At 41.5% G+C, this 287568-nt stretch overlaps 8 protein-coding genes and 1 long non-coding RNA gene across 22 annotated transcripts; 5 read left to right on the forward strand and 4 right to left on the reverse strand.

Moving 5' to 3' along the window:
* The first annotated feature begins 12480 nt into the window (after positions 1-12480).
* Positions 12481-86401, forward strand: USP7 (ubiquitin specific peptidase 7). The gene is made up of 31 exons (XM_074841506.1): positions 12481-13166; positions 44427-44531; positions 50210-50408; positions 51791-51929; positions 52649-52737; positions 53445-53553; positions 59562-59692; positions 62523-62577; positions 63116-63196; positions 63280-63370; positions 64174-64256; positions 65247-65356; positions 66191-66347; positions 67453-67597; positions 68171-68301; positions 69403-69537; positions 69727-69828; positions 70488-70593; positions 70999-71091; positions 71926-71993; positions 73156-73256; positions 74640-74793; positions 76117-76184; positions 77300-77408; positions 77502-77579; positions 77944-78044; positions 78646-78745; positions 79574-79693; positions 81058-81129; positions 82056-82146; positions 85023-86401. The coding sequence occupies exons 1-31, from the start codon at positions 13091-13093 to the stop codon at positions 85127-85129; spliced, it is 3306 nt and encodes a 1101-aa protein (XP_074697607.1). The 5' UTR covers positions 12481-13090; the 3' UTR covers positions 85130-86401.
* Positions 86402-91808: 5407 nt separating this feature from the next.
* On the forward strand, positions 91809-164266 carry CARHSP1 (calcium regulated heat stable protein 1). Of its 7 annotated transcripts, none has more exons than XM_074840394.1 (9): positions 91809-91844; positions 106557-106734; positions 116829-116897; positions 117461-117712; positions 125766-126007; positions 127019-127127; positions 146021-146213; positions 149170-149292; positions 162829-164266. In XM_074840394.1, the coding sequence occupies exons 7-9, from the start codon at positions 146041-146043 to the stop codon at positions 162989-162991; spliced, it is 459 nt and encodes a 152-aa protein (XP_074696495.1). In that variant the 5' UTR covers positions 91809-91844; positions 106557-106734; positions 116829-116897; positions 117461-117712; positions 125766-126007; positions 127019-127127; positions 146021-146040; the 3' UTR covers positions 162992-164266. The 7 variants fall into 7 exon arrangements, with proteins under 7 accessions (XP_074696495.1, XP_074696494.1, XP_074696496.1 ...); XM_074840393.1 differs by lacking the exon at positions 91809-91844 and adding an exon at positions 94938-94994; XM_074840395.1 differs by lacking the exons at positions 91809-91844; positions 106557-106734; positions 116829-116897; ... (1 more) ...; positions 125766-126007; positions 127019-127127 and adding an exon at positions 127833-127886.
* On the reverse strand, positions 92226-104589 carry LOC141930082 (lipopolysaccharide-induced tumor necrosis factor-alpha factor homolog). Its single transcript, XM_074840400.1, has 5 exons — positions 104519-104589; positions 96382-96500; positions 94091-94156; positions 92805-92964; positions 92226-92334 (listed from the first exon to the last, which is right to left on the reverse strand). Exons 2-5 carry the CDS (start codon positions 96485-96487, stop codon positions 92226-92228), a joined length of 441 nt encoding a protein of 146 aa, XP_074696501.1. The 5' UTR covers positions 96488-96500; positions 104519-104589.
* Positions 164267-165720: 1454 nt separating the features above from the next.
* PMM2 (phosphomannomutase 2) lies at positions 165721-174517 on the reverse strand. The gene is made up of 8 exons (XM_074840392.1): positions 174411-174517; positions 173947-174058; positions 172924-173000; positions 171893-171984; positions 171063-171162; positions 169997-170072; positions 168728-168843; positions 165721-166841 (listed from the first exon to the last, which is right to left on the reverse strand). Exons 1-8 carry the CDS (start codon positions 174474-174476, stop codon positions 166737-166739), a joined length of 744 nt encoding a protein of 247 aa, XP_074696493.1. The 5' UTR covers positions 174477-174517; the 3' UTR covers positions 165721-166736.
* On the forward strand, positions 166765-169462 carry LOC141930083 (uncharacterized). Its single transcript, XR_012625199.1, has 3 exons — positions 166765-166885; positions 167339-167438; positions 169163-169462. It is a non-coding gene; the product is annotated as an uncharacterized LOC141930083 (long non-coding RNA).
* A 49-nt stretch (positions 174518-174566) lies between the features above and the next one.
* TMEM186 (transmembrane protein 186) lies at positions 174567-178406 on the forward strand. 2 transcript variants are annotated; one of them, XR_012625191.1, is made up of 3 exons: positions 174567-174649; positions 175555-176943; positions 177674-178406. XR_012625191.1 is itself a non-coding variant. In XM_074840360.1 (2 exons), the coding sequence occupies exons 1-2, from the start codon at positions 174647-174649 to the stop codon at positions 176290-176292; spliced, it is 741 nt and encodes a 246-aa protein (XP_074696461.1). In that variant the 5' UTR covers positions 174567-174646; the 3' UTR covers positions 176293-177214. The 2 variants fall into 2 exon arrangements, 1 of the variants encoding a protein (XP_074696461.1); XM_074840360.1 differs by lacking the exon at positions 177674-178406 and having other exon boundaries at positions 175555-177214.
* LOC141930055 (4-aminobutyrate aminotransferase, mitochondrial) lies at positions 178097-236091 on the reverse strand. 3 transcript variants are annotated; one of them, XM_074840357.1, is made up of 16 exons: positions 235975-236091; positions 213562-213690; positions 202391-202488; positions 201528-201557; positions 200843-200960; positions 194875-194924; positions 190438-190518; positions 189832-189924; positions 189397-189459; positions 187648-187711; positions 186810-186958; positions 185148-185285; positions 183650-183817; positions 182797-182943; positions 181543-181654; positions 178097-180276 (listed from the first exon to the last, which is right to left on the reverse strand). In XM_074840357.1, exons 2-16 carry the CDS (start codon positions 213629-213631, stop codon positions 180155-180157), a joined length of 1503 nt encoding a protein of 500 aa, XP_074696458.1. In that variant the 5' UTR covers positions 213632-213690; positions 235975-236091; the 3' UTR covers positions 178097-180154. The 3 variants fall into 3 exon arrangements, with proteins under 3 accessions (XP_074696458.1, XP_074696460.1, XP_074696459.1); XM_074840359.1 differs by lacking the exon at positions 235975-236091 and adding an exon at positions 223079-223097; XM_074840358.1 differs by lacking the exon at positions 235975-236091 and adding an exon at positions 222108-222365.
* Positions 236092-243188: 7097 nt separating this feature from the next.
* On the reverse strand, positions 243189-267842 carry LOC141930380 (methyltransferase-like protein 22). Of its 4 annotated transcripts, XM_074841102.1 has the most exons (12): positions 255989-256036; positions 255004-255230; positions 254261-254610; positions 252224-252574; positions 251800-251840; positions 251570-251714; positions 251019-251090; positions 250356-250409; positions 249076-249156; positions 247973-248075; positions 246980-247148; positions 243189-245477 (listed from the first exon to the last, which is right to left on the reverse strand). In XM_074841102.1, exons 3-12 carry the CDS (start codon positions 254388-254390, stop codon positions 245442-245444), a joined length of 1182 nt encoding a protein of 393 aa, XP_074697203.1. In that variant the 5' UTR covers positions 254391-254610; positions 255004-255230; positions 255989-256036; the 3' UTR covers positions 243189-245441. The 4 variants fall into 4 exon arrangements, with proteins under 4 accessions (XP_074697203.1, XP_074697205.1, XP_074697202.1 ...); XM_074841104.1 differs by lacking the exons at positions 255004-255230; positions 255989-256036 and adding an exon at positions 267471-267842; XM_074841101.1 differs by lacking the exon at positions 255004-255230 and having other exon boundaries at positions 255989-256043.
* A 546-nt stretch (positions 267843-268388) lies between these two features.
* On the forward strand, positions 268389-285419 carry LOC141930324 (transmembrane protein 114-like). 2 transcript variants are annotated; one of them, XM_074841009.1, is made up of 7 exons: positions 268389-268572; positions 269681-269761; positions 278917-279054; positions 281710-281790; positions 281866-281949; positions 284402-284451; positions 285389-285419. In XM_074841009.1, exons 1-5 carry the CDS (start codon positions 268389-268391, stop codon positions 281940-281942), a joined length of 561 nt encoding a protein of 186 aa, XP_074697110.1. In that variant the 3' UTR covers positions 281943-281949; positions 284402-284451; positions 285389-285419. The 2 variants fall into 2 exon arrangements, with proteins under 2 accessions (XP_074697110.1, XP_074697109.1); XM_074841008.1 differs by lacking the exons at positions 284402-284451; positions 285389-285419 and having other exon boundaries at positions 281710-282206.
* The last annotated feature ends 2149 nt before the right edge of the window (positions 285420-287568 follow it).

The raw sequence follows: 287568 nt of genomic DNA on the forward strand, positions 1-287568 counted from the left end.
GACATCTGATCCTCTGGAGAATCAGGTCCTAGATTGCCACTGTCAGCCCAATATACTGGAGGAAAATAACTCCGGCCTGGGTTGGCCTTAATACAGAACTGCAGCGGTCCCAGTGCTAATTCACAAAAAGTTGTCCTTGCTTTTGAGGGCAGTGACACCCGGCAAGAGGATGGGAAAGGTGGCTAACAGTAGTGACATCTTTAAGCATTCTGACCTTTGCAACGTAGTATTTCTGAGACTGTGTGACAGTGCTATAAATTATTGTTCAGGGACATAGGAAATGAAGACATTGGACTGGAAAAAGTTTCCTGCTTCCTTGAAACTGGTACGTAGCTGTTGTATTGAGAGATGATCAGTTACAAGTTGGAAGTATCCTTAAAACCCAATCTGTTTAAACATTAAGTTAACCCTCATGTTTAAACAACACTCTCTCTACTATAAATGATTTTCAGCTCTCAAATTATAGGATATAGAGAGGAGGAAATCAAATACATTAGAATTGCAGGTCTGCAAATGTGTATGTGTAATGTTATGTGTAGGAATATCCCCACTGAAAAGCCATGTGTGAGCCTGAGGGTCTCACGACTCATCCTCTTGCAGCTGTAGCTGTGCTGGCTAAGGCAATTATTGCCTTCCTCAAGTCCTAACTGGCTGTGTAACCAGTACTTCCATCCATCCTATTTCCTAATGCAGGATTGCTTCCTACTATTTTAAACCCCTTAAGGGACAGGCTTCCACCTTTTTCCTTTAAAAGTATGTCCATGATTTAGTAAGTAGCACTAAATAAGACATTTTTCACATACTCAGCCTAAAGTTTTTGAAAAATATTCTCTCCTCACTTATCTTTACTCAAATTCCCAGAACAAATGATGACTTTTTTATTCGTACCTGTGTAAATCAGTAATATTTCACAGAATAATCCATTTCTGCATTAATGTATGCATGGTTTTGCCTAGTTGTTAGTTTGTTCTCTAGTTTTGGTTAAGCTTTGATGCTGTGAATGCCTAATGAGATCTTATACTATACTAGCAACATCCCAAACAGTATTGATTGTGAAATATCAGCTGCCTCAAATAAGAAAGTTACTAACCTGTAATTTTTACTTTTAAAGAGTCCATTCAGATTCTCAGTTCATTGAAGATCTTCATTCCTACATCTTGGCTACTCAGAATGAGATAAACACAAGTCTTTATAACCCCGAGAGGTTTGGGTCCATCCAGCAGTGGCTGGTGGTCTCCACAACTGGATCAGCTGCTCTGTGCAGCTCCCAGTTTGAGCAGGAGTTAATGTTTTACCAGAGAAATAAATCAGACAAGGAGAGCAAAAAATAAGAGGATGGAAATGGGAAGAAAGTCTGACAGAATAATGCAGTTACAAAATCGGTATCTTACCAGTGACTCTCCAGCTATAGGACAGAGGTGAACAGTCTCTTCAGGGAAGACAGTTCTAGTGAGTGGCTGGGCCTCTTCAGAGGTCTGTCTGGATTCTTACCCCTGGAGTATCAGGAGGTGACAAAAAAGAAGCTACAACAATGAGAAGAGCCATGTAAGATGGAACTGGTAGGAGAAAGGGATGGATACAGAAGCCAAGTCATATTTTAAACAAAAGGTAAGGCAACTCAGAGTAATCTCCAGTGTAGCATTGCTTACTCTGAAAGATGCATGCAAAACTACAGCAAAAGAACTTCAGAGCTAAGTAATGTTATCCTGCAACAGATGAAGTTTCTACTGGGTTGAACAGCTTGATTCCTATAATATTGGAAACAATTTCCACAGCACAGGATGACTAAAATAGGATTTCTTGCTGTAGACCAAATCTAAAACATAGTGGTTTTGTAAATGCGAGGAGAAAGTCCATATAGCTAGTTGCCTTTGATGGAAATATCCCCAAGACAAATAGTGTAGGCTGCTTTGTTCAGATCCAATGCAGCTTGACATAATTTAAAACTTCAGGCCAGATAGGTTATAAAACCAAAATGTACTGGAGTAGCTTAGCCATTAGACAACATGCATGTTGTGTTGATACCAAGTGAGACAGTGAGTTAGATAGACCTTCCAAGGGAATTAGTCTACTCGAGTAGCACTTCACAGTTGGTTTCTATCAGAAATTCAGAACGGTGCTTCATTATAAGATGCAGGGTGGAAATGGCAAAGTAGCTCAAGTCTCCTCTTTGCAATGATTCTCTGATGAGTTCTCTGCAGCTCTCTACCATGTAAAATCTAAGAGAAGATGACTGATGCATGAAACTCACTTGATGTCACCAAGAAAATATTTAAGAAACCAGACAATGAGTGTTTCAAAGGAAGTCAGCAATGGCAGACCCCATAAAGACCCTAGAACAGAGATTTTTGTAGGAGGTTTCAAAAATACCCATTGTCATGTGAACTCATTGTTATGAGTCTTAAGAGTCTTGCAGCAATTCAGTTTAGGTAAAACTTGTTGGCATTTTTACATCAAGGAGCCTGACTACCTGGATGTACTGCTTCCCATGTGTATTGGGGAAGGTCAGTGCTTTAAGCTTTGGGTTCTGACTGACTAAATCACCAAAGATTCATCAAATAAAAGTGTCAGTTCCTCTTCACTTGCAGCTGTAGGTCTTCCCAAATTTGAAACCCAGCTGAACATCACTCAAAATCTTCTGCTTGTTCTGATCTGATGCCTGAGGTAAAAGATTTGGCCTTGTTAGAAAGCTCCTGACAAGATCTTTAAATATTCCAACCTCTTGGGGCTTGCTCTGTGTTGAAAGATGGCTTTTGCTCCTTCAGCTTCTGCTGTGGAGGACCTCTGAGACTGACTTCCTTGAAGCTACTCAGAAGCATGAAATCCTATTAATAAAGAAGAATACCTCTCCCCTGCCATGACCAAAGCATTCAGATGAGTCCATAAGCTAACCCTTGGCAGAATCCTCCTGTTGGATGGTTACAGTTTATTTTGCCTATGGATGGAAATATGAAAAAGCCATCCCACTGAGCACATAAGAGGCACCAAATTAAAGCTTTTGTAGAAGATACTGCGTGTTAAGCTACTAAAGAAGAACTTTATCGATGCACCTTGAGCATTGAGGCAAGAAATATAATGAGTACCAACAACAGCAGTCTGCCAAAACACTGAAGTAGCCTCCAGAGAAGCCAGGGAAATCAAGTGTCAAAGCAGGTTCCTACAAGCATCATACCACTCCAGGCAACAGCCCTCAACACTGGCAAAGCAGTGATGATTCTGCAAGGACTTCCTTTGCCAGGTACAGTCAGGAAGAAAAGATGGGGGATATTAAATATACATCTACATCTACATCTACATCTACATTTACATCTACATCTACATATACTTGGTGGAAAGGGTAAATGATGACCATAGGAATCCTGCTTTTTGCTTAATGCGGCAACTGCAGACAGCACGGATCAAACCAAAAAGTTACAGAAAATTATCTTAACCTAAGGATCCCAGGCCAAGAAGTGAATTCTGACCAGAGGCTATCTTTAAAAATGATCAATTCAAGGGTTTTCTATGCATAGCGTAACTGAAAATTGAAACTGATAATTCTCTTTCCTCTCCATGCCCTATTACTACCCACCACACCATGCATCAGAATAATTTCAAATACAATATATCTAAAACTGCTCAAAATTTATTTTTTCCCCCCAATTTTCTCAAAATAATTTAATGGTTTATTCTTGCTAAAATCCAAGCTCATCCAAAATGTACCCTGAGTGAAAGGCCACTTCACTTCCACTACAGTGGACATAAGAGGGGTTGCCTAAAAAGAGAGGCATGCTGAAATAATGACAGCCTGCTTTGAGCTGTGATGCTAGCACCAACTGAATGTTTAAGTAAGTTTCATATTCAAATAACAAAACAGCTTGTATTAAATATAATTAATATTCATTGCTAAATATTGAGAACAAATAAAGGCAGTCAGATGCCACATTTGGCTTTGACTTCACCACTGTGGAAATGTTAATTCATGCTCTCATCTTGCCTCCTACACTCTATTGTCAGTTCTCCTTCTATGTTCTTTAAAAGTCCAGCTTACTAAACTCCTCTGAATGTAAGCTGCCACTGATAATAGGAAGAAGTGCAATTACGTGATTCCACCGGCAAACAACTCTACCAGTTTCAGTTCCGTTTCAGGATCCCAGTTAAATTCATCTTTCCTATTTTTAAGTCTTCAAATGCAATTGCCCCAGGGAGCCTTCCAGATGTTTATCTCTGTGCTCCCAGCCCTGCTCTTTCTATTACTCTAATTGGTATCTTCCTCCTCTCTGCAACATTCTGCACAATTCTGGCATTGCTGCGGAGAGAAACTCCTCCTCCTCAGACCCCACATATAGGAGCAGTTTTCTAGCAATTAATTCGCAGGCTCTGCTCAAATATCTGTAGCAATCATTCCTGTTCACATATGCCTCTGAAAAGTATCTTAAAGAGGAGGAAAAAAAGCAAGCATCTCATTTGTTTCTTATGGCTTTTATAAAAAAAAAAGGCTGAAGATACCTTTTTTAATTCTGTCTTGGGTTTTTGGCTTGCTTGCACTTTGACCTCTCCAGCTTTGCTTGCTGGTGGATAGCATAGCAGAACCAGGAGGATGACAATGACAATAGGGCTGACATCTGAAAAATCAGAGGGCAGCGGTTTCTAATCAAACTACTTCTTCTTCCTCCTGCTGAACTCAAATTCCTAATAATACTTAGGAGACAACTTACTCTGGGAAAAATTCAGCAGACATATCTTTATCAAAAGCCAAAGGGCTTTCACTTCAGCAGTATCTTGTAGTAACAATGAAGCTTCATCATTCTGATATTCCTTTCATACACAAACACACACACAAAAAAAAAAAAAAAAAAGAAAAAAAAAGAAAAAATACTTTTGTTCATTTTACTGGGAATTTCTGACCTGAAATCAAGACTGAAGACACCGCAGGACACTGCATTGGTTCTTGGATCTGCCTGCACAGAGCTCCCTGCAGGATCAGGGCTCTCATTTGAAAGTGATAGAGAGTCATGTCTTCTAGAATCTAGTCTTATTCACTTGAAAGCAACAGGTGTATCTTCCCAAGCTTATTTTTAAATAGTTTCTTTCTGTTATTATTTTCACTTTAAAAAATTTATTTCCTTTCTAGGATCATTTCTCTGCAACTTAAAACAAATGGATTAATTCAGCCAATGCTGTTACATTCATTTGAAGTAAAAATGCCAACTGCAGATCTCAGGTGCCTTGTTTTATTTGGTCATTTTGTGACTGCAGATTTTGTGAGGTTTGCATATTAAACAGTTTACAAGAATAATCTCCAATACTGGAATCCAATCCATCTGTGCAGACTCCACTGACTTCATTGGGTTTACCTAGGCTGATCAAATTGCAGGATCAGTTCCTACATTTGTACTGAACTCTGCCAGACTGTAAATAACACGCTGAAAAGAAATCAAATCTGCCCCTTAATATACAACAGATTATTCTAATATGATAGATAAAGATTCAATGTAGCCATAGCATCACCTAAGTTTATGCTGCCCCTGCCCTGTTTTCAGAGTTTATTAAACCGTCAGGATCAAGTGAAGACCAGGGTGACTCAGTAGCAGAGAGGCTGTAACCATTAATGCGGACTCTTGAAAGAAGGAAAGGATTTGTGGAGGCAGGTTTTTCTTCTGAGGAAGAAGGTAGAGGAAGGAGGTAAGGAAAATACAGTGGATAGATAGCACGGTAGGTCTCAGGCTGATGCCTGGGCTGTCATCACCTTCATGGTACACAAAAGCTAAACTCAGCATCTGGGTGGGGATTTGATGTGCAGCCAGGCACAAGGAGGTGATCTCAGGGAGGAGAAATGGCTCAAATTTTGAAGTACTCAGATTTTTCATGTTATATTCTATATTGATTTTCATTTGAACATAATAGTTTACATAATTGCTCGTTTGTTTAGCAGCACTAACACCTGGCAGACGCAGTCAACATCAGGAAACACTTTATTTAGCTGAGACAGTACCTGCCCATCTCTGTGATCCTTTCCTGTGACCAGACAAGCAGAGAACTACATTCGTGGATACACAATTAACTCCTCTAGTTAGCAAGTCCCAACTTAAATGTGTGTTGCAGTCCGCTGGATCAGCCATCTGCTTTGCAGAGGACGTGTCATAGAGGAGAGCTGTGGCAAAGCCAAAAACTGAAGTCCCATCTTCTAAGTCTCAGCCTGGTACCATAACTGGAAAGTTTCTACTCTTGTAGTCTTCAAGAACTCTCTGGGCAAAGGGCACAGAAATTCTTTGGTATCCTCCACAGTTGGAGAGACAAGTGGCCAAATACCATTACAGGTGATACTTGCTTTTGATGTCAAAAGTCAAGAGGCAAACAACAGAAAATCTGCAGGAGGGTGGTCATTTGCTATGCCATGCCTGAAGAATTCACCTCATTTTCATCCCACTGCTCTGTGCCACCTTTCCTTGGATGTGTGATACAGGGATGGCCAGAACATACAAACCATCATTTTTTCTAAAAAAGACCACATAACTCACTTCTTTAATATACACACAGCTCACATTCTGGCGCTGACAGTGAGTTAGCTGCTGTGTGACCTGTGGTGCACAACAAGCCACTTCATCTTTTGCTGCCTGTTTGTAAATACCATGATCTTAAACATCTCACCTCCCTTACAGAGGAGATGTACAGATTATTCAAACACCGCATCACAAGCATTTTGAGAACCTCTGCAGGTTGAAGTGCTTCAGCGGAACAACACATGCTGCATGGGAGGCATCAGTTTTCTTCCTGGCAATCCCTATCTTCCACTAATAATATATTTATTTTAAAAAGGGTTCTTGCAAGTATACCTAATTACATAGATACTTTTCAGCTTCACCTTCTGCCTTCTACTCAGAGTGAGACACCACCTTTACAGGTACCCTTAGCTGATTAATTACAATTGTACAGAAAAAGATGGACCAGTAAAGTACCTTCCATTGCCTTTTTACTTTGGATGTATATCACTGTAACACTTCATAGTTTACTGTGTCCAACAAAATTTGATGAAAAAGGAATCATTGGACTTTTCAAAGATGGTAAACAGAGACTGAGTCACCACTTAGCAGCTTAGATGCAAATATACAACTTCTTAGCAAAACAGGCTTGGTTTTATTGTGAAAATTAAACTTAATCTTTTTTTTTTTAATGGCTATGAAATCAGATGGCCTGACTCCGTGAAGTCATATGAAAGATGTGGCTTTGGAAAACTGCTCAAAAATATACTTTAAATCATGTAAAACTTTGAACTATGGGATGCATTCAGGTGTAATGGATTTACCACATTTTATTATTAAGGAATAATGATTTCTATCTCTCCTTAAAAGGTAATTTGTTCAATTAAAGAGAAATCATCAAACCAAAGATCTCTGAATTGAAAACATCCCTGGAAATTTTGTAATTATGTATTTTACCCTATTTCCTGAGGAAGCAGAGCTTAGGTTATTGCACTGTCTGTCACTATCAACAAACAATTATAAAGGGATAGAAGACTGAACTAATAAATACCTGTGAACTTCATGGAAATTGCTGACCTATTAAAGAACCACAGAATCATTTCAGTTGGGAGGGACTTTCAGAGGTCATTGGGTCCAGTCCCTGCTCAGAGAAAGACTGGGGTTATTTGAAGCTGTTTGTCACTTTGTGGAAAGAAAAGCCATGGAAGTCTGGGGTTATTGCAGGATGTTGAGGGTTAGCAAATGTGGAAAATACATTTATAAGATGTGAAACTCCATCCATCTCACTACTTGTGCAACAAGTTGTTATAGCTAAATACATACATTTCAGCCACACAAACTATCTAGTTTTTCCATCTAATTTTGTGCCTTTAACAACATTTTCTGTCTTTTGCCTGTTGCCTTCCTGACCCACGTGCTGCAGCAGACTTATGATTATTTTCTTCCCACACTCAGCTTGAAGGTGTTCACAAGAGCCACTGATCACCTGGTTCAACTGGAAGGTCTCTGATTTGCAATTGCCTTAAACTAGAGCGCCTAGAACAATGGTTTTGATTCTTTGGCTCCCTAAATAAGGTCTCCTGGGATCCATGTTTCACTCTTTAGGTACAAAGCAAGCCAGGCAGCACTAGCAATGGGGCAAATCATCAGAAAGACCATGAACAAGGGAACAGGGAGCTTCTGACAATAATGAGAGTATTTTAACCACTTTTATCACTGTAGTACCAAGTGTCTCTGATCATGAATATGGGACAAAGGAGAAAAACTGTGAGAGACCAGAAGAGGCTGCCTGAGTGGGGAAGGAAGCCTGCTATAACTGTGGGTGTAGTCCCATGAGTGCAAACTCAATGTCTTGAGGAAGCACGGTGTTGCCACAGAGGCATGTTTGCATTAATGTATATTCATCCAGAAACATAGTAGAGTAAGCTGCACAAGCAGCAACCCCTGTTTTGTGCATCTATATTAAGGGTATGTGCTGGTGTAATTGCCCTTCTGTCATTAAATGGCTATAAATTTTCTTAATTATAGACACAGCCACCTGCACGCATTATGCAGCACCATAAGTGGTGCTGGAATTAAGTGTAGAGACTGGCCAGGAGAGGACATCTCTGAAGCTGAAGCCAGGGCAGCAAATGGAACCAAGCAGGAAGCAAGATTTCCTGAAGCAGCTGAGGAGCAGGGAGGAAATAAGCAGACTGGCAGAAACTCTCCTGGTCTAGATGATTCTGCCATGGGGCAGAGGGTGGGTTAAGCATCCTCCTTCCTCCCTCCAACCCAGTTTTCTGTGGCTCCCTCCTACAGTTTTCCCTGCGGTGGCCATCAGGCCCTGCTGAAGATGTGGGGTATCCCAGCGCAGGGCAGCAGCAGCGCAGGGTGAGCCTCCCCGGCTCCACCACGGCCAGGATCTCTCACCTGGAAGGCAGAAACACAGCAGAGACACGGGGCTCACTCTGGTTCCTAAAGGCTCAGCCTGGCACACAAGCAGATGAACACCGGATTGCGAATGTTTTAAAAATAAACAGCCTGAGTTGGATTTATTTTTAAATTTCAGGGAGGCTCGGGAGCAGGTCAGCCTCACAAAATGAAGCCCATTTCTTCAATGGCATTTTAAAGACGATAGCACCTCTTTAACTTCATCTCTCATTACGATGACTAATGTGGAGAGAATGCTGGGAGGCTGCAGCCAGTCCGACAGCCCTACTGACCCTGAGAGCAGGCAGTAAGGGATCTCCTCTGCCTACTAATCTACACCCAGACCTGGAGGATGAAATCCTTTGCCCAGGTGCAGCTTCACCAGATTCTCCAGTGCTTTGTGTGGGCACAAGGGCCAAGAGGGACGGGATTAGTTGACAGGATAGAGGCCTAAATTTAGACAAGATTCATTAAGTGGGTGTAGGAAATGAAACGAAGGAGTGGAAAAGGAAGGACAAGAATAAAAGCGATAGGAATGGATACATAGACTGTATTCATCATGTTCCCGCTCGTGATCTTTTTTTTTTAAAAAAATATCAGTAACCCTTGCCAGAGATTTGCCCAACTCTCCTTCACAAGGAATTTGCCATCAGAACTACAGCAGACAGGAATCACTTGCAGAGGGATGTGGCTGTCGAGGATGGGGAGTGCAGTGCAGAAACAGATTTATTAAGAAAAGAGAAGGTATTTATGGAACAGCTGGATAAGTAAGTGATTGGATATCAGTGCTGGAGTAGAGGCTGGGTGAAATGCCGGCAGCAATGATATGGCCAGGTGGTTATACAAAATGTGACTGTCCTTTCCTTTAAAGGACAGAGCTTTTGTCTTGTACTGGAGAAAGGTGAACGGCAGAAAGTTTCAGGAGGGAGTGGCGATGGGCCAGAAATATTCAGCAGAAGTATTCTTCACATAGTTGGGATAAAATATTAGCATATGTTGACATCTGGACTTCACCTTAGTCTTGGCAATTAATAAGATTTCTATTTCCCATCTAGAAACAATCAAATCACAGTGCTACAATCACTGGCTGATGGTGTAAAATGCCTACTATTTAATTATTTCAGAAATGCATTTGAGATTATTATATACATATACTTAAAATTTATTCCCTCTTAAATATAAGTACCTGAATCAATTCTCAATAGATTTTTTTACAGCTATTTTCACAAAATATAAATACATTTTCACATGTCTTTTCAGAACATTATAAAGTACTTCAGTCCATATTGTACCTGGACTCTGAAAAGATAAAGTTCACTTAAATTAGGAACATAGAATCAAGTGCTTGATTGCAATATGCCATGGTCACAAATTGACGATACACCGTTCCTGTGTCCAGTTACTGATGGGAAAATTCCTGCCTCTCTTTTCCATACCATCCTTTCTACAGCAAAGGATTTGTACAGATGCATTTTGCACGACTTCTGCTCCTCTAAAATAGTAGGAGAATTCAACAGTTTTTGAAAATTAGCTACCTTACAATGAGCTGAAGTTCAGAGAAGTTTTTGTATATAAAAGAATGTTTTTAATGCTTACGATAACATCGGTTTATGGTTGACTTGAGGGACTCGTTCTTTGCAGTAGTGAAATTGTTTTCTTCAGTTGCCCCTTGCCCACAAACACAGTGTCCGTGGCTGAAGAATCCGGTAATAACCTGTAGCCACCTTCTTGTTGTGACATACTGGTTTGTCCTGTCTTGGGGATCACTTGTAGAGGGAGGACAGAGGGATGAGTTTAAACCTGTGTATGATTTAAGAGGTTGGAATGGAAGTCATTAGGAAAGAGCAATTGTTCTGGGAGGTAATTATAGGGAAAGACTGGCGGTAGGGAATTCAAAGTTTAGGACATTAAGAAACTAAGGATATGTGCATCAATCTCTGTCTGGACCTTTGTCCTAATCCTCCCCCCCCTGCCTTTTGCTGAGATATTGTAAACCCAGGTTTAGCAGATTTGTCATGCTTCTGCCTGGGTCAATAGCAACAAACCATTTCCGGCTTTGGAAATAATTTTACTTTAAACAGCTTTTAAAAATTGAGAGGAACAACAGGGAGAGTCAAAATGTACTTTTTGGAAGGCAACCTAACTGTTTTTAAAATCTGATGTTCCCACTAACATCCTCAACTTCCCTTATTTTTCCTCTTTCTAGCCCTGGATTTCTACCACTTAAGGCAGGGCTCCAGACTTGGAAATTATTTTCCTCTCCTGCCCACCCCTGCTGACTCCTATGTTGCTGAGAAGGGGCCAGCTGGAGCCCAGCCAGGCTGGACTTGTCCCCCAGATTGGTTTTGATTTGCTCATTTTATAAACTAGAAAAATAAATAAACTGTTAGTTCATTTATCCACTTGCAGTCAGAGCAGCACTGTCTGCCTGGGTACATTTTCAGTCCCTTCAGGAGGCCCAATCTCACGTGCCCTGAGCCCTTCCCTTCAGACACTGTCCTGCTGCCTGTTTCCCAGGACCGTGAAGTAAAAACGAGCCTGTTTAATGCATCTCTTCCAACTACGCTTTAATCCCTAAGTGAATCTGCTTCCTTCGTTGCTCTAACCCCAAACTGGACCAGCCAGGTGTCATTTATTCATCTGCACCCCTGCCTTCTCCTTCCATCACAGGAATACAGACAGGTCTCTTCCCTGGGAGGGACTATGTCCTCCATACAAGGCTCATGAAAAATAGCAGCATCCAGGCGAGAAACAGTCCTGTTGACAACAGATTTCTCTTTCCTCTCTCCACACATCATACAAGCATGTCCTTTATTCGCCCTCCCGTGCCCTACCGGGGCGGCAGCCCGGGGACGAGGGGCAGCGGGGTGCGCTCTCAGGGGATGGGGCGAGCCCCGAGCAGGGCCCAGCTCCGCCAGGGCAAGTGCCCCCGGCCCGGCCGCGCCCTGGCTGCAAGGCGGGGGCACCGCGCTGGGCACGGCCTGCCAGGCCCCGAGCCCGCCATCAGCCCCGCACCCAGCCACGCACACGCGGGCCCGGGTGCACGGCGGGAAACGTGCCCGTAGCGGGCACGGGAGCCGTCGGGGAGCCGCCGGGGCGCAGCCGGGGCCCAGCGGGTCCCCGCGCCTCGGCGGGGCCGGGGTCAGGGCCGGCCCACAGCCCCTCGCCGGGCCCCGCCGCGGGGGGCGCCGCCCTCGGCCGCGAGAGGGCGCGCGGTGGCGGCGGGGCGCGGGGGGCCGCGGCCGGGCTGCGCGGCGAGAGGCTCCCGGCAGAGGCGCGGGCGGGCCCGGGCCCCCGCCAGGTAGAACCGAGCCGGGCCGGGCCGGCGGCAGGAGCGGGGTCTCCGCCGCGGCGGCCGGGAGGGGCCGGCGGGCAATGGCGGGCAACGGCGACCGCGCGGGGACCCTCGACGGCGGCGCTCCCCGAGCTGCGCGCAGGTGGCGGCGGCCTGCGGGGAGGCCGCGTCGGCGCCCGGGCCCGGCCCCTGTGGCCCCGCCCCCCCGGCCTCCTGTGGCGGCGGCGGCGGCCGCGGCTGCTGTTCCCGGGGCGGCCGCGGCGCTGCCTCCCCCTCCCCGGCTCGCTGGGCTGCCCCTCATGCGGATGTGACATTTCACGGCGTTACCGCAGCCGCCATTTTGAGACAGAGCGCTGGCGGCGGCGGAGCGGCACCAGCGCGCCGGGGCACAGGCAACGGGGGCGGCCCGCGGGCCGGGAGCAGCGAGCCGGGCGTCGGCCAGCGGCTGTGCCGGGGCGCTGGGGGGGGCGGGAGGGCAGAGGAGGGGCCCCGCGGTGCCTCCCCGACTTCGCAGCGCCGGGGACACCTCGCCGGGGGAGGGGGAAGCGCCGGGCGCCACCGCCGCCGGGCCCTGACTCCTGGTCTCCCGTCCCCCCCTCCCCTCCTCCCGGTCCCCTCCCCTCCGGCCCCCGGGGAAGCCGCCACCCCCGGCCGGTCCCTCCTCCCCACCCCTTTCCCCCGACCGGGAGCCGCCGCCGAGATTGGGCGAATAGCGAGCAAATACGTGCGCGTCTCGCTGCCTCCGCCGGCTGCCCGCTCCCTGCCCGCCGGAGCCCAGCCGCAGCCCCCCGAGGCGGGTGTCCAGTCGCGGCCGCTGCCAAGGCCCCGCCGCTCCTCCGCCCCTTCCCCTCCCGACACAGGCCTGCAGCCCCCAGCGGGAAAGGCCCAGGCCGCCGCCGCCGAGCCCCAGCCCCAGCCCGACATGAACCACCATCAGCAGCAGCACCAGAAGCCCGGGGAGCAGCAGCTGAGCGAGCCCGAGGACATGGAGATGGAAGGTAAAGCCGGGGCCGGGCAGGGCCCCGCGCCCTCAACTCTGAGGAGAGTTTCCTCCCCCCCGCCTCGCCCCCATGCTTCGCTGCCGGCTCCCGGGGCTTCCCGGGCGCCGCGTCCCCCGCGGGGAGCCCCCGTCCTCCCTCCGCCGTAAACACGCGCCCGGCCCTCTCCTCCCTGGCGAGCGGGGCCGGCCGCCGTTCGCCGTCCCATGCCCGGCCGCGACCAGCCCTGGCAGCCGGCCCCCCCCTCCCTCCCGGGGCGCGGGGAGCTCTGCCCGATGGTGCTTCGGCGGGAGCGGGGGGACGCCGGGGAAAGTTGCGGCGATGAGGAGCGGTGCGGGGCCGGGGGAGGCGGCCCGGGGGGGGCTCTGCAGGAATTTGCATCGCGGGAGGGGGAGGGTGCGGGGGAAGCGCTGCTACAAAAGGAGACCCGCTCCCCCGGGGCGAGGCGTGCGGCCGTGAGCCCGGACCTTCGGCCTGGCGGGGACCGGGAGCCTCCCGCCGGGGGCGGCCGTCGGGAGGTGAGCGGGGAGGCGGGGGGGGGGTGGTGGGGGCGCGCAGCCGCGCCCCGAGGGGGGGCCCGGCCGTGGCGGGGGGGGTGGTGGTGTGTGACGGGAGTCCGCCCCGAAGTAGTTGTGATTTTGGGGAGAGGGTTTTGCCTTCCGCGGGGGAAGGGGACGCGGCTGTCCCGAGGGCTGCTCGGCCCCCGGGGCTGCCGGGCGGCGAACGGTGGGCAGCGGGGCCTAGCCCGGCCCGGCCCAGCGCCGGCGTCCCCCGCTCCCGCCGGCGGGGTGGGCGGTGGGCTCAGCCCTGCCCTGCCCGGGGCCGTGCGGGGCGGCGCGGCGGCTCGGCCCGGCCGCTCATTGTATGCAGGCAGCCACGCTGCTCGCCATTTTTAATTAACCCTCCTTTGAGGGTTATTTACAGAAACCGCTGCCGGCCGGGCCTAGTGCGGGGTCGGCGGGCAGCGCTGGCCATGTGTAGCGCCTGCACAGCCCTCGGCCCGGATCCTGCACCGTCATGCAGTTGCGCTGGTTTCATAAAGGAGGCACTACATTTTCAGGCTTGTTCCCTGCTCCCGTCCGGTGTGGTCTCCAGTGGTGCCTTTAGCAATTTTTTTTTTTTTTTTTTTTTGCATTGTGTTGTTATTTTTACACACCCTCTCCCCCCTTTGAACGGCACCTTCTGTCTGAATTCAACGATGTAAAATTATTTTGGGCAAATGTACGGGATTTTGTTCCGTAAGGAAGGACAGCCTCAGTGTGCTGCTCGTACCGATGGTATTTGACTTGGAGGTCAAAACCACCAACTACCTAAATATCGTTTAGAATGCCTGGCTGTGAAGATGCCAGTTCTGTTACAACCGTTTTAATCAACAGTGACATAAGTATTCACCAACGCGAGATATTTTGCTTGAAAACGCGACAGTTGACTTAGCAAATGTACCTTTCTGCTAAATAATAGCCATAGAAATCAGGAGGAGCAAAGGTGTTTTAGTGGAAGTTTGTCACGGTGACTGTGAGATTACCTTTCAAGATTAGAAGGTCATTACATAAAGCCTTGCTTTCTTAAACACAAATCTCTGTTTCATAAAATAATGGCTGAAACTTACTTACTATCGGAGGGACTGGTTTTTGTTTTGTTTTAGAAAAATCTCCAAACTGGTGTTTATATACTGTGTGACAAATATGTAAAAGGAGGTGATTTTAAAATATACCTCATATTTGTATGCATACAAATATTAACATCTTGTGGGTTATATTTTCCAGCAGATTGTTTGATAGCCTTCAGCAATCTGCTTTTTTCCAATATCCTTTTCAAGTCCTTTAGAATATTGGCTGTATTTAATGTTTTAATTTTTATTTTTATGGGCTCGATGCTCTACCATGCTGGGCACACTGTGAAATGCTGAACATTTTTATGCAGTGTGAAGGTGTCATGAACTTCTCTGGATTGCATCCCCTCTGTCAGCAGGGATACAGGAGTCCAAAATACATGCGGGAAGTCCCTTTGATCCTTGTGGAAATCTTATGCTGGTGGCCACCTCCATTTGAGGGGTGAGGAAAGAGTCTCTGTGTGTATCAACATCAGAGCACTGAGAATACAGCATTATCTCAGAAATCTATTTGAGATCTATTAGGCCGCACGCAGCTGATTCCGGGTGATATTATGAACTTTCTAATTTGCGAGAGTTTACAGAACTGTCCACTTATGCAAAAACAAAACCAAGAAAGTTTAGCCTTTAGAGGTTTTTTTGCAATGCTTGATTTTTCTTGAGGAATGTGTTAAGTTTACAAAATTGCAGAGATCAGATTATTGTTAACTTTTATTAAAAGTTGACGTGATGGGTATATATGCATTTAGTGTGTAAAACAATGTTCATCATCTTAATGTATGGGTGTTTGTGCTTTCTTGAGAGATGCTTTCAAGCAGTGAGGAAAATGCTTAATAACATGTAGTTAGCTTAATTTTAACATGCACAGAACAGTGTCGGATGCCATTCTTCAGTGAGTGATCATGTTAGATTTAGGAGGTATGTGAAGAATGCGCAGTGGAAAATTGCACATCTTGAATTATGTGAAGGTTTGCTTATTCTGTGTACAGCTATACTAGATGAACAATTTTTGATGAGTTAAATAACCATTTCAGACGTAGCAATAAAAGCGTGGAATTAAATTCTTTAGGATCAAATCAGATACAGTATTTTGAGTGTGTGCCCTCATGGCCCTGTTTTTCTCCCTTTCCTTTCTCTTATGACTAATTTACTCTTCCTTGATGACCTTATGGACACTCCGTGTAAATGAAAGTAGTACTAGACAGGGCTATCGGACTTCAGGAGGAAGGAAGACATTCCCTTTAGAAAGAAAAATTAATCTCTGCATCACGAAGGAATGAAGCAATGACGGCCTTGATAAGGGGTGGGTACCTGCTCAGCAGGACCAGGTGTGATGCAGGCTCACCTACTTACAACACTTAGCTAGAATGCTGTGGTGTTACAAATCGCCTCTTTGTGTATTTAGTCTTCTGTTACCTGTGGATGTTGTTTGTAATCAGCTTTAGTCTTATGGAGGCTTGGCAGTGGCGATACATGGACAGAGAAACATCAAATTTATGAGAACTGTCAGAAGAGGTTGGCTGAAGGCAGCCGCTTCCCTGGCTGAGGGTACAGTTGGACAAACGAAGTGTTTGCTGCCACTTGTTTTCATCTTGTGTGCCCTGCCAGTGGGTGGGCTAGTGCACCTCCCCGTGACTACGAAGTGATCAAAATTAAAAACAAAAAGTGGGGGTTTAAAATGTAGCTTAGGTTTTCAATTTGGCTCACCTTGCAGAATGTGGTGAAGGTTTGCCATTGGGATGGGAAGGAACAAGAAGGGCTGCTGGAGGTGGCATGGATGCTGGCAGTTTTCTGCCCAAATTCTGCCACTAGTTATGGATTTTATGTGCACCCTTCATCCATTGCTGTATAAAAGTGTGTGATTCTGGCTGCCGTGGCTGCCTTTGGGCCGAAACAGAGTGGGAGCGTGCAGAGAAGCCATTGGTGCCCCGTGTTTTAGATAAATTAACAGTTTGTGGTGGTGATTAGTAAATTATCCTGTAGAAATTCTGAAGAGTTTATTTGTATACTAAATAAACTTAGTGGAAAAAATTAATAGTTTTTCTGTACTGTAAGGAGGGTATGTAGGTTGCTTTATCATGCAAAGAATTATGGCTGTTTAGTTGCTAGAGAGTTGCTCTATGAAGTGTAATGAATCCAAGTCCCAATGCTTTATATATGCTTCTTCTGTAACATCTTTTCAAAAATGTGTCTGAACTTCAAAGAACTTGGCTTAATACAAATTTACATATTTCATAAAGTTCTTTCATTGGAAAGTCTAATTTGTAGCTTAATAACTGTAAGTTTCCCTTGTTTATAGTTTGAATCTGATTTTTTTGTAGGTCCAGCCTCTGCCCTTAGTTATGTATGTACATGTGTTTTGCATTATGGAAGTTTCTTTTCCGAAGTGGCCAGCACAGGCTTATCAAGACCACGTCACAGTCTGCGAACACACGGTGACTGGTAGTTCAGGTTGCACGCTTGTGTTCTCCTTGTGTCAGGTCTGCAGCCTCTCAGGCAGTGCTGTCTTTTAAGTTTTTCCCTAGTCAGGGCAATTTAAAGTTGAGATTTGAATTCCAGGATGATGCAAGATATTTATGAAGAATAAGGAAAAAAAAAAAAATGTGTTGAGGTGTATGTGTATGTATGTGAAAAGTTTAAAACTGCACTTTTCTGCAGTTTCCATACAATTAAATGTGTTGCTGCTCATTCCTGTTTTGCTCACTACTGACAGATTTTACTAGATTTCTGACCCACTGTGTAATACTGGTCTCAAGTACTGAACATTTTTTTGTCTGTCTTCTGAATGCTTACTTCCTTCCCATATTTTGTCCTCATTAGTATTCTCAATTCCTGGCAATTTAATATCATTTGCATACATAACTCGGTGTTAATTTCTTTTTTTGCCTGCTTCCATGCCTTTTTCCTGAAGGCCTGCATCCTTTTCTTTCTCTGAGCTCCTCCACTCACTTCTGTATTGCTTCTAGCCAAGTGGTGATAAAGTGAGGCTGTATGTTTGAGAGGAGAATATGCAGACTAAATTCATCATAAGACTGTGGGTATCTGCTTGTTTATATGTTCTTCCTGCCCCTTCCCGGCTCTAGCCTTGACATTTTTCCGTGAAATAGATGATGTTCAAGTGAGGGGAGACAGAAACACTGATGCAGCAGACAACAAGCAAGATTAAGTTAATTCTGAGGTTATACCTAGAGCAAAGAACCAGGCCTGGCCTCCTCTTCTTTCCAGTAATGATAACATTTAGTACCTCTGGAAACAGTGTGCTTAGCCTTGCGAAGAGATGCGCATTGTGTCGTTCTCAGATAGCTGCTTCATGCCAACTGAGAAAGCGGCATCGGTGACTTTTGAGGAGTGCTAACTATGTCTAGAGTTTCTTCTGTGCATTCTTCATGAACTGGTTGCTCAATAGGTCATCAGAGTTAGTAAACTTTCTCTGAAAGAGAAGTGGAAATAGTGAAATAGTGGAAAATGTGTGTAAAACTCAGAGGGAAGTGTAGATAGCGTGCTATTCAGGATGAACTATATATATCAGACTTCCTTACTCCACTCCAGTTGTTCAGTGCTATTGACTGAATTCAGAAGAGAAGTAAAATCCTCTCCCTGTCATTACTAGGTAGTTATACTAGGTAAAGCAGCAAGTTGTCTGTGTAAAAGTAATACAAGCCCAGACTTTAAAAAAGCGAATGGAGATAGTTGAGACTAACTGAATTGGTTTCATTGCTGCAGAATAATTTATCACAAGAAAATCTAAACAGTGCATCCAGTCTGTAGCAGTTAAACCAGTTTAGCCAGTACATCTTGCATGACATCATTCGATATTTGGGGTAAGGGTGAAAATGAACTGGTTTAGAGCTTGTGAAGCATTCAATTTTTCTTAAATTATAATGACTTTAAAATAGGGCATTGTTTGCTTTAGTATGTGCTTTGAGGTGTCTCAGATCAATTGCTTTAACTTTGCATCTGGTGGCTGTAGAATGTTGATTGTGAAGGATTAGTAATCCCTAGCAAGTGTGCTTTTTCCCCTCAAATACATATATATATTAATATATATATAATATCTGATGTGTTCTAGTTTGACATTACCAGCAACAGCATTAACAGTTATTATAAAGTGTCTTGGCAAGTAGAATAGGGCTGGAGACTAGCTATCTTATTTGTCAGTTTATTAAATATGCAGTCTTGAAACTTTTTTTTATTGGTCATTTAATATAATGTATTTTTCTCTGGTGGTTTTAGTGTTTTAATCTGATACACTAGCAAAACCAGTGAAAGTGCACCTAATTGGTGGCAGTGGCTGTAGCATGATGTATCTGTGCATATTGTTGCAGGCTTAGACTTAACACATTTTAATAATTCTGCTAAACAATTTTTTTTTTTTCAGTTTGATTTCCTGATTGTAGTAAAACAAGCTCTGTAAGTTCAGAAACATTGAATGGAGTTTGAATGACTTGCCAGCAAAATGAAGAATGGTCAGCTTGGAAATGTTTTACTCTGACTTGTAGTTGCCTAGTTTCACTAGAAGGCTGAGGTTTTGTCAACTAGAAATAATTTTCTGGAAATTAGCAGATGGATTTTGAAAATACTGAAACTGTGCTGAATATTTGCAGTTTGGGGAAGACCATGTTAGTCTTTTACTGTAGTGCCTGGCAATCTTTGGAATTCTCTTCAGAATATAAAAACACATTTGACGACTGTTTTATATTGGACTTAACGTGCATCTAGAATAACACAGCTTGTTTGTTCAGCATAACAACGTGCATATTTGTTAAGCAAAATCTCTTAAAAATACGGAGATTGAATCTAAATGGTAAATTTTGATAAAACTAAAATTCCGGGATGCAATCAGTATAGCACATCTCAGTTTGTGTTTTTAATTGCTGTTTGGCAGTTGTTTCAAACATTGCAAAATAAGTAATTCCGGACCCATTTAATAGTGAAGATTTAAACAAAACTCTCATGCTTTGTAGCACCAAACATCTTAGGAGAACAGGACATTCAGTGTCTGGAAACCTGAAGTTCTACCTGCCTGCAGCTGTAAGCGAGCTCCAGAGTGATGCCACTCGGAGGAGATGTGCCAGGAGCATCCTATTTGAATTGGGGAAGAGAAAACACTAGTACCTCAGCTTATTCTTGCAAATATGTTGGTATGCGAGATAGACAGTCTTCCAGGTGTCCTGAATATCTTGGGATTTTCTGCATTGAAACCAGCACCTTGACTTGCACTCCAAAGCATATTGCAAGCCAGAGGAAGATGATGTGGTTAGTGAGCTGGAATGTCCTATAAGAAGAAAGTTCAAAACAGATTTTTTAAATTTTTTAGCAGTACTGCAGTGTTTTGCAGCCTAGGAGAGGTGATGAGGTTTTTTTAAAATACAGTCACAACTCTTTGATATGAAACATCATGAAAGTGCTGAAAAACAGAACTTGGAGCCTTATATTTTGTGTGTTAAGGGATTGAATGCACTCCAGTAGAACTTGCTTTAAATGCAGAAATCTCTGAAGGTCATTTTTCATAATTTCCCTTTTTCTCTAGTGTAAATAGGAAAGGATGTGTAGGAGTATCATTAATGTTCACCGTAGCTCTAAGCTTGGTCATCTGGTGATTTCACAAGGTGCAGCTGTAACGATGTTCTTAAAATACGGCATCTCCAGCTGCGCATGTGTGTTTTTGTAAAGATCTAAGGAAAACTTTGCTTAGGGCTCTAAATGTGATGTTATACTAATACAACAAGTGGATGAATTTCTGTGGAGCTGTGTTTAAAAAAATGAATGGTTGTGTGTTTCCACAACAGAGATTTTCCTTCCCATATGCTTCAGCGAGTTATTTTCTAACATCACTGATATTGTTTGGCAGAACTTTGATGGAGATTTTGATAAAAGTATGAGGGTGCAAACGCCTGTTAAAACTTGGCAAAGGTTTTAAATTCCAAATCCATCTTAGTGGGTTCATATTTTTTACTGTTAAATAGATCAGGGATTAGTGGTGTAAATTTGTTTCATAAAATGGCTAATTTGTGAATTAAAAATGTACAGACTTTACATCTGTAGTAAATAAGTTAATAAAGGAGTTGATATATATAAGCATTATTTAAGAGAGGGGAAATTATATTTTTAAGAGAAACAGACTTCCCGGTGTAAGATCAGCACATTATTCAGTGACTAGATAAGAAATTTTTGGTTTAAAACTTGCTTCTAAGCCATGAAAGCACTGGATAAATTGTGGACTAGTTTCAAGTCTAGGCCATGCAGTGGTCTGTCTGCACTCTTGAGCATCTTGTGTGCGGTTGCCCATGTCTGTGGTCTCTCGGGACCTAGCAGTGGCTTGGGGATGCTCTGCAGGCTGGGGAAAAAATCTGACCCCCCAGCCAAGGAGGAATCCGCCCTGCATGGACAGGTTGTGGCTTGTAGTGATATGAATATTATGGTTTGCAGGTCTTAAGGCCAGAAAGATTGGCCACCCTGCATCTGGGATCTGTATTTTCATGCATCACCATTTTATCCGTCAGCTGTGATAGGGACCGTTACTGACCTGGTCCTACTAGGCTGCCTCAGCCCCTCTATGACTAGAGGAGTGTCTGTGTTGAATGGCACTTATTTAACTTTATAGAGTTTTTGGACAGTAACCTGTTGTGTGTTTTTGTCTTGATAGTCTGTGATTGCTGGAAAAGAACAAAGAGATTAGAAAGTGTTTGGGGAGCGATCAGTGTTTTCTTTTTTCCTTCCCCCCATCTAAAAATACATTTTGTTTTGGGCAGTCAAGGTGGGGTTGGTGATCCTAGTACGGGGCTTGGTTTCTGCATCATCTTTGTTTTTTTTCAAGAACAGAGATCATTTAATTTGGAGGTGGGGAAGAACTTACATTCTCCCTTCCTGCTTGTAACGCCAGGCAGCTCTCCTGATGCAGCTGACCTTGCTGTTGCTGTTCAGTAGTTGTGAAATACGTCTGGGTTATGTATCACCAGAATGTTTGTGGTAGCCATAATCAGGTAACAATTTTTAGACATGTTTGCCTTCACAGCATGTGTTAACTATTCATTTAGGTCAATGGTTTGCTTCTGTTACAGATGTTAGAGCTGACTAGATACTTGGATGCTGTTGCATGGCTTTACAGACTTCAGGTCCTAAGACAATGTGAGATGAACTTTTTTTTAAAAGGAAATCTGCTTAATCATTAAATCAAGCTAGGGATAGATAGATTTCCTTCTTCGTTGGGAGTAGCAAGGAAATGATCTCTTCTAAATAATTTTTCACCTGGTTAAGTGTTAGTTGCTTAATAATATCAAGGGGTTGACTGAATTTCTGGAGACCAGTGGATACTATTAGAAGTTTGAACACAGCAATAACTCAAACGTGTCTGTAAATTATATGAATTAAACAGTGGGTCACAAGCCACATGTAAACCCTCCTTGCAATTACAGTAATGGTGTTTCACAATTTTCTTCTGCTTTCCTTTCCCTCTTCTCATTCTTCCTGTGTGGTTTTTATCTCCTCTGTTTCAGTCTGATTGTTTCAGATACTTCTTGGACTTCAGCTCTGCACCAAAAAAACCAGTCCCCTTAAAAACTAGTATAACGCTTTGCAATATTTCTGTCATGCCACAAAGGTAGTAAGTGTAAGTTTTGGGTTTTTTCTTTTTTTGTTTTTTCCTTCTTAAAAGTGTCCTTACAGTTGAGGTATTAAAAAGTAAGCAGCAGTGAAATCAAACCAAAATCTGCCAGAAATTGAAACTTACTAATGATTTTTTTAAAGTAGTTTATTCTAAAATTTTAATCACAGGATTTGATAGTAGTTTGTTTCTTCAGATGTATTGCTTCAGTTCCATACTGATTCTAAGATATTTTCTTGTTCTCAGCAGATTTGTCTTGTTTTTTTAGCAAGTTTTGTTCATCGAGCTCATACTTTGGCTTAGAACCTGTGCCCTGAAGTGTATTGTCCAAAGTAGGAGAGGGTTGGTGTGGGAGGGGTAGAATCCTTATTGGAAAGGATTCTTCTCCCTCTGAAAGAGGGAAAGCTGTGCAGCTCCTTTGCTTACCAGTGGAGCTTTGCTGGAGAAGCCCTCTCTTGATCGTGATAATGGCACAGATTAATAGGAAAAATAATCAGAAAGTTGCACAAAAACAATCTCGTTTCACTCGTGTCAGTTGTCTGTTCACAAGCAGCCCCGTTCCGCTGTGACTTTGTTCTGTCCCCTCTGCTTTGCTGGAGAGATGTAGTGAAATCCCCAGGTTCTTCAGTCCCTGCAGCTGAACCAAGAGCTGAGCTGGCTCTGGCAAAGAGAGGGGTGTAGAGGTGTGGATGAGCCTGGGGACGGGGTGCATTGGCACTGACACTGAGGAAATATGTGTGTTGGAACCCCAGCATCTGTCTTCAGACTTTTAAACTTGGGATAAAAACACTTCAGCTTTATTGGTCAGTGACGTCTCTTGCTGGATTAAGAAAACATTCTAACTAATTCTTTAAGACCTTTCAGCAGCCTTCATTGAATGAGAGGTGTTAACATTAATGCAGTGAGAGACCGTGCCTCAAGTGGTTCTCTTCATTATGTTTATCTATTGGTTGTCTTAGAAATTATGCGTGCCCCAGAAGCATTTGTATAAATCCATATTGCAAACTAATAATCAAGATGAATCAAAATTTGGATACTTTGTGGCACCTTTGAAGAACAAAACTGAAGTAAAATTCAAGAAAAGTGCTTGATTGCTTGAAGTACAGCACAGTCAAGGTCTGAACATGAGCCGTGGGAGCCTTCCTAATGCCTTATGTTTCCAAATGTGTAAACCCATGCTTTTGCTAGTAAAGTTATACTAGTAGCACTGAGTTCAACACAGAGCTCATCTTCAAGGCCCATTTTATTCAATAATATTATTATTGTTACCTAGCTTTTGCTTAAAGTAGTATAGAGGAAGCCCACTGGCAATTAGCAGGTGTGCATGCTAGACCTCTCTGGAGTCAGAGGTATCAAAGATCTCCCACATCCAAGGAGTGTCTCTTAACTGGCACACTGTCAGGTGGCTGTGCTGTGCAGCAGTCCAGCTGAGAATAGTGCCTGCAAGAAAGAGGAGTCTAACCCAAAATTGAGCACAAGCTGCAGTGAAGGTCCTGGATTTCAGCCTGGGCACCAGACTTCATTATATCAGATGACTCTTATATGCCGCTGGGAGCCAGGGAGAAGAGTTTGTGTCTAGTTTAATACTGTACAGAGAAGAAGTATCTTCTAGAACAGGTTTTTTCTGACCTCTGCGCCTTCCTTTTGCCTCCTCACTTGTACTGACACAACTGTGTGGGAGCACATGGTAAATGAGATGAATGAAGAGATCTGAATTTAAAATAACTTCCTTATTTTGGGTTTATTTTTAACCTAGCTCAATTCACTGGTCTGCTTTATTGTTCAGCCCCACAAAGAAGTGGGTCAGCTTGGCTGAGGAGGCAGGAGGAAGAGAAAACTTTTAAGTCATTAATAACTCCTGTAACTTTTTTTTTAAACTTTTCCAAGACCTTTTATTTGATGCCTGGACCAGTATCCGTCAAGAAATGCTTTAGGGGACAGGGCTGTAGCAAAGTTCCAACGGTAAGTATCAAATCCAAGCTTACAGGGCTCTTAATGCAGACACATGGTTTTACCATTATAAAAATTGAAAGTTGTTCAGGTCCAAACCACTTCTGGGGATGAAATTGTTCCCATTGCAGGTCTGCTTCTGAATGTCGCTTCTGTTACCTTTTTTCTTTTTTTTTTTTTTTTTTTTTTTTTGCACAAGGGTATTCCTTGTAGCTAAAAATAGTCTCTTGCATCTTGAAGATACATCTGAAGGTTCTTCAGCTTTCTCGCCTATACTAAGTAGGTTACTATTTTCTGATTTAAGTACCTATTAAAATCTCAAACGGTTACCTCAAATCGTAATCTAAATGTATTTGTGGGGATTTTAACCTCCTGTCTAAGCTAGCTTCTGATATTTTCAGCACAGTGATAAAAAGTTCCAGGTCACAGTCAGACCTGGAGTTGGTGCTTACTGCAGCTGTTCTGTCAGCCAAGCTCTCTGGCCAGTGTCATGGTCCTAATTTAAACAGGAGCCACTGGTTTCTGAAATATGATTGGATCATACAAGTTTTTAGCAGGTCTGTTAAAAGACATTTCAGACTTAACCTGCTTCCTAATCTGAAAAGTTTACAGGAGAAGATGTGTGAAATTTCCGTCATTTTAAATTCAGTTTAAAGTATACCTGTTGCTATTAGCATCATGTTCACAGGTTAGACCTAAGAATATGAAACTGGCTTAGTACTGACTTGCTTAATGGTAGACAGCGTCTAGTTAGTGTAGCTGGAGGAAAATATTGGCAGAGATTAACTGGGCTAATGTTAATTTTTAATGTCTCATTTTTAATATACCTTGAAATGCACATTAACCACCTCAGATGCATGCTTTATTAAATCAAAGGATAGGTGTACAGTAAAAGTACTTGAAATTTTGTCAGGATACAACTTTGTGAATAGAGAGATATTTGTGTTTTCCGAAGTAAGAATTTTTTTAAGTAAGTTGAATTGTTCAGTAATTTATGGGTCATTTCTACCCTAAATATGGACAATTGTGTACTATGAAAAGCTAGTTGAACTCCTGGCATTGTAAAGCCGTTCTTGGTGGTAGTGTTGCACTTTTGGTTTCTACATTGTGCTCAGAAATTTGGGCAGGTGTTTTTAATATGGTAACTTGCTTCATCCATGGGGATGCATCGCACCCCTGTAGCCACATGGTGTGCCAGGCCAGTTAATCTGGCCACCGACCTGTTACTGGCAGCACTCTTCCCTTGGGAGCAGTGTCCCAGGTGGGTGACTTATTGCAGGGATGGTGGAAGCCCTTTATGCCCCTGTGTTTCCTAGGTGGGGGTGCACCGGAGGTAGGGGAAGGGGAGAACAAGCTTTGAAAATAGGTCTCACAACTTCCAAAAAGATAATTCTGCCCTACCTACTTACTGGTCCAGTTCAGAAGAGCACCTGGAGAATTGGACATCTGAGCCTTGCTCTTGGTTGCAGCCTCGTCTAGATGCTCTTTGGACCTGAGCAGAAGAGAGGCTTGGAGGGGTATGCGCTGCTTTTCCCCTGCTGCCACTGAGATGATGGTATGTTAACTGCCTGCCAGTCAAGGAGTGGTGCCAGTGCTCAGGTGGATAATTTCTAGTGGTATATGTCTACTTCAAAAGTTCAGCTTATATTCAAAAGATAGCTGTATACTTGATTATATTGAGATGAGCATGAATTTTCTGGGAGCTGGAGCGTTTTTCTCACCCTACCATGTTTCTCTCCTGCGTAAATTCACTCACTGAGATCTGTAACTATAAGTCATGTGTCGTGGTTGAATGTATGCAGCTGCCTCCTGGATCTGTGGAGAAATTGTTGTTTAACCACTTGCTGTGTTGTAAGATTTAGGAGAACACACAAATTGCTGTAGCTATGCCACTTGTAGTGGTGAGAAATACCTTATCCTTTCCACAGAGCTCTACCAGTTCTTTCAGATATGTTTTTCAAGCAATGATAATCAAATACAAGGATTAGAGTTAAGTTGTTGCTGTACGGAAATGTATTACCATTGTAAGAAGTTTAAAAAGCACCAGTGCAGGTAGCAGTACACCACTGGCAGTAACAGCACTTCTATGTACATTGTGTACGTGTTGTGGTTTCCGCTGATCCTCTCTATTTCTAAACAAAACTCAGAAATGCAACCTAGTCTCGAAAATCCTTAATGACCTAGAACTCATGGTTTTTGTCTGCTGTTTTTCTTTTCTGTTTCCACCTTAAAGCATCACAAAGGTTATGAACCTGCATAAGCAGAGATTCTGATTGTTGGATGTTGAGAAACTGTATTGCTGGCACTTGGTTTGCTGCTAGATAGATCTCGGTCTGAGATCTGGCTGAACCAAGTACACAAACTAGTATATATAAATTAAAGTGTAGGGGTCATTTCTTTGATCCCCCGTAAAGTATTCATGTAAATGGACTATTGCAGTAATAGTATTAGTAATAGTAAATTAACACTAATTACTGTAAATAATACCAATACTGTTGTTTCTGATTCTATTCCTTGCTTACAGAACTGAATAAAGTTGTATCCTGTTTGATCCAATGTTTTGCCTATTTGTATACTTATTAAAATTGATAACAGCAATCACATGGAAGCTGTGCATGTCCAGCAGGCTTTTTTATGCTCAAAATGCTGTTCCTCTAAAAAATATTCAATATTTGTACATTAAAAAAATTAAGTGGGAAAATAAGGTATAAAACTATCCCTAGAACAGTAGCTGTAACATGAAAGTAATGCAGCACAGACAATGCTGTCATTTAACAGGAGTTTGTCACTTAATGCAGGTGTTTAACTTAAACTGCAAAGGGATGCCATAACTGCCGGAGTGCTTTGGACACCACACCAGTGTCTTGAGTTTTAGTTTGCGTGGGTGCAAATGGATGGGTGTGCATTTAGTGGTGGATCTGGATTAACCTTTCTTTTTCCCTAGTAGTTGGAGCTCAACATTCAAGTGGATATTCCTTGTACAGCTCAGCAGGGTGAGTTCAGAACTGCTGTGCCTGAGAAGGAAGGTTGCAGGGGTTTAAAGTGTGCTTGGACTTCAAGAATGCTGGATTATATTAAGTGGTAGGGAATAAGCACTGTTGGCATTGAAATTCTTACATTTATAACCTGTTTGCTTGTGAAATTCATGAAGTTGGTTGCTAATAGCATTAGCAGAAAATAATGAAAATATTTCCCCCTGCATCTATTAGGCAGGTATGATGGCAGAAGCAATAGTAAAAGCTAAAACCAGGTGCCTGTAAGATATATAGAAAGGTGTTTCTCTTTGTTCTGGGGTCATTTATTCTGTGTCAACACTTTGAACCAAGAAGAGAGGATGGCATTTGCAGTGGTTTGTATGATGAAGGAACACTCTTTTGGTCTTGGATTGTGCAACCCAACAGGTGTGGGTGTGATATTTCTCCTGTGTGTGCACACTGGTCCTTATGATGGACTTCCTCTCTCCTGCCATCCAGCTGTGCATGGGTTAGGTCCCGGGGCCTTTCCTTGAGATCCTACAGCTTGATAGAAATTCTCTAATAAAAATCACAGAAATTTCTAGCATCTCACAGATTATCATCTGGATGTTTAGTGAAGTCTCTTATCAACTCAACCTATCCTTGTCTGTGTCTGTCTCTCTCTGGTTTTGTGGAGTTTCTTTGATCTTAAGTGTGCTGAAAATGCATCAGTAGTAAAGCATCCGCAGGGTCTTTAAAATACCAGAATTTGACCATATGAATTAGGGCAAATCAAAGCATGTGTATGTTTATTTTTTTATTTGAACACTTTTATGGTCAAAGGATGTAATGGGGGGGGGAAGTATATCTGCTGGGTAAAAATCTAGACAGTGTATTGTGTCTGATGGGGTTTGTGAACAAGCTTAAACAGGTGAAGACTCTCCTGTTACATGTGCACAGATAAATTTCCTTTTGTGTAGCTTAGCTGTTAAAAGTATGCCAGTGTTGTGTTACCACCCTGATAAACACAACACATTGCCGCTTACTTTTAAGCACCTGGTTTTTGTAGGTGAAATAACTGAATATTGTATCAAAGGTCTGGTTTGGTTCTTTTGCTGGTCTGTGTGCTGTGTCCCAGAGTGCAGCTTCTCCTCCCTGATAACCTCCAGCAAAATAACCATTCTCTTTTCAGTCCCAGTCTGTTTTGTCTTTGTTTCTGTTGTCTTTTATATCCTTTCTTATTCTTTATTGCAAAGGCATTGCATGGCACATCTCTTCCTTTTTTAATGAAAAGAAGGTTTCCCCTTTTAGAAAGGGAAGGGTATTCCTGCGTGGATAACAGTTGCAGTTAAATTATTACTGTAGTAATTCTTAAATCCTGGTCTTATTCTGACATTGACCAGTAACATCTGGAGCTCGTTTCAGGTTTGGGTCAGACTTGACTGTAACGACATTTAAATTGGAGCTTTCTGCTTCAATTCTGTCAGTTTGAGGTATTAAAAATATTGACTTTTAGATGAGAAACCTTCAAATAATGCACAGTACTTGCAGATGTTTTTTTCATATGTATTTCTTAAGCAAGATGTCTCAAATTGTGTCCTCTCTGCTTCTGAAAGGAGAAACATCCTTATGGATTCTTAATTGATGGGATTTTTTTGCTGTTGTGAAAAAGGTCTGGAGCTGAGGAAGCGCCAGGAATTACATACTAGACAGCTTGTGGTGTACCTCTATGTTTGGATTTATTTCTCTCTCCTCCCCTGTGATCCACTGCCATGCACTGTCCCATGCTCACCCCCCTCCAAGGAAAACTGTTAGCAGTTTTAAAGTAATGGAAAAGTAGTCCAGGAAAAAGAGAGGAAATGAGATGAGGAACCAGTAGTGGGAAAGACTGACAAAAAAATCTGCTTTTGCATGCTCCAGGGGTATAGTCAAAACACTGACAGCATTTGTGGAATACAAGTTATAGCAGGAAATGTAAATGGACTAGCTAGAGCAAAAGGAGTGTGAGTAGTAAGGGTGTTTGTCCCAGCTGTAGTGGCTGATGATGACACAGGCCACAAATGCTACATTATTAGAGAGAAAAATAAAGGGTGGGGAGAAAACTTAAGGGACTTATGGTTTTCCTGAGACAAAGGAAGAATCATTCATCATCAATAAAATAGGGAATTTGAGATACAGCTTAATTCGGTGGTGATGTTTATACCAGCTTCTAGCCAGAGGCAAAGCAGGAAGGCAGTAATTAATTTTGGAAGTCCTCAAAATTTGCTTCAGATGAGTGGCGCTAGCAATGGAGCAAAAATAGAAGTAGTTGGGAAGATTTGCCAGAAAGAATAGAGTATTGAGATTGGGAGTGTATTTGTGGAATTAGGGTGTTTTGCAGAGCATAAGAAAGATGTAATTCACTGGATGACATGCAGTAGTCAGCTGTTCTAAAACACATTTTCAAGTCTGTTTTGTTGTCTTTATGCTCTAAGAATAGTTGACCAAAAAGCTATTGAAATACTGTCTGATGATTTGGCTCATGAAACAAAAATTAAAATGTAATATGTAATAAATAAGAACGCAAATACACAACAAACATGTGAGCAGTGAAGTACAACTTCCTCTTCAGAATGTATTTTTGCTCACAAATGTGTTCTAGTTATAACTGCTGCCACATATGAGGTAACTGGCTTTCCAGAGAAAAAGGAGAAGAATTTTGACCAACTTGTTTTGTCTCCCTTTTCAGGGAAAAACTTATTTGGGTGGTTATTTGGGGTGGTGACACATCAGGGCATTAGTGAGAGCTCTGAAAAATGCAAGAGCCCCAGCATAGAAAATAAACTCCATCCAAAGCATCATCCCTCCACCCTTCATCCACTTGGTTGCACTGCAAGATGAAATCTAAATGACATAGATTCAAGGTCTCATTTCTTGAATGTGTCTCTCAAATTTCTTCTTCTAAAATAGTTGTTTGCATGATTTGCATAAACCACATAGTTTTGAAGTTTGCAGCTGCAAATGTTACTGTATGATGTATGTGGTTCAAGAAGCTCTGTCTGTGATAAAGAATAGTTTTAAAAATGATTGCTGCTGTACAGGTGTTCCAGTGTTTATCAGTAGATAGTTTTTTTAATTCTTGTTTGTATTCCAAGTAGTTTGATTTTGGAATTGAGCTGTTCTCAGCTAATGTGGGTGTGGAGGAATACACAGTAGTTTCTTTGCCTCATTGATTTCAGTGCATTTGTGTTAGGACTTGAAAAAGAAAGCTAGCCTCAAAATATGTGTATGGTTGTGCCTTTTTTTAGTATGTATATTGTTTTCTCTAGAATACAAAGCATAACTTCATTTCTGATTGGGTTTGCTTAGCTAATATGCAGGCTTGGCTACATGGTCCCATGGCAGCCTTTTTGCCATCAGGACAACTGCTTGGCGATTTAACACTGAATAGTTAAAAGCTTTTTTTGTCATTTCTTAAAAGTTTTCTTTTGTTTAATTTTAAAAAAAAAAAAGTGACTTAAAACTGATGACAAAAAAGTGATAAAACTGTCAGTGGAGTGCTTAATTGAGGATTATAAAATTCCTGTTCTGCATTCTTTTAAGAATTCTTTGGTAAATAATGGAAACTAACACCCAAGATTCCTTATGTTTTCTATATAAAACAGTTTTTCAGCTGTGCTATTTGTTTGAAGAAAGTTGTTCTTCATGTAGACGGTATTAAATAATTAATACAGTTTAGTGCTAATTTTGGCATCTCCTAACATTTGGATGTTTTCAGTACAGTAACTTACATCTTCAAAGCAGTAAAGAGAAACTGATCTTCAGAACATTTTACAGCCATAATCAGCTCTTTCCCAGAGCCTAAATAGTTATTTCCCTGCATTAACACTTGGGGGTAGAAAGACTGCTGTCAGAATATAAAGGGAAAATAAAGGTTAAATCTTATTTAGATGTGAATGTTGAAGAAAGCCTAAACTGCTTTGGGACCTAAAGTTTCTGTTGTAAAGGCTGAGGAAGACTCTTGGTTCAGTCCTCTGTTAAGGCTTTTTAAGTTATTTTAATGATTGTGCCAGTGTTTATGCTACCAAATAGGAGAAGGCAGAGCAGCCACCCGGCAGATGATTCAGTAAATTAAGGCTGGCCAGAAATTTAATGGCTGTGGTTTCTCAGGGGTATCCAGACCCCAAAATATTTGTAGAGACTCTGTTCAAAACAGGGACACTTCTGATACAGAGAAGGGGATTTCTGTGACAAATGGGAGTGGGCTAGGGTAAACCACCCCACAGCCCTTGCTCCCGGGGACACCAGCCCTGAACCTGTTGCCTGGTCAGGGACATCACCAGGTCACTGTCCCAGCTAGGCACTCCTCTGCTTGTCCTCTTTGGCTCAGTGAAGTTTTTGTAGAACATGGAACAATGCTAACAGACAAGGTTGGAAAATTGAGCTTATTAAGTAACAACCTCAAAAACTCCTGGAAACCGTGTCTTTCAGGAATTTGGGAAACTGGTGGAGAATAGAACGCCCTGAAATCTGTGTCTTTGAGAACAAAAAAGACACTTCTTGTCCAGCTCATTGTAAAACATCCCATTTGAAAACGGAATGTCTTTTGTTTTGCTCATTCCACAGTTGCTAATTTTAGATGAGAGCATAATTACTTCTTGTTAATTACAGTGAAAACAAATGGTAAAATTAACACAAAGCGTAGATTCTTTTTTAGTAGGCATCTCTTAAAATCATAGTTTACCATTTTGCTTGAAACATATGTGTTAATAAACATAGTGAAAACTGAATTTCAATAGAAAATAATGATTTTGCCAGCAGTGCTTCTTGTATCACTGGGAGGAAACACTAAATGTTCCTCTGTTACCAGGACGTGCACGTGTGCATGTGTATCAGTTTGCATAAAGGACTTAAAAAAACCCAAACCCCTAACAAACCTTGAATGGTTTAATTGTTGTTGTCGTTTTCCCCACAGTTAATCTAGGCTTGTAAAAGCAACCCTGACATGAGGTTACGATTTATCAGCACTGGGCAGCCCCACACTCGTTGGTTCAGCTCTGTGCTTTATTCCTGTGGCCGGCTGGAATGAGGAGGAAGCTGTCAGAAGCACCGACGCTGGGCTGGGAGGCGAAGCCATCACCTGTGGGTGCAGGTTGGGTGGGGAGCCTGGGGCTGATCCTGCTCCCTGTCCTGCACCACCTGGATGCTTCTCCGCAACTGGGATTGTTTTTCTTGAAGTGGAAGAGAAGCATGACTCGGCTGTGCTCTTGTTTTGAATGCAAAGTGCTAAACGCATCTGTGATGGGCATTTTTTTTTCTACAGTAAAGTTTACAGACCATGAAAAACTGTGTCAGGAATCTTGGACTTTATTTTTTCTTAAACTTTAGGCTGGTAACAGGTTTTTCAGTATGAATGTTCAAAAGCTTCTTATGGAAACCTTCCATATTTGCATAAGGTTAGCCACCCTGGATTGAGGAAAAATTGTTTAACCTGGTGTCTTGAGGTCTATCAGTAGCAGACGCTGATGTTAAATGTTAGGGCAGGGGAGGTATGGCAAGTTCCCTTCCCCGCGGTGCTCACCCCGAGGGTGTCTGAGCCTGGCCAGGCTGCCTCCATGCCTTTTCACCGCTCCTCATGGAATCTTCTTCCATTCATTGCTTTGCCTTCAGAAGTGAATGGGGAATAATATGTGCTTTGTGTAGGTTCACGGTGCTTCTGCATCTTGAACGCTGAATGCAGCCTGGTTAACAGCCTTGCTTTCCTCCTCCATCTTACAAAGGTATAAGAGAAGTAAAGAAGTTACAACGAGGGAGGAAAATAAAAATCATAAAAGGTATGAAATGGCTGCTGTAGCAGTAATGACTAAGTAGACTAGGAAGTGCCTGTCTGCCCCTAGTGTGGTGGATAACCAAGGAAAAGATGTGCCAGAAGTCTGGAAAGCACAAGTGACGGGAGAAGGTGAAACAGAAGCAGTGTAAAACCGGGAGAACGTGGAATGGAACATCAGAGGACAGGTTGAAAATAAAAAGAAAAAAGTTATTTTGTGTAACGTAGTTAAACTGTGGCATTCTTTGCTGGGATGATGTAAATAATAGTAACATGTCCTGGTTTGAAAAGTGGGGGCACATACTCACAGGACGTTTTGAAATGCAGAGACACCATCCATAGATCAGGCAATCCCAGAGCTGGGAGATGGGGCCCTGGGAGGGTGCCCTACAGCAGTGTCCCTCCCCGTTCCTGTTCCCGTCAGCCTGCCATGGCTTCCTTTGTTGGCTGGTGTGAACCTGTGTACTGTGCGCTGTGGCCCTCCTGTTTTGCAGTAGTGCCACCGCCTTTGAGCCGGAGGGAGCTGGGAAGGTGTCTTGGCCTCCACCGCATTTTCTGACAAAACGTTTCATAGCTTTCAGAAGTTTCACGTGCGACATGAAAAATCATTTTGTTTCTTTTAAGCTCACATTTTGGTAATTTAATGTAAAACTCTTTGTATTGTAAGTAGTAGAGAATAATTGTTCTCTGGTAGGTTTTCTTTGGTTGTTTTTTTCCCCCCTTTGTGCTATTCAGGATCTTTGTCTGGCGTATCTTGTATCCCCTTAGTCATCTTTTCTCTGAAGTGAATATATCTGGTCTGTTTTCTCTTGTCCTCATTCTTTACCTGTTAATGTGTTATATGAAGAAGTCAAACCAGCACAGTCAGCAGGCTATATTTACAGTTCTCCCTTATAAACAGTATCTCCATATTATAGTTCAGATTGTTGTAGTATTCAGTGCACTGTGCTAATTAGAGCGCATAGTAGTTCTTCTTTATAGAAGCACCACTTCAAGAATAATATAGTCAGATACTGTGCTTAGGTGGTCCCAGGATCTTCCAGTTGTGCATCCCAACTGAGCAGTGCATGCATCACGTGGCATGGCATAGATCACCACTGTGTGTACCCAAGGACATTGTTGTGTTTTTCTAGATTTGCCATAGGACTACCAGCTCAAATCTGTAGATGATTTGGCTTGTGATTTCATGCTGCTTTGCTATAACAGCCACTTTTAAAACAGGCTTAGTAGTTGCATAGTTAGCCTAAAAGGAATAATTTCTTGTGAGCGTATTTGATTTAGACTCCTTTATTATTCAGCAAAGAAGCCTGGATTTAAGCTTCTTTGTGTTGTCAAATGAGAAGGAAATACCATTAACTCTGCTTGCTTTGTTGTTCACAATTGTGTAAGTTTTTAGTTGTTCTCCTGAATTGGATTGGTTTACCTTTCCCTCTTCTCACAAAAGCCTAGTCTCAGAACTACTAGCTACCTGTAACCACTAAGATTCCTGTGAACCTACTTTACATATCTATCCATTTCTCTACAGAGCAGAAAGCATAAGAAGGGAGAGGTAAAACAAGATCAGTGTTAGCAAATCTCCGGTGATAAAGGAAGACCTTTAAAAGCATTACTGAAGATAGCAGGAAGAAATGCAGAAGGTGTTAGATCCTAGGTATGAGGTCTCTGATACACACCTTGCACAGTTTCTCTAGCTCGGAGTGATCTGTCTTGTTTAAAGGAAATTAAGGTATGAGGCTAAAAGTTACTTTTTTTTTTCCTCCTAGTAACTGTAAAATTAATTGCAGTGCAAAATCCATATTATTATCCATTTGTTGTTCTTTGCTCGGAAATTCTTTTTGTGTGTAATAACATGGACAGATCAGCAGTGTTTCAACAGTTTAAAAAATCATGTCAGTATTATGAAAAAAAGAGGATTTAATGTATTCATGGTACCTTTCCATGCTAATGCTGGTGTGAGCAAAGCTCAGCATACTTCAAGTCTGAGTTCAGGAGCAGTGCAGTTAGCATTTCCTGTGAGTATGAATCCTTTCTCAAACAAAATTTCAGAATCTGAAATAATTTTGACTTTGTAACAAAGTAACTACACAGAATCAGTCTACCTCCAGAGCTAGTTTGGGCAAGTGGTATGTGTAATCATACTAATCCATGTAAGGCAGTATTTTATATTACTGTTAAACGTTAAAACCTTTTTGCTGCTTAAATATTTAGCAAGCATTCAGTCGTAGTATTTACTTCAGTAGATATACCCCAAAACTTTCTGAAACTGTGGACTGTACTCATCCAAAATGATACGGAAGTGAGTTCTGAAAATGCATGTAGTTGACTGACTAATAAAGATTGTGCTGGTCCAGGTGGTGAAGGTGTATGCTTTTCTATACTTTGACAAGAAAAGAGGGAGGTGCTAATGGAAGCATAATCACCAACCCCATAATGTGCTCATAGTATTATCCAAATAAACTCATCTTAACTGCTATTTAATTGTCTTTCTTAAAACAGAAAGAATGTAATCACAGAGCTGTAGCATACTGAATATAGTGTCGTGTATAAACATAAATGCTCTGCAATGCTTGAACTGCCAAGGCTCCAGTTGAGAGTGTATCCTTTTCCTTCCCCATGTCAGAAGTTCATTTTTCGAGTAGTTTTTCAGCCTTTCTAGTGATGATTGCCGGAGAGCTTAGCGTTTGTTGTTGCAAGAGATAAGTCAGTAAAGCAGTAAAACATAAAGAGGGGTGTGATACTGGGAAAACACATTGTTTAGGGTGTGTTCAGTAGGTTGGAACTGAGTGCCTTGTCTTCAGCAAAGATGTAATCATACTACCATCTCTGGAATGTGCAGAGACAAGACGTGACGAGTTAGGGTAGTTGCTTCTATAGCCTTGCTGCTCTAGATACAGCAAAGAGAAGGTAGTGCAAGTCCAGTAGTTACTGCCATAATAGGTCATGACACTTCTGATGTTTCAGCCTTTACTTATTGTGGAAGACAATAATTTGTCTTGTCAACTGTTCTAGTTACTGCATTTGGGGTATTACATGGGACCCAGAAGCAGTCTTCCTTCCTTTCTTCCTGATCTGATAGTTTTCCAGAAGTGTGACCCAAGCTAACAAAGCTCATCAGACTAGGAGAAGGAACTATGAAAGATTTTTCAGCAAGGCCTTCTCTTGCCCTGATGACTGCCAGAGGGTTGTGGCACTGTAGAATGGGTAAAGCCAGGTCAGTGAGACAGGCAGATTGGTGTCTTTCTGAGAAATAACATCATTGTACTGAAGAAAAACTCCTGCTGGTGCTGCTGTCTATGCCAAGTTATTAAACACGGAGCTTAAAAAGTATATGAAAAATTACTTAAGATGAGAAGGCTGTCTATACAAACTCCTTCAGCAAGAGTATGAAGTTGTAAATATGTTGGGTAATTATAGGCGTGTTGTTAGTGTCCAAACTGAACTCTGGTTCATGCAGTCTTTCATTTAACACTGAATTATTCATAAAGCAATGAGTTAAACTGCTGAAAGCAGGCAGTAATTTAGTCCCTGTTTTAGTAAATTTTTGGGGGTGACTTCTTAAATGGCAGCTTTTGGACTACGGAGTAATTGCATTGATAATACCCTAAATGTTTTATACATGTCTATAAGAACTTAATCACATTTTTAAGACTTAAAACTTCGTTTTGTAAAGTGCCATCAGCCTGCTGCTCCCCTCAAAGATGAGCAGGTAATTGAGTTGCTGCAGCAAGTTGCATATAGAGCCGGTTCTGTGTAGGCTATTTGTTCTCAGCTATTTTTCTATCCACAAAGTTACATTGTATCTCCCTTTTATTTTCAAATAAGATAACTTCTTCAGTAGGATGAAGTTTCAGATACTATTTACCTTACAGACTGGTATCTGTCATGCATGTTGTTTAGTGTTCAGGAGCTTCTTAGGGTAATAACTTCTTTGTTTTACCTGAGAATAGAATAGTCATGTAACCTATTAATAATGATCTCTCTCTTTTTTAATTTGTTAGGCACACTGGTGCAATTTAAAACCAGTCTTGCCATCCTATGTTTTGTCAAACTGTTCTCTTTGGACAGGCAGACATAATGATAGGAATACAAGGCAACAGCAATATAATGATTGATCAGTGTAATAAGTGGTGGCTGCAGCGTTACTGTCTAGTCATGGCTAAATATTTTGTAGGCATGGCAGAGATGATGAGTCTGCTTCCAGGAAGCTGTACCATCCCAGTAATGTTTTCTTTTTCATTTACTGTCTTGTGTAGCATCATCTCCTTCTGTGGGGGATTTGCAATTCACAGTCAATAGTGCAATAAATATTTGTTTCGGATGACAATTAGAGGGCAAGAGACTTCTGTGTAATATTGTTCCTATTTTTTTAAGATCTAGCATTGGCTACTTGCTCTTTAGTAAATAAATGTCCTTTCTACTTTCTTGCTTTCTTTCCAAATTTGCTAAGGCAAATTTTGACAGCATTGAAGGTCTTGTCTCCCTAACTACAAGTCATCGCTCTTCCTGTGCTCATAACACTTTTCTCCCTTAATCTGTAAGCTTGCCTCTTGCCTCCCGGTACTTCTCTAGAAGCCTTTTCCCCTTAAGACTTAGTCATTGTCCTTCATAGCTTTCTTGTTTAGAGGTTTATATTGCTAGGTACACCTTCTGACGTTGAATCAAGTAATGATGAAGTAATGAACCATGGAGGAAGAAAAATAATAAATGAAAGAAAAGCAAATTACCCACCATTTTGCTAATGTGAGAATTAACTTTTAGCTGTAAAGGCAAATTACATGATTTTTGCAACTCATGGAAACGTCTGTGGCAGCAGTTATCTACACCTTGACATCAGTCTGTAGGATCTTGGGGATTTATGTACTTCCCCTTCCTCCCATTCTGTTGGCCAGAATAGTCTCTGTTACTGTTTCATCCTTTAAGAATGTTTTAGGTGGATTGCTTTATTTTTGGATTCCCTTTGAAAGGCAGCCACACTACAGAAATTGGTTGGTACCTCTTCAGATTTTCATTACAGCAACCTAGGACTGTCTTGAAAAAAATGAAACGGTGTAGAACACTTTTCATTTAATTCCTTTTCTCCTGAGTCCCTCTGTGCAGTAAGTGGTGTTTGTATTCTAACTGCAGGTAGGGATTAGAGGCCAAATAGTTTCTCTTACTTCTGAAAGGCTGAGTTCTTCCAGAGTGAGGGGAAATTTTTGCTTTGAACGCTTCTAGTTGTTTAAAGATTGACTATTGTAAGTTAATTTCATTCAGGTCATAGAGTTGGGAACTTGTTTGGTTAATTTTGGTGTGTGTGTGGTTGTTTTGGTTTTAGTGTTTTTTTAAACCCTGCCTCCTGGGAGTAATCCCTATTAATCTGGCTTTTGTAGCAGTGGTTTCCAGACTTTTGGAGAAGCAAGTCGCTGGAGCCGGTAGTGAGCTGTCAGTGTAGTGACATAAAAAACCATTTCCCCTCGTTCAATAGACTACCTGCAGACCACTCACAGGCATGGTCTGGGAGTCTTTGCTGCAGAGTGTTGTGAAGTAACCTGTTCACATTGTTTTTTCCAGTTAAAGGCAGGTGTTATTCTTCACATTATTCTGAGTTTCCTGTTTGCTTTCAAGAAGTAATATTCTGGCTTTCTGAAGGTTTTCTGAATGACTCTCATCAGTGTCCTCTTTGCACCACCAGGGTTTGGTAACTTTCAGAAAGCACTGCATCTACTGCTTGCTTTAGGAATTTTTTAATTACATATTTTGATATACTGCCCAATAGTTACAATAGCAAAGGTCAATTTGATGGTAAAGAGTTGATTATTAAATATAGCACTTGAAATCACTGAATGTTTTTTCACTATAATTTCTAGCAGTGGTGACTTTAAAAAATTATTTTTGTTTTTTTCTTGTGTGGTATTATCCATGTGAGACTGGCATTCTGAATTAGCACTGAAGAAGTAAACTTTTAGAGGTTTATTTGGTGTATTTGAAATACTGATGTATTTAAAAGTATTTCTTTTTAAAACTCTTAAAGACTATACTATACTCCACAACTGAGGAGGAGTTAGTGTTGAGGACGAGTGGCTCAGCGTGGCTGCCCCAGGGGGTCTTTACAGGTTCCTCTGCTTTCAGGTGGTCCAGTGAGTTCTGACACTGAGGGGCAAAGCTGGACCTGCACTGCATGTTCAGCTTGCAATTGATATCCTTTGGTCCTGAGGTAGTTTGACTGCTACAAGACTGACTTTGCTCATTTTTCAGTGAGATTTATATAGCCTGACTTTATTCTTATCTCCTACCACCTTATATTTTTTGCTCAGTTAAGTCCCTTTTGTCAGTGATCACTCATCCATTGGAATTCACACCCCCTCACCCCCAATTTATCGTATCTGTACATACAGTTCTATTTATATTTCAAAACAAAGTATTAAAAGACCTTTTAAAAACTTTCATGAATGCTTTGATTCTGGAATATCAATTTAGTCCAGCAGCAGGGGAGGAGGTCTTGTGTCTTCAGCTTTCCCCCCGGCTGAAGACAGAACCCTGGATATGACGTTTGGAGTGTCAAAGTCTTCAAGCTGCTGCCAGCAGTGAATGACTCTGACTTCTCTTCAGCCTGCTAACACTACTGTTAGTGCAGCTCCCTCATTGTTTCTGGGATAACTGTGGAAGTTCTGCATGGAGGTCTATGTAAAACGTCTGTAGCGACATGTAAAAGTACTTGGCACTCGTGATTTCCATCATGAGGCAGTTGTGTGTGATAAATTGCAAGCAAACTTTTAATATTGCTATTACTCCTTCATTGTGGTCTCTTTAACCTCAAAAGGAAACAGAAATGTTTCATAACCTGCTAGGGAGGCTGCTTCAGTTTCTCCTCTGTGGCTGCCAGATCCAACAGCTAATGACAAACATTATAGATAATCTTTCAAAATTTGAATATTTGGTGTGATATGAGTCATGACTGAAACCTGTGAAATCAGTAGCTCACTGTCATTGTTAAAGTAGTAGCAGTATTCTACCATAATTTCATTGCTGCGATAGTGGAGTCATTCTGTAGCTTTTGTCCACATGACTGCAAGCATGTATTTACTGCTGAGGAACATATCCTACATCTTGGAGAGAGATGAAATTCTGCAGTACTCCTGTCTTGTAACAGGACTTATGTTGTGCCAAAAGCCACATGATCTTGACAAAATCTTTCCTGGCTTCTCATTAATAGGAAAAACATATGGCAAACTTTGAGATTCCTTCCCTGTAGATTTGAATTATTGTGAACAGTAGAGCAATAGAGCAATATCTCTTTCAGTGACATCGAGTTTATCTTATTAAACCAGCTGAATCCATCTGAACAGCTTTTTTTGAGTACAGTCCTTTTTTTTAATCATTGGTGCTATTTTTGTTCTGATTACTTAACAGTGCGAGTATTTGAGTATGATAATGTTGAGGTCATAGTCCATAACAAGGAGATTTTAAAAAATACTTTCTGTGAGGTCTGGCATCCCATAGCAAGGCTGTAGTTTGAGGATTTTGTCTTCTTTTTTGTCTTTTTTACTTTTTTTCCCCCTTAGCATCAATTGCAATAACCATTTTTTCTTTCAGGCTTTCATCTCAAACCTTCAGTGACTGCCTTAGTTAATGAGCAATGAGAAGTGTGCACCTGCAGTGTCATTTATATATGATCCAGTAATTTGTCTGTATAAGGTGACTGACACTTCTTACTAACTTCCCAAACTATATTGTCATGCACCAGTTTCTTTCCAGTTACATATGTCAATTTTTAGACTTGATTTCATTTCAGCATTCATGATCTTTGAGTAAACAAGTGAAAGCTCTTGTTTTGCTCAAACTCACCAATACCTGAAATGCCTCTTCTTGAAAGGTGTCTTAACCTCCAAACTGCAGAGACCCCCTTTGAACACTTCAAGCTGTATTGTTTGTTTGAAATGCAGTGGCATGAGGAGGTAGAAAACTATATAACCTTAAATGTTTCAGAAGAAATGATCATCACTATTCTTCATTTTGCCTCCTTTTTGTAATGAAAGCATAGCTACAAAGTTGTATGTGTTGCATTTTGGGGAGATAGGAAACAAGTGATCTTCACCAAACAGCCTGACAGGGTCTAAAATTCTGGTATTGAAAGCTATATTTATTTAATATTTTACAGTACTGTATTTCAAGAGTTAAAAACATTCCTTATTCATAAGGCCACTTCATGCTTTGTTTTAATACTTCATTTATGTGGCTTATGGTAGCTTTTGATTGATTAATAGACTGCATCTCTATTCCAAGGATACGATTAAAACTGGGTATTCTGGTCTAGGAACTGACAGATGACATGACTGGGGTGGTGTTGACACTCCAGTTTAAGCTGTATTAAAGACAGCAGTGTATTAATTAGTATGTTTGGTAGGAAGGTTTTCCTGGCTGATGTGGACAGGTATTTTTTCTATTTCTTAATCCTGTATTGTATAATTGAATAAGTCTTTGGCATTGTTCTGCTTGAGGCAAAGGAAAACATGTTTCTTAGTTAAATCTTGGTATGATTTGACAATTCTTTCCTATGAGCTCTTAAGGACAACAGGAAAATATAAATTACCAGTTTTCAATGCTGTAGTTGAAAATAAATGTCATACTGCTTGCTAGTAAATCTGTTGAACGAGGACTGTGTTTTGTTTGTGCAAAGTATTTACTGTAATAGTTGGATTGTATTAGAAGTTAAAAATTTTCTTTATTCACAGAAGCCAAAAACATTCACTAGTGTTATCTGGGTTCTATATCTGAAAGCTGTGTTACAAAACGTGTGTCAATATAAGTCAGAAAAACCAGCAGTGGCATACATCATGATTTAGTTTATCTTATCACTAAATAGTATCTCTCAGAAGCTGCCTCTGTTTATCTTTTGAGTTGATTGCTTTTGCTATGATCTCTTCTGCATTTTCTCCCTCCTGTCTGCTAACCATTCATACTTTTGAGGAATGTAGAGCAGTAGCTCTTTATTTCCTTAGTTAAGGACGGGCCTTTCCCCATAAAATATGGTATCAACATTTAAATCCTCTGTTAAAAGAATATTTTGGGTGAGCATTTAGACTGGACTAGTCCTCAGGTGTTTGCTTTAGTTTGTTTCTAGATATTAAGGTGCCTTGATGATAACTTTATAACAAATAATAAAAAATCCTAGCACTAATTCAGTGTAAGCAATTGTTGCATTGCTGTAGGCATGCTGTGTGCTTCCAGGTAGGAGAGAAGTGACCCAGAGGACAGCCTCCTTGTTAGACTCTCACCATGCTGCTGTTAAAAGATTAAAAAGAAAAAAAAAACCAAAAACCAAAAAACAAAAGGCAAGCTGTGGAAATCAATTTAGTGATCTTCTTACTCTTTTTGTTCCTTTTCCTGTTCTTGAGTTGCAGCAGTTTAAACTTAATTTTGCTGTAATTATGTTTATTTTAACTTGTTGTTCTGCAGCACTGCCAGTGTGGGTAGCTGCTAGAGGGGCTTCTGCAGCTCTGTCGCTCCGGAGCCAATCTTCTGCCAACCTTTTCCTAATAAAATCAAAACTTTAAATCATACTTGATTTTGCTTTCGTACTAATAATGAGAAGGGCGCACGCTTTATGTGTATACTGTATGTTTCAGCGTATACCTTTCACTCATGCCTAGTAAGCTTCCAAAAGCCACGTTTGAGTATTAAGTTATGATCTTTTGTAGCTCTAATCCAGAAGTAAGTCTCTAACCTGATCTGTTTCTGTTCATGCTCAGGGCAGAGGTTGTTAGTTCTGTGGATTTACTAGAAGAGTCAGTAACAGCAATAGGAATGCCAGTAGAGACAGTTCCGTTTTCTTGTGTACAGCGAATTGAAATGCGGCTGCAAGAGCATGTCGTGTGGCTGTGAGGAGAGGGAGGACTGTGAGGCAACTGGTGACTGATCCTGCTTCACTTCTCGCATGCTTTACCATAGCGCTGGCCGTAGTCCCCTGGCTTTTATGGGGGTGCAGCGATTGCCATAGCTCCGCCTGCTTCCTGTCGCGCGTGGTTGTCCATCCTGTACGGGGGGAATTCAGCTGCATTCAGAGACGAGCGTCTAGGTTACCTGGTTCCGCGCTTCTCAGCCGTTCTTGCAAAGAGCCAGGCAGCCCTGTCCGCGCACACACACACAGACCCCCCCACCCCCCCAGTGCGGTGGGGAGCGCGAACGCGGGTGGGCAGCGGGCCCGGGGCCGGCCCTGTCCAGGGTGCTGACGGGGCGCGGCCTGGCTGGGCTCCCTCGGGAGCCGCTGCCCTGCCTGCCCGCTGCCCTGCCTGCCCGCTGCCCTGCCTGCCCGCTGCCCTGCCTGCCCGCTGCCCTGCCTGCCCGCTGCCCTGCCTGCCCGCTGCCCTGCCTGCCCGCTGCCCTGCCTGCCCGCTGCCCTGCCTGCCCGCTGCCCTGCCTGCCCACGCAGTTGGTTCTCAGCTGCAGAAATCAGTGACTTTGGGGTGTCTGTGGTGTAGTAGAACACACAAGTTAATAGCAGGGCTGGTACAGCAAAGAGAAACTTTAAAGAGTGTCTCTTAAGTAGTGCTTGGCCTTGAGATGGTTGCAAGGGGTTATAGGTTTTATGTCTTGATGATACAAAGAGTTTATTCAAGATTATGTCCTCTTCCCTGTAATCATAGATGTGCAAGCAATGGAAGGAGGCGTTGCTCAGTTGTTGGATAAGTCGGGAAGATGCTTGTTCAATCAAAGCAATGCATCTTTAAAATAGTGGGGTTCCAATTCATGGAGTTGTTTTGTATCTCTTGTTTTAGAGGTGCTTACATATGTTAAACAGTTACTGTAGCAAAGCTTAATAGAACTGATGGCTAGAAACTGGAAAATGCTACCTCTAAAATGTTCGTGAGATCGTAAAAGATTTCCTTTCCAATTTTTCCCAAGTAAGATTTAAATCTTACCATTACATTTGATTAAATGTTTAGGTTTTCTTTAAAAAGCAGTAACACTGAAGAAGTCTTAAAGTAAATTATTAATTTAAAAGGTCTGCTATTAGAAGCTTGTATCTGTGTAAAAATGTGGAATCCAGAAAGTAATTTAAAAGTTCATTTTTATTTAATGAGACTTGATTATGAGATGCTGACTATAAGGATATTTGGAAACTTAAGAATCAGTTTATGGTCTTCATATTTGTATTCTGTATTAACGCGGACTTTTTGCTTCATCCATAAGTACTCATCTGTTTGAGGAATTTTACAGTTAGACACATACCAATACAATTATTGTGCTATAATTTGATACTGTTTTGCACACAAGTGTGCCATTTGTGTGTCTCATAAGCACTGCCTGAGACAGCAATGTTAATATAGCTGGTTACTTTTTTTTTTTTCTGTGTTAGCTGGAGATACAGATGATCCTCCAAGAATTACTCAAAATCCTGTCATTAATGGGAATGTAGCAATGGCTGACGGACATAACAACACTGAAGAAGACATGGAAGATGGTAAGAAAATATTTGATAAAAATGTGGTTTGTTGGCTTCTTTATTTTTATGATTTTTGAGGACAAAATGGTCCATGTCTTACGTGTGTCCTCTGAACTGCAGCTCATTAAAAAAATGAAACCCTCTGTAGTTTCGACTGCTGGTTTTCTGTACAGGCATCCTTTTAACAGACCTATACAATAGGATTAGGCATCCAAGGGCTTGGGATTTTTTTTTCTCTTACTCTTTCTAGGTACTCATTTAAAAATTGCTGAAAGTGATACTGTCCATTGTTAAATTTTGTGGTACGTCCCTTTAAAAGTACTGCAGCTGGTGCTTTGCTGAATAGTAATTTTGTCAGTTACGCAATTCCTTCAGGACATTTAGAGTCCTTATCTGTCCTACTCTCTTGTCAGGTGGCAGCTGTGATCAGTTTGCCTTTGTATGGCAAGTCAGTGGGAACTATTCTGTTGAGGAACATTTCCACACACAACACCCCCCCACCCCCTCACCCCACCCCATGCCCTTTTACTTGCAAATGCAAAGGAAAAAGTATGTGTTGATATCCTGTTATTGAAAGAGGACATGTGTTTTGAAATCTTTTTGTTGATCTATTAAATGAAAATAAGGGTGTACAGTTTCTTCTGTTACAGAAGATCAAATAATTTTCAAGTAGATGTGTCTGGGCTTATTTAAAGAAAATAAGTTTGTAATTCACTTAAGTCTGTTATGTTTAGTGAGGAAAAGATACAATTGTATTTCTTAGGGAAGGATGTAGGGGGGACTGCTTATTTTGAAGAACTAAATAAAATTGAATGGGAAGGAGGAGTGAGATTTGTTCCCCTCTGATTCCTTATTTCACGCTGTCTTGTGAGAGTACATTCAGGACTAGGCTTAAACATTTATTTAGATTTGTGCGAAATGTTGAGTGATTTTTGTTTGAGAAAAGTCAGAGTTTGAGGTTGAAGGTCAAAAAAGTGCTTACTTTCATGTATTCAAGGAACATATAATAGAATACTGATAGAAAATAGTAATGTTCCATGAAGAGAATATGGTTTAAATTCAGGACAAAAGCACCTCATGGTTGAATTGCCTCTGTAGCATTGGCAAAGATAAAGTTTCCTATGATCAGATTCTCGCAATAAAGTAAAAATGAGGTCTGCTTAGCCTCTGAATTTTTTTGCTCTGATTACCTGATCTCATTCAGAGGGCTTTGATATCTTGCTCAGAGTAACTAGCTGAGACTGAAATAGGGAAGTCTGTTTTTATCAAAATCAAGTTACCTGTTACAAAAGAATTTAAATGTCTGTGTTGGGACATGCTGTTTGGAGGATGGCAAGAGAAGATCACGTGGATTGACACAGACTCATAAGGACAGCTCTGTTGAATTTCTGTTCTCAGTAATGATATTTATAGGTAGAAAGCCTGATAGTGTTTGCTCTCACTATAGCGAGTAGATAACACATTGGTCAATTAGTACAAAAAATTTTTCCGGAAGTTGGTCTGATCTGCTTGCACAAATGAAGCAAAAAGGACTCAAGCTGCGGAAGCAGCTGAAGAAACCCGGACCATATTGAGGATGGCAAATAATCAGATGTACACCTCTGCATTCAGAATAACGTTGACTTTTTAACCAAAAGACTACTGTAAAACAGTTTCTGTCGTTTATCAAATATTCGACTCTTCTCAGAGAACTGGATATGAAGGTGTCGCGGTAGGGAAAAGAAGGATCTGAAAGTATTTGTCAAAAGGCTTGTGAAAGCTTCTTTGTTCATGTTGGTACTCATGTCTCTGGACTTTGGGTACAGTCAGAAGCTTTGGTCTGCTCTGCTGTGGGACATCTTTTAGAGTTAAAATGCAATTATTAAGCAATATTCTAATAGTTCCTTATTATCATATTTGAATAAGGAGTGTCTGGCTACATCTTGGTGCTGTTATAGCCCTGCATTGACACAGATAGAAAATAGTGTTATTGCAAAATATTATAATTGCAAAAACATTCCTGAAGACTTGCATCATGTAAGTGGATGATGCCTCTTTTCCAAGTCCTGTAAATCGGATTAGTTGCTTGCTGTTGCATTATTGACACATCAGTGCAATTGCTGTCTTGCTGTTTGTTCTCTTGCTATCCTGGTTTGCAGCATGATGCACATGTCTAATGGACAGCTTGGAGATTCACAGGATAGGAAAAAAATGGAGGGAGGCATTGGCCTCTCAGATAAACATGTTCTGTTTTCCATTGCTGTTATTCATAGCAAGTGGGATCAATCTGAGCTGATAAAGAATGCATGAAGAGAATTTAGATACCTCTTCAGTGAAAATCTTAATGAGTGTAATGGTTGCTGTGAAAGAGGTGAAGAGTAGGATAAAAAGTTGATGCGTCCAGTTGGATCATAGAAACCAGCTTTCTGGTGACTTTGAGTTCAAGAAACTTTTGAGGTGATTTTGTTCTTCCTGCTTAGCACAAAAAAAAGACTGATAAGATTGGAAAAAAGTGCAGCAGTCATCCCCTTTACTAGGCAACTAAGCACAGGCATTGTGATGAATAGTAACGGGGCAGCACTGGACCACCAACAGGACTTTCAGATGAGGTTGTGTTCTCCTAGGCAGTTTGACTAGAACCTGTTGCTGTGTATGTCTTGGCAATTAAAAAGAATCAACTGAAGAAATGTGCTATGCTTTGTACAGAGAATGACTTAATGAACCAAGCTTTGTAAGCTGGAATAGCAGCTTCTGCAAATAAAGTAGAAAATAATAAAAACGAGGTTCTGATCAAATTTGTTTGCAAGTGCATCAGTATTCGAAACAGCACATAGAGTAAATTCTCTTAGAAGTTAAAGTTCAAACAGAAGGTCCCTAGCTAAACATAAACTCACAGCTTTGCAATTACCTACTGAAGTCTCATTTCTGTGAAGAATTGCAGAGGCTTGGAGGCTTTCAGAAGCATCAGTCTTAGCCATATGCTAGTATTGCATGCTGCATTTGGATCATTATTAAAATATTCATAGACTATTCAGCCAGTTTCTCCATTAATAATTCAGGTTCAGAATATTTTAATAACCTCAGTGTACTTTAAAGGTAGCAACATTTACTAAGAGAATAAAGAAATCTGCTTTTCTCAAAGGTATAAATGCTTAAATATGTACTTCAGTCTTAAAATGGATCATGTTCTGTATTTGGATCTCTGATTTGAATGATCTTTGTCTTATTGAGGTGTTAAATCTGACATTCATCTCATCGGTGAAAAAACTTTTTTCCATGTAGCAGATATAATCCAATGCATATAACTTCACTAGGCATTGTCAGCTGGGTCTGTTCTTTTTACCTTGTGTTGGGGATCATGTGTCATATTTGGGATATGGGATTTATAGAAGTGTCACTTGCCAGTCACTACTAAATTATTCTGCTGCCAATTGCAGTCCTTTATTGGAAACTGGTGGACATGTTTGTGATGGTGAAAAATGGGTTTGTTTATGTGCTCAGAATACTCATCGCACTATTTAAACTTCATTTTTTAATATAATTCCATGTTTTAATTGATTACACTTGCTAAAAATATGGGCTTTCTGGAAAGAAAGGAAGGCTGTTACTTCAGGGGGTTGTGTTTTGTATTTTTTAAAGAAACTTCTATTTTAGGGTTGACCTATGTTATGAGGCTGCATTTTCGTGGAGTAGTTACTAGTGATTGCTCAGATATTTTACTGAGAAGAGTACCTTTCTCTGGTGAGCTCTCATGCACAGGCTTTCCTGAAAAGAAATCAAGAAATACAGGCAAACTTTCTCTGAAGCATCTGCAGATGCTGCGTGGGCTGCCTTTTTTAGCTGACACCGTAGCAGCGCTGCTGCATCCTTGTACTGAAGTGCTCTGAAAGCTGCATCAAAGGAGGCAGAAAGCAAACTTGGTCGGCTCATTTTTCAGAAGTGTAGACTAAGCCCAGAAGTACTGATCTTGATTGTGAATAGAGGGATGTTCTTGAGCTGGTTTGAGATACATGTGATGCAAGACTGATTTCTAAATTGTTAACTGTTACAGATATTTTTGTTCTGCCTGCGTATCAAGTTTGAGAGCATACGGCTCCTGTGGCCACAGCCTGTCTGGGTCTTGGTCACAGAAGACCAGCTCTCTAGGCTGTCAGCAGGCAGTGAGTAGGTAAAATGGGTAGGGGACGGTTCTTAAGTAGGTGATAGGCTACTGGTTAGCTACACTTACATGTAGGGAAAAGAGGAGGAAATAATCCTTTGAACTCTTCCATTACTGAGGAAGCTGACAGCACAGGGTAATGCAAAGGTCATTGCAGGTATAGAGGAGAGAGGAAGCTGGTTTCTGCTGTAGTACTGTTCTGTATTGAAGGGTATAATCTTTATACGGTTGCATGTAATCAAGAGGGTTTCATTTTTTAAGTAACGTAGCAACCAGGGCTCACCTGTTTTTTAAAAAAATCATTCAACACTGTCTGCTGTGCCATGCAAAGCTTTCTGAGTGAACAGCTGCTTTGCATTTACAGAAATAATACCTCTGTTGTATACTGTGCACACTGTCACAGAATTTCATGATCCGATTTCTGGCTTGGTGTCATTGTACCTCAGTGCTTTTCGTTCCGGGTGTCCCTGCATGTGTGACGTATCTGCTCCAGCTGTGCATCACCGTGGGTGGTGAGAGAATAGCGGTCTGGCCGTGGGTGCTGTCTGCTGCCCTGGATGCTACTTGAACCTCCTTACCCCCAGTAGCTAATCTTCCCATGTTACACAGGTGTTAGGTTGAACCACAGAGAAGAAAGGGAGTGTCTTGTGCATACTCTGTACTTCATCCCTACCCTGTAAAATGGTTGGGATAAGTTGCAGGTTTCTCCTCCCTGTATGCAAAGTGAGGCATGTCACAATAGAGCCCAGCCTTGTGCCTTCCTGAAGCTGTCGCAGTCTCCAGCACCCTGTTATAGCTGTGTACAACAGAAGCAGAACAGATTGTGGTATATGGAGAACTGAGGGTGTGGGAAGAAGGCAAAATTAGTTTAATTGTGTGTGTCAAAATAAGCTACTTAAAAAATAGTGTCTCATTTAACTTTGTTCTAGACCACTAAAAATCTCTAAAATTTTCACATAGCACAAAGAATACAGCACCCTACTCTCAGCAAACTGGTATGAGATTTTTAAAAAGCCCACCAAACAACCAATGGGCTTCATCTGTTTTGAAAAGATACTGTTGCAGGCAGAAAGCAACTAAGTGGTGGCTGGTATCAAGAGGGCAGTTGAACAGATTGTGAAAATCCTTTGCACGTCTGCCTTCATGCAAGGAGCTAACTTAAACTGGGCTGTGAAGACACTACACAACAAGAAGAGTTAGAGTGGGCTGTGATTTATGTTGTAAAGGATTTGATGTCTCTGTCTTGCTGTACCCGCTGCTTTAGAAGAAACTTGAGTGGCAGCAAATTCTAGTGCTAAAGAATTACTTAAGAAAATAGTGTACGAAAGGAATGCCTTTCAGTGCTCTGTTTCCCTGAATGGTGTTGCAATGTTTTTCAAAATGAAAAAATTGAAACTTCAGTTGCTAAGGAGTTCAGTGCCTCTCAGGGTTTGGGGTTTTTTTTGGGTTGCTTCCAATATCCCACTACATAAAACATGCTCATGTTGCATGATTTTTGAAAATGATGTTTTGGCGTGAAGAACATTGGGTTTTTCAGATAATTTTGTGTGTGTTACAGATACAAGTTGGCGATCAGAAGCAACATTTCAGTTTACAGTTGAACGCTTCAACAGATTGAGTGAGTCAGTTCTCAGTCCTCCCTGCTTCGTACGGAATTTGCCATGGAAGATCATGGTTATGCCACGACTCTACCCAGACAGACCACACCAAAAAAGTGTAGGATTCTTCCTTCAGTGCAATGCTGAATCTGATTCCACGTAAGATCCTTTTAATCATTGTACAAGTCCTCATTTGATAGTAGTTAATCTGTATTGCAAGTAATACAGACTTATAAAAAAATAATTTTACCTATCTTTCTGCAAGAGGAAAGAATTCTTGTAAGGTTTTGAGTCTGCTTTTTCCCCTCCTTTCTAAATGCCAAAGTATAAGAGCTTGAGTAGCTACAAGTTTGTGGTAGAATTTAGATATATTTCTGCTTGATAACTGGGGGGAAGTCTTTGACTGACAGTTTTCTTGGCATGGGAAAAGTTCTGGGTTTATTTCACATGGAAGTGGTACTGGAGCTTCTCTGCTGAGCTATAAATCCTGCCTTGTAAAGCATATGAGTAGGTAACTGCTAGCAATTGAGGCAGAGCCATGCATGAGGTAGTCATCTCCTTGAATAGAGTTCATCGCTCATCAAGACAGATACGAACATGTATGTGTTCTTGGAGTCCCGAGTGCGAATCAAAATTGTCTATCTTTGACCACTTTTATAAATAATATGGAAATATAAAAAGATAATTACAAATTTCTGGGACATTACTGCAGCTTATTCAGCTAGAGTGCAGACCCCGCATCGGTGTCCTTTCCAGTAGGGTAACTCCATTCTTGCACCAATCTCAGACAACATTGTAGTTCTCTCTAAATAAGAAGTTGCTCTTTTCTGTCATGTTTGTAATTTAAAAGGTGAGTGATCAGTGCATAAGGTAAAGAAGAAAGGTGTAAGTATATTAACTAGTCACAGGAGAGGTGATTCATATGCAAGTAGTCACAGAAAAAGGATAATGGGATCTTCAGAAGTATCAACCAAGGTGCAGCTGGTGAACCTAAGCAAGCAGTAATGCCACTGCATGAGTCAATGACAAGACCTTGTCTGAACTAATAATCAGTCCAATTTTCTTGCACAAGTGGGATGAATTTGAACAGGAATGGTCATAAAGAAGTGCTGCTGAGAAAATTAGAGTGTTGGGGAGTTTATCTTGTGGGAGGGAGGGTGGAACCGCCGCTTCCTTTCCTTTAGCCAAAGTCTGAGTTGGCTTATCCATCTGCATTGAAGTAGATTAGAAATAGCTCACCTCAGAGAGCAGTTACCTTCTTAAACCACTGTTACCTGCAATTGCCTGACAGTACTTTCTTAACAACACTCTTGCTGAAATGGAGATTTTCTTAGGGCTTCACATTCATAATGTGGCTTCAGAAAGCCCCAGGGATTCATGCCCTCAATAACAATTAACCAAATCTGAACATTTAATAAGGGGGAAAAAAAAATCCTATATGTGGAAGTAATGTACCAAAAATCCCTAACAAAAAAATTATTTTAATGATTATAAAAAGCTTGGTTTTGAATGAGTTTCAAATGTTTCTTCTGTTTTTATAGGTCATGGTCTTGTCATGCACAAGCAGTTCTCAAGATAATAAACTACAAGGATGATGAAAAGTCATTCAGTCGTCGTATTAGTCACTTGTTCTTTCATAAGGAAAATGACTGGGGCTTTTCCAACTTCATGGCCTGGAGTGTAAGTAATTGGACATGTATTAGTTATTACTAGATAGGAGCAGTTTTGAACTTGCACTTGTGAATACTGAGATACCTATAGAAAAGATTTTTTTTTCCCAGGCAGTTATTTTTTTTCTGTCATTGCTGTAGATTCTTCTTCAATTTTTTATAAAGTCTTGCACTTAAGTATTGTAGTTTGCTTCTACTTATGTTGTGATTTAAACATTCCCTCATTATTTTTTTCTGCATATCTGAATGCTTGGTTTTTGTTTTGGCTGTGTGATGGTCAATGTCATTCTGAAGCAACACAGATTTTCTTGCATTTCCCCATGTTCTTTGTATATGTGTACAGTTATTTAATGCCGTAATAATAGTACTAAGGCTTATCTTGAGTTGGGACAGCTTTTTAAGCATTTTCAAAGGTTGGGCCCGTCATTTTTCATCTTTCTGGAATATTGTCCAGAAGAAGCAGAGCCTTTGATTACCACAGAAAATGGAAGTACTGCTGCCAAATCTTAAAAGCCAGGAACAAGTTTCCTGTATTAAGACATCAAAAAAGAATTAAGGTTTATTAAGCTGAAAACTGTCTTTCTTAGTGTACTTCAATTTTTCTTCTTCAGTTTTTTATTACCGATAGCTCAGGCTTGGACATTAGAAAGTGATGTTTAACTGGATGCTTCACTAGAGTCATGTTGCAAGCTCCAGTTTTCATGTTCATGTGTTACTCCTGTTTTACAGGAAGTTACTGATCCTGAAAAAGGCTTTATAGAAGAGGACAAAGTTACTTTTGAAGTCTATGTTCAAGCAGATGCTCCACATGGAGTGGCGTAAGTATCTTTGTGTAAAAATAAAGTTCTTAATTCTAATATTTTTATGTTGCTTGAGATTGTTCAAGATTTTGTGTTAATTGACATTTGTACCTCTCATTAGACATTCTCACTTTGTCACCTTTAATTGATTAATCCTCACATGGCAATATTTTTCATCGCTCACGTAGAGATTTTTGTATAGGTTAAATTTCCATTTGCATTAGTCAGCATAATTCTGTGAAACTTTAATTTCTGTATGAATTGATTTGTGATTTAACACCTCTGCAAATCTAACCTCAACGTTTCTGATCTTGCAGCTGATAATGGTTGCAGACACAGTCAGGTGGCTCTGCTGTCTAACTTGCCTTGGTTTACAGTTTAAAAACTGCCTCATCTGAGTTGTTCTACTTCATGTCACTTGTAAACAAAGTGGCTGTACTGAAATGCAGACTTGTCCTTAGAAGTACAGCTCTGGATTCCAGTAGACTTTCATAATACATAATTTTTCTGCCATATAGAACATCTTTAAAAAGAAAACCTAACAAAATCACAAAGCATTTAATTGCAAAGACTGTTGTTACTGACAGGCAGTAGTGTAGTTTATTTGAACCTTAAGTAACAATGAAGAGCAGCTGATAAACACCAGCAGCGCTACCTTAGAACAAATACTCTTTATTATAGTTAAAACAGAACTATCTTGATTTTAACCACTAACTGTTTTCTAGGTGGGATTCAAAGAAGCACACAGGATATGTTGGCTTAAAGAACCAGGGAGCAACTTGTTACATGAACAGTTTGTTACAGACTTTATTTTTCACAAATCAGCTACGAAAGGTAATTCACGTGTGAAAGAAAATGAGATTGCTAATTGAAATATCCAATATGTTATATGTATAAATGCTTCAAAACAGAGCTGTATGTTCCTTTTACCTCCTCCATCCTTTTAGAGAAGTTGTGACTTAACATGGTGATGCACAGCTTACTTGAAGCTGAATGCAGGAAGCTTCCTTTTATGGTTTGAACATAAGCTTTTGGGTTTTGTGCAAGCAGACAGAGTACCTGGTGAAGACCTGAGCTTAGGGGGTGTTTGTTAGACTGTATTATGTCTTGATGTTGCTATGAATTGGGGGGGTGGGGGGGGAGGATGACTACAGGTGAGAGATGGAAGTAATTTCCCTATCTTGAAATAGTTAAAATAAAGAAGTCAATTATGACTTCTTAGCCCATAAACAGGGTAAAAAGACAAAATGTGTATGGCCTTTGTAGTTCATTTGTTCCATCTTTTTAATTAATATTATGCAGTTGAATTTTCTGTTATTATGGTTAGCATCTTTGTAGTGATGGAACATGTTATAATTTCAGTAGTTTAAACAATGCTGTATTTGCTTCATTCATGTTTTTTATTTACTGTAGGTATTATTTCTTTGCTGGAAGGAAGAACTGCTTTAAATATCAGCTTAATAAATATCTCATCCAAACCCAGGATCAAATATACTAGATAATGTATCATTTTAAACCAGTGCAGTAGCCTTAATCGAATAAAAACATAAATGATGACTTGATATTGGAGGTGGCTGTCTGGAAGAGGGGATATACTTGGGAAAAAATGTAACTGCACCATTTAATTTATTGGAATGTCCTAGTGATCCTAATTTATCCTTTTGTGCATTCCTGCACTTACTGTATCTCTTAGTGAAAATGAACTGTTCTGACTTAAGCCTTCTCTTGTGTACACTAGTTGTTACATTTCCATTAAGCTTTCTTTTCTCCAAAATATCCCTTTTTAATGTACCTTCTTTCTACTGTCTTAGATTTTCCAGCATCTTATCATTATTTATATCACTGTGGCCTGTGTCCCAGTTGGGATTTCTTTTTTCTCTTTTGCAATGTGCTGCTTACTCTGAAGCATTGCAAAAAATAGCACATCAAACTCTAGTAACTGTAACTGAGATCTTACCAATGCCATGTACAAGAAAGAAATACTTGACTTGTTTTACATGATGCACCTGTTTCATTTTTTGCAAGAGGTATAATTTACTCATTCAGTTTATCATTCATTATAATGTCTGTTCTTTTTGCTCAGCCCTCATAATGTTTGTGCATTTTACATTTTTGGACAACTTCACGTTGCTCTTGAAAGAAAAATGTGTTTTTATAATAGCTACATCTAATCCAATTGAGTAGTTCCTTTCAAGACTGTCTTGTAGTCAATAAATCAATATGTACCGTGAAGTAATCTTGTTCTGTGAAGATGAAATTCTTTTTGTGATACAGATTTGTTTCAACTGAACTAATCTTTTCAGGCATTCCCCTGCACTTCTCCCCCAACCCCCAAATAAATACCAGCTTTTAGGGAGTGTTAATATCTGGATAGTGACCATATGAGAAAGCTTGATTTACTAGCTGGTAACTTCAGCTTCCTTTATGGAAATGTTACTGGACATCAGCTAAAATGCCCAATTCTTTGGTCATTCCTCAAGTTTTCAGAGCTCCTACAAAGAGAACAGACTACAGCTGTAGTTTTAGACAGTTTTAATACTCATTTGCCATTATGACAGATAAGGAAGAATCAGTAGTTGTCTGAAAAAATGAATTTCTGCAACAGTTTTGTTTTCACTTTGAGCAAACTTGTTCCTTTTAAAACCTAGTAAAATAAAATGTGTAGTATCCTCAGTTTGCTTATCACCAATTCCATAATTTCTGTTAATCCTCCTTACCTAGAAGGAATAATGATTTCTATTGCCGTTATTTAGAGCTTTGTTAACAGAGAAGCTGCTGTCAGGAGTAGAGCTGGGAAAGCAGTGAACAATGGCAAAGGCAAGCATGTACCTATGGCAAGTCAGACTGCTGAAGCGTGGGTGAGGATTGATGGAGAGGTCCTTTCTTCTTTGCTCAGTTTCCAGACAACAGATGGGAGGTTCTTGGGCATTTGAAATTAGACCTTTCTTTATTAGCAACCAGGTAACTTCAGTGGTAGGGAATAAAGCAAAGGAACTTTCTCTTCAGAGCATATCTTTGTCTGTTTGTGACTGGTAAATGCATGCTTAAGTATAGTCCACCTAGGCAAGGGACAGTGGTGACTTCCCAAATGGGTCCAGGTTTGGTCTTGGACCATGTAACATGAGTCTTTGCAGGTCTGTCATTAGCACCTCCAGCCAGTCAGTACTTGTGGCTGCATCCAGTCCGTTTTAAAACTCTTTGCTGGTTCCCTTGAAACATTCCCTACAATTCATAAGAACATTGCGGAATGTTTATATTATACCAAAATCATAAATACTGCTTCAGTATGTTTCTCCCTGATCTGGCTCTCCTCAAGTTATCCAATATATTTTACCTTTCCTTGGAATTTCATACACAGCATTTTCTTACCTTCTTCAAGTAATTGTCTTGACTTTAAGCAGTGTGTTCAAGCTTATCTGTAGCATTTTTTTTACCATGTGAATATCTAACATTTTTCTCATATCTTTGTGTATGTTGCTTGTAGCCATTGCCTATATATGTCCTTGTCACTCTTTTGTGTTCATTTCTTGAGGGAACTTCTTAGGTCTTAAAGTTAGAGATTCTGCTTTTTTCAGATGGATCAGAATGCCTCACTCCTTCCTCTTGAGGTCAGGCTTTCAGAGTTTGGGAGGGCAAGGCACAAGAATAAATGTTTGTAGAGAATTGTATTTGAAAAGTGGTTTGTTTTAGCTTGAAGAAACATTTAAGCTTTGCACAATGGACTTCGATGCTACTTACATAGAAACAGCCTAAAGACCCAAAGAAAGGCTGTGTGTTAAATGTTTAGTTTGTAGTAGCACATTTAGAGTTTCAGAAGAAATAAAACTGGTGGTTTTATTCAGTGGCAGCTGGAATGTAGGAATTATAAGTAAATTGTAAATGATTGTTTTAATATTACTTGAGAGAGATAGGAATAGAAGTAATTGTCCAGATGGTATATGGGGAAACCAAATAGGAACTAAGTGCAAATGATCTGATTTTGATTAATTATCAAGGTATTCTGAACTCCTATTTATACCTTTTTGATGGAAGAGTCAACCCTTAGGTTGACTTTTAGCCTGCTGTAGTATCATCTTGGTTTGTTATGAAGAATATTTAGCATTTCAATATTTATTTTATGAAAATGTATCAGCACTGGCTATATTGGAATTTTTTCATTACTTGATTTTCGTATTTTTATTTGTTTAAACATAGCAAGTAACTTACTACGTATTTGGTTTTTAAAAAGTATTTATAAGGTGTTAAAACAATTAATTAGGGGCTGATTATAGAGATTTGGAAGATTTGAGACTTGGTCATTCAACTGTTTCCTGTTTCTACCTTTAGGCAGTGAAGACCAGCTCATAAAAGGGTTCATAAACCGGGGGCAGGGAAAGGTTAAGTTAACTGCAAGATGCTGACTTGTTTTGATGTTCATATTTTAAAGCAAAAAATAACTTTGCTTGTAAAATCAAAGGTATAATTTTAGCTATGCATATTTGAATTGGAATTTGCCCAGATCAGCATGGTTAACTGTAACCCTGCATTCGGATAATAAAAATAGAGAAGCAACTGAAAATAATTTTCTTTATTAGCTTATTAGAATTGTTTTGAAATTGTATGTTCTGATCTTAGGAAATAATTTTTCATAATCAGGGTGGTCCAGCTTTACAACAGGATGTGTGGAGAGGTTGTGGGATCTCCATTCCTGGAAATACTCAGAACTCAACTGGATATGACCCTGAGCACCTGGACCCAGCTTTGAACTTGGCACCTCTGTGTGCAGGAACAGAGCTCAGAACCTACAGAGTTCTCTTCCAGACTAAATCACTATAAGCTAAGCACTGCTTTAAGAGTTTAGAGTTTATTAGAAATGTTGCTGGTGCAACTACATGAGAAAATACTGGTTTTTGTTCTCTTAATTTTTCCAGGCTAGCCAGGTAGTTAGCCTGATGGATTGGCAAAATCACGACATGAACTATTACTGAGTTTCAGCAGTTAAAACTTGTTGCAGATGATAAAATTGAAGATGCTATTTTCTTCAATTTATGAAATTTAAAAGTCGTTTAAGCAGATTTTGAAATTAAAGAAGAACAAAGGAAGACATTTTTTGTTGCCATTAGGGTAAGGCCTGGCTGTTGTTCTTAAAATTACCCTAACGAAGTAAGAGTTCTTTTGGCTGTCCTTCAAAAAGTTGATGACAAATTTCAGCTAATTTTTGTTCATGTTCTCCCTTCGATATGTGTAAGTACTACTATAATGATGTAGCTTGCAACTAAGTAGAAACATAAAATTTGGAGGTTACCTGTGTTCAGTGGCGATTCTGCTTTAGATGATCTGTTTACTGTTACATTTTGGAAATTAAATTTAAAATTTAAGAGTCATGTGAACTATGATATTGCTTTACAGTTGCATAATTAACCAGTGTTTTTCTGTCTGAGTATAAGGGATTTGCTTTCTTTATGAAACTGCCAATATTTCAGTAAAATACTTCTTTTTATTTCATCTTATTACTGTAGGTATTCTGCTGATAGTTTCTTATTATATTACTCTTCTAAGTATTTATGTTGCTGTACTTTTGAAAAATTTTGTGGATATTCAGAATTGGAATAAGAAACTGGCCAGCCAACTTCTTAAGAACTTTTTTGCCTTTTTTCCTTTCTTTTTTGTCATTCCCTTGTGTTGTTTTTGTATCAGCTTTGTCTTTATCTAATGTCTGTCTCATCTGATTCCCATCACCTCTGTACTGAGCTTTCATACAGTGAATGTGTTTCCCCAACAATTCAGCTATGTGCTGGAAATACCAACCTTGCTCTGTGTATAGGGAACTGAAGTACAGGGTAAGGTAGAGGTGCTGGACACCTCTGAAATATAGGCTGATGCAGAAACTGAGTGAGAACTACTGAGATCCAGTTCAGCGCTTCACTTTCAGAAATGTATCATTCCTTGTTGTTTCACAGGCAAAAATTCAGGTGGCAGTTTTTCTGTTTCTTAACAGGTTATTTTGTTGTATACTACTTAATGTTGGAGTCTTTATTTTTTTCATGTGTCGTTACATAATATCCTTCCAGAGTGGTCTGTGTTTTCTTCTTATGTTCATGCTTTCTAAATGAGCATCTCCCTGTAAATACCTTTTCTTTGCTGTTGCTTTTCCCTAGATATATTGGTGCACACTTTTTAAAAAGTAAATCTCATTTCAGTGCCTATTGAAGTCTCCTAATCCCTGTTTGGTCTATTTCTGTAATTTCTTTGTTCTCAATCCTTCCCAGATCAGTATAATCAGTGAATTGAATTGTTAAGCTGTTTATTTGCTGGACAGTGATGACGTTAAGTAGGAATGAACATATCGGGGAATCTCAAAGCTTTCTGTGGCATCCTTCTCCATGTGGACCATTTCTGGTTTTGTTCGCTTGTTGCACTTTATGGCTTCATGTGGTTGGTTTGTTGTTGTTATTCACAGATAGCCAAGCTACAGCACAGAACTGAGTTATTTTCAAAAGCTTATGGTATTGATCGGTGTATCTGGTCCTACCGTGATGATTATGTAGACATACCAGGCATCATGAGTTGTTTGAAGTTGTTGACTGCTCTAGTGCATTTACTTTTCTAGGGTGGAATAAGGGAACTATTTAGATAAAATAACCATGAATGGAATCTGTTGCTCACATCTTTCTAACCATTGTGCTCGAAGAGTCATTCCAGACAATGTTTTTACACTACAGTATGAGATTTTTTTCAGACTATTTTGGAGTGATGATTAAATGGAGTTATATGAAGGAAGTCACTGAAGAGGAAAGAATGCATTAAACAATATGAGCAATAAGCTTTTCCTTAGATACTAATTGAACTAAATGCTTTTTCAGGCTGTGTACATGATGCCCACAGAAGGAGATGATTCATCCAAAAGTGTTCCTTTAGCATTGCAAAGAGTGTTTTATGAGCTGCAACATAGTGACAAACCAGTTGGAACTAAAAAGTTAACAAAATCTTTTGGGTAAGTTTCAGAAATATGGACTGTTTATTGAGCTATTACAGGCTTCATAAAGCTTTTCTTTAAAAAGGCTTTCTTTAAATCAGGCTATTTTTAGAGATGTGCAGAGAAGTGTTAATATAGCATTATGTTAATTGCTAACTTAACTTAGTTTACTTCATAGGTTTTTATTTATAGTCAGTACTAAAGACAGCTGATCCAAAAGTCAGATTTTTGGGGGAGGGGAGCGCAGTACACAGTCAAACACAGCTATTAGTAGCAGGGTTATAATTTACATGTTACCGGAAAATTGTGTGATGCATTTAACTTAAGCAAAATTCAGGACAAAATATGTTGCAACATTGCTGTTTATGTATTGTTAATGTCTATGTTGAAATTTAAATCTATTTTAAATTTAGAGAAATAGCAGTAACTTCCATTTTCATATTGTTAGTCCTGCACTGGTGACTGTTGTAACATTTTTCTTATGACATATCAAAGATGCACGTATTTTTTTGCCTGTGCACAATTTAGAAGCATTTAATGCCGTATTCTGTTCTGTGATTTAATGCTTAAAAGGAGTAACTGTTGCATGAAGTAAGGGTGTTGGAGCACACACAGAAAGTAATTCTAGCACCCTCTTTTCCTCCCTAAAACATCTACAAAAAGGCTTGCTTTTAATTTTCATTTTTGTCCAGTATCCAGTTCACTGCCTGGTATTTTTCCCAGTCTGGTGGTACTTCCTGTGAGGTGTGTTACTGGCTGTAATTTTAAATCTGGAGTATCTAGACACAGAATTATACAATGTAGCTGCATTGAGGGTGTTGATTTTTTTAATTTTTATTTTTAACTAGCTTGGAGTTTTAGTTGAGCACAAGCCTAGGATAGAAGATTAAGATTAGCGTAACCTTTACAAGCCTTCTCTTTGCATGTTGTGTAAGCACGGAGTAGGACTTTATCAAAAACTGTTCTAAAAGATTGTATTTCGCAGTACTTTGTCTCACTGTATTTGTAGACTAGTCTTTTGTGGTAATATCGACAAGCATTTTTTCATTTAAAAATAGGTTAAGAAGTTTGTATCATCCTTTTCATGTAGCTGTCCTAATGTCCCTCCTGCATCTTCTGCAAAAGCTTGTGGTGGTGCTCTGTCCTGCTAAGACTCTTTGTAACCTTGCATCTTAGTAACCTTTCCTTTTCACCTTTTTTGGGAATTTTAAAATGAAATCGGTAACATCAGTGTTGTGTGTTTATCTGATCATACCCTCTTCCTACTAGCACACTGTATGTTTAGTTTATCAGGGCTCCTGCTGTCCTGTTACACTGGAAAGTAAATATTTCATCTTGAGTTAAGATCCCAACTGTGTCATCTTTAGTAGCATGAAGGGACCTTTCCCGAGGGTGTTGCAGATGCTTGATTTTGTATCTGAGAGCAATGTTTAAAAAAATGTGTTCGTGCCTGCCTTCATTCTTGGGAAAGAATTTTTAAATATGTTTGAAGATTTGGTCTTTTCCTCCGCTATTAAATCAGAGAGGGGTTTCTGACCTTGTGAGACCTACCTATATGCTGTGTAGAGCATAACTTTTTACTAGGTACTGTGAGTTTCTAAGAAAGTTTGGCTTCTTTCAGTAGAAAGTGATTCTGTTGTCTGAAGGAGCCCTTTTTTATCCTAATATTAGTATGTAACCTTTTTCTTTGATTTTTGTCCTTTAAACTGGCTGGTGTTTAAAGCCTAGGGAGTCAGGAGGTTATTTTCTGTTCTTAATTACCCAACAGGTCACTTCATTCAGCTTGTTTAAGTGTGGACCCCCACACAGTTGTTTTGGCACACTTTTGGGAGTAGTATGCTGCCGTGTGACAGTGGCGGTGAGTCACTGAGAAGAGAGTGGGAGGAGAAGATAAAGTTAGTATTGCTCCTGATCACTCCTGTGCTTGTGGCTTCAAGGGCCAGGCTTGAACCTCATGCTGAAGCGGGAGCCTACAGTAAACATAGCTTATTTTGTATGGTTAGGAGCGATGACTATTGCAAAAAATGTTGTCAGGGACTTAAAAAGCCTTCCTGAGTTAATGTTAAAGAGTTCATAGGATAAAGTGTTTCATGCTGAAACTAAAACCACTTTATGCTTCTGTTTTTATTTAAGGCAGTAGTGCTGAACACCCTTGTTGCAGTGTGCCACGTTGGCTATGAGGTGTTTAGAGGCTGTTGCTCTCACCCTTCATTTCACACAAGTGTGTTTGCACATGGACAGTTCAGGAAGCTGAATGCCTCTTTGCATCCTTGGAGTTACTGGGTGCCCAGGATTAACTGTTTACATGAGCACAAAGGAGCCACTATTTCCTATAAATCCATTTATTTCCTTTCATGTGCTGAAATAATCCCTGAATGCTACTTGACTGCACCTGAAGGGCCCTCAGAAGAGAGGCATCTAGAAGCATGCTGTGGAAACTATTCTGACAGCATTGAATTGCTCCCAGGCCTTTTCTTAAGAGGTTTTTTTGACGTGAACTGAGACTATGTTGTAGACTCAAGTAGAATTCTGCTAGCAGCAGCCTGGCCCTGGCCTCTTTGGCTGGCACCAGCTGCCTTCCCAGTCCCCATCTCCAGATCCCCAGAGAGAGCAGGCAGGTGGGCACAGAACGGCTGCCAAAATGTCCCACAAGTTCAGTGCCCCTTCTTCCTGCCAAGTAAATGCTATAGAACTAAAAAAACCTGTGCATCAGCCAGAACCAAATCTCAGAGTCTTTAAGTCTTGCTATGTATTAAATTCTTTCTCTGCAAAGAAATTACAGAAATGTCTTTTGAGCTTTAAGTTTTCTTTATAATACAGTAATTTTTTATCAATTTGCCTTACAAAGGTGGGAAACTTTAGACAGCTTCATGCAACATGATGTCCAGGAATTATGTCGAGTGGTATGTTTTTACTGTTTCTTACAGATCTGTGATGCATAATGTTGTCTCTTGATATTGTGTATATAAAATATAGTAAAAAAACCTAGTAATACTGCCACTGTTTAGTTTAAATTAGGTCTCTAAGACACAGATTTTTTGCCTTGATTTATTTCTCTTTTTTAAGAATGGGATTGATTGTGGCCTTTTGTGGGTGAGGAATTTGTAAAGGATAGGGAAGGCTGAAAATAAATGGAACGTATGCTAGTGGTCCTTATATAGCCATGGAGAGAAATGCAGTTTTGAAGATGCAAATGCATCGTTACATTTGTGAAGTTTTCCAGACTCAAAGGAATGTGGTTGGAGTAGTCCTCAGTGCAGTGTTTAGGGGGAAGAGGAGGATTTAAAGAACGAGAAAGGAGATGCTAGTATGAATAGACTAACATTTCTTTTTTTATGCAAGTAACTTAAGAGTTTAATCAATTGAAGTAGTCATCTGTGTGTGATGAATAAATTCAAAAACTGCAAGTTTATCCTATGTAAAAACTGATTTTTCTTTCAGCTGCTTGATAACGTGGAAAATAAAATGAAAGGCACATGTGTAGAAGGCACTATTCCTAAATTGTTCAGAGGGAAGATGGTGGTATGTATTTAATTGGTTTAAAAAAAACCCAACTCTGTTACTTGTATACATTGAAAGTCTGTGGTTTTGTTTTTTGTTTACAGTCTTACATCCAATGCAAACACGTAGACTATCGTTCTGAACGAATAGAAGATTATTACGACATCCAGCTAAGTATAAAGGGAAAGAAAAACAGTAAGTGATATATTGTGATATGCAGCAATCAAATACGTCAACGTGTTCAACATCTTTAGTGCCTGTTGATTTCACATGGGTTCGTTGGTGCTCAGCACTTAGAAATATCCTTGCTTTAAGACACCTCATGGAAAACATTTTCTGCAGAAAATGTTTTTGCTTACGTTACCTTTTTTCCCTTCTCCCATTTTCCTTCCCTGCTCCTTCCTCCCTAATGTTCTCACCAATACCTTTTCATAAAACTTGGTGAATTTTAGGAGTTTTCCTTGTGTCGTAAAAGTGCATACTGTGCCATGGTGATAACAGTAGTGCTGTCATAGTAGGTTATAATTTATATATGAAGATGAACTTGGAGAAAATAGACTTTTACTTGGACCTGACTGTAATAGTAAGCAAATAAAAAGAATGAGCTAATCAGAGCAGCATAACAGTGGTCCCTTATCATCACTTTACCAAGTACTTGGCACACAAGACACAAAAAAGGACATGTGAGAGTCCAGCAAAGAGAGTCATCTAGTTTGATACTTAACAGTTTCAAAGTGAAAATAGGAGATTTGGCAGACAGTTGTAACTATGTGATTTTGAAATCTGTTGATATTCTTACGTATGCTCCTACAATTTGATGCATTTCTTGACATTGTTAAGCAATATAATTTTTTTTTTAAAAAACAGAATTATTCAAACACTAGCTATCATGTCTTAATATGTTATTTAATTATTACATTGTTAAGCCCCCAGGCTAGAGTACACTTACATTTTTTTTTCCCTCCTTCCCTACAATTTCCCAATCATTTTTCATTTAGTTTTTGAGTCCTTCATTGACTACGTTGCAGTGGAACAGTTGGATGGTGATAACAAGTACGATGCAGGAGAACATGGCTTGCAGGTATTTTTAATTTTTTAAATTTGGATTTAAATTTTATTCTTCTGTCCTTGATAGAATAGCTTAACAAAGTTATGGTAGCAAAAAATGTTGCAAAACCCATTCTAGGTTGTATCAACTGAGTTTGGTGATTTTTCTCCTTAGACAAGCTTTTACATAGCTCCTCTTAACTTCTGCTAGGTTTCTTAAAATGGAGCTTGGGCTTTAAAACAATCTAATTAGCAGTGAGTTTTGCTTTTGTACCTATAAGTTCTTAGTGACTAGAATGGTTAACTTCTCTGCTGATCTCAAGACTGAGTTCTTCCTCTGAGTAGTCCTTCTATTTGTCTAGTAAAAAAGCAGCATAGCTCTAAAAGTAGCTTTAGAGAGGTCACTTTTTGTATCATCAACAAGAACACCAAATGAACCCATGGAATTTTAAACATTTATGTGCGTGCACATTTTTCTGAGCTTTTCAGCTGCACTTAGCTGCACCCGCTGTAGGAAGCTGAAGTCCTTTATAAAAAATGTTGTTTTACTAAAGCTTACTTCTGCAGCTTCCATATATACCAGGTTTTGTCAGTGCTGTTCTATATATTCTTTAGCTGTTCTTAGGAAGGTACAGCATGGTAGCCAAATATTTCTTGGCAGGATACAATGAACATGAAATTCTTAATTGATCAAAGAGGAGTTTTCGCCTCCATATTCTCTTTTCATTTTAATTATACAGGTAACTTGCTCTTAATGCAGCGAAGTGTTCACATGTGTTTGTATGAATGGCCTAAATTTAAATGAACTGAGTTCTTGTGAGTGTTATTGGGGTAGCTCATGGGAAGGTTGGTGCAGCATTAAGATAGTTAATTTCCACCCAAGTGTTGAACCATTCTTTTGTGCACATTGTGTTGTCAAGCCTATAAAATAAAAGTCCATAGGAAGAGTGTCTGCAGCAAACAAGTATTTTTGAGTTGCTAAAATCTTGCAATTTCAACCCTCTATTTCCTTTAAAATGTCTAGGAGGCAGAGAAAGGTGTGAAGTTCCTAACATTGCCACCAGTATTACACCTACAGCTCATGAGATTCATGTATGATCCTCAGACTGACCAAAACATCAAAATAAATGATAGGTAAGGTTTTTTAAGGGTTTTTTAATTTATTGTATAATTGGGACCTGTGAATGTATTTTACCAAAAATAATTTACCAGAATCCTATTTTTGATTCAGCTTCAAGAGCAAGGTGCGTGCAGTCACACGTGGTGGAGGTTCCCAAAAGAATGTTAAGGTTCTGAATGACAGATTGAATACTTAAATAGTAATTTGTAGCTGTTGTTTTGGATATGAAAGAAGTGAAAGCATCTTTCAAATGCTTTGAGCTGTGTGTGGAAAGTTGGTACATTCCCATAGGCTGTCACAAGAGTAAGTAGGATAAATAAGTAGGTCCTCTGCTTTCCCTTCATCTATTTCCATGCCCACTCACTGTAAGTTTAGGCTGATAATTTCTCAAGGAGATACGTTGTTGGTTGTAAACTAAATCTGTATTGCAACGCTTTCAGTCTCACCAAGATGGTGAGACTGCAGCAGCTGAAAGACATTTCAAAATAATGTTCCAGTCCAGTGGTACCTGTGCTAGAAAAGCTGTATTTGTGTACTAGAAAATAACAGGGTTTGAGCTTCTCCCTTGACACAGTGAATCCAAAACCAGCACTATTTCAGTTAAAGTGCTCTTACCCTTGTTACTGAACATACTTTTTCAGAGGTGCTTATGAAGATTGTTTTTATTCCATATTAAACCAGTATAAAATCTGCTGCTGTACGCAGTATATCCCGGGTAGAAATGGCATTGTAATGGTAACTTGTTCAATTTTTGTAACTACTGATTTTTGTAAGTACTGATGTCCTACGTAATAGCATGTGTCTGTCTTAACTACAAATACAATTGTCTTAATCCTTTTCAAAACCAGGTTTGAGTTTCCTGAACAGTTGCCACTAGATGAATTTTTGCAAAAAACAGATCCTAAAGATCCTGCGAATTACATTCTTCATGCAGTTCTAGTACACAGTGGAGATAACCATGGCGGACATTATGTTGTTTACTTAAATCCAAAGGGGGATGGCAAAGTGAGTATTGAAAAGCACCTAAACATATTTGTGTTTTGCAAATATGTACTTGCAGTTTTCGTAATGGAAAAATATTTGGAATTTTTGTTCCCGAAATGAAGAGCGTGCTGGCACACTTGCTTTATCACACAGGGTTTTGACTTCTCCACATAGTTCGTGGCTTGATACTCTTTCATTTGGTGCATATTCCAACGTATTTGGGAAACTTGCTTTGTGTTGGCAAAAAGAAAAACCAGTAGCCCTTGTATCTAGTTTTTTTCTTTTTAGGGAGGAGCCTGCATTTGGAGGCATTAAAGAATCACTTGCCCTCTTAAGAGGAGCAGCTTCATCTTTGCTATTGGCTTTTGGCAAAAGACTTTTAACTAAGGAAATCCCTTCAGTTGTGTGTGTATATGTGTTGACGTTCTGTTGCAATCAGATTTTATCCAGCATTTTTTTAGGGTGATTTTATGCTGAAGCAAATATGAATGTTTCAGATGTTTCCGTGACTCAGAAGTTCAGTATCTTTGCATGTCCCACTGTTACAGGTTTAGGTGACTTGATTGGATCAGATGTTTATAGGTCAGGTGCCTCTTCCCTTGAGTTGACTGGTTTTGTGTGTACATGACGGTTCACAGTAAGAGTAGGAGTCAGATCTTGCTGTAAATTTGTGCTATTTGTCTTTCATTCTTAATTGGCTTTATTGTTTTAATTTAAAATTTGCTGTTATTACTTTAAATGTACATATAAGTACTAGATATCTTCTGCATCACTGCTTTTTATTTTACAACAAACAAGGTCCATTTTCTGATTCGTATAGAAACGCTAGATATTTGAATAACAGTCTTGAAAAGTTCTTTGAATACTTATTGGGCGTTTGATATTCAGTGTAAAATGTTCAGATATTTCGGTAAAGGTTCAGTATTTATGGCCTTCCTTATGCTGAGCACAAGTAGCAGGTAGCACAAATTATACTGAACTAGATTTTTTTTTTAAACTCATGCTGTTTGAAGAGCAATTTTAGTTACTTCAAAGAGCTGAAAGACATGCCAGATATAGGATTAATTTATCATTTGAGAACATGTTTTGTGTGTAAAATTATATTTATATAAAATTTTCTTTCTAGTGGTGTAAATTTGATGACGATGTTGTATCAAGATGTACAAAGGAAGAAGCGATTGAACACAACTATGGAGGTCATGATGATGACTTATCTGTACGGCACTGTACGAATGCATACATGTTGGTTTACATCAGGGAATCAAAATTAAGTATGTATACTCTGCATGTGTTCCAAGTCAGATTTACATACAGAGATTTAGGGCTATATTTTACTTTGAATTGTTGACAGTCTTCCTATACAAAGGGACTTCTCTGTGGGATCAACCAGTCTTTCTCTCACTTTTGGAAAGTATGTGCTAATCTAATGTCATCTTTTCTTGGCACAGTAAGGCAGGACTCTGTATCTGCAAAGTGCTTCAGCCTTGATTATTTTATAAGATGGAAAAATTAGTGAACTAACTTCAGTGATGAAAACTAAATCCAATTGATTATAAATATGTAGATATATGTGTACTAAAAAAATTGGTGGTAAATATTTTTCTAATCCTGAGATGAATATTTAATTCAGAAGTCTATGATACATATTTCATGGAAGTAGTGCATTTTGGCTTGGGAGAGAAGATGCTTCTTTTGCCAAAACCATGATGATATCAAACCATGTTTTTAATTAAAACATGAAAAAAAGCTGGTTTTGACTTCAAATCAGAGGAAAGTCAAGTGTGTATGAAGAAAACCTTGTTTGATATAAATCTTGAAATAACATCACAAAATCTGCTTTGTAGGTGAAGTTTTGCAGCCTGTCACAGACCATGATATTCCTCAACAACTTGTAGAAAGGCTACAAGAGGAGAAAAGGATAGAAGCTCAGAAGAGGAAGGAGAGGCAGGAAGCTCACCTCTATATGCAAGTGCAGGTCAGCTTTTGAAACTGATTAGGTTGCAACTACCTTACCACTAAAATTCAGAATATTGAGCCACCCAAGACAAACCTTGATTATTTTTTTTTTTTTAAATTTGTATTTGGAAGTAGTGTTTGAAGTGAAATTATGATTTTAGTGCTTGTAAGTATATTTACATATGCAACAAATCCTAATGAAACAAACAGTACTGTATGTTACATGCATTTCTGTTTTCTCCAGAAGTTACGTGCTTGCAAATAAAAAAGCAAGTTCAGGTGAAAGGAAGAGGACCAGGGTTTTCAAATGGCTGCCCTGCCACCGCACTTTTATCTCCTTCAGGAATTATTTTCTAAAATTAGAATGTATCTAGCCATAGGCTGCTAGCCTGGACTACTGCCAAACTGAGCTCATCAAGTAGAAGCAGAAGGAGAGAGTGCTTATATTTGCAATTATCTTTTTGGAAAAGCCAGATGGACTAGATTGTTATGAATTGCCTTAAGGAACCCTGTTTATGGCTCTTTCCAGAGCCCATCTGGCACAAGAAAATAGAACCCATTTTCCATTTGCCTCCATGCTTCATTGCATCTTCTTTCTGGTGTTCATAAGTGGAGATGTTGGTGAAGTTTAGGTGGTTCTACACTGCGTTTACACTAGACCTGTTTTCAGTGGAGAGACTGGCAGAGTTGTACCATTTGTCTTTCTGTTAACAAAAAAGGTATGGGAGCTGTGGGAGATCTAGGAAACACTTTAGGCCAGCCTCCTTGCATTACACCAGTAAAATAATGAGGTAGCCTTTTTTTAAGTGCCAAGATTGCTGGAGCACATGTTTCCAAGATTGGGATCTAAGCACAACTGGTTTTTAATTGTTCAGGATTTGTAAGAATTATTGTATTTTAATTACTTACACTGATTTGACTATCAACAAGAGGTTTTTAATTTCATTATAATGTGCATACTTGCAAATTTTCTTCGTGAGAACATGAATAGTGTTAGCAGTGTGCCACTATCCAGGGAGCTGATGGTACATAGTAAAGCATCATGAGAACATACAACACTGTGCAGCTGAGTTAATATGAATATTGATATGAATATGAACCTTTAAACGTAATTTTTCAGATAGTGGCAGAGGATCAGTTCTGTGGTCACCAAGGCAATGATATGTATGATGAAGAAAAAGTGAAGTACACTGTTTTCAAAGTATTAAAAAACTCCACACTTACAGAATTTGTTCAAAATCTCTCTCAAACAATGGTAAGTTTTCTGTAGTTGAGTATCTGTACATTTTATTACATTATGGTTGCTTCATAGTCTTTATATTCTGCAAGTACTGGCAGCAGTTGTAACGTAGACTTTTTAAAGTAGAGGATCTGTTTGGGTTTAATAAATGTTTCTTAGCTTTTTTTGGTGTGTATTTTCTGTCACAATTTGTATTTGTTTCAGGGATTTCCCCAGGATCAAATCAGATTATGGCCAATGCAAGCTAGAAGTAATGGAACAAAAAGACCTGCAATGTTAGATAATGAAGCAGATGGCAATAAAACGGTAAATATTCATTGACCGCGGACATTATTTCTGTACATGACCTGTGATTTTTAGTTCTCTTTAAGAATCTGTAATTTTGGGACATAAAATTTTTCAGGGTTTTAATTTAACCTGTATCTGGTAAAGTTTGATACTTGGAAGATTTGAGATTTAGTGGATTGATTTGGAGAGCAGGGAGGAGTGTGGTGCATGACTTTTCTTCCATGAAAAAAGCATCGTTTTTGTTAGATTTCAAACAGAAATGTCTTTTTGAGTCCTCCATTATTTGGGCAAAACCTCTGGATTTAATAAATGCGTTACTTAAAACGTAAAACCACAGAAAACAGTGATTGGTTTCACTGTCTTGTTATTTCTGAAGTGAAGTAATTTTCTTGCCGTAATACAGATAACTGTAGGTGTATTTTTTTTTTTAAATGAATAATAAATACATCCATTTTAAATAAAATCTGTCATTTGTGCTTCATTAAAACTTTTTTGGTGTTTTTATATCTGTCGTTTCTCTTAAACTTTGTAAACTTCCTGTCATTAATGCAACTAAAAAAAAAAATTCTCCCACTCATAGAATGACATAAAGTTCTTGTATCTGATGAAAATGCAGATATCGGGTTATATTATATTCTTCAGACACTTCTTTTCTTCTTCCATATCTTTCTACATAGATGATTGAGCTCAGTGACAATGAAAATCCATGGACAATATTTTTGGAAACAGTAGATCCAGAGATGGCTGCTACTGGAGCAACACTACCCAAGTTTGATAAAGATCGTAAGCATATATGCTAAAACTTGAGTAAATAAAAAGTACTTTTATTTTGGGTATATCTCAGAAAATGTTGTGCACTCCTTTTTTCAATGATGACATTGATGTACCCATCAAACTGCAGTGCTGAGATTAATTTTTCTCATGCAGTTTTTCACTCATTTCTTAAGTGTAAGACACGTTTCACATGTTTTTAGGATAACTGAATAAATTTTTTTACATACACATAAAAAGTTGATTTATAAAAATGCAGCATTTATGAATATTTTAAGGGAATTAACCAAATTAATAAAACAAGGACACATCTTCCTTACTGCTTAAAGAAAAATATCTAGGTGATACTCTGTTCCGCCCCGCCAACATACTCAAATAAGCCTTACTTAAAATTAAAACTTGTTTCTTAATTTGTAGATGATGTAATGTTGTTCCTGAAGATGTATGATCCGAAGACTCGGAGTTTGAATTATTGTGGACATATCTACACACCTATATCCTGTAAAATACGTGAGTTCTAAAATTCAATTTCAGTGTTATAATTGATGTTTTTTAAAGACAATAGATTGCACATTTTTTTTCTTTTAATATTAGTTTTATCAGTGAAATCAAAAGGTAGGCTGTAAAGGTATTACTGAAATGAGAAAGAAATTCTTATTTCTCCCAACACCTGATGGTTTTCTTCCCCATGTTGTGTCAGTGAAACTTTCTTCAATGCTGAGAGCGTTGCCTTAATACACTGTTGGCTGTCAGTTAATATTTTGTTGCAGGTTTGCTGAACATAAACAGCTGTTTCAGACTTGCTGTAAAGCTTTGTGATTTGATATTGCACTTCAGTTTAGTTTTTTCCTTCTATTTCAAGTTGGGGGGTTTTTTGTGGAATGTACTTCTGCAATAGCTTTTAGAATAACTCTTCTACAACTTTTCACTATGGTAGCCTGAGAGCAGCTGCTCAGACTGAATTGGGTGTCAGCCTTGGTTTTCATATGGGTCAATTTAAAGAATTCAGCAATACTTCGATTTGTTATTTTGAATGTCTCATTTTGTTGACTTGTACATGCTTTCTAATTTTTTATTTTAGCTGTCTTTTTAAAATTTTTTTAAAGAGATTAAAATTTTTCTCTGGGGAAGGAACGGTGTTATTTCATCTCTTTGATCTTGGATGGCCTTGCACATTTTGTTGTTGTTGTTCAGATGAAGTGGAAGGAAACTTGGAAGGCTTTCTTTCTTAGGCGTTTTAAAACTATTTATCCAGGGTAGAAAAGTAGGTTCTCTCCTTTTTGCAGGAGATCTCACTAGCGGTTAAAGTGCAACACATTTCACATTCCTTTTCTTTTCCAATAGGTGACTTGCTTCCAGTTATGTGTGAGAGAGCAGGATTTCCACAAGAAACTAACCTTATCCTCTATGAGGTTTGGATTGATAGACTTTTTGTAACATTTTTCTCTTTTCTCTAGTTATAGCATGTAAAAAGAAGCTTTACTGGTTAAAAAAAGGTTGCTCATGACAATGGTGATTTATAAATCATAAACACTCTTTAACCTGTGGTTTTCAAGTCCACAGTGCTGCAAGAGAGTAGCAGCAGATAGTTAACTTCAGAATAGATTTAAAATTAAACAGAAGTGTGAGGCTTTAAAACCAAAAAATGTCTACATGAAGTCCTACATGAGCCACTTTGCTGTGCTAAATCTGTGCATATCCTCTGATTTGCGGTGTTAGAGGAGCTAATGCTGCTAACATTATTGGCTGTTGTATTTTCAGTGCCCTCCTTAGACAGCAGAGTTGAGAAAATGTTGCATCTTCTCCTTCCTTCCCTAAGTTAGAAGTCCGCAAACAAAATGCTTAGTCTGCTAACACATTTCTGCCCAAACACAGAAATAGCAAATCTTTATAACTGCTGTATTTATTGAGTGCCGAAGATGCAGATCCTGCCAAGATAAAGTCTTTGTTATAGTAAGAACAAGGAATTGTTTTTTTGTTGTGATTTTTGTTAGCAGTCATGCTGCTCTCTCTGGTGGTTCCAGGGGAGCACACACACTTTCATCCTAAAAAGCAGAACTGTCAGGTGCTCCTACTCTGTGCAGATCAGCGTTGCAGTTTGATTCCAGTTTATTTAGACAGGTGCTTTTATCCCAGGAGGTCAACCTACAAGTGTAAATATGTAATATGCATATAGATTTAAAAAAAACCCCAACAAAGTCATATTAAAAATGCATATGGTACAAAAGATAGGTGAATTGCTGTACAAAAGTTCTGCACTATTAAAATAAGTGGGCATAACCTGTGTGTTTTAAGCTTCTGGAAGCTGCATCAGTAGAAAAATCTAATCTCTGAATTTTGGAATAGGTAACACTGAATGATAAAATACTTTTAAAAATTAAGATAATTTTATCAATAGCAATTAGATAGATGTATCTGGACCTAAGATTATATTTACTTTGCGCATATATATATATATATCCATTTGTTTCAGTTGAAAGAAGATGCAAGCTGATGACATCTTCACTATACTTGTAACCTTTGTTTGTGTCTTTTGTTTATTCAGTGATCAACAATTTTTGTTCTTTATTGCAGGAAGTTAAACCCAATTTAACAGAAAGGATTCAAGACTATGATGTATCTCTTGATAAAGCTCTTGATGAACTCATGGATGGCGACATCATAGTGTTTCAGAAGTATGTATTGTAGGGGGCTAGCTTATTGCCGTTAAATCACCTGATTCACTTTGAAAGCAGAACCTCCTTTAACTTAGCATTTTTAACAAGAGCAAAGTATAATTTTCCAACAGTAGAAATGTTCTCAGCAGTTCTCATTTATTTTTTAATTTCCCCTTTGAATAAACATTAGTAGTATTTTAATTACCACATGCCACATTATTTAAGGAAAAGAAGGTTTCATCGTAGTTTATAAAACTAACAACCTAAAATAAGCCTTAATATTACCAAAGAGCGTGGTTTAGCAATGCATCTGAGTTCTGCAGCTTTTCACTTGGAGCCACTGTAACGTAGACACTGAAGAGCCTACCAGCATTTCAGATCTCAAGCTCAGTATCATTACCACTGTACGAGGCTCTTGGGTTTGGAGCTCCTTTCAGCTTAGAACCGAACCAAACTTCTTTCCCTTTTTTTTCCTTTTATTTATGCTCACAGTAAGTTCCTTACTGGTCTATGGTGATAAGATGCTCCCAATTTGTCTGAACAACTCATAGGTGTACTGGTGCTTCAGCTGGAGTTTTCTCCAAGGCAGAAGGAGAACTCCTGCATCTTGTATCCGTTAAAGGGATCTTTCATAAGCTTGTCAGGGCTATAAATCAGCATTTCTATGCTCTCACTTCTGATGGTCACACCCAACTGTGTTGCTCTGTTTCTCTCCATGGGCTGACAGTGGGTGGAAGCCAGCTAGTCTGTCTTCAGCACTCTTACCCCAGATTATGTGAGATGAATGTATTTCTCATGTCATGCCTTGGAACTCGCATTCCCTGTTGACTCAGTTGGTGTTATGCACCTTTGGCTGGCTGCTGACTCCCGGGTAAGTGCACAGCTTGTACCCTGGTGCTGTTTCTCCACTGAGAAGATAGGGGTACCAGTCAGTAGTGACCCAAACCAGCACTGGTGCCAGCTGGTTTGCTTCTGTGGTTCAAGGAGTGCTATTGTACATCTGGCCTCTCTGCAAAGCAATTAATACAGGAGTACATGGAAAGCTGTGGCAGCGTTAATACAGACACGCAGTAATGTGCCAGGGTGGGAAGGAGGGATGACGACTGCTAGAATGATGCTGTGAACAACTGGATTCAGAGTATTGCCAGATTGCCAGATGAGCGAGCACAGTGTGCGAGTGCGTTTGCCCTTGCACTGCGCAGAAATACTCTGAGGTGTGGGTCGCTACTGTCTGTATTAGTTCTACCGTGTATGAGTGGTGGCTCTTTTAAAAGGTTTCTAAACTCTCTGTATCTCTCAACTGTTGCTGACTTACTGTAGAACACGTTTTTAAAAGCCCTGTCTGCTGGTATGTGTGACAGTATGATATGTAATGGTATTATCATTTGTTTGCTCTTGTAGGGATGACCCAGAAAATGATAACAGCGAGCTACCAACAGCTAAAGAATACTTCCGAGACCTCTATCATCGTGTGGATGTCATTTTCTGTGATAAAACCATCCCCAATGACCCAGGCTTTGTTGTTACTTTATCCAATAGGATGAATTACTTTCAGGCATGTGTCCTATTTGTTTCTCTGCTTTTGTTTCCTTGTTCTGAAAGTAACTTTTGCACTAATTCGCAAGTGCATTAATACATATTTTAGAAAAGAGTAGATCTGTTCTTGTACACTTTTTGCATTGTGGTAATGAAAAATTTAAGGAAGCCGCTAATGCTTGTGAGAAGAAAATACTCTAAAACCCTCTAGCTTTATTAATAATCAGTCAGTTGACAATAGGATTCTTTATTGATACACCATTCTACTCTGCCAGGGAAATGATATTCTAATGAAATTATGTGTTTGCTTTCTAAGTGACATGTAAAACTTGCTCAACCTATTTAGCTGTTAAAAGGAGAATACCTTGGGAATCCAGTGATACCTATTTTCTGCTTGTAATATCACCAACAATACTCATTTTGTAGAACAAACTGTATTGCGTTGTTCACACAATGCTGTTTAATGCTCAGTGGCACTAACAGATCCAACCTGTTGTGTTCAGAGAGGATGACCCGGGGTGTTTAGAAGAGGAAAACTGGACAATGAAACTTTAAAAAAAATTTTTAAAAATAAAATAAAGTCAGTCTGATCTATTAAGAGCCTGAGTAGATTTGGCTTCCTACAGTTCTCCTGTAGTTGCTTTTGCATTGTCAAAAAGATCACTTAAAACCAGACAGTTTATTTTCTGTCACGAAAGGCAGGAACTTTGAGCACCTGCATACACAGGGGAAGTCAGGGATGACTTTTGCTATCCTGTTCTCATCATCTGCTTTGTGGCAACTCACTTTCTCTTATTTCATTTTTACTTGAAGTGTAAGTTCTTCATAGGTTTTTTTTTTGCTAAGGGAAAAAGAGAATCCCCATGCTTTTTGTGAGGCAGTGATGTGAAATATACTGGTGGGAACAATGTGATATTACCCACCAAGCTAACTTCCTTGGAGTGAATTAAAGAACAGTGGCAGTTAACAAAGAGCAAGTCTTGACTGATTTCCCCAATAATACTATAATTAAAAAAAGAAAACCAAACCCAAACATAAAACCAACCAAACAAAACCCAAAAGAGGAGTAGAGTTATTGTTGTGGATTTTGTGGCCTTTTGGTGACAGTGATTTACTGTAATAAAACAGACAGTTTCATTTTTTTTTTCTAGTATATCTTACTCTGTCAAATGTTCAGAAGATAAAGATACTAGTTTATTTTGCCTTGGGGAAGAGGACATAGTGGGTCTGTCTCAGAATTTCAGTAGCATAATGTTCTTGACATGTAAAGAATGACTATGATAGAGCAATGTCATAACTGTCTGGAAAAAAAATCAGAATTTACAAAAAAATTTATTTGCAGGTTGCAAAGACAGTTGCGCAGAGACTTAATACGGATCCAATGCTATTACAGTTTTTCAAGTCCCAAGGGTAAGATGAATTTCCTTAGTGTTCTGTGTCTAAACTATTCTTTAAAATACTTAGCTGAAATATAGATAGGTAACAGTTACTTCGTAGTTTTTCCAGATTGTTAACTAATCCTTTATCAGTAAAATGTTAGCATTCTGGCATGCACAGCAAGTCACATAGACAGTTTTAAGTATTGCAATGGCTGGCTCTAGAGCCTGAAAGAATTGCACGTTTTAGAAGAGTTCTAGTAAGTGTCACTGAAAAAAAGATGCATTTTAAAGGATCACTGTTTAAATTTCTAAAATCATTAAGTACTTCAAAGCCTTACTGCATGGGACAAATTATTAAGGTAATGCAAGTGCTGTTTCAGTGAATGCAGATTTCTAGAATGGAAGAGAGCAGAAGCAAGTGCACGTAAAAGCAGGATTTTTGCTGATTTTACACATTTAAATGCAGGAGTTACTTCACTGATTTTCCCCCTCCTCCCCCAAAGTCTGCAAGTGAGGTTTTATGAAGATGACAGTAATCTAACAAGTTCACAGCTGCTCAAAGGGACATTTCTGGTGTTCTTGGGCACAGTTACATAAAACTGGATTTGAATCTGTATAAAACTATAGCAGAAAACAGCACATTAGTAGTTATATGCTGCAGGAATAGCACAAAAAATACATTATCTTCTGTATCTGTGTAAATGTAGATTGCTCTTTATTAACCTGTAGGCATCTCCCTTCATCATCAATGAGTGTTGTAATTTGAGTAGCTCTTTATAGTTTACAGTGCTGTGGTCACTCTGGAATTTGCTGTGTCATATGGCTCCACAAATTAACCTTCCATGTGAATCTAAAGCATGTGCTGCTATACAGGTAGTTTCAGAGGAATGTAGGTCTGCCACCCTGCAGCATTAAAGGTGAGCTTGTAAACATCCGAGAGAGTTAACATGCACAGTGGGTGGTACTTCTGTTCCTGTACACTCACCTGTTTTTAAAAATCACTAAAGCACTGAATATAATGCTGCTTAGGCTGTGCTAGCAATTATGTGAAACTGGAAGCCAGGAATAAAAATGTACTTGGTACTTCAATTTACTGAGCAGTGACGGCTTGTAAGAAGACATTTATTTTTCTTCTTCCTTCTGTAGTTATAGGGATGGCCCTGGTAATCCTCTTAGGCATAATTATGAAGGTACTTTAAGAGATCTTCTGCAGTTCTTCAAGCCTAGGCAACCTAAAAAACTTTACTATCAACAGGTAAGAGTCTTTTGTTTTTATGGTGCAAGTTAAAAAAAATAATTCTGCCCTATACAAAGTATGCCTAAAGTGTTTTTTTTTTCCTTCCCTAAGCTCAAAATGAAAATAACTGATTTCGAAAACAGAAGAAGTTTTAAATGCATATGGCTAAATAGCCAGTTTAGGGAAGAGGTGAGTGAGGCTGGCTGTTACACGCTTGCTGTCATTTCTGTGTCAAAGCTGGTATGGCTGTGATTATGGTTCACACGCTCTGTTGTGCCTGAATAACACAAAACTAGAACAAACTTTTACATTATGTAAAAACCACCAAAAAACAAAACCCCAACCCACCACCAAAAAAACACAAAAAATAAATTTAAAAAAATTGTGTCAGTTCTTAACAAAAATTTTGAAGATAACATAGGTGTTCACTTTAGTAATTGTTATCTTTTTAAAGATGAATTTTTGATGAAGATAATCCAGTGTATTCTGTGTTTTAATATGGTTCTTTACATTTTCAGATTTTATAACAATTTTTCTGTTTCAAATTCTGTAGGAAATAACAGTATATCCAGATAAGCATGGGTGTGTGCGGGACCTGTTAGAAGAATGTAAAAAAGTTGTAGAACTCTCTGAAAAAGGTTCAGGAAAATTAAGGTAAAGCTGGAAGGTTTTTATTTCTTTTATGTGATTGTGTGGATTTTATGCAGAAAAGTGTCCATAGAATTAAAAGTTCTGTTGTTGTTATAAAATGAAATCCAATACGATGTTAAAAATAAAAGGCTTCCAGATTCTCATTATTCTCATTGTTAAGAGAGTTCTTATTAACTACGAATATAAATTTTATATAATTATTTATTTTGTATTTAATGAGGTTACATCCTTGAGATGTATAAGTTTCATCAATTGCATTTGTTAATTCACAATTTAATGATTGTTTCTAATTCAAGCATTTCATGCTGTTCATTTCTCAGGAGTTAAAAGTGAGGTCATTTAAAGAGTTTAAAAAATAATCTAAATTAAAAACCTTTGTCTTGTAATTGCACATACTGTCTTTTTTTAGCATAAATTACTCCTGGTTCAACCTCTTGTAACTTTACCACTTAATTTTTACTAAAGTCTGAATTTAGAGTTTTACAAAAACAGTAGTAGCATCTGTTTACATCCTGACTATGCTAATCATTCTCAAGGTTAGAGAAAGAGATGTTGCATTAATTTTTTAATTGTTTTTTGTTTTTCCTGTTTGTTTATTTTTAAGGCTGCTAGAAATTGTAAGTTACAAAATAATCGGTGTCCATCAGGAAGATGAGCTGTTAGAGTGTTTGTCACCTGCAACAAGTCGAACGTTTCGAATAGAGGTAAATACTACTTTCTTTAAGAAACTTTGAAACTTGCCTTTGAGAGAAGAAACTCTCTCAAGTGGTAATTCTCTTTTTTTTCTGGATTCTGATTTTCAAATACCGTGATACTTGCAGCAAGCTAGATTACATGATAATATATACTTTTTTAAAAGATGCTCCTTCTAAAATTTTTCCTTTGTTCCATTTGCTTCCCTATAATGATTTCATTCTTTAATTTTTTGTGTGTGTGTGTGTTATAAAAATACACAAAGACTTGGCAAAGGCTTGTCCATAGGACATTTGCTGCCTTAGTAATAATTCCAAGGTTTGTTTGAGGACACACAATATAAATGTTTATGCTTAGAACCAACCTACTTTCATACTCTAAAAAGTATTCTAGAAGACTTTGTTTCCTTTTCTGTTAAGTTTGAGCTTCCTGAGGCAAATTCTGATGCTTATGTGATTTTTCTAAACATTTCATCATTCAAATCTGTTAACTTGCTTCAAATATCAGAAATTTTTAGAAAAAGTTTCCAGTGTAAACTATAATGGGGAGATGACAAGAGGTCTGTGATACTGCTATCAGCTACTACTACAGCTGATAGAAGATTTCATGTCAAAAGAGTCATCTGGGGAAGCCCAAAATTTGTATTTACTGAGTAGGGGATGAAATGCTGTCATGGCAGGGATGAGCGTTTCTTGTAAAAAGACTCTGTCAAACGCCATGGTTCTTTTAATTGTTTTTAAATCGACTTGTTCTACATCAGTAACAGTAAATCAATGATGCTTTTAGTTACTTGGGTAAGTTTTAGCTGATTGCAATCATAATTTTATGTCTGGATCTAGGAAATTCCTCTGGACCAGGTAGATATAGATAAAGAAAATGAGATGCTAATCACAGTGGCACATTTCCACAAAGAGGTTTTTGGGACATTTGGAATTCCATTCTTGCTGAGGATACACCAGGTACAGTATGCCTCTCTTTTTCTCCCCATGGGATTATACTGATGATGTGTTCATAAAAGTACTGTCAAAGAAATTGATTAGTACAAAAAGTGTATAGGAAAATACCGTTTCTGTATAAAAGGTTCTGTCCCATATATGCCTTTTGTAGTTAAATAATTTACCGTCTTAGTTCTCTTTTGCATATACAGATTGTTTAGTGTTTTCAGTGAGCCTGGGCAATATCAAGAAAGTAGGCATTTGGAATCAGCCAAGGACTTGAAATGCTATCAAAGTGATACTACCCCCTCCCCCAACCGCCTGCAGAACCCCCCCAACAAACCTAGGATCCTCCTTCTAACACCACTTCAGTAATCGCGATGCACCCTTGTTGGCAAAAGTGGCTTAGGCTGTGGGTGCTTGGCTTCTTACTGAGACACGTGATTATGAAAAACGAGTTTGCTTTCTTCAACGTTTTTCTAAGATGACTTTGCATTTCATAATTTCTGTAATTTGATGTGCTTTATCATCTAGGGCTGCAAGTTAATACAAGAGTGAAGGCTAATTTTGAAAGCTGAATTTAAATTCTTAAGTTTTTGTGTGGTGCTGCTCCAGCTGAATGTCACACTGATTCTTTTAATATCAAAGTGTATTTCTGGGGGCAGTTAGCAGTTTGCTTCTAAACTTTTTCCGATTCATGTATGTTAGTTTGTATGAAAATTACCTACTTCTAGAAGAGTGTTGGAATAAGAAACGTCCACGTATCTTCATCCCATAGAATTTTACTGGTTTTCCATATTTTTGATCAGTGTAGGGTAAAACCTGTGTATTGATTTCTGGTGGAAACCTTTTGCACTGCATTTCCCTGTCTATGACAGTTGATATATATTACTGATCTTTAAGTTGATGGTGTCCATCATTTTTTGGGCAATGTATGTACACAGCATGCAGAAACACTACAAAAAAGTTACTAATTGAAGGGGGGCATCACAGGTGTAGAGGTTTTAAAAAGTAATATGCTTAGAAAGGATATGTAATTTTTTTTCCCCAAATTCCTATTTTGATGGTAATTTTCTAAATTTCTTTCTTACCTTTAACTTGACTTACACATATCACTAACAGTGCTTGGTCGATCTGTGGAACAGTTTGCTTAATGATGAATCAATAAGACTTAAAGTTGCTGAATTTATAGCAAGTTGTATGTTGTTATTTCATATAGTAGTGGAATACTACAATACCAAAACTACACAAGTTGATGCTTGTGTGATTTTGTGAATAACTAAGAGATTAAGGCAGTGTATTTCAGTGAAGCTTGAAGCAGGAGATAATAACAGTATCCTTTTTTTTCCTAGATTTTTTTACATTAAAAATCTTGTTGTAATTATTAGGGTGAACACTTCAGAGAGGTTATGAAGCGGATTCAGACAATGCTGGACATACAAGAAAAAGAATTTGAAAAGGTAATGGCAAGTTGGAAGAGTTTTTATTGCTGATTGTAGACCTTAAATGTGTTTATTTTAAGAAGTTGGAACACCACAGGTTTGGGATACCTGTAAATTTTGATCAATAGAACAGTTACTAGACTTAAATAATGCTTTTTCTGAAAATAACTAGGTAGGATGTGTCGGAGTAGAATTTCTGTTCTGCATCAAAAGAGATACTTGGCAGAACATTAAAGTAACCTAGAAAAGTTTAGGTCGTGCAGGACCTCTAGAGGCCACCCACTTCAGGTTCCAGCTCAGAGCAGAACTAGCTTAAAGTCAAGTCAGGTTGCTCAGGGTTTTACCTAGTTACGATTTGAAAACTCCCAAGGATGAAAATTCTGCCACGTTCTAGACGCTGTATTTTAGAGCATTACTACTATCATAGTGAAGGCTTTATTTTTTCCTTCATTGTAATCAAAATTTTTCATTTTGCAACTTGTGATGGTTGCTTCTTTCTGGTCTTTTTGCTGTGCAACTCTGAGAAGAGTCTGCTTCTGTGTAACACCCTTCAGTCAGTGGAAGACTAGATGCCCCTCTTAGCCTTTTCTTCTCTGGGCTAAACAAACCCATTTCCCTTGGCTGCTTGTATGCCATGGACTCCCGCCCCCAGCTGTCTTACTGGACTGTAGCTGGACGTGCTGCAGTTTGTGGCCATCTCTTTTTCCCTGAAGGCCCTGAACCTGGACACAGTACTGTAGATGCAGATTCATGATTTCCTGAGAATTCATTTTATCACATTATACAGTTTTGATGATGAAGGTTTTAAACAGGATTGGCTCTTATCAACCCCTGAAGAATACTACTTAAAACCAGCTGCAAGTTTGACTATGAAATTAGACTTGAAGGCTTTATTTTAATGCAGTATCTTACCAGTTGAGTTTTTTTTTTTTTCCTTCTCATAGTTTAAATTTGCAATTGTAATGATGGGCCGACACCAATATCTCAATGAAGACGAGTATGAAGTGAACTTGAAAGATTTTGAGCCCCAACCTGGTAAGTCGTTAGACAACCTAACTATTTTGACCTGCTGAAGTTACTCTGCCAGTTGTTATAACGTGATTATCCTTAACTCAAGATGCAGAAAGAGTTTGTTCTTTGTACATGAAATACATTATATGTAGTAACTAAGCAAGTATTTATATACACTTGCATGCACACTTTAAGTGTATATGTTGGTCTGAGAATATGTATTTTACAGGCATATAAATAATAATCTGTTTCCTTGTGAGTTAAAAGTTTGCATCTGAGTGACCAAATGGGTCAAATATCAGTCTAACATGCTTTACAGAAGAGGGTTAAAATGTCAGTTGCACCTTATCTGTGTTGTCCATCTGCTCCCTTGTACATTTGATTCTCACATTGTTACTGGAGTATGTGCTTGTGTTATTCCTAAAAAATACTAAGGTGCATTTTCATAAGATTCTTATTTTAAGTGTTCTGCAAAGAGGTATTTGAATTCTCATATTCACTGGAGATAATTCTTGTTCATTATTGATATCTTCAATGAATCTGAAGAATCTAACAAGAATATTACATATGTGAATAAGATGCTGTTTAGATTTTCTTCTCCTAAGAAATGCTTCACCAAGCTACAAATGCAGCTCTGTTCTGAATGTGTCTCTGTATGGTATGGTCTACCATCTTGTTTACTTGACTGCTATTTAAAGCTCTGTTCTCTGAGGAATTTACCCATAGGAGAAACCAGGTTAATCCTTCAGGAGTTCCACCACAGTCATCTTTTGAGAGTTCCAGTTGGGAATGGCACCTTTGAATCTGCAGTCAGGGCTGCTCTGTTGAAAGCCTTGAACTCATTGGGGTTTTTTTCTCCCCTAGCTTAGCTGAGTGTTGCTTTTTGTGAGCTGCTCTGTCTGGTAGAAACAAGATTGAGGACAGCTTGCTCTGTCAGAAAAATAGAACTGCACAATTATGAGCTTTGGTTTTTGTTGGCAGGTTGTGCTAGGGCCAAACTTTTTTTTTTTTAAGCTGGGTTCTGGATTTATGTAACAGTTGTAGAGAAATCCTGTAACTGTCCACTTACTTCAAAACCCACGGAGAGTTAGACCTGTTGTTGAGTACTTTGCAGGAACCTAGCAAAAAGCCCTGTTGTGGTATGTTACACAGCCAGGATTATGGCTCATGGCTGTGAATATGAGGGGACTTGCCAAAATTTTGAATGCCTGCATCTGCACAAGTCATCCGTGAGCAGAGAAGTGTGTCGCTGGCAGGACCTCTTTTTCTGCACTAGTTGTGAGGGGCCTCTGAGTGACGAACTTGGAGGTGGACATTTCTCTATGGACAGATAAACTCTTTCTTGTGTGTTCAGAGCAGGCAGAGTCCTGATTTTATTCTGTGAGTCATTTTTCTGGGGGTGGGAAGGGGAAGGCAATAGTCTGAAATGAACTGTCGGACTTTCTGAGCAAAGCAGAACCAGTATTGCCAAAACAATGCAAAGGACTAACCAGGTAACTAGGTCAAAAATACAGAACATGGCAAAAATTGGAAAAGGGAGAACTTGACCTGTTTGTAGGAGCTGTAAAGAATATGAGATTAAATGGTTTTAATTTGAGAGTTCATGGGAAGTTGCTTCTTTGATATAATACAATTTGATAGAAGATAGAATTTCCCTTTCCCTTCCTGCCCCCCCCCCCCCCCCCCCCCCCCCGAAATGCTTCCATGGGGTGATAATATGATGCTCCAGTGGCTTCTTATCTAAGTAGTATTTTGAGGTCTGGGGCTCACGCATTTCTACAAATACCAAATTTTAACACGTGCTGGACTGATTGAACCAAAGCTTTGGCATTCTCTTAATTTGATTGACGTAGCTGATGTCAGTAGTGGCCATCTGCTTTTACAAAGACACACTCTCGCAATGATTGTGCTGGCGCTAATGGTGTAGGACTTGGTTTCGTTCTTTAAAAGACATTCCAGTCAGCAAGATTGGCAGTTCTCTTTTATATTTGACATTGACCATTATGTCAAACAAAGACAAATAATTTTGATTGAAGAAGATATATCTAAAAATGCAGATGCAGGCAACCAAAAAGGTCAAGTGTTTTATGCTTTAGTGGATGCAGTTGATGGCTTTGGATGCAGGAGTGTGCTTTTCTTGCTGGGGGGCTATTTAGTTTCTGCCTTCATCGTTTCACTTCAAAGAACGTTTGATGCTCTGCATTGAGGACATCGTAAAAGAGAATTTCTCCCATTTGCAAGAATTATGTGGACTCTGGTTTTTCATGAAAACTAGCAATAGATGAAACCATATTGGGTTGAATGAGTGAAAAAAATCTGTATATTTTCTTTGCAGTCTAAATATGACTAAATTTTTGTCTCAGAAAATAGAGGTCAGTTACATGATTTCTTAATTAACTAATTATTTGCATTTTACGTGAATTTAACAAATATTCCCTCTTAAACCAGGTGATAAGAATAACTTAATACAGCAGAGATAACTTATAATATGGCAAATACTACAGGTTGTCATATTTAGATGATGGATGCCTTCCTGTTTCAAACAGGCTCAGCACTTTGGTGAAAGCTGGTACTTTGATCTGTCTGTGGCCATAAATCATAACAGTAGTTTTCTTGCTTTAGCACACACTTCACTGCTGTAAACTCCTATAAGTGACTGAAGAGGAGAAAAAAACAGCTACCTGATCCAGAAACAGCTGTAAAATGTATTACTGGAAGGAAAGCAGCGGTCAGGAAAGCCGTCCTGTTGGCTGCGGACTGTAAGACTGTTCTGCAGTCCTCTTCGTACCCTCTGATTCCTATCAAACTGTGAACAGGGCACACAGGAGTAGTTTATGTAAAGGAAACTTTCCAATTTAGTCTTAAAGCTTCATTATTTTTTTTTCTCTTTTCTTTTCTAGGCAACATGTCTCATCCAAGGCCATGGCTAGGGCTTGACCATTTCAATAAAGCCCCAAAGAGAAGTCGCTACACTTACCTTGAAAAAGCTATTAAAATCCATAACTGACTTACTTAACCAGATTGTCAAGGCAAGGGACAAAAATAAGTGTGTGTGTGCACCTTTTTAACAACTGTAGAACTTTGGTACACGTGCACTATATCTGAAGTCTTCAGCAAGAGGATTTGCTGCTGATGTTAATTTTATTTTGTTGAGGCTGTTCAGTTTGGCTTCTCTGTATCTATTGACTGCCCTTTTTGAGCAAAATGAAGGTGTTTTTATAAAGCTTGGATGCCAATGAGAGTTATTTTATGGTAAACGTAATGCAAGGCAATTGTCAGCATAATGAGGGAAGAGTTTAGTAGAACAGTTGACATTGGCAAAATATTTGTCTGTAGTACGTTTATAGATGGCATAAGCTGGCTGGCTGCCCTTCCCGGTATGGTGTTCACCATCACTGCAGCTAGTAAGTCTTATGTTTAGACTCACATCAGATTTATTTCCTTCAGTTATACTTTAAATGACATTTTTGTGCATTTGTAAATGCAAAAAACTCACATCATCAATAAATAGCAATCTCTACTTCATTGTGTACATTGTTGGCACTTATTCGGGATTTTTGTCTCCTCCAGCTGCATAGGATCTTTTTTAATAAACTAGTTTTCGTTTAATTTAGTCACTACTTTGCATCCCGTTTTGCCAAGTGGATGCCCTGAGTCCTAAAAAGAGAGATTTGGGTCTTTTTATTAAATTTTCAACCATTGATAAATACCGTTGCGATTTATTATGCCATCTTCTGGCAAATAGAATGACACTCAAAAGTTGGCAAAAGCAAGTGATGAAAAGATTATAAATATCATTAATTTAGTTAACATGGGAAGAGATGGGGAAAACACAAGAAATAGCCTTTTAGCACAGAGGGCATGCTCACTAGTGTTTAGTAAGCTGTTGACTTTGTATAAAAAAGGAGGAAAAAAAATAGAAAAAAGAAAAAACGAAAAAATGAAATTGTATATTTAATGAATGAACATGTACAATTTAACACTTGGAGGTTAATTTTGTTGGGTGAGTCTGCAAGTGAATTTCACTGATGTTGATATTCATTGTGTGTAGTTTTATTTCAGTCCCCAGACTGCTTCCTTTTATTTTGGAGCTAATGCCAGCCGCGTGTCTAGTTTTGAGTGCAGTAAAGATAGAATCAGCAATTCACACTTTAATTTTACATTCTTTTCCAGTATTTTATTTTGTTTCTGTAGCCGCAGTGTACAACAACTCTTCCTGTATATTGCCTTTTTTTGCTGGAAAATGTTGTATGTTGAATAAAATTTTCTATAAAATTTTTTTCGGTGAGTGATGACATGGACATTGAAGAAGATTTCTCCTTTCCTTGGAACTAGTTTTGGGAAATGTTTTCATTTGTGAGGTTTTGCTAAACTTGTGGTTGTTTTCTTAAGTGTTGACAACTGTATAACCCTCGTATTGGTTGTTTTGGGGAAAATTTGTGGGGTTTTCTGTTTAATTGTTTTGGGTTTTGGAGGTTTTTTTGGGTTTTGTTTTTTTACCTCCTAACTAGTCACATTTGAGCTTAACAAATAAAAGCTTTTCCAGGAAGGAGCCGTGTACAAATAAGACAAATGGAAAAATTATTTTACTAGTTCGTTTGTAAAGCTTGTAGTAGAGTCTTTGTGGTAGACTTGACTCTGCCTGTACAAAATTTTTGTGGTCCAGATTCTCAAGTCTAATATTATAAATGGTGTAAAGTGAAATCTGGAGTCTCTAAAGGTAAGCTCTCTTAATAGAGTAATAGATTCCCGCCGTAATGTGTTCCCTGTATTCATAACCAAAACAAAGTGCTTAGAAGCTTCCCTTTCTCAGACCTATCAATAAACATTTAGTAGGGGTTGTGTACATGTGATGGCCTTTATACTGTTTTCTGAAATGGATTCTGGTGATTACTGAAAACACCAGCAAGTATTTTTAAATTTTAAGATCTATTTCACTCTTTTAGCTTTAAAATTAATTAATTTCTCACATTTTAGGTATGTTTGGATTTCTTTTTAATTTATATCTTGCAGTGCTTTTACCTGTCTCTTATTTCCAAACAAGGCAAACCAGTTGTTTACTCTTTTTTTTCTTTTGATCATCTGAGTGCATAGGTTACAGGTAGAGGGAGATGCTTAAATGGCATGCCTTAAGTGGATAAAGTTTTCCTTTGATTTATATTTGCATTGAACTGGTGAGAATTACACCACCATCCAGGTGGTGTTTTTACTAGTACTTGGATTGTCTCTACAGGCTCTTTGTCAGGATTTGTATTCAAAATTTTTCTGTAAAATCAGAGATTTTACTGGTCAGCAGCAGTAAGCCCTAATTATATTTTGTGAATTTAATGTTGTGGTAGACTGATATAAAATTGACCTTGTATCTGAATGTCACTAAGTTTTCACATTAATTTATGGGATGTTGACAGCTTTTAGGAGATACCTTAAGAAATCACCATGCTTCCTATTTCAGAAGAAAATCACGCTAACAAAGTAAATTTTGGGTGCCTTTTGATTTTTAGGTGACTGGTTTTTACATGCTTCAGTATTTGTGCTATTCCCACGCTAGTTTTGAAAGAGGATACATTAAGGCATTCCATATGCAGTTTTCAATAACTAAAGTTTTATATGAAATTTTTTTTTGGAGCACAAGTAACTTGTTACTCAAATGTGGAAACATACACCTATGAAGAGAAGAGGAAGACAGGAGGTTTTCTCAGGTGCAGTATGTTTAGTTCATTCTAAAAATTTTCAAGAACAAGAGTCTTCAAAATCACTATGCTTTCCATTTCTTATTCAAATTTTGGAATTATCTGGATAATAGTGAATGCATTAAATTAAGTTAATGGTAATATAAGTGTTAAGCAATAAGGATGTAATTTCATGGTACAGAGCATCAGGGCGACATGATGTTAATGGCCCATCTGAATTCTCCCTACGAAAATAGCAAGCGTTGTTCCTGTAGATTTACATAGTGCCTTTTATCCTAAAGGAGTCCAAAGCATTCTGTGAAATCTAAGCAAATCACACCAGTGACATAGTTGCTGACTAGAGAGTGACAGCCAACAAAAACACCCTTTATACGAGAAGGCTTGCTTAGCAACACCAGGACAAATGCAAGACGCGTCGGAGGGATCGGGCCGATGTCGTGCCGCAGGACGTGCCGAGCGTGCAGTGCCTCCCGCGTACTGGATCTACCTCAGCGGCTGCCCCTCCGGAGCTGGCACCCAGCATCCCGCCCCGGCATCCGCACCGGCACCCCGCCGGAGCTTGGACCAGCCTGTCCCGCGGGCTCTGGGCTGGCTGCAGGCGTCAGTGCCCAGATCTAAGCTACGCCGTGTTTTTGCTATTTAATATCCTTTGTGAGAAATCGTTTTCTGTAGGAACTGTATATATTGTAAATAAAATAGACTAGGATAAACGCTGGATTGGTGTCTTGTCAGTTCATTTTAGAAAAGATTGAGAACGAAAGCTGACGGGTCGCTCAGGGTGATTTTGGTTAGATCAAAGAGATAAATTTTGCAAAATTCAGCCAAATTATGTGTCAAGAGTGACATTCATAGCATAGGGAGAGCTGGCCAGAAGGTAAATGCTGACTTCTGTGGCAATTTCCGGGTTTTGAACTCTTGTTTTTTCTCAAACAAACTAAACAAGCATTTGGATATTGAGGTGGAGAGTGCCAGTGTTTGGTGTGAGAGCACTGTGGTGTCACTTACACACCAGCCTGGTCTTCAGGGTCAGAAAAAGGGGCAAATGTTCACTTGTAATATGCCTGAATCTGGCTTCAAATCTGTGTTCAACTTCATTTCTGACCCAGATGATGTTGAAGTTAGACGTGTACCAAGCGTGGCAGGAAATTAAATTTGCTAAGCCTCAGGCGGTAGCTGGAATCCTTTATTTTTCATGAAATACTTGTGTAAACTATTGTGCCTCCAAATGCTGGTGTAAAAATGCTCTAAGTACTTCTGTTAAATGTCTCCTACACATCTTAAATAATATAATTTCTTTGTTATGTACATACTCATGTGGTTTTGGTTTTTGCACCTTTCTTCCTAAATGTTACCGGCTTGATGTGTTGTTTACCACTACTTAACAGCAAAGCTTGCTGTTTCACAGCCAGATTTTAAAACGGAGAAAAATGTTAACATTTTAAAAAATACGTGAAACAGCATGAAACCTGTTGGGCTGACGTCTACATGGCTGCTTGTGGATTTAATTGTTGTGGTATTATTTTCCATTCAGTCAAAGAAGGTTGGGACACCAGAGGATGTAGAGTTACTGACCTGGGTACCGAGTGGAAGTTGGGGCAGCTGCTCCCGGAGTTGCCTTTGTCGCACCACAGGGCTGAGAAGGCTTTGGGGTGTGGGCTCGGGGCTTCATGCAGGGCTCTGGAGGCATCGTAAAAGCTCCTTTATAGAAACGCCTCACTCGAGAAATTGCGCTACCAAGCCTGTATTCCTCTTAGGGGTTGTGAGTTTCTACATCTATAAAATATAAAAATACTTCAAACACAGATAAAGGGCAGTTTGTTTCCAAGTGACTTGCTTTGGCCACCCGCTGTGCCCAGGCCCTGAGGAAGGCCAGGTTTGTTAATGGGATCCTTCTGGCACCAGGTCCTGATTCAGGCTCAGTGATGCTGATCAGCATCAATTTGGGCCTTACAGCTGGAGATGTGTGGAACGCTGCATCACACTGCGCTGGCTCTAAAAAACGAGTTTCTGCTTGGTTTCTAGCAAGAGTTTTCAGCAGTATCTCTTGGCTTTGCTGTTCTCCTCTTCAGTGGAGCAATATGGGTTCAGTTGGTGGGGTCTGCCAGGCTGAGAGGCCAGCCGCCTGCTCTAGCACACGCTCTGTGCCTTGGTTTGATTTGCCTCGAAAAGAGCTGCTCAACAGTTTTTACTCACAGGTGTACTTTTTTCACATCTTGTACTCTTGAACCAAGTAACAAGCGATAGGACAAGAGGTAATGGCCTCAGGTTGTGCCAGGGAAGGTTTAGACTGACTCTTAGGAAGCATTTCTTTCCAGAACAGGTTGTCAGGCGTTGGAATGGGCTGCCCAGGGAGGTGGTGGAATCCCCATCCCTGGAGGGGTTTAAGAGTAGGATTGACCTAGTGCTGAGGGATCTGGTGTAGTTGGGCACTGTCAGTGTGAGGTTCATGGCTGGACTGGAGGATCTTCAAGGTCCTTTCCAACCTTGATGATTCTGTGAGTCTGTGCCAGACTTGAAGAAGCAGGCCCTGCACAGGCCTGGCCTAGGTTAGCTAAGGCCATTTTAAAACGTGCTCCCAGCTCAACGGACGCTGTTTGTGTTGACGGCGAGCTCCGGGCCGCTGGAGCTGGCTGGGCGGTGGGGACCGCCGGTGCGGGAAGGCCGTGGTGTGCCCCGCTCCTCGCCGAGCGCTGCCGCCGCCCTCAGCGGGGCGGGGCGGGCCGGGGCGGGCGGCGGGAGCGCGCCTCGAGCCCCGCGAGGGGGCGGGCGCGGGCAGGGCGGCGCGCGCTGTGTGTGTCTCCCTCCGCCGCCCGGCCCGGCCCGGACGCGCGGAGGGGGCGCTGCGGCGCGCTGCGGCCCGGTGGGCTCTGAGGGTGCGGGGTGTCCCTGACGGTGTGTGGGAGCTGCCGGGAAGGGCGCGGGGGAGCGGCGCCTTGCTCCGGAGGGAGAACGAGCAACGGCTCTGGGCTGCGCGCTGCCCGCCGACCCTCCCTGGAGCGGCGCGGAGGGTCCCGGCCGCGGGCGGGCTCTGGCGGAGCGGCCGGTAGCGCCCGGCTGCTCCTCTGGCGGCTCCCTTAGGGCTGGGCGGGACGGGCCCGGCGTTGTCAGACCGCTCCCACGGCTCAGCGCGGCCTCCAGGACCCCCGGGATGCTGGGGCTGCTAAACAGCTCTTTAGGGTCACACCCTTCTTCTTCCGGCTCAAATTGACCAAACCGCTGAAACAAAGAGTGCGCTCAAACTTAACGTCAGGTTAAGTGGGAACTTTGAAAGTTCTTTTAGCTCTGTGGTATCTCCAGACCCTTCAGCGCGCGGGCAGGGCACCTCAGCCACGATAAACCGCGGCGGTGGGGGAGCAGCCCGAGTGCCGTGTGCCACGCATCCCAGTTTCCCACAACAGGTACGGTACTAATGTGAAATTATTGGTGTTAAATGGTTGAAATACAGGGTTTTTTTCTATCCTGTTTATCATTCCAGCCAGCAGTGAACAGCAGCAAGTGCTGCTGCTGTCAGTGCCGAGGAGGGTCTAGGCACCTTCCGGGCAAGTAATTACGGAGATTGGATTTTACAAGTGACTTTGGATGAAAACTGGAAGAGTTCTCTGTACAGTGTAAAGCCTAGTTAAGTCCTTGTTTGGGAGATGATGCCCTGCCTGTGGGAAGGCAGAGAGGTAAAATGAGGGCCTTGTGTTGTGCTTTTGGTGACTTTTTTCAAGCTGCGCTTGCTGATTTTTCTTTATACATTTGCCCTTTGGTTCTTGGTTTGTTCATGTAAAGGAGGTGCCCCAGTCTGACCTGCGTCTCTGCTCTGGATGCAACAGGCAATGCAGACAGGAGATATGTTGCCAGTATTAACAATAACAGGTTTATTTTCTTAACTCATATATAACACAGTAAAGACAGTCTCATAACTTAGTATTTCATTAATAAATAATCAGCTGTGCTGTACCACCCACAGCCCTGCAGGGGTAGGTCCCATATGAAGAAGAGCAGAGAGCAATGAAATCCCGACCAGTCAGTTCAAGTGCATAGAAGGTAAGTGCTTCCCTAAAATGTGCATGTCCAAACCTTTTGGTTACTGATGGGTTGAAAAGTTCAGAAGAGTGTGTCCCAGCAGGGTTGGAGATTTAAGAGGAGGAGTAGTAGCACTGAAGTACTCACTAGCTGGTCATTTCACAGCTCAGGACAACGATTCAAATAGAGGATGAATTCAAGTGACACTATAAATTAGTCTTTGAGGCTTTTTGTTTTAAAGTCAGTCCAACCACGTGATGGTAAACTCCAGGTGGATTCACCAGCCAGGGAGCTGCAGAACCTAGCCCTAGTCCTATACGTTTCTTAGCAGTAGTTTTATGTGTAGAATCTTATGCCATTAAGAAACAGATTTGACATCATCTGGTTGCATAAACTATGTTTCTATAGTCTTTTGTATCTATAAATATGAAATTGGCAGCATGGGCAGTAATGGTCTGCATCCTTGAAGATCCTCACGAAGAAAGGTACGAAGCAGCATCCAAAACAGCACCTACACCCAAAGAGGAGATGGACATGCATGGAATGATTTACTGACTTTTCTTTCTGCTGATTACACTTGTGCTTTTTCTCTGCCTTATTTTGCCTGCCTTTTCACTGCATGAGTCCAGTTCTTTACCAAGTCTTCTAATGTTTAAAGTATCTTCCAAAAATTAAGTGTCTTCACTGCTAACCTCTTATGCGTTAGTCTGATTCTGAGCTTGATTCTAAATTACGGTAGGGAAGTAGGCAATCTTGTACTAATTTTTGCTTGTCTTATGAAAAGTAATAACATGGTTAAAATTAGTAAGTTTTCATCCTCTGTAGCCATGATGACTGTATCTAGAATGGACAGAATGACTTCTTACCAAGTAGAGAAGAGCAAACTGTCTATATAAACACTATCTAGAACTTTTTATTTTTTTAATGACTCTTTTTAACCTTCTGCTATGAAAAATCTTCCAAGCATACACGAAAGCTTACCCAACCATACACAAGGTGGTGCACAGAAGGTAGGACAGTCTGCCCAGTCTGTAGGTGACCTGTGTGGTGATGTGCTGGCGGCAGGAAGGGCATATTGTGGATGTTGGTTTGCTTGAGAAGATTCCTGCTACGATGATCGGAGGCTGAGACACCATGTAAACTGAGTTCAAAAGGAAATGAGAAGCAGCAAAATCAGAAGCACGGGAAATCTTTGACAAGTTATGAAGTCTTAATTGGAGAATGTAGGTTCTTAACATGGCTGATCTATGTTACTGTTATTGATTTCAGGTGTATTAATAAGAACCACTGTACTGCTTGTTCTGTGTACCCCAGTATGTTGCTTCTACTAGCAGCTGGTACTTACTCAGATAAGGACATATACGGGGAATTGCCAGTGGGATAATCCCCATAGTGAGGCAGTCTCCACCACTGGCAGGCGTACTCTGACATTGAGAATTTATCTCCTGATATTGAAAATAATATGAAAAAGCATGTTTTCCCTAAAGAAGAGATTTGAAGCATATAGAAGAGCTTCCTGGATCAACTTCTCAGTAGTTAAAGGAAATTCATTGAAGTAATTAACATACAAATGTCATCAGTTGGATGCTGGTGCTGTCCCCAGTTAGTAGAGTCTGTAGCTTCCCTCATGATTTTTCAGTCTGGAGCTGACTACCATACTCCTTGAGGGGCATGCCCCTTGTAGGTACATGAAAGGTATTTTTTCAGAACTGTTCTCAGTAAAAAATACTGTTTTAAGCATCCTAAAACAAGTTAAGGGTACATTGACACTGTAGCATGAAGCAAAACTTCAGGAGTAGGAAGGTATTGGCTTTTAGATAGGATATAACATATCTGAGTTTAATTGCTTTCTGGTCTTAGGGATTTTAAAAAACGTATGTGTCTCCTTCCCTCCTGTAAGAGATATTATTTGACTGTTCTTTGAGGCCTTTCCTCAAAGTCTCCTTTGACCTTCTCCACTTCCATAAAGGTGACTAGAGCAGGAAGAGGAAAATCCACTGGACTTGAAATTATTTGTTCTGAAAGTTGTAGCTCCTAGCTGCTTTTAAAAAAAGTGGGTACTTCTGTAGATTGGCTAATGCTGGAGAAACAAGTCTGAGTCTCTCAGTTTATCTTTCAACATTTCTAGGGAAATTTTCTAGCCTCTTAGATTGTGATTGGGTCGGAAAACTCCATCTTCTCTGTTGATTTTAAAACTAAAAACATTTCACTTTTCTTAGCACATAGAACTACAAACATTGTTAGAAACACAGTCCCCTGGCACTTACCTGGTTGCTCAAGGGTGGCTGTTTCTCGACAGGAATAAGGTGGGGGAGAAGGATACTCATAAACCCCTATGCAAAGAAAAACAGGGTAAAACGTGAAAATCCATACAGCTTCTGCCTCCTGAAAGCCCTGTGCGGAGTCTGATGAGAAACTGCGTGGGGAGGTGCCTCGCAGGGGAGGCCTGACATGGCTCAGTGAAGTACAAGACAGGATAAAAATGCTACTGGATTGGTTCATATATTTTTTGAAGTCAAAAGAGCCCACAGTGACTAGCTAGTCTCACTTTCTACACAATGTAAGCCGAGAAACCAAATCCTTTTTTCAACACAAAAGCAGTAACTACATCTATTCCAGCATAACATTGGACTGATATTTGGACTTAAATTAAGGACTCCATTGATAAAGGATTCACAGTACCTCTAACTAATTTCAGTGATTACTCTCCTTACTATTAGTATTTAGAACCTTTTTTCTAGTCTGAATTTTATCTTCCTTCAGCTTCCAGCCAAGTAATTTAATCATACCCTTTGTTCTAGAAAAAAGTTAAAGATCTTTTTCCTTTTGTTATGGAGAAGGGAAGCTGGTGACTAAGACACCTCATGCTTTTTTAGTTCTTTTACTAATCTTACAAATTAAGAATGCAATCAGCCTACCTGAGCATTAAATAAATGAATGTATTAAAAAATACATTCATGAATACTTTCAAAATAAATTCATGTATAAAACTTTACAGCTAGCTAGCATGGATGTGGATCAAACTACCAGACTGGCCTGCAGCAGGAGGACAGTCCCTGTGAGAAGTCTTGTTTGGCCAAGGCCACACAGCATCAGAGAAGCCCTCACCCTCAAGCAGAGCAGCCCTGACGTGGGAGTCCAACCTGCACCACTGAGCCTTTCAGAAACAATGTGAGTCCAACCAGGGAATAAGCCCACAGGGGTACAAAATGGGACACAAACCTGGAATTTTCCAGAGTGAGACAAAATACAGTGGCAAAGTTGAAAAAATGTTAGCAATATTTCCTTGAATGGCTTGCCAAAAGTGAGAGAGATTTGCAATGGCATTTGGGTTTAATGGTGGTTGTGGTGTGTTTAGTTTTTGGGTTTTCCTTTTGTTTTGGAGGGGGGGTTATTTGTGGTAAAACAGCTCTGCAAAAAATTAAAAAGTAAAGAGTTTCCTTCTGATCTAGAAAAGGAACGTGCTTAGTACAAGTGAGTTATCACTTGGTGTGTTTTTGTGAAGGACCTGCTTCCTGTGCAAGGACAGGACCCTGCAACTTGGTGTTAGATGTGCTGAGTGCCTGTCCCTCGGTTGAGTAGCTCACAAGTGAGACTTTTTCTCTCCAACCTCTTCCAAGCTCTTCTGACTTTAGAAGGAGGCCAGAGAGGTCCTTGAAGACAAAAATATTTAGAGAGAGAGCTGATCAGAGTAAAATGCTCTGAAAATGAGTCAAGTTTAGAGGCCCAGTACTGACACATCTAGACTTATTAATCACCTTCTGACCTGCCATTCTGGTTTCTGCTCCAGTCCTGTCTGAATGGCAATTTCCTCAATAGCAGGAAGATAACAAAGGTAAAATCACTGATATCTCAGTGTGTCTTTCAATGAGCGTGGGCTCGAACAGGCAGAAGACAAAGGAGTGTTGTGAGATACTGGTGTAGGCGTGCGAGCAATGCCTAGTTTCAGAGGGAAAAAGCCAACCCAGCAGAGCAGCAGCTGTCGGTGCCCGCTTGCAGTTGTTGAGTTGAATTGCCAGCACTTCAGTCATGACGTTTCACCATGAGACAGCAATGGGTAGAGGTGGTTCATCCCTATAGAATCTGGCTGCAGAACTGACTCATCTAGGGAGGGCAGCTCAGGGCAGCAGGAGCATTTGGGAAAAGGCCCGTCCTCTGCAAAACTAAATTACAGTTTAAGCAAGACATAGCCTGTCCATGTACAAAGTTTGCTGGCTGAACATTTGCTCATTAGGAATATGAAATTATTGCAATTTCATATTCCTAATGCAATTACTGCAATTCCTTTTCCAATAAAGCATGTGTGTTTTTTTAAAAAACTAAACAAAAATATTTTTTGCCATTTTAAGTGATGTTTCTGTTAGGAGATCCTACCAACTTGCCTACCCCAACCCTGGGTTTTGTATGCTGGCACAGACGCTTTCTAAACTCATCATGTCCTGGCAAAGCTTGGTCCTTTATGAGCTCGCTCAGCTACACTCTGGAAACCAAGCAGCGTTTGCCACACAACCGTCACGAGGGTGCTCTTTCCAAAACCCTCCTGGTGAATTCTGCTTACCCCCTTGGCTGCAGTACTCTGGTGCAGAGGGTTCTTGCATGTAGGGTTCATGGTGCGGTTCATACATAATCATAGGAATTTCCACGCGTCCCTTCTCACTAGGCATCTCCGCAGTTTACCTGCCAAAAGTAGTGCAAAATAAAATCTACTGTAAGTGACTTTCAGTGCCCTGTATTTGTCAATGCCTGCTTCTAATTCATAGTTCTCACACTCAGATTTTACTTAGAGGAAAATCAGCAGTTCTCATATTCTGCCTTTTTTATAGACTGAAGCGCAGTCAGTTCCTGTTACACTTCATGATGAGGAAGATGGGATGGGAGAGCAGAAAATACCATCTTTACATACTTCTTTGTGCTGGAAAGCTAAAAATGTTCCCCCAGAAAACACGCCATTCAAAGTGTGTAAACTCGTGACTGAAAGTGTTACCTTTACAGAAAAGTTAACCTAATTTTTTTCTATGGATTGTCAAAATAATCAAGGAGGGGAAGGGCAGGCTTTGGAGCACCTGTGAAAAACCTTCATCTGTCATTAAGTCAGAGCCTACAACAGTGCAACCAGTGGCAATTTGGATCTGTCTTTCATCGGGTTATTGTGCAACCTTATCATCACCATTACTGTGACCAGTTTTGTACTGTGAAACTATCGTCTCATCACTAGTGTGACACACTTTTGTTGGGCAAGATCATTATTAAATATGACTGCGCTGCCTGAGGCTCTGAACAAGATCAGGTCATGAAATATAGGTGTTTTGCAGGTGTTAGCAAGAACTGTTCCTCACAATAAAGGAGAGTGGGAGTAATAGGACACAGCTGGAGATGTGTGTTTGTATTACTGTAAATGGAATGATGTTAATTATTCCTAGCTGTGCCTTGAACTAGTATTAACTGGTTGATTTCCTACTAACGTTAACCACAGGAGTCCTTTGCAGAAGAAAGTTACAGGCTTTTGCATAGGTCAGCAAGGAAGGGCAGTTTGGGGGGAAAGAGGAGCAAAGATGTTTGTGAGGAGCTGCTAAATTAGTTTGGTGCAGGTTCGCTGGCTGCTTAGGTAACTCCACATAGCTCCTTGCATTCCAGCTACATGTCCTGTGTCACTGTTCAGACGCCTTCCCTGGTTTGGATCAGGACTGTGCCTACACACTGGTGATGCAAAAGTGAGGGGTCATATTGTTAAGTAAACAGAGACTGAGAAATGTAACATTTGGCAAGTCGGCACAAGGTGCCTGAATACGTGAGGTCAAACCAGAGTAGGATAGAAATTGCTGAACAAGGCAAGCTGCTCAACAGGTCTGTTTTTAAGGTGTGTTAGAGGACAATATGTATGGGGGAGATCAAAAGAGGAGGGATTAGTAGTGCTGAGCTAAAGCATCAGTCCTTTTAGGGAGGAAGAAAAGAAGGAATTTGAAAATATTACTAAGGAAGAAGTGATGTAATTTTCACAAATCTGAATGAATGGGAAGTGATATAGAAAATGGTAGCAGAATGAATAATAAAGGGACTAGGTAGGATGGTGTGGGAAAAAATGAAAAATACAGCATTGGCCATGTTAAGGCCAAAGATGCTGGAGAAAATTGCTAATGTATGGATTGGAGAGGAGGGATGGAGAAAGGTACACCTTCGTATACTTGTTATAAAGAAGCTCAAACAGGTGATTGGGGGTGTCAGAGGTATTAATAGGCCATTATTGAAGCTTCACGAAGATTCCACTGAGAAGAAAAAAGATGAGAATCAAGATGAAGCTGAGAGCCAAGGGAGAGTAATGATCTACAGAGAAGAAAGACAGTGTGTCAATAGTAACTGGGGGTTCAGGAGTGTGATGATAGACAATATTGCATTAGCCAGTGGTGATCAAGGGCTGTTTCCTTGGCACAAGGATCAGCGGGCAAAATTATAGGGAGTCTCTTCAAGTTTTTGGCCTATTGCTGTCTTGGTACTTAAACACCATGTACTAAATACTGGGTGTTGTCAGTTTGTGACACTTCTGATGAATTCATTTCACTCACTGTGAAACAGGAAAAAGAAGAAACAGCTTTTGAATTTCATCCAGTGACTATAGGTCCAGGCAAAAGGCCTGTCATGAGGCACAGAGTAGGAGGGAATAATAATGGTTAACATAGTGAGAGCATTGCAAGTTAACAGCTGAATGCAGGCAAACACCGACTAATCCTTGCTCCACCCAGTGAGGTATTAGTGTAATATCCCCAGTTAAATGTCTTATAGGACAAGAGATGCAGAAGTGAATCAGCAGCAGAGCCAGGAGTAGTGTGGGAGTCCCACTGGACCGGGTTGTGTTTGATGTACTAGAGCCAGGAAGCACAGAGGCTGTGGACCATAGGCTGTTGATAACGTTGGTACCCTGGGTTTGCTCACTTCCAGTGTCTTGTTATGTGCCTCTGATAGTGCTGCCAGTAGCTCTGTGTGTTGTGAGGGAGGACCTGCCCCAGAGCAGATGAGCTGGGAGAACTGGATGGGCAGCTGGGCCTCAGCTTCTGCACGAGTTTCTTCAGCCTACCTGGGAGAAAGTACCAGGGGTTTAGATACCCTCTGGGCCGGAATGCTGCAAGGAAAGGCATTCTCGAGGGTGTTTTATGCAACTCGGTAGATCCTTTCATTTGGCCTATAAGTGGTTACTCTCTGTTCTTGGTTGCAACCATGCCTGTGATGCCCGAGAGCTCTTGGGGCTGTGACCCCCAAACTTGTAAGTGTTATTGCTATAGATGAGAGCTAGAGACTGTCAGATGTGATTATCTGCTGGATAGGAAGGTATGGGAGAGAACAGACAGTGCTAGTAACCCTGTAGGAAAAAGTCGTAAGAAGAAATATCAGGCAGCAGTTCCTGAAGCATAGGAAAATGTCCTATAAACTCCCCTCCAGAAACCAGTAACATCTAGGAGGCCCACGCTTAATAGCTGGGGAGGTGATGTAAGTTGTCTTCTCTGCAGTCACACTGAGCAAATGGAGTTCTCTGTGAGGGCAGAGCAGACCCTTGTGCACTCCTGAAGTGGGGGCTTGGTTTATCTGTATAGTCCCAGGGACACCAAAGCAAGTCTGTGCCTTCTCTCCTCTGAAGTCTCAGTCTTTTCTATGTAAGGGTATAATCAGTTTGCACTGGAAAATAAAGCTCACTGAGTCCTGTGGAAATTAGTATTAAAAAAAAAAAAAGCAAATCACACCCTGAGGCATATACACAAAGAGCCAGTTCAGGGAAAGGAAGGTGGAAATGACAAAGCCTTTATGTTCCAGGAAGGACATATCCTAGGGGAGAATGGGCAACTGCAGTTTCCATCATCTTCCTCTGGATTTGCTCCAGGCACTTGTGTTCTGGTGTGAAGAGCAGTTGTCATGCAGCCAAGCAAAGCTGCTGAACTGCAAAATTCCACAGCAGGGCCCCACTCTCCAGCTCTCACCAGCACCTCTGCACGTTCCCTCCCAAATGTCCCTGCTAGCTAAATAATCCCACAGATGAGAATAGCTTGACGTGTGCCTGCAGAGTCACAGGCACTGCTATTTGTGCTTTGTAAAGGGGAAACCGAGACACATGGTGGACAGTGTTTTCAGGAGTCCTGACAGAGTTCTTATTTGGCCTCCCATGTATGGTTCAAATGCTTGCAAAGAGAATGATGACACTCCTTCCCTCTTTGTGGTATTTTTCAGAAAGGTTTTTCAGGTGCTGCGTGTTTGCAGTGGTGGGCAGAGAGACAGCCCTGTCTATGTAAATAATTTTTCACCTTTCAGAAATACTTTTTCCAGTTTGATTTCAAATTCGTTGGAAATACGCTTTTCCCACAAACACTTCTTCAAAGATGACATTGTAGTATTTGAAATAGAAGCGTTCATGAGCCTGGAGAGTCCTGTGGGATTCGTGTCAGTTTTGACCTAGGTACAGCTCAGCAGAACACAAACTGGGAGCTACTCGACAGTTATTTCAGAAATGTCATTACTTGAGTGCTGATACATCTTTGTTTTAGTCTTGTGAGCCTGTGCCAATGAAGTATTTACGTTTTCATTTGAAAATAGAAGTTCACTGCAGTACTTTCTTCTCAATTCAGATTCAGAAATTATAGTGTGAAAAGGAGAGGAGGCAGATGGAATTTGGCAGATGTATGTGTGTCAGAGTCCAGGTAACATTTCCCTTACCTTGGTATTCTGTTCTGTTGCAGTTCTTCCTCAGAAGTAGATTGACCTAGTTAAAAAAATGATGTGGTACATCTGTGAAAGCTGATCAAGACTTACAGAATTATTTTTTTTTTTATTTAACTGAAGCTTGTTTTAGCAAGAATGTTAATTGTTGGCCTCGTACTGCAGACTCCAAATGAAGTTTCTAAAAAGTTTTCAGAAGTGCTTGGCACTGGCCTGTCTTCTATTACAGTTGAAGCAGTGGAGTCACTCCCAGGACCTGGATATGGATGTAACAGCATAAAATACCTAGCACTTCTGGGAGCAGAGGAGAAAAGGGAGGGACAGCTTGGATATGTGAGAGGGGGACTAAAGTTGCAAAGGGCTGTCTCTGTGCCCTGTCTGTTCTACAGCTGGCAATAAGGGCTGGATCATGTCATCTGGCAGGAGGTTATCGTATTTGGCTATCGCGTCATGTACCAGGATGGCATTCAGAATCTTGGGCAGGACAGGAGGCAGTGACTTTATAGGAAAAGTGTTTAATCTCCATTCCAGCTCCAGCTGATATCAGTGTGGGATTTGCCATTGACTTCAGTAAGAGCAGGTTCAGAGACAGAAAAAGGGAACATGGATTTTAGGAGAAAACATTAAGTGATTCAGGTATTTGAAGAAGATAGGGTAATACATTCAAAAGTTTTGTATTTTGGAAGATTAACACTGAAACTTTATAGTAACTGATCTTCAGATGTCATGGACATTTGGAGATAGAGCAGTTTTCACCAGTGATCTGTTGGCTTGTAGGATACTAGTCCAAAGGCTTTGTTTGCTGTAATGTGTTCTTGTTCTCCTGTCATCACTAGTTTAATGTTTTCTTGGGCATTTAGCCCTTCCAGCTGTGTTTATAAGACAAGTTCAATTTCTGCTATTTTAAAGAGTGACCATAAAATGCCATTGCTGGCATGCAATTACATCTGTGGCTTGAACAATATGGAGTGCCTCTGTTTTACTTTATTGAAGCAATTAATGCTAGTTTTTTGGCTAACAATGAAACACTGAATTCCTCAGTGGAGAGATTTTTTCCCTTTAGCCCTGAGTTGGTCGTTTATGGCAACATTCACAATGTGCTGAGGCTTTTCAGATGTTCAGGAAGGAATAGCTCCAGCTCTAATACAGATAAACAAAGAGTTGGGGAGCAGGATTCAGGTATTTGTTTATTCTTATCCTTAAAATAGAGGATAAAGGAGGTGACTGCTGGCAGCAAATTAAAAGTTGGACAGTAAAACGTATTCAGGATGTGTGAAGTAGACAACATTTTCAATGAGATAAAGGATGCTCTGCCAATTCCGTGTTCTTTACTCCTGAATTTAATGTTAATCCTACAGTTATTCTGGCTTTTAAGCCTGTATCAGGCTACCATCTTCCGTTCTCAAATGGAGAGGATGTAGCTATGGGGGATTCAACTGAACATGAACTGTACTTCTTGCAAACTCTTCACCTGGTTCCCTTGGCTTGTCTGTTGACTGCACTGACTCACTAGCCAATATGTAAGGTCACTGCTTGAAGTGGTCAGTGGAAGAAATTGGTGGTTCATCTGTTGAAGTCATCAGGATGTCATTGAGCCAGGGAGCTGGGCAGAACCCTGAAAGTCATTGTGTAGATACTGCTTCTCTTCCTCTCATGTGGGAAGAGAGAGACTTATGTGTAATCCAGGTTCCCCTGGCTTACATGGAAGTTTAGAGTAAAACTAGCATAACAATTGTTCACAAAATCAGGAGGGAGAATATACTAAAGAGTGAAATGTTGGTGAACTGAGCTCTACTGAGGAAGAAAGAGCTCTTTGCTTTTTCCATTCTGGAGAAAACCTTTTCTCCTTCATGATATTGTAAATGGTGACACAGACACAAAGAGACTTGGAAGGTTTGGGGGGTTGTTTTTGTTTTGTTTTCGAGAGTGCAACCCAGTGTTCATTTGCCGTGATGGGTGCCCAGAGGGCTGGCTGTCTGGTTACTGGGCTTGCGCAGGCACCCGCAGTACTTGTGCATGCAGATGGAGCCTGGCCCTGCCTATGTGGACTGCTGGATAAGCAGGGACTCCCTGGATCTTCCAGTCCTGTCCCAGGTCAGACATTTATGTCGGGTTATTCCTTCATGAAGGCAGCTCCGGTCTATAATTTAGTACATTTACTGCTCCTGTTGCTCTCACCTCTAAAGCAGTTCAAAATACTGTAAACTTTCACAAACCTTTGAGCCTAAAATTATTCATGGTAGTTCATTGCTGTTTGTTATTGTACCAGCATCATGTTTTTATAGAAAAACCTTCTCCTCCCAAGCCAGCCCAGAGAACATTTCTGTCTGTGCAGCCTTTCCTTCACAGGGCTAAGCAATCTTGCTGAGTCCTTCTCATTTCTGTACAGTGAATTCATCCTTCTTGAGCTCTGTCCTCAGCCTATATAATGGTATGAATGTCATCTTATATTTAATGGAAATGCTGTCTTTAGAATAATCCAGTAGCACTTTTTTCTTTTCCACAGCCGTATCGTGCTGATGGTTTGTATTTATGCTGTCGTTAACCAGCAGTAGGTCTTTCTCCTCCAATGTCATTTTGTACTAATGAACTCCCAGCTTGTAGCTGAAATTCCTGATATAATTTTCTAAATGGACTGCTTTGTAGCATTATAATACATATGAATTCTGTCACAGCAGTTCTCTAGGCTTTCTCATTCTGTGTAATAGATTTTCTGCTTCCATAATTTGTTTCTTCATTCATACTTTTTATTAGCCACTCCTATATTTCTGTCAAAGTTATTAATTAAAATACTGAATAAGCTTCATCACTGATTTCTGCCTTAACCTTTGATACAAACCAGATCTATCTCTTGAATCTTGTTCCTTAATTTACTGTTTGAGGTAGAATCCTTTGGTTCCTTTCAGATGACCAACTTCACTCACATTTAAAGGGCCCTTATTCTGAAGGATGAGCACAACTGGGCCCTGGGATTGTGTAAGAACTTGTCCCTCCCTAATTATCATTCAAAAAATAGAGCACTAACCACTAAAAGGAAGTATTGTCCAGTGGTTTGTGCATTAACCTGGACTGGGGGGGGAAAAATGTTGGGCTCAGTTCCTGTTCTGCAACAGTGATGATGAGCAAATTAGTCTTGATTTTGCTCAGCTCTTGTATACAGAGACACTGTATCAGGGAGACACTGCGACCTTTCTGCAGTGACATGGTCCACATTTGGTTATGCCTCATCTTAAAGCTTGAGCAAACAACAGAAGATAGGAAATGATGAGTTTAGATTCAGCCTTTGTCCTCTATTGACACAATTTTGTCTTTCATGTTCCTGTCAGCTGTCGGAATTGAGGGCAGTCTTATGCAATTGCTTCCAGCACTTCATCATTACCTTAAAATGTGATGTTTGCCATCTTTTCGTTTAATTCTTTTATGGATTAACATTGCCTTACTGACAGCATTGAAACATGGGTAGCCAGCATTTCATTTATACCCATGTAAAAATAATGTCTATAACTTGTCCTTCAATTGAAAACTGATAGAACTGCTCAAGTAATGTGTCATGTAGCATCTGGACCTGGTTTAGCAACTCTTAACAAAGTTATTATGTTAGTCAAACGTTCATTTGAAGGAAGCAGGTGTGTGTGCCCTGCTTTTATGCATGAGCTAAGTGCTTTCCTATGGTGCATTCATTTGACTTTCCATTCTTATTACTGTTCTCATCTTCACCTTATCAGAAAGCTTGTTTTCCTATTTTCCATCTCTGGTCTGTTCTAGGAGAAAGTTAAAATATCCTGAGAAGAGTCTTAGCCTCCAGATTTTAGGGACATCAGAGAGAGCTTGCAGATTTTGAAAGATTGACAATTTAATCATAAAGAGTTAACATTTACAACCAAGAGCCACAGCTGTCATACTCCTCGAGCTGTCTGTTTTAGTCCTTGCCACCTCCCTTTCCTTATTTCCTAAGGAGTAAACATAGTATTGATCCCAAGTAATTTGAAAGCTCTTACCTTTAGGTAGCTCTGGTAAATCTGGGGAGCAAAAGTGCTTCAAAAGTTGATCACTTCATCCATGTCTTTGGAATGCAGCTGTGTCTAGGAAAGAAAGCAGCACCCATGAGCAGTGACATGACCTGCTGTCATGCCTCAGTAGCTTATCCAGTTGAAGACGCGAGCGAGTCAGGTGGGTAGAGTATATAATTACCCCAGTTCACCAGCAGTCCCAGCCTACTGCTCACACCTGCTCTGCAGGAAAAGGAATGTTGTGTGACAGGCTTGCATCAGAGTTTTTTCACGGATAGTTTTCCAATATCCCAGAAATTTTACTTCATGGTAACCTGAAAGCTACATGAAGACAATCAGAAGAAGCATGGGAATAACAGGACAACCTAAGCCATTGTGCTTCTATACACACCATCACAGAAAATGATGAAAAGTACAGTTGTATATGGGGTTCTGATATTTTGTTATCAAAGTTGATGATTCTTTGATTTTGTTATCAAAGTCAAAGTTAATGATTCCTGACCAATTAAATTTTTGTGCTTAGATCAACAAATATATCTGTGCAAGGTGGTAACCATGGACATTATAGCTAGGATATTCTTGGTAACTAGGTTTGTAGCTAAACTGGACTTTTGGTTAAATAGATGCTTTGTCTCTGTGGTGGGTTGACCTTGGCCAACTGCTGGATGCCCACTCAAACACTGTCAGTCTCCTCCTCAACAGTACAGGGGATGAAAATAAGATGGAATTGTTCTTCAGTTGAGGTAAAGGTCACTTATCAATTACCATACTGGGCAAAATAGACTTGACTTGGGGAAAGTTGGTTTAATTTATTGCCAATTAAAATATATTTGGATGGTGAGAAACAAAGACAAAAACTAAAACACCTTCCCCAGATGCACAGATTTGGCATCTCCAAGTGTAACGGTGGCCACATGAACTTCTTAGTAAGGACCGTTCTTGCTTCATCCAAACCCACTGTGAAACTGTCCCGTGCAGACTGTTCTCCACATCAGGAACCCATCTGCAGTGCTCCTGACAAGGAGAGAGCATGATGCATCGGGTTTGCCTAGGGGCCTCACTTCGCCCATCCAAAACATGCTGTTCACTCAGCTCCTGGGCAAACAAAGGCTTACTCAAGAAAGGGCTGCAGCAGTGCAGGAAGCCCCTGACCTTGAGAGGTCAGGATTGCACAATAATTAGCAAAATAGTAAGGTACAGCTGAGAAACTGTCAGTGGGTAAAGGAAGAAGAATGTGAACAGTTGAGCACTCCAAGTTTTTATGTTTCTTTTGTCACCATAATTTGCAAAACTCTTTGAAACAGAGATTTTTGTTGTTAATGGATAGTTTCATGTTAATGGTGAAAGCACATCACCTGCAAGCACATGGAATCATCCGGACTTGAAGGACCAGGTACGGAGCACTTGCTCAGATTCGCCTCACCGGCAAGAATGGAGACTCAGCACATGTGCTATGACTTACATTCAACCACCATCAAAGTAGTTGTGGACTCCCCTGACAAGAGACACATCTCTAGGCTAAACTAAAAATATGAAAAGATGGCTGACAGTAACCGTGGCTGATCCTATTTTTGCATTTCAAATCTATGCTCTTTCACAGGTTTCCTGTGTGATATTGGGCAAGTTTTCCACTCCTCCGTGTTCTCTCTGTGTAAAGGGAGTAATAGACTGATCAGAATATTATTACACAACTTAATTTTAATAGAGATGTTAAAACGCTGCTTTACTGAAACTGAAATTCTTTGGGGACATATATTATTTTGACATTTTCTCAGGAAAGGGTTTATTTCTGAGGGTTCACTGGTCATTTCTGATGAGGATCACTCCCATGTACATGGCTAAATATGGTAGGATACTGACGATATTTGATGATGTTAAAAGTCAAGAGGTATAGCTATGGTGTTTAAATACAACAGGTAGTAAGAAGGTGTTGAAGAGGCTGAAATATGGGATAAGTCAAAGGAATGAGACTATACTGGGGAGCCACAGATACCAAAAAGTGCGTATGTTTCTCTCTGTTTTCAAGTTAAGTGTCCACAGCATGTGAGACTGGGAAGAGGAATGGCTACCAAGATGTGTGCCACAGGGGCCGTCTGTACAGGATTGCCTCCCTCCCCTTTCTGCTCCTGCCCAGCAACATGGGGAACCGGGTGGATACTTGGCACAGACTGGATTTTCTTGTCTTCGTGGAATCACTTGATAAGGTAGGTTAAAGATAGATTTTAGGATGGCTGGGGTTGCATATCAGATTAGTATTTCTTTGTGGCAGGATATTGTGAGACTATGTATTTTTAATGAAGTATTTTTTTTCTGAACATATACTGGGTGTTCTGGAGGGCACAGTTTAGACTCAGCCACAGTTCCCCTCTTCCATGATGATATATAAAAGTAATTATGTATATTGTTTATGTTGTGAAGATGATAATCACTAGCCCTGAAATCTTTCACTCCTTGCTTTTCAGTGACTGTAACGTTGCAATCAGAGACACTGCCATTAAGCAGGAAATGAATCCGTGGAAGAAAGGGCCCATTTCTTTGGGGAGGGGTGTCTTTTTTTTTTTTTTTCCCCCCTGAAGAGTAGAGGAAAAACAGCGATGAAACCATGAGTGCATCCAAAAGTGTTCATGCACGAGAAATTCTTGCTGTGGTGTAGGGCGGCTTAAGTGCTTAAATATTTACAACAGCTTTAATATGCTTAACATACTGCCAAGTTGACACTCATAAAAGAACCAGAAGTTGTTTCAGCTCCTAGGGCTGTTTACAGGCGTACAGGAGGCAGGCACTCACTTGAGAGGCAGCTCTGTTTCACCTGTTCCAAGTGGCACTGGGCATGCACATGTTCTCACATCTTCAGCCTTTATTATAGGTGAGATGAGAGGATGCAAATATCTTTTTGTCTCCTGCCATACATGCTTTTCTCCCTGCTGTGGTCACCCACCAACCTCACCGTGATTCTTCAGCCTGCAGGGGAAGTGAGTGATTTTATACTTCTGTTTACATGTGTATCACTGGCTTTCTTTTGCAATCTTAATTACACTGTTTGCTCTAAGAGGAACAGTGTGATACTTAGCAAAGAGAAAGATTATATCCATCCCCTTGAATCATTATATCAGTCCCCTGAATATCATGTATGCTATCAGAGAAAAACAAGGGTGTAATAATCATTATAAATGAGTCCATCAAGACCTGATTGCTTTTACTATCATCACAAAAGATAGCCTCTTCTTGTGTGTAGGAGCTACACTGACAATTATTTTGGGGCTTCTTTCTTATTTTTGCTTACAGTCTCTCATACGTGGGACAACTGGATTAAAGATTTTTTTTTTTCCTGTGTATAGTTGATAGACCTAGTTCTGACTGTGGATGCTGTAACCATGGTGTTAAGATCAGAAGGATCACTGTGTATGATAAAGAGTGTAAAACCTCACCTGGGGATTCCTGCATAGCTGCTGGTGGAGCCAGAGCACTTTTGGCTATCGAGCCCTACACAGGCCCATATGTAAAGCAGTGTCATAGGGAAGCTGTCCCAGTGAAAGCTCTGGGAGGTTTGGAGCCTGGCCTAGGACCAAGAGCATCCTGAGGATGCACCCGGCAGGGCAGCGCAGACGGCAGGGCAGCTCTCCTCCTTGTCGAGGCCTTGTTCACACCACGTATGAGGGTGGAACGGAACACAGTGGAGTTTTCTGTATCTCTCCATTGACTTTAGGGGCGACTCAGCCAATTGGCTCATGCTGTGATTCTAACTTGTAGGTGGATGAAACTGAGATGTGTTCCTCCCTTTGCTCCCTTTTAAATAGCTCATATGTTATTTGAAGCATGATTGTCTCTTTCTTGCTGTTTTGTGTTCAAGGTCTAGCCCAGTTGACTGAAACCTTTGTTAAAGCATGACAAAAATAAAGTTGAATGGCGATTTTATTACATATAACCTGTATTTTGATATAGCTTCTCTGCTACTGGAAAACTAACAATGAATAAAGGTCCTTTCCTTGGAGGAAAATCTGAACCGTCCTTCCAGTTCTAAAAAGCAGAGACCTTGTGCATACAATTCCACTCCTGTTTACACCAGCAGGTATTTGCAGTCAGTGGTACCTGGAGCTGGAATTGTTTTGTAATTCAGGAAACCTCAATGTCTGTGAATATCCCTGCTATTGTCTGCCATAAATATAGTGCAGGCAGAAAAAATTCCTCTCCCAATTAAAACGCCAGTTTACTATAACTGAGCCTACATCCTATTGACTGGGAACTTGCCTGTCCTGTTTGGTATCTGAATGCAGCATATTTCTTAGAGCACTGATTACACAAGAAGGATAAGAGTGACTCAAATATGAAACATCATTCTTTTCAGATAAGATCTAGAGATGAGTTGTTTTAATATGCAAAGTAAATATTTGAGTGACACGTGGCACATAGCTCAAACCAAAGCAGAAACCACTTATTTGCAATGGTTTCCAAATGAAAAATGATCTCCAATATGAAAAATTTTCCGTAGGCTTTTTCTAGTAATTTGCCTGTTGAAAAAAGATGTAGAAAAGAGAACCAGCCACGTGCCATGCAGAAATTGAAAAATCACTGTATGCTCTGCAACTAATCTGATCTGAAAGCCCAACCTGCTATAGCTGGATTGTGTGCCTACCCACAGTGGGGAGCATTACTTAGTATTGTTAGTAGCACAAAAGTAATTATTTTCATTTCATTTTTTGTCCTTTTAATATAACAGTTCTAAAAACTCTGAACCTGGTGTCAGAAAGATGGTTGTAGCATTCACATAGTCTTACTCATTGATGATGTAAGGCAGAAAAAGCTTAACAGTTTAATTCAAAGTTAATCACTGAATCAAAGAAAAATGAGTGAACATTTGTTTTGGTTTGCAAGGGATACCTTTATGAAAAATGCTTTATTGTTTCTTTTTTTTAGATGTTAAAAAATATCAACAATCCTAACTTGGTATTTGAAAATCATATTTTTGAAACAGTACATGGAAAAAGTCAGTGAGAACATTTCAAAATTGATGGAGAATTTATTTAAAGTATGTTGTTAATTTTTGCTCTTTTTGACCAGCTTGGCTCTTAATGGTTTTCAAGGTTTTCTGTCCTGTTAGCTCAGAAGTCAAGTCCTCATATTCACAACATGTGAATATTCTACTTTCATGCTAATACATCCTTGCTACCAGCAGTAATATTTGTGCTTCCAACCTGGCACCACACAGTTTGGCTTGGACAAGGCCGGCAAGGCTCCAGGAAGTCAGCTGGGAGCTGTGAGATTACTGCTGAGCTCTTCATGCCTTGGAGTAATGGACCACAGCATGAAACAATACAACAGAGAAATCCTGCTATAAGAATGAAATTGCATCTACTGGTTATTATCACACCTTAACAACTGCTAGAGGCAGAACCATGAAGGGGTAGACTCACAGACTGGAAAAAATACAGAATCAAGAAATTTCATGCAGAGAGGACAAAGCCCATTCTGCTGGCATGAATGTGGTGCTGACACTGGTGATTATACAGTTGGGCTGTGTTTGACATGTCCAAGAGTTGTAAAATTTTCTGCTTGAATTAATGGGCTTTCTGACTTCTCTAGACAATGGCATTCAACAGGATTTCCATCTATGTGATGCATATGACAAAACCACCTTATAGATCATCATACTGATCTCAGAAGGAAGAGGGCTGGACCATTAGCCCTCAGGGTCATTTTGAAAATTTTGTTATCCACAACCAAGTAATTAACTTCAATGGTAAGGGCTGAGATGCTGGAAAGAGCTGATCGCTAGAGCTGGCTTGCAAGCCTGAGATGTTCTGATGTAAGAAAGAGTATGTGGTCAGATGACTGAATTATTATCTAATTACAAACTTTGGTGCAGTCAGGAGAGTAAGTATCTCAGTATTCCAGTTGTCCCTAGAACTCCACTTTTTTTTTAGTTATAAAAGTGGAAAAGAGATTGAACATAGTTTAAATAGGCCAAAAATATCTGTTCCTTTGCAAAGAGTGTGCTGACTTTGCACAGGCTTTGCAAGCAATAGTTCCGAGTGCAGTCAAAATATTTTAGAGGTTGCTCCCCCCTCAGGGGAGCCTGCCAGACACAAAAAGGTCAATGTGCACCCATCTGGTACTACAAGGGAAAAGGACATGAAAGGCACAAGTACACAGAATCCCACTGCCTGCTGTCTCTCATGAAGAGGGGCTTCAGGTCCCTGCAGCCAGGAGGAGTCCGAGGTAAGGGAGGTGCTGCAGGGTCCAGTGCCTGCCTGGGGGAGGCTCCCAGAGGCTCTTGAGTCCCCTGATGAACTGGGACAATAATTAGCCTTAGTCCCAGTGCGGGGCGCTGCACTGCCAAATGCACCCTTTTGTCAATTTTCAGCATGTATAACTTATGACCACGTGTAGATTTTTTTCTTTTTTTTTTAGACCTGTGTTTAGTTTTAGGTAGTCCTGTGAGGAGCAGGGAATTGGATCGGATCCTTATGGGTCTCTTCCAACTTGAGATATTCTATGATTGTGTGATACTAATAGTTTCAGCTTCTTGGAAGCAAATAAAATGACCTGAAACTGATTTTTTTTTTCTTCCCTAAGAGAAGAATATAACTTCAAACATTTAATTCCTGTATCTTCCTTCAATTTCTTAACTTGAAAGAAGAGGTATGTTAGAGCATGATATCTAAAAGGAAAAACATGGAGAGAGCCCAGCACAGCTGATATTAGTTGTGGTTGGTTTATGGCTGAACTACTGACATAATCAAAGATACAAATGGTGATCGGTTAACTTGGGGAAATTCTAAGCATTCTTGAAATTCCTATGCTGAGATTTTCTTGGAAGATGACTTTGATTGCTTGGTAAGTAGTGAATGACATTGTATAGGAGAACATATATTCCCTTTTTACAGTAGATGATCACGTCTTTTTTACACCTTTCCCTTGATTGAGCTTCCAAAGCACTTAACAAAAATCTGCCAGAAAAGAGGTTTCACTTAGGGAGAACAGCATTCCCTGTACCTCTGTACTTGGCAGGAAGGATAAAACAGCTTTTCTGTGTGGCTGGTGTGTTGATAAAGATGGCCTTGGGCAAAGAGTAATTTATACAAGTTACCTGTGAAGTATGCAACTACAGTTATACGAGAATGTGACAATAATATGTAGAAAGCAAAGTCATAAAGGTCAAAAAATAAAATACAGAACAATGATACATTAATTACTAGAATCAATACTCTATTAACATGGAAAATTCAGCCTGAAATTGTACAGATACCAAAGCACTCGCAGTAGAGGAGGACATGGATTCAAAACCAACAAACCCCATTACTGGCTTTCATCTGGGCTCAGCTCACCCTGCAACTGGGTTACTGCATGCTGCCACCTGCAGTCTGTGTTGGTCCGGATCTCTCTGATTGTCACTGACAAAACAAATACAAATCTGTCAGGTCTCTTTCTCACTTCTAAAAGCCTCGTGTTTAAATGTATTCATATTTGCTATCCTGAAATGTCTGCTTCTAAGTGATTTTACAGAATAATTAACAAAATTACAGAATTACAAAAACAAACAAAACTCCAAAAAGCCCACAAAACCCCAGAGCCATCTACTTAGATCTTTTACCATTCATTCTATCAAAAATATAAGAAGTAACAGTATTGCTTATTAATGGTCACTCACAAATAGTCTTTAATCCAGTATCTTGTTTCACTATGTGTTACATGAAGACTACCATTTGAAAGCTATGAATCCTTTCCACTGCTGAGTTCAAAATACGCCATTCAAATATCTGTATTGGGACAGAATGAAGGGGTTTTTTTCCTGACCGAATTTGGGGCTGGGGCCTACAGTCCTCCATAATCCTGTTCCTTATAATTTACATACCTTTAAAGCTATTTTTGGACTTGCTCCCACAGCCCTCTCACATCTCAATGAGCCTATCCTTGAGCCTTGAGCAGCGGCTGAGGTATCGAGTCCTTACTAATGAAAATGATCCCATCTACTTTATATGCAGTGCTTTTCTTGATGGAAACAAAAGACGTGCTAGGTCACTGTAGAGGAAGTTAGAGTCCTCTGCCTCAAATGATTTCCTGAAACCGTTGTCCAGCAATGTTCAAATGTTTATCAATCTCTATCTGGAACTATGCCAAGAAGAACTTAGAGAGTTAAAGGTGTGCAGAAGTAGTACAGGAGATCAGAGAGGGAATTATCCTGAAATCAGCTGTAAGTAGGATGGTTGTTAAGGTACTTGCTGTACTGTAGAACTTGCTTAACGCTCTCCTGTCAGGCTGTGAAAACACGTCCTTACGTTGGTGTATGTCCCTCCTGAATTTACAAGTCATTTGTGCTCAGCGGAGTAATTTAAAGCAATTTTCTGCTATTTTGGGTTTCAATCCTATTTAACTGCTAAAATTCTACCCTTTTTAATGCAATCCTTATTCTGCAGGCATGATGACATGAAAAAGAAGTCATGTACCCTGGAGAGGTTACTAGTTGTGATCACTATGGTAAAGTGAAAACCATACTGATACACTTTTTTGGCATGAAGTGACAAGTATTCTGCCTGTGCACAGTGTACCATCCTTGGTACCTAGCTGGCTGGGCTACCATGTCATTCACTTGAACAGTAAACTGTTCTGGCTTACTGAGAGCACCATTAAACATCCCTTTGTTTGGTGATAGTAAAAGAATTGAAAACTGCCACCTAATGACCAGCATTGACCAACAGTTAGTCCAGTAAGTGCAGGAACTGGGAATCATCCTGGTTGTCTCTGTGTGTGCATTTGTATAGAAAGAAAAAGAGAAGATAAAAAATAAGCCAAAGAAAATGTCATTGTGCTCTAAACTCCTTGTTTCTTTTCCTGGTGAGTCTTTCAGCAGATGGAGGTAACACCAGCATAGCACAACAAAAACTAGTTGTTTTGCATGAGTGTTGTTAGGAGGCAGTATCAGAGAGATGAAGATGTCTTTTTACCAGCATAGGGTACCTTGAACACAAGCTGAGTATTCCAGTCATGCACTTTAGCTTAGTTTTGAAGTCTCTGAAGCTCTGTAATGTCATTTTTATTTTTTAAGTGTTTTTGAGTTGTTAGGCTGAAAAAAGAAGACACAGGGAACTGCTTCAGCATGAAATGCTGACATGAGTCAGCTGCAGCAAGTTGTGCTACGCTGGAGTTTGAAGCTGTTACTCAGGAGTGATTTGAGTTGAAGCAGAGTCCTGAGGAGGGCTCCCTGGCTTTGAGTCACGGCTGAGCAGCCCAGTCCCACTCCCAACACCTGTCTTCAGTCCTCTTCTGATCCCTCTTCAGCTAAAAACGAAATGCTTAGGTGATGGTCCCAGTATACACACACCTGCCCCCTGCTTTAACTGGGAAGTAGTCACTAATTAATGATCATTCCAGAGAGCAGTATTTTCTATGCAGAAAATCAATCAAGAATGTCTCTGCTGCCTGCCTTACATCTGTGGGCAAATAAGGATTGTGAGCAGAGGGATATGGCAAAATCTTTTACTAGGCACTGGTTTTAAGAGGATTTCACTACTGTACATGAGGTGATCTATTTGCTTCTTGTATTTCTGACAGACAAGATGCTCAGTGATTATGTACTGAAGGATCAAAAGACACACTGGTGCTCCTAACCAAATGGTTTCACTTTTGGAGCATAAGGAATTCATGCAAGTGACAGATCAGAGAGCAGGTTAATTTGAACACAGCATGCTTCTCTCAAGCAGCCCTGGCTGGAGTGGGAGTGTTTCTTCTCAAAAAATAATAATTAAGCAAGAGTAAGTTAGATTATGTACCTGTGGAAATACTTTGCACTGTTCTGTCTCTCATTAACTCTTGCAAATTAATTTTATTTCTCAAGAAATGGTCAAATGAATGATTAATAGATCAGCCAGTGTCATTGTTGTGAAATACAGTTTTTTCTGCAGAGCAAATACAAGTATTTCTCTTGCTGTGCTGCTGTTTGAGTGCTGCTCTCAGTGGCTTGTAGTAAAATGGCTAATAATTTCCTGTAGCAGTCAGACAGGCCAGTGCAATGAGAAGCCCAGAAATACTACTTTTTCTTTTCTCTCTTTTTTTTTTTTTTTTCCCATCTGTCAGCTGTGACACTTTCCCATCTGCCCTTGCAACCTGTCTCTGGATTGTTGTAACGGCATTAATCAGCAGAATCGACAAAAACCAAATTACATGACTGACAGCAGAGAAAGCCCCAGATGTTACCTCATCAGTGCTTTTGCATGGGCTGATCAGCCACATCCTGTCTGATCTCGTCAGCTCACTGCTCTGCTCTTTAACAGTGTTCTTGCATTGGGCCACGGCACAGGGCTTTGGCAGGGAAAAGCAGAGTGTGGAGGGCAGGAAGAGAGAAAGAGAGACTAAGAAAATGAAGAGCAGCTTTACAGATCCGGACAGCCTACTGTTAGATCTTCATGTTTACAGTTTAGGAAGGTACTTCTGGATATTTCAATAGTTCTGTGAGGGAGGAGACACCGGAGTGATCCAGAGTTGGAGCATTCAGATTTGGATCCTCCCTCTGATTCTCTAATAAGGAAAGACTGTAATGAGATCTGATGGAAGGAGGTGTGTTCCTAGCATATGTCTGTCTATGCAGGGGAAGTAGTGAAACTAAACCAGCATGTACTCAAAACACACAAGTGTGAAAAATTATGTCCTTCTCAGTTAATCTGGAAGGATGGTTTATCAGTACCCTGTCCTGCTGTCATCCTTGGAGAGCAAAAGTCACTTTTAAGGCAAAGCCAGGAAGTGTTGACTTGGGCCTTTTACACATACTCCTGACAAAGTCACTCACTGTGACCATAAAAACAAGGCTGATGCAGAAGGAAAATGCAAAGATGGGTTTCTACATTGCTGGGAACCCTGTACCACCAGTCTCCCTTCTGAGCTAGCTAGTAGTAGTGCAGCCTTTCCGGCTTAAATTTGGAACAGGATTTAAAATCTTTTGGACCATTTCTTGAGTAATGTCATTGTACTGTGTTTTAGAATCTGCAGCATCTACTCCTGTCCACCACTTAAATTTAAAAAGGGTTTTAGGTGTAGAGCTGCAACATTCTAATCACTGAGGGATGGCTTGTGTCTAGAACAGACAACGCTAAAAGCAAAAGGCAGTTTCTAATGATGATATACAATAGATAATGTGTTTAGCCTTAATTGTGTTTACTGTAAGTGGAGCCCCTAAGGGAAAACCAACGGAAGCAGTTTCTCAGTCCAAAATGGAGCCACAAGATAGGCATGTTTAAACAAAAGTCACTGCCTGCTAGTGAGCTTTTAAATCTTTTAGAAGGCGGGAACATGGTGTGTGATAGTTGCAGAGTAAATGTTTACCTGGTCCGGTGATGCTGACTACGAAAGGCCTGACAGTAGTACAGAGCATCAGCAGAAATTGAGATGTCCTGGCCTGGTGGCTTCCCAGTTCTTGTGACTGGGAGATCACTGAGCTCTTGGCCCTGGGAGAGTGAATTTGCACTAACTGACAATATCTTACTTTTCTCTGTTACTTTAAGAAATAGTCCATAGTATCTCAGCAGGGCACAGACTGAAGAACACTGGTATAGACTAGACTTACAGAGCAACATGAGAAGCCCAAAAATAATACCAAGGCTGCTCTAGTGCAAGAGTGTTTTTCAGGCTCTGTGGAAAGAGTAGCCATGTAGTTAATTAAAAAGAGAAAAGGAGAGAGAGGAAACATCAAAGCTGTGAAGCTGCCTTGTCAAAGGGACATTACTCCTGCGCTCTCTCTCGCTCTCCTTTTCTCCACAGAAAACACACTGATTCTTTTACTCTCTGTACCAAACAACTGGCAGCACCCAGATCTTCTGCTCCAGCAAGAGCACAGTACTTAAAGAGCAGAGAAATGTGGGTAGTTTGAGAAGATGGAAAAACCGCATCAGTCTGTGGCCTGGGATGCGAAGAGAAGGAGTCTTGTATGTTCAGCATGGCTGTTGTTCACATAATGAGCTGTGAGCTGGCCAATTCAAACTCTTCTGCTATTTAAGCTGAAAGATCTTCCTTCTGAGTTCTCCCACATGATGGTCTGAAAAGCTGGAATACACACTGAGTATCTTTACCAAATTAAGGAAAATTAGGAGAGTGAATGCTGCAACCCATGACCATGCAATGTTTCTGTTGATTCCTAGTTTTAAAGAACAGGTGTTGATAGGGTATCTAAACACTGTCAAGTTTAAATTTCTTTATTTGTAAGTCAGTTTTGTCAGCACATTTTGCTTTGTTATGAAAGCACATGAGTAAATAATTGTGAACTTGAAAATGCAATTAATATCTGGGTTTTTTTTCTTTTTGTCATGAATAGATTGTGAATAACTTCAAACAACAGTGAAATTTGAGACTCGCCAATTTCTTCAAAAGAATAACTGAGTCTGTAAGTCATCAGTGAACAATTTGGTACCTGGCAACAGAGTGGTAAGGCTGAAGGGTTGTTTTTTCAATAGCATGGACAAAGTGAAAAGTTGAAAACAATTTTACTTTGAATCAGCTCAAAACAAAACATGAACTGAATTGAAAAATATAGATTGCACCAAATGGAACATTGTATTTGGCATAAAACATCTTTGTCATGATGCAGAATTTAAGATACAAACTATTAACAGTAATTAAACTAAGCTGTCTAAACCTATTACTGAGGTGGTATTGCCAGAGGCTGTTGAATGACAGCATTGGTGCAATTGCAGCCGGTTTAACATCAGAGTGGGAAATCACCTCATTGCTCACTGTAATGACTTCAGTGAGCACTTCGTTCTGTGTCAGCCTTAAGATTTTGTCTGTCATGCCCACTGAAACATTTATGTGGCTGGGCTAAATATTGCACCACATACAAAGATTTATATGATTAATAAAAGCATCCTTCATACAGCAAATTCTAGTCTGTCAGTCTGGCATTTGAGGCTGCAGGTGGAGGATTAATGGAAAAACTACTGTCTTTAGCAGGAGAATATTTTAAAAAGAAGCAAAGAGGAGTACTGCATTACTGTTGTCACCTGGATACACCTCTGATACATAGCGGAACACTAGAGAAGAACAGGAGCCCTGTTCTTTCTTTGGTGCTTTTTATGTGTGACATTGATTCTTCTGGTGAGAACACGCCTGTTTACTTCAGCTGAAACTGGAGTAAGTCCTGGGATCATCTTAATCCATAATTGAACTGAATACAGTGTCATTCTGAAAAAATCATAGCTGGTAAGTGTTTCTGCTTCATGTGTATTTTCTCTGTTTTCTTGAGGTTTAAGGTTGTAAAACATCTCTCTTGAAGCTGTCTTCATCATTAATGCATATAAAACTGAGTATGTGTGCCTATGGGGTTATTGTTCTTGAACATTATCGTACAGGAGTGCCTATCTATAGACTTACTGTGAAATCTTTTCCAGAGTCGAAAGATATTTAGAGATTAACAGAAAGGAATTAAACACCTGCAAACAGCTATATGGCTGTAAAATGAGATGGATGGGGTGGAAACTGACCTGATGAACTAGTAGGAAGTGTTCAGTTGATTTCCTTTTAAAAAATATAATTTAATTCAAACAATGTATCTGGGAATTTGTTATACTTTCTCACTGATTTTTTTTTCCCCCCTGAGGAAATATGAGTGGTGGAAGGAGAGTAAGTATAGAAAATTCCCTGATCAGAGTACCCTTATCTTGGCCTTTTCCTTGTCAGCTGCCATGATGTTGGCATAAAAAAAATGCAATATTCCCTAAGAAAAGAACAAAGATGTGACATTTCTGCACCACAGTTTCCACCTACTTGAAGCTCATCATAAGCAGAAACCACAACCATTTTTAGGCTACCAGCTTTGTGCAAAGATCTTTCTTATTTTCCCATTTCATACGCTAGTGTGATACAAACACAAAATCCTCCTGTCCTGACATTTATTGTACAAACAGGAATTCATCCTTTTTTTTTTTTTTTTTTAATGTTGCATTAATGCCTCCAAATTTTCTGAAAACAACGGGAAATTTTTGGCCTGCGTGAAATTCTTTGGGTTTTTTTCAAAAATACAGAGCCAGGGGTTAACTCTCCTCAAATAACTAATGGAATCAGGCACCTGGAATTGTCAGTTTAAAGAACAAAAAAAATACTACTGTGATGTCTGCACCTGCATCCCCAGTTCCCACTGACAAAGGACCCCAGACTGTCACTACAGAGAGAATTCTCATGAACTATTTCTCTGTGCTATGAAAAATAGCCCTTAGTTAAAAGGAAGGAAAGGCAGTAACTAAAAGAAGCAGATGTTGTGAACACTCTTGCTTTAATCCTCCTTTTCCTGCTGCCCTTTCCCCCACCATGGGGGTAGGAGGAGGGAGGAGCCAGTGAGATACAGAAGGCTCAAGCTGCCTGTGTAAGCGAAAGCTGAACTTTTGAAGAAGCAATTTTCTTAAACAGTTCTCTCCCAAAATAGGCATAGGCAGGAAGTAGTGAAGTGGATGGCAAAAGACTGGGAGCAAGGTAGCTGAGTACTTCTTGTTTTCTGTATCTGTTCAAAACAAAAGGGTTGGAAAGTATTTCCTCTTGATGATGAGATCATGGTCATTGTTGGGAAATGTGGTATGTTTAACATCATCACAAGGGCCTATCTGGCTAATCAGAGCCGAGAATAACTGTAATCAGCCCACTCTTCTGAAAAATAGTAGCTCATTGGTGCTGTAATAGCTTCTGCAGAAACAAGGTCATACTAACACAGTGCAACTTAGTAAGTACCGACCTTAGGAGGCACCAATTCAAGTAACTGATTAGTTTTCTGGATGAGCCACAGCAACCTTACAGTTGTTCTAGATCCTTCCCCCAGTAATGACTGTGGGGCAGTCACTACTCCCTTTATCCTTCAGATTTGTACAGAAGATTTTGATTTGTTCTTGGCCCCTCCACCCCCAACATTTTTGAGCAGTTTTTCCAGTATTTGATCTCAGGATGAAGATTCAAATTTAGATGGATGCTTTTTATTCAGTTTTCTAATTGTCAAGTTCTCTGTCAGCGTTGTCTTATCCAGTACACAGTCTTGCAGAAAGTACATTGAATTCTTTGCACCGTGGATTGTTTACATTTTCCTGTACCTTATATGAATGTTTCTGCTGACATGAAATACAGAAACACATCTGTACTCACTCAGTGCATTACCTGTGCAGTGCAGTACTCCCGTGCATTCAACTAACTATTGACTTACAAGCTTAGATGGTTTGTTATATTGGGACACTCTTCATACAATGATTGGAAAGATTTCCTCCACGGTGGATGCAGCAGCAGTTTAAATGGCGAAGTGTGCAGTTATACAAGAACATGACTGCTAATGTCCCCATGCATTTTCCATCCCAATAAACTAATACCTACTTTCTTATCAGGTATCTGATCTCTAAAAGCACTCTCTGAGGACTGTACATTCATATTTAAGCATGTTCACCTTTATCAGCTCATCCTATTCATCTCCTTGCAAAAAGAGGACATCAGTTGTCACTGTCCTGGACTTAAACCAAAGGACTGTATAATAGTCTTTATTGTACAGCACTCTGAAATAAAGCACAGCTATGTTTTTTCCTAGTCTTTATTCTGTTGTGCAGTAGAGAAATATGAAGTGCCATAAAAAGAACCTGTGAACATTATGGAAAGCATAAACAAGCTTCTTTCATAAGGACAAGTGCAGTTAAAAAAAACAACAGCACCACTGTTTATTGGGTGGGTATAATGAGCCAGATCAATCCTGTTGCTCTGTAAAGAGAGGTTTTCATCCTTGTATACATCATTCACCTCTTCCTGCAAAACAGAATTCTTTCAAACCAATTTTTGATGCCCTTTGAGTCATCACAGAATAAACCCCTTCTATTGTTTAGACATGAATATTTGCATCATGATCTAAGTGTCAAGTACAGAGTATAAAACTCTGGGCCCAAAGGAAAGCTGTGCTAATGAGCTATCAATCACAGTTCAACTTACATCCATGGGGCCCATAAAAGAAATGCAAGGGTAGAGAGCATCATTATCTGTTAACATTGTCATCCTCACAAATTTTTTTCTCTAGCTGTTGAATTCATTATTAGCCTTGCTTGGATCTCATTGAGAGACAATAGAAATTTTATTATTGGCTTCAGTCAGAGCAAAATAATTTCCTAGGAACTATTCTCTGCAATAAAAGATGTCAGCACTTCACCAAAGATATGGGAGAAGTAGGGTTTAGTCCATTCCCTCTGTCTGAACTGATTTGAGCCTACATCTGGCATGTGTGTCTCTTGTGGATCTATGTGGTCTTCAGTCTTGGAGCTCTTTGTTGATGCAGTTCCTTTTGCTAAGAATAATATGATTTTTATGAATCCAGTTGTGAAGGAATTACAGTATCGGTCTACTGATAAGGGGAATTTTCTGGATGAGGGGAGTCCAGTACTCAAGATGACTTGTACAGTCTATTTGGGCCAACAGAGACCAGTTGAGAGACTGGTCTTGTCTCCTCTGGGAATCACCTTAGTTGGAGGTTCCCACGTTCAGCTTGAGTGTCCTGTCCCTTCAGCTACTAAATAAGGGAGAAACACCAACCCTCCTCTGGCTATTGTTTTACAGAAAGGAATGGGATAAATATTGGGCTCCTGAAGGGAGGGAGGGTTAGGAACCCCAATCAGGAAAGGAGAAGCATTTGGCTGAAAATACTCAAGTTCTTCAGGTGACTTCAGACACACTTTTCTGACTTTCTGTCACTTATATTTCTTATATTACATCAGCCCACACATACTCCGTGTGGTTCTAAAACAAATGGTGTAGCCTACTGCCTGTCCAAACCCAAACCCCATGCATACTTCTACATGCATCCACTGCCTGGTTTGTATGTGCCAGGTCTGTAAGCAGACATCTCTTTAATGTTCTTCTGCACATGTGGAAGTTATACCTGTTCACTGCCTTCCAAGAAAGAATTTTGCCTATTTCAACTTTGTAAAAGTTTCCATTTCATTTAATTCTAAGTAAAAAATGCCACCAACATGAAAGACATAAAGAAAAGGCTTTATAAAAGCCAATTTCTTTCAAGGCAATCTACCCCTTCTATGGCTTCATTGTGCCTCTAATGGAACAGGGCAGAGAATTCTGCCTCCCCTATTCATTTCCTAGCAAGTGTAGCTATTTAGTGTTTGGTGTGAGAAGCCTCTGCAGGTCTCCAGCACTGCCTGATTGCACTTTCTGAGACTCTTCAGACTTGTATCTAAAAAAAGTATTGATTAGGAGGATGAATGCCATGTCTAATCATTAAATATTTAAACCTGGCAGACCTTCAAGAGTGGCAGCCTTGCTAGCCTGTGAAAACACCCTTGTTTCACCAGATCTAACTTGCCATTGTTAGTTTTCAGAAAACTTGAGATAATGTATACATGAGATTTTATATCCATTGTTTTTTAAGAGAAAACGAGGACAGAGATGCAGACAAGGAGTGTGCCTTTAGTTGTGTCTTGTAGATTGGAACAAGTAATCATACATTAAGAAATGTAGCTGGGAGAATGCATTTTTCTCTCCCTGGTGTAGGAAATAGTATCTCGTTACATGGACTGTTTCCACTGCAAATTTCTGTATATAGAAGTACAGAGAATCCTCTAGATGCTAGAACTTTGGAGTCTTGTACTGATCTCTCTCCATCATATTCTTTTCCATCTCTGTTTTCTTTCACTTAATAGTTCTAGCACCATGGGAATTTTTATCTGATAATTTTTTCACTAAAAAAAATCCAGTTGTTGACAGTTTTTTCTTGCGGTGCAGGATGTTGCATTTACAAGCATTTTGGAAGAATCTAGCTGTCCAGGCAATTCATGCAGCTAGTAAGAGCCAGTCTTTTTCCAAAAGAGATAGTAATCTCAGCCCTAGGGATGTAAAGATATTTATACCAGTTTAATCACAGCTATCACACAGGTATAAAGATATTTATACCAGTTTTATCACAGAGAATCAACTGATCATGAACAGAGCTCTTTGCAGGATGTAAAGTTTAAGCACAGACATGACCTCTGTGTGCAGTTTGAGATCTAAACAGAATAAACGAACTGGGAAAAGAGGAGAATGGTGTGTATTCTGAAGACGGGCAGATAGTGAGGGAATAAGGAACATATTACCATAAGCTGCCCATGAAAATCGCCAGCCTTTGTATTTCAGCTCCTGACAGCTACAGTTGTCATGCGTTCAGGTTGCTGCTGTCCACACACTCGATGTTTGTGGTTTTCCTCCAGGCAGTTGCCATCTATTGAGGGAGGTCATGAAAACAACTTGTGTGATAGAATTGTTTTGTAGGCTCTTTTTCACAATAAAGATTTTGCTCCGTGTTCATTTGGAGAGACTATAGCTTCCGTTTTCGTTTTTTTGCTATAACTATCTATCAGCATGTCATAATTATGAATTATGTGATCATTATCATCATTATTCATCCTTGTGAATGATGAATATTATCATCCAGTGTGTGGTAAAACAAATGTATTTAAATAACAGCAGATAACACAACATGATATATATGCTACATTTGTCAAAGACTGGCTTAGTAGTCTGACTGGTTAACTAGCAGCCATCTTTTGATCATGACATTTGTCAGAAATAGTAAAATATGAGTCAGTTTGATCTCTGTTCCACTTTAAAATTGGAAATCTGTATAAATGCCATAGTAATATGTTTGTTAAGCAGCTGCTTTTATATTTTGTATTCCAAAAAGTAGTTTCCCAGTTCAATGCTGTATGCTAGTGAGGCGTAGTGCGTTGGTGTCTCTCGTGGCATGCTGTAGTTTGTACACTCACAAGGGTAACCACTGTTCAGTGCTTAATGATTGCTTTGTGCCCTGCATCGCTCTTGTGGATTAACTTCTCTGTAATACACTGTACCTTAGAAAGGAAACTTCAGCTGTGATGCTGCATCTTGTCTTCAAATGTTAATGCTCTTTGCATATCAGTTCCTGGCCTGACCCTCCAGCATGCATAATGCAAATCTTGGCACAAGCTCACATGTGGATCCCTGTAAAGAACAGAAATGAAGCTGGCTTCTTGACTTCTTATGGCAAATAGGCCTGATGGTGAATGCAATGCTGAGTCTGCTAGGGCATCAACTGAAAATATAGGTGAAGCTTTCAGGGAGGACAGAGGCTGAGGCAGCTTGAGGATGTGAGTCTTCATGGAGCAGCTGGGCAAATAGAGTGGTCAGTGAGGCAACATGTGATAACGATTGAGAGTAAATGATAACAGGAGTAAGTGATAGAAGTTGCTAACTGAAGAGGGTGCAGAAGACAATATTTCTGATAGGTTGTCAGTATTTACAAAATAAAAAGCAAATGACAGAGTAAACAGTTCTTCTTTAAGGCCTTGTTTTCCTACTAGAATGGGGTTTGGATTATTTTAAGGATGCCTATTGCATGTGAAGTAAAAACACACAGAAGACATGCTGGTCTTAAAACACCACAATTTCAATGGAGCTTACCTTGCTGAAAAGCTCAGCTTTTCTGTGTTTCCACTTCAGCACAATCCATACACATTATTTTTCCTGAAGTAAAAAAATATGCTTTTGACTGGGAAGACAAGTGATCTGAAAGAACAGGTTTGAGAGCTGAATATTAGGTGACTGGCTTGGGACCAATGGACAGACAACCTGACTGACCCTAAAATATTTGGTAACTGGGTAGCCTCTGTCTGATTTCATGCATTAAAAGATTCCTCTGCTTATGATAAGCATAATCTTTCTTTAGAAGGAGTGGAACCTGAAGACATGCTAGTCAAGAGAAAAAATTATCTTCAGTGACTAGATGGATTATGCCTTCTGCCAAACTGTTCACGGGTGATTCCTGCACTGGTATGAAGTCCATTGCTTCCTAATAAAGACAACTAAATTTCACCTAAATCATGGGAGGAGATAAGAAGATAAGCCTGCTAAAGGCCAGCTCATGACAGCTCTCAGTGTATCACTAGCCAAGTGAAATAGCCAGCTGGCCAAATTAAGAGTTAAACAATACCTGTTTGGTAGGGTTTTGGTACACCTTCTAGGAGTACAAAATGGGAGGTGATTACAACCTGGAGCTGACTTCTCCTTGTCCTTGACATAGTGTCCCAAGTTTGGCTGTGAGGCTCTGGAACTCATTTCTCACCCTACTCTACTGTTGAGAATGCTCTGTTTGATAAATAAGTCTGGGGGCTAAATCTTCCCCCTGAGGGAAAGATGGAAAGATATTTGATGCAGTTCTTGTTGAGAAGGTTGTGTTAGTGCTACTTTTACTACACTGCGTTAATGATGACTATATGGCGATTTGGGACTTTGTTTTTATTATTTCAAATCTCTGTAAAGTATTTGCAAGGTTATTTGTATCTGTAATTAGCATTAACTGAATTCTAAACCCTAACCACAGAGGGAGATTTGTTTGTTTATGACCATTTGTTTTTCCCCTGGTCTTGCTGCTATGATTTATCTGAGAACGGCAAAGATGTCCTCAATTCCTACGCTTTGCAAACTGAACAGAACTCATCTGAAGTATGATTCAAAATTACAGATGATTAAGATAGTGAGGGCACACAATAACTTGTCAGATACGTGGTATGAAAAAATTGATCTTATAAAATAGAATGACTGTATCTTGTATAGTAAACAGCTTTAAGTGAAAGGCAGATCACAGGCTTTTGGTTTGGCACATTGGTGTTGCATTGCTTGATTTCCAGTCAGGATTGCGACTGGACATGAGAACATAAAGTGCAGTGGAGCACTCTGGACTGAAGCATACTTAATATGCCACATATTCAAGGAGTTAAGGGTATTTTTCCTCCTATTATTCTCTGCTACAATCTCATTTCTCTAATCACTAAGTGCCTGCTTCTAATTTCCAGGCACAGTTCATTCATGTCCAGCCTACGCTCTTTGTGCTTGTGCCAACCATATCTTTTAGATTAAATAGTTCCAAAAGCCAGTCCAGAAGCCAAAATTGGTAATCAGGATTGCCTTTGCCATGTGTGGAGCTGCCCTAGACTAATTCATGCCTTTCTAATAGACATGGGCAGTATTTGCCCTATGTCGAGTACCAGCACCCATCTAATTATTTAAGTGGTGTTCAAGCCACCTCATCCTTGCTGCTGCGCAGGATTGTGTATCACCCACTGTTACTAATGAATCACGTTAGCTGATACATTTCCCCCCTACACGCTCATTTCCTTGACTCAAATTGTGTAAGTAATTGTACTTTCAATACTTTAAATGAATGAAAAGTTGTATGATAATGCTATGCTATCAAGAAATCCTTCTGTTTTTTCCCTGTCAGGACTTCAACAGCCCAGAGCTGTGTCTGAGTAAGCAGGGGACCAGCCAGCAGGAAAGGGGAGAGGCAGGAGAGCCCCGCACTCTGGACCACTCCTGCCCTCCTCCCACCTGTGAGGTGCCCCTTGCTGGCCCAACCCAACAACAGTGGCCTTGAGGAGGCTTCCCAGCTCGGCCCGCATCCTGGGAAGGAGCCGATGCCACCCTGCTGCCGGCCACCCTGCGCCAGGGGACAGAGAGGGCAAGGTAGGCACATGTGCTGAAGATGATTAACTGGGCATGAGTAATTGTGCTGAGGGAAAGGAGGGGAGGGAGGCAACTTGGAATTTAGGGGGAGGCTGGAACCTCTCTTGTCTCCAGCAGCTGGTGAAAAAAGCAGCAGGCAAAATCACATTTCCTAACTGTGATACCAGGGGACACACACGCCCACTCCCATGGACAGTTCCCCAAGCCCATGGTCTAGTGTTGAAAACCAGCCTCATGACTGTGGACATGCCTTGTCATGTATCTCCCATAGGGTGTGCATTTCTGTTTGGGAAGAGGGAGAGAGGGGAAGAGGGATGGTGACTCATGAGTGCTGAATTTTTAAGGAAAGCACAGCTGTAATCCCAGACCATGTGAACGGGGAGATTGCTCTGAACACTGTTTACTTATGTAGTGCTTTTCCTTCATCCTCCTCCACCTCGAAAAAACAGTCAGTTTTGCCACACAAAGCGAAAGAGAAAAGATTTCCAGGAATAAAATTAATATTTGAAGCAGGAGAAGTCATCAATCCTATTGCTGTGTACCTTACAAAGTGGTAGGATCTTGTGTGGAACAGAGAGGTAAGGTACTTTGGAAGGTGACCATGGGGTTGATGTCGAAAGCCGGTTACTTCATATTGTGTGACCTCTTCTAGATCCCCTCTGTCTCAGATCAAACACTGTGTTATAGGGATTCTGTTTCTTTTTCCTCATGAAAAAAAGCCCTGCTGAAATCTGCTTCTGGCAATTTTACCAGAAGTTGCACAGTGCTGTTTCTTACATGATTATGGCTGGCTAAAAGAGCGTATACTTCTGTATACACTCTTTGTATACATTTATATTTATATTATACATTATACATTTTACATTTATATTGTATACATGTATATTTACCTTTGTAATGGTATGAGGACATGCTCGTCTGGTACCTGTGACTGGAAAAGAACCAGAAAGAATTCAGTGCCTAAGCTATGTTTTCAAAACTATGTTCTAAAATCCTGTGGTTTATTACCAGATAGGAGAATTGCACACAGATGAAAGCATTGCTAAAACTCCGCTGACTGGATACTGGATGAAGACAGCTCTCTCAGCCCTAACATCTCTCAGTGATTCACCCGTTCCTGGTAAGGTCCGTGCCAATTAACCGACAGTTTGCCCTCATCACTGTCCTGTACTGTCTCACCAGTTGTCCTGCTGCAGCTTCCACTTCAGGCCCTGTTGTGGCAGCTCTGGCTTATGCAGGAGATGCCAAACACATGCCGATGATGGAGCACATGCCTGGGCTTTCTCATCACCTTGTGCTGCAGCTCAGTTCCTCGTCCTTCCTCATTGCAAAATTCGGGAAAATTTACCAGCAGTATTCTTCTGTAACTTCAGCTGGTTTTACTGAGCTCTCTGGCCACGCCATCCCTTCTTCAACACCGTTTTCACTTGGCCAGCGTAATTTTGGTTTTTGACGGAGGGGCTCTGGGCCGACCCTGGGGGTCTCTGCGGCGGTTACTAGGAGACGAGCTGTGTGCCGCGCCTGTGCCCTCCGCCGGGGGAACTGCGTGGGGAGGGGGAATAAAATTAAACACAGAAAAGCGAAGCTCTGCAGTTAGTAGCGGCTAATCGCTACCGCGGCTCGGCGCCCCCAGCCCCGCGCTGCCCGCCGCCGGGGACCGCTCCCCGGCCCGGGGCCGCCCGGAGAGGCGGTGGCTGGGGCGGAGCGGGGCTGCCGGGGCGGAGCGGGGCTACCGGGGCTGCCGGCCCGGCCCACCCGCCTTATAGCGCGGGGCGCGCCGCGGCAGCGCCAGCGCCGCCCGCCAGCCCGGCCCGCCGCGGCCGTCGCGCTGCCCTGCCTGCCCGGCCCTGCCTGCCCTGCCCGGCCCTGCCTGCCCGAGGTGAGCGGGGCCGCGCCGGGCCGCTGCGGCTGCTGGTTGCGGTTCTTCCCGGGGGGGCGCGGGGCCGGGGGTCGGGCAGGGCCGGTGGGACAGCGCGGCTCGGGCCGAGAGCCCGGCACGGGAGCGGAGCCGGCTGCGCCCGCTCTCGCCTCTTCCGTCTCGGTGGGTTTATTTCAGATACCAGGGCTAGTTTGGTTGCTTATTTTTTTTTTTCAACACTTATCTGTGCTTTATTTATTTATTTTTTCATTTAGGAAGTGGGGATGTGTCATTTGTTACACTCAGAATTGCTTCTTTTATAAATCACGAGAAAGACAAAACATGCTAAACAAGAGCTTTCTCCCACTAGGAATAAAAAGGTCTAACAGCACTGGTTGCTTAGAGGGATACTTCAAAACTTTGTAGAGAGTCTTGCTAGAGAGTCTGTTGTGGCGTGCACAGTTTGCTTTTATAGTCAGCACCTCTATTCATTAAAACTGGGGAAAACAACTCTTATTTTGTGTTCTTTCTGCCTGTTGGATGTGTGTGCGTGTCACTTCTTGCCTTTGTAGAGAAGCCTCTGAGCTTAATTTTTGGCTATGTGCCTCTGAATTTGGCTTTTAGGGAGGGGATTTGAAGTTCTTTTTCTGACTGTTTTTGCTAGAACCAAGAGCTACTTCTGAGAAATGTTTGCAAAACCTTCTGTGATGCTAGATTTGATTTCTTGGAGAGTCTGAGAAAATTTTAAGGCTGCTCTGACGTCACCCTCCTGATCATTATTTTTTGTGAGGTTGAGAAGGGGTTTTTTGAACTGCTGTTCTTAACCTTTACCTTCTGATTATTATATTGTTTTGCAGATGCATAATATGTTTGGGAAACATTTTGTTTCCTTCTGTTGATTATTTATAATAGAACATAGCAAGTGCCATGAATGTAGCTGAGAGGGCTTGCACTTTCACAAATGCAACTTAGTATCTTGTTAAATCTGAAGAGGCTTAACTAACATGTAGTAGGAATTTTTTTTAAGTATGTATATATGAAAACTTTGTGTGTTTACAGAAGAAAATTGTGTGTGCCAAAGAAAATGTAGGAAAGATGTGACTGTTGGCAATGGGTACATTTTCACATGCTACGTGGGGGTGTAAAAGAAAAGAAAACACATTTCTTGCGAGTGGCCCTTTGCAAGGGCAGAGCTGAGGCTGGAGCTCATCCCACAGGCCTGTGTGCGTTGTGACACCCACATGTGACGTGACTAACCTCGTGGTTGTGCTGCCTCACAGTCCCCCGTGTCCTGCACATCTGCGTCTGGCTACAGCCACGCTCTCGGCTGCCCTGAGCTTCTGTCACCAGGATCATCCCCTCCTGTACTTGCATGCATGTAAGCACAGAAATATTTGCATACAAGTAATTTGAAAGTAGCCAGATAAGGCCAGGTAATGCTGACTTCTGTCTTCTCTTACGATTGTTATTTTTTGTGTAGTAATGGTGTACTTTTGGTGAATCCAGTCTTTATATACACTTGAAGAGCTGAACACACTGTGAATGTGAGCATCTACTGCTAGTAAAGCTCCCTTACAGCAAACTGCCAGACCATGCTGGTATTACACTACATGAAATATGGTTCTTTGGATGAAATATGGTCTGGGGGGTTATTTCTGGGTGATGGGACCAGTGGGCAATGGCCAGGGTTGTTCTTGGTGCTAAGCCTGGCAGTGGCAGAAGTACGGAAATCCTTCCCTTGCTTCCATTTCACAGTAGGTGGGTTGTGGGGTGCAGAAGCACCTGGCTGTAGCTAGGGTAGCTTCAGGTTGAAAGCTGTTGCTGATTTCACCTTTTCATCTATTTTTGACTCATGTTTCTATCAAGAACTGGTTTTGGATCACTGCCCATGGGGTAGACTTGGCAGGGATGGGAGCTGCTTGAAACTTGGAAGAAGGCTGTTCAGGATCATCATTAGCAAAATGTAATGAGATTGTAGCTGTTCAAGTCTATGCTGATAAATATTCTAGATGTTGGTGGCAAGAGCTGATGGCTAATCTGCCCCTCATCTGGAAGGTTTCTAACAGAGACTAAGGAGAGGAACTGAGTTTGAAAAGTGCAAAACCCATCAACTTCCACCTTGGAGCAGGGGAGGGGGGTGAGTCCCTGACAGTGGGGACAACATCCCTTCCCTGGGGTGGGGAGCTGCCTTCTCCTGGGGGCTGGCAGGCAGTGGGGCTGGGAACAGCACTGCACAGCAATCTTTGAGGAGGAAAAGGAGTGAAATGGCATATTTGGGTTTTTTCTGCACAACAGTTTTAAAAAGCCAAACCTCAAATCCTGCTTTTTGCAACAGGTTGATGTGGAGAACCAAATAAAAAGAAACAGCTGAAACACTGTGTAGAGAAACGAGCGATGCAGAGTGGTGATTTGGGTTTGCATGATGTGTCACTCCCCAGCGTAGTTCCGATAAAATGAGAAGGAGAAAGCTTTCATCTGACTAACCGCTTTCTCTTTTCTCTCAGGGCAGGGTAAAGACGGTTGTTTTGATTCCTTCTATCTCAGTCTAATACTGCCTTTTCCTCGTGTCCGAGGCAGCGCCTGGACACATCACTGATCTTCATCTCCTCTGCCTCCCGCACCCATCTCCGACCGTGTCTGTCGCTCTGTCCGGATGGTCTCAGGGGGCTGCGGGGGTCGCTCACTCAGAGCCGTTGCTGTGCGCTGCTCTCTGCCCTTTCAGTTCTGTAACTGTGTTCCTCTGAGCCAACCTCTGTTAGCTAGGTAGCAGTTTCAGGATTTTTGTTTGTGCCTGTTCTCCTTTTTTGTGACATGGGTGTGGATGTAGCTTGTGTGGTAGAGCTGACGCTGTCAGGGAGAGCACGGAAGGAGGCAGCGAGTGGTGGCTGTGCAGCTGTCGCACACAGTGCTGCACGCAGGGTGTGGATCTCCCTGCTGCTGCATTGCTTCTTGCACAGTCTTCCCTTTCTGTGAATAAACAGCTGCCTCTTGGTTTTTGTAAACAGGAACGGCTGAGATCACTTTGAAGGAAGACTTTGCTTTTTTCCCCTCAGCTTGGTTACTAAGAAAAAAAAACCATTAAGGAACAGAAGATGCAGGGATGGGAACCACTCTGTCATGAGGTGGCACCTCAGAGCACCGTCCCCGCCTCGGTGGCAGCTGTGAGGTGCGTCTGGGAGAGGAACCAAACCGACACTTTCTTTGTCTCTGTGTGGTGCAGAAAGACACTTACTTAGCTTTCATTTCTGTCTTTTTTGGGGGCATGTGGAGTACATTAAAGTGGTGCTTCTGTTGTTTGCTCTCCCCCAGGGAAGCTGTAAAATACCATGCGAGTCAAGTCGTATCTGCTGAGGCTTGGCCGTAGGGCTTACGGGTAAATTGGGTGTGGGTTCTGCCCTGGGAGCCTGACCTCGTGCTAATGGACAGGGCTTCAACAGCCTGCAAACCCCCCTCCCACTTCCCTTAAGTCAGGTTTCATTTGTGTGGTTCCTGTGATGCTACTGTCTTACTGATTTCAGAGGTTCTTTGTTTGCCGTTGGTTTGAGGCTGTTGCACAGCTGCTTTTTTCATTGGGTCAATTTAAAATATAGATAAATGAAGTAACCTATGAAATCCTTTTTAGATAACGATTATCTTGGGGGTAATGACACTCACATTAAGAGGTTGCTGCATTATTAATGTAATTTGGAAACTGAATAGAAGTCTAAAGGAAACGAACATTAAATTTTTGACCCATTATCCGTGGTGTGAGTGTTAGGCTCTGCAGGCTAATCTAGCACTTGCCTTGAATTCTGCATTCCTCCAGGGAGGAGCTGGAGATAGGGTGAAGGTCTCAACAGATGTTTAAATACTAGGGTGTTTCAAGGACAGCAAATGTGAATTTAGCCTTTAGGTTCTTGCTGAGCTGGTTGGGCAATAATTCTGTTTGGTGCCTTGTGACCACACATTTCACCTCGCAACAGGGTCTGGGAAGTTAAACTTGGGGTTGAGCTGCAGCCTCCCTTTGAAAGGTGATCAGATAGTGGAGGGATAAAGGCACAGAGAAAACAAACTAACCTGCAGTTAAATCCCTGGGTGGTTTTCCACTGCGAACAGCACTGCTGGGAAAGGCTCTATTACAGTTTTCTGGAAAAAGCAAGTAAGCCTGCGTGCACCATGTTGCACGACCGTGTTCCTTACCCTGATGGCTCTGTGCCTGATCTGATCACAGACCGCTTTGTGCGGAACGAAGGAAAACAGAGAACATTGACCTGGTAGTTTCTCTTGAATATTAAACCACGCTGGTCCTTTGCCATGCCTCATGAGCAGCATATGACTTCGGAAGTGGCAGAGCATTAAGAGCTAAGGCTGATCCCAAGAAGGAAAGCAAAGTACGTGTTGGTGCTACTTTGAGTGGGAGCTTGTGAGCTAATGCGCTGGGGACTGCTGTGAAAGTGGGGTCGGAAGCCAAGCTGGATTGAGCGTTGATGATGCTGCAGCCATGAGACACCGCTGAGCTGTAGGAGCCTGTAGCAATGGGTCTCTGTCTTGCTCAGCTGTGTGTAACGTGCTACATGTCACATCAGCAGTGGTGTATTTGTCCCGTGGTGGAGGACAGGCTGCCAGTTGGCGTGGAGACACAGCTGCCTGCTGCAGTTGCAGTGTTTTGATGACTAACAGTAAGAAAAGAAATAAAAATAAAATTTTCTGAGAATCAGAGTGTGAGCCTCTGCTTCCAAAGGGCTGTTTGTGCAGTTGACTGTTGGGATAAGGAGTAAAGAGGTTTGTAGTCAACCCATCATCTGATGTTCACCTTGCCTGCCCAGTGCTGGTTTTGGGCAGGGTGGGAAGGATGGTGTATTCTGTCGTGGCTGCTCTGCGATGGGGAGTCACACTGCTTTCCTTCAGGCACAACTCTGCATCTTAAAACTTTTCCAGGAGCAATGCTTTTCCCAAGCTTTCACATTCTTTGCCATTTGCTATTTAAGAGACTGTCCAGACAAAGAGTAGTCTCTGTCCAGGAAATAAACATTTGATCTTGCCTGTCCAGTTGGGGAGGAATTTTCTTTTTATGTTAGTACTCATTTAATGTTTGGTTTGTTTGCAATGTGCAGCCAGTCAGGTTGGCCAAGGCACTCTAGTGATGTAAACTATACTGTTTTATGAGCTCCTGCCTTCTCAGTGATTACTGTTTGGTGACTTTCTCTTCATGATATGGTTTCAGAATGCTGGTCAAAGGCATTTGTTTGTTTTCAGTTATGTCAGTTACTTGATTAAATCATGGTCACTATTGCAACTTCTTGACAATTACTTAAAAGTGTAAATGAAACTGCCAACCTAAAAGAATTTACTGTTTACAAAATTTACACCTATTACTACATTGTAAATAAATGATTCGGATCTTTTCACCCAGCTCAGCAAGGCAGTGCCTGTCTGTGCAGTGGCATGTCCAGACCAGGAGCTCTGCTGACAGCAGCCAGGAAAGGCAGAATTTACTTGGCTGCGTAGATTGTGACTCTTATTTCCTCCAATATCTAGAGAAAATCTAGCAATGGGGATTATGAAATGTGATGATAGCCTTTTCATAGAGCCTCTTTGTGATGGAGACTGGTGGGAGGAGTTCTTAAAGTATTTCATGTGGTGTGTTTTTCATTCTACAGGCAGGGGAGAGAGTAAATAGAGTGAATGTTTGTGTTCACTTTCTGCTTTATGGTGGTATGGAAAGTGCATCTGAAAAGTGATCTTACACAAGTCTCAGTTTCTGAATAAACATGTGCTTTGTTTCCATGCAGAAAGGCTGCTTTTCCCTTTCCCAGGAACTCTGGCAGAGTCTTAAAAATTATTCTCACTGATGTTTAGAAAACACAGGTTCCAGAGGAGAAAAATGTATCTTTATATATATATATATATATATATATATCTGTTGCAGCTCCACTGCCTTCTGATACATTATTTTTTTAAATTTTATTTTTACTTTTCCTTAATACCAGGTTTAGGCAAGAAAGGTGTCTCTCCCTGCGGACATGAGATGTACTGCAGTGTCTTTTACCCACAGTAGAAGGGACTTCAGGAAGGAAATTCACTGCTGGAACTGGGCCAGGCTGAATCTGGCAGAGCTGCTGCGCAGGCACTGCCGGCAGCATCCTGGGGTCATGATGTCAACATACTGCTGCCTGCACTGTTAGTTTTTCACACACTGACCTTTCCCACCCTTCCATCCCTCAGGTTTTTCATGTAGACAAACCTCTCCTGAAAATCCTCCCAGAACAATAAAATAAGAAACAAAGGTAGTGTAGAGCTGTCTTGGTGTTTATCACAGCCTCATGGGGAGAAATGTGTTTTTGCTGGACACTTGCTAGGCTGGTATAATTGGGGCCTGGGATGCTAACTGAATTTGGTTTTAAACATTTTAGTGTGGCTGGGTTGCAGAGTTGCCTCTTCTGTGGCACAGATCCTGAGGATGACTCCCTCTCTCTGGAGCCCCACCGATGTGAAGCCATGCAGCCTGGGATCTCCTGGCCACCAAGACCAGGGTGAACCCACCAGACGTGCACGTACCTGGTTTCCCAGTGCCATGACATGACTTGTTCCGGACTTATGGATTGCTCCTGAGGCAGGGAGACGTGCAAGCTTACCTGAGGTTTCTTAGGTGTGTAACACCAGGTTTCATACAAAACTTTGGTCTAGATAAAAGTAACAAAGGCACTGTTACACATTTCCCTGTCTTTTTCTCGCTGATCTCGAATTATCTCTTGAATGTGAGTCAGTTCCATCTTCGTGTCACAGGCCCTTTGTGCGTTGTGTTAAATCCTCATGGGAAGGACTGTACCCCAGTGCATGGGGCTACTGTAGGAAAGAGGACCCCAGCAGCCCTTTCCTCCTGGCTGCAAGTGTGACTCCTGCCTCCTTTTGGCAGGAGAAACGGTGGGTCCCAGCTCGCAGGGTAGGGTGTTGGGCTGCGGATCTTGGATGTATGAAAATGCTTCCCTGGAGAGCCCTGTGTGAGACGCATTGAAGATGCATGTCCATCCTCGGCGTGTCCCGTGGTATGTGCGCAGGGCTTGTTCCCAGCTGGGCTGCTTGCCCTGCGCTCTGGGTGTCTGTGGCAGGCAGAAGCCCAGCCTGCTTTTGGGTTTCATCCGTCCCTGTCAAGGCTGCCAGCTGGCTCTTGGTGCCCCCCCTGCTTGCCAACTCCCAGCCCTCAGTACATATGGTTTTCTAGGTTTGGCTGTTTTCTTAGCTCCTTCCACCAGGCTTCATACTGGAGCCCTGGCACTAGCAAGTAGGTCTGGTTACCCTGTTGTGCTGCTGGTGTGTGGCTACGTGCATTGTGGGAGGCTACTATCAGCTCCCAGTGAGCAAATCTGGAAAATGTTAACTTCTTAAGCTCACGTAATTGTTAGCACGTGACCAAACAGGTAAATTGAATCAAAATGATCTTTCATGAAGGTACTCACCGCCATTGCTGTGTGCAGTGTTTGTTCTGCTTGTGTGTCCCATTCCCTCTGGGCTTGCAATTGAAGTAGATACAGCTCTTTGGGGTAGTGACTGCTGTAATAAAATGCTTAGTACAATTTTCTATTAAACAAGTGCTTCTATATTGATTTTTAGTTTATACCTGAAGAACATACATGCCTCAGGATTCATCTGCTGTTTTTCAACTGTGTTTTTAGCTTCCCTGAAAAGCTTGTGTTGCCTCTTCCTTTGCTTTGGCCTGTGTTTGCTTTTGAGCATTAACACATAGACATAAATAACAGCAACAGCATCTGTGATTCTGGACAGCTCTGTCCTGTTCCGTACACTTCCAGCACATCACTGGAGCCATGGCTCTCGAAATCACAGCGTGGTAAATAGTTTTGTTGACGTGTAAGTAGGCACGAAATCCAGCCTCGCACATGTGCCCATGCTGGCGCTGCAGTTTTGCAGGCAGTAAAACACAATATGACTCCTTTTGCCATTTAACTGGCTCTGAACAGAGAGTGGATGTGCTGAGCAAGAAAGACTAGTTTGTGCACACATGGTAATCGGGGAAAGCAATCAAACTCCCTGTAGGTCCATTTTCTCATTAGTTGGCTAAGAACAATGCATTGCCTACAGTAGACTTGCTGGACTATTTGTATTTTAAGCCATTTTTTGAGACTAAAAAGAACTTTTTTCCTAAAAGTCTAAAGCTTATTATCAGTGATGTTTTCCAGACTGTCACACAAGAGGACGTGATGGAGGGTTTGTATGATGTGTAGTTTCCAAAGGGTTCAGAGTGTTCACTGAAGTGGCTGCTGTCCCTGAAGCAGTTCTGGAGGCTGTGAGCTGTGGGAGTGTGCTTTGGCTGTATTACTATTCACGCAATCACAGATTTGATTATACCATATAGGGACGACCTGTTTGTCAGTGCAGTAGACCACACAGATCCATCTAAAGCTGCAGCTCGCAGTGGGGATAGTTGTGCTGCCAGGACTGCGCTGAGGAGAGGTCTAACGAGACGTAAGGTAAAATAGCAACATTTTCTATTTTGCAAGTAGTTTGGTTGTGTGTGCTTGCTTATGTATTCTCTGTTTTGCAAGTAGTTTGGTTATATAAGAAAAAACAGATTTGTGCAATATTGTATTTACGTGGTGCTTGTCCTATAGGCTTTAGTTAAATTAAGAGAATTTCAGTTTAAGAGTCAAGGACTAACCATTAATTTTGTGGATGAAACACTTTCCTCCCAGTGGAGCGTGAGTATGACTTTTGCTTGTGAGTGGCATTCACAAATGCAGAGCGTGAAGAACCTTTGCCTCAATCTCCTTTTCACCAAAAGCAGAATGGGATTTCTTGCAGAGAGGTTTTTTTGCTCTTGGGACAGGCACCTTGGTGGTGGGTGTGCTGCACTCTGCTTGCTGCTGCAGGACAGAGACGTCGGCCTCAAGAAGGGCAGGTGCTGGGATGGGCTCAGCAGTAATGAAGCCTTGTCACAATCCAGACACAGGCTGAGGAGGCACAGCACACTTCCCGCTGGCGGAGAAAGGTGAGGGAGTGTTACCTCCCTCTGTTAAGCTGGTTTGCAAGAAGTCTGTTTTCAGGTCTGGTTCCTCTGCGGCGGTGTGATCCAGACTGGAGTGAGACTGACCCTGGCTTTGAGCAGGGAACCAAGGCTGGCTATCGTCAGCCTGATGAACCCCTGCGGCTCAGTCAGGGTTTTGTATGCAAAGTACAGACACAGCTGGTCCTCACCGTGCTGCTACAAAGGAGGTTGTTATCTTTGCTTTAGAGCTGAAGAAATGAGGACGCTGAGGGGAAGGTCTCAGGGTCACAAGCACAAGCTTGCGTACAGCATGGTGAGATATATTGTAAATTGGGTTGAGAAATAGGGTGGAGAGAAGGAAAACAGAAATGCAGTTGTTAAATGGGCCAGTGATCTATAAGCACATATATATATATATATGAACCTTCTCCATTAAAATTTAGGCCTGTCAACCCATCTCCTCTCTTTAAGTGTGTATGTATGTGTGTAAAAATATTCCCTTTTGTTTGATTTTAATGGAATGTGCATTTCTGCACCTCTGAGTGCTCTGTCAGCACAGGCTGAATATGTTTCATCAAGCTGTCTTTGGAGTGATGAAGCCTGTTGTTAACCTTTTTATGCAGGTGGAACGTAGTTTTAAAACTTTGCTGTGGTAGAAAAACCTATTGCGGGTGCAGCTGCTTATGTAGGGAAGCAGTTGTGCCACTGAAGCCTGGGAAGTAGGATGCAGGTAGGAGTCTGTGGGACAGGATAGAACAGGAGGCGGCTTTAATGGAAATCAAGAGCATTTCTTTGTTCCTCAACAGAAGGTGAGAATTTTCTTCACTCTTGTGTCAGATACAGAGGATTTTCTGTTTCCTAAAGTATTTCAGTAAATTGTATATCTGTCGCTCATTAATTGATATTGATGCAGGTTCCTAATGACATCTCAATCACAAACCTTTTGTTTAATTGATTTCTGAGAAATCTAATTGAAATATACTGGGGTTATTAGACTAGGATGCTTAAAAATATGCATAGATGTCAGGCAGCAAGACTGGGAGATGGCCTGTGCATTGGGATAGCCAGAAAATAGAGCCGGGCCTGGCAAAAAGGAGTCTGGGGTCTATGGGTGCCTCATGGTACTGGTGTAAGGATCAAGTTATTTGTGAGCGGTTTCTGACTCTGCGCCCTGCCATCTGCATCTTGCTGTAAATGCTGACAGATGAAATATCCTCGGAGGATTATTTTTTCCTTTGCCAGTACTTGTATGCCTCATAAATTTCCATGGTTATAGATCTCCGTAATGTGAACTGTTTTTCTTTATTGAAAATGTTGATTAGGGAGGAAACACAGTGAACTAATTGTTCTGAGTAACACTTGAGCCACATAAATATTTCAGGGGATTTCAGTAGCCTTAAAAGGCTCAAAGTTGCACATGAACAAACTTACCCATAATTGTGGCTGAAGTTTTGTGATGTGAGAGGAGGCTGAAAAAGGGAGAACTTCTCAAAAGTGCCTAGAGATTTACATATGTATAACTACTCTTCATAATAGTATGACCCTGTATAAGCCCATTTGCCTTGTAGATGAGCCCCAAGACACTTAGACACAAGACACATGAAATATTTCTTGTGTTTTGGTATAAATATTTTCTGCCAAAACGAAATAAATTCTGGAATAAATTCACATGGGATGTGCCAGCATGGAAATAATGGCAGAGGGAGAGCGTCAGACTTGCAAAAGCACTGAAGGAAGAGCTGAGTTGCAGAGCTTGAGAGCAAGTGCTGGAAGGGACAGTTTGTTCCCTGTTCAGTACTTGATATGGGAAATACGTAAGTTTACTGTGATTGAGCATGTTTAGCAAGAATAGGATGAGATGTATTAAATGTTGCCTCTGCTATCCAAGAAGAGAGTTCCCAGCCTTGGCTAATGGAGGCATGATGAAGGAACAGGAGTCTGGAGTGATCAGAAACAACAGGGTTTGTGGACTGGTAGCTCATGCAGAAAGCAGTTTGCAGACTGAAACAAGGCAAGATGCTGGGCGTCACCCCCCAGGCTTGTGCTGGCTCAGCATAGTGATCTTGCTGGTCCCGGAGTGATGATTCATGATCTGCCTGGAGCCGTGCCTGGGGCTGGCTCAGGTCTGGGCAGTTAGCTGCCCAGCAGCCTGTGGATGGGTGTAACAGCTCTTTCCCACCGTGTTTGGTAGGTGAGAGGCTGTTGTGTCCTGCCCAGCCAGGTACAGGCAATCAGTGCAGGGGCTGGTGGGCAGCTCTGTCTCCCAGACTTACATCAAGCCTGGTGCTCTGTAACCTGTGGATTTGCATGAGCAAGAAATTGAAGCTGTGTGCACAATCTTTAGACTTACTGTGGGCTTACATTTCAGGTAAGGTTACATCTCCACTATAGAGTGTGTCTTGGTGCTGGAGGGGCCGTGCTTGCCCCACTGGAGTGGGGCACAGGACAGGCCAACGCTGTGCAGACAGCAGCTCCGATGCAGAGCACAGCTCCGTCCCTTCCAGCCTTTAGCCTTGGCAATTCTGTGGGCCCGCTCTTCACAGCACCATGGACTTTCCCCCCCACTGATAAGGTAGGGTTTCCCAGAGCCACTACAACAGCACTTCGGCCATGTTTCCATGCCCTTCTCATACTGTTCTCATGGCCTTATGCCTGCAGCCATGATAGTGTGGGCATGGTGGGTGCTTGTGAGAATCCGCCCCTCTTCCTGCTGTCCCTGTCATGTGGACGTTTTGGTTTGTACTAGAGATAACCAAAGCAGAGTGAACAGCATTGTGGGTGATGGTCATTTAAATACTTGATTGCATTAGCCAATAATATATGTGCACAGGAACTTAAGTCACTGGGCAACAGTTGGACCTGATTAGATGCACTAATTATCATCATCATCTTCAACCATCATCTTCATCATTGCTTGGGAAGAGCTCCCAGAGGATACTTGCCTGGGACCTGTTATTGCTTGTCCAGGCTCACTGTGAGCTGGGGAGAGTTTTCCATCTCTTTTAATCTGTTCTTTAAACAAAAAGAGTTAGATAAAGCGAGATTTTGTAAGCAGGTTGAAGTCTTGGGCTTTTGCTGTGACAGAGTGTGAGGGGAGGCGTGCTGGTCTCGGGATAGCTCTGTGCTCTTCCCGGCTCAGCAACTGCTGCCCACCATCATCCCAAGGAAGTTACCTTACCACTGGGTGCTGTTGGGTTCTGCTCCCACTGAAATACTTTTTGACAAGATGCAAGATGAAATATGGTTGTCCTCATATTGTTATGCACACTCTCTCTTTAGGCAAATCCTAGTGAGTGCTATCACCTGGGGCAGCCAACACACTACAGCTGGTTACAGCCACCTGTGGTTGCTTACAAGTGAAGGACCCTGGCTAACTGTTCTGGGCAATTGGGAGCTAGAAGTTTATGCAGCATCAATCACGGCAAATACCGGATCTCTAATGAGAGAGGATCTTGATTCCTTTGTATTTTCCATGAACCACAGGATATCACCTTATATCCTTAAGTATAACCATAAACCAGTTGAAACATACCTAATCTGTCCACTCTGTTCCTTAACCTAAATGCATTTTTTTAAGTGCATCTGGCAGCTTACATGAACAGTGGAAAACACAGGACTGTAAGAAATCCTCACCTTTATCAATGTACTATACAGGCTGCTGCTGACTGAGTTCCCCTCCCACCCCTTTCTGTGGTCTCTGCCGTGCAGGGCTGTTTGTGCTGCTCGAGCAGCTTTGCTTTCAGGCGCAGCAGGCTGCTCACTAGAGGAGCAGAGGGGCAGCCACAGCGTTTGGGGAAAAGGTGTTCACTGCTCAGACTGTGTGGAAATAGCTGTTGCTGCTTAAACTCAAGCCTGTTTTAATCCAAATTAATTTGTATGCACAGACAAGCAATAGGAATTTTCCTTGTTGTATTTTGCTTACCTTATAATTAGGCTTTTACTGGGCATGGGAATGGTTGGGCAATGTCCTGGTCTCCATTAACTGCCAAATGGCTACAGTGTGTGGGCACACCTCTGCAGCCTCCAGGAGCGTAATGTTTATACCGTAATCCTTTGTGTTGACATGTCACATGCATGTTGCAACTCCTCTGAGTTTCAGTATTAATTGAAATACCAGTATTAATTGTGGAAAGTTAGTCATGCAAACTAAGCTGGAAGGGGAAGCTTTTTGAATCAGCTGTTTGGTGGTTGTGTGCGTTTTGTAAGTGCTTGACGCAGGAGGAGTGCTGTGATGCTCTGTGGTGCTGGGATCCTTGTGGATACTGAGGTCCGAGTGCCAAAAAGTGCTTTGGAAAGAAACTGCAGGTGGGGGCAGTACTGTGGCCTGGTGCTCAGGTGCCTCAGAGAGCTGCCAGGGAGCTGGGAGCTTCTAGAAGAACTGGGGGCACCCTTGGGAGCCAGGCACCCCAGTTTGTCTCCTTCAGGGCCAGGTAAGTAATGCGTGGAGCAGAGGGTCCTGGTGTCTTCACTTTCTCAGTAGATGAGAGCAAGGGACACAATGTTGGGAGAGGGCACTTTGGAGCAGTATCAGTGTCTAGTGCTCAGCGTGTGCCATCGAGCCGTGTTTTTTCTCTCGCTGAAAGAGCTTGTAGCTGTCAGCAGAAGAGCAGGCAAAGCTCAGGGGTTTATCTGCATGGCTTCCTTAGAGAAGGAAAGAAATGTGGCTGTGTAGAATAAATTTGGAAACCAGGAGATTTCAAAGTGAATCACTTAAAAAGAATTCTTGACATTGTTTCTAAATTCAAGGAAAGCCCAGAAAACAAACATTTTCAGATGTCCACATTCCTCGTAGAGGTTGAAATGGAAGAGCTAACTTCCAGAAGAATCCAGCTGAAAGCAGCTGCTCTCGGGGTACAGAAACCTCACTCTCCCTTTGAGGAAAGGTCTGGGTTTCCAGGCATGCATGGCCAGTGCTGTCCTGTTCATAGACTGTCATGGTACCTTCTGAAAGCAGCTCCTCCAGACAGTGTCTTCCAGGCTAAGGAGGCTAGAAAGCTTTTTCTCTGTGCTGGAGCACTGAAACATGCAGAGCATTTCCTGGGGATGAGCTCTGTGCCTGCTGGAGATATTGCAGTGTCTGTTGTGTGAAAAAGAAACTGTTCATAGACAGAGAGTTTTCCTGGAGTCTGTCACCCTGCCCTGTCTGTTTGGACTTTTCTCCAGGCATTTTCTTTAATTAAAAGTGAGGCTAGGTTTTTGTGGTAGTGTTGTGCTGGTCAGGATGGATAACTTCCCCAAAGCTGCTATTTTTTTTATGGTATTTTTAGTGGTATGGGGTAGACTTGAAGAATGGAAAAAGAGTGTATAGATATATAGAGAAATGATGGTACCACTTACATACCCCCAACCTTAATGACCTCAGTAGATTTTTTTGCGTAGTATTTTATGGAGAATTTCAGAAACTTCTGCATATATTGCACTCTGTGCTTTATAGGTCACCTGTTACAGATGACATTTTGGGGTCTCTTTTGTGTACACATTGGCCAATTGTTCTGAAAAAAATATGGTAAAAGTATATCTTTTTTTGCTTTGAAATGTTAAATTAGTCTATTGTTTCCATGATGCTTCTGTGATTTATTTATATTTCAGTTTGGTGCACACTTACAGTTGAAAAAAAAAAAAAATCACATTGGTTAAAGATAGATGATTCATGTTAAAATATGGCCAGACTTAAGGGTAATGTAGTACGTGGTTCGAGTTTCCTGAAGAGCCTGAAAATATCACCACCTTGCATCCTGTTACATTCATTCTGTAAATACCAGGCAGCAAATATTTTGCTGGCTCAAGCAGAAGAGAGACTGTTTTGTCCCTCATCTCTGTTGTAGTTGGTATCTCATGCTGCTGGACTTTTTGTAGCTATGATTTGCTGCTGTGAAGTCCTGGCTGCCTTCACAAGGCACAGCAAGCGGGATGCTGGGGGGGAGCTCAGGGCGGGGTGCTCTGTTAGTGCTGTCTGGGGTTCGTGTGATGCCTTCCTTGCCATGGGGAGGTGGAGAGTGGTGGCTGGACTGGAGGCAGGGGAAAACTAATGGAAACAGGCTGGGACGTGGTGGGCTTGTGTAAGAAAGTAGGTTTGTCCAGCTAATCACAAAGAGGCGAAGGTATTTGTGGCTGCTGAGGAAGGGCTGGTAGGCAGCTGTCTGAGTCCCAAGGGTGATTCTTGATTTGCAGAGGGTCAGTTCAGAACACAGGATAACATCTGAAAAGCATCTTTGAAGACTGCCAGTAACTGCATTAGGAAAGCAAAACTTGTGTGAAGGGGAAGGCTGGGAGGGCTGGAGGCGTGGGATTTCAGTTTGAGTGTTTGCTGTAGGCTTCCTGCATAAGCACTGCCCAGGCTCCGAGTGCCTCCAGCTGTGCGTACAAGTGGGGACGGCGTTTCCGCTCCTTCAAGCGTGCTGCCAGTGGAAATGAGTTAATCCCTGTATGAACAACGTCAAGACAGTGGCCACATCAGAACAAACTGAAATAGCTAAACTCCACCTTTGTCTTCAGAAAGGTTCAGATGAAGTGATCTTCTGCACTGAGAAAGCTGAGCGGAGGTTCGCAGGAGGCAGGAGCTGCTGTCATCCCACTGTACGCAGTGCACACGGTAAAACTTGGTAATTCAGTGTCCAATCTTTTTTATTGCATCTGATTTTTATGATTGTCGGAGAAGCCCAAGAGGCAAACGGATGTGCCGGTGCGCTTGCCCATGCAGTGGTACAACATCCATGCCCATATGGGCTGTTGCTGAGCTGTAGTGTAGCCACAGGCTTCCTATCGCTCGTTTACATCCACTCCTCTTCTCAGCTGTGCTTGTTTGCTGCAGCGGGTGTGAAGTCGAGCGTAGCTGCTCCTGGCTGCCTCCAGCTGTGTGCATTTGTGTGTGAGCTCTCAGCGAGCTCTGATCACGATTTAGGACTTGTGTAATAGAAATTATGAGAGGCAAGGCCATTCATCCACTTTGCCCGTGGGCAGAGAACAAAAAGGGTATTTGTACAGTGAAATGGCACTGAATGTTCTACATCACTATTTTATTTTATGTTTACAGAGCAGAGGGCACAAAAATAGCATAAATGGGAACAATAACGTATGTTAGCACACTTCTAGCTCCATTTAGCCTTTTTTATTTGTAACTATTTTTGTGGTTCATCTGTGTTTTAAAGAAAGGAGGGAAAATTCTCCTGCCTTTCTACCCTTGTTTGAGGAAGGGGATGGGCAGTACTTTGTGGTTGGCTCTGCTGCATTGCTGTGGATGGGTGAATAGCTCTGCATTTTGCTTGTCACCTGACAAGCTGGTTTATATTTAGATTATGCGAGAAAGAGTGTGATTCTGAAAGCTGCATTTTCACTTGTGCAAAGGCCAGACCATGCGTGCTGAGTTACCGGGATAAGATTTTAATTGTTTGCACTTATTTTTCCTTTATTATAGTCCCGCTATGTCAAACATGCATTCCTGGAAAGCAAGACACCCAAGGGAGAAGTCTTTCAAAATCCGAGGAGACTTCCTCAGTACCAGCCAGCACAGCAGATCTCTGGAGGAACAGGAAGTTTGGAAAACCCTGTCCCTTTGGTGTCCCATCTCAGTCTCAGCTGAACACTGTGCCATGGTGCTGATCCGGGCATTAGCTCGTGCGTGGCAAACACCAACCATAAAGCTGTGGTTTTGTTTTCAGCTGAGTTGTTGCTCTTCAGAACAGTGTGGAAAGCTCAAGCTGGTACATGAGGGAATATAACTATCCACTTCTACCTTCTCAGCACCCTGAGCAATTAAACACAAAAGCTTTTGTTCCCTGGTGACTTCATTCTTAAGAGGCCTTTTTTAATTTTAGTCCTTAGTTTCGGGAAGAAATAATGGGAATTTGTCATTGACAAGAAGGCTGCATCTCTCAAATGTCATGTGAAGGATCCACTCCATAATTCATGGGCTGGGGAGTGTGGGTGTCAAAAGGAGGGTGCGTAATGGATATGAGAGATTTCAGTTCAATTAAACTATTGATCTTAAAGGCAGCTTTTCTTGCCATCATGGTATTTTCTTGACCCAGATCGCCGCACTTTTTGCTAACTCCAGATATCCAGATAACCAGATATTTTTAGATTTTCTGAAGTAAGCGTGGTGGGTTATTGGTTGATTTCGTACACCTTGTTCCCTTTCCAATGTGGATGGGGACTTGCACAGGAGTACCAGAGCAGTGCTGATTGATTTATCTTCTTTCTGTCACTGCTGCACCTGTAGGCCATGCCTTTGTGTGTGTAGAAGTGCTGCTGTTTCTTATCAGTCCTTCTCTTTCTGTGGATTCTGTGAGTTTTGCTTGTTGTGTGATGTGTGTTGCTGTTGGTGTGCTGAGAAAGGGACCTTCTGCCTCCTCTGCTGTAGGGGGTGAATAACAGCAAATCTGACTTGGGCAGCAGAGGATCTGAACGCAAATGAGGACTATTTTGCTTCCTAGTTGCTGGAAGATTGTAGCAGACTCAGATCTACCAACGGGGGCTGCTGGGTCTGCCAGATCTTTACAGGCTGGAGGGGCCACCTCCTTGCAGTCAGCCACTACCTCCCAGCTTTGTCCGTGTTTCTGTCCTTGGCAGAGTCAGACAGTTAATTTACCCTGTCTAAAGTGAATTAAGGAGGACTTGTATGATTTTCTTCTTGCAGTCAAGCAGAAGGTGTTACAAACTCTGACAGAGCTGTGCTAATAGCTGAGCAGCAGCAACTAAGTTAGCATTGGTGACTGCGCCACGAAACTAACCTCCAGCAGTGGAGGTGCAGCCTTTATTTCAGTATTTCTTCTTCTAGTGTTTCTTTCCTGTAACATGTGTTTGTGTGCAGATGCAGGAGACTCCTCTGTGCTGTCAGTGGTCAAACCCCATCTGCCTGGGAGCTGCATGGGGCACACTGATATCTGGTATTGGGGCTGAGCTCTGCTTCAGGAGCCATTGCCTGTGAGTGAGGCAGGAGTAAGCAAATAAGTGTTAGTTGTGGAGTAATCTGTTTTCAGTGGAGCTTCCTAGAACAGCTTACAAAAGCTGTGAGATTTAAAAATTAACTCAGTGACACAGAGCTTTTGGTGCAACTGTGTCCGTGTGTACGTCTGCAGGAAGTGAGTCGTATTCTTACAAAATCATCAGCTGAAGAATTTGTGACTTCTGCGACAGTTCCCATTTTGGGCTAAGTCAGATGTCTTCCTCTCTCTAGGCTTTTCTTAGGCATCAGGAATGTCTTCTGAGCCCACTTCCTCCGCCTCGCAGCAGACCCCCACCTCTCCATCCTCACCCAGTTCTCTCCATTTGCCTGAAAACCGCAGGGCAAGAGATCGCTCCCCATCGCCCATGAGAGGGTACCTCATCCCCAGTCCGCTGCCCACCCGACGGACCAGGACATTTTCAGCGTGAGTACTGGGAAACCTGCATTTCATAGTCACAACCAAACGTTTGCCTTTGGGCAGAATGATCAGCCCCTGCCGAGGTGAAGGGAGTTGGGGGGGGGGGGGGTTGTATCTGGAAGTTGCTTTGGTATTTTACTGTTATCTCTTCTCCAATAAATTCTGATGCCACTAGACTTTTAGTCCAAATTGCCTGTAGTTTTTCAATGCTCTGTTTGCATAAAGGCTGTTCAAAGTCCTTTCCATTCTTTAAGACCAGCGTTTTACAGGGAGGGGAAAATACACTGAGATTTTTTCAAAACAGAGTTTCTTGTCTGAAGCTTTGCTTCACTTTAGACACTGGGTTGTGGCTTTCAGGACCAGTTCCTGTTGGTCTTTCTTCCTCAGCTCCACCTCCTCTTTTGGCATGACCTCTCTTCTCACTGCCCCTGGAGCACTGGACCAGACCTTACTGGAGGTTTTAGTTCTTTCAGTCCTGACACCTATGCTACCATCAGCTAGGTTACATTTTAGGGATGGTCCATGACCCTGTCACTTTTCAGAGGACTTGTTTCCTTTTCCTATTCAAGCTTTCTTATCTCCATCTTAAGATTGCTCAAATAGACCTGTAAAAGAGTATGTTGATTTTCAAGGTATAAACTCTAATCTCTGATTCTCCAAGGTTATATGAGTTTTTCCATAAAATTGCTATTTGTACTTGAGGTAGTGATCCTACAGCAGAGCTGTCTTTCCCTGAGCTTTCCTGTGGTGCTGTGCAGGCTCCTGGAAGCCCCCCACTCCCCAAAGGGGACTCCTCCACAGCCAAGGATGGTGTTGCAAGGTTTGGCCATTGCAAGAAGTTCCCAGTGCCTGTGATGGGCCTCCCAGTGAGGTGCTGACCTGCAGAAGGCAATGCAGGCTTCTTTGTTAATCTCAGTGGCCTTTGAATAAGTGTCTGAGGGTGTAACTTGTTACTGTGGTCAATCTATTGCATTTCTGCCACAGTCTTGCAATTACTTCTGTGTAAGTGAGGTCTGGCAGTGCTGAGTGAAACATTGTGGAAATAAAATCTCAAGCCTGCAGCTAGCCTATTTTGTGCCACTTAATCTAGTTGGCATGCTTTTTCCTTTTTGCTTCTTACAATGTTACCCAGAGCTCTTTTCTTCAAGAGTTAATCCATGCAGATTTAAATAGCATCAATCTCGATGATGCTTCATATTATTACTTCTGTATTCAAAACGAGGCAAAAAAGAACAGCAGCAGAAGAAAAATTTATATGTTGTCAGTTCCAAAAGCCTTCAAATGCCCTAAAGTTTGTAATGGAAGTAGATTGCTAAAAGGATCATAATTGACTTGATAATGGGCATTGCCCTTGAAAAGCAATTCCAAGATAACTTGCCTCAGTGCTGTGTTAATAATGAACTCTTTGTAATGCTCAACTGTTAATCCTAGTCTGGTTCTTACAAAACTAAAGAATTTATTATTTGTCTTCCAGAGGTCTTTAATCGTTAATTAGTGTAGGAATCTTGCTGTATTTGTTTGCCCTGAAAATCAAAATTGCTTAAATTTTTACTTTTTTTTTTTTTTTTTTTAGTGTCCTCTTTAATCAAGAGGAGCTCTAGGTGAGCTCTGGCCCCACAGTTGTATACAAAAGATGGATGTGACAGGCAGGGGCTTGTTCAGTGGGATTATTTAACTTTAGTTCATTGAAAGTATGGGGCCTTATCCCCTACAGTGCTTTATCTCCTTGAAAGACACAATTGAACTTTAATGGCTTATTTAGGGCAGTGAGAGCTTTTCTGTGTAACAAGCACTTGTGGGGTCAGGTGTGTCAACAGCTTTACAGAGCTGGAAATTAAGTGATTTAATGGAGACTTCTTCTTTCTTTAACACTTTCAACTGTATTTCCTTAGTGTTAGTTTGACTTAAGGACAGAGCTAAGGAACAGAGCTGTTACCACATATTTTAATGATTTTATTTAGACTTCAGTAAACTTTTAAACATTTGGGAAAGCAGTGTCAAAGTTGCCATGATGCATGTAACCAAATGGCAACACAATCACTGAGTTTGAAGAATTGCATCAAAATCCTCTTCTAACATGGAAGCAACCTACTGGATAGTCATCGGCATGAGAAGGTCCTGATCTAGTAACTCCTCTGTGTAAACCCCATAAGGTGTCTAAAGCAGTTGGCTTTGTTAATGAAAGTATTTGAGTGAGTTTGGATCCCTGGAGATTCAACTCAGCATATTTGATGGGGAAAATAATTGAATCACACAGTTTTCAGGAAAGGTCATAGTTCATGCAGGTTGTTTTTCTTGATGGCAGTAAGTCATCCCAAAGGTTTGTCTTCACATCCGTCTCACTTTAAAATACAGCGGAGGAGGAGATCAGTGTTGAGTGTTGGTGTTATGCATACCAGTTAGCCTTCATAGCCTGCTGCAGTCATTTGGAGGTGAAATACTGGCTTCACTGGATCCTCCTCTGGCAGGATAATGATAGACATGCATGCAGAAGGGGTGTGTGTATATGTATAAACCTACATATTTATACATGTCTTCATGCACTGCATTCTCTCAATACCCCATGCACACGCTTACTGTTAAATTTGTGCAAGCACATACAACACCTAGCTGTACACTGGTACTCCTGAACTCATGAAAGGTATAAGATGCTTACATTTGATATAGTGTCCAAAAGAAAATTTGGCAGGGTGATACAGCAGATGGATTAAAGATGGCAACTGATGGTTTATAATGCCAGCAAACATCTTCATCATCTTTATCTCCCTTAAAAAGGCTACAGGCAAAACATGTGCAGTGTATGAAACTGGGTATTAAGCAGTTGCTACAGAGGAGTATAGTCACTGGGAGTGAGTATTTGGACCATTGTGCCCATTTGCTTAGTGTGCTCTGGCTGACACACCTGGAAGCGGTCGCATCTGTGCTCAGCAATGAACCCCTCTTTTTGTGCTTTCTTTTGCAGAACCGTGAGAGCATCGGAGGGTCCCATCTACAAAGGTGTCTGTAAATGCTTCTGTCGCTCCAAAGGCCATGGCTTCATTACCCCTGCAGATGGAGGGCCTGACATCTTCGTACATATCTCTGAGTAAGTCGTCTGGGTGGCCAAGGAAGGCTGGAGGTTTGGTTTGCCTTAATTACTGAATGCTTTTGACATTTCAGATACAAGAATGGTTTATCATCTGTCACCCTTATCTCAGCAAAGAGTTATGCAGATGTTACTGGCAGCAATAGATTATGCTGTTCTTTTCCTGTAATACTATAAATCTGTTGAGTTAAAAACTAGATGATCCTGTCAAACCTTAGTATAAGTTGTGCAGTTTCACTCAGACCCAGAAACTTGCATTTACCTGAAACAAATCTATGCAGTATTCAGTTTTAATTTAAAGATTTATAACACTGAAAATTCACCACTTTTACTTTGCACTGCTTGTACCAAAGGTTAATTACCTTTACTGTTAAGAAAAGTTGTACTTTGTTACTTCCTTGAATTTATCTAGCTTCAGTTTTGAGCAGTTTATAACTAAAGCTTTCTCTGTTAAAGGGTTCATTAGTACCTCCACTTTTTTGCCTTGAACACACTGAGAACCATCACCTCTGAATCTGCCTTTTGATAAACGAAACAGATTAACCTCTTCAGGTCCCTCACTGAGAATTTTTTCTCCAGTCTAAAAGAGTCTTTCTAGTCTCTTTTCTAAGTGTGCTGTAGAATTTAAATATAATTTTAAAACAATAAACTGCACACATACTTTCAGTATATAGAGATAAAATCTCCTCTGGATTCCCATTCTTATTTCTCTTTCTGTACATCCCATAATCGCATTAGCCCTCTTGTCCCTAGTCCTTTGCTGAGTTGCTTATCTGCTCTGACCTCGGCATCCTTTGCAGCGTCAGAGTTTGGTGCAGTCCCAGATACAGTCTGGCATCCCCGACAGCAGCGTTTTCATTCCTAGATGTATGACTTCATATTTGGTTGCACTGCAGCACGTCTTCCTTGAACAGGCCCTGCCTGCCAGGGGATCCAGATCACGCTCCGTGACTGCACTGTCTTTGTTATTTATTGCTTGGCTAATCTGCAAGGTTTAATAGCCAATTTTGTATTTGTTTCTAGATTGAGATGTCGACCAGCATTGGGGCTGAAACTGGTCTCTGAGGGCATGTATTAAGATTGCTCGATGTTTATTCTCCAATAATCTCTTTTAGATCTGTCACCAGTTTTTAGTCTACATATTGTTTACAGTGTTGAAGCTGTATAATCCTTATTTGTTGTTTGGAGTCGTTATCCAGTGATAAGTCAACAAAAGTCTTACCAAAGTTACTGACATTGCCCCAGTTCTCTTTCCTGCTTGTGTGTGTAGCGTGTGTCCTTGGAGAAGGAGTACATTGGCCTTCTGTCCAGTTTTATGAAATGTTACTGCATGATGGGTGTTGGCAAGCCAAAGCTTTTTAGGTCTCATGGGTGCAAGTGGGCTGAGTGGTCTGACTTATGTGTTCAACTCAAGGAAATGTTATTTAACATCTTTTTCTTTCATCTAATACAAATGCACAATTTCTTCTTACTTCCTGCATAACTTAAAAATAACGCTTCTTATATCACAATTTAAAAATTCTACTGTGAACATCTAGTCTGACCTGACCTATACAGTTACTGATTAGCAAGGGTTTAGTTAAAACAGCCCTCTCACAGAAACATGAATTCGCAGCCCTCTAATGAATTCTTTTTAAAGAACTGTCTATTTTCTGTCTTGTTTTTTTTTCCTCTACATTTTCTCTTCTAATTAGTTTGGTAAAATTTTCTTCAGTTATGTGAAATTAACCCTTTTAAAACCCTGGAGATAACTTTTTGATTGGGGCTGCCCTTTGTCTGTACAAAATGTGAACTAATCTTTCAGGTGTTCCCCAATTCCTATCCTATGGCCCAACACATCTTTCTGGGCCCAAACTGCAGTACTTGATACTGGATGCACTAACTGCTCCAACCCCCTCCAATCGGCTATAATTCTTAGAAACTCCAGTGGTGTTTTTCTGTTTGGCTATTTAAGACTCCCATTTGTCTCCTATACTGAAATCCTTTATCACATTATGAAGAACATTTTTTTGGTCTGCTGTGATTTTGGTGGTCGGTGCCAGAGGCTCCCTCTCACAGGAGTCCCCTCTCATGGACTGTGCTAGTTATTGTATCGATCCCGCATGCTTTCAGAATGCTTTACCTGTGAGCCATCAATAAGGTGTATTTGAGTAATTGTGCCCTGAGTGTGGCATGCCGCCCTCCTCTTTCTTCCACGCACTCAATCTATCCTAAAAACACTATTGAATATGTCACCAAGGTTGTAAAAGTTCATGGGCAACCACACTCCTTGATGTATTTTCAGTGTGTTTATTTTGCTGAGGTGTGTCCGGTTCTCTGCTTGCTCTGGCCCTCACCCAGCCGTGCCTTCAGGCCACCCCTGCACGGGAAGGCTTCAGCAGAGAAAGGGTGAGAGCCCCTGCGTGGGCTCTGGCCCGCTCAGGTACAAGCTCCAGCTTGAGCCCCAGCTTCCCAGGTCTCAACTTAGTGCCCTACCTGCTGGACCAGGCTGCTGCTCTTCATTTTTAGTTTCTTCATTTCAGGCTGAGGCGGGTGGGGAGCTGTCTCTGTACGCCGCGCTGCAGTACGCCGCAGTCTTCCTCCAGCACGGCAGCTGACTTAAGTTCACTGTAGATGAGAAGGTGGGAGAGGCTCTGCTCTGCCCCGTCTGCTGCTGGAAGGCACCTGTGCCTTTCTGGCAGATGCTTTACCCAATGCACTCTTGACAATTTGAGTGCTGGGGATCCACTGCCTCCCTGGGCAATCTCTTCCTGTAATGAACACACCTGGCTTTTATTTGTTTCTGATATTTAACTGAGATCTCCCTCGCTTTCAATATGGCCCTTTGCTCCTTCTTCCATCTCTGCAGCAGGTAAATGAAGTCTTTCCTCTTTTTAAGCTTATCATTTATCTGCTCAAAGACTGTTTTTCTTGCTCTTTCAGAAATATTTTAGCAAGATTAGTTCATATTGTTCATTTTGTAGGACTGACAGATGTGCTTTATGCAGCTTGTCTAGCCTCAAGTCTGCTCCTTTGAAGCCAACAGGATTTATTTTTTTTTTTTCCCCTGTAGAACCAGGACTGGGCCACTGTTTTAAATGTTTCTTACATAGGTACTGTCTTGGAACTTAAATTCAGAAATAGCTGATGTTTCTGCCTCAACCTGTTAGTAAAAAGTGCTATTACTGAAGTACTGAAGGTTTCAGCACCTCGTGTTCTTTAACTACTCTGAGTGTTGGAATGGGCTGCCCAGGGCAGGGGGGGAGTCCCCATCCCTGGAGGGGTTTAAGAGTCGGGTTGACCCAGCGCTGAGGGATCTGGTGGAGTTGAGAACGGTCAGTATGAGGTTAATGGTTGGACTAGATGCTTGATGATTCTGTGATTCTGTGTTTGAGTTGTTGGAAATGTTTTTTTTAGTGCTAGAGGGTGATGGCATCACTGTCTTAATTCTGATGCAAGGCAGCACTGGAAAGACAAATTAGTAATGCCTTTCATTTCAGTTTATTTCACAGTGAATTAGAAACATTGCTCTTTATTAACAGGAATTGCTTATTGCAGCAGCATTCTGTAACCATCACTGTGGCTCAGGGGACTCCAATGACTCTGGTTTGTGTAGTGTGAGTTTTGAGATACTGCCTATCTTTATCATGTGATTCTTTTCTACCTATTTTACTCAGTTAAACCTGGATGTGAGAGAGACATCAATCTGTTCACTGTCTCAGTGCAGTATATAGGCATCCATTTGTGAAATGAAAGAGGATTGCTTCTCTTGAATCAGTTTTGCCTGAAAGCTAGGATTTCAGGAACGTGGATAAAATGGTACACTAGTTTGGATTCAGCAAGATAGACTGTTCCTCTGTGTTCATCATTAAGCTGTGATAATTAGTGAAGGTTTTGTGTATTGGGACCAGCTGCCTATCTTGCAGATGAATATGATTTTAAACATAAAAATTTAATTTGTGGAATTAATTTTCTTTTTTCCCTAAGCATTGGGGAGCTGTAAGGTGACACTTCAATGAAAATGTCTTCTGTAAAAGGGGATGTATGTTTCCCATACCTCTCCATTTGTTTTTGTAAGATAGTAACACTTAGAATGGCGTTTCCATTTCCATAAGTGAGCATTAGCCTAAAAATAAGGTCAAATATATGTGGCATTCAAAAGCTGCTTCACTTGACATCCATAAAACTTTAGATTTCAGTATCTGTGTGAGAGTTTAAGGTGAATGCGGGCATGTGGACGTGTTTGGAGCTTGCAGCAAAGCTGCATTACTGTGAAGCTGAACTTGTCAGGTATGGGTATACAATATAATAAATGCTAGTGTGAAATGCAGGTTTTAAAAGTGGTTTTTGTCTGTGTGGCTTTGTCCGTTTTAACGAGTGGCTCTGAAGACTGCAGAGAAGATTTGGTTTGGGTTTTGATAACACTTGTGTGGAGCCAATTCTCATTTTTAACTGATGAGCTACAAATGTACAAAACTGTACAATTAACCAGGGCAGCTTGGAGTTCTCTGGAAATGCTGACACTGATAGGTGGTAGTGTTTCTTTCTTTTTGAGCTGTCCTTGTGGGGCAGGTAGAGGCATGGTGGCAGCTCTGGTGGCAGTCACCACAGGTGGCAGCAGTTTTCTGACAGTGCTCATGGCACCTTCTTGGGTCAGTCTGCAGGTAAAGCTGTTGTGGTTTGAGTCCAGAGGGCAAGTGAGCACCATGCAGCTGGTCATTCACCTCTTCCGCCTCAGGAATGGGAATGAAAAAATAAAGCAAAAGGCTTGGGAACCAAGATAAGGGCAGGGAGGGATGACTCGCCCATTGCAGTCATGGGCAAAAGACAGACTCATTAGGGGAAGAAAACATAAGTTTAATTCAAACGCTAACACCACCACCACTCAACAGAGTAGGACAGTGAGAAGCATTATTGCTTCTTAAAAACACCTTCCCCCACCTCTCCCCTCTTCCTGGGCTCAGCTTTGATTTCTCTACCTCCTCCCCCTCAGCAGTTCAGGGGGCAGGGAATGGGGGGGTGCAGTCAGTCCTCCCACTCCTTCCTCCTCAGGGGGAGGGCTCCTCACACTCTTCCCCTGCTCCAGTGTGGGGTCCCTCTCACGGGAGACAGTCCTCCATGAACTTCTCCAACATGAGTCCTTCCCACAGGTCGCAGCCCTTCCCGAGCTGCTCCAGTGTGGGTCCCTCCCACGTGTTGCAGTCCTCGCAGCACTGAACTACAGTGGTGGGTCTGACTTGCAGCCGGGGAAGCTTCAAGAAGCTTCTCACAAGGGGCCACCACCATAACTCCTTCCCCCACTACCAAAAACCCCACCACGCACAAACCCAGCACAAAAGCATCTGCGGTTGAAACCCTGTACCACAACTGCAATGCCATCAGTGCTCGAGCTGGACGGGTTAGAGCCAGCTCACACACACCGACCTGAGTGGCTGTTCCTGCCTGCAGACACGTGGCCTGGCGCAGCGAGGAGGCTGTCACACCCTGGCCACCCCGCCGAAGGCACCGGCCACAGGCTCACTGCTGCTTTCCACGTTGCATGCACAGCGAGTCCTGCTTCCTTGTCTTTATTGGAAACACTTCTCAAGTTGGTATAAACAATAGTACTAGGAAAACATTATGGCTCGTTGAATGTGGTGAGATTTTGTTTTTCTCAGTTTAATACTTCGCCCTTCTCCAGAACAGAAAACAGAATGTGCTTGCTAGTAGAGAGTGTAAAACCCTAGTTGGCAAGCACCGGGATGGGGGAGTTGCTGAGATGGTAATTCCACATAATGTCTATGGAAAGCTGGAAGCAAATGCAAATTTATTTGCCTGGAGTGAAATTTTTTTAAAAGCCCTTGATTACCTTTTTAATAGTGACGTGTACTGTTAATGCTTTCATTTCCACCAGCCTGTATCATGATCCACTGTCACCAAATTGATGGTGTTATTGTAGGATCCATTCTGAGGACTGTATCCTTCTCGTTATCTTACCTCCTCCGCTGTTGTTTCACAGCAGGAGTAAGTCAACTCTCACAAATACGGGCTGGTTTGGTTGTTACTCAAATGTACAACTCTGGTGGCTTCAGTTTCGCTCTTGCCACTCTTCCTGTAGACGTGACACATTCCCAGAGCGGATGGGGAATCCCTGCCGTTCTGGGTGCTGAGGTCCCCTGCCTTGTGCGGGGGGCTGCTGTCTGTACAGCCAGGTTCATATCAGCCTTCCAAAGGGGGTCCTGAGGGCACGGACCAAGGAGGGGGGTGTGTGCCTGCCTGTAGCAGCAGATCAAATGATGTGCTTTAGAGCACTGCCTAAGAATCCCACTCTTCTGCTTTCCCAGTGTGTTTGGGAGTGGCACACTCTGGGCATTTGCATTTGATTGGGATTTGGCCTGAAGCCTGTGTAGCTGCAAGGGCAAGGCAAGGAGGTAGTTCACCAGAGAGCAGTGACGAATGACCGACCACACTTTTTTTTTTTCTGTAAAAAGATTTTATTTTGCAAAAGCAGCTGATTTAATGGAACAGAAAAAACATGGGCAGTGCTTGTGGGTTTTCTGCAGTTTGCTAGTACTTGGCTCTGAAGGGGAAAACGCTGCATTGCAGAGGCCTTGAGGCTGTTGTTCAGGCTGGATTCCTGACACCGTGCTTAAAGATGGCTTTGGAGAATTGATGCTATACTTCCTGTGGGAGGTTGACACACAGCACCCTTGGGTCCCTGGAGTTTGCTTTGCTTTGCTTGTGCATTGTGAGTGATCTCGGGAGATTATAGTGCCTGTAACTCAGGAGTACTGAACAGAGGTGGTCTCTCAGTGGGCTCCTGGGTGGGGATATGGTCCCGTTCTGCTGTTGCATCTCAGTTTCTGACTATGCTGGAGGTGCACCATCAGCTGCAGGGAGGAACCCAGCTGCGTCCCTGCCACTGTCCTGCTGCACTGAGGAGCTGGCTTTGAGCTTTTCATGTCTGTTGAGAGATCATCTTTTCACACTCCTTTCTTTCCTCTGATTTTCTGCCAGGTTACTATGTTTAATGCAAAGCATTAATGCCACGTCTCTTCTTCTGGCTCTTCTGTGATGCTCTTCTTCTGGTGGACTGTAAAAATATGGGTTGGAAATGAACTGATAATTATAAACAGAGAGCTGAATCTGAGGTGAGAGAATGAACCTTGCAGCCTCTCTGCCTTTTCTGTGAACTAGCAGCAAAACAGAGTCTGCAACTGACTGCTGCTGGGAAGCCAAATCTGAGCTTTCTGATTTCCTTCAAAATGCTTAAACTTCTTGACGATATACCTGCTTTGGGCTGCACACTTCCTTCCTGACGTGCTCTCTTTCTGGTGCCTTTCTGCATCTCTTGAAGTGTCTGAAATAAGTAGATTATCTGGGGTGGGGGGAGGAGAGGCAGCAGAATAACAGATCTTACTTGAGAGGAGTTTGGAAATGAATAGGACGTGAATAGCCTTTCCTAAGGGCTCCTCACACCCCACCCCCCTGCCCCGAGCTGGCTCAGAAAACTCAGGTTGCACTGGTGCATGCGGGAGACCCTGCTTGCTGTGGTCGTGACTGTAGCAAAACCTTCCCAGAATCTCCACCTAAATGGTATAAACAGATCAAAACCAAGACTTACACTCTACCTGCAAGCCAGGCAGTGGGCATTGGAAAAGACTCTGGCCACCTGAGGATGGATGTTCTTTGTGGTTAGTGAGCACAGAACATAACTGTCCTGAGCTTTGGTTTCCAGATGCAAACAGTAGGTATTATCGTGACAGGATTCAAGTTGGATGCTTGCAGGAACAAGCATTTTCTGTACCTCTGACTGAGTCCACACAGGCATCTTTGGAAAGCTCTGCCTCTTGTGATGACCAGTTTCTTCCTCATGGTGTGTGGTGTGCTGCTTGGTGTTGAACTAGCTGTTGAAAGTGGATATAGAGCCATAACTATCCCTGGATGTGGACTAAAGACCCAAGACTAGGCATCTCAGTAGAGAACTGGGCAAGAGGATGATGCATCCCCTATACTAGGAGGGAAGCGCAGCTTCTGTCCTAGACAAGGCAGCTTCTGGGAAGATCTCTCTGCAATGGCACAGAGACCGGGGCAGACCCGTAGCAGAGAGCTTGGATATTAACAGCTAGCATTCTTCCTTGTTCAGACCTCTTTCACACTTGTCTGTCCCAGTTACGAGTGTGACTGGTGGGTGAGAGGCAGCCCTGGTTCTGCTTTGCCTTACCAGCTGGCTTGGTAAGGTCATCGCTGGCTTTGCTGATGAATGCTGGAGCTGTCAGCTTACCCTGGGACTGCATGGGAGGGCATTCAGGATTAGTAACTCATAATAGTTCATTACTCTGTCGTGTCCTGCTGTTTAATAAAAATACAGGTTTCCTAGGAGGTGTGTTGAGGTGTTAAATGAGCTTTGAGAAGCCCACAAGATAATATGGCCCATTGATCCATGGGAAGCAGCTACGTGGTGTGATTGTAGCAGGCTTGTTGACCAGCAAGGCTCTGAATTCACTGAAAACTCTTGTTCAGAAATGTTTCCATGTGACTTAGTTTTTGTCTCAAGAGGTTTAACTAGAGCCCTGGAATATGAATAGCAGCTGTGAGAAGGAAGAACTAGAACATTCCTTATTTAGGTAATTTCCTAATAACCTCCCAGTGCCCTAAAAATAGTGCAGGATAAATGCTCCACTGTACCCGACTGGCGCTGAGCTGGGAAATGGGAGTTGCTGGATAATCTAAAACTCACTCTATTGTGTCTCACTCTGACACTAACATCAGGAAAGCATTTATTTTTAGCTTAATTTGTTGAAGTGTCTTAAAGTTCCTGGATACATAGATACCCGTTATTTTGAATAGAACATGCATACAAGTCTCTTAAATAGCAGTGAAAATCTTCACTTTTCTCTAGATCAACATTTAATATATAGTTAGGGTAAAACTAAAAAATACAGATCTAAAAATATTTAATCAATGTATAACATTAAAAAAGTCCGTATTTAACTTCCTCCACCAAATTATCAAGGTAACTTATACTGTATAGAGCGTGGCTGTTGTAGGCTGAATCTGTTCCAAGATCTCTGTTTACTGTCTCAGATCTTTTCCAGTTCATTTCCCTCCCAGCGCTTAAGGCAATTGCTTCCTGATGGAGGATCTTCCCGCAGCTTTGTGTAGGGCTCTGCCTCCAGTGCCATATCATCTCATCATCTTTCAAGTGTCATTATATTGTGCTTTCTTGACACCACCAGAAGTACTGCACGATCTGGATGTTGTTTGTTCCTGCTTCCAAGCATCGTGTAGTGATAACAATGCTGGAGTAAGGCTGCATCTATGCCAGAAGTAGCATTTGGTGGGCAAACACTATGCTGGGAACACTGTTCGCAACAGGTTTACTCAGGCTGCAAACTAAGACCTTTGTCCCCTTGCTTTTCATGTGCACTGGGGGCAATGAGTTAATAGTCTCCTATTCAGTAGGCACCAAGAATAACTGGTAATCAGAAAGGTGCCGGGAAGAAAAGAATATCTGATCTGTGGGAGAAAAGTTTAAAGGCCAAAAGCAGAAAATGAAATTCAAGCTGTTTGTGGCCACAACCTTTTTACACAGCTATGCAAAGAACAGGCCTGGTCTTGATGGGGTAAGGTCACCTCAACAAGCAGGGAAAGAAATAAGACAAACTAGGGGATGACAAGAAGCCATTATTGGGGTTGAATGAGGTTTTATCACAAGCTTCAGTCTCTTGTAGTTAGTTTGGTTAAGGAAAGAAACCAAGAAAGGATCTGATGCTGTCAGCGTGATGCTCAGCCCTGTAGGAAGTGCTTTCTGGTGGAGAAAAGTATAATTTTATGAGTAATGTTTAGGGCTTAGCAGACTTTAGGGCTAATGTGATCTGTTTAGTAGAAAGGACAGGAGTAATTAACCTCATGATTCAAGTCTAAGAAATTTGGGTCAGCAAATGTTTTGGGTTTGTTTTTTTTTCCCCCCTCTGTGCAGACCCTAGACAGTACCCTGAACAGTCATCTAACAAGTGCTGAGGGATGCAGTGGCTTTCAGTGATAGCTGAGACTCCTCCAGTGTGGGCTAGTCTCTTTGCTTCTCCTCTCTCTGACTGCAGCCTGTCATACATTAGGCATACCATTTCTGTGTGTATTGATGCAGTTGTTCTTAATTTCTTGGAAAAACAGGACCGCTTTGGTTACCAGTACATCTACAACCCCCTTCTTACCAGAACTCATCCTGGTATATATTCATATTTCAATTTTAAACCAAACTCACACCAACAAAACGCTCATCCTTTTTTTTAGCACTTAAGCTGTACTTCTCACTTGAATGTGAAGATTCAAGTGATACCTAATTTATCTGTTTTTCAGGAGATTAAAACCCTGCCTTTGTGTATTGGCACATCTTTGGTGCTTCAGGAGACAGTGTGAATCCACTTTCCTTCTACATTGACCATACCCACTGATATCTTTTGCAGATTTCGATGTTTATTTCGCTAACTGCATCTCATCCTGTTTTACAGGAGCGTTTAAAAAACACGTAAGGTTCCTGTTTGTTAGAAAAAACCTTTCAGCCAAACATGAGATCCCTTCCTGGGCAGGGCATCCGTTTCATTTGATGCCAGCAGAGTGGTGACTCTGAGCTTACCGCTCGCTGTGCGTGTTCAGCCTCTGTGCAGGAATCAAAGGCAGTACCTGGGGCTGTGAAGTGGGCGGCTATAATGTCAAGAGGAGATGCTGCCTTAGTTCCAGCCCCATGTAACTGCTCTGCCTGGGCTCCCCAAAACACTGTCTGCAGCTGGTCCCAGTGCTTGAGGCCACATGAAGAAACATGTTTCATTACGACTTGTTTCGGTGGCTCAGCTGTACTTGAGTCAGTGTAGACTTTCCGCTTCAGCTGGTATTGTCTACATTCATTACATCTGAGCTGGGAAATGTTTCTGCTCGCTGTGTTTTGCTAGTCCTGTGTTCCTTTGTACGGATAAAATGCCTGTTGCTGTATTGCCTTCCACTGAAGGAGGCTGTCTTGCTCAGGTGGACTGACATCCTGCATGGCTTGTGTTGTGAGTTAGCGCTCATGGCAATGTGGTTTTAGCTCAATAGCAACAATTTTTTTGGCATCATGGGATCATTCAAGAGATTCAAGTTGGAAAAATGTCTTTTTTTTTTTTTTTTTACATGGCATTCCTATTTTCACTCGTGGTTTGACCCTCTCCTGTGTCTCTTCTTGGGCCTTCATGTTCACTTGTCAGGCTCTGTGACAGTACAAGTAGCATCTTCTCATCCTTGCTTGAAATCTTCTGTTTCAAAGTTAAGATAAACTGCAGAGAATTTGGTGGCAATACAGTAAGTATTAAATCTGTTAAAAATGGGGGAAGTGGAATATAAATGAAGGCAATGACTGAAGAGGACAGCCACAGCAAGAGTACAGATGTGGGAGCTTGAACATAGTCTGTCCAGTGTGATGCAGGGCTGGGCTGACAGGTTGACCTGGAGACTTTGAAAGTAAATAAGGGTCAGTCTGATCAGCCTGTGTGGGGAGGAGAGGGCTGTCAGATCTGATAAAGGAGGCTTTATCTTGACTTCTCTGTAAATATTTTTTCGGCCTTCCATTTACTGCCATTTTCCCAGGCACTGCTCTGAAGAGTTCAGCTTGGGACATGCCCTCTTGGGTCTGATTCCTGCAGTCACAGGCAGCGCTGGAGTAGGGGTTTAGCCCAGGGAAATAAAGCCTGAAGGACATGTTTCAAGTCCCAGGCCTTGGGAATGCCTTTAACTCTGCTTAGCAGGTTTTAGATCCATATTTAGATACAGGAGCATTTTCAATATCATGTTGATACAATCAGTTAGCAAACAATGACTTTTCTTCTGAATTTCCCATGGGAGAAGTTATAATTTATGGGTCAGTTTTAGCTTCCCTTGTACATGTGTGCTTACCCTGTCTCACCCCTGAGTACAGGCTGCTTCTGCTCAGCTGCAGCCCGGTGCATCAGCTCCCTGAGCAGCAGTCGTGATGCACAAGTCCAAGGGGAGCAGAAGCTGAGGCAGCCCTCAAAGGGGGAATGGTGGGGGAGAGGGAGTGCAGGAGATGAAGCTGAAGAAGTTCTGCATAACTGGGGGGGGAAACAAAATGTGGTATGAAGTTACAACTGGCAGTAAGGGCCAGTATATTTACTTGCTGTCAGTCCTACCAGTCTTTCCTGCAGTAGAGAAGCTGTAGCAGTAATGGATCAAAACATAAGAGTGGATATGAAGGGCACTGCTAAAATCTTGCATTTAACAGAAACGTGTAGGGTAAAATTCCTGGGTGGTGTATGTTCCCAGTATGCTCTCAACAAAGGCAAATAACAAACCCAACGGTGCGTGCCAAATTTCTGACCTGGAAGACTTCCCCGCCCTGCCCCCTGAACCCAAGTCTTACCCCCAGTGTAATATGAGTACACAAGCAAGTCATACCAATTAGGCATCCGGTAGAATTTATAATTAGCGTTTATCTGTTCACAAATACAAAGGCTGATGAAAAACACTGAAAAAAAACCCCCTCAAACAAGAAATCTAGAGCCTAGGAGGTTGTCAGAGCAGGGGAACCTGAGCATGGGATTTTGTAGGTATATTTAAAGAAAGGTGAAGTAGCATCCTTTCAACTGTCAGAGAATCTTGGTAATGCAGGTTGGAAGGCATCGCTACCTGTCTTCATTGCTGCATGCTGGGATTTTTATTAAAAAGCTTTGATCTTGAACACAGTGGTAGAGGCGAGGAAGGCTGTTACCCTTTGCAGTTCTCTGTTTCATCAGTACATCATTCTGAACAGAAGGTGACAGCCCTTTTGCCGTTTCCCAGTGGTTCCAGAGGACTCGCATCCCACGTCATCACGCTGATAGAGGCTAGGTAGGAGTGAGCGACTCTTGGAAATATTCCTGATTGCTGGATGAGTTTCTGTGACCCTGATGCGTTACACTGCAGAACTCTCTTTTCACAGCAAGTAATTTTGAAATATTTGACACTGTGTCTTACTGGGGCTCTTTTTTTTCATACCACAGACAAACTGTGTTATGGTGGAGTAACATAAAGGTAAAAATCAATGACTGGCATGATATAATCCTTCTTTAAAAAAAAAGAAGAAAACCCCACTCAAACTTCAAAAGCTTAAGTGAGAGGAGATTTAAAAAAAAAAAAAAAAACAACACAACTTCTTATAGTTTAAAAAAACAAATCCCCAAATGAAGTGCTGAAGAGTGTCAGCCCTGCCCTCTAGTGCTGCCAGTGAGCAAGAGGTTATGGCATGGTTCACAGCAATGTTGTCCAAGGCTGGGCTCACCTGATTATTTTTTAAGGCATATTAGAGAGTGAGTTTTTTGTATTTGTGTTTTTTTTTTCTGGTTGGTTAATATTTTAGCGTGGTGGTGGTGTTTATAGTGTTTTCCATGGATTTTTCTGCAAGACAAGTGCTTTGGTGGATGATGGGCTCTATAAACAAACTTGGAGTATCTTGAGCACCTAAGATAATCATTATGATAAAAATTTAAAAAAGCTGCAAAAGAGTAAGAGTGTTTATGTGATTTATGATTAACTGAAGCTTCCCATCCACAGTATTGAAGGCGAATACGTTCCTGTGGCAGGCGACGAGGTCACCTACAAGATGTGCACCATCCCTCCGAAGAACGAGAAGCTGCAGGCGGTGGAGGTGGTGATTACCCATCTAGCTCCTGGAACCAAGCACGAGACCTGGTCGGGGCATGTCGTCAGCTCCTGAGGCGTCCCAGAGGGAGCGCGGCTGCTGCCTGCGTGGTCACTGCTTAACAACTGGCTGCGGGGGACTTGTCCTAAGAATATTCTACGTATTGTGTGGGAGGAAATACTGCATTGTCAATAAAGCAGAAGCAGGCCAAAATTACCATTTTTACAGCTGGCCTGAAAAAAAAAAAAGGCAATTCAAATGCTAATGAAAAAAATCTAGCGTAATGTGTTTACAAAAAATGTATTTTAAAGAGACCTAGTTTGTGTGCTCGGTGGAGGAGGGGAGGTTTGGTGTTGTTTTTTTATCTTGTGAACTGATTCCAGGAAATGCCCAGGGGAATCAGGGAGAGGTGTGAAGGAGAGCTCTTCTAGCGCAGACAGCCATAGCAGAGGCACAACTCCAAGGCCCTGGCGGTGTGTGAACACTGTGTTCCCTTGAGCTGCCCTTCTCTAAGGGTTGGAGTACGCTTTCTGCCGATAACAGTGCCTGAATGCCTTGCCTTGGGAGAGAGAAAGCGTGTTCGTTGCTGCCATTTGTTTTCCTCGTGGAAGGAAGTTCACAAACAGAGCAGCTGCCGCAGGGTGTAAAATCTCCATCTGGTGGTTACGCTCAGATGGCCACGGCTGGGTGCCCTTCAGGTACACCGTTTGCAAACGGCATGTCTGCGGATGTGTGGAATATTGTGGTTTTAAAGCCTGGATTGTTTGTGAATTTACTTAGGTGCCTTGATGGTTGATTAGCAACAGATTTTATAGGCCAGTATTTAAAAAAAAAAAAAAAAAAAGGCAAAAAGCAAACCAAAATTTAAAAAATGTGCTTAAGGGTAAGTGGTAGAAAGCTGTAGAGTAGTAGAGTGGATACTTCATAGCCTCTGACTGTGTCTGAATTTAGACAAAGCTGAAGATGACCTTCTTGATTGCATATAGTTGAATGTCTGCTATGGTATTCCACTGGGCAGGCAGTGTAACTGTGCTTCTGAAAAGCAAGTTGTATGCTGTTCAGATGACTGTGTATAAAATACTGTGTGTTACTTAGTAGGCTCAGCTGTCTCAGTGAAGTAGCTTCTCCAGCTGTTTCCCTGGAAAACTTGCTTGGTAGGATGTGATATGGTCACCCTTGCTCTGACTCTTCTCTGCCTGCAAGATTTTGTGTAGTTGTAGTGCAACTAACTTAGCTCTGTTCCTATTTGCTTTCCACATCTTTTTTTCAAATGAAGTGTTTTTCTCTATGTTCCTAACTGGATTTTTATTGACTTTGCAAATAAAAAACAATAAAAAAGATGGCATGATACTTTTCTGTTAGTTGTGTGAAACAGTATAACTTCAGTTGCCTATTTGCAGTGCTTGCTGCCATGAAATGTGTTTAAGGCTCTTTCATGGCAGATGATCTGTTCCGAGCTCTGACCTGGGGAGAGCACAGATGTACCGAGGCTGGTGACTGCTGCCATGGCTTGTTTTACCTTAGCTGTACCTGTATTACACCATAGTGTGCTATAATGACCAGCCTGTAGTGGGGTTTTGGGGTTTTGTTTGGTTTTTATTAACCGTAAGACTTAGTAGTGGTGGATTTAACACTATCCAGCTTGTTGAAATATCACACACTGCTTTCTTTAAAATAAATGCGACCATTATAATGCTTTAACGTACGTCTTCAGTCTGCTCTCTGCGCAGTTGGCATTGAAGATGATTAGCATTGAAGACGGGAGAATGCAGGTTCCTGCATATGCACACGTGTATGATGATATTGAGTGTTTTAAAGAGGATTGTGGTATCAACTGACTGGCATTTCCAGAACTATTATGGAGTAATTCAGCAAGTTTTCTAGCTGCTTAATAGGTTAGTGTGTAATATATACTACTACTTCTGTACATTTACTTTCATTATATAACATTTAATATTGGCTATTACTTGTATTAGCATGTAGCAGGGGGGAACAGGGAGGTGTAGCATAGCCTGGTCATTTCAGCTGAAACTCTGGGAAGGGAGGCCAGAACATTTCAGAAGGGGCTCCCCTGAGAGAGCAGCCAGCAGTCGAAACTCACAGCAGAGATTTAGCTGGGCCTCAGGGGAGGGGACCCAGGCAGAGGCTGCCCAAGGCAGGAAGGGCTGTGCCTGCCCCTGGTTTAAACCCTGCTAGAGACGGTAAGAGGGGAGCCAGGGACTAGGCACTGTGGGTTGCTTTGCTTTGTTGTCTGGTTTTTCTCGCCTCAGAGACTGAAAGTTTGCTCGTCCTCTGCTGGCATGAGATGCAGGAGATAAACCTTAGCTCTTGGCAGTGGCTGCGCAAGGCTGACCAGCAGGCTTTTAAGATGGGAACGTATGCAGGTATGTGCATGCAGGTGTTTGAGGCTGAAAACAATCTGGGTTTGGTCTGGCACAGCGTGTTCTGCACAGGGAGCTTTCTGCTAATACAGGCAACAGCCATGCAGGACAGTAACCAAACACTCGGGTACCTCCGGTGTGTGCACCCAGAGCCCCAGCTCTGACAGCCTGGCACCTTCTGCTGGCTCTGCCCCGGCCGCTCCCCTTGGAACTGTCACCCTGTGGAAGCAGGCACAGCAGGACTGCTGGAAAACGAGAGTCCTGATGCATCACAGCTCCCCCTCCTTCTTCAGAAGCCCTTTTGGGGATTTCAGTTTGTACACAAAAAGGGATTCTCCCCTTTTTACTGTGTATCACATAAACTTGGAATTGGAAAGATTCGAGTCAGTCATTTGCTTGTACAGACAGGCAGCATACAACAGGTCTGATTTATGTATTTTATTTGCCAAAATGACACATTGAAGTAGTAGTTTTTCCATGATAAGATTATTTTCCTTTACTGTATTAAACTGTTCATACACAAGATTACTTTCCTAATGCCAGATGAGAAAAGTAACATTAAGTTACACTGATTTTCATGCTTCAACTTGAATTTTAATAGAAACATAGTTTAGGTCATTTTTCTTAGTACTTAGAATCTCATCTACCCTTCATGTCTTACCAGGAAAATCAGAAATGTAATTAGTGACAAATACATTTTGCTACTGTGCTCAAGTTGTTTTAATTTTTATAAATTTATTTTTTAGAATTAAAAAGCCTGCAAAAAGTGCAGGTACTATGAACTCTACTGTGTATTGGCACCTCATCTGTACCGAGGAGGTAACTTTGGCACCAGCTGGTCCAGCCTCTCCTGTGGTGGGAGACTCTGAGCATGCACTGGAACAGGGGTGAGGTCAGGGACTTCCGGCTCGGTTCCATCTTCCCACCCCTAGAAGGAAATAAAACCTGCCTCTTTTACTCATCTTCCAGTTTTAAACAAGAAAATCCCAACTGTCTTATAATTAATTCATGTCTTTGTAGCACAAGGTACGATTTTGAAAAAAACAGCTCTTAAAACGTTCATCTTCTGAATAGCAGCTTCAAAATAAAAACTAGGTACAGAGCCTTGCAGGCCAATTTTGAGACCATAAGTCATGTAATTAATTAGCTAAGGAATGTTACTGATGACTTAAAAACCAACCCAAAAAATACAACCAACTAAAAAGAAAACAAAGTACTTGTGTGAATGGAAACAGTGAAGGACAGTGCTAAATGAGTTCTGCTGTATTCCATGGTCAGCAAGGTTCTCTTCAATTAAAACGTTTCCCTTCAGTAATGACTGACCTGCAAAGCACTTGCTATTCATGACCAATTACAAAAACCAATACAGAATGAAGGAAGATGTTTTGAGTTATAAAGCTGTCTTAACCGTTTTGTAAGTGTGAATTCTAAAAAGTCTTTTATTTAAAAAATAGCTCTTCACAGATTCTTCTTGTATCCTGTGGGGATGTGACGCTGTGGCCTTCTGTTCTGGAGTCTGTGAAAATTTCATAGTCATTCCCTCCCTGAAAACAGAAAAGGAAAAAAGCAGAAGAGAATTTTATTTAAGGTATAGTCACAGTCTTGGAGTGGAAGAGGGACACACAAAGGAAATTAAAGAAGGGACATAACAGTTACAGAAAGAAGGGATTTTTCACAAGGGCATGTAGTGATAGGATGCGGAGTAGGGGTTTTAAACTGACAGAGGGTAGATTTAGATTAGATACGAGGAAGAAATTCTTCCCTGTGAGGGTGGTGAGACACTGGCACAGGTTGCCCAGAGACGCTGTGGCTGCCCCCTCCCTGGAAGGGTTCAAGGCCAGGTTGGACGGGGCTTTGAGCAACCTGGGCTAGTGGAAGGTGTCCCTGCCCATGGCAGGGGGGTTGGGACTAGATGATCTTTAAGGTCCCTTCCAACCCAAACCATTCTGTGGTAACACAATCATGTCTGAGATGTCTTCCAAAAAGCTAAAAAAACGGGAACCACCATTTTGAGATTTTGCATAATGTGTTTCTATTCTAGCACACCTGTACTGAAACTTCTGCTGAACACCACAACCACATGCATGAGAACTTCCTGACCCGCACGGCAGTGGTGGTAATGAAGGAGTAGAGCTCTCAGTGTAAGTTTAGCCATGTTCCTAGTTTTGTATAGCAACCCAGTACTGACTTTTAAAAGTTGTTTACTTGTCAATATTAGGGAGTAAAGCTTGTTACAGAACACTACACCAGCATGTGGTACTTATAACTCACTTGCATTACCCTCTTCCTTCCAACTTGATTTTCTTTCCTTTTAGTTAAATCATTAAGACTGTTGCTCCTTCAGTACTGCACTAGTGTTTTGGTCTTGCTAGCTACTGGTCTGATGTGACATTTGTAACTGGTTTCTAATCACAGGAGAGCAATGAAAGATCCTTTCACAGCTGGCTCAGGGAACAAAGGTGCTGCCACCTGCATGAGCAGAGATCCCCGAAAGCCACAGCTTCGTGCACTACAGGAAGCAGTTATCTGCTTTTTGTAGGTTGCTTGCCATGCTGCCTTCCAGTGAGTCAGCAGCGACTCCTGCTACTTCAAAACCCTGAAAATGCTGCACTGTCAATTACAGGGTTTAAAATCAACTGTCCGTAAACTCTATGCCAGAGGGACTGGTGATTACAACAGGTGATTACTTCTGCAGCTGGTGTCAACGGGGGAAAAAACACTTTAATTTAAAGCCTGTCTTTTTCTTATAAAACTTGGCCTTTTTAAATTTATTAAGCTATAGTTTTTTGTAATTTATAAAACTGTAAGTTCCTATAAAACTAAGCCTATTCATGTAAAACTTAGCCTGACACCGTCCCTTGGCCATGTTCAGATAACTTTGATTTCCTCCAAGTCCGTGTGCTTGGAGCTCTGGTCAGGTCTCTGCTCAGTGTGTTCAAAAGCCTCTGAATCACCCACCCTGTGGAGTTGTTTAGCTGTGACACAGGACAGGGATTACGTACAACTCCAGCTCCTCAACGTGGAGACAGAGTGTTTAGCAAAAGAACAGTATTAAATCCAATGGAAAACAAATACATTTAATAAACACCAGCCACCAAGAAGCATCAATCTACAGTAACCAAACAGGATAATCAGTTTTATGTAGTCACATCACCTAGGTTTCTAATATAATTACAGAAGTTCAGTTTAAAAACATACTCTATCAAGTCTGTCAGGAACACTGTGTTCACGTCAGGAAGCAGAATAAAAATCTGTGCTCGTGGCTATGTCCCAGCATTACGCTGACTAGTAACACACAGCCACTTAAACACGGACACGTAGTATGGTCTGACTTCAATTCTTGTCAGGCAGAAGGCGACTGTTTAGAACCTAGAGTACTTGTGGTTTAAAACAGAAGCTCTGAAATGTATATCCAAAACAACGTACTCACTGGCATAGTCTTATCTCCAAAGAAATAAATAGTCTTGTATCCATCATCGGCAATGACTCCTAAGCAGTACCTCTTATCCCAGCCATCTGGGAACACATCGAAGCTTATCTGGCCTCCTAGGATAGACATGAACCAAGCAAACTTTGTTTTATTGTAAGAACACATTTCTGAGGGGAGAGTAAGTGAGAAAACCTAAACTGGGTAAGATTTTTGGTAGAGGGAGCTTTGCAGAAGTCACAGAAATGTTACGAGACCCTGGAGTTAAGCCTTACGAGTACAGAAAGTGTTTTATTGGGTATCAGTTATTGCAGTTGTGATTTACAGATTATTATTTACCCATTAAACAAATGTGAAAGTCTAAGCATGCTCCCAAACACTCACTGCTCTCAAACGGAACCTATTTTTAAAAATTACACTTAATCTTTCTACTTTTAGAAAGAAACTACATGAATGAATACAGGCATCAGTGTATGTACAGCCATAAAGTCTTATGCAAAGACTTTCTAAAGCTTTCAGAACAGAAAAAGGAGGAAATCAGCCTTTTTAACACAGCCTAACAGGAGTTGTCCTGTTCCAGTTCTGATCCTTGGACTTCACCGATACACAAAAACGTGATTCCCAGTTGAAGCGGGTGTCAAAAAGGTATTTACAACATGCTTTAGGAGAGCCATAGCGCAGTTCATTCCTGCTTAGTGCCTCAATACCACAGCACTAACAGCAACCATGCTTGTTTATAATTCTGAAAAATAATAAAAGGCAAGAATGCAGTAATATATTGGGGGAGAGGGGAAAAAAATGCATGGAAAATTAATTCCCCCTTATTATCACTTTTCTCTTTAAGCTTGCGCTTGCTTTTGGATTTTCTTTCCTTCCTCCCACACAATGCAGCTAGAGAGCTGAAGAACCAAGGGAACAGTACTGATGTAGTATTTCTGATCAAAATTGATTCGCAGGAACAACTCTTGACTAATCAGAAGCATGTAATATGTTTCAAAATGAGCAGAATCAGTCACACAACTGACATTAAAGGACAATTGAACTGAAGACAAGCAATGAAGTTCTCTTTGTTGATGGATTTCAATTAAAATGTACCAAATGAAAGCCTAAGAGGAAAGAAGAGGCTTAGTCCTGCATGCAATGTCTGCAACCACCCCCAGAGAGATAACTGTCACACAAAGGAGATAGGACATGTCATAGCTGTAAGAGGATATGACTTAAGTAAAATTTAAATTAAATGATGTTTAAAATTAAATGCTTTTAATGTGATACCTATAGAAAATGTGAGGCCTTTTCCTGCAAATTCTCTTCGTAAATCAGCTACAAATTTCTCTCTTATATGTTCCTTCTGTTAAAAAAAAAACAAAACCAAAACAAAACACCAGTTACATGCTGTGTTAATTCATCAATAAAAAGATAACCTAAAAAAATATCCAAAGGTCTAAGTACCAGGACTAGGGTGACATAGATACATTTTATTATTACTGAAAGCATGCTGAGAATATTTCCACTTTAATGTGTTACTGACTTGTAAAAATGAGAGCAAGACTTCACATACATCTGCTTTTCTATCTGAAAATCTTAGAATACTAAGGAAGTATGCTTCAACTCCTGGTAAAATTCAGTTTGACAAATGGGGAGACTGAGCCATAGAAGAATCTCAAAACTGGTACCCATCTTCTGATGCCATATACTCCAGAAAGGGTATTTTCAGAATGCCTTGGGCCTAGCTATCTTTCAGCATCCATTAACTGAGTCACAGAAAAAAGTTGCTTTTGAGGAATTAGATTTCAGTTTTTCTATCAGGTCAGAAACAGTTGTTATGGTGTAGCAGGGAACAGAACTCTGATACCATGGCTCAGATTCTGAGCAGTCTCACACATTTAGCTGTGTACCAATGAAAATAAATGGTGGATAGTTTGACCTCAGTTTTTAAATTCTGCTTTAAAAGAGTTGACAAGAAAAGGAGTATTTTTTTGTTGATTTGAACGGATAGAGGCTGGTATACTGAAAAGCACCCAAGTGTGGTTTTATCTACAACAGGGTTTTTCAGGAACCCCATGTATAGAGGGTAGGATGGTCAGTACTCTGGATATAGGGTTAAAAGAAACATGAGCCAAACCCACCCCTTCTGCAAGTAATCATCCTTAGCTATTGCAACAAAAAAACCCCTATTATATATTTCCTGAAGTCTGAATGAAGAAGTTTTAGTTAAACCACATGGAAGTGATTAAAACGAGAAAAACTGCACAATGTATAGAAGCTTTTTAAAATTCATAACCTGGCCATAACTGCCTCTTCCAGAAGAGTTGGATAGTTTTCAAGAGTTGTAACTCACTTTATCAAGTTCATAGAACTCAACTCGTTCTTCCTGGCTGCAGCTTCTTCCAATGGGGGACACATTTAACATCCCGTTTCGGAACTCAATGAAAGTGCCCCTGAAAAAGAATCGATTAATGAAACAGAAAACAATGAAAAATTGCTCAAAATACTATCACAATGAATTTTCATTTAATTCTGAAGACAATGGGCATCAGATGTCTCCTTCAGCCTCATTGTATGCAAAAACCCCCAAACACATAGGAAACTCTGGCATCAAGGAGTCTTTTGGACTTTTATTTGAATCTGGCAACCTCAACATCATCCTTACCGCCTTTTAAAAGTATGATTTGGTTTTAAAAGTATGACTGGAGCATCCTGTCAACCTGATTCTCAGACCCTGACAAGCCAGCCTGTCAGCTTTGGGGTGAAGCAGCAAAATGGAGAGCGACCTTGGCGGTGTTTCTAGGTGGCCTGGCAGACGGTCCGCGTCAACCGCATTAATGTCTTGTGCAGCTGCACCCTCTCGTGTCACATAATGCTGAGCTGACTGCACGCTCCTCATCTCTGGAAAACGTTATGCTGCTGAATTCCAAACACGCCAAGGAAATACTCCTGCTTCAAAACTGAACTTCCTTCCCTCTTAAATAAAAATGCTGAATCAGTATTTCAAACCCTGTGCTCCAGCTGGGAGCTTGTCTTTGTATGCCTAGACTGAGCTGTTTCACGTATACAGTGTTCCTAAAACACGAATTACTCGGTTTCTGCTGAGCAGCCTGCTTTACATACTGATGCTCAACACTACAACATGGAGAATATGGTGACACCGAGATGTGTGTATGCACAGACCTTTTCTTTGGCAGTTTAATCTTCGCAATGTAACTCAGGCAGTAGTTGATTACATCTTGAAGTATGTCCTCGCCCAGGTAGCCCTGAATGTTCTAACAAAATAAACAGCATTCAACCAAAGGTCCAAAATTTGAGATTCTAAAAACAAGTCACAAGGAAAACACCAACAGTGGATAATCAGGCATGGGTAGTACCACAAAGAAACATGCCTTCAGGAAGTAACTCGCAGTTGATGCACACATGGTACTAACTAAAGGCTCTCATTTTTAATTTTGTTTACTTTGTGTTTTTTAAACCGTAACTCCAAACTCTCATTTAATAAGCTCCCTACTAGTACCTGCTTTAGAAGGAAACAGTGTGGCCCAAAGACAGCAGACCTAAATAAAAAATTGCAGTTAATGTCTACCATAGCCAAGCATGAAGAAATGGAGATCATTACTGCAGTAAACTGGAAACCACTGCTCAAATCAGCAATTTCAGCCAGGTTCTCTTATATTTTTAATCATCTCCATTACTTATGTTGAACCAATGAAGATGATTAGGGTATCTAGAATCAGATGTATATTAATTTAGAGTATTTACCGTCTAGCTTATACAGCACATCACAGTGTGCACCCTGAATTAATACTAAAAAGCAGCTACAAGAGATCTACCAGAAACTTCTGAACCCTAAGACCCAACAGACATCAGCTGTGAAATGCCATATTCCACAGGACCTCCAGGAGCAGAGGGCTTGGCCACATTTCCTAGGGGTAAGCTGAGGGAAAGGCTGTTCCAGGATTTTCACTGTTCTTTTTTGATCAGACACTCCAATAGCTTTTGGTTTGGAGAATACCCCAAAGAATAAAGCCCAAGGTGCAGATTGTCATTACATGAATCAGAGCGCCAAATGAATGATCTGCTACAGAAGTAACCCATGAAAACAGCAGCGATTAGTTAGAAGGGTGATCACAGAGGACTGCAGTATAGTGACAAAGCAAAATCTTGTTTAGAAAACTTCTCTTTCACATTACTGGAAATTTCACACTTACCTGCTTGCTCAAGAATTTCCCATCTTTGTAAGCTACAAGACCGTTTTCTGGGAAAACGTAGTCAAATTTTTCAACCACTACAACCAAACAAAAAGACAGTAACTAGTAACTTCCCCTGTATGTTTAATGCAGAATTAGGTTAAAAGACAGCAAACATTACATCATAAAGCATGAAAGATTCAGCAGCATAACACCGAGCACAAGATCAAAGCCACTCTCATTTCTCTCCAAGATTAACACACACCTCAAATCACATGAAGTCTTTCCATTAAGTTATCTGTCTTTTTGCTTAAAGGCTCCTCCTCTCCTGCAAGTACATCTTTACATTAAATGTAAGGAAGTGACCGGACACTTCAAATGTACAAAAACCTGGCACACAGCCTGGCTAGAGAGCAAATCAAATGCCACCACTGTGGGTTGGTTTTCTCGATGTTACTAATCTACAGTAGATGTACGAGAGCTGTGAGACTCTTAGGGCAATGCGAGATGATGTGGCTTACTGGAGACCACCTGTAAGCCAAACAAATTGTGAGTTATTTGGGCATTACAGAAGGCTATCAGTGGCATCAATTAAGTAAAGACCATTAAAGATAGCTTTTTATACAGAAAAGGAAATGCCTCTCAAAGGACTAAAGCAAGAGTCCATCTCTGCATTGTAACCGCAGTTAATAAAACCAGATCCTTCAGGGATGCGCTTGACAGCTGAGCAGCCTGCACACCTATCTTATGTACAGAATTCCATTTTAAAAAGACAATGTTAAAATGCCCTCCTTCACAAAGTCGGGATTTCACTTTAATAACTTCACGTTAATAAGACACCGAGATATCTGTAAAACGCAAACACGGGTTGCAGTTTCTAAATGCTTGTAAAAACCTTTTAATAGATTGAGTGCAACAACAAAAACAGGGGAAAAGTTAAAAGCAAGGAAGGAGGAGAACAAACAGGGTTTAACCTACATTTACCCTTCACAACTTCCTGGTAAGCAATTCAGTGCAAGGGATTGCATCAGCTGCTGTCCTTACCGTCATCGCCAAGCTGCTCCTTAATCTTTTCAAAATCTGAACCACCCACGACTCCAACTTTCACCTTCTGACGCAACTTCTGCAGAAACGCGGCCATCTCTGCCGTGATTTTCTGGATTCCAAAATAAAATAATTAGCCTTGTCAGCATTCTAATCAGGAGACCAGCATCTCTATTCCGCAGTCATTATTACAGACCAGCCGTTCTGTGCAGATCTTTAAGAAAAGGGGAGGAATTTTTTTTGCCTTAAACGGCAAAGTTTGCACATCAAGCATCGCGGAAACGGATGGGGAATCCGCCGCGCCAGCTAACAGCCCGTAACGCGGGCCTGTGCCGCTCAGTGCCGGGCCGCGCTCCGGGCCCGGGCCGCCGGCACCAACACCCCTGGACTAGGCCCCGCCCGCCGAGAGCCGCCCCTCAGCACCCCGCAGCCCCGGCCCCGGCCCCGCCGCCCCCGGGACCGGCCTGTCGCGGGGCGGTGAGGGTCCCGTCCACGTCGAAGAGGCAGAGCGCGGCGCGCGGCGGCGCCATGGCGCCCGCCCGGGGCAGCGGAAGCGGGGCCGCGCGCTCCCGCCGCGGGGGACGCCGGGAAGCGGGAGGGGTGGGGTTCGTCCCCTGCCGCCGGGCCGCGCGGGGGCGCTCGCGGGAGGCGCCGCGCGGCGGCTGGAGGTGGCGGCGCGGAGGCCGGCGGGGCCGTGGCGATGGTGAGCGGCGCGGGCGCGGCGCCGGGGGGGGGCCCTGCCGCCGGGGGGGGGCTGCCCCCGCCTTCCCCTCCTTCCCCTCCTCTTCCCGTGCCCCGGGGCCGCCCGTGGGGCGCCGGCAGCACGTGTGGGCCGCGAGCGGCTGCGGCCGCCTCTGTGGGGAGCGGCGGGCCCCGCGCGCGGCGCGTAACGGCCGAGCGAGGGCCCCGGGGAGGGCGGGCGGCGCCCGCGGCAGCGCCGTGCCGGCGGCGGGGCCGGGAGCTGGCGGGCCCGTGCGCCGCGTTCGCCGTCCCGCCAGGCCCGGAGCTGGCCCCCGGCGGGCTCCCGAGCGGTGGCTCCCGGGCCGTGAGCGCCGCCGCCCGCGGCAGGGCTTGGCCTCGCACCGCCCGGCGGCGGCGGGTGTGCTGCAGCGGGCCGGCAGCGCGTGGCTCCCCACTGCCTGCTGCCCGCTCTCCTGCTTCGGGTTGCTCACGCTCTCCTCCCCTTCATCGGGCTTAGTCCACTTCTTTCCGTTTCCCTGAAATTGTCACGGAGACGGTTATTTAACGTTTCGCTGCCTAGCAGCCCCAGGCTCTCTTCCCCTCTTCACTTAGAAGTAACCTGTGGTGCTGCTGCGTTCGCGTCGATGCTGCCCCGAAGGAGGCAGGGGATGCCGCAAGGCTGCGTTCAGTAAAGCCGGCTGTGCTCTCATCAGCTGTGTTATCAGAAGTATTTTCCCTCTTCGTCTGCAGGGAGGGATGCGAGCACGAATACCAGTTTCCTAATGTAACACTAGTTTTAAGTATAAGGTTACAGTGAGCTGGGGCTTATGCTTCCTGTCTTTAAGTGCCTAAGGAACAGACTGAGTTTAATGTGATTCAGTTATAAAGAACACTCAAGTGATGACCTGTGGGAATATTTCCTTATAGGCTAGGCTCTGCAGAATTCGGACTAAAGTCTGCTTGGCACCATCTTTTGGGAGATGTCTACAAAAGGAGCTCTGGACAAGGCCATGGATAAAGGAAGATGTTCGCCCACCCTGTTCTTTGGGTACATGGGAGTGTTTGCAGTCACAAAGCCAGCGAGTTAATGGTGTTCATAATCATCTCAGGAGACAGCAAGAGCCATCTGTGCGTCTGTGCCATTCAGCCCCTGCTGCTGTGGTCCAACAAAAGGCTGTGGATGAGAAAACAGAAGAGTTCAAGCTGGTCTACAGGTTTCCGGGGATTAAGTACTGCCGGGTACTGTCCAGGCTGAAGCTGTTACAGACTGCCACCACCATGGTCATGCTGCCGCCCATCTGCTACCTCTATCTGCAAGACCAGGTTTCTCTGAATATCTTCTTATATACAACTGGCATTGCGGTCTTTGCTGGTGCAATGCTGTATGGTATGAGCTACTTTTTCAGACGAATTATTGGATTAATCTACTTAAATGAAACTGGCCGTACTGTCAAAGTGGCCCACTTGACATTTTGGGGAAGACGGAACGACATTTACTGCCCCACAGAGTCAGTGATGACTTTGGATGAAGTTGGAGATAGCAAGAGGGAGCTACTTCTTCAGTTCAAACGCTATAATAGTACAGATATTTTATATTTTACAATTAAGTTTGGCCAGATTGTAGACAGACAGAAGTTTAGTCAAATATTTGGAGAACTTGAGTGATACATCAGCTAATTTCAAGTGATTTTCCATGTTGCGTGTTCATTGTGCTTATTGTGTGACGTTTAATTAGTTTACCAAACTGACATACTTCTGTCATTTTACTATGCAAAGCCTGCCAGTAAGTGCACTCAGTGTAGAACGTAAAAATGGTAAAGAACAATCCAACAGACTAAATGTCTTTGCAGCTTAAGGTGCGAGCAGTGTCAGTTCCGTGTCGCAGTCAGTGATGTGCATGGTGCAGTGTCGCCAGCAGCTCTGAGACTGAACTGTCCCCCTGGGAAGGTGCAGTAGGAGGCCGAGTTACCGATGCTGACCCTGACTGCTTCAGCTGGCCTCTTAGATTGTTTTGAAACAGGAAGAACTCTTGGAGTGACATGCACTAACTCTACCAGAGCATGCTCACTTTAAATTAATTGTTTCTTTTAGTGAATTTTAGGTTGACTGGGAAGCCTTTCGAAATTGAAACTTGTCTTATACCTACATATAATAACGCTGGATATGAGAGAGACATGCTCATGCATTAATGGAATCAAGATAACTGGCAAGAAGGTATAAAAGGCGTGAGGTGTGTGGGGTCTCTTGGCAAGGACTTCCAGGATGTGAACCTAACGGAGCAAAGCAAGGGTCCATGTTGACAGTTCAGCTGTAAGGGTAAGTTAGAGACTGGGACAGCATTTCAGGAGCCTCTCATAGAAATTGCTTTCCCATTGGAAAAGGAAAAACATACCTAAACGATGGTGCTGTGAATTACAGGGACAGTCTGTGATCCTTGGTCAGTTTGGATCCTAATGATCATCTGAAAATTTGGAACTACTTGTCCTTCTTGGCATATATTCGTGTTTGTTTTGTATGTGCAAAATGATGTTTAATCAATGCTGTAACACTTGAGTTGCAAAAGCTTCAGTAAACGTTACCAAAATTATCTTAGGCTATGTGAATTAAACCATCTTCTGTGAAGATTACCATATAGCCTGGGAAACAAGTCATCTGTGTCCCTTGGTGTGTTTACTGATTTGAGCATATTTGAACATCAAAAGCTCTGTTGCCAACTACACTTTCCACTCCCCACTCCTCCAATCTGGGTTTACCTAGAATGAAAAAAGGTAAGACATCTAAAAGCTGTGTTGAATTAAGGCTGAAAATATGTGTACTTTGTATTCTGTTGAACTTGCAGGGTTGGCCACCTCAGCACCCATGTCTGTGAAGGACAGTGGTCTTAGCTGTGGTGTTAGTGTGACTCATTCTTTTCTAAAACCAAAACCTCAGTAGAAAGGAAGAGCAGGATTTAAACCCGGGAAAGAATCAAACCTGATCACTTGTAACATGTAAAACTTTTTTTGAATTGTCAGAAGCAAGTTAACTCCTTACACTGCTCTTCTAGCTGCTGCTTCATTTGAAACTGGCGAATAAACTGACCCCCACCAGTAGAGAAGTTTGGAGTGTTCTTTTCCCTGTTTCTTCCTCACGTGTATTGAAACCTCTGTCTCTTGGCAGAGCAGCAGATACAGGTAAGTAAAGTCGCTGTTTAAGTGCACGGACTAACCCTGATTTACTATTTATTCGTGTTGAACTTTTCCTAATGGGGGCTCCACTAGTTTAAATTTTGGCCGATAGTGTGTGGTACAGCAATATCGAAAGGAAAAGAGAAATGGTCCTTGGCTTAAACACCACGGCAGCAAAATACAGTGGACTGTATGCATACACCATGTTTTTTGGAGGCTTATCTTCATAAGAATGTATTTAATATGCACTAATGATTCAGTTTAGACATGTACTAGGTGTAAAATAAAAAGCCCTGGAGAAGTTCAATTATAAATATTTTATTTAATAATATTGATTACACATGAGATGTCATTCGTTATGAATCTGTGCACAGTTACTAGTTACACCATGACGTGTAGTTAAGTATTTGTTTAAACATTTATTTGGCACTGTCCACAGTATGCTGTAAACAATATTAACTTTATATGCTTCGGCTGCAGTGCTTTCTATGTATTCTCTAACATGATTTCATCAACATGTTGTACACAATTATACAGTTACTGAGTGTCAGTAAAAATTATAAAAACACCTAGAGTATTCATAATAAAAGTGAAGATGTGGTAAGACTTCAACTTACTGGACCTTTGCTTCTGTAAAAGTACAAGACTTGCTAGAGACATTTACTAAAACTACTGCACTGATATGTTGAACAAAGTAATTCCCAAAATGCTGTCGGATACAGTTCTTGGTTTGACTCTCCTCTTGCTGATAATATGCTTACGAGGACAGCGATGACAGTGAGGTTTTGTTGAACACCAGTTTACCAGTCCTTCCCCCCAACTTCTACAGCCTCTGTTCAAAAACCTGCTCAGGTTCTGACCAGCTGGTACCAGAATTCTGGTTTCTGTAGAGAGGTTTACAGAGGTATTATTTTTAAGCTAGCAGAAGTGAGCGTACTTGAGTTTCCCAATACCAGCACTCAAGTTGGGAAAAACATGATTAACGCTTCTCAAAGCAGGTAAGAAACCTTTCACATTTTGGTAGCTGTGCTCTGTCTCTTATTATGTACTTAAAAATTGTGGTCAGATCCTAATAGGGCGACTGTAAAGTCCACTGTGGTCCCTGGTTTTTGGTGCACAACATAAAGTTAAACTTAGTAAGCAAAATTCAGATGCTTGCTAGCCAAGAAAAAAAAAAAAAGGCACCAGACCTCGTTCAAGTCAGCCTTAAGCAAACAGCAAAGAGCACATAGTAAAGAGATGTCTCAATTCTCTGAAGAGAAACAAATTAATGAACTATTGACACTTTTTGATCCTGTGGCTTTCTAGAAGATCTCTGAAATGTGAATGATTTAGAATAAACTATTAGAACAAAAATAGAATTACTTTGCATTATAAGTGTGCAATTAGAACTAGGCCTTCACTGTAGCGGCTCTGATGTCAGGTAATGGCTAAGGTCAAGCAGTTCTGCTGTAGTTTTACAAAATACCTCAGTATTCATGTAGAACTTGTAATAGATAAATTAATGGCTATTGTGTGTTACAGGCAGATGGTAAAACATCAAATCATCCTAGATGGCTGACAGGTGGAAATAATGTGCTTCACATGATTCTCTAAGCTCTGTCAAGTTACATACTGCAGGGTATAGTTTTCTCTGTACAAGTCTGATTGTAAGAGAAGTCAAAAGTTTTAAAATCCAGGATGAGGAAAAAAGTACTTCAGTTCCACTTAGAGCGCTGCACCTGTGGCTGGGTGCATTAGTGCCTCTGAAGCAGGGTGGGAGGCTGAAGGCTGGGCACAGAGTAGCTGATGGCATCCTGATCCAGTTGGTGGGGCAGACGTCTGTATTCAAGGGAATACAGCTGGAAGCTATTCTGTAAAATACCATACATGGCAGTGGTGGAAAGCAGAGCTTTCCTTGAAACACCGATTTTATTCCAGCTACCATTAGAGAGTGGCACGTTCTGTATGGCAGGTGTGTGGCTTTAAGTGTTATGCTGTACTTGTTGCTGCTTCTGGACACGAGAGTAAATCCGCTGGGATTAGCTGTGAAAACGGACTGTACCAGGTCATATTTAGACAATCAGATAGTCAGGGCCATGAATGTAGAGAGGACTCTGCAATTGATATGGCCCAAGCCAGAAGATGGAGGGCCACAGCTCCTACAAATGCACAGTGTGGGACAGCTGTGGGTACCTGCTGGTGACCAGTACCACCGCTCTGCCTGGGTCGAGTTTGCATGGAGCAGCTTGCCTTGGGCAGGATTACAGACAGAACACAAACCTTAGTCTATGACTTTACAGTTATCTTTTAAGTAGAGAAGACATGAATTAATGCAAACTAATTTCATAATCAGCTGTTCAGTGTGAGGGAACTGCTTTTTACTTGAAGTTTGCTAAGATGTCACTGAAAATGTTCAGAAAGAGGTGTGCGTGATGATCCTTGAAGATCAGTGTTGGACGAAAACGAATTGATCTGTCGCCGCAGCCTCCCAGCACAACACCTAAAACGAGAACAGAATACGTCCTCTAGTCATTGCCATCTTTGACAAATATCCAGGTAACGCAGGTCTCCAAATGAGGCTCACTCACTGCGGAGGGGCAGCAGAAGCTCCCCAAATCAGTGCTAACCACACAGTGATGCAGCACTGCTCAGTGGTGCCAAGGGGCCTCAAGCCTCCCAGCAGCTCAGAGGAACACTGCCGGTGCCTGCAGCTGTCCTCTGAAACAGGGGAATGCTGGGACTAACCCCAAAGCCAGTGGAAAGACTCCACCCAGCGCAGAGCTCAAACAGCATCCGAAAAGCTGCAACACTCGACTGGTTAAGTACCTCAGTGCCAGAACAAGACACAGTAGTTTCTTTGCAATTTTGTTTTTAAAACACTTCAGTTTTAATTACAAAAAGTTAAAATATCTCAGTGCTGGCAGACTTCTTCCTGCAGTACTTTAAATGCATGGTATTATTTTTATGCCTTAATCAATTATTTCTTTGAAACGTCTGTGGGCAACGAAGATCTGTACTATTGAGCTGAGCTTACTTTGCCTCTAAGCATAGCCTCAGTTTACCATGAAACAAACTGCTTGCCTTCTCTCCCTGCTGGCTCAGTTTCCAAGAACAAAAAATATCAATATCTTTTACATTCTAAAATTTTGGTTTCACTATAGTTTGGATGCATCATGCCTGCTTCTTTCAAGAGATAACGAGTAATGGCAAAAACTGACAGCAGCAAACCCAGGGCCCACACAGTTAAATTCCCCTCCTGATGCCTGAACTTGTTACAGCAAGAGTTCTGCAGTAAAAGAGGGATGATGTAGATCTGGGCCAATTTTAGGCAACTCATTATAGTTCACTATTAGGTATTCCATAAAACTCATAGTTTTTCTCCCTGTGTTTTCCTGAGTGACAGTTACATTAACTTTCCTCTAATTTCCCTGATCTGTTCCTGAAGTAAACCATCCCTAGGTGCACCTGAGGTTACTGCAGGGCAGTATGAATGTGATGTCACAAAAACTCATGCCCTACGTAGATCTCTTCCAGTAATGTTACACCCACAGAGAAAGGTAGATGTACACACCGTGCAACGGAATGGTCTGATGTCTCTGAAAACACAAGTATTTCCAGAGAAGTCTAAATCCATCTTTGTTCATCATTTCATTTCTGTCCTCTGGTATTGTAGTACACATACACCATACGAAAAAGGAAGAGTTAAAGCATCACATATGCTACTGTTTGTCATTTGAAGCTAATCCACACACGCAGACCTTCTTACCTTTGTTTCTGGCTATTGTAATTAACTTGTTTCTAGTTGCATCACTTGGAGTGTCAAATGAACAGAATGTTCCTCTTCCTCTCACTCTGCTGATAAGATGGGGGTAACGAGCCTGCAAAGAGAGGAGGAAGTGTGCACGGGGGCCGCTGCACCAGAGGGCCCCTGGTGCCCAGCTCCGCTCTGCCCGGCCGGGCATTCTGCTGTGTGGAAACCTGCTGGAGCAGGGCTGTTGCACAGGCTGGATTTCCCACATAACCTGGTGTCCTGCTCACCCCTTGCTGACCAAGGTCTGCCCAGCCACAGACTGCAGAGCCCAACAGCAGGCTGGGTCTCTCCCTCACAAAGCAGATAAACGTTTGAGCAGGAAGTGAGAATGAATTTGCACCCCTGAGCTGGGTCAAGTAGAATCTTACTTGGCACTTCCTGAAGTGAGCGTTAAGCACCTTACATCTAAAATTCACTCCAGGAAAACCTGAGCATAAATAGTCTGGAATGGGGCTAGATACCAGCTCATTCTTATGCTGTATAAGACCCTTGCTAGTAGTACCTGCTTCACTTACTACCAATTACAATCCTCATCGTATATAAGAGCAACCTTTGGATAGTACTAGTTGTATTCTGGCCCTCCACAAAGTATGAGTAATACAATTTGTTGTGTTCTCCTGCCTGCTATGCCTTGAGATTGTGGAGAGAGCAGAGACTGTGTGTGGGTTTATCCTGCACAAAATGCCTTTTGGGAGGCAAGCATCTGCAAGCCTACTCTTAAATGCCTGTCTGACTTTCCTTCTCATGTGCAGCTCCGTAGTTGAAGCTGTGAGGAATTTCCCTTAGTCAAGGGAAAGCTACAGTTTTCTTGTTTCAACAGCCCAGTGGAATTGTAACAAAATATGAAGGCACTTTCCTTTAAAAAGAACTTTTGGGCGAATGAAATACTAGCTACTTGTGGTAACAGAGACTTCTAGCAAAATTTAACTAGCTGCAGTTCATACCTTCAAATATTTTGGGGGGTCACCCTTTATATTGCATTAAGGTACATTAAACCAGCATTCTTAAGTCAGTAAAAGAAAGTGTTCTTCAATTCCAATGGGACACAGTTATTCAAGGCTTGCATAGAAGTACCTAAACCAGCAAGTTATGATTATGGTTTAGTCCCCAGCTGGAGTTCCTCAGTCCAAGTATTTAAACTGGATGAGGTCAGATCCTACCTGATGAGCAAATTTCCCCTTCTTATCTATAATCCTTCCAGATGTTTACCTGTAAATCCAGCAGCCCAGTCAGTAGTGCTTTCCCAGCATGGGTTGCATTGTTTAGAAGGTCTTCTCTTTTAATAACCTTAATGACTTCAGCAAGCATAAGGTTCTTGGATGGATCTCCAAGCCAGGTATTAAAAATCCGATAGGGCTTGGGAAAGCATGGGAAGAGAGTTGTGGAACATGTTAGCAGACAAACCACTATAATAAAGAAAAGCAAGCCATCAAACCAGTAATGCAAACTGGTGTATGAAAAAGCATGCACTGATCTCACCAACCCCCTTTTTTTGTTGTAAGAGCAAAATACAGCTGCCCTGCTGAGCACAAACAAAGGGCAACTACTTCATGCTACAAATTTAGTGCATTCTGCCTTGCTGCTCTGACATCTCACTGAAACACGGCAACAGATGACATGGAAACCACCATCATCTATACAGGTTTTACATTCGAGCTTTATGTTCTCCCCCTTAATTTTTTTTTTCATTTATTACATCTGTCATTAATGTGAAGAAGAAATCTTGCTGACAGAATCTGTAATTCTGACATACAAGCTCTAAAGATACCAAGTTGTCCTACGGAAAAAGGTGTCAGTGGTTGGATTTTGTACTGAGGGTCAGTTCATTAGGCGAAACCCAGTTCTCCACTCCCACCAGCTTTATGACCTTTGTGACTGACAGCAACTGGAGTAACAGTGAAGAAGTGACAACAACTCTTGTGTAAGCACGAATCAAGTATCTATGAACTGGCAGCTCCATCTGGCTGAACCTGCATTACCGAAGGAAAGCTCTTCCATGGACATGACAGTTCCTCATGGGTCACCAACTAACACAGAGTTCAAGTTTCATTGAAAATCTTACAGCATTTGGCCTGAACTCCTCTTTGTGGAAAAATCCTCCTGTCATCATCTTCTTACTGAATGTCACGACATCAGCTGGGTCATCCAGGCCCCAGTGTTCATGTGCCCAGAATTTTCCTGTGCAGCCACCTCCTGTCTGCACCTCATCCACCAAGAACGCACAGCCATGCTGCAGAGACAGATGTAAGGAGCAGGGAATGTGAGCCCTCATTTCCAAAACAAAAATACCTCTCTTAGTGAACAGATAAATACAAGCCAATTACATGCACCACCCCTCCTTCCTCTCCCTTCACTGCTCCAGATCTCCCCTCCTCAACCCCCATACCAATACCACTGACTGCGCATTAGATTTCACAGTGAAAAATTCAGCTATTTTTTCAGAAAGGTGCTAGAAATGTATTTTCTACCTAAATTCACAAAGCATGGTTTTTATATAGTCTTCAACATTTTTACAGATACCTAAAAACATCTGGGAGGAGTCTAGGTGGGATTTTCAAAGCCCCTGAGGAAAGTAGAACATCATTTCTAGGAGTTTTGTTAGTTTTAAATAAGCAGTGTCTGTCTTCAATCTGAGTCAGGCATTTGTGGCACAAAGGCAATACCAGCAAGCATGACCTGTTCAGTCTAGGGGCCTAAAATGATCCTGGAGGAGCCGCCTTTTCAGATGAGTCTGCTGAAAGAGCTACTCATTTTAGCTGGCAACATGGTTTTGTTATGTGAAGGACTATTTTGTTGAAACTTTCGGACAGGGAGATCAAGCTATACCATGATACTGTAATTAAAAACGATTGGTAAGTACTTTTGGCAGCATCTTGTTTTAGACAAGGCAAACCTTTTCATTTCACTTTTACTGTATCACGCTTGCACGAGCAGCTGTTAACAATGGGAAAAGCTGCTTTTTCTCATGGCAGAACAGTTTTCCAAATGTCACCTGCGTGCTTCTCTGCAAGCACACAAATGTTTTGAGGGTGAAAAAAGCACAGAGCAGGTCTTATGGAGGGTCATCACTTCTAAACGGGTAACTTCACATTCCAAGTATCAAGACATCTGTCCTTTTCATCGTTTCACTGGAACATCAGCACTACAGTTGGACTCAATTTGTGTTTCAGCTTTTTTTTTTTACAATTAAAAACAAGTATTTCAACAAAAAATTACCCTTTTCCAAACCTGCCTCTTTGTTTGAACCCCCTCAACAAATTGGTATTATCATTTAAAGAACACTACTGCAAAATCCATAGTTAATGAATCAGAGTAATTTCTCTCTCAGGCATCAGAAGATTTATTGGACTGAGGAGACAACTAGGCGTGCATTGAATGGAAAATACTGTGCTGACAGGGGATTGCTTGTATCTGAATACATGTACGTGACTACCCCAGCTGCTACTAAGGAGGCCTGTGAAGCTCTCAAAGTGCCTGGGGCAGGGGGAAGGCCTTTGGAGACACCAGGAAGTATTTGCATGTTTAGCTACCACTGAGTAAACAGTGAAATATTTTATTACCTTTCTGGCAATGTCTCGTAGCTTTCTGAAGAAGTCGTCTGAAGCATGGTTGTCCCCACCCTCTGACTGTATTGGTTCTATAATGATTCCAGCCACAATCTTCTTCTTTTTCCTGTACTTTACAATCAGGTCTTCCACCTATAAATCAAACATTTATGGTACATTCTCCCTTCAGGACACTTGCATATTTCCTCCCAAAAAGATTAAATCTCAGCTACAGAACTTCAACTTTTCACAGACATTCCTGGCTATAAAGGTGTCAGGAAGCGCAAGGAATTAACAAGTACTTTCTCCTGCATTTAACATTGCCCTCTTGTTCCTGAATAATGCCTAAGTCATACCCTAAACACATTATAACTACTTGCACATTTACCTACAATGGTGTGAAAGCTCTAGCAAATTTCAGCTGTAAGTATGGTGGAAAGCACTGTAGCTTACTATGCCTTTGCTGTCATTCCACCTAAGCAATACAGAAGAAAACAGATTTTGTGTCAGAAAACAAAACTCAGCTAATGTATTAAGGTAATCCAGTAAATTTGCTTTTTCTAGTCACCCACTTGAGATACTTTAAAATTAATCAGATGAAATAGTGCAGAAATCCTGTTGCTGATAAGGGGCTCACAAGAGAAGTTTTAATTACCCTTGTAGTGCCAGTTGCTGCGATTAGTAGTGTCATTTGTACCTGAAATACCCCTCACAGCTTTCAGGACCCACAACCCGTGTAGGCTGTATAAAGCACGGGTTTCCAAAGGGTGCCAGTAAGCCAATGCACAGACTTTCACAGAACCTTCAGCTTTTTATGCTTCAGGTCTGTGGATTGATTTTTTGCATCACAATTCCCTCACCCCAGGCTATTGTGGAGCAAACCCAGGGAAGCGATTTGCTAAGCATTTTTGTTTTCTCTGAGGTTAGGCAGGTTTGAGTAGGAAGTCCCTTGGATCCAGCTCTGCGCAGCCATCCAGGGTGCTGCTGTGCTCCGTCCAGCACACCACGGCCCCCTCCTCTGCAGTTGGTTATGATGCTCCGAACCCTGCACTGCTTCAGTTCCAGTCACAGGACACACCATGCCTTGCTCCCCACCACCGTCTCAGCAGTGAGCCCTTGCAAGTGACAGATCCTGGATCCCACCGAGCCCAACAGGAAGTCTCATGGTTCTGGTACCTGGAGACAGTTTTCCTCCCTTAAACTGTTCTGCCCACCTTTCCTTTCTCCTGGGCCAGGGAAGGCACAGAGTCCCTGCCCACTCACTCCCCGCAGCCACAGGCAGGATCAGAGCTTTATGGCAGAAGGCTACCCCAGAAAAGCTGCAAAACCTGAAATAGCATTACAGGTTCTCTTTGCAGAGGATTATACACACTGTGCTCTCTCTTAGTCCATGTCCCTTTGCAAGATCTGGCAGACAAGTTCACTGTGATATAACGAACTTCTCTTGAATGTGAAATTTCACTTTGGTATGATTCATGTAGACCTGTAATTCACAGTAAGCTGGCTGTTCTGAAAGGCAGGGACAAACTTCTGACCGTAAACAACAGTGAATGCTGTTTTAATCACATGCTGTTCCAATCCCTGAAAACACTGCTTTAGTGAAAAGCAGCTAATCCTACTAACACTATTCATTATTTCAAACCAAAGCCAACAGAAAGCTGCCAGCAAATTTTTTACCTCCTCTAAACAGCGGGCTTCTTCCTGTTGATTCTCTTTCACAAAGTCTTCCAGAGGATACTTTAGCCTTGGAAATGGAGCAATAGGCCAGTCCAGCGATGGAATGTCTAATTTGTGAACTGCTTTAGAGTGAGTTGTAGCTAAGCAACCTAAACCCAGAAAAGCAAAAATTGAAATAATACTCGTCTAGTAACAATACAGGAAAAAAACTATGAAGTGGTGAAAAATTGCCTGTCACCAGGACTGTAGAATTCTCTTAACTGCTCTATGTTCTTACTTTATTTTCTGCAATACTGGGTAATTGGATTTCGTCAGGCTTAAGTGGATTGCTCTAGCTTTTAAGCATCAGTTTCCACATGCACTGTTCCAGGAGAACAGGGGAACCTCTGTCAATCGAAAGAGGTTGCTCAGACAAGATGGGTTTCACCTGTCCAAAGCTGCTCACAAAGCTCAGAATTGCAGCACTCTTGGGTAACATGTTTAGAAGAGGATTGAGCCAATATGAAATGGTAAAAATGAGTGACATCTTGTTTGCATATTGTGGTGATTTTACCCCAGGAGTTAGATTTTTACTAGCATAGACAGGAAACCTTGGATTCAGAATGAAAGTAAGAGACCTTCTGAGAATATATTTTTAAAAAATGTAAAATGAATTCCCACTGTCACTCAATACTGGTGGGGCTTCCAAGGCAAACCTTCAATAAACCTACAGCTGCTCCACTGGTACCATTTGTCTAAGGAAAAAACCACTTTTCAGAAACTCCAGTGAGAAGACCGTTACTGCTGCAGCCGAGAGGAGGGAAAGCAAGGGATGTGTTGCCGGCAGTGCTTTTCTTACCCAGGGTCCTTCCGTGGAAGCCGCCCATGAAGGAGAGCATGGCGTAGTCGGGGCAGCCGGGGGGCTGCAAGCAGAGCAGACAGCGGGCAGTCAGCGTGCGGCGCGCGGCAGGCGGCCCTGCCGCCACCCCGCCACGAGCCCACGGCCAGAGCACAGCGGGGTGGCTGCTCCAAGCTGCTGCCTCTCGCAGCATGCTGGTCGCTTTCCTCTCCAACCATCAGGCACCACAAATTGTTACATTTACCCATTTAAACAAATACATTTGCCATCCCCTAAGAACTGCCTAAAATACATCATTAATGCTAATGAATACTTGGCAATTTATACCGTATCATAGTATCACTCCACACATGAGCTCACACAAGGGCTGATCATTGAGTACGATCAGCCCCTTTTTGTACAAACTCGGAGCACATGTGTAGGGGGTGGCCGTGCCCAGGTGCGGCACCAGGGGCTGTGGTGCAGCACTGGGGGCTCTGTGAGGAGAGCCAGGGCTGCCCATGACAGACACCCCGTGTGTTTCTGATGGGTCACTGTACCAAGGATGAGCAGGAACCATGACAAAAGACATGCAAACTGTAAACTATCTGGAATTTAATAAAAGGATATACTTGGGGTAAGACCCCACCCTGTCTAAAAACACAAATTCTCTTTCTTTATGCCTCTCTCTTATCCTGCAAGTGAGAGAGGACTGTCACCACTTACTCCATTTACACCTTTAGTCTTGTACCCTACACTCAGCTACAGTGTGACTGAATTCTGGAGGATCCCCCCCAAAAGGGGGATGGAGTTGCCTTCTCAAATCTGTCCCCTCCCCCAACTGTACAAAGAACTCAGACAATTAGCTCAAAGAGGAATCCTACTGTTTAGATAGCTGAACTTGGACAAAAAGTGATCATTAGTTTTACAAGTCTTTGGTCATCTTATAAATTTCCTGCTCCTTCAGGTCACGATGTGCCATCCTCTTATTTGTGGTGTCACAGCCATCTGTCTGACCATGCTGTAAGCATCACCTCAGAACTTAGAAAATAATTCTGAAGACAAACAAAACAAAACAACCCTATAAGAACCCTCCTCATTTTTAAAGCCAAATGAGTTCTTTAATCCCATGTGAATGAATTGAATGCTCATCACTACAGAAGTACCAAAGATCAGGCTGGGACCAGCAGGTTATTAATTTCTAACATGTTTATCTCAAAGAAGAGATAAAATATTCTGTTTTCTGCTATTGTTGTATGTTAAGATTTGTGACTGGCAAGAGGAAGACCACCTCAACTGAAGGTGAATAGGACTTCAGAGGTTTATCAGCTGCATCTCAATTTCCTCATCCTGCCTGTTGTTAACATTTAGTTGGACAAATTTTAACCAACCCCTTGATCAGTTCTAAGCCATAAAATCACAACTTCTGAAAAAAAAAAAAAATCAGAAGGTCTGTTGTTATTATTTGTAAACTTTTCCATGTGTTAATGATCTCCATGGACCCATCCATCATATGGACCCCTCTCTAGCAAATGATATGTCAAGAAAAAAAGGGAGATCTTCCCAAGAGTCACAATCTGGGAAGGATGCAAAAGAATACAAGCAGCAGGTCTTGATATATGCTGGGAGCAGTTTGTATTTCACCATTTCCTAAATTTACAAAACCAAGATTCCACTGCAGAGACAGTAAAGCCAATTTTTCCTCCCAATCTTCCCTTATAAACCCAAGCCAATGGCACATCTGTAGGTGTGGTAAAGAACAAATGTTACCTGGTTAATCATGCAAGATTCCAGTTCCTCTTTTGTGACATTATTATGGCCCCTCTCCTTGTTCTGGGAAAAAAAACCAACACAACCCAACAGATCATTTTCCTGTAATTGTAACCAATTCATTTATGGCCGAACCACAAATTAGTAATGCTGGTATTCTAAATTAGAGCCTGACTGTGGCTCTTACGTACTGACTGCAATCTGAATTTTACTTCCTTTTCTTTATAATTTCTAGTGTTGTGTCAATATAAAGTGAAAGCTTAGATGAAGACTTTTTAATAAAGATTTTATACTAGGTTGAATATAAATAACATCATACAAGACAACCTCCAAGCCTTACTTTGTTTTACAGTAACACTTCTGATGATGAACAAATACTCATTTCTACATCTAAATCTAAAAAAAAAAATTAAAAAATCTTAGTATTTTACTCACTCTGTACCACATAAATATTGCTTTAAAGGCATTTTCATTAGAGCAGGATCCGCAAGACATGGTGATCACTTGTGGCAGGCCCTTAGGAGCCACCTGTCAATGAAGACAGAAAATTACTCCAAAATATTAAGCACAAGTATAGTGCAAAGTGATGATAATACTGATCAGTCCTTAACATCATCAGCTTCAGTGTAAGGGAGACTGGCCGTGCCTAGGATGAAGAAAGCCAATTTCAACTGCAGATGAGAAGACTCAACTCAGTTTCTGTCCCAAGGATCTTCAAATTTAAATCAAGACAAACAGAAGCCACTCATTCCACTATCTCTTATGAAAGCACAGTGAACAGAAGTTAGTGAAAATGCATTTTCTCATCAGTTCCTGAACCCAGAATGAAAGAGGCAGTATCTGTGTAGAGCAGACATGTCACCCTTGCACATTCAGCTGTCAAGTTAGGGAAAAAAGTTCAATCTCATTACTTGCAGCGGGGAGGCAGGAGGACAAACACCTAATCCATAATGTTCCCTATTAAAATCCCTAACATCCTTTGATGTGCCCATGTCCCTAAACACAGAACATGGTAACTCGTCACTCCTATCTCAAACTTACTGATAACAGAGATTCCTTCAGTCTTTCTGCAAAGTTCTCTGGAGGTAAAATCCCTAGGGCAGGTCTGTTGATAAAAGTGCTCTACAAAGACAAAGGAAGAAAAATTGTTAGATTTTACCATCACATGAAAAATATCATCTTGATATCAAGGCAGTTACATTTTATTCTAATTACAAATACCAGCCAGAAATTTGTAATCATGGCACAAGGAGCTTTAAAACCAGGGAATAATATTCATGTCTTAGAATATGTTTTTCTGTCTAATCCTTAATACTTTATTCTTGCAGAACACCTTAGAAAAAGTGCATGCTAACTGGCACTGACACTTCCTCTTCGATATTGCCATTTTAGTTGCTCAATTTTCCTTATACACAGGAAATACACTTTAATATCTTAATTACTTGCCTTCAGTTTGAGTAGCTAAATCTAAATTCAATAAAGATAGCAGCACTTTCTTCCTTACTGAGTTTCAAGACAGACTATTTCAGAACGCTGTGGTTGTAAACATCCTCCAGATACTATTACGATGGGGTTTGGGGGAACAAGGCAAAGGTAAACTTAAAGGATAAGGGCTACATCTGAGAAAGATAACACACATGCAAGGATCAGCAACAGAATGCTACAATAAAATAGATTTCTGACAAAAAAACTTGTGCACACAGGCATGCTGTCTTCCTTCTAGACTCCCCTGGCATGTACAGTAATGGGCAGTGCAGCAAGGAAACCAGTGAGAAGCTACCCTGCATGTTACTACCTCACTACTCAGCAACATGCATTTAATCAAGCTCAAGAACATTGACTATGATATATCCAGAGATGTTGGTGAAATTCCTTTTCAACCATGAACTGTTTTCATGAAGCTTGCTGATTTGCAGGTAAATATTTCCTGTTCTAGGGCCTTCAGTTTGTACTGTCACCCTTCTCAGTGTCTCCTGAATTATAGGTACATTCTTCATTGTGCATTACAACAGCAGATTCCTAGCTTCCCAGTTTTCTCCTTTCCATTTCCTGATAGAGGTCTGACATGAACCAAGAGCCACTCATGCGGAAATAGTCTGGGGATGCAATGCGATGCGATCTCCTAACCTGAATTCCACAGCCTTCTGGGAAGCTACCTGGCTGAACTCCTGTCTGCTTTCCAGATTCCTTTCTCCAACCATTCCCCTTCCCTGGCTGTCAGCAGAGCTGAGCCTATGCTGCTGCAAGAGCCTTGGTAATCCCAGAAGTGACTACAAGAATGCAGCCTCCCCATACCTGTGTGGAGGTTGCTGAGAAGATGGAGCCATGCTCCAGGCTCTTCAAAGGGAAGATGAGAAGCAATGGGCATAAATCAAAACACAAGAGGTACTGATTTGGGTATAAGGAAAAGCTTTTTCACCAAGGGAACAGCAAAGCAGTGGAACAGGTTGCCCAAAGAGGTCGTGCAGCCTCCCTCCCTGGAGGTTTTCAACACCCCAGAGAAAGCCCTGAGCAACCTGGTCTGATCTCACAGCTGACCCTCTCCGAGCAAGAGGCTGGGCAAGAGACCACCTGAGCTCCCTTCCAACTTCAGCGGTCCCATCGGTCCTATGAACTGGCCACACCAGGATTCACACCGTTGAGAAAGGTAATTTTGGTGTCAGTGAACAGCAGCTGGTGGGAAAGTTGAGCCTGCTGCCCACCCAGGTGTTTCTAATGAGCAGCTCTGGAAAACCCCCCCTCAGTCTCCCCAGTCCATGTTTATGCGATTAATTTAAATTAAGTGTCATGGATTAAAATTGATTCATCATTGCTCTTAGTCTTTGTAGGTAATCTTATTTGATTCACAATATGCTACTTTTAATTTTAAATTAAATTTGCTCAGAAAATGACAAGCTCAATAAATTTGACAACTGCGAGGCACCATTATTTGCTTTTTTGCTTGTTTGGTTGTTGTTTTTATAGTTGTTGTAACAAGTCATCATTGAAATCAAAGGCTGAGCTTTGATGACTTAAGTCTTTATGGGTCTCCAGAGGGGACAGACTGCCTCCCCCAAAACATTCGTATTTTCAGTACAACTCAAGCTTGCACATTTATCAGCATCCTTCCATCTTTTTCCTCAATACAAGTACTCATTTATTCAGATGTGTGGACCACAGCAAGAGGTGTGAGGGGTCACACTGGACCTGGAAGAACACTTAATCAGAATTCTTAGGGAAAACCAAATTTCACACAAGATATAACAGAGTATAAGATAGGACTTTGTAACTTGTACAAGTGTGTTATTTCCAAAACAATGTTTGTTTCAACAGACCCAAACTTAAAAAAAAAACCTAAGTAAGGATGTTACTGACAGATTAACACAGTTTTTGTTTAGTATATATGAGAAATCTTACTTATATCAGTTTAGAAGTAAATTTTCATATAAAGTTAGAGATACAAGACCGTAAATTTGTTGTGAATTTGATTATGCACTGTCACAGTCAATTGACATTTGCCATTAAGCAGAAAAGTGTATTTTTCCTTTGTTGTTAATGAGATACTCAGTACTGAGAAAAACAGAACATTGACATCAAGCTGCTATGGTCTCAAATGAACAGATGCATATTCTGTTCTTTATAGCTGGCTATAAAGAGGGTACATGGAGCATCACAAACCAACCAAACAAAAAAATCCCTACAAGAAAACACTGATCCCATCGTTAACATTAAACAAGGGCCCTACTTCAGTGTGTATTACTCAAAAAAAGTACTTTCACAATAAAGCTGGCACTTTATCTGCAGTCAGACCCCAGCACACACTCCTGTCTGCTGTGAGGTTTGCACAAGTCCTGGCTCTTCACAGCTCTCTGGCCTTCACAGTGCAAAACTGACATCCTACCTGCACCGTGCCCAGGCCAAAGCCTGACAGAAATCCCAAGTGCACAGTCAGGTGCAGACTAATAGGGTTAGTGCCACCCTCTCCTCTGAATTAGTGCAGGTTTCAGAAATCAGAACAGGGTACCAGAAACATCTGCGATGCTTGTATCTGGGACAGATGGGGCCTGGTTGCACCACTCATTTTGGATTCTGGAGGCAGGTCCTTTTACTGCAGGCTTCTAGCTGGCAGCCTGTTAACTTCCCTTTTCCAGTGGACAAATTAGCAACTGCCACCAAAAAAAAGGTTTTTTGGTTTTGTTTTGTTGTTGGTTTTGGGGTTTGGGGGGCGTGTTTGTTTGTTTTTTAAATCTGACTTTGCCTACTGCTGCATTATAATGAAGGTATTGTTACCTCCTCAGAAATCATTTTTATGAGTTAATATAAGTATTTAGAAATATTAGTGCTTCTGTAATATCTGGATCTGCCTTTGAGAACTCCAGCATTTCTAGCCCTGGTGATTTTTTAAAAAACTTTAAGTATTTTAGCTCTGGGGAAGGCAGAATTTCTCATCCTGAAGAAATGAGGACTCCATAAAGCAAATCAGCTCAGAGAACTCAAAACTTCTTTGACATGCTGGCTCAGGATTTACACTGCTGGAGTGAGCCAGCAGGCTCTTTTGGAAGGGAAACGCAGGTATGAGAGGGAACTGGCCCACACCTGAGCTATGCCCTTGCAGGCAACAGGGACACCCACTACTAGTTTGCAGAAACAGTGGCTCAAGTCACTGAAGACAGTACAACCAACAGGGATCTACTGATGTGCAGTCAAAAGCCAGTGAGCACAGTTTATTCATGTACTATACACATGAACTATTGTGCCAAAAGAAAAGTTAACAGTTTTAGAAATTGCACAAAATCATTATGGAATCCAAAACAACTGGCCAAGCAGTGAAAAAAATGAAGCTTTGAAATAGAATGCAACTTCATTTCAACAATTTCCATCATTTGATCCAGTTTATTTCCAATCACTATCAGTATACTGCTAGGGAAAAGAGGAAGATACTTCATTTAAGAAGCATATACTCTGTTTTGAAATAATCCTGTTGCTCTAGTCTAATGATTTTAATTTTTCAAGGACATTGTCAGTGGTTTAGTCAACTCTGTACTTAAGAGATGGGAACCAGCCACTACCTACCCCCTGCCAAAAATCCCAAACAAACGCACCCACAGCATTCCAGATTTAGAGCACCATTTTCATATTCAGAAGATTATATTCTCTCTCAAGGACTGTGCTTGCTTTCACGCTCAAAAATCTTCACTCAAGAACGCTGCTACAATGGTTAATTGGAAACACTGTGCTTGAACTATGATTTAAAACTGGATGCAAACATATCAAGTGCTTGCATCACCTGAATGTTTACTTCTTGTAAAGCTTCACAGAGGTTTTGGTGTCGTCTTAAATATTACCAAGCTCTTTTCATCTAGTGAGAAATAAAGAAAGCAGATCCTACCATACTTTAAATTGAGTCATTAAGCATCCATTATCAGTTTAAGAAAAAATAAGACAGACTGCCACAAGGAGGGGGAGGACTTCAAGTACTTAATGTTTTAATTCACTTACCAAGTTTTGTGGCTGCTGTAGAAGCTTTATCAGAGAAGGATGGCTGTAACCTAATTAAAAAGAACAAAGAAAGAGAACAGTTACTTCTGTCTGGTTTCAATAAACTAACCGAAAATAACCTTAACTTAATGCTTGACTGTTTCTGTGTAACTTGTGTATGTTTTAACTAGTAATAACAGAACTTATTTCAAAGTAGGAGAAACTTCTCTTTTACAAAACATTATCTGGAACTTTGGTACAAATTTTGTGTCAGGCAACAGCAAAACATATTTTAGTAGTGAAAGTTAAAAACTGAACACAAAAATTAATGAACATGGCATGGAACTTTTGCCTGGTTAGGGCCTGATTAAAGCATCATAGTTTCTACCAGGTACTGCAGGATTGACATTATTAAATGCTTGCTCGCTCTCCTTCCTAGGTTTCCCACGTGTATTTGGTTTCGCTAGAGCACCACATGTGAACCTCTCCTCTTCCTCAATTCAGAGCAGAAATCACGTTCTGCCAACGCAGCCCACAAGCTGTTGTTTCTGTAGTCACCATTTAGCTGCGGTATAGAAGCATCTCCAGTTTCTCCTGCCTGAAGCAGGCTGCTTACCATAATCCCGATCTGCTCGACTTACGTGGCCCTTGCTGAGCACTGACCGCCCACCACGCATTTCAGAAACGGCTTCTGACTCCCTGAACCACAGAGGGAAGCTCCCCACGCAGCTCTGTCCATTTACAGTAGCCAGTGCTACACTTGTAGTCTCATAGCAATTTTTGCCCTCCCTGAATATCAGACTGATTATTCCTAGCACAGTAACAGAGCTTTCCCCCCAGCCCCCCTGTGCTTTTTAACTTATTGGATTTTTCCTCACTGTAAAATCAACTTAGAAGCATATTCCCCCCTTTATGCTTTTCTTCCGTGAAGTTCCCCAGTCTTTGCCCGCTGACCATAAGAAACTGACAAGCAAAAATCCACATATTTACCCATTTCCCAAAGAAAGCTCATTTAGCAATTGTAATTTCAGTGCATTATAATGTACTAACAGAACACCAGCAAGGGCTTTTTGTCCCTCAGCAGATACAGCCGGATGGTGACCTTACTAGCACAGCAGTGCTGCTCTCCGAGATGGTTTTTCATTGCTGATGCGTGCAATGAGCACATGTTATGGCAGACCCAGCAGGGATAAGCCCTGGGACTCCAGCAGAATTTTGCCAATGGCTTGACAGCACTCCTTGACATCTGTCGCAGTTGGATGGCATTCATCAGCGCTATCCCCTGCAAGGCCGTGTAAGCACTCTCTCTGTGCAAGATGCTGCCAAACTTGGTTTTGAGATGTGCACGTACTGGCCTCCACATTAGCTAGGGTTTGACATATACATACACTCACATTTATTTGCGCACATGAAGATGCATATTCCACCCCTGCATACAGCAGACATTCATGCATGATCAGTACCAACCCTACCAGAAGGAAGAGGCTGTTTACACAGATAGCCATACACTTAAAACTCATGGACTAAAAAGCACCCAAATCTCCAACCTACCACAAGCCATTAGCTATTCCAAGACATGTCTGGAAATCTTTCCGTCTCAGTCGTAGATTTACATACCTCAGCTGTGCATCCCATAAAAAAAATCTGTTTGACAAATTGGTGTCTCATATTAAAGGAGATTCTGCACTTTTCACTTTCTTTCATGACCAGCTTTTTTTTCCTTCCCGCTTTCCTTACTTTGACAAACATTTATTTGGGAAAAGATGCAACAATTTGTCCTTTTTACTGAGAAACATCAAGATACCAAGGATGCTTTGGGTTTAACACAATAAAGGTGCTTAATTCATACCCATTGTCATTCTACAGATTAGCTTACTTGCTTACAGGTAAACCAACGTATCTGATGTAAAAAAAAAAAAAACATCACCAAAGGAGCCCAGAAAATTCCATTTCAAGCCTTATTTCTAATGTATGAAATGCCAAAGCCAGAGATTAACATCATCTTTTATATTCCCTTGTAGAAGCAGTTGGAAACCTCATCTTCCCTACTGCTCAAGAAGTCAGACCACTCTGATTTTATTACAAAAGCTTACCATGCTTCTGAACTCCGCAGTCTAGTTGAATGACAATAGCCTTGATTATTCTGTCTGAGTAATGGAGCATTAGGCTACTGTGTTAAGAAATCAATTATAAATTCTGTTTTGAATATTTTAGTTTTAACTGCATGTCATGCTGCAAAGAATCTACTAAAATTATTATGAAGATAATACAAGTGGTTATTTGGGACACAGACAACTAAATCTGCATTGCATCTGCTGGCATGGGAAGAATTCTTGTTAGGCTAGAGGGAATGACACAGTTGAAAGTTGTGTCACTGAGAGCTGTAGCTGTGGCTACCGCTGAGAGCACCTTTGAGAGTATATCTAATGTTTTAGAAATCTCTGAACTAAACCTTAAAGTTTGTTATAAATAGCTTTCATTGCTTAGGAAGCTTAACCATTAACTCTGGTATTGCTTGTAAAAACATGTAATTCTGTTGCTGGTGTTAAAATGCATGACGAATCATAGAATGGTTTGGGTTGGAAGGGACCTTAAAGACCATCTAGTTCCACCCCCCTGCCATGGGCAGGGACACCTTCCACTAGCCCTATAGACTAGCCTCTTCCATCCATCTCTCTACATGTCTGTGTGTTTGAATATGAACATTTGCCTTCACGAGTGTGCGTGTCTATATACTTCACTGGCTATCCAAACCACACTGCCTGTGTGTGTATGTTTTGTGTTTATACATATATACACACTTCAATTTAGAATACCCTGTAGTAGGTTAGCATGAATCTTGTCATTCTCAAATCTGCAATTAACTCACTATTTTAATCTTAACATATCCTACCAAATCACAGAATCACAGAATCGTCTAGGTTGGAAAAGACCTTGAAGATCATCCAGTCCAACCAAATCACCAAATTGATCAATCATTAAGTGCGGCTAAAATTCAACTTTTTTTGATCTACTTCACACCATTAATAAACCTTAAATTGCTACTAAATCATTTTCATCCGTGACAGCATCCCTTCCCTCCAGAGTGAGGGATACAGAGCATGCAGAGACCTTTGCATCTTCTCTTATGTAACACAAATTCAAGGCTTCTATTACCCATAGCTTACCCTTTCCCACCCACACACAATGTTTCTCCCACTCTCTTCACTTCAGGCTGAGTGGCCCCGTGTTCCTCCTAACACTCCCTAATCTGCTGGTGCATCCTCAAACAGGCCCCAGTAGAAGAAGAGAATCCTTAAAGCCCGACCATTTCTGAAAGAGTAGGTCAGCATGTAGAAAGATGCTGAACTGGTAATGTGGGTTCATAGTCACAAAACTAACACCAGGAAGAACTAAATGGTTAAATAACTGTTATATAACTATGGTAGACAAAGTCAAAAAGCTCTAGCCCGAAATGGCAAACAGAGTGACTTGTTTCATTGCCACAACCAACACAAGGGTTTGTAGCTTTACGAATCCACTCCCAAACACATTCCTATAAGTGACAGAGCTGGCTCTTAAGAGAAGGGCACCTGCTTCATCACTCTTGCTGTGTGTCTAGATCAGTGCAATGGGAAAGTACATGTCCTCCAGGCTCATGAATGTGCCTGTCTGCAAAAGAAAAAAAACTGGAGGCTGTTAAATAATGAGATGGAGAAAGCCCAAAGAATCCATTTGAACTGAACAGCAGGCTGCTGCCAATAATATCAAACTACACCTCTCCGCATTTCCCCAGAGAAAAACAGACCTTCCCAGCACTGAAAAACAGATTGTTTCATTTGCTATTCCAGGATGTTTGCTAGTAAACATGTCAATAGAATCCCCTCCTGCATTTGGCTCCATGGGGTTTCTAACTCTGTTAGATGGATTAGATACAGGGTTAAAGGAGTATGTTGTGCTACAACCTTCCAAAAACCATGTGGTAAAACACTGTTTTAATTTTTGTTTTTCAGTAAGAAACAGCTCAGAACATCTTTGCTTGGAGGTTTTTTATACTTTAATTCTTATCTCTCCACACAGGCACTTATTACCTCTCAACCTCTGCTGATAAATATGTTCTAGTGTAGCAGATCATTATTAAATCTTGGGGAGTCCTGACAGATTCATGAAAGGTTTTATTGGATTTACTCGCAGACAGATAAGCACAGATGACTAGCAAGCACCTTATGATCTTGTTTTGGTGCCCCAGTCTAGAAGCTAACTCTGTCACCAAGAGGGACATTATTAGCAACCTCTGCAGCTTCAGAGTCAGTCCTGTTATTCAGTACAACTTAAAAAAATACATTAATGCTGTGCATTCAGTTAGATTGAGGTCAGCCTGTAAGCATTAAATTTCCATTTTCTTTTTGCTGCTACACATCATAGAGCCATTATCTGAGAAGGTGCATGAAGCACTGTACTGTAGTTCCTTCGCGACTGAGGAACATGTCCTCTAGGACAAAAAGACACAGCTTATCTTCAAGAAGCCATTGCCACACGTGAAGGAGGAACTGGATTGCTTAGCTGAGGATCAGTTAGGGGTACTGGAGTCTTACATCTATGTCACCAGTTTCAATCAACCAGAGAAAATAAACTGCAGAAGCCCCTGCTCCCTTCTGCCCCTTAAGAAAATATTTCTCCCTTAAATATTTTATACACAAAAACTGTATTAGAAGAGGTATGCTTGCACCATCAAGCAGTAGAAGGTCAGAAAGCCTCAGTGCACTTCTGTACAACCTTAATTCCATTCCTTTGGAGTATGCACTGACTTTCCTTCAACTACACGACCATGAACTAGTTTCTCCAAATCAGCATTTCTTGTGTGAAGAATGTGAGGTCTTGAACACTAAATGCACTTCCTTTCCTAGAAACCTAAAATCCAATCCCATTTAAGTTAGATAAGCATTGTGGTCCTTTGTTTCACCCCTATTTCCACGTTAGCAATGACAAAGTTATTTCAGTGCGGCTTCTAAAGGATAAAAATATCTAGAACTTGTGTTGATGAAAATAAGCTACAAACACTGAAAAGTTCTGGAATGATTACACATTTATTGAGGTGCCACATGAGAGCAAAAATATTAACTATCTGCAAAGAAGACTGGGATAACTGAAAACCCATTCAAGTCACAAGGGCTTATATGCCAAAAATTTGGTAACAACCTGAACACCACTAAATTCGGTTTCCCAATAAAGGAGGCCTGCAGGGATGATCTTGAGTCATCACGGTTTCTATACATAGCACAACATCTACCTTTTAAATTACCCCAGCACTTCTCCTCTTTTTGCTTCTGTGAAAATGTATTTTTAAGCAACCAAGAGGAACCGTGGACAAGGAGCAAACAAACTGAACACCTACTGAAATCTATATACCTTGCAGTTGGGGCCTACATCTCTGCCCCCATGAAATGTTTCACAAAAAAATCAAGTGACTTTCCCAAGCACTTGGCAAGTCCATCGTTTGGTTCCTCAGCCCAACCAAACTGCCACCTTTACTTTCACTCAGCACCACAGTTCAGTGTTTGGTCTGGAGTCCACATGGCCAACTCTTTTTTTCAGTTCTTTTGAGATAGAAATGTTAACTAAAGCATGTAATTTAATGTCAAAATGTTTAAGTTATGTTTGTTAATGTTTAAAACAGTAACATACTGTTACAGAATCACAAAGTAGACAAATCCAAGCAAAGACAACCTAAATTGTGGAACCTGCATATTCAAATTAATACTAGACCTTCTTCCAGGTACCACTATGTACTTCAAGAGAGCTGTAAGTGTTGACTTTGTAGTTTCTTCAGCTATTCAAACACACCACTACATAATACACAGCAGTGTGCTGCACCCTGATTGCACAAGGCATATGTTACATCAGCTTTGGGTTTTTTTTAGTTAATTAACCAACTTCTCTGGTAGTGGCTGAGATAAGAAAACAACAGCTTGAGGACAAAACAAAAAGCTTTGGTACAACTGTCTCCTACCTATTGGGATGGATGAAATCTGAGAGTAGAGATCCAGCATGCGATTGCCATCTACATCTACTAGGTAGTTCCCTCGGCTCTCTTCGTAATTACAAAAAAAGTGTACAGCTTCTGCATTCTTACAGGAAAAAACAAACAATAAACACTTTAAAAAGTAGTAGTGTGCATGAAAGTGCAACTAATGGTTATACAGCAAAATCTGATAAAAATTATAAGACACAAAGACATTATATTCATTGCATGGAGATTAACTGTAGAGCTATTTCTATTAAGAGGGACTGTTAAAAGGGCAAGTATGCACTTTTTCTACAGAAATGAAGCACAGACTGAGGAATTGCTCATCTTGGGAAGGCAATATGCACTGAGGTTGACATACTTTTAAGCTCAAGCTCAACTTTACCTATGTTTTCACTGGCCACTTTGTAACAACTCAAAAGGCACATATAGTGTTTAAAAGAAAATCACTGTTCCTAACAAAATAATTCTGCAGTATTCAAATTATACTAAAAAAGATTTTATTCAAATGCGCCTACATACCATACATAATATACTCAGCGTGAAAACCCAGAGTCAGTATTTCACCTTTTTTTTTGGTATGGAATTAAACTTACAAAACAGGATTTTAAAGCAAGTTCTGAAATCACAGTATTGGCACCCCCCAAACTCAGAAAACTTGACAGATTACCTGAATGCCATTCAGCTGCTTCATTAATTCCTGTAGAAAAACAAACACCAAAGAGTCTCAGGTATGTAATTACCAAATACTGAAGAAGAATGTATGTTTCTTTTTTATGCATAAATCATATGCAAAACTTGCAGTCCTACGTGCTTACCAGGAAACTCTACTTGCCATATGAACTTTCACAGTGTATCTTGCAAATGTTACAGTCAAAACTATTAACTGTGTCATGCAGAGCTATATGGGCTGCAAATACAGTTTAATTATAAATTTCTGAAAAGGGAAAGCTGCCTCTTCTATATTGATCAACTGAACTGAGAAAACAAGAGAGAAATTTGAAAATAGGAGAAGCAGAGACAGACAGAAGGGATACCAGCACACTGGTTCTGGAAAGACAGCTCCCTTTTTTTTTTTTTTTTTTTTTTTTTAAAAAAAAGACCCAAACAAACACCACCACCACCATACCCAAATACTGACTCTGTCAAAGTAAAACGACGTCCAGCAAATTGACGCTCTTGCTCCATTTCAAAACCAAAGCATTATTTCACATCACAAAAAGCCAATTAAGTTTCTGTTTCAGTGGGAGCACAAGTAACCAAGCCTGATGAGATGTTTCATCAAACTGATGCTCTTTTGCTTTCAATGGCTTCATGCGGGAAGTTGGCAGTTGAGATTCAGATCTCTCAGAGAGGGGCATGCCATTCATGAGCTTTTCATTCTCAGCATCTTGATAAAAGTGGGCATAGACTGTTGTGAAATGATGTTTATTCATATCAGATTTAAGGTGTGGAATGAAATTTGTTTTCTAGCAAGTTACACAGCTAAACAAAAAAAAAAAAACCACAAGCTACTATACTTTGGGAACTTACTCTAGATCGTGGTCCAGGAACTTCTGTCTTCATTAGAGGTCCATCATAATCAAAATCCACATCAATTTTAGCTGCAGCTTGACTGATATATCTCTGTCCTGTAAGAAATAATGGAAACCTGAGTACAGACCATATTTTCTGTGCTCTCCTCTTAGAATAAATATCCATACCTTACCTGACTGAGAACATTTGACAGATGAGACCAATTACATTGTACTGTCTGAAGTGAACTAAATATCTCATCTTTGAGAAGTGTTAAAATAAAACTAATACCAGTGAGGTGGCTTTCAAAAAAAATAAAATCAAGTGAAATGACAAGGCAACCCTACAGAAAGAGAGAGGCAAATCCAACTGTAAAGGACAGAAGGACTAAGAGCACATCTGTTTCCATCTCTGTTGTTGAGTCTGTCCATTACGCCTTGAGCAAGCCTTTGCTGTAAATTCCCCATTCCTATGCAGAAATGGTTTCATTCACTATCAGTAATAACCGAAAAGCCTGATGTAGTCCACAGCTAAAAAAAATTGTGATGTTCTGCAATAGCTCAAAGAACACCGTTTGGGAAAGATTTGTCTCGGAAAGGCTGTGTTTAAAATGAATTCAAAATCCCACATGAATCCAGCATCTTGCAGTGCAGCTCTGAAATCTGGGCCAAAGATAGTGACAATTTTTCCTCTGATCCTGCCTCTGACCTTACTGTTCTTTATCCACGTGTGTAATTGGGGAATAATAAACTTGACATCTTAAGGAAACCAAAAGGCAAAAATCTCCTGTGCTTCATTAACAGGCTCTGCTTCCATTTCTGAAGTAACCGTTTCAAAATACAGGGCTTCGGCATACTTTATAGGACAGAGACAGTTCTGGTAAGCATATTCCAAATATGTATATATTCCATTAGGGGATTACAGGATAATATGGGAATTGTACATTTGCAACAAAGTAAGTACAGCCTCAAGAGCTCTACCAGGGTGACCAGCAAGAGACTATGAGCTTGCTCTGTACACTGTGGTTAAGTGTTGAACTTAACTAACATTCTTAACAATTAACATTTTTGTCATGGAGCACCTGCAAGCCTCTACCCAGCACGACATCAACAACAAATTAATCTTAATACACTTAACTTAGGGATATCACACTTGGACCAGACCACCACCCAAAAGATGAGAGCATAACTTATTTAGCCTGGGAATCCCAGCCAGCACCGGTCGCCTCCACGCATCCATCCAGAGTCACCTCTCACTGCCAGAGTTTTGTTTCAGAAAGGTACTAAAACCATTTTTTGTTTGGAAACAACAGCTGTCAAATAAAACAAGTATTTATCAAGAAAAAAAGAAGGTATGCTATGATACTGCTTGGCAGTGTTTCGAATATAGCCATTTGGCCAAAATTTCCAACAGTGATCAGAGACGTTTGTCTCGGTTTGTGTCAGCCCAAATTGAGATGTCTCAAGCAAGCCTGATTTTGAGAAGCTTCATCTGAAAAAATCACAACCCTCTCTAACTGAGCACTTAATTTCACTGCTCATTTTGGAAAAACTTAGTCTGCAAAGATGATTATTCTCCACAGCTTTAATTCCAGTCGTTATATCTGAGATGCGTCAGTGCCTCTCTGCAAAGCTATTAATAGGTTTCATTACAGCAACACCACTTCATTTTTGTGTCATTCCGTTTAGCATTCATGTAAATTGGAGACTGCATGACAACTGCTCCACTGGAAAAAAAAAACCTACTGCGTATAAAAGATCAAAAGCTACACAGTTCATAGCCAATAAAGCTGCAGATTTAGTAGAGACACTATGAAGTCTAAAAGGGGAAAAGAGACCAAACTAACCCTTTTGTGCACCCTACTCCTTCCCCGATGGAGATCACAGCAAACCAGCATCAAACATTTCTCCTTCTTCTGTGTCCTCTTCTGTCCCTCCCCACCAGGGTCTGGATGCTACTTAATACGATAAAGGGGAAAGCACCAAGAAAGGCACAGAATATATGTAGGCCATTCTGGTAGTCAGCAGTAACACGAAAGATACAGAAGCCCAGCAGCATACTTGGAATCATTTGACCAAGCTGTGAATTTAAGACAGGTGAACTATAACCTGCATGCATGCTGCTTCTCCTCCTCCTCCCCAGCCCTGCCTGGTGTCTGCTGCCAGAGACCCCGTGCTGCCACGTCCCCCCCGTCCATCTCCCAGGGTCCTCCCATCCGGAGCAGCAGCTTACACAGGCACACTGCCTTCCTTGGTATTTTTAACTGAGTTCTCATTAAAAACGCACTTGTTTAGACAGTGATTAAAGATTTCCTCTTCTGTTAGCAACCAAACCAGTCCTAAAACATGGAAGATGCCTGAGTGCCAGGCTCTGAAACTGAGACCAACAGTCGAAGACTTCCTGGCCATCAACCATGAGGTGTGGATGACATTTTGCCTCTTACACTTCCCTAAAGGACAATCTGTGAAATATTTTAACAGATGAAGATTCTAAATTAATTTAATTCTTTCTCTAAGAAAGTTTTGTTGTGGATATTGGAAAGGGCACAGAGTCTGTCCTACGAAATCACACATATTTACAGAGCTGTACAACAAGGAATTCATTTGGAGAATATTTACTGTTGTCCTAACTTAGTTCAGTGCCACAAGTCAAGAGGAGGTTGCTTCCATCAGCCACACTGTGTACAAAAAAAGACCAAAACCAGTCAGCCTGCTTCGTAGATCATCATCATCTTTTCGCTACTGTTTATGGCACAGCCTCTTTTGCATCAGTTTGTTGAAGTAGATATTTGCTAAGGGCACATACGAGCGATTAAAACCAAACAGAGTACTTTGCTGTGCAGTGCTGCACTAATTCACGCTGGCATAGCTAGTGTCTATCACCAGACAGGCTTTCATATACAGTAAAGATTGGTCAAGTGAAACTAACACATACAGGTCTTCCCGAAGAGCTGATTTAAAGATCATTTTTATCAAATTGGTAATGTTCATCAATTTGTGAGACATTGGTTTTTTTAAACAGCTGCAGGAGCAGCTTATCCAAACCACAATCATCTTCAGTAAGTCTGCCATCTAAAAATGAGCAACACAAGGGACAGGTTTCCCTTCATTTGCTTGTTATCTCCTAAGGCATGCTACACGTCATCAGGCTTTACAAGCAAGGGATTTCTAGGCTGATTCACTGATACAAATTTAATTTTATATACTTGTTTTCAGGAGCCCACAGAGTATCTCATTTTATTAACGCCAATATAATGGCAGCTATACTGATTTATTGATCCTTACACTTGCCAAAGAGTCATTCCACCTCCTAGCTCAGGCAAATGCTATGGTTTGAATTTGAAGGAACAGCTTGCCATAAATAAAATGAAAATGCCCTGTGTTACCAGATCAAAGGATTTTTAAATGTCTTTTTTTTCCTTCCCCTTAGGTAGAGGATGAAGAACACAGGCTAGAACAGAACCCTCAAAAAACCAAAACCTCAACATACTAACAAAGCCTTTGATAGCAAAAGCTAAAACCAAAGTGAAGTTAATCCTCAAACTTTTTATTTTTTTAATGAAGCTCTTCTCCCTTTGAGAGTGTAACATAAATGATTGGCACAAACTCAACACAATTTCTAGCAAGGTCAACAGATTTATTCCAAATAGCCCACTTCACTACTCATCTGATATGCATACTTGTTCACAGGGTTGATTAAAAATAAACAAAGCAACCCAAATTTTAAGAACACAAAAACACGGTTCCCCTGCTTTCCCTCTTTTAACTCTTTTTCTTCTTCCCCTACTCTTATTCAAGTAAATTGGGACTGATCAGCAATGTTAATGATAGTCTAAATGGCCAGTCTTCTTTGAAGTCTTCTTTGAAGAGCTCAGTCTCTATGACTTGCATTGGCCCACACAGCCTGTGCAAGTCACTGGCACACACACATAAAGAGCTCTCCTCAACTAAGAGCATCTTAACAGCAAGAAAACAAACTGTCTTACTGCCACACAGCTGAAGACTTTTGAAGCGTAATGCTCCCTCAGTGCTCAGGGACCTGTCCAAACGCTCATGAAAATGAAACAAAAGGAAGCACAACAGTTTTTATCAGCTAAGGACTCCTGCTCAGCTTAATGCTGCAGAGTTTAACAAACAGAGAGGTATTGCCACAGCACTGCTCCCCTTCAGACAGCCCATTTCCATACAGACTCACAGGCTGCCCTTATTGTACAGGCAAAACTTGGAGCTCAGACCACTCTCAAAAGGCACCGATGTCAGAGCCGTGGTGAAAGGTGGCCTGGCCATTCCCTGCATGAAGACTCAACAGCTTTTTGGCATCCCTTGCTCTGCATATGCTGCAACACTTTGTCCTCTGGGTCCTGAATAACCACAGGGTACGGGTGCTGCCTCTGGCTTCCAGGCACCCAAGGCCCTGCACACAGAGCTCAGCTCTGGGAGGTGGCTCACTCTGCTGCAAAGGTTCTTCCAAGCACTTGGACACTGTTTTGCCTCGCGGAGGATTTCAGCCCAGAGGCCATGCTCTGTCTCTCTTGCTTCCCTCCTCCCCAAGTATCAGTATCCAATTCTTCTAATGATGCAAGCAAATGCAATTAAATCAGATCACTCACTGTAGTGTTTCATCCCCTAGTAAACTGCAGTCTGCTCAGCTCAGCTGGCATTTCTGTCTTGAAGTTACTCAGTGTACTTTACAACTTAGTCCAAATTATTGCTGTTTGACTTTTTAGTATCAACTTACTGTGCAATAGAAACCCTGAAGTCACCCTGTAACTCAGGTTACTCCAACTTAATACTTATGAGTTTAGACATTTGCACGTCAGGTCTTGGTTTTGAACACTGCACTTTGCCTCTCCAAAAGACAGTAGAGATGGGACAGATAAAAACTGAGATTCTTATTATGTCCAAGCAAGGTATTTTCAAGAATTAAGAATCCGTGGTGGCTGGTCCTTCAGTGAACTAACAGCATTACCTTTGTAATAAAAGATCTGGAATACAGAAAATGCCACAAAGGTCAAGTGAGACCCATATGTCCCCAAAGGGGGGAGCTAAAACTTCAACAAATCTCCACAGTGTGTATGTTTATTATGACTCCATCACTGATGGACTGACAGCGTATGCACACAATAACCTGTCACTGTTGATACTGATGCACCCATACTGCTCCAACTCCTTCATGCAGACAGCCTGATGGCTGCATGGCTTTTTTAAAATTTCTTCAAATGAAAAGATGGAAGCTCAACAAAAATATATTATTGGCCTAAACATCCTCACAGATATTTAAACCAATATAATTTTAGGTTAATATTCTTAAATTCTTATTACACTATAACTTACAGGTAAATCAGTACCTAGATGTTTAATTCAAGTTATGCTCTTGAGCCAACGGACCAAGACAATCCACTGACTTTCTGTTGAGGTCTGTGATCAAACTGCAATAGAAAAAGGGTTTCTTATGTTATATTCGCTTAACTTAAGAACATGACCTCAGCTCTTATCTTAAAAGTGCATAGAGGTAATGGGCTCCAGCAGAATGTCCGTCTCGAGCATTAGGAAAGCTCTTAAGTTACATTTAGCTAATGTGACCAAGAACAGCACCCTCTTTTCCCTGGTGAACAAAGCTGTCTCTTCACATCATGGCAAAAGTCAAAGAACAAACATATGTACTAATAACAAAACTAATTAACAGAGAGCGCATCGGCTGAATGATCTGCAGAGAATTTTCTACCCATCCCATTTAAAGAGGGTGGGTACATTAAGTTAAATTCTGGTTTTCTTGCTTCTTGCAGACTTCTCAAACCTCTATGCAACACACATCATCTTTCTAAACACTTGAGTAACATCAGCAAATCATCACATCCTTCCTTTTCATCTAGCAGGATGTCATAATTTGCTAGCAGACAGAAAAGCTCATTTTCCAACTTCTCTTTTCTATGCTGCCCTCATCACTCACCAGGTGTCTCACTCAGCAATTTTTAACAAAGTACCACATTGCTATAGCAACATAATTAATATAAGTACACCCTTCTAACATTTTGTGATGTTGGTAGTCACAAAGAGCACTACTGTTAGCAGGTCTCTGTGCTAAGTAGTGATCTCTGCTAAGAAGAGCTAGGTTCAACACAGGGCTACAAAGAAAATGCTTAAAGCTCTGGTATGTTTGACCACAAATAACACTCTCATAAACACAGCTCCTGAGTGTACAATTGGGTATTACCTGGGAGAAACTCCAGTGGAGGCACTGAAATCACATCAGTGTAACTAAGAGAAGGAACTACTCTAAGGAAAAAAAAAAGAAAAGAAGATAGGTGAAAATAAATGGTGGCATACCAGATCTCTCAAATGCAAGACTTTTGCTGTGAAAGACTGTAAAGTGAAAGCTCTCCAGTCCCCAGGGAGGCACATTACACGTGCTATGGCACCGCTGCCCTGTGCAAGTGTAGAAAGGCAATCTCCCTTGAATGCCTTTAACTTCCACTCCACGGTGTCTATCAAACCACCTTCCAGACAGAATTTTTAAAGCGTGGAGGCCCTGACAGCCAAAAGTAGGAGGACTGTGACTTCCCCCAAGTCCTCTTTTAGGTGTTGCAAGTAGAATCTGTTACTAACAGATCTTGAAACAGAATGGCAAAAGGCCAGGCTAGCTAGAGATGTTTGGAAAACGAACATCGCTATTGCATAATATTGTGAAAACTGAGATTGCTATTTACAGAGTGCTTACGCTGTAAGATCAGCTCTTCAACATGAGATTGTATGTGTTTCAGTACTCCCACATACACACTGGAGATTTTATTGGAACAGGATTCTCCAAACACTAAGAAAAACTCCGATACCATACAGGCTGTATAGAAGTGGAAGTTCCTGTAAGAAAGAGTAAGAACAGCTCCCCCTCCCCATCACAGCATAATCCCAAATCAGCTCCTAAACAGAGTTACAGGAGCACCCAACTGCTAGTTTTCTTGTGGATCTTGTGATCTGCATCAGTCACAACATGGTTCCTCATCTGCAGCACAGCAGACCAGAGCAACAGCTATGAGAGCTCATCAGGACACCTCTAGAGATGAACAGCCACAAGGAATGCCCAGGTGGGAAAACACAGCCAGCACTGCCAGAGCCACCCTTTGTGGCACAGAAAGAGCAAGAAAATTAGATAGGAACAAAGGCCTTACATTTACTCAAGGAACTGAGAACTGAAGTCCAAACTTGGCCTTGTAGCAGAGCCTCCTTCCAACAACAGGTGTTTATATGAACATTTTTACGTATCTCAGCTTTTAGTCGGAACATCTGACCAGACAGAAGAGTAAAGGTTCCGCAGTCCCATGAGAGAGGTTACACTCCAGAGTCATCAATGGCCAGTTCCCAGGGCACCAGCTGAAGCTGACCTCAAGTCCATGTTCTCTACAATCCAGAGAAGGGAATTGATCCTTGCTTGTCCCACATATCACTCAAAAATATCCTGATTTCATTCTGATTTCTTAGGGAAGCTCCTAACGTACAAACTGAATAAAAAAAGTCTTAGAAAGGATTAATACTGGAGACAAAAGTAGGAGTAAATCTTTCTCATGGCTTTCCAACCTCTTTCCAGTAACTGTGATGGGGACAAGTCAGTAAATAACATGAACCTCTCTCAGATTTTACTGAGTATACCTGTGAGATAAAACATTATTATCCTCTGTAGAGAGAGAGGAAACAGACTGACACATAGGTGGGGTAAGCCTCAACCCGAGTTAGTCCATTTAGGGCACCGCAATAAAAGGGCAGAGAATCTAGAGGAGAAAAAATGGACCTAGGAGGAGAGACTGAAACAGTATTTAGACCAGTTGAGAAAAAAAGTATGAGGTCTTGGGGTAGGTAGTATGTTTCAAATACATAACAGGTTACTGCACATAAAAAATAAACAGTCCAGCTCCCAAGTCCTTTGAGGGCAGGACAAATTATAAAGATTTTATTTTCTTCCTGTTTTGAAACTTAGGTTAAATATTCAAAAAAAGTTTTAAAGGTAAGGTCAGTTCAGCAGTACAGCAGATTGCCTGGGGAGGCTGCAGAAGCCACACTGCTGGGGCCCTTGAAGAACAGGTCATCATTCTAGAAAGGCATGGGTGTGCACTAATGCAAATTGATGCTACCTTAAGGCAGAAGACTGACCTTTTGGCAGGCTTTCCAGTTCAAGATTCAAAGACTAATTCAACCCCTTAGGGTAAACAGTATGAAACTGAACCTAGATCTCTGGAGTCCCAGCCTGTCCTCATAATTATGGTACTACCCTACCAGCTAACAACCAACTGAATCTTCATCTGCCTCCAAATCATCAAAAGGGAACAGCTTTCCTACTACAGTGACACAGCTGATAAAACCAAAGCTGGCACAAAGCAGAGTAAGTATTTACATTCAGACCATCAGCTGTGATCACCTTGCAACACACTGGGCTGACAGTAGCAACAGAACTCAATTCAGGTGAGACGTAACACCGAGGTACGTTGTCATTTCTCCAACATCAGCTGCCTCTCCCCGATTTGCCTGGCTGTCACTGACAGCACTACGCAGGACGCCTTGTAAAAAAAAGAGTAAGCTAGCTACTCAGTCTATTGTCGTTCTTCTGTCACCCATCCAATTCTAGTGAACTTTATCTTCAAGCCCAAACTATCAAGTAGATCAAATACATAAGGAAAACAAAATCATACCTGATTAAATCTTATTTTTAAGGAAGGCGTAAGGACTCCAAATACTGACAGGCTTCACATTTTTGGGAAAGATTTCAGCTGCATATTATTTTCACATGTTTTGCTTAGCTTTTGCATTTTGATCAACTTAAATGGTTTTCATTTTTCCTTTCTAGTTAGCTTGCCACAGGCTGGCTAACTGTGTTAGTAATGAGAACACTACGAGCAATAGTTAAGTAGAAAAAGATTCTTCAACCAGATGCTTACCTCTTGTCCCATGTTCCTTAAAAGATGAGGGCTTGAAATACATCTTAATTAGAATTAAACACTATCCCCCATGTACAACTAGAGAAAAGGTTCCTAGAAATATTTTGATTAATATAAAGCTTAGTTACCTTTGTTCCATGTGTTTTACAACAGTGAACGTGGATGTAATTCTTTGCTGCAGTGAATGCAACCTTGCCAACACCCTTCCTTTCCACATGCCCCTTTTTTTGTCAGTTTATTTCATGCTCAGGGCCAGCACAGTGCTAACTCCCACGTTTGCTTTAAAAATCAGAAATAATCAAGGATGAAAACAATCTCCTTCTGTAAATAAATTTATCATAGATTCAAGCTGAGTAGGATTACTGCGCTTAATGCACACACACAACTGAAACATGACAGCCCACAGAAATAGAGACTTCTACCAAGAGGCAATCTATTCTCTCCCCCTCTCCACCTCCATCCCCCCTTTGCAAACCCTGTCATTTCAGTACCCACAGAAAAAAAATTAGCAGACCAAATGGCACCACAGGATTTTTGTGGGAGTAATTAATGTACAAGTCTCTTTTTCAGTCTGTAAAGCTCTGAACTTGAGTACTCAAAAATACCTTGGAGGAGAGCACTCTGGAGCAGAGAGCTCCTGGACATTGTCCTCAGCATTTCCCTAAAAGCCAGCAGAGACCAGCAGCACTGCAACCTTAGCTGGGGCTCACCAGAAAAATGGCCTGAAGCTACACACATCAGAGCCTTCTGCTTATTCTGTCAGCCAAGAATGTTGCAGGCTAAAAAAACTGTCAGGGTACAGTCCCTTCTGGTGAGGGGTTCTCCTCTTGCTCCATCTTTTCTAATTTCTGGACACACACAGAGAGCATTCAGTCCCAAAGGCCACAGGTCTGTTATACAACCTGCAGCCAAGGCCCTCTATGCTTTGTTTCAGTATTTTAGCGTGCCTTCCCACTTCCTGAAAGCAAGGATGGATTAATGGAGCCCAAAGTTGCTTTCCTTTTTTACTGAAGATCTACACCCCCCATTGCAATGGTGAGAAAGGAAGAGTGAGTTAGTACATCTGCCCTCCAGCGACCTCAAGTGTCTTGCACAACTGCAATGTCTTTGTGGTTGGGAAGCAGCACAGAAGTGTGCAAGACACACACGCGGGACAGGGGGCATTAAGTGATATTGAGGTGACAGATTAGCTCAAAGGACTGACAACTAATGAAGGCCTGGTTGCTGCAAGCACTTTCCATTGTCCACTATCGACCAAATGATCCCTGCTCTTGCACAGTGCAGATAATCAGCGCGTCACTCCCATAAACAGAAGCGCATCTTGTACTGTAACACTGACCTAAAACTTTTCCAATAGTTACGAGACTTTGTGTTCTTTAGCCAAAGGTCAGTTGCTCCCCAAACTGTATTATTTAAATGGAAATCAATCATGTTTAAGTTTCTGAGAAAAAGGAAGTGTTTTGTGTTTGCCTGGCAGTGGCAGAAGGAGCACAATGGCACTGCAGAAGAAGGGCTGGAGGGGAGAAGAAACATTAGTATTTACTCAGTCACAGAAAAAGTCATTCAGCTATACTGCATTCAGTATAACAGCACACAAAATGGATGCCAGATCTTAGATTCTACACTGCTTTGTCCAACAAAACCAACAGAAATTTAGTTTTTATATCTATTTCACAGAGATTGCAGGTTCAATATACACATACACATGCTAAATTACAAGCTGGGGCCAAGCAAGAACTTGTCATTACACACTTAGGAGAAAGTAGTTTGATACTGTGTGATAGGTTTTTATTTCACACTAGAGCTAACTCCAGGCAGAAACACACATTCCCAGTGAGGGTCACCTCTTCATGTCAGTCACACAAAACCTTTTCCCAAGGGAAGACGGGCAGGGCCATGCTACATAGCACAAAGACAAAAAATGGCTGATTTTGATGGATGGTTGTTTCATCTCTGCACCACATAGCACCAGAAAGTAAAAGTTCCAAGGGCTGAAGACCTTCGTTTCAGTTAGTATGTTTACAGCGCAAATTATTAACCGAGTTCTTGTTTGCAGAATAAAAAAAACCACCAGCCCACAGCACCTTTGTGGGCCACATCTAAGACTACAACTGCATCGTTACCTGAGATGCAGAACATCATACTCTTCAAGTTTTGAAAGATTCAACACCAGCGGACAAACCCCAGCAATGTTCAAAATGGCACTTTGTCCACTAGCGTAAATGCTTACCAAATACAAACCAAGAAAATACAAAAAAACACCTACCAAATACAAGTAGTCTGGAGTTTTGCTGCAGGCAACAGGTCAGCTGTCGACTAAGCAACATTGACGCCATTTTATCTTTTCTTTACTCAAAAAGACTCAATCTTGAGAGATTTCTTTCCGACTGATGTTCTGAAAAGAAGAAAAGCAAACACTTATTCGTGTCCCTATGGACGCAGCCACTAGTACTGTGCCATTCATTTCAATTTCCCCTTTCACTAATTCCAATCCAAAGAAAACTGAAAGCAGGCTTTGATGGATTAATGCTGACATTCAGAGCAGTCTCAGGATTGAGAACCAAGTCTGATGCTAGGTCTTGTTAAGGCAAATGACTTCTAGGCTAAATCTGTATCTCCCAGCTTTAGCAGGGCCAGGGGGTAAAGATCATTACTTATTTTCCCTTGCTCTTCTTCTCTACTTTCTCTATGTATGTAGTCCAGTCAGTCTCTCAAGCCATTATGCTATTTCGATTCATCCTAAGTTTATGAGAAAAATCTCATCTAATACAAAAAGACAGCAGGACAGGCATTAGTAAATAAAAGAAAATCAATCCCCTGAAAAAACAGTTCTACCAATTAATTACATCTCTATGAAGACAAACTGTGAGAGCTGGGATTGTTCAGCCTGGAGAAGGCTCAGGTTGCATCCCATCAATGTGTAATAAATACCTGAAGGGAGGGAGTAAAGAAGGAGCCAGGGTCTTCTCAGTGGTGTCCTGTGACTAGATAACAGGCAATGGGCACACCAAAATACAGTAAGCTCCATCTAAATATAGAAAAACCCTGGACAGGTTGCCCAGAGAGGGTGTGGAGTTGCCATGCTTGGAGATATTCAAAGCCCAATTGGACATGGTCCTGCTTTAGGTGACGCTGCTTGAGCAGAGGGTTGGACCAGATGACCTCCAGAGGTCCCTTCCAACCTCAACCGTTGTGTGATTCCACCTCAGCTAGTTAAATGTAAATGACCTTGTAAAGTCAATTCTGGCTCAGCCAGACCCGGTACAATGAACGATAGTATGACTCCTTTTTCACTCTGAATCACCTGTGCAGAAAGCCTGGCTGGAAGTCATAAATAGATAAAACAGGTCATTGAATTGTTATCCAAGTCACAGGTTAAATTCAAACGTTACATTTAGAAGTGTGGTACCCTGTGATCTATGTCGGACACTAGAGGCCCTTCTTTGCCTGCACAGAGACTATGCTGGTGTTTTTCACCTCACTGTACGTCCCTCCACCCCAGTGGGTGTAGACCATCTAGTAGCAACGGACTGAGGCTTGCAGTCCAAATGAAATGTCACTATTACCAGAAAGCTCCTGGAAAGAACTACTTAAATACGCTGCGAGAATGGAGCTGATTTTCCAGCAGAAAGAGACCACAGCTTACTGCTTACATCATTTCTATGCCATCAATAAAATACACAAACAGATGCTGCTGATTAGAGGCAGGGAAGCAGTTGATCTATTGCTACCATGATAGAAAGTATCTCTTACCTACCATTAATATATCAGAAATTTAATTTCGGTATTGTCTTTAGCCAAGATACCATTTGCTTTCCTTCACGCTTGAGCTTTTTCAAAATTGGCAAAAGAAAACAAAAACCTCCTTGCCTACAGATATCTATTAATTCATAGACCTATTAATACTCAGGTACAAAGAAAATTCCCTGTGCCTTCACAGACAATTGACACAGTACTTGGTTTCACTTAGCTTGCTCCAAGTTCAATTTAAAATTTAAGGTATTTTGAAATCTGCCAAGGTGAGCAAATACTTGCACAACGTTTGTGTGCACGCTGGAAAAAGCTAGATTAGCCTTGTAAGGTTGTTGGGTCAGAAGTATAGAAGGAACTAGTTAATTTTTTTCAGAAAAGAGTAACTTATAAGACAAGATTAATTTAATTCATTATTTTTTCACTCTCTTGCTTCTTTCTTTAGTTGTGCTAACTTTTGCATAATCAATGCGTAAAGAAATATCCCAATACTATAAATTTCTTATCTTGTGACCATCCTCTAGCAAAAACCAAATGTGGGTAAGTCAGTGAGACTACCACTGTGGAAAAAAACTGTTAAAGGATGAATCGGCCGAGCACCTCTCACAATGAATAACCACCTTGGTTGATGCTCTCTGCTCACAGCTATTTATCTGGTCTGTACTTCTGTAATCTACAACTTCCTCCTTCAGTTTGCTCTGCAAAGTCTCTAGGAGCCTGTTAAAAGCTAACAGGAACACAGCTTTGCAGGAACCAACAAACAGAGCAGTGCAAACCTACCTATGACAGAAGGCTAAAACAACCCAGCGAGGTTCACTTCGTCATTCTAATCCCCTTCAGGCATCTCCCGTGGGTGTTTTGCTACCAAGTGACTAATCCACCTCGCTCGCAATGATGAGATGCCTCTTCACATAAAATCAAACACAACTTCGAGTCGGGCTACGTGGTTGTACCCACCAGTGTCCAGGTTTCCCTTCAGTGGTACCTACTTCTTCTTCCCTAGGTGAACCACTCCTAAGTCTTTGCTCCCAGAATGTTATTTTGTCTTTTACTTACATTTACTGTTTATCTTAAGTCCTTTAATGGTTAAATGACAGTATTCATAAAAGGCTCAAAAGTATATTTGGAAATGGTACTGGCTTTCTGAAATACTCGTAGAAAAAAATTATTGCAAGAGGTTTAAAAATAAAGTAGCTTAGCCCTCATTTTCCTTGACAGTTGTTATATAAAATGTTTTACCATTTCCTAGTCCAGAGTGAGAATATATCATGTAATATCACATGTGAGTATAACTAAAATCAACTTCTCCATCTCCATTATGCACACAAATTCTCACAGGGGATCAGCTGATGTGATTGGTGTATTTGCCTAAGCACATATTATTTGGTTATCATCATAACCAATTGAATTTTGCCTCCATAATCCATCTCTTGATCAATTCCCTCTGGCTTGTTCCAGCACCGCAAGCAGCTGCAGCACAATCTTCGAGACAGCAGAAATCAGCTTTCATGCACATGTCAAAACCGCAGCAAAGCCACGCTCCATCCCCACTGCTGCTTCGGAGCAACTGCGTACGGTTTCAGAATCTCGACAAAATACATCCACCAATTTCAGATATCAGACTGTAAAGGGGATGCGAAGGACAATGTGTTTGATTTATGATTAAATGCTAGCCACCTTAGACCTCAAAGAAGTGAGACTCTTTCAGAAAAAGAGATTCATGAAAGTCTTATCTAAATATTTTCCATCTAATCGCAACTGTGTGATCTGGAGAAGGCCATCATTGCAGATGACTACAAAAGAGCTGTTCTGTAGTGAACGTTCACTACATTAATTTTGCAGATGTATTTGCAAATATATTTGCATATAATTTTGCATTATGTAAACACATGCATTGGCAAATACAGTTTAAGTCATCATCACATTCTTTTAGTAAGAAAAATTATTTTCAAAGAGGAAGCTCAGTACAGTTTATTGACCACATGAAACATAAGGATATGTGGATTTTTTAAATGCACACTGTGAAATTGGATGCATTGTTTTAAACAGCAGCTCTTAAATTTCTGTACTGAGTGATTATTTCTGACAGGCAAAATTAGTTACTAGGAACGACAACAGTCATTCAGCAGCAGTAGCAGCAGCCTGCTGTGAACACACAAAGATGCATTGTTCCTGTGAGCTAACAAGATTATGTTTTTTACAGAGAATCCCTGGGAAAAAAAAATATTAGAGAGGGACTCCAACACTCAGGGGGGCCTGATCCAGATACAAGAGCAAAATATACAAACTATTCATGTAACATTCTCGCTTGCTAGCAGAGGAGCAAATGCAGCATGATGTCTGTGCCCGCAAAAACCTGCCTCTGGAAGCATCCCTGGGATAGATGCAAAGGTAAGAAGTGAAACAGAGACACTGCAAGACACGGATGAGAAGTCAGCACTGCAGATTTGCATCTCTTTCTTGCAACTCATGCCAAAGACACAAGAAGCCTGTTTTAAATTCATGGGGGCACATTCATCTGTCCGTCAGCTGCTCCAAATCCATTTAACCGGGAACAATTAAGTGGTTTAGAAACAGCAGCACAAGCTGCACACTTCAATTACTCCACAAGTCTTCGTAACATGTATTTGGGGAGCAGGAAGGTAAAGACAAATGCACTCCTTTTTTGCTGTTTTCCTTGGCTTGACTTTTCTGTGATGTGCAGCAGTGAGGGTACTGTCATACTACGTGCTAATTCTGAAATCTGAAGCATCTCAAGCTATCTTTTAGTCTTGCTTGCTTGGATCCAACTCGATGTGAAAACAGCACAAGGCTTATTCGCTTGGCGAGCTGCGTGGGGTCTGCTGGCGGGCGCAGGGGCAGCAGCCCAAGGTCCTGAAGCTCTGCCACCCCGCAGAGGCGGTGGCCACTGCCCCACTCTGTTGGGAGCCCACAGCAGCACCAGCATTAGGCCTGCAAGCAAAACCACCCTCTCCACACCCCAGCCTGCCCTGGCATCTTGGAGGTGAGCTGGTAGAGATGGTTTGCAAGGAGGGTGTTTCTCAAAGAGGTGAGAAGGCTCTTCAGTTCACAGCTCAGCACGCTTTGAGACTGCATTTTCTGCGTTTGTTTTTTAACAGTGAAAGAAACTGCAAATTGAGAGACCAAGTCAGCTATGGTTCCTGTGACCAGAACAAAAGAACAATGTTGAAAAGCCTGGCACTAGTTGGGTAGCCCTGCTGGAAGTGGGAAAACACTGCAAAGCTGGTTTTCTTTTGTAATTAAAAGTTGATTTCCTTGGCTTCATAGGATTGTGAGCCCAACTACTGTGAGAAAGACCCACTAGGTGATAAAGAATTAGTGGTCCAGTTTTTTGTGTTATCTTCCATGAGCTCTTGTTTCTCCTTTTCTAACCTCCACAATGCTCCCATACCCACGCATCATGGCTGGAATGTATCAGAGGCAAGCTGGAAAAAGTCTGGATAATGGAGCCAGGACATGGGCACTAAGAAGAGGGAGTCACAGACACTATCACATAAGTAGTGACTGCTGTACAGTAAATCAGAGATGAGATAAGCAGCTCTGAAAGAGAGGAAAGATAAAGAGGGTGCCAAAACCAGAGCTCGATGGGGCTGGAGCTTCTGAGCTGAGCTGGGACAAGCCTTCCAGCCTCACTCATGCTGCCCAAGCCCTATCATCTCTTACTCTGCAACAGCCTGACAGGTTCGAAAGGAAAACTCTTAACCAGTCCCATATTCTGTACTCCATAAACTCCTGAAAATCCCTTGTTACTGATTTTTTATTATTTTCATCAACTTCTGGCAGGTAAGTGTCCTGTGTCTAGGGCCCACAAAACAGAAAGTTGAAGGGCCCTGTCTTAAAAGAATAATAAAAATCCAAGGCCATTTGTTAAAGGGGGTAAGTCTCCTGGTTTGCAGTGTTCATGAACAAGCATCTTTCATGACTTTGGTGATGCAGCTCAAGTATTTTACTTCTAAAAACAGACCAAGGAGATCCCACAGTCTGGAATATCCCTACAATTTCACAAAGAATTATAGGTATGGGTGAGCTGGAAGACAGTCAAGTCTGCCATCCATTAAACATAATCATGCCCTTCCTTAGTCTGCATTTGAGGAAGAACGGGCAACCTAATGTCATCATGGTATCTACATAAAAAGATTCAATGTATACAGCACTTGCTGTTTGAAAATGCACTGCAATCATCACGTACCGCCCCACCTTCCTTTGGGAAGATGGGGAATGTCCACATCCAATAGATCAAAGCAGGAAAAAACTGAATGACTTAACCGGTTGTTATTGACAGAGCGCAGGGTGACATTAGAAATCCTGACTTACTGCTTTAGTCACTTAAATGTAGTAAACAACAAAGTAAACAAAGAAGCCTGCCAGCATGTTGATGTATTTAACTGCAATTCACTTGGTCCCAGAAGCAGTTAAGAGTTCAATATAGACTATGTAGTTATGAAAGTCTGACTGCACACAATGAAATACAACAGGTCCTTTTACTTCGTTTTTTTTTTAAAGGTATAGTTCTGAAAAAAATTTGAATTAGCTTACAACAGCATTTGCAAGAGAAGTTTGTTAGAGTAACACCAAGAATTTCTAGTGATAACTAGACTAAGGCTATCTCAAACCATCAGAGGAACAGGAAGGTCCTGTTAAGCGGTAGTTGCAAGAAAATTAACATCTAGTGTTCAAGGCCAGCATTAGATTTTCCATCCAGCATCTATACAAACTCAGCATAAAACAAAGCAGAAACTCTTGATTTCAGGAAGAACAGTACCTAGCACCATCCTCATGAGATGGCACAGAAAAGAGAAACAAGCTGCTCCTCATCCAACTTGGTCAACCAAAGACCACAGCATCATACTTCAAAAGCAAAGGTGGTGACAAGCACCCCACATCATCAAGGTCACATACCAGGATCACTACAGTGACTGGCTGGGTCTATGGGACAACCCACACATCAGAAAGGGACCCCCGAGCACTTTGAAGCTCAACACTTATCTGGTGCAATTTCACAGGCAGCAGCCGAAAAAGTCAGCGCAAAGAGTGACTCTCACCAACAAATGGTGAGTTTGCCCTTGGAAAGCACAGCTCACCAAGGCGTTTCCCACCAAGCAACACTAACAACAAAGCAAGTGACAGCTATCTGCAAACAGAAACATGTATCTATCACCAAAATGCATTTTTCCAGAAAATATTTCACGAGCTGACAGTTGCTTTTGCTGTTTATGCCTCTAATAACCTTAACGGCTTCGTGTACAGGATGTAATTGAAAACTCCAGGATTGTACTTAAGTTGTCAAGGACACAGTTGTCATAGTTACAAGTAAAGCTCAAGTGTCTGTTATTCATGTTGCTTATTTATTTAGTGACAGCAACAGGACCAAACACTCCCACTACCGTTCAGAAGAACAGAAATGGGGAGACTGGTTTTGTCCTTCAAGGCTTGACAAAACAGTAAATATTGCACACGACAGTGTAAGTCTTCCCTAATAAACTGGCTTTTGCACATTCAGCTGGCATTCAAGTCAGTCTGTTCTGAAACTGCAGCAAAAGCCCAAAGCAAGGTGCAACACGAGACAAAAACCCCACATCTATAGCTTGGAAGTACTGTACAGTCAGTGTCCATCATGACATGGCAATACCTACCTGCCTAATGAGACCAACAATCAAGTCAGAGCTGAACCAGCAGCGAGGCTAGAACAGAATCCTTCAGTCCTTCCATCAAGTTTTCACACTTCTGATAGTAGATGAGTTTTGTAACACTCATGTGTCCAGGTTCTGCTCCTTAGATGTCCTCTAAGCAGGGTTTGGTGGTTGGTTATGAATACATATTAAAAATAAATAAATAAATAAAATCTTTCTGCCCTTGTCTCTGTTTTCCCTCTCTCCAACAAGTATCAGACCAAGAAAATAGTCCTGGTCCATAATCCAATGAATAAGAACAGGTGGGAATGTTGCAGTTATGTCACGCTAGGATTCAGGTGACCCACTAAACTTCTGAGCAGCTCATTTTTGATGCAAGAACTACTAGAACAGCTAAGCTGGGATGAGATGTGCCCACACCTGGCCTGTGAAAAAAACCACATCGTCTCAGGAAAAGAAAAAACGGGGTCGAAAAAGCATCTGTTAGAAATTGGGCAAGTTCCAGATACACAGCTAAAAATACCTACATCAACAGCATAACTGTACATAAATGTTGGTAAAAGACAAGTACAGCTAAACTAATGTTAGCTGAAAATTTTTAATTTTTTTTTAGTTTGTTATTCCTTAATAGTTCCCACTGAAAAAAATTGCACTTTGATATTTCAGTGAACTTTACTAGTGAGCTATGCGTAAGAACCTCTCTTCAAGCCTGCATATTTTGAATCCATTATTTTAAATGCAGATGGCAACAACATATCCAAACCATGCCTGTTAATTTCCACACATTTCCCACCCCAAAACAATCCAGTTCTCAATGGGTTAAACAGCTTAAATTATGACACAGCTGTGCTTTCCAGATTAGTTGCTCCACAAGCATTCTGCAGCACTGGAAAAATTAAAGTACTGCAAAATACCCTCAAGTGGAGTTTCATCCGAGGAAATTCAGTTATACTGCTGGTAAGATTTTATTCCTTGGCATCCTAACATTGCCTCCTCAGAGGTCATGAAAATAGATAAATAGCATCAAATAAAATGCACTGTAAAAGCACAATTTATTCTTCTGCTTCCTAAAGTCATAAAATAGCTCACTTGGAGGCAGCCTGCACCAAACCAAGGGAAGCGTCTCAAACAGGAGCGAGTGCTCTGGTTTCTCAAGGTGACCCCCATTTCAGCGGAGGACACAGAAAAGGAGACGCATGTGGGAGATTTCTTTTACAAGGGGTCCAGCAAACAAACCAGGGAACAGCTAACCATGGCTGTCCATGACACGGACATTTTAACATCACACATGCCTGCACACACATAGACACGCATTCCCCTCTAACAGAACGCACGGGAGCGCAGCCCTCGCAGGCTCGGCTGCAGTCTGTGCTAACCCTACCGCACGCAGGCACAAGGCAAAGGCACTTACATGACTTGGATGAAAACTCCCCACAGCCAGCTTGCTGGTTGAAAACGTTGCGCTCTCCTTCACTTTAGAGCCGGCTGCTGTCGGCTGCATTCACGAGAAATGCCATTGCCGTCAGCTCCCTCCAGCAGCCGCTCGCGACTGCCGGCAGCGAGGACAGGCATCACCCAGAGGAACCCCCGAGCTGCGATCCCAGCTGGGGGGATTGCCCCAGTTAAGGAAGGTTAATGAAACCAGCTCCTGCAAGCTATACTCTGTGCTCAGCCAAACCCAGTGGAGAGCAATGCCCAACTCGCCTCAAACCAAGATGATCTGGCTCTGCCCACTGGTACTCCAGCATATCCAGCATGTGGGTGTAGCCCATCAGCTCGGACCCCTGGGAGCCCGAGTTCACCTGAATGCCTTCTCAGCAGTTTCTGAAAACCAACTCCTGAGATGCAGAGTCAGACTGTATTAATGTTTGAAATGGCCCCTTAGTTTTCAAGAACTGTGGAAGCTGAAGAACAGGTTTTATCCTTCATTTTACTCTAGTTTGCAAATACCCCGAGGCTGACACGCAGGCACACAACTACCATAAAATAACCTTGGTTCGGTTCAGTTCCTTCAGGTCGTGCACAGGCGGTACAACAGCCAGCACGCATCCTAACACCACCTCCCGCCACCGCACACTGCTCGAGACGGGGAACACGAGAGACGCGGACACACGCTGAGAATAACAGCACCAAGCGCTCAGGCCCGTGGACCCAGGGAAGGCGAGCACAGGGTGCCATCGCGGAGGCAGGAATGCCATCGCCAGGTTGCCATGGTGCCGGGTGGCACGAGGGAAGATGCGCCAGGGTGCAGGAAAAGGCTGAGCTGCTTCTGATTTAAATCCCTGTGACAGTGTTTCGGCCACTGCACAGTTGCTGTGGCAACCGACAAGTGAAAAATCACAGAGGAAATCTGTAATTATTACAAGCGAGATGGTGACTTACCCACTTCAGTAATCAGGACATTAAAACGACTCGAGCAGAGGAAGGGGTGCTCCGCGCCCCCCACCAGGCAGGGCTGCACTGCAGCAGGGAGCCAGGGGCTGGACCCCAGCTGTGGGACGTGCTTGACGCTCTATCTCCCGTAGGCTCCAGCTGTGGGATGCGACGTTTCAGCAGGATGCTTTCCTAAGTGCAGGGCTTGAAGCCTGACCGAGGGGCTGCAACCGAAGCGCCTGCACCCATATGCTGCAAGGAGGGAGACGAGGGAGCAGCCTGGTCCTTGGGGAACCAGAGCCAGCCCGAGACTTGTGCTGCCTTGGTTCAGCACAAGCACAGTGAGGCGTAAGGAATGGTCTAAGACAGAGGGAAGGACAGATATCGGAAGCAAGCGACAAAGATAGAAGATGCAATGCTTATAGGAAGTGGCTGAGGTCCCTGGCAATTTAGTGACTCCAGCTTGCACTGCTGTTACAGCACCACGCTTTCTTCTTCCACCTTCTCTCAGTGCAGTAACAGCAGCAGTATTTATTTGGTACGGGAGGATGTTGTGATGCTTACCATGCTAATACAGGAACAAGGAGGGACAGAAAGTCATCCAGGTAGACCAAACACACTCTGCAATCTCTCTCCATTGTAACATTATCCTGATGCAGATAATTCACACACCAACAGATGCAATGCCAGCATCCACACAACCAATTTCTATCCATTGCAGGAGTATGTCATTTAAAATCACCATGTTGTTCTCCAGAGCTCTTCTATACAAAACGGCTAATTGATCACCATCCAAACTGCTAATGAAAACATCGTTAACACCAATATAGAAGAGTATCAGACGTGGCTGACCCTGTTTCGGTTCCCTTCTCCTTTGCCGTAAGACTGTGACCTGTGATCCCACGTGAGTACTAGCAACTGTCAAGAAGGGAACCTGGACCCCAGTTGTTTAGAGGACAGATAGCATACGTCCTGGTTTCGGCTGGAATAAAGTTAATTTTCTTCCTAGTAGCTGGTACAGTGCTGTGTTTTGGATTTAGGATGAGAATAATGTTGGTAACACACTGATGTTTTAGCTGTTGCTAAGCAGTGTTTATACTAAGGCAAGGACTTTTCAGCTTCTCATACTGCCCTGCCAGCGGCTGCTGGGAGTGCACAAGAAGCTGTGAGGGGACATGGCCAGGACAGCTGACCCAAATGAGCCACAGGGATATTCCATACCATAGGACGTCATGCCCAGTATATAAACTGGGGGGAGCTGGCCAGGGGACACCACAGCTTGGGAATTGGCTGGGCATTGGTCAGCAGGTGGTGAGCAATTGTATTGTGCATCACTTGTTCTGTATATTCTATTATTATCTTCCCTTCCTTTTCTGTTCTATTAAACTATCTTTGTCTCATCCCACAAGTTTTACTACATTTTTTTTTTTTCCAATTCTCTCCCCCATCCCACTGCAGGGGTGGAGTGAGTGAGTGGCTGTGTGGTGCTTAGTTGCCAGCTGGGGTCACACAACTACATCATACTACTCCCAAGTAACAAGTTGTTGATTTGATCCAAATTAAAGACTGAAGCTGATCCCTCATCTTCATAATTTAAAATCTGTTATTAATTACATACACAGACTGTAAAAGACATATTTAAACTGGCCTGTACTAGTTGCCAGACAGTAAAACAAACTGCTGATTCTAAATTGAACTTGTTAACTAGCTAATCTAACACAGAGAATGCAGTAATCCTATTCAGACAGATGGTTAGCACAGGGACACATCACAAAGTAGAGGGGGAAGGACTAAGAAAAGTTGTAGGTATTTACACCCACCACACATAAAACATTGGATTCCAAGGCAATGCTTTCTATCAGTGATTTATTACTACACTTATTCAGTGAATAATCAGGATTACAGCTCCTAAGGGTGCACTTCAGGGAGATCAGGGTATGGCAAAGAATTCTTGTGCCTTTACTGAGTGCTACCTTACGTGATGTGAGGCTAAACTCATTAAAAAAATTATCCTGGATGGAAAGTACTTCTTATTGTGAAGTGCTACAGTGGTGCCAACAATTTATAAGACAACATCATCTAGAGACTCCCGTCAGCCTCGTGTCCCATCACGCTAAGCCGTGTTGTGTCCAACTGCATGGAAACTCATCCTCCAGAGGGAGAGTAATTCAGTAGTAGACTTTTATTTGTAGTGGATTTTTTTGTTTTAACCCTTGCATCAAATGGCTCAACACTGAACTGTAACTTCCTCGGCTGCTTTCAGCCCCTTTGCTGGCAGCTCAGCCCCTCCATATCTATAATTACCCTGCCTGGCAGGCTGGGTGCACAAAGAGGATGACAATGACTCGTGTAAATCCTGTTGCAGGGCAAAGAATGCAGAAGTCCCAGTCATTCTTATGTCAGTGATTTGAAGCAACTGTAACTGCTAAACACTTATTTAAGATGTATTAAAAATGTGCTATTCACCAAACTGTGGATTGTAACAAGAAAGCCATAGACTTCCATTTGATTTAATCAAGAGAACACCTGTAACAAGATCTAGTTGAACAGTCTGGCATTGGAAAGGACCACCAACCACCCAGAGTAAGTATACAATCTGCACTGATAGGCAGTTTTCCAAGGAAGACTTCTTACGCAATTTTTCACTGTTAGAGAATAAACTCCTGCTTTAGCAGAATCAAAAGCATGCCTTTCCACTGTTAGATGATTTTTATGTATCAATACTATGTACATCCTTCTGAATATATTATGATACAAGGCAAAATGGGTATCAGATTCTGGCCAGGCTGGTTCACAAGACCAAGTGAATAGCACAAGGTTGGTATAAAGGATATTTTGTCTTTATGGAAAATACTGTAAGGTTTAACTATGTTGTCAACTGCTGGATTTCACTGCAAATGATGGTGAATTCCTCCAGAAGCAACTCTATAGCCCTCCTTAATCCCTGCCTCACTCTAGAAAGCATCTCCTACAATTTGTTAGGAAAAACAAAGCATTTCAAACAACACAGAACTACAGTACTTGAGAAAAATTCGATATCCAGAAATAGCAGCTCTAGGGTAGAGACAAATGTCAAAATCCTAAACATCACACACACTTGCAAGAAACAGGAACAAAACACGTTAATATGACAAAGCAGAGGGCAAGGCACACCAGGATACTCAGCACCAAGTCTTAAGTCCTCCTTCAAAACGAGTTGACACAAGACTAAAAAGCAGGGTCTTAGGACCCCAAACTTGAATGAAGAGGAAAAGCAACACCTCTCTTAAGGGTTTGCCATGTTTGGAGAAGGAATAAAGCACTAACTGCAGTGTTAAATCAACTTTTGGGTACTGTGAACAGCAGCAGTGATTACTAGGTTCACTTTAAAATACATTAAAAAAAAAAATCTTTCAATGCAGTTGGAAGAAAACATGAAGTAAGATTATATAGATGTTGACCGCAAGTTAATTATAAAAATCTGAGCAAACAATTTGCAGACAGAAAGATAAAAATCTTATTTGGACAAAGAGGATTATCATGAAGGGCAAAACAGAAAATAAAACGAAAAGACTGGGATTGCTCAGCTTTGCTTACCAGGAATGACTGACATATCAAAAACAGATTAAGGTAAGTCTATTGCTGGTGTAATTTTAAACAGCTCCCCAGGTTACACCAGGATGAATACAGTCAGTATGGAATAACGAGCTAGCAGTTATGTTAAACGCCTAGTTTATTTATTTAACAAAAATCTGTTAATGGAAATATTTATCTTTCTAAGGATAGCTCATGAAAGTAAGCAAAGTTAGCACAATGGGACAGCAAAGCACTTCCCCTCAGAGCACTGTCCTCCATTCTCCTTCAGTGGTACTTAACCCCTCCCTCTCAAGGGGCCCCAAGAGAGCACTGGTGTAGCATCTCAGAAAAAGAAAAAAAAAGGCAAATTCTTCTCCTTCATAAAACTCAGGGTTTCACTGAATGAATGGAACTTCACGATTTATCAGCAATCAGATAATTCTTCACAGAACTAAATCATGGGCTTTGTTAGCCTTTAGAAGCATTGTATCAGTATTATCACAAGCTGCCCCTTTTCCCTCTTTGCTGTTAACTAGTGACAGTAGCTGAAAGAGATAATCAGAGTGAAGTTTCACAACAGATGAGAGGAATGCGGCTGCACGCCTGTGAAGCTTGCCTACCAGTCAGAGCAGAGGATCAGTTATGCAAGACTGCATATGGATGTAACAAACAGTCCCTTTCTCCTCCCTTTTCCATTCAGAGCAGTAACACTGGACCTGTGAGCTATTTCCCATCATTTATCAGATCACTCTGGAATATGATTTTTTCTGCATATTTTCTGAAAAAAAGTACAAGTATTGCATCAGAAATTATGTATGGTGTCACACAACCAACCTTGGGTTTGCAAGGGCAGTAGTATCTTCTTAGTCTCTTTTCTGAAGAATTCCACTTTCACCTAGCTCACCTGTCACCTGCATGGCTTGCCCTCCCATTCACACCAGAGATTCCCAGTTTGGAGAAGAGACATCACCAAACTCTTCACAGCATCCAGTGTAGTCGTAAGTTCAGCTCAGTGAAAACAAGGTACACCAATGAAAGGAAACAACTGAGCAGCGTGAGGAACACAAGGTCCAACCAGAGTAGCCACCACATTTGACTCACTGTTGAAACATTACCTACCCATGAACCCATGTTCATCATCAGTCCTACCATTTTGACCAAATAAAGTTCCACTACACCAAAACCTACCAAGAAGCAAAAGAACAAACTCTGAACTCATTCACAATCATGTAACAGTCCAATCTTTATGACCACCAGGAATCTTACAGGTTGCTTCAGAAGAGATATTTTCCAACCACCTTCTTGGCCAAGGAAAAATAAAGATTACTGGTGAGAATTTAAGGAAGTAGTCACTGACCTGCTACTAAAAGCACTTCTAAAAGAACTGACATTTTAGATTTCATAATTGGAAAGAAAAAAGAACAAGATTTGTTAGCTATAGTTAAAGCAACACACAGATGGTTGCTGAGATCACAAAACTTCTTCCCAGTCAAAGGCCCCGTAACATCATGAACCCAGCTCCTAGCACTGCTTGTCATTATCTCCATTTGCCTCTACTCCCTCTGTTAATAACAGAAGTTAGCCCTTTTTATGTTTTTCTTCAGCTGCTTTTTACAACAGCCAAGGCAGAAGCATCACGTTACAGTGGCTATGCCAGCCCCTTACAATACCCGCTGCTCAAACCATGGAACAAACTGAAGATTTCCACCCCTAACTCCATTACCTGGTAAAACTGCACTGCAAACAAGGAGCGTGGAGTTCATCTGAGCCAAGCTCATCCTCTGCTTTCCTACCTCCACCAGCACATTCTGATTGTGTAATCCTATTTCCCTCTCCAGGAAGCTGCATTGCAGCAACAGCTGTGGAGCAAAAAACAAGGTGTGCTTTATACTGGAGCCAGGACGAGAGAATGTTGAGGCGGAGGCAGTATGGTCCGTAAAGGTCAAACACACCCCTCATGCCTGCCTTCTGGGGACCGTCGCTGCCAGCACGCTCAGCAGCTTGCTTCGCCTGAAGTGATGGAATCGGTAAGGATTCAGAAGTCATGGCCTCTGGCCTGTCCACAGCACTGTGTGGCAGGATTACACTCTGGCCTGTTGCCAGGAAGCATCCTATGCCTGAAATCCTGTCATGCCGGAGCAGTTTGTTTTGGTTTCTAAACAGCTTTTTAACCTGCCCTATTCTCAAATTCCCACTGAGGCAATCATTTATATCATCAGATTTACACAGTGAGCTGTTAAAAATGCATCAATACAAACCTACTCCCTCCATCCTACTCCCGGTGTCCTAATTTTTTTTGGTGTACATGGTAACACTAGTATCAAGCAAGCACCTGGCAAAAAATGTGTCATTCATATCAGCTGCAGAAAGAGAGTTAATGGAGAAGAACAAGATGGCTGGTTCCCATTATTTGGCATCTAACACGAAGAATGCCTGACAGATTTGCAGGAAACATAATACAAACAAAAAATATGACTGCTAATAAGTTACACCAAGCTTAATTAAAATACTTAATTTTTATGTTATTTACGTTACTTATTCACATTTCTGTATTATTGCCAGACCAATTTAAAACATACAAGTTGATTTCAGTTGTGTTTACTGTCAAGGGATGCTGCCAAGAACCTCAGCACACTCTATCCTTCGCTAAAAGAGGAAGCCAAAATTGGCATGCTGTTGTGATGTTCAAAGTCTTTAATCAAGATTGAGCCTGATGCGATACAAATACAAATGAGGGGTATTATTCTTTCCTTTCCCTGCAGACTACTATTTTTTTTTCCTCTTTTCCTCAGTGGCTTCTGCAAGTCTATATTCGTGCATTACTTCATTCAGAAAGGAGAAGAGCCGGAACAGCAAGAGGTGGCATCTCTTGTGAAAAAATCTGTAGGATTGTTCATTTTCTGGGTAAGGAGGAGGAAAAGGAAGGGGTGATTTAATACTAAGATTACAGGCAAGAAACATCAAATCATCCAGCACTAGGGTACAGACTTCCATCAAGAGCTCGTTGCCTTGTGCTTTGCCTGGTACGAGGCTTACAGGTGGAAGCTGGATACTTTAAAATTGAGACAAACATCAAAAATAGGACACCATGAAAACATCATCACTAATTTATGGCTTCTCCCAACACTCACTGTTTTGTTCTGTGAGAAACCAGTGATGAAACCAAGGTTACAAGGGGAGGAAAAAAACCCAAAAGCCCTCACCCCCCCCACCCCAACAGACAGCTAGAAAGAAAACCTTGAGCTGGAAATCCACACTTTGGTAATACTCTTCCACACCCGTACCTGTATCACAGTGCTTTCTAGCCATCCAACCCGACCCATGAGTAACCTGTGCGCTCCAGGCGGAGATGCCCGCTAACACCACTGGCAGGACTGCACCTCTCTCCTCACTTTTTCTTTCTGTCTTCCAGCTTCCCTTTCCACACGAGCAGGTCTTCCATCCAACAGGCCAGTGTATGTTCTACTATACCTCCTACAGAGCTACAACCGTCTTCTAGTCAAAAGCATTTGCTTTTAGAGCTGACAGGTAGGACCAGGAGCGCTTAAAACAGATCCAAGACACAGAGCAACACAAGGGCTGGAAAGTATGTAGGTAGATGGGGGGAAATAAGAGTACGTCACGCTGACACTGCGGACAGGCTAAAAGGCTTCAGGAAAGAAGATATGGTGCTTGTGACATGCAGATGGCAGAAGAGATGAAAGGAAACACGAGAAAGACAGGCTGAACCTGACGCCAGGATCCATGCTCACAACCATGGCTGATACAGCTGTGAAAGGGGCACTGTCAGCAGGGAATGGAGAACGGACTTTGGCACGGGAACCTGAATCCAAATCTCTCAGCTGATTCTGCAAAATATATCATGAGGGAGTCAGCACAAAATATGAATGCGCTATAAACCAAAGGAAGCATATGCAGATTTCTTCCACAACAGCAGTCTCCTCCTGTAGCCAAGGAAGAGCCTTCTGCTCGGGAAGACCACATCTCAGTGACACACTCCCAGCTCCATCGCCCTTGGGCAGAGGCTCCCAGCAGCTGCCCGCACCCACCAAGCTGGGCAAGGGCACACTGTCGTATCCCAAACCAGCCAAGGCTATATTGGATTCTACTAGTGTATTTTAGCAGGTGCCAGGTAAGAATTGCTCAGAGTGTGATTACTTGGTCTCTTTGCTGTTATCCAGCCAATTTGCTGCCCCAGACCTAGCCAGGAATGTATTCCAAAAAAAAAAAAAAGTACCTGAACTATGCCAGGTTTCAAACTCCAGGCATTTTGACCACTGCTAAAAAAATCCTACATAAAATAGGATTAAATACGGGTACAATAGTTGCGAAGCAATGTATTTTCACTTGTAAAATTAAGACTGAACTTTGATTGGGGATGGCAAGGAAAATTCCATCTGGAATAAGGAATATTTTTAAGTGCTCGAGACAAGGAAAGCTGGAGACAGGTTTAGAAGTTGGTTTACTCTCAGAATTATAGCTGTACAGCAAAACCAGTAGTTTGGCACTTCATCTTGTCACCCTGAGTGTACTTGAGACACACTGACTTTTCACATGAAATCTTTAGCAACCTGCATTACTCTAAACTGCCCCCAGAAACACTATCAGAATTAGATTTTAATTTTTAAACTGAGTTTCACAAGAGTTACAAGAAGATAAACACTTCTTAGAGAGCTCTGCTCTCTGCCAATGCCAAGTTGCATTTCAGTGAAATTGTAAAATCTAAATGGGAAACTCACCAAGTCTGAAGCTTTATTGCCTTATACCTTGCCACAGGAGTTATATACTACACTACTTTTCAGCCAGAGGCCAAACAAGAGTTTGATACAGTACAGATTAGCACTCATCTACACAAATTATTTTCTCCTGCATTAAAACTGAGAGAGATTCACTAAAATAATTGCAGTAGACAATATAAAGGGGAATCACTTAAGTTTGAATAACTAAATTCACATTCCTGTCCCTCTTCTTCAAGCTGGCAGTGTTCGCTTACTAAAGGCAGTACTTTCAGTTGAGTGGTTTTAGTGCCTTCTCACCTCAACCAGCACAGTGCAGCTTTATAATTTTTTAAAAAGTAAGTTCATCACTAGGGCAGACCTGTGTCCTTGACACTGCAGGTGTCAAGCTTTCAGAAGTACACCTTCAGAAGTGACTGCAATATATCTCCACGAAGGCAGCTAGTGAGATCAGCTGCCAGCTGGTGCAGTAAAATAATTAAATGACTACGCAGCCCAAGCTAGAACTTGTATTCATTTCCTGAACAGAATTTACAACTGTAGAAGCTGCCATGCACAAAATTCAAAAATACTCCAGATCCACAAGCTAGGATGGAGGAACATAAACTTCATGCTGCAAAAAGTAGGATTTATTTTCAAAAGAAAATTATACTCTCTGAAACTGTTCTCTCTGCTCCAAACAGACATACTTTCCCTGGACAGCAGGAGAGAGAACCTTCTTCCACATAACCAAGAACTGCAACACATAATCAAGGTTCCTACCTGATTCTTCTGCTGAATTTCTAGTATCTGGCCAAAAAATGGGAAATGAACAGTAAAGTATTTTCCAAAAGGAAAGACAAACAATCTAATACAAGGATACAGTACAGAACCCTACGCCCACAGATCGGAAAAGAGTCTGAAAGCCACAGAAGCAGTTTAGGACAATATTCTCTGTTTTATACACTTTGAGTGCTTTGGAAAACCCCCAGAATACTGTTATTTTTGCACAAACACCATATGGCTAAGAAAATACCACTTTCTTTCTTTTCCTGGCCCATAGCCGTCATTTTCAGGAAACAGGACTGTGATCTGATAAAACAGATCACAAAACTCAGAAATAAAGAGGGGACAGAGATATATGACTTTCAAGCCACAGAGCAGTCGCTGGTAAAATTATCTGCTTTAAGTTGGTAGCAGCTCCGACCTCTAAGGTAACCTCTTCTGTTCATAAAGGAGTTTGAAAGCAGATCAGTCTGGAATAAGAATAGGGTGTTTTCAGCCTCCTGAAAGATAAATCTGTTATGTAAGTTTGAAAGCATATCCATCCTTCCATAGGTGATAGGCCCACACTGACAATTATCAGTGTAGTGTATTCGTGGTCTTTAAGCTGTAGTGCTCCTGATGTGTGATTTTTGCATTACTTAACATATAGTTTCACAGCTTCCTACGTATCAGTACTAGCTGTTCTCCTTCCAGTGGAATCCAGCTCTTTTACTTACTCTTTCAAATGGGGTAAGATACCTCACTATTTGATTCAGACTTATCATGCCTGAGAAACTCTTAAGAGCTTATGAAGAACTGTAAGAGTAGGTACTACTGGAAAAGCCTGCCTGAACAAAAATGATGCACACTGACAATTTGCAACATACAAGAAAGAGTCTTTGAAAAAATAAAGAGGATAAATGTCTCACATGAAATCTGACAATTACCCCATCAAGACGTATTCCTCCCTTCTCCCTGCTCACTCTCACAAAAGCAAAGCCAAGAGCAAAGGCCATTTATCCAAGTTCAGAGTCACCATTTGATTAAAAGTTTCCAGTATACAGCCAATACAGTGAAATTTTAAGGTACAACAGGGTTATATCTTAACAATATGGATACAACAATGAACACTATACTGTTCGTGCAGTACATACACGTACTGTCGCTAAACAGCCCTTGTTTCTGAGACATTTCCACAACCTGTTTCCATTTGGATAAGAAAGGAAGAGGATCTTAATTTGTACTTGAAACTGCTAAAATTTTTAAAAAGTGTCTCTGGAATGGACTCTCAATCCTAGAAGTCATAAAACTGGGAAGCCAAGAACCAGATCCAGTTTGTCTTTGGTCAGCTGTGACATCTTCCTAATTCTGTGAACCCTGACATTATAATCACTGAAAGTACGAAGTTGTAGAGGTATATGTCATGAGGTAACTTGAGCTGCTTTAATTCAGGCCCAGTGATCAGAGTACAAACCAGAAGGAACACTCTGCAGTTCAAGTTACACCTCCGAGGGCAGGAGTCATCCCTGTGAGCACACCCGGCAGGGCTGAGACCTGTGCAGTTGTACCTAAACACACAGCAGCTCTTGCTAGACACTGACGAATACAGCTGTGGGGGATACCAGCCAGTGTACAAACTGTTCTGAAGCTTCACTGTTAAGCACCACACAAACCCAACAGGGCAAGGGGAACCACCTGAAGACCTCTAAGCCATTGGCAGGTGCAGCATCAACTGGGTTGGATGTCTGTACACATAGCCTGTGAGCTCCTTAATTCCTCTCTGCTTCTGAAAGAAGCCAGATCAGGACATTTTCCTTCTCCGATGACAGCACAGCTGCCAGCAGGACACCTATTGATGTGCTTGGTGTTTATCTGCATGCTGTGCTTGCCTACTGCCTCCTGGGCATAAATACCCAATTTTATCCACTTATTTCAGTTTATTTTGTATGTGAATGCACAAGACACCTCCCCATACAGTATGCCTCAGAAGACTAGATGTCTGGGCTTTGGAGAAAGAAGTTCTATTGCATCTTTTTCCCCATGCATTTTAAAAGCAGTCAGCTTGTCTAATAGGATCATACACTTACAGACTCAGGTCTCCATTATCTGGGGATGTCTGCATCACAGTCTTTTGCACTCCAGATTGTTCAGGAGGTACAGCACAGTGTAATGGCAGAGCACTGGCTGACTGCAGACATGGAAAACCTGAACACTGATCCGGAGTCCAAAAGGCTACCCAGCAGGTTACTTGCAATAACAGCTTTCTTTCCTTCTATCTCTCTCAGTTTCACTATCTGTACAGTCAGTCCAGTGATGTTTATCTCATTTGCGAAGTGCTTTAAACACTAAGGATGAGAAACACTGTGACATCCAGATATTTTTTGCATATGCTGTGCTTTAGTACTACGAGCTATGATCCAGCATTTGAACCACTGACCTCCAAGTCTGCATATATAACTCCAGTCAGACACGACACACTGACCCCAAACACAATTTGCCCAACACTCACACTACTCAAGTACGCAGAAAGATCAATTACAGTAAAAAAACCCCAATGCCACAAGAGCTGCAAAAAAGTCCTCAATTCAATTTATAATACAATAATCGACTATAATAGGATTCAATAGGTAATTTCCTTACTGCAGAGCTTCCAGAAGGTAACCCTACTAGTAGCCTCCTTTTATACCAGTTGGCTTTCATCCTTTACTGAATCCCTTGCCACAAATTATAGGAGCAAAGACTCTTAAGAGTCCACGCCCATGGGCTGTGCCTTTGAACCACAGGGCAAAATCCAATTTTTGTAAACCTGAACATTCATTACTGATTACAAAATTACTTGGAAATCTTCCCCAATAGTTCAATTCCTTTGCATATCATTCCCTTCACTATATTTTATAAACAAAGAAGGAGAATCACTGAGGCAAAAGCCAATCTAGGCAAAGGCAAAGCTCTGGCTAAACAGCCACACACTACTTCAGAGCACTAATGAAGGAAAGTGAAGCCAGGGGGGGTCTCAAGGGAAAGCCTGAGGTAGTGGCTTGGGTTTTGCATCACAAGCATTCTCTGGAGAACAGGTAACTGAAAAGAACTGGCGAATCTCAGCTGGAAGCACAGCAGCAGGCCTCCATAAACACCATCACTGAAGATTTCCTTCCACTCATCTGGCTGCAACATCCTAAGAAGGGGAGAGCTGTACGCGAAGCCAATCGTGTTTTCCGCACGGTGCACATACATTTCTCAGGCACAAGTGCCCTCGCGTTCCCTTCTTTTCCCCTTCCCTTTCCGCAGGTCTGTGCCAGGGTCTGGGGGACAGGAGCCCACCGGGCCGGCGCGGCCGCCCACGGGTGACGGCAAACCCTCCCGCTGAGGCCGGTCCCCCGACCCGCACCCGCGGGGTCCAGAACCAGGCTCAGGTCTGACAACAAGCGGACGCCCCGCGGATGTCAGCACCCCGACAGCGGGCGGGCACAGCAGCAGCCCCCCCGCGGCACCCCTGCCGCTCAGCCCACGCGTGCGCGCCAGCCCCGCCGGAGCCGAGGGGAGAGGGGCCACGGCCGGACCCCCCGGGAGGCCTCAGCGACACCCCCCTGACCGCAGGGGAGCCCCGGGGCGGAGACGGCGGCGGAGGGACGCCTGGCAGCCTCCCGCCGCGGGACGCGCATCAGAAGGGGGCGGTGAGGGAGCCCCGCCGGGTCGGGGCGGCCCGGCAGCCTGCGGGCTCCTGGCCCGGCGAGGCCCGCGGCGAGTCCCGCTCGCCGGGCAGGAGCGGGTCCCCGCCAGGGGAGCGCGGGTGGGGGAGAAGGCTCACGCAGGCCCCCCCCCCCGCCCCTAGCGGCCCGGCCGCCGACCCCGCGCGGTTCCGCCGCTCACCGGGAGGTGCGGGGCTGCGTCGCCTCCGGCCGCCGCGCTGGGGCTGAGCCGCGCTGGGGCTGAGCCGCCGCAGGCCCCCGCGCGCGCTGCCCGCTGCCTGCGCGGCCCCGCCGCCGCTCCCCGCCCCGCTCCGCGCGCCGCAGCCAATCCGCGCCGCCGCCCCGCGCCCAGCGCGGCCAATGGGAGCGCGCGGCTCGGGCTGGCCCCGGCGGGGCGGGGCGAGCAGCCCCGGTCAGTGCCCCGCGGAGCGAGCCAGGACCGAGGGGAGGAGGAGGAGGAGGAGGAGGAGGAGGAAGAGGAAGAGGAAGGGGAGAGCCGGGGGCCGGCGTCGCCTCGCCGCCGGGAGGCAGGGAGGGAGGGGCGGCCCTCGCCCGCGGGTGGCTTCTGGCCGAAACCCCGGTGATGCTGGAACGCGGCGCTACCGACGGACCGGACCTGCGGCCGCCGTCACGGCGCACGGCCGTGGAGCAGCGATCGCCCACGCTGGCTACCTGTCACCTCCGGCAGGCAACACGAGAGAAACCAGAGTCCTGCTGCTGGCACTCGCAGCTAATTTCTTCTTGCAAAAGGAGCTGCCAGCCCTTCCTGGGGCTGCTCTGCTCCATTCCGCTCTGTAGGCCCTGGTGCACCTCAGAGAAGGGCCGGGGAGCCTGTTCGCTGATTGTGATGGGAATGGGTCTGCACTACCACAGCTGCACAAAGACCTACTCTCCTTTCACTATTTCCTAATATTTACCTGCAGCCACTTGGGACATACTTATTTGAGCAAACACTGCAACAGGGAAAGCCATTTGGGCTTTTAACTGATTAGAAATTCAAATCAAATCTAGCATTGATGTCAAACTCCAGATTTAAAATCCAAGGCTTCACTAATATTTAAGCCTGACCTAGAACAAACACCTTTTTCTTACAGACAGTAGTGGATCGAAGCAGCCGGGTGCGACACACATGGCAGTGAGATGCAGATGGCACAGGAACCCTCCTACCCAACACCACGCGTGTCCCTGCCACTGAACGGTCCAGCATTCAGGTGAGATTAACTCAGTACAGAGCTGATGCATCAGTAAATTTACAGCCAGGATTCAATCCTCTCTGAAGACATCAGCAATCAGTCAACTCTCTGTAGTGTGGGAGTGGGACTGCTCACCAATATTAAGCTTTCCCAATAGCTTCTCTATAAGGAATAATGACCCTTTCTTCTGTCGCTTAGTTCATCTACAGCAAGGTGGTATTTGCAAACACAAAACTACCCTTGAAATTCCTACAAAATAATAAATATTATTATGTATCTCATCTCCAACAAAAGCTCTTGCAAACACACTGAATCCTACCTGGACTCTCACCTCACAGAATTCTAGGTCTCATTCACAGTCTTGGTTTTCTTCAGAAAAAAAAGCAAGCAGAAGGCCAACACAAACTTCTGAAGCATGTACCTCCCTCCCCTCTCCCGTGACCAACATGCAGGCATCTGCTCCCTTTTCAGAGGACTTCACAAGAGAACTCTTGCACTAGGATTCATAACAGATGCACACTTCAGTCATGAGAGAGAGGAGCTGTCAGATCCTGCTCAGCCCTCAAGTGCCTCCACTGAAGGCTCCAGGGAGTATCCTGCAGCAGATATCATGGCAGAGCTGCTGGAGGTCCCTAGACAGAAGAGCTCAGCAGGACACAAGCAAGGCAGGAACCCTGCAGGCTCTGAGCTGCCAAAGCTGTTCTTTTTGCTGCAAACACCACTGATTTGCAGATACTGCTACAGGACCCTTCTGCCCCTGCACACATCGCTTGAGGCTGAGCCATCTACGCTACTTCATTTCCACTTATCCTGGGTAGAACTCTTACTTCTGTCACAGTTTATTACAATAAGAAAGATTTAATGGTCCAAAATTGCAAGAAAGGCAGCCATTTAGCCGTTAAGAAAACCTTTGTATCAGAAAGGATAAGGAAGCACTAGAACAGATTACTGGGAGAAATACAGACCTCTATCATGAGAGCCTTTAGTAAGAAGCAAGACAAACACTTATCAGGATTCTCGGATGAGTATGATTCTGCTTTGAGAGGAAAACTGAGCAGATAATTTCTTGGTGTCCCTTCCGATCCATCGACAATGTGAAACTGCCACTGGTATCCCATTGAACAGGAATTGAGTTAAGCTATTACAGAGCAGTAAATTTTACTTTTCTCATGACTTTTCTGTCCAACTCACTGTTGACTTCCTTGCCTAACCCATTATATGTATTCTTCCTCATCTCTGAAGCAAGAGTTAATATTACTTTTTGATTATTATTAATTAACATCTTACTTGTCACTATCTGATCCACTATCAAATATACCCAGTATTCAAAGGGAAAAACACCATCACTTTAAGAATGGAGAGATAGTCCAACTTGACAAGTTCCCAAGGGATTACCTGGTACAGTCACTTGTGCTAGCACCGAACTGCATTCAGAGACTGCCAAGGCATTTTTCGATCATATATTCCCACAATAAACAACCTTCTCCTTCATTTTCCAATTAACTTGTTTTCTTTACAGTTGGTGCTAGTGTATTATTTTCATTGCCTGATCAGCTCAATCCTAAAAGTATAAACATGAAACAAGATTCCTGTCTTTCAGAATAATTATTAGTTATAAGAAACTGGAGAGGACAAATTCCATCAAATAAAGAAAGTTTTTATAGAGTATAATTTGCTGTCACTACCCCTATTACAAAAGAAAATCCCTCATACAAAGTAAGCAGGAGCTTAGAGAACATGCTGACCTTGCTGAAGAGCTAGGGATGTTCCTTGGCATCTCCTCTTCCCAGCACCACTGGGACTGGTTTAGGCATGCAATCTGTAAACACACACATATACGCAGATATGATGTTACTTCATTTGGGTGTTGGTATTGTTAAAAGAAACTCCGTATGCCACCTGCTGGAAGAAACCTTCTCAGGCAACGTGCGGTACCAACACATCTGACTGCACTCTGTTGGCAGCCTGAAGAGGTGGTATTTTTCAAGATGTACCTTTACCCTGTTAATGCACCAACTTTCAGCACAGATGCACAGGACACGCAGAAAGTCAGGGTCAGGATAAGTGAAACAAAAGCAGGATGAACAATGTCAGAAAAAACAAGCCTTTGGACCTATGTCACATGAGAAAGCACATGACAGCCTAGCAGTAAGAAGTAGCTAATTTTTAAATCCTACTACCTGACTTGAACCTCCGAAGTCTTTTTGTCTCCTTCCATTGCTTTCTTTTAGCTACACACATCACACTGTGCTTACCCGGTCAGTCTGGTGTAACTTTCTAGGTAACAGCACATTAATCAATAATTCATACTTTGTCCTATGAAAAACACTGCATAATCTTCTCTTTAGAAGGTAGAGGAAAGCAAGGGGCAGGATTTGTAACTGGATGCTGGAAAATCTGAAAAGAAACAGCTTCTTTCCAGCAGCTGTGGCAGATCCCATTCAAGACTAGAACCTGATTGGTTTTGCTTAATGATAATTAGTTTGTCTCTGACAATGTCTTCAAATAAATGAAAACAAGTTTCAGAATGCAGGAAGAAATGAAGAATTCTTACTCTCTAACTCCATTGCTTCCCATTTTCTATTTCTTCTCCTGTCTCTAACCTTTGGGATTAATCTACAGGAGAGCACTTTTCTGCCAACCGTATTTTTCAGGTTACGAACACCATAATCACACGCAGGAGGTGAACTGCATTTTAAAGACATGTTGCTAAGCATTAAGTGAGTAATTCTCAATTTACTTTCAGACTGAAAAACCTCTACAAGTTTATGAGGCAGGCAGCTATCCTTGACATTTCACAATAAGCAGATACACAGGAATTCAGCAGCCACTTTTCAGAAGCAACACTTAGCACCAACAACTGCCCTTAAAATCAACAGCAGCATTCAGCCTTAACACTTCTGGCAACCTGACTACAAGTAATCGTGGTCTCAGGCACATGACTGAGATAAATCAGCTTGCTAAAATGCCATGCACTGCCACATGTGTTAAGAGTACAGTTTCATATAACCCCAAAGTGGACCCAACTATCCATTGCCATCAAAAGAGCTGGTCTGCTCTCTCTTTACACCCCCAGCAACAAAACTCTACTGATGGCCTTGTATTGGATCACAGGTGTCAGTTGGATTAGATCTCATTGGTCCAATGGAGAAATACACTTGCAATTAGATTTCCTTGGAATCAAAAAAATCTGACTCAGATTGCAAGATTGCTATAACCAACATTATGGAAGGGGAAAATATGCAACTAGAATATAAAATAAGCACAGAAGGTTGAAAGCAGGACTGCTTCTACAGCAGCTGCCTATTCTTTTATTAAAATAAAGCATAATGCAAAATGATACCCTTCACCTGTGGCCCACATAGAGAAAAACATATTATATATGCTTCAGTGATCAAAGTTTAGATGGACAGATTGTGATTCAGCTACAGCACAGTAGCCCATGAGCTTGACTCAGACTCTTAGGGCTCTTCAGAGATGGGCAGCCAAAACCCAGCCCACATGAAAGACTGCTTTGAAAACACATTGCTCAATGCAAGAAATAGGGCAACTGTGCAGATGTAATAAAACTGAGGACCTGCGTCCTCATTCTGCTGCAAGAATCTGACTTTTATTTCTCTATAAGCATTATAACTTGTACCTTCATCTTTTGACAGGCCAGTACCTCTACATAAAAGGACATTAAAGAAAAAAAAAATCAAACATAAATACATCATGATCAAGCTTACTTGTTTGTATCACCTAGACATTGGGGCTCCTGAATTTCCCCTATTGCTTTCCAGGAGTTACTTCCTGAGAACTAGCCCCCACCCCCCATTACTTTCTTGGAGTTTCCTGTGCTGCTTCCAGACAATCCCCAGACTGCTGTGCAGGACTGCACCTCCCTGCAATTCCTGGCATTCCAAAAACACCCCCACGCTACTTTCTAGGATTTCCCTCAGCTTTGTAGGAATGCCCCTGCCCCTCCAAATCCTTCTGGATTTCCAGGAAGTACTTGTGCTGCTTTCTAGGACCACCACGGATAGCTCCCCCCACCCCTACCCTTTTCAGGGAATCTTATTTTCTATCCAGGATTTCTCCCTTTTCTATTTTGTAATTAATATGATTTGCTTGTATAGCACTAGGAAAAGTACAATAATCTTGTTATTTTTTCCCCTTATACTATTTAAGGCCTCTAGCAAGACATGGGTCTGTGCTTCAGAAACAGTGTAATGAATGTTCATAAAATCATGTAATACTGCAAGGTCACTGGTAAAGTGCATTTAAGTCTTTCCAAAATTGACTCTAATCACTTTTACTGTTGTGAAATAATCAATTTCATAATTTACTTTAAACACATTGTGCTACCCCACTAGAGATAGGCAAGTATTATACTGGTTCCTTAAGGAAAGTTGCTGGAGTCCATTGGTTTATTGATCTTGCCATGCAAGACAGCAGAAATCTCAAACACACAAAATTATTTCTTCAAGTTTCAAGATGTCTGCCAGAATGAAAAAAAACAACCAACCAACCCACATCCAGAAATTCAACTGCCAGGGACAAAGCCCTTAATTGTCTGGTGAAAATGAGGAAGGACTGAAGCTAGTGGTGTATGTAGAAGTTCATGAGAACAGTCAAGTCAATGACTAGGCAATCTCATGAGATTTATCTGCTATAAGTCTTCGAGATCCAATTTAAGTCCTGATTTTCTAATGAATGAGAAGTCCCTACCACACACACACAGTTACATCCACTTCTTCCTAGAATGTTTCCTGAAAATCCAAAACCGCTGGAGGCAGCCTTCTAAAGCTACTGTTAAAAAGTACGTAATTAAACATAACTTTTGGTAAAGATTATTTCCATGGTAACTTCATCTCCAATACACCCATCTGCAAGTCTAGTGAGAAATGCAGAACTACATAGTCACTGTTTCTCCAAAATACAATATTGTTAAAACAGAAAGGAACAGCGTGTTTAACAAACTGTAAAATGTTTTGACTCAAAGTGTTGTACAGCAGATGGAGCTACAAGTATGGTCTATGAATAGCCACCTACACATGAGAACATACAGAGATAATAAATATACATAATGTATCCCATCAAGTGATTATCTTAACTTTTCTTTCTACTACAAAATGACACACTTTTGTGAACAGAAGTTCACAACAAAGCAGCTTTCCACGTTTCACATCAACAAAGATTGAAAATAAATAAATGTAGTCAGCTTGCAATGCTCATTCAAATGTCACACAAGTTCAAGGTCTTCTTTTGACCAATATCTACAATTATGTCATCCACATTCCTCTTAAGAGAAGATAAAAGCAGGACAGGGATGCCTGCCATCTTCCTCTGAAGTGTGGGGACTGAGAAAGGACATGTGTTACTTCACCATACACCAGTGACAAAAGTAAAAATCAGTTTGTTTCAAGTAAGATTCCTCCTGGAAGATCACGTGTTCATCCATTACTGCACTTCAAGAAAATTGTGACACTCCTCTCCTTTATCAGAAATAAGTGCACTGCAAGCATTCCACAGGTTCCTCTCCACCTCTCCCCTGCGTTCCTCTCTCCCCAAGACAATCCATCTGGCTGACCAACCAGACTATGCCAACCAGATCTGGAAGTGCTCCCAAGTGCACAATGACTTCATTTAGCAGAGGAGAAAGTCAGTTTTCCCAACGAAATCTTTCCAACCTCAGCTCCACAGCAGAGTAGAAACATTAATAAATTTAAATTAAGCACCTACCTTCTCTTCCTTCCCCCTCACAGAAATAAAGGACTTGCAGAAATGGGCAATATTGCTAGAAACATTTACTAATTCCCCTTTTTTCCCTACTAGCTATGAGGTGGTCAAAAAGAAGTATGTGAATAGGTCAGCAGAGTTCTTAAGGGTTTTACAATAAAATATGCAAACTCTTTGCCAGTAGCTCACAAGTCCAAGACCATCCAACCTGATGGTGAATCTTTTGACTTTTCCTTTAAGTTGGTATGAATTGAAAGCCTCACACAATTTAGACTGGACTCTTGTATACATGCTAATATCTTCTCCCCCTCACAATCACATTTTCTCCTTTCCATCTGGCTAAAAATCATGGCAAATTGTGTCTAACACACAGCAAAAAAAACAGGTATAAGACAGAACTGCCAAAGGAAAAAAAAAAAAATCTAACAACATTACTTGTTACAGTTTTTCAAAATTTAGATACATCACCACAGGAGCATACTATCTTTCAAATTATGCTTTATTAGGAAAAAATCCTTCTTGATGGCATAAATACAGATAACATGCTCAAGACATTATCATTTTAGGCACTAACTTGATTTTGAATCATAATCTGTATGCTCAAGACTAAACAATTTCCCACTTTTAACCCTCTTAACAAACAACGAACTGCTAAAGGTGTTAATTTGCATGATGAGTTCTGAAAACAACTACCATGTATGACATTTAAAGTATGATTGAAGTCAAAATGGAGAAGGTGGCATCCATACTCAATATCCCTAAGTAGCAGTGGACAATTCTCTGGCAAGACAGGCTATATTACCTCATTAACACCGCAAAGCTGAGGCATTGTGAGACTCTGTGTTCTTAGAATTGTTGCCTATTTTTGACTATTCCTTATCATCAGTGAAAAAGGTCATATCCAAATTTGCAATTTGGCGTTTAGATCTCAGTCATTGAACCCTCAAAGCTGTTGTTTCTCTTCAACAGAAAGATTAACTTTTGTTTCGTTAGGAGGAAATTCCACTTCAGCTTGCTTCCCAAACAGGCATAGTATTTTTGTTTACTCAACCAAAGATACAAGTATAAAAATCTTTTTCAGATGTTAATTTAAGCCAGCTGTGGTAAAATGGCTTTTAATTCTACGTTTAAAAGATCTACAATATCCCTCTACCCGGATGAGTTTCTGTTGATAATTCCAAAGACTTTCAGAAGTCCCGTGTAGATGTAAAAATCTACATGCTATTACACATCAATTTAAACTAATTTCTTGCTACAGGCTTCAAAAAATTATCACTTAAATAAGCAACTACATTCAAAAACAATTGTTTGCAGTTAATCTATTCCGTTAATAACATTACAGAAGAAACAAACAAAAGAACACTAGTTTGGGAATCTTTGGACTAAAATACAGTTTCATAGAACCATAGAATACCAGGTCGGAAGGGACCTCAAGGATCATCTGCTCCAACAGTTTTATATCTTTGAAATTCAAATGAGGGTTCGAAGAGAGAAGTTCTGTATTAATCTAGGCAGATATATGCTAACATAATGTAATTTTTACTTTGACTATACTCACAGGAAAAGGCCATCATCATCTAATAATCTTTTATCTCATTAAAGATGAATTAAAGAACACGAAAAAAAAGTTTTCATACACGTAAGCAGGTTATGAAATAACTGACCTAAACCAACTGAACTTAACCAAAACAGACTTTCAAGAAGTCAACCAGATGCTTCTAATATAATGTATACACAGTCCCACGAGTCACAGGCCACAACAGCTTCATCACTGATACTCTCATAATGCTGAAGAATCCAGCAGGCACAAGATTCTCCATGACAGTGTACATATGGCAAGTGACAAACATAATAGCACACATAAAATTTATAAAAAGATTTTTGGTTTCATTAATAACACAGGAGAGATTTGACCAATATGTTGTACTTTAATCCAAAAGCCCATTTGTATGGGCAAGACATTCTTGGTCACCTCCTCCTCCCCAGCCTCACACGTATACATTGAGGGTAGAATTCCAAACATTTCAAGAGTGGTAGCACATCACTTCACATGGTACCTTCCCACCCTCAGAGACAGAATAGCTTAAAATTCCAGCAGGACAATATAGCTCCAAGACCTCTGTAGAGTATTTTTAGAGGATCAAACAAAATGCATCTTGTCTCCTTTCAGTTCAGAGAGTAGCCCTAAACTAGAATGATTTAGATAGGACAAACTGAGAATTAAGGACTACGCTTCATGAACAGATTGCTTAAAGAAAAGTCCATGAAAGACAAACAGGTCTTGCCCAGAACACTGTTTTACAAATGTCCATAAATACAAATAATGTGGAACTGGGATGAGACCAAGAACAGTGTCCATGTTCAGAAAACTAAAAAGGAAAATGCATGACATCTGCAAATCAGCCACATGGAAAAGGTTAACTACCTCTTTGTCAGACTCTAAAACCTAAGTCATCAATCCCAAAGTGCAAGTCTCTGTGTCACTGCTGTGTGGCATCCAGCACATACTCTGAAGAACAACATCAAGCAGTTTTGCAAAAGAAACATCAAAGAAACCATGTCCTAAGTGCCAAAACCAAAACTTACTGAAGTGAAGCAAATCTGCATAGCAATACTTTCTGAGAACACAGTTCCCCCAGGAAAATGCTTTTCTTGGGATGAAAATCCTTTTTTAATAAAACATCAAAAAAGCCTTTATCTGTCGAAAAAGATCTTCTATTTCCTCATGTCCTTGTCATGTTAGCTGTTCAGCCATGATCTTCCACAATTCCTGTAGGAGTGGAAAAAATACATACAGGTATTTTCTCAGATCAGTAGGTTGCAATTATAAAAAAGTTCAACATGCCCACTTGAAGACAAGTTTTAAGACACACCCTCTACCTCCATCTCTAGAATCTCTACGTAATCTCCTAGAACAACCACCAAATTATCTTTGAGACAGAGCAACAGAATAGATTTCTTCATTCTTTTGCATGATTTTTAAAAAATAGTTAATATCATTCAAATAATGTTTTAAAATAATTTCATTGGTCTGCATGACCTTCTGCAGTATTTTGACTGATAATCTTGCTCTTTTTCTTAGCCTGTGTTGACAAATGTTTTCCATAATGCCAGTAAAAATGCAACTGAAAAAATACTCAATTTACCGAGGAATCAAGGTCTCACAAATGCATGTCTTATACAGACACACACACCCTTCTCAATCTGTTGGACGATAAAGATGAGAAACAAACAACTTTATTTCTGTAGAATAAATTAGCATATGCTTTGTCTGCTGTACAAGACTCACATACTCTTCACCATGACATCCTGAATTGTGGCAATACACCTCATGATAAATAAAAAACTTAGGCGTTTTAAAAATGCATATATTTCAAAGACAAGTAGCCTTCCACAAAAAGGCTAGGGAATGACACATTTAGGTATAATCCAGGTCACATTTATATACTTGTAAAAATTTAAAACAAGTTTTGCATGCATGTTTTATGCCTGAAGGTATCAGCATTAAGTAAAATAAATCAGTCTCATGAAATAACTTGTGGCCCCCGTAATCTTGCTGCGCATACATACTGCAGAAGACACAGCAATAGTAAGTTGACTACAGGAACATCACTTCTTGGTAACAGATTTGCAATCCAATACAAGATTTGCAAATTCTCTAAAAAGATCTGTTAGATTGTATTGTTCTAGAAGCTAGCAAGCCATCAGCTACCCTGCATAATATTCGTGAGAGCAGACAATTAGAAAAAACAAATAGAGAAAGAGAACTGTAAGTGCTTGGGAGGTAATTTCATAACTACCAACATTGTATCCGACATGTTTCTGAACAACAGAAGTTTACAGCTAATCAACTTCTTCATAGATACTAGAACATTATTTCCTGAACCCTGAACCGGGAAAGGAATTTACTAAAACTATGAAATTAATGCTCTTCTACAAGCAAATAAATGAAAAGAGATATTGGTCCCATTTTCTAGTCAATCGCAAAAATTGTGTTTTACAAAGTAATGGAGATTGTTTCTTAACCTTTGAGGAAATGAGTGCAATACAAGCCACTGTACTGCTACTGATAGAAAAGGGTGTTATGTCAATCTAGTATAGATTATGTAAGCATAAACAAGAATCATTTTAAAACAACAAAAAGCTAAATGGAAATGAATGAAAAGGTAATGTCTATTCTCCTGTTCTTACTTCATGTTAAGTAAACAGCTGAAAACTAATTTTAGATGATTAGCCCAACACATTACATTTATTTTAATGAATGCCACTTACCAACTGCTCAATTCGTTCATAAACGAGAAACTGGCAGAAATCAAGCTTAATGGGCTCCACAGTATATTTCATTTTTCTATCTTGGAGGTTCTCCAAATCATTTAGATTATTTCTAAAATGACTGTAGGCTTCACATGTAACATCCATATGTCTTAAAGTGAAGTTCAGCCTGGCAAGAGAATATTTCATTTAAAATGTCTCTCCTATACTGGCATCTTAAACAGCTATGTAACTTTCCTCAGCTAATAGAAAATGTGGGTCTTCTCAGCGTAATTAACTAACTTCAGCAGCCAAAAAAAAGTAACACCCCTCCCATCATTCCTGAAAGCAGACAAGACTTACGATAGCATCAATACACAGTAACTCTTGCATGAATCTTTCCATTGATTTTAATGCATTTTGCTGCAGAATCATTAGTTTGGCTTGGCTTGGCTTCCTGGACAGCACTTGGCAACAAATCACATGAACAGCTATTGCTAACATACCTCCAGAGATTTAAGCAAAGCCTATTTATATATTAGTTTATGAATGGACTGCAACACATGACTACTTAAAAACATTCAACGATTCCTTGAAAAAAACACAAGAGAAATTGTTATAGAGGTATTCAAGCTAGGAAACATATACACTAATTCTAGGCCCCTTCATTCCACTCTATGACCTCAAAAATGTATAGCAAATGTTGTCAAGCATTATAGAATACATCAGCCTAGCCACCTATTTATTCTTACTTGCACAGAGGTTATCTGATGCAAGACAAAGGTAGGACAAGGACAACAAAAGCCAAACTCCTGTGGAAGTCAAATCGTGAACTGATAAAAATTAAGCACGTATAAAAACAAATGCTTGTCCTGAGCGTATACTGCAGCCTGTGATCAACTAACACAATGAAAATCAGAAGCCAACCTTCAATCAGATCAGATGTTTCTTCCAAATAAAGAAAGCAAGTGAAGTTTTTAGTGCTTTTTATTTGAAGTTCTTGGTAATACTTACCTCTTTTCTAATGCCAGGTAAATCGTGCAAGATTTTCTCAAGTTGTGTGTGATTCTATACAGTGTTCTGAACAAGGCATCTGTCAGGTCATCATCATAGAACACTACAAAAAAAGATTAAGAGCATAAAATATGTATGTTTAAGTGTATTATTTAAGTCTCACATATGAAATAACAACAGGCCTTAGTTTGATTATTCTAATCAAACAAGTCACTATTGTAACTAAATCCCAAAGTATATTTTTAATGGCAACAACCAACCCTGTAATAGTATCCTCTGCTGCTGCTTATGTCAGGCTTTCTTTAAGATTTGTCTCATATCAATGGGAATCACTTCTGTCAGACAACTTACAGAACTTTGACAAGATTTCTGTCAGCCTGGAAGTATCTTACTGCAAAGCTAAAAAAAGACAGGATATTACAATGTATAGGGCCTCATTTCTTACAAAAATACAAAAAAGGCAGTAACTAATATACCATTATAACCACATCTCCTTGGAAACTGCTTGCAACACTTTTCAATATCATAACATATAAAACCAATGCTCCTTTATTTATATATCAAAACAACAATGGTTTTCCTATACAGCCAACTTACCTAGCCTGTCATTTTTCAGTCTTTCACGTAAGCAAGAGCAGAAAAAAAGACAGAGATATCCCAAGGCATAGACTCTATGGGCAAATGTAGCATCTGAAACTGTTTTCCACATTATAGAATATATTAGTCTAATGACCTATTTGTCATTATTTGCATAGAGGGTATCTGCTGCAAGACAAAGGTAGGACAACAAAACTCTTTTGAAAGTCAAATTCATCACTTACTTGTGCTTGTGTTCTTTGAGTAATTTATTTAGTCACAAATAATTACCACATCAAAGGAAAGAAAAAGCTGGTGGTTTTCAACATCTGTTCCCCTATTGCTAATTCAGCATGTAAATACAATAGTTTAAAAAAAAAAAAATGCAGGCAGGAATACTTAAGGCAGAAATCTGACAAATTAGGTAAAGATCTGACCTATTAGATTTTAAAAGCAAACTAGGTATGTTTAGGTTATTACTCATAATGCTCAAATGTTTAAAACATGTACTGTTTACACTTTCCTACCATCAGCTGCCATTATCACAGTACAGTGGTCATGCAAATCAGCAATCTCTTCTTCCGACCAGCTATAAGGAGCTTCAGGATCTGTAACAAAGAATATGGCTTTGGTGTACATGATTAAATGTCTCAAATGATTGACAGCTGGAAAAAAGCAGCTTCTTAACTCCTGTGATCATCTGCTACTTGACAAATGGAGCACCCCACTGAAGGTAAACCAAAACCTCCCTCTATTCATTCCCTGAAGTTCCCTACAATTCTTTGCTTTCTCTGTGTTATGCTCAATCCTCCCAAGGCTGACTGGCAAAAGTAAGTTTTGACTTTAGAATTTACAACCAGTTACTCCCCTGTAGTGAGATCACAGATTTAACTAGGTTAAAATAAATACTGCTTTAAATAAAAAACCAAATGCATCTCCGTATAAGTTTTGATTAAGCTTCCTACTTCATCACGCTTTTTAAAATTTAGACTTTGTTAAAATATAGAAACTTTCTCTGAAATTCCAAAAAACAGCCTCTTCAACTGGCAGTATCAAATATTTTCATTAACCAGAATTTTTGGAGATTCAAGAGAGGCTTTTGAATGTGTAAAGGATGTTTCCACTTGCTTAAATAGTTGTTCTATTTTTAAGAAGCATCAGATCCAACTGATGATATAAAAATCTATAAAGCTGGCTTCATATAACCTAGTGCTACAATTTTGTGTTGACCTTGCACTCACTAGAAAGAAAGTTTTAGGGATCTGCTTGCACTTTAAATGTTACTCAAGTTAGTTGCCTTTATTTTGCTAAAAGGAGCAGAACACATTTCCTTGGCAAATACTTAAAATATAAAACATTCGCCACTACATTTGGAACAAGTATTTATACATCTTCAAATCAGCACCTCCCCTCCCTACCACCTTTTTGTAATTTTGTATTCATGCAGTCATAAGCCTCACAATACCATCGCATCAGACAAATCCACGGCACTGTGCCTGGATTCCATTATCACCACATAACAGACACATCTTGTTTGCACCTCTGGACCTTGATCTAAATAAAGGACAGACACCACTTGTCTATTCTCAACCTACCAGTAAACCCTTCCTTACTCATTCACATGACAATGATGCACCCTAAGAAAACTGTGTACTTTCAGCTATTTTTCCAGAGGCATATGTGCTGGAGGACTTACTTCATAAACAACAGAATAAGCTTTTCTTGATGGCTCTGAAGGGAAAAAAAAAAAAACCAAACCAAAACAAAACACCAACCCTATCTGGAAGGACCCATTATAACCACCTACCAGTGCAGAATTCATCTTTCAGCCAGTCCAGTTCTTTTACTTTAACTTCCCCTCCTGTGGGTGAAGAAAGACCACGTGTCACAAATGGCCTTTCAGACAGTGCCTAAGCAAAACTAAAGAGTCACAATCTGTACTGAAACAAGTGATGAAGATCTATTATGAGGAAATACAAAACAAGTAAAGTTGAACATCAACTCATGTGCTGCACAAAGCCAATTACTCACTCACTAGAGAACAGGATGAACTTAAGGGTCAGAAAGACAATCTGTGTTCTCTTTTACATGTCTCACTTGCAAAATACTTCACCTTTCCAGAGTTCTACCTCTGTCATTTACACTGTTTATGTGACCCTTGGCACCTGGGTATCTGTGATTCTCCCAAGTACCTCAGTGAAACTCACACAATGACTGTGTAGGAACTACAGCTGCTCTTAAATGATGACCAGAGAAACAGTAAGTATTTTGCTCTTCTCAAAAGGAAGCTGTCCCATTACAGACCACGTATATAGATATCTTGCGTCTTTCTTTTTAGATGAGTCACTTTTAACCAAGACAAAAATTTAATTTTACTTGTGAATATGGGAGGTAGTCAATGACTGTGCTGTTTAATCCCAAAGTAGTTCATATATAGGCAATTGTACAAACACTGACGTATAGCACTTACTTCCCAGCTTCAGCAGGTGTTTGTTTAATGCAACATTTTGCTCACACATGGCCAGAAGATCTTCACCAACATCTGGAAAAAAGGTACAATGATGCCCAAAATAAGAATATTTTGCATGGGCCATGCAGGTCCCTGACTTCTCAGACTAATATTCTAAGTTTCTGTCAAGATGACGAGATCAAGGAAAATTCAGAACAACTCTATCCACTGATGACTGCTTCCCTAGTATCCTCCTTGCTTTTGTCTTTCAGTGCTAAGCTTCGAGCCACCCCTGAAGAAAGAAGTTAGATCCCCCTACTACCTATATTAATCTAGGCACACTACCTTGAATTCACAGCAATGCATCTTGCTTTTAAACTGTTGCACTTAAAATAGTATTGCTTTTTCAATCTGTTGAGAAAGTTCTTGTTATTTTTCAGTAAACATGACTTTAATACACATTAATAAAAATTTATTAACGAAAACTGAACAGGTGAGGATGAAAATGCCATGATGAAAGCACTGCTTCTTGAAGTTTCATGAAAATATTTAATTGAAAATAACTGACTTACCTGTGCAATAAACTCTCTTGGCAACTGTTCCCATGATAATGCTTGTAATTCCAGTGCCACCTCCAAGCTCTAGCACCAAGCAACACTTGAATGCGTCCCGTTTAAACAGAATGTAATCAGCAAGAAGAAAGGCTGCACGCCAGACCTGTGGATAAGAGAAACAATTAAAACTGAGCAAATTCTGAAGCCCAATCCACGAACAGCAAGATACGACAAGGCAGAACACATACTTGTTTACCGACGTCTTCTAAGGGGGTTGCCATAGTATGTTCTGTGAAAATCAAAGCAGAGCAGAAACAATTATCTCAAAATGTTGTTCAAATCAAGTTCCATAGTGGCAAATTTGAAAATGAAGACATGCTTCTTTTTCAGATACAGAACTGAACACTCTTAATTCTATATAATAATGCTAGATAATGCCAAAAACCCCACTCTAAGGAGCACCGGGTTTCCCATTGTATACTATTGCCCAAATCACTTCTGGAGAGAACTGGTAAATTTTAAAAATATTTATAGTATCACAGTATTATGTTTGTTTTACTATCTCCTTTCAGTTAACAACTTCTGTTCCATTTCTAAAGAAAACCTGGTTTTCTTTTGTTTTACACAAACATATTTATTCCATTTCTCTTCGACTGTAAGCCTACTATTTACCTATTTTAACAACATCACTGCAAGTGCATTCTTGCTCTTCATCTTCAAAAGCATCTTCTTTCCCTTTCATCAGAATTACAGGATACACTCTATCCCTCAAAAGACCCTCCGCTTCTAGATCAGAGGCGCTTCGAGGTCTTCTGACCACTTCCAAGTCTCCATCATCATCCAGCAGAGCTTCTAATCCTTCACTATTTAATTCTCTTTCTTTTTTTAGATTATTCCTATCCTTGTCACACTGTTCATCTCCACTTCTGTATTGATGCTCTCTTTCTGTTGTAGCTTCTCTCACATGTTTCTCAGATGCCAAATCTTCTGCGTTCCAAAGGAGTTTGAAATATGACAGGAATACTGTAAGAACACAGAGGGAGGGAAAAAGTTAAACACCAGGTAAGAATAGAATCTATGCATAACTTCCACATGCATGAAATTGTGGTAAGCATCTCACATATTAAAACTCTAGAGGATAAAAAATTATATATAAATAACTTGAAATATAGTTCAATTTGCTACAGAAATATTTCTGTCAGTAGAAATAAATGAAGCACTTTCAGAGTCTACTGACTGACTCAGCATCTATGCAGTCACAGTGCACACTTACATCTGAATTAGTAACACTTATTTCACAGTTTACGGAGTTCAATTCCAGTCTCTTTAGAAAGCAAGATATCCAAAGTTGGTCTACTGTAAACTGAGAGTTTTCCTCTAGAGAGACCATTTTCAGCTAGATCTAAAAAAATCTTCATTGCCTATCCTAGCATGAGAAATTTTTAAAGTCATCTACTGTTTGCATGACATCCAGATTAAGCTGATTTGAATATTTAACAAATTAGAGGATGCCATGAGTGAATGAAATGCTTTTGTTCAAGTCCATTCTGAACCTCTGCATGTTCTATGGCATTTCAAAAGGTGTAAGGTAAAACTGACCCAAACCAGCAGACGCTAAATCCCCATGACGTTCCCTAAAAACCAGCAAAGCAACAGTGGTAGATTGTCACTGTATTTGGTAGAGTAAAAGCTGTCATACTACAATCCAATTCTTAATAACGGAACTTCCCAGACCAAGTACATTCAGAGTAGACAGCATTTCATTCTGTTGAAAGGTTCTTTGCATCAAGCAAAATCACAGCAAACAAATGTCGAACAGCATGAAGACACAACACAGCATTAATTACCTGGTTTTGACCTGATCAGGGTCAAAATTATTATCCACTCCTTTGTCAAGCCTACTTTTATCATGTTATACGTTGTCATATGCTAGAACAGCTGTTAAAAGTTATTCTTTTTATGTCACAGCCAGGTTTGAAAACAACTAACACTTCTGTCCCAGCAGGAGCAGTACTTTTCTACAGAATGTTTTACTAGCAGCTTCAAGGTCAGTCTCCCTGACAACTTTATAGAAACCTACAAGCTGGCAATCAGCCAGAGGCATTTGCCAATTCACTTCCACTACAGCCCGGACCCTTCAAATTATATAAGTCAGTCAAAGCTTTCTTGTTGCCAATTTTTTTAAAACAAAAAAAAACCCGGAACCAAACAAAGCTGTTAGGTTCCTCTGGAATAGATGGTAAGTCATCACATAAAATTTTATAAAAATTCATAAATTAATTACTGATAATTTTTGTTTTAAACTTAAGTTACACTATTTAAAATCCCTAGCTTCTCACCTTTTGTTTGTACGCAAGAAACATCCCAACTTTTTATCATGATTCCCAAAGTGCTATATGGAGCTATATATAGCTAAATGAACAAATAAATAAATAAATTTAAACCTGCAAGCAAGTTAATTTGGTTACTACTTCTCAGAAAGTAATTAGGCTGTCTACAAATTCTCCATTAATAGTTTTCATTTCTGTAGTTAACTTCCTGAGGAGAATCCAGCTAGCCCTCTTCCTGAAGACTGAGTAGGCAGTGATTATGCTTCTAACTGGAATAAAATATCTAATGATTAATATCAGCCACTGAAAGGAGGATTCAGATATTACAAAGATATGAATACACTTAAAATACAGCTCCATCAGTCTAAACATACATTACCTGGTTGTCCAACCGCATTCAGTCGTACCATGAGATGTCTTTTGTTCGGACAGTGTAAGTGAACATCAGAAAGTACAGTGTCACTTTTAAATGTGGGTTTATCCATCTTCTCCTCTGTTACATCTACCATGACGTGTTGGCGAGAGGAACATCTGTAGTACCCAAGCAGTCCCCTATGAAGTGCTGTCACAAGTGATTTGATACTCTTCTATTAACAGGCATCAAGTAACAGTCTTGCTTAGCAAGATAACCTCATGACATAGTTTCTGAGAAGACCTCAGGCAAGATGTGACCATACAAGCTCCACCATGCTCCAGTAAGACAGCAAGTTGCACTTCAGGATATTTAACCTAAAAGCAAACACAGACAGCTTTTAGTGACATCCTGACACTGAACATTGCTCCAGCAATATTTTAGAAGATAAAAATCAGATTACACTGAAAGTTGCAATGCTCCAATGCTCTTTTACAATGCTTCAAAGAGTCATCAAATACATAATTGCTAGTAGCTCACTGGCAGACATCACATATTTTAGGAAGAGCTACTAATTAGCTTGTGCTAAAAACACCACCCCACCCTACCCCTGCAAAAAAACCCCAGATGTTACCATGAATGCACACACCTACAATGCTAAGTCAAAGTCTACAAAGGAACATAAGGCCTTGTATGTACAATTTCACCATTTTAAGGGATCTCATTCTTTATAAGAATCTCTGAATTTTCTTAGAAATGGACACAATTACCGAATGTGTTATCATAGGTTAGTTGCCCAAATTTTGTAAAAGGAGTATCTGCCCTTCCTGGAGAAAATTCAGCTTCTTTTATATGCCTCATTGGGTAATTAATGTCTCCTGTCTTTGGTGCTCTTTATTCTTCCCCAGAAAAAAAACATATAAACACATGAAATCATCCTCATTACTTCACATTCAAGGCTGAGTTGTCTCTCTGTCCCAAGGCACAAATTAATTACCTCTTGTGAACAGAAAAATAAAGAGGACATTTATTTCCCTACGCTCTACAAAACTTGACATTTTGTGAAGGGTATGTGCAATACTGATGAACCACAGATCTGAAAACAAAGTTTATGTCTTTAAAAACTGAGATGACAAGCTTAGATCACACACACACAAAAATCATCAAGTTTTATATGGCTGATTTAGTTAAGAAAGACACCCAGGTCTCACCAGCTATGAACACCCCTCATACTCCTTACGTAGGAACTGTTGGCATTAACATCTTGGAAGATTAAGCTAATTTTTTTATTATCTGCTTGTGCTCGAACAAGATCATAAATATATAATGCTTCAAGTTATACAGGCAGCCTTGATAACTTTAGTTATGAGGTTCTATCAGCTTCTGCAAAACCCACTCCAGCCTCCAAACCTGCCCCTTGCCAGCAGAAATCTCCCACAAGCCGCATCCACGCTCGACGCGTGGCAACAAGCTGCTGCACTCCGGCGGGACGGCCGGGCCGGCGGGGGGGGGCGGCTGGGCCGGCGAGGGGGGGAAGCCGGGCCGGCGGGGCGGCAGCCGCCCAGCGCCGGGCGCCGTCCCGCGGTCAGGGCAGCGCCCGCAGCCGCGCGTTTCGGCCTGTCCGGCGCAGAGCCCGCAGCCCCCGCCGCCTCTGCCCGAGGAGCCGCCGCCCCGACTCGGGCAGGGCCGCGTGGCTGCGGAGGGCACGAAGGCGCCGAGGCGAGCGCGTCCCCTCGGCCTCTCCCCGGGCCCCACCTGCCGCCGCAGGGCGCCTCCCGCCGCCATTTCGGAGGCGACGGCTCCTTCCGGCGCGCGGTGACGCCGCGCCCGCGCCTGCTGCCCGGCAGCCCCCGCGCTGCGCGGCCCGGCCGGCGGGGCGGAGAGGCGGGCAGCGGGGCCCGGGCAGGGTGTCCTGCCGTGTCGCGGGGCTGGGCCGCTCCCCCTGCAGCCGCCGAGCGCCAACAGCAGCCGTGTCCTGCGGCCTCGCGTGGTGCCGTGGGCTCCCCCGTGCGCGTGGGGCCGTGTCACGGCCCACTCGGACGAGGCAGACAAGTGACTTAGACTCGTAAATCCCCAACGGAGTGGACAACGGTGAGACAAGTCTCGAAGTCCGGACATTTATTAGCTTCCCACAATGTGCTAATTGGATACACGATAATTGGCTAAGTGTATAACGACTTGTGGCAGGCAATACAGTGTGCCTTGCATTGCTTAATGGTCGTGAAGGAAAAGGGGGAAGAGGAAAGAAGGGAGATGGGGAGAAGCGAGGAATAGAGATCACTGGTTTGGGTTCCTGCGTCGATCCCACCAGCAAAGGTTCCAGGAGGCATCTGTCCACTTCCACTTCACTCTCCAGACAGCCCCCCACCCTCCTTGCCCTCAATTTATACGCAATTTCCTTGGCTTCATCCCCTAGGTCAACCTATGTATCCCATGTATGGGGAGGGGCAAGGATTTTCATGGGATGATGTAATTAGCAAGATCTTGTTAGTCTTTGTTAGCATATTCAGGGGTGTTTAATATGCATTTCATGGATAACAAAGCAGAAGTCATTCACCGGACAGACGGCCCTTCAAACTTGGCCAGGTGCCCAGGGCAGAGCCGTCCTGTCTCCACAGGGCTCCCCCTCCAGCTGCACCCTGTGTTATTGGGGCAGCCTGATCAGCTTTGACCTCCACACTATCCACCCCGCCACTATAGTTTCATTACTTGCAAGTGTTTGAGACATTCCTTAGCTCAGAGGGCCTCCACTCCCCCTGCTATGCTTTATCTCTTTCTCAAGCTGTTTTTCTCAGTCTTTGTTTCTCGCAGGCCTGTTTCTTTCAGGACCTGTTTTTACAAGTCATCTCTCACAGGGTGCTCCGTTGAAGACCTACCCGGCACTAAACCCTGGTGAAAGTCTCTCTGGGGAGTCAGTAAAAGGAAACAGCAGCGGCTAAGTTTAGTCTTGCTACTCAGGCATCCACCGCAGTTGCCCAGAGTTGGAACCTACGTACCTTACCCCCATTCTTTTGTTGGTTTCACCCTGTCTCAGTTCATGTGTAATTGCATGCAAAACCTCCAAACGGCTTCAAAAAAAAAAACGGAAATGCCTGTATAGAGGTAAGTGGGCATTTCTTCCTTAACCCAAGTAATGTCAGAACTCAACTACCACCGTAAGGTTAGATGAAGCAACAGCAGTATCTGATCACTTACTTGGGGGATACGGGGTTTAGCTGCTAATTTTGCAGGGTTTTTAACTAGGTATCATGAACCAGGTGACATAAACAGAAGACTCTGTTAGGTGGTTGAGCAGGAACACCATACCAGAGTGCTTGGGGAAACTTTAATACCACAAGTTTATCTAACTTGCTGAGCTAGGCAACAGCTGACTGGCAGATTTTAGTACCTACATTCTGGATTTCAGTGTCATCAGTAGTCCTTGCACAGCTGAGCTCCTCTGCAGCTGAGCGCTGCCGCTGCCGTGGTGCCGGCTGCGGGGCTGCGGGGCCGTGCAGCCCGGCCGCGCTGGCCGGAGGCCGCGGGTGCTGTGGGGACACAGTGCACCGCAGCCGCTGGACACGCCGTGGCTGGCCCTAGCTCTGCAATCCAGTCTCTGTGCGAAATCGTAGACAGATGTCCTCCAAACTCCCGTCTCTATGCTAGTTAAATTCCTCTGCAAGTCTGCAAGGACTATTGAAGTTGTTTGTGTCTTTCAGCAGGAGGATCCAGTTCAAAAGCGGGCATTTACATATTAATTACTTGTTATATGATACTAATGTCAATTGCTACAGATGATCCTTGTATTTTTCTTGAGTGGATGCTTGTGGGGAAGGAGGAATTACAGAATTAATGCTGGAAAAAACCTTGGAATGTAATGCATGGTCTATATTTCTAGATGTCTGTTTCTCATCATCTGCATCCTTCTATAAAGGCTAAGAATTATTAAGAGAATGAAGTAATCTCTCCCTAATTTTACAGTCTGGAGTGTTGAGTGGTAATGAAATGGAAAACACAGCGAGCCATTCAGATCTCTCATTGGAATTTCTCTGGAGAATTCTATTGGATGAACAACTGATAAAAATGCTTTGCAGATTTGTTTTCCTTTTATCTGGCTCCTGTGAAAGAGCAGAATATTATTTTACTTCCTGTGGTGATACGCTGGCACATAAATTATTACTGTAGTCTCTCTCTGCTGGCATATTTCCCACTGCTATAAAGTGCTAACAATATGCAGACAAAGCAGATTATATTTGTCACAAAATCTTACCAGTTTGCACCAAGAGACTTACTGGTATGCAGACTGAGTATTACTAGAGGAGTAGCTAAAAAGCGAGGTGTTTAACTACACGGGATCTTTTAAACACAAAGGTACATTATATGAGAAATGGAGCTGCTGTAATTTATTTTCTAAAAAATGCAGATACCAAAGCAGAAATATCTTGTGGCTGCAGAAGGTCTTAAAGGAGCCAGTGTGGCTGCAGACATTATAATGTGGGTGATAAGCTAATGATAGTTGTTTAGGGATAATCTAGCACTGGAGATGCAGTTTCTGTACCACATACAAGAGGGATTTGGCAGCAAATTCCTGAGATCTACCCCTTTTTAAAGACTTTAGGATGCACCTCAGTTACATTTCCTATCTTCCTCACAGCCATGTAAGCTTAAAGAAAGCAATGCAAGAGTATCCCTTAGTCACATTACACCAGGAATTAGGGGACTGCTTCCCACATGATTTTTGCCAATCCTTTCATGGCCCAAAGGATATTGCTAGGATGAGGCCTTACAGAGTGCTTTCTAAAATGCCAGCACTGCTGCAGGAGGCTCAGAGAAGAAGAAAACTATACAGACAACCCTGAAAAATTTGTATTACAGGGAAAATCTAATTCCTTAGGAATAGATAAGAGTACAGAGCTAATTCTAAGCAGACAGGAATAACCAGATGAATTAATACACCACCACATATTTGTTCTTGTACTGTGCAGTAGTATATCCCTGATAGCTCATGGTATCTTTCCAGTACGTACTGTACTGTCTCTTTGCTTGTCTTCTTTTCTTTCATTATATGTCTACCAGACAGAAGCACATTCTGTGCTTTCATTAGGTCAGTAAAAACAAAAAATAAAACAAAAAACAAACTGAAGGCTGTCAGGAAGAAAAAATGTATAGCCTTCATCATTTCAATCCTACTGTAGCGGGGCTGTTGAAAGGAGATAATGCTGAACTAGTTTTCACTTCATCTTGTTTACTGGTATGCTGATATGCAAAGTACTTGAGACAAGTTCCTTAAGCTGCCAGAGCAGCACGGAGAAATGTCAGACAACACAGCAAATAAAAGGACTATTGGTGTAGATGATAAATCAGTGAAGAATTTTGCTCTGTGCTCCAAGCACGTAAGGTACCTCAGTGTTGGTCACCAGGTTGAAAATTCCTAAATAACTGCTTCAAGTTGAAAAGTGCATGAGAGGAATAACTGAAAAATAATTTAAAAGGACAACTGCAGCTGTCAGCTTTTTTGTCGCCACATTTCCTGAATATCCATTTCTCTTTCCCAGGGTAAGCTAAGAATCATACTGCCTCACCAGCAAGAAAACTGAATTACAAAGCACTAACATTAGCAGCACAGAGCTAAAATCCACAGTAATTTCATTTTCATTAACTGTTTTGTGGTTGTTTATCAGATGCATTCACACTCTTTGACTATAGCATTTTTCTCCATGGGCTTATTCAGAACAACAATTTGCATGCCTTTGACATCACCCCATCATGCCGTCTCATGTCCAACACAAGCTGATTGGTACACAAGTTTTACTGAGAGTCATGTATGTAATGTCTCAGGTGATTCTTAGAACAATGTCAACCCAGTGACTATGACTGCAAACACCAAAAATATCTCTCTTTAGTCAGGAGAGAAGGAACAAAATTAAGGTAAATGTAAAGCCCTCCCTCACTCCCAAGCACATCAAACCCACAAAATACAAAAGCCACTCTGATTCTTCAGCAGCAATCAGGGGTCATCAGCTGTCTTTTAAATCAGTATTTCTACACTAGATTACAGTGAAGAACTGCAGAAAAGTATTTTATATTTATGTGCTCCATACCAAAATGCTCTCTAAAATTTTAGCAAAGACTTTAACACTGATCAGTGCTCCAGAAAGTAAGAGAAAGTTCCATCCATCCATTCTGCTCAGCACTACTTCCCATTACTTTTTCAAGCATGTCAGCCTAACGAGGCAGTGAATCAGCTTCAGGCATTTCCTTAGACAGCCTTAGACCTGTAGTGTATGAAAAAGAGGAAGGTAAAGACTTTAATTTACCTCACATATCAGACAGCTTTACAGAGGTTTAACTGCTTGTTTTAAATGATGAATTGGGCCAATTTAATCCATTGACTGAGTCCAAGAAGTCTATGCTAGACATAAAGTGGGCCTATTCAAGACAGAGTAATAATTAGATAATACTGCAGTTTATTCCAGGCTGTTCACATCATCATCATCACTGGTCATTTAATCTCAGTTTAGATTCTCATTAGACCTGCTCTTCTCTGCTATCCCGTACTTCTCACCTGCCCCTCATTGCGTCTCCTCTGTATTTGCCTGCATATACCATGGCAGACATCCTCTTTTGAGCTAGCTGGGCTAACCAAAAAATGCTACTGTTCCTGTTGCTTAATACAATCCACCATCTTGTCTACTAGTATTAAGACTGTAAGTGTCCCGTAATCTCCTTGAAGCAAACTCATACAGACGAGGTCACCTTTATCATCTGCTTCAAGTGGGCAGTATTTCACTTACTCTGTAACAAATCATAACTGTGCAATGGAAATGAGACACTTTTATTAAACTAAGCACTTTAGCATCACCATTGACCTTGAGACTATGAGAAGGTTTTGTATCCCATCCACCTCATTCATGTCTTCCCTGATCTGTTTTAGAGGCAGGCTGTTAATATAACCTTTGTTCACAGTTTGAGGATTCAGATGAGGCTATTCTCTAAGACTCCTATAATTCTCATCCATATACTGAGCACTTGGGGCCTTATTATCTTAAAAAAAAGCCTGGATAATTCATGTCTGGATAACGCCCAAGAAAGAAGGTTTCAGTGTTGCTACATGTCTGTCTGGTTTTCCTCGCTGTATATGCACCATTAGATCTTGTGGAAGAAGCAGGAGACTGCAGCCTTTCAGAGACCAAATGGACATGCTCAGCTGGGAATCACAGAGGTTGGACAAACTGCGACTGAAAGACACACGTAGGGAACTTCCTTCCTGGGTATGGATGGAGAACAGAGCCTGACTGGGTGGCAGAGCTGATGGAGGGACAGACTCAGGGACCTAGAAAAGGCTGTGCAAAGTGTTGCGATGCTGGAGGCCACTTCGAGACGTCATGGCAAGGCAAAAGGCCCACCCTATGAAAGCCTCAGTGGGCAAGATGGAAAATAAAAGTCCCATATTTTAACATGATTTTTTTGTTTTAAAAGCTGCTTTGCTCCATTTTTTTTTTCTTGATAGGTCTTAGAGACCAAAGCTAATGCATCCTGCAAGTTAGGGTGCTGAGACACTAAGGGGGAATTTCTCTTAAGCTCTTTTTTTCCACATAGCTCTTCAGCAGTCAAAAATACTTCTGTGGATTGGTTCCTTCCTGTTTTTCCTGCACTGCCTTTGTGTTGTGCCCTCTTTTCCCTAGTCTTCCTGAGCAGTATTTGTCCCTGTCAGGCCTGTCACTTCCAGTGTTTGAGCTTATCAGCATCTGTTCTACCTGCTCAATACACTCTTATTAGCTATATATCTTCTGCTTGACGTGCTACATAAATACTTGCTTGACTAAGATTAAGTAACACAAACTTCCTTTTTCACTTTGTGTTTCCTACAGCAATTTCCAGTAAATCAAATTATGCTTCTCAGAGTTTTATGCAGTTCTTTGTACGTAGCCATGTCAGAATTCAAACCAGTGCTCCGTAAATCAATTTCCTGAGTGCACAACTTTCAAGAGAAGAGAAATGAGACCAGCTGTTGTTTTTTACTTTCAATACTCATTTCTTTTTTGTCTGGCATCTTTCTTGTGTATCTGAGGGATATGAGGCTAAGGCAACTTTTTTGGGTATGTTTAAATAAAATATTGGAGCTGGGATGCCCCACAGTGAAACACGGTGCCACTACTGCTGGGGATTGCCATGTGGATGGCTTGGAGGCTTTATTACTGAGAAAGTGACACATAAGAACAGCCTTGATTTTTGGGTGTTTTACAGTGATGGAGATCAAGCCCAGAAGAAAATGTTAGGAAATGTTATATTCAATAGAGCAACGAGATCATTTTCAGATGTCATTAGGCAGGATTAAAAGCAGAGTGCCTAAACCAGGAGCTCTTTTTTCATATCCTTGAGCTAACACTTTGTATGTTCAGAGCACTGGATTAACAGTCTTGCATACTTCACAGCTACTGGCTCCCTATTCAAAGAAAAGCTAGATTAAAAAATTTTTTTTTTTTTTTTTGGCTCTAGACAAGGAACTTTCAAAAGGATGAGAGGTGGCTAATCCCTTTATTGAGTGTTTTGTACTGCCTTTCAAGCAGAAAAGTATTTGGAAAAATCTTAACTACAAAGCTTATCTGAGCCAGCGTCTTGAGATCCTTCTTCAGTTTTTGTTCATGGTATCACCAAGTATAAGCATGGATAATCAGAGCTTTCCCACACTCTATATTGTCACACAGTGAAAACAGGAAAATGTGAGACTTACAGTGCACCCCAGTCCAAAGGAGGAAGCCTATGTACCATGTGACAAAACACAGAAATACATTAAGAACGAATGCCAAGGGAGCTTATTCAGCATGTTTTGAGCCTTCTTTATATTCTTTGCTTATAACTTGTGTGAAAGCTAAACCCTCTAAAGATAACAAAATACTAAGTTTTGGTACATATAGTCAAAGCAACTTCCTGAGATCCTGTGTGTCACACCATAAATTGGTAATGTTCTTAGCTGATCCAGTATGGAGTTTACAGGACTTAGTGGCATATTTTTCCTTCTTTGCATCAAAACACGAGCCTGTATTGTATGCAGCAGCAGTAACTTATTACACACCATAGTTTTGCCAGATAATCCTAAAGGCCAGAATGGCTTTGCCAGAACTTTGTCTATATCCAACGTACATGCCATAGTAACATCAATATTTTTTTTTCTTTAGGAAACCACTCTGATATAAACTAACATGGCATAACATTAGAAAAGAAGGTTTTGAGCTGCACTGTAAGGCAGCATTTGATCAGTGACTGCAGATGGCTTACAGTAGTCTTTTTCGTTGTTCTTGTGACTCCAGTAGGAAGGTTTGATATAACTGAGTAGGAAAGTTAGTTTCTGATAGTATGATATTAGATTTTGCCTAAAGATTGGTATTTTTCAATAGAACTGCAACTTCTTTTAGTGGCATGACCAGAATAGAGAATTACAGGAGCTACAGCTCCAGCAGATACACACAAGACAAATTCTAGTTCATAAAATATTTCAGTTGAACACTTGCACAAAGAATTCACCAATGCTCCTATACCTATCAAATGCTAGCACTTGCTAACGGGACAAGCAGCTACTGCACAAAGCGTTTCACTTCCCAGCACTTTCCCTCTCTGTACATGGTTAAGCGTTAGAACCTGAACTTTGTAAAGAAAAGCACATACTTGGTTTGTGCCATTCAAAAATATTGTTTCTAATACTCCACAAAGTCATCTCCTTTTCTGTATCAGAAAGCCCAATAATTGTATTTCTTCATTTTTCCACAGCATGTTCTGCAATCTTTATCTAAAAGCAATTACTTTATTCAAATAAGCCTTCTTAGGTATCCTTGGCAGTGTACTTCCTAAGTGGTTTGGAGAAAAGCTATTCCTGTATCACAGTGGAACTAAGCCTGAGACTAAAACATTTACACTTAACATCATGAAAAAGATCACAGGGCATCCAAATGAAAACTGAACACTAACCGTGGATTGTTTACAATCCATGCGAGCTTCGCAGTAGAGAGATTAGTATTCTACCTACATTTAGAAATGGATGGTGGTGTGTATGTGTAGACGGAAGATGCTTCCCTGGTGAATGGTAAGCAAAAATATAAATGCTACTACAGAATTTTTTGTTGCTGTAATTTGCTAGAATAAAATTGCTAAAATTTGTTGCAGTAAGGTCACAGATTATAATCTAGCCGGCTGGCCGAAAAGGAGATATCTCTGCTACTATAACCTCAACAACTAGTTTTCCATCAAAACAATTTACAACAGGACTTGAAAAAAACCCCAAAGTTGGCTGTGATAATCTGTGCTGGGTACTTCAGGCATGTCCCTTCTGTAATTCCCTTTTAATTCAATATGACATATCTACACTCCATGGGTTTCTTTGGCAGATCAGGTAATACTGAGTAAGAGTCAGGACACCGTGATATTATGCCCCGTAATCTCTTGTCAGAGATAAATTGTGACTGGTCCTTTAAATTCACTGCAGGTTGTGGCTGTTCAAAAAATGGACGTGTATAACTGCATAATGCAGAGATTAAATCTGAGAAGAAACGGTCAAACTTCCAATCAACCAGCCAAAAGCTAGTAATTTCAAAGGGCAGCAAATCTGAAAATTGTAATATTGTACATTGCCTTTCAGCTTTTCTCTTCAGAGCCACGGGGGAAGTAATTGTAATCTTTTAATTGTTTAAAAGAAGAATAAATTTCAGAATCCAATTAGCTTTACTGGAATGCTGAACGGTAAACTGGTTCTCTATGTAATTCTTCAGTCAATGAAAAAAAAAACAAGGGGAAAAAATGTGTTATGTCCCAGGAAAAGATTGTGAATGATATCAGGTGTGTTGATAGTACTTGTTTCTGTGGCAGTAACTAATTACAGTCATCGGTGCACATTTATGCTGACAGGCTTTTACTTTCCAGCAGTTGTAAGGGTAAACATTGCGGAAATCCCTCCCTTCCTCAGGTTACATGTAATTTACTTCTAGTAACTCAGTCACCTCTTTCACAAATGCAAACAGAGCAGAGGAAATGAAATAAAATAAACATTGGGGAAAACTGAGGAATTCATCTTGTAAGAAGAGTCTTCTTTAAAAAGAAAGGTTTTGATGAATGTCTTAAAAAGTATACGTGCTTACTGAACTTACATGGATAGTTTATACAGTTTAAAAAGACAAACACCGGGCCTATGAGAGGAAATGCTCTTTTCAATCCAGACAGAAGTTAAATCCAGAGAGAAGGTGGATGTTTTGCTGATAGCAAGCGCGTTTGTAAGAGGATTAATGACATGCTGTTTCCTACTCTGAGCGCTGATATTCAGTAAACCATTTAGAATGATTGACCACAAAGTGCCAAATCACTTTCTCTGGCTTTCAGTCACTCCTTTCCAGTATTAACACAAGTAGTATAGTACTTCACTTTACTTCAAGGATCTCATTTGGACTTAGCTCTCATATCATTAAACGTAACTGGGCTGGAGCCTTTGCTGCACCAGTACAGTGCAGGTTCAGAACAGCTCAGAAGGAACTATATTATAGATGCATTTTACCCAGGAAGAGTCCCAGGAAGCCACGCTGGTGATTTCCAGAGCACAATGCCCTCTGAATCCTTCAGCACACAAGTAATCTTGCAAGCAGAAAGGATAGGGTGAAAGTTACTTACACAAGCTCTGCTGTGCTCAGGCTGGAAGACTGCTAATTTTGCTGCATCACACTCTGTGGGCTATTAATTGTCTGCAACTTTGGGAGCATTTTCTGAATTATCTCTGATATTCTGAGTAGCAGATTGATGTTAGCAGGTCTAACCGACGCCTACTCTGTCTATGCAAAGTGAATTACTCCTTCTCCACAAAGATAAATCTAGATTAAAACTTTGAATCTTTTATGCTGAAAATCCTAGTTTAACTTTCACAGTCTCGTGGTCTTTTTAGAGACCTCAGTTAATTGGAAATTTCGTTTCATTACAAACCTTTGCTAATGAATACATGAAGATGTTTTGATGGACTCTGCTTTTTTAGTTTTCTGACTTTGTAGGAAGTAACTTTTCCTCAGCATGAGAATGAATGCCTGAATAGATTATGCTGATGTGGAAATCAAACCACCATGTAGACTTGATTTATTCTTCACATAAACTTTTCTATCATCAGAGTCTGGTCACAAAAGGATCAGAGGTTAGCAAGCTCTAACTTTTCTTACTGTAAAGTTAGTCTAGACAGATTCTAGAAGGAACTCCACATACCCTGATGGCTAGAAATAAGCACATGTCCAGAACTTTGTGGGCCCCAAGATGAGGACAAGAACTCTCTGGGACACAGATCATCACTGGTAAGCTTTTTGTCTAATACCTGATTAACAGCTTGGACCCAACTGCATTAAATGTTCCTGCAGCTTGACACCCTTTGTTTTCCCTTGATTTTAATTGGGAGATGACAATGGCTGATCATTACAGTGGCATGATGGTTTTGATGTATGAATGCCTCTGCTTTAGATTTATGAGAAGAGAGCTGATAAAACAACTGTGCAATACACAGTGTTTGTGGGGCTAAGTAAAACTTTCAGGTGACTGCAAAGATAGTTGGAAAAGACAGGCAAGCTTGGGGTCCCAGTTCAGACTCATGCGCCAAAGCTCATTTGTTTTTTCTTACTGCATCGGTTAGTGTAACAAAACATTTCACCTTGCTTCATAAACCTTGTAGGGCTTCTATCACCCCACCATCACAATTGCAACGAGGTAACACCTGCCTAGTTTGTAAAACTACACAGGCAGGCACTTTCATATATTAAAAGTGGAATTTGGAGATTTAAGAGATGGCAAAAGCTCAGAATAACTCTCTAGCAGCTTAACAGTGTATTTCTGAATGGAAAGACTATTACAGTCCCAGCAATATACACCTTTTGATACTTTTGCAGAGCAAAATGTGTCTGTAGTGCTGAGGATTACTGTGTTTAAATAAACACTCAGAATATTTTCCTTTTAACTGATCCTACTGCTGAAACCCTACTGGTTCATGATAGCTTGTTGCCATGGATGGGTAGTGATGTCACACATTCTGTCCTGTGTCCATGCCAGAAAATAAATGAGAATGATGTTTTTAATGACTGGGAGTTACTTAGCAATTCCCTGGAAGGCCTTAAGTGACTTAGAAGTAAGAAAAGATGCCCTGTTGACCCTACCTGCACTGTATCTTTATGCCACTGAAGTGATGCAGTAAAACTCCATAGTAAACGCTCTGCAGATTTAAAAACAAGGTTGTGTTAGTGCCCTTTACCTTGTTATCCGACAGGTTTCAGTGGGCTGAGATCAGCAGGAGGCTGGCTGAAGCGTGGGGTCGGGGACTCACACATGAACACATGTGCCCTTGGAAACTACGTAACCGTGTGTCCTTCTGAGGTTTTTGGCGGAGGGAATACTGCTTGTGTCCTTGCCTCCATCAGGGATACTTTGGCAGGAAAATGATCCTGAGCAGGGTACAGACATGACTGCATCAGGCAGCAGTTGCCACGCTACTGCCTTCTCTCACACCACCTTTCAAATTAGGATAAATCTATCCTTTTGAGGTCGGCATCTGGAAAGCAAAGAGCAAGAGGAAATCTCTCGTAAATACAGGCAACAGCAAGGCTGTAGGAACACCCGCACTGTTACTGCTCGCCAGACCTTGGCTTCTGCTCCCTTGGCATAAGGGAGCTTTTGTCGTTCGGAGGTGAGCCCAGCCGAGAGTGTCGCGGCTGCCTGAGCTGCCCGGGTGCCCCCTCCCCGTATGCTCTGACAGGGGCCCCGTTCCAGGACGGCAGCCTCGCCTTCCAGCGCTGCCCTACCCGCGCCTGGCCGCGCAGGGCTCCGCGCCCCGCCGCCCGCAGGCGCTCGCCCACAGCCCGCCGGGAGGCAGCGAGGCCGGGCGGGAAAGCGAACCGGGCGGGAAAGCGAACCGGGCGGGAAAGCGAACCGGCGGCACCGCGGGGCCAGGGTGTGGCGGCGGGACCCCCGCCCCGCCCGGCGGCAGGCGAGGAGCGGAGGGAGGCAGACAGCGCTGCCCGCCGGGCGGGGCGGGGCTCGAGGCGGGCAACCTGCGGCGGGCGCCGCTGGCCCGGCCCGGCCCGGCGAGGCGAGGCGCGGCGGCAGCGTCGCGCGGCCGCTGTGGAGACGCCGCGGGCGCGACCGCTGGGTCTGCGTGAGGCGGGGCGGCGGGATGAGGGTTAACCTGGGCGCCCTCTCCCTCGTCGTGGCCCTGGTGGGAGTTTCGAGCTTCGTCTTCCTCGTGGTGGCCATCGCCACAGACTTCTGGTACATCATCGATGCCTCCAAGCTGGAGACGTCCCGCAACGGCACGGACGCGCTCAGCTCGCACTCGGGGCTGTGGCGGACCTGCCGCGGTGAGTGTCCCGCCGGGCAGCGCTGCCCCTGCCCGCCCCACGCGTGACCGCCCGCGGCGGGGGGCGGCGGCTCCGGGCCGGGACCGGGCGGGGGCGGCGGGGGCAGCGCCGGCGGGGGGCGGCCGCTGCGGGGCGGGAGCGGGGGCCCGGGGCCGGCGGGCGCGGCGGCGCCTTGTCCTGGCTCTGCGCCTTGGGAAGAGCCGCCCGCGGCCCTGCCGGTGCGGGCCGGCCATTGGCGGGGCTTGCCAGAGGGGACGGACAGCGAATCTTCCGCTGCTGTAACCCAATTTTTGCATTAACTTTTAACGCAAAATAATTTAATAAACGTTAACTATTTAGAAGGAAAGAGATGTCTTTTCATTTGACTCAGGAGGAATTAAGGGGCGAAAGTTCTGGGCTAAAGCCGTCCAAATGATAGATAATAATATAAAGAATGTAACTATAAATAACATTAAACTATATATAGTTTATATATGTACGTAATATTACTACAAATGATATCAATAGAAATATTATTATTATTTGAAATGTATATCTTCTATAAATAATACAAATAAAATTAACTCAATCCCATACTAACTACAGGTAAGTGACTAAAGACTCACCAAGTTCACCCAGTAGTTGTATTGCATTTGGTCTTGCTTGGTATTTCACAGTTCTGGATTTTAATGAAAGATCCATAAATCCTCTGTGGATATAATAGGATTTTCCCCATTTAGTTTAATTTGTGTGCCAGACATATTACTTTTGGTTTTGATTCCACCATTAAAAATAAGGAGTCAGTATTGTTCATCACAGGCAAGAAAGGATGTTGTTTGCAGGGGAGAAAGGAGCAGGTTAGAGGAATTCTCCCCTTTGCTGTACCCTGAGCCCCGCTGAAATAAGCAGCTGTTTCCCTCTTGACTTCAGTGGACAGAACCATGGGAGCAGAACTTGGCCAACGCTGGGTACTGAAAATCCCCTCCTTTCCTTCCCTACCTAGGAATGACTGTTTTAAAAGCAGATAACATTATATGAATTATATGTACACGCACACAAAAAAGAGCATATATTGTAATAAGATACTATAGTGTATTTTTTTCTATTTGTTTTTTCCCTTCTCTGTTAGTGAGGAGCGAATGTTACCCTTTGATAAACCCCTTCTGGCATGAGAATGCAAACATCACCGATTCACACAGACAGCTTTTGTGTGAGTAACTTTTCTATTATTTCTGTACTTCCATCCACCCTTCCCTCCCTCCTTGGCCACTTCCAAGGTCCCATTTCTGATTCAGAAGGGGAGCTCTGAGTGTTTTGACTCTGCTTCTGTGCAATATTTGTCACTGCATGTGGTCTTTAATTGGGATTACTGTTGAAATAACCATCTATTTGATGTCAAGTTCCGCTAATTTCTTCCACAGGAGCAAGATGTTTCTGCCTGGAATGGCTCAGGAAGTTACACAGTTGTTAAAAATAAAAGGCAAAAATGTTCAAAATCCCCTCGAAAGAGTTTGATCACTGAAAATGCTAGGCACACATTTAAACTAATCTTAAACTAAGACACCTACTTGTCTACCCTTTCAGTGGGATTCCTTGCACTGAAAAAAACCTTAAGTATGTGGGAATTTAAGAAAATAATGACTAAAACCAGTGTTCAAAGTCTTTGAAGAACATCATGTTCAAAAAGATTAAGTTTCTAACTGTGTTGGTTGATATTTACTTCTTTTTCTTTAGATTCATTTGTCAATGTCAGAATGTTTTCAGAAGGTCCAAACCAAACATTTTCAAATACTTTTAGGCTTCTCCTAGAAGATGATTTATCTTCTTTGCATCATATTCTGCACAATGCTCCATTCATACATGCTTGTATATGAGCTTGCTTTTTAAAATTTTTTTATCTGCCTACCCCTCTTGACTCTGGCTGCTTTACCCTTGCAAGCAGAATATAGGCATTTGTCCTGTGCCTTAAAATGGTACTTTTTCCCTCAAAACCGGCCATTTCCCTGAGCAATCCTTCAGAGAGGCTTGGAGTGTCTTTAGTCTCTTGGAGCAGCATCTCATGATACAGCTGAAAGTGCAGCAAATAAGGTGAAGTAAGCCTATGAGGTGCTAGTGGTAATGTAGCTGTGTCGCAACAGTAACTGGAAAGTTAAGGTAGGAATAAGATCCCAGTGGGCTACTGAAACAGCTGTATAAACATGTTGGCAGGTTCAAGACTAACAGCACAGATTGTCTCTCTGTGCTTTCAGATTGAAAGGTGCTATTTCATTAATCTTCCTTGCTTAAGACAAAGGACCTTAGCTGCTTGATGCTGCTGAAAACTGTGAGGATCAGTGAAAATGATTGTCTGCTGGATCACTTAGCCTTTGAGGGTTCAAAGTTAATTGAACCTAACCAGACTGATCACATCTTAAGTGTGGACACCTCAACCATTTATGTTGGGGATAGTCTAAAATTTCAGAATAAAATTATTAGCATTTCAAAAGTTGTGTTCATATTTGCAAAAGATACATCTGTAATTTTTCTCAGGTGAGGAGATTTTAGATTACAGCTCTTCAATAAAGCTGAATTCTGCAAAAACAAAAGCAGAGATTATACAGAGCTCTTGGTTATAGAAATGATGTTGGCTTGGAAACAAAGGACAGCTCTTTGGTAGACATGAAGGGTTAGAAAACAGTTCATATGAGTAAAATATGAGTAAAAATTGGATTCATAACTATGTTTACAGACTCTTCAGAGCCTCAGAGAAATTTTTTCTCTCTCACTCATATCAAATACTATTTTTAGGTTCCTTCAGGTCTGCAAGACACTTGCAGATTTTATTATAAGCCAGCATAGTCTGCCTAAAAATGATGAGGTAAGAAATCAAAGATACTTTCGTTGAAAGAACCTACTAGGTTTGATTAGAATGCCTTACAGAGTGAACTTTTTTGATATTTTAGATGTCCAGCTTCAATGCAGTTTCAGTGTGGTGAGGCTACAGAACTACAGCAACAGAAGCTGAACATAGGAACTGCCATGTCGGTACTTCTTACTTCTAGGAAATACAGATATTTCTAAGTGACATCTAGGTTTGTTAAATACTGGCATATTACCTTCTACTTCAGCCTTGCACTTCTGTCTTAAATATTTTCTGACTGTTGTCACTGAATCATATTTAGACAGATCAGGGCAAACCTTCATCTTCATCTACAACACATTTTAACTAGAATTTTAGAGGACAATTCTGGGATTGTGGATTGCAGTGTGGTTACACTAATTTCTTCATGTGTTGCTATATGGGGCAAACAGGCTAATTGCACAGCTTTAATCAGTTACTTCAAAAAATAATTTTTTTCTCTGTGTGTGCCTGTGCAGGTGTCTGTGTGAGGCACATTCACATGGAATTAATCTCATTCTGTCTAGCTGTACACCCGTATTTCTCACTGTCTGATTGGCAGACTGAATTTCAGGAGCTCTGGCAACATCAAACATATTTCTTGCCAATTTTTCCTAAAAAGATTTAGAAGGGCTGCGTCCTAATCTAGGCACTTAAGTAACAGATTGGGAATCCCGTCCCCCATTCTTCAGAGTTCCCATACTCTTCCTGGCATGTCTTAACTAGACACAAGTGCCCAGAAGATGTGAGAAAGTCTATACCTGAGTGCAAAGAGCTGGGTCTTAGTGGAAACAGAAGCCTTCAGTAGAGAATGAAAAGGCTTCACATTCCCTCCCTCCGCATTTCCAATCTCTCTCCTATTCATCCCCAGCAGGTTCCTTTTAGGCTTATTGCGTACTTCAAATAAAGCTCCTGGCAAATTGAAAGAATTGGGCGTACAAATTAAAGTTCTGTGCTACCAGCAATATTACTCAGGCAATCAACCTAGGTCTTGTTAAGCCTGAGATCAGTATGATGTATTTCACATCACGGGAGTACTCTAGAGCAGTTTCTCTAATGGATTAGACACAAGCATGCCTTCTCCTGTACATTAAGCTTCCATTTCTTTTCTTACCACTCCCTCCAGCTGAACATATGGCATATTCCCTCTCTCTCCCTCAAACCCACAATGTATGAAATATTTTCCTACCACATATCACATTATGGCATGGTTATATGTTTGTTTAAAATGTCAGCCACTGCCTAAAGAAATATACCACTAGACTACCTACCACTAGCTTTTCTGAAATTTCTGCATTTAAAAAAAAGCTTTTTACTAGAGATGTACATTTTCCTCTGTCCCATACAGGATTAAAAAGAAAGAGTCACTTTTCACAATTTAGACAGTTATTAGGGTCTCTTGGTCACTAGCATTAAAGCTAGTCCTCTGAAAGTCACCTTTAAAGCTGAAATCTGTCAGCAAAGACACCCCAGAAATCTTGTCTTGCCATGCATTCTCCTGTGCCAGCTACGGGAGACAAGCAGAAAGAACAACTTTTTTTTCATGATGAGCTGAATCCATCTCTCACTAAAATGGTAAAAGAAGGATGTCACTCTGACTTCAACGGAAGCTGCATCAGGAGTTCTTGCCATTTTGCAGTAGAAGAAACATAACATTCAAAATCACATCTAAATATTGAGGGTCACATACAGACAGAGGGAAGTCAGCGCATAGAAGGAATGTCTGTGTTTAGTTGACTGAAAATTTTTCCCAAAGAGTTGCAGCTTTGTAAAATAGTTTCTTTCCAAAAAACCCTCCAAAACCCAACAAGTTACACTGGGGAAAGGTTACTCTTGGGCATTCTTGTAATATAAATATTTTTCATTTACCAAAGTCTGTATTGTTAATAATTAGTAAATACCAGTATAGATTTAGCTAAAGACAGCACCAGTGTAATTGTTTCAAAATGAACAATTTCGTAAATATTTCTTATCAAAATCAGTTTGTACTCTGGACTTGGTTTAAGTACTTCTTGCAGGACAGATGAGCTGTCAAAAGAAGGAAGTAATGTGTTTGCTGGATACTAATGTATCCTGTCAAAACTCTTCTACCAGCTTTTCTTTTTGGAAACTCAAGTAACCTGTTCCTATGTGTCTTAAGTTACAGCTGGATGGTGACCCCTGCTTGGTAACACAAAAATTACTTCCATCTGCATTCTTCTGAACTAAATGCTATATGATTTGCTGATCCTAGAAAGCTGTGGCTAAGGTTTTTCAAAGCATGGTGAAATTTGTTAAAATGTGGAGATTTTTTTGGTCTGACTTCTCCCCCTCCTCTTATAGTTTAAAACCAAATTGCCACAAAGCTTTTTTTTTTTTTTCTTTTTTTTTTTTCCTTTTGGAATCTTAGTTTTGCACCCCAGACTGGTGCAGGATCCCATCTACACTGCAGAGCTGGGGTTAGTGTTATGAAAAACAATGTGAGAGGAACTACTGTTATTTCTTAATGGCTGCCTGGTTTGCCCCTGACACAAACCAGCTGCATAAGATACCTACAAGGTATGATTAAGCCTCTGACAATTCTGATTTTTTGTTAGTAACATGAACAGCATGGCCAGTCATTGATTTCCTGTTACAAGTCACTTTTTAGTGCTCTCCTCTATTCCCGAGCCATCCAGAAGATGTGGTTTTCACTTATATATGGCTGGAAGAAAGTATCTTTCTTGTTATAAACCCAAGACTGGAGTGTGCAGCTGCCCATGCACAACTGCTTAAATTATTCTCCCCAGAGTATTTTTATCTTTTCTTTTTAGACATCAGTGTGGCTGGAACCATGAGGCTGCAAGCAAGTTAGTGCTTCCTGCAGGGAAACAATCTTTGCAATAGGGGCAGCTACTGATACCTCTCAGTTGTTATAATGGAACAGATGCTTTGGTTTCTTCCTCAAAAAAAATTAGTTTAATAGTACTGTTAAACTAGACTGTATTTCTTTACAGCATGTGGACCCTGTAACAGTCACTAAGCAGCTGCTCTCACACTTCACCCCACTCTATGGGCCTGCTTCATTTTTACTGAGTTACATTATTATAATGTTATAATCCCAGAATGCCTTATTCTTTGGCTGCCGTTACATTTTTTCCGGAGGGTTTTACAGTTCTTCACAGTTTTTCCTTTTAGTTTTAACAGAAGGAAACAGCTGGTGCAGGAATACCTGGCAAGAGCCAGTTCAGAGGCCAAGTGAAATAAGACCCAAATGATGTATATAGAAATTCTAACTTAATTGATACAGTAGGTGTGTACCTAAACGGACCTGCTGTGTTTCTGAGCAACAGTGCAGTGCAGAGGTTCCAGTGGACATTTACTTCAGTACTTACAGTAGATATTACAATAAATGTATACAGAAATTCGAGATAACTTTAGCATCATTGCAGCTGAGACCTAATGAGTGACAACTTCTGATGAATGTTCTCATTTTCAAATTCATTGGTATTGTAGCAATAGAACGTGAACCACAGTGCATTGCTTACGTTTCTCATTCCATCCATTCCTAGTATTGAAGGTTTTAGTCAGTGCCTACCTGTACCAAGTCTAGCATCATTTTATTTCTACTACCTGCAATTTGTCTTCCAGTTTAGCTCAGAGACTTGTTGCATGAGAAGAGCACAAAGCCAAAACATGTAACACAAAGTCCAGAGCTCAACTGTTTATCCTGGGGTACCCTAATCCTGTGAGCTCTCCTCCACCATCATCTTTTCTCTACTGAACAGGAGGGAATCCAGGCCTTCATGTCCCTGGGGTTCAAGCCCAGAAATCTCACATTTAGCCAAGGACAGCAGTTCTTTTCTGTTGCTCGTTGTTTCCCTAAGTTGTTTCCTTCCTTCCTTGCAAGAGGGTCAGTCTTTCTGAGTGCAGTTTGTTCTTGGCTTTGCCAAGTAGCCTTCCAGAGCGGCCCCACTGGTTTTAGTGACTGCCAGCATTCTGTTTCAGCTAGAGGCTTTTGTCTTTCTAACTGGCTATTTAGTTACTGCTGGGGAAGATAAACAGATCCTTAATTAAGCTCTTCTGAGCTGCTGCCATTTGGAGTATTTCTGATGAGGTGACTATTACAGATTTCTAGAGACTATTTGCTATAATAAGCTGTGCAAATGAATCCAAAGTTAGTTTGAAATAATTAAGCTCCAGCATGTTAACAGGAAATGTCTAACAAGACTGTTAGACCTGCAGTTGGTTACTTTTGAAACCATTCAGTTTTTCTAGTTCATTTCACGGATTTGTGTTACAAACAACTCATCAACAACTGTGTTGGGTGGTAGCGTAGAAATGTCTGCCAGATTCACAGATCTGGACACACAGTGCAGATGTCATTCTTACAAATATTTGGTCAGTCCTCTAGTAAAACAACGTTGTCTAGCTGGTGTAAAACTTCATTAACTCAGATCAAGTAATTAAAGTATGTTTTTCTACAAAAAAAAATGGTTTTTTTTTAAATGTTCATCAGCTTGTTTCAGTATTTTCAAGATTAAACTGTTGGGTCTTTCATATTGGACTTGACAGGGAACTTGGCTGTTGAGAAGTAGGTGTGGGAAACTGAATTCTGTTTTACAGGAAGGTGCACATACCTCTTGAACAAAATGCTTAGGTTGTTGGGTTTTTTTCAATACTAGATTAATTTCATCAAAATGAAGACAGTTATAATACATAATTTATAGATATGTATTTCAACACAACCTAAAAAACACTACAGTGACTGTAATAATAATGTTTTACGTTCTTTCACAGATGATTACTGAAGACAAAAACACAGTAAGATATTTTAAGTCGTGCCCTTCTATAAACTAATTCTGTCCCTCTAATCAAGGACTATAATGGCATAATACCATAGGCCAGACGGCACGAATTCAGATTCCTGAGTGGTTTCCATGGCAGCATTTTAGAATAAGTTTCCCAGGCAGTTGCAGATTTCATAGAAGAAGGACAAATGGGTATTAGGTATTGAACTAGAACACTGGAGGTGATAAAAGTAACGTTTAACCAAATACAGTCCATTAAATATTTGATTTTTGAAAAGCTGCAGGTGATTCATGAGAAATGTGATCCCAGCTGTGTGTAGGAAAAGTAAGGCTGTCACAGTGGAATTTGTGGGTTTCGGCTGGGATATCCCTAAAACCTGTATTTTCACTGAAGGTGGCATGAAAATCAGAGTTATTCTGATATTGCATGCAACTGTCACAGTTCATTAATATAATCTATGGCACTCCCCAGGAGAATACTCTGGTATGGATTTGTTTTCCCTGTGCTTCAAAAGGTTACATTCAGAGCCTTATCTTCTTCACCTGCACTTGTCCTGGGTAAGGTTACACTCCTAGCTGCAATAGCTGAAATCCACCATGAAAAGGAAAGTCAAAGAAATAGCAGCTGTTAGTGGTACTGTCCTGACGTATAGTTTGTTAGCAGCAGCTTTGACTGGTGAATGACACCTGGAAAATCACAAAGCACAGGCCCAGTAGTGAACTTGTTTATGATTCTTCCCTCCCAGGAAAGCCAGGTCTGAGGACAGAGTTGCACCATTCTTACATTCTTACTTTTAAAATGTTAATGGCATCAGATTTTATCCCCCCTCCAAGGCCTTTTCACCTCTTACATGCAAGACCAGATCTAAGAGGACACATGGATATCAAAATGGTGGAGAATAAAAATCAGGCCTAATACCCTCAGGAAGCACAAATGGGGCAGAAGACTAGCCTGTTCCTGCTGCCTCTGTAGAATATAAGAACTAAATTGTGTGCCAAATATCTATTCTGTCACATCATGTTGCATCACATCCCTGACAACCACTTCTAACTATATAAAACTCCTGACCTAAGTTCCAAGGCTATTTCTCCTCTTGGTATTCAACTAAGATTTGCAAACAGTTTTGACATGCTGGTTTATATGCAGTAAGCTGAAGACTGATTTGACTGTTAGCATCTGAGAGTTGCTATATGTCTGGGTTTCTTAGCCAGCAATGGCAGCCATGGCTAGCTTTGCTGAAGGAAAGCCTAGGGAGTATCCTCAGGTTTAGAAGCAAGGAGAGAAAGTGCTCCCTTCAATGCAGAATGCTGAATTCCTGCTTTCTGAGCATCAGCTGATCCTGATGCAGGCATGTGTGGGACTAAATATGAGAATATAATACCAGTGTAAATAAACAGAAATGGAAGAACAATTGAGCCACCTCCCAAAACTTTGTCATTTGCCGTATTTTTCCTTGTGAGCATGTTCTGTACTACACAAAACAAATAGTTATGTCTTGAAACCACATTCCACTCAAGAAATTAACAGTGTCTGCCTGCATCCCATGCAGACTCTTCCTAACCTTCCAAGGTTCTAGAGCTGAACAGAGATATGTACATGATTGTGTCTTATCTTTATAATGATATTGAAGAGGACAAGCTGGATCCCCAGCCAGTAGCAGGTGGAATACCTCCAATTCAGTGGGCAGTTACAGTGGCTTAAAAAAATTGATCATCTGATCACACGCAAACTGATCTTTTAACTGACCCCTTTTTCTTGGGCACCAACTAATGGTGCATTGTTGTTCCTCAGTGAAATTAAATGACACTGAAGCCTAGAGCCCTTCAGAAAATGGATATTAAGTTTTCCTTTCCCAGTAACTCTGCACTTCACTCGGGTATGAAATAAATTGATACTGGAAGCTGGAATTACTTTTTTTTTGGTTATTCTAGTAAAGTTTGGGTTGAAGGTTGTGGGTAGATTGCGTGAGAGGGAACAATGACACAAAGATGGTTTATGATGGAAAAAACAGTGTGGTATGAAAAAATACATAGCAACCCTCTGTTTACCCAGCCATTAAAATGTTATAGGGATCAAGAAAGACTAATGTAAAACATTTAGCATGGAAGGAAGCAACCAGGATAGGTTAATGTACTTAGTGAAGCTGCTGTAGAAAACAATGACAGACAGAGAATCAGAGCTGGATGGGAAAATTTACCTCTAGCTGATGGTCGGCTGCAACAAAGGAAAAGGTCAACAATTTACTAGATCAGTTCAGCAGAGGACATGTGACAGAAAAGAAAACATTTAACCAAAGCATCTGCTAGATCTCACCACCCAAATAGAACAATGCCTCTCTCTGTGATCTGTACGATTCAGATAACTAGGTCTACTTTTTATTGAGGTTGTCAGTGACTGCCTGATTTGCAGTGCATCACCTGTTATCCAGCTAGGCTTAATATCTGAGAGCAGTTTAATTGCTTAAGTATATCCAGGTAGACATATCCTTCATATTTGTGGTCTCTGTTTGAAACACAGGCTGTGATCCTGTGAAGGGCTTTCTCTGTACGTTACCTTTTTCTCCGTACCATATATTTGTCCTGCCTGAAAATCCAACTCCTTGTTTGTGCAACACAGAATAAGGCTTTGATCCTGATCAGGGGCTCTGCACACTATTAGTACATCCAATGACACCATAACGAAATTTTAAAATATTAACATTCTTAATTTTTCTTCAGACATGCATGGAACATTTGTCATCCTGATGCCTCTCAGCCTGATATTGATGATTTTTGGAGGAATGACTGGATTCATCAGTATTCTTGCCAGGGCCTACCTACTGCTTCTAATGACGGGACTGCTTTTTCTTTTTGGAGGTACTATATCAAACTCCCATCTTAACTGTTTTAAATAATAAGAGATTATATCTGGGAAACATCACACTGTCTTCCAGGGGAAAAAAGCTAAGCAAGAGTTTGCTTTCAGAATAATGCTGGTGTTCATTCACTTGGTGTCTGCTCAGCTCCTGACGGGATTCTGGAATAGAAAATTGCCACTTAGAGTCAGGAAAGACAGATAATCACACACAACCATACATCCTTGTGGAGTGAGTCACACTTTGAACACAATGTATTTGCCCTGCCATTAACACAAAAGATTTAATACCTTCTCAGCACAGTGCCCAAATTCTTTACAGGCTGGGTAATGAAGTAATGGAGAAGTGACTCTGGAATTAGTAAAGCATAGGGTTCAATAGCCTTGCACAGATCTTAAAACTATTAATAAAACTGTCATTTTTTCAAAGGCATTTGCGTTGAGTTCCTGAAAAGGGTTTTGCTAAGCGTTCCTGGGTTAGCTTCACTGTTAGTTTTGAACTGGAGTGGTGTCCCCAAACTGTGGGTCACAAAAGGTAACCCCAAAGAGTTATTTTAGTTGGAGTGTAACATTTGAATTTGAAGCTAGTAAAATTCTTTTACATTTTGTTTTCTATTGTTTTTGCTGTAACCAATATCTCTGTGTTTTAGAAAGTAATTTATGAATTAAAAAGAAAAACATTCTGTCAAAGTAGGAAAGCTGGGTTTAAATCCATTTTAATTTTCTTCTCCAAATAGATTTTCAGTACTGTTTCACAACGTAACTTGAAATAAATTTTCCCCAAGAGAAAAGGGGATGCTCAGTTTTGGCCCTCATCACCTGATCATACAGTCCTGTTTCTAAGAAGAGAATGCTAAGAGATTGCTGGAAGCAAATGCTGCTGTCTCAAAGTCTTGTCTGACCTTTTTAGTCTGAAATGCTCTTACAAAGACCAACCATCCCCCATTATGCTTTTCTTCTGAAAAAAAAAAAGTTCTATTTCCTTAGAACATCAGAAAGCTGTATTCACTAAAAAGGCTCAGGCTATTCAAAAACTACTCCAAATAGTAAGTGAAAGATGAAAAGCTGTGAAGTGCAAAGCATGATTATCCTGCTGAGGAGTGGAGAACTGTGTCCTTCTAAGACACTTGGAGTTGCAAAGAGGGAAAGGAAACACAAAGACAATATTAGGAGAGGGGTGCTTGAATATGTTCTGAAGATGCAACTAGTGCTGTTTCCCAGGACAGCATGAACAGACTGCAGGGTGGCCTCTGGTGTGAGACCAGACCCTCCTCCTGCTCAGGCAATATTGTTCAGCTGTTTCAGCTATGTAACGGCCATGCACAGTTTTATAGAATATTACAGTTTGTGAAGTTTAGTATTGATTAGATAGTTCTATCTCAACAGAAAGAAATACTTTATGATGGAATTCCAGAAGCCTGGGTTTTTTTGAAAATACCAGAGCTGATGTGTTCCACATCCCAGGACATCCTATATGCTTCCCCATTCTTTTGAAATGCAGCCACATTTAAGGGGAATAATAGAACTTGGCATACCTTGTTGAAAATGTCATCAAAACAGTCATTTCCATTTCTGCTGGCAAAAGGTACAAAGTAAATATTTTCCCCACCCTTGCAGGGGACTAGAATAAGGTACAGGCATCATAGCATCGTTAAAATTTTGACTGTTGGATAACCCAATACTCTTCTGTCTTGGTGTGCCTCTACTCAAACTTGTCTTTCTAGCAAAAATGAAGCCTCATCTAGACTTACACTGTGATTTAACAGAAAGCCAGACCAAAATTTTTCTCCCTCAGAATCAGATAAGACTTGTCCTACAAGTGTTGCAGTATCTACTTTCCCTGGACTGCTGGGCCTTTCTGTCACATCTTTCCTGCCACTGATCCAGTAAAGTTATGGCTTTAGTTTAGCATACATCCTTTGAGTGACATAGATGCCAGGCCCAGGATGTAGCATGTACTTGTGCTAGATGTGTCATTCTCTAAGTTTGCTAGCTTCTGTACAGTCCTTTCATTCTGAAAACATCTGGCTTCATGTTTGAGTGCCTTTATTAATTTATTTTTAGTCTGCTCCAAGGATGTCTTTGGCTTAATTATTTGGAAGTCATGAATAGTCATGGCTCCACCACACTTGATGGGAGGTGACAGTAAAGACTAACCCATATACATTGAACACTCAAAGCTTACAATACTCAAAATTAGAAAACAGCCTAAATTCAGGTCACTGACCTGAAATGCAAGAATTCTCTGTCTCCGCAGGCTTTCTTGCATAGAGGTAGACAACTGTATGTAGCGCACAGCAGTGAGAAATTAGGATGCATTATAATACAGTATTAAAAACAGACGTGCATGCATTAGATATCTGTAAAAGACATGACTAGATTTTTATTGTAGGAGGCTTGCTGCTATATGTTTTAATTCAGTATTTAATAGTGAGAACATGTTAAACTCAGTGGACAGAAATAACCCTCCCTTTACTTCCCTCTCAGCCTTCCCCAAAACCAGCCTCAACTAGATTTCAAAGGTGAAGAGAGGCTAACCAGTAATCTGGCCTGGGTAGATAGGAAGGAGTGGCAAAGAAGCTCTAAGAGATATCCAATTAATTATTTTTAATTTCTGCAGTGGATGCTAACTAGCTGAATATGTTTTTCTTTCTCAGCTCTTGTTACACTTACTGGGATCAGTGTCTATATTGCATATTCAGCTGCTGCCTTCGAAGAAGCTCTCTGCCTCCTGAGGAGTAAGGATCTTCTGGTAGAAATTGACATCAGGTTTGGCTGGTCGCTGGCACTCGTTTGGGTCTCCTTTGTCACAGAAGTGCTCACCGGGGCTGTGTTTCTCCTGGCAGCAAGAGTTGTGGGTCTGAAGCGGCAACGTGAGCAGGTGTTGTGATCAACAGGTATCATTGCAACAACAGAACCCCGCCGAGCCTGAAAATGTGCATTGCTTGGTCCATCTGGTCAGTAGGGGTAATAAAAGTGGCAAGGCTCTGACTGAGTATTTTCTCAGCTGCCTTAAACGTTTTTCCTCACAGTTAGCTATAAAACACAAAGATGCTGATAAATCGGTAAAACATTTCAGGTGTTGTCAATAAGGAATCCCTTCTGACTTTAGAAGAAAGTACACTGTAGTGTTAGTGTTTCCAAAATAATTTCGGCTGGCAGCTCATAAGACATCTCCATTCATTGTTTAGACCAAGGCAGTTTTCTTGCTTTCTTTTCTCCTTTCTGCTGTTCCAGCAAAGTGCCTTGGAGTACCTTGCAGGCCAGTATGCACAGTCCACTTAGCTTTTGGTTTCTCCTCTGAGACTCCTGATAAGTATGCCCAGGATTCCAGTCGTGCTGGCAGCCTCCACCAGCAGCGCTGCTCCGAGATGGCTGCTTTGTGGTAGGTAGTGTGATCTTCCTGCTGCCTTTGGAGCACCATAGGGATATATGATATCTATACACCTGAATCCAGGGAAAGACTGTGAGGCGTAAATATCCTCAGTTAATATTGCATACTTAACATGGCTTTGTTGCACAAAGTGAAGTAGAAAATAAAGATCTAGAATAGGAAGAACTTCAGAGTATTTGGAGAACTTCAGTGATAATTCCCAACACTAGGGCATCTAAGTGAGGTGAATATTAATCTTTACCGTGGTGTACACTTTCGGTATAGGATCTTTCTTTCCCTCATGTCTCCCCAAAGAGTCCATCCTTTCTCCTGTACCACAATCACACTATTTCTTTGTGACAACACAGAAAAATGGGATGATTTGAGAAACCAGAGAAGCCCAGAAGCCTAATCCATGTAATCGATATGTAATGTCTAAGAAGAGACATAGCATCATGTTTTCGTTCCTAACTTTCTAAAAATGTGCTTTGGTGCTGTGTTAAAATGAAAAGATATAGGTCATAGATACTGTGAATGACTTGATGTTAGTTCTCTGCAGACAGTAGTGACTATGATGGTGAAGCTCTCAAGTGTGGTGCAATGGTGAGTGTACTGCAAGAGAAAGATACAGCCGCTTTTCCAGATGTTTTAACTAGCTACTGTAGCCAGCCCCAGTCTGTCAGATGCTCAGGCTACATACTTACCTCTTTCACGTTGTTACTAGCTGCTTTTTCAGTTCTGTAATGCAGAAGATGTATCTGATGCATTTCGCAGTTTTTACTTACCAATTTTGATGATGCTTCCTTTTCATGAAATTCGTGCAAATGCTTTGTGATAGAATATGTTTAACTTGTGCTGAAAACTGCTGAGTAAAACTGAACAGACAGGATACCTGAATTTCATCTTAGGTGCCAAGCAATCTAGTTTTTCTTTATTAGTTTTTCCTCTGGGTTTAGCAGAAAATTTGCTTCAGTGCCCACTGAAGTTAATGAAGAAATTTTCCCCTGACTGCTGTGGCTTTGAATAAAGACTTGAATGTGTTAACAGCTCTACTACATTTCTGTTAGATCATGTATTTCTGGAGGACTTCAGCATATTACAGTTCAAGACTGTGGCTCAGGAGCTGTGTCAGCAAGGCACACTGTGTCGTTGGGCAAGTCCCTTGTACTTTCTCCAGTAGTGCAAAGGGCATCATTTACCTACCTCTGTTAAATATCAGAACAATTTTATCATTGTGTCTTGTGTTAAAGATTGCACATTTACTGAGCTCAGCTCTAGTCTTAGTCCCACACTACCAATTACTTTACAAAAAATAGTGTCAGGGAGCTTCCGAGAGCTTTCAGTCTTTGGAGATAGAAGGAAATATTATTACTACCATGCTGTGAATGGAGAACTGAGGCAGAAATCTGTCCAAGGTCACATGAAACCAGAGTTTCTGAATCCCCGTCTAAGACCTTAGTTGGCAGACCTTGCTTGTTATCAGAATGAAATAAGGCTAGAAATCCTGAATAGACTGAGCACTAGAAATTCTGTGAATAGCCAGTACAATTTGGTAATTCTCATTTGCTCCCACATTGGTTTTCACATATTTTTCATGTTGCCTTATGTTGGGACTACGTAATTGAGTTATTTTCCAAGTTGAACCATACCAAATCAGCTCTATAAGAAGAGTAAGAAATAAATCCTTTGTAGCCAAAATTCCATGTGCTTAAGTGAATTATGTAAAATGTAATATTTCTATGGTTTGGTGCTGGTGAAGCTATTTATAATACAATTTGTATGATGGTACTCAGACATTACTGTAAGCTGTAACAGTAAAATATAATCTGAGTTATTTTTGAATATTTATCACAGATGTTATTTTACAGTGGTTTTGAATGTTGTAAAATTAAATAAAATGACATCTCAGAGCTGGGAATTATTTATCAAGACAGGGAAGAACTAAGATATATATTTTTATTTAACTTTTTCTGCAGATCTATTCTACAGTTTATATGATGCTTTTGAAGTGCCTGTGTCACATGTGGTAGGTATTTATAAGATACTTATGCAGCTACAATATAAAATACTCAAGTGATCAAACCTAATTAGAAAGCCAATGAATCTGTTATTGAATTAGAGCAGTTCTCATTTCAATAGCTTTCCTAAATTTCTCATTCTGTCCTCCTGCAATATCTGGCACAATGGTAATAAAGAGTATCTTCTGCTCCTGAATATTTGTATAACCCCTGAATTTCTCTGAAATTCCTTCTGAATACAAAGAAAAAAAGACGGTTTGGAATTGTCAAATAAGCCTTGAATGTTTTGAAGAATTATGCTAGAAAGAGAAAACATCCTAGAAAGGACGTTTATGTAATTTGATACAAGTGACCTTATCAGGTTCTTCCTCTTACTGAAACTAATGTTTATTTAATAGCCAGTTCTTTGCTGTATTTTCCCCAAAATGTGTTACTGAGATGAGGACGCTGACTGTTACCATTACTTTCTGGTGAATTGCAAACTCATAGGTAATTGGCCGCATTTAAAGTGAAGCAAAACAGATGTACTGAGCAGAGCAGTACTGTCTTGAGCGGGTAGTGCACAGAGCTACTGGCCAATATAGTCACTAATGTAAAGGCTTCCTCAAGGGATGGCAAAGAAGGATAGGGGAAATCAAAGGAATCCTTGAGGATATACAGAATCCTGCAGATATACAAGACATTTAGGGGAGATGCTGGTGAATATAACGTAGATATGAAACCACAAGGATTCAGTCTGGGTCTGTGCTGTTCCTGAGCTGGCTCCTGCAGGGCAGCTTGGATGTGTCTGTCTACCCGCCTCTGATGTCCGAGGGGACATTGTTGGTTCAGACACAGCTTCAGTTAAAGTAGCTCCATACGTTTGTTGATCACTGATCCAAGGCCAATAGACCTGACTGACTATGCAGACACACATGTTTCATAATATCCTTCCTCCAAATTTAGAAGGATGGCGACGGGACATGCTCTGTCCATTCCTGGTCCGTGAGCAGCAGGGGAGAGCCAGAACCTGCCCAGAAGCTTTCCACTGAGGTGAGCACAGCAAGACACGGCGTGCCTGTCCACTGAAGCCCTTAAGGAAAACTGGAACTGGCCCATGAGACAGATCCAAAAGACATAGATTTTCCCAAGCTTGATTGACACCTTGGGATCTCAAGTAATCTTGGCGTCCGATTTATCACTTGTTTGGCATTGTTTGCAAATTAAATCCAATGGTTTCAACTATTTGAAAACCAAAATCTGAAGAAATCTGAGCCTACTTCATGAATACAACTATCCTTTTCTCTGGTTCATTCTGTAAATTCCTTGCAGTGAAGCAGTTCATAGTTAGCCAAGATATATCAGTAAGAACACATGTCCCTTGGCCTCCTGACTGTCATTTTCATATTAACGGATTAAATTGCCCCAGCTCAGGACCAAAAACGTTAGAATAAATGCTCTGGCTTTGTACTAGAGAATCAAACTGTCCCCAGAATTGGTATATCCATGCTCAAGAGAGACTCCCCCTCAGTACTCCTGGTTTGTTTGCTAAGTGGGCACAATTGTTGGCCCAGCAATTGCAAGCTGACAGGAATTTAGTCAGATGTCAGAGGCCAGACAAAACTACCTCGAAGACCAGGTTCAACCCTCAGAGCTTTAGCCATTCCTGGTTTAGGTTACAGGTCTTTAACTACTGGATTGCATTCTAGTTAGGTTACAAAAAGGTTAGATCTTTTTACTTTTACTAAAACATTATAGTGCTATTTCACTGTAATAGCTTTCCCCTACGTTTTATACATCAGCTTTAACTCTAACTAGGCCCTTAAACTTTTCCCTCCCTTTTTGCCAGTCCTTTCAGCAGTCATATCACTGTCACATTCAATCTTTGGATGCGTATTAGCAGTGGCAGTATGTACTGCTGGGTCACATCCCACTTTGGCGTTTTTATGGCCAGTAATCATAATTTGGAAGCTCTGACTTGAGAGACCTTTTCTGTTTTATAATGGCTTGCACAGAAACAGTGGTCTCTACTGACATCTCATGGCTACACTAAGCAGTTGACTGTATTTGGAAAGACACCATTCATTTCCATATATACTGCTTTTTGTATGGTTTGAAGAGCAGAGGAAACAGTCACGCTCACCAGGCCCTAGCTCCTGTATTTTATAGCCCAGAGAATCTCATCTAGAAACTGCTGAATTGCAGTCAGTAACATCTCCCAGCCACTGGCCATCTTAAATGTTAAAATGTCAGGTGATGGACAATGTACTGTTAAACTTCCTTGTTTTTTAAAAAAAAATAATCACAAAACAGTCTTAAAGCTTTTTACTGCTTCTGTTCCTAGGAGATAGATGCTATAGCCATTCCACTGATGTTATGTTTCAATTAGATCAACCAGTATTGTTTTTTGTTTACATTTGTGGCATAAATGTCGATACTATCAAGCTGAAACTAATCAAATTGAATATCTGAGGATGCAAATAATAAGAAAAGAACTAAATAGCTTTATATCATGGCTTGTTTCCTCAGTATGACAGACTGTCTAAGAATTGAACAGTTGAGCGTGACAGACTTCAGGATTGGTCCAGAAAATATAAGAGGAGTTCTGAAGGAAACAGCATGCTGCATTTTTCTATGGCTCTTAATTTCTTTACCCTCTCTCAATAAAAACATTTTTTCCAAGAAAATCAGGGAGCTCTGCTCTCAGTATGAGCTGAGCAACTTCAGTGAGATGCACCAAGACATTGTTGAATTTTGAAACTATGCAACTGTCAAAGTAGAAGAGACCAACTCTAACCTCTCACATTTATTAGATTCAATCTTCCTTTCCTGGGAACTGTGGCAGCATTGTCCACTCCAGAGCTATGAATATACCTCTGTGTAGACTACTCAGACACACCTGTAAATCTTACAAGCCAAACTACTAGGGTAGAGCATCTCCTGTAAAAAAATGTTCTTAGCTGTGGTGCAGGATTGAGTTGCTAGACTTATATGTTGGATGAACACTATCTGGGGATAGTTCCTTCATTCCTGAGCTGTAGTCCCCAAACAGATGAAGAGCAGTTGGTTAACAATCTGCAAGTATGTGAAGTCAGGTATTAGAGGGAAAGGAAGAGGGATGCAATGCCATACCCCACCGTAACTAA

Source organism: Strix aluco, chromosome 15 (assembly GCF_031877795.1).
Source record: "Strix aluco isolate bStrAlu1 chromosome 15, bStrAlu1.hap1, whole genome shotgun sequence".
NCBI classification, from domain to species: Eukaryota; Metazoa; Chordata; class Aves; order Strigiformes; family Strigidae; genus Strix; species Strix aluco.

Coding starts and splice junctions, on each gene's coding strand:
- LOC141930324 (XM_074841008.1), top strand. CDS start 268,389: ATGAGGGTTAACCTGGGCGCCCTCTCCCTCGTCGTGGCCCTGGTGGGA. Junction 268,573..269,680: donor GCTGTGGCGGACCTGCCGCG/GTGAGTGTCCCG, acceptor CTTCTCTGTTAG/TGAGGAGCGAATGTTACCCT. Junction 279,055..281,709: donor ACTGCTTTTTCTTTTTGGAG/GTACTATATCAA, acceptor TTTCTTTCTCAG/CTCTTGTTACACTTACTGGG.
- PMM2 (XM_074840392.1), bottom strand. CDS start 174,476: ATGGCGCCGCCGCGCGCCGCGCTCTGCCTCTTCGACGTGGACGGGACC. Junction 173,001..173,946: donor GGAGCAGCTTGGCGATGACG/GTAAGGACAGCA, acceptor GTTTGGTTGTAG/TGGTTGAAAAATTTGACTAC. Junction 171,163..171,892: donor ATTAAACTGCCAAAGAAAAG/GTCTGTGCATAC, acceptor ATTCTTTTTCAG/GGGCACTTTCATTGAGTTCC.
- LOC141930055 (XM_074840357.1), bottom strand. CDS start 213,631: ATGGCGTCAATGTTGCTTAGTCGACAGCTGACCTGTTGCCTGCAGCAA. Junction 194,925..200,842: donor GATTTCATCCATCCCAATAG/GTAGGAGACAGT, acceptor CTTTTTAATTAG/GTTACAGCCATCCTTCTCTG. Junction 182,944..183,649: donor AGGAGTTCAGGCCAAATGCT/GTAAGATTTTCA, acceptor TGCTTTCCCAAG/CCCTATCGGATTTTTAATAC.
- LOC141930380 (XM_074841104.1), bottom strand. CDS start 254,390: ATGGTAGATGTAACAGAGGAGAAGATGGATAAACCCACATTTAAAAGT. Junction 251,841..252,223: donor CAGTGATGTTGTTAAAATAG/GTAAATAGTAGG, acceptor TGATTTTCACAG/AACATACTATGGCAACCCCC. Junction 245,478..246,979: donor ATGAACGAATTGAGCAGTTG/GTAAGTGGCATT, acceptor CCACTCCTACAG/GAATTGTGGAAGATCATGGC.
- USP7 (XM_074841506.1), top strand. CDS start 13,091: ATGAACCACCATCAGCAGCAGCACCAGAAGCCCGGGGAGCAGCAGCTG. Junction 13,167..44,426: donor CGAGGACATGGAGATGGAAG/GTAAAGCCGGGG, acceptor TTTCTGTGTTAG/CTGGAGATACAGATGATCCT. Junction 81,130..82,055: donor AAGAAAAAGAATTTGAAAAG/GTAATGGCAAGT, acceptor TCCTTCTCATAG/TTTAAATTTGCAATTGTAAT.
- LOC141930082 (XM_074840400.1), bottom strand. CDS start 96,487: ATGCCTAGTGAGAAGGGACGCGTGGAAATTCCTATGATTATGTATGAA. Junction 92,965..94,090: donor AGCCACCCTTGAGCAACCAG/GTAAGTGCCAGG, acceptor TTTTGAACTCAG/TTTACATGGTGTCTCAGCCT. Junction 92,335..92,804: donor ACCACCTTGTGTATGGTTGG/GTAAGCTTTCGT, acceptor CTTTGGGTGTAG/GTGCTGTTTTGGATGCTGCT.
- CARHSP1 (XM_074840394.1), top strand. CDS start 146,041: ATGTCTTCTGAGCCCACTTCCTCCGCCTCGCAGCAGACCCCCACCTCT. Junction 146,214..149,169: donor CGGACCAGGACATTTTCAGC/GTGAGTACTGGG, acceptor TTTCTTTTGCAG/AACCGTGAGAGCATCGGAGG. Junction 149,293..162,828: donor ATCTTCGTACATATCTCTGA/GTAAGTCGTCTG, acceptor TCCCATCCACAG/TATTGAAGGCGAATACGTTC.